Source organism: Atractosteus spatula, chromosome 21 (assembly GCF_055471065.1).
Source record: "Atractosteus spatula isolate fAtrSpa1 chromosome 21, fAtrSpa1.hap1, whole genome shotgun sequence".
Classification (NCBI taxonomy): Eukaryota; Metazoa; Chordata; class Actinopteri; order Semionotiformes; family Lepisosteidae; genus Atractosteus; species Atractosteus spatula.
In genome coordinates this window covers 8,836,572-9,068,699 of record NC_142726.1, presented here as the reverse complement: position 1 = coordinate 9,068,699, position 232,128 = coordinate 8,836,572, and the positions used below count along the sequence as shown (strand labels likewise).

General features: G+C 40.4%; 11 protein-coding genes across 19 annotated transcripts; 6 read left to right on the top strand and 5 right to left on the bottom strand.

The window, feature by feature from the left end:
• Positions 1 to 1,803: 1,803 nt before the first annotated feature.
• On the top strand, positions 1,804 to 11,857 carry LOC148817163 (cadherin-1-like). The gene is made up of 13 exons (XM_088939145.1): positions 1,804 to 2,141; positions 3,419 to 3,536; positions 4,143 to 4,384; positions 4,634 to 4,777; positions 6,101 to 6,256; positions 6,341 to 6,485; positions 6,719 to 6,891; positions 7,100 to 7,228; positions 7,492 to 7,677; positions 7,962 to 8,206; positions 9,216 to 9,358; positions 10,713 to 10,928; positions 11,074 to 11,857. The coding sequence occupies exons 1-13, from the start codon at positions 2,091 to 2,093 to the stop codon at positions 11,268 to 11,270; spliced, it is 2,145 nt and encodes a 714-aa protein (XP_088795271.1). The 5' UTR covers positions 1,804 to 2,090; the 3' UTR covers positions 11,271 to 11,857.
• Positions 11,858 to 30,460: 18,603 nt separating this feature from the next.
• Positions 30,461 to 49,104, top strand: cdh31 (cadherin 31). The gene is made up of 17 exons (XM_088939144.1): positions 30,461 to 30,550; positions 32,939 to 33,224; positions 34,050 to 34,167; positions 39,542 to 39,783; positions 40,027 to 40,170; positions 40,789 to 40,944; positions 41,029 to 41,173; positions 41,407 to 41,579; positions 41,788 to 41,916; positions 42,180 to 42,365; positions 42,647 to 42,891; positions 43,255 to 43,397; positions 43,478 to 43,702; positions 45,215 to 45,433; positions 45,640 to 45,770; positions 46,222 to 46,371; positions 46,693 to 49,104. Exons 2-17 carry the CDS (start codon positions 33,174 to 33,176, stop codon positions 46,897 to 46,899), a joined length of 2,664 nt encoding a protein of 887 aa, XP_088795270.1. The 5' UTR covers positions 30,461 to 30,550; positions 32,939 to 33,173; the 3' UTR covers positions 46,900 to 49,104.
• A 3,734-nt stretch (positions 49,105 to 52,838) lies between these two features.
• On the top strand, positions 52,839 to 57,439 carry snai3 (snail family zinc finger 3). The gene is made up of 3 exons (XM_088938763.1): positions 52,839 to 52,917; positions 54,682 to 55,308; positions 56,665 to 57,439. The coding sequence occupies exons 1-3, from the start codon at positions 52,839 to 52,841 to the stop codon at positions 56,844 to 56,846; spliced, it is 888 nt and encodes a 295-aa protein (XP_088794889.1). The 3' UTR covers positions 56,847 to 57,439.
• A 9,199-nt stretch (positions 57,440 to 66,638) lies between these two features.
• rnf166 (ring finger protein 166) lies at positions 66,639 to 92,846 on the bottom strand. Of its 2 annotated transcripts, XM_088939043.1 has the most exons (7): positions 92,615 to 92,846; positions 77,375 to 77,531; positions 76,763 to 76,875; positions 74,374 to 74,445; positions 74,136 to 74,250; positions 73,603 to 73,710; positions 66,639 to 72,435 (listed from the first exon to the last, which is right to left on the bottom strand). In XM_088939043.1, the coding sequence occupies exons 1-7, from the start codon at positions 92,815 to 92,817 to the stop codon at positions 72,370 to 72,372; spliced, it is 834 nt and encodes a 277-aa protein (XP_088795169.1). In that variant the 5' UTR covers positions 92,818 to 92,846; the 3' UTR covers positions 66,639 to 72,369. The 2 variants fall into 2 exon arrangements, with proteins under 2 accessions (XP_088795169.1, XP_088795170.1); XM_088939044.1 differs by lacking the exon at positions 74,374 to 74,445.
• On the top strand, positions 90,407 to 103,600 carry ctu2 (cytosolic thiouridylase subunit 2 homolog (S. pombe)). Of its 2 annotated transcripts, none has more exons than XM_088939040.1 (16): positions 90,407 to 90,692; positions 93,523 to 93,617; positions 93,773 to 93,847; positions 94,537 to 94,615; positions 94,702 to 94,761; positions 95,348 to 95,408; positions 95,819 to 95,928; positions 96,228 to 96,559; positions 97,707 to 97,842; positions 98,817 to 98,948; positions 100,435 to 100,526; positions 100,849 to 100,949; positions 101,350 to 101,518; positions 101,815 to 101,881; positions 102,158 to 102,216; positions 102,787 to 103,600. In XM_088939040.1, the coding sequence occupies exons 2-16, from the start codon at positions 93,559 to 93,561 to the stop codon at positions 102,839 to 102,841; spliced, it is 1,587 nt and encodes a 528-aa protein (XP_088795166.1). In that variant the 5' UTR covers positions 90,407 to 90,692; positions 93,523 to 93,558; the 3' UTR covers positions 102,842 to 103,600. The 2 variants fall into 2 exon arrangements, with proteins under 2 accessions (XP_088795166.1, XP_088795167.1); XM_088939041.1 differs by lacking the exon at positions 90,407 to 90,692 and adding an exon at positions 93,311 to 93,386.
• A 65-nt stretch (positions 103,601 to 103,665) lies between these two features.
• On the bottom strand, positions 103,666 to 179,551 carry piezo1 (piezo type mechanosensitive ion channel component 1 (Er blood group)). 5 transcript variants are annotated; one of them, XM_088939037.1, is made up of 51 exons: positions 179,493 to 179,551; positions 178,905 to 179,393; positions 156,036 to 156,131; positions 144,500 to 144,622; positions 143,555 to 143,597; positions 142,956 to 143,118; positions 133,460 to 133,661; positions 133,030 to 133,243; positions 132,229 to 132,400; positions 131,718 to 131,825; positions 131,043 to 131,133; positions 130,818 to 130,918; positions 130,080 to 130,340; positions 129,454 to 129,565; positions 128,825 to 129,006; positions 128,594 to 128,742; positions 127,963 to 128,121; positions 127,487 to 127,593; positions 127,033 to 127,196; positions 126,506 to 126,682; positions 126,193 to 126,318; positions 125,671 to 125,871; positions 124,748 to 124,952; positions 124,381 to 124,485; positions 123,405 to 123,561; positions 123,019 to 123,262; positions 122,396 to 122,492; positions 121,882 to 122,050; positions 121,318 to 121,407; positions 121,146 to 121,222; positions 118,996 to 119,096; positions 118,612 to 118,732; positions 118,108 to 118,185; positions 117,472 to 117,644; positions 116,749 to 116,858; positions 116,165 to 116,362; positions 114,850 to 115,108; positions 114,070 to 114,258; positions 113,085 to 113,355; positions 112,852 to 112,978; positions 112,190 to 112,337; positions 111,507 to 111,721; positions 111,062 to 111,220; positions 110,481 to 110,628; positions 109,862 to 110,050; positions 109,510 to 109,602; positions 108,884 to 109,056; positions 108,003 to 108,125; positions 107,525 to 107,604; positions 107,123 to 107,318; positions 103,666 to 105,840 (listed from the first exon to the last, which is right to left on the bottom strand). In XM_088939037.1, the coding sequence occupies exons 2-51, from the start codon at positions 178,966 to 178,968 to the stop codon at positions 105,591 to 105,593; spliced, it is 7,560 nt and encodes a 2,519-aa protein (XP_088795163.1). In that variant the 5' UTR covers positions 178,969 to 179,393; positions 179,493 to 179,551; the 3' UTR covers positions 103,666 to 105,590. The 5 variants fall into 5 exon arrangements, with proteins under 5 accessions (XP_088795163.1, XP_088795159.1, XP_088795160.1 ...); XM_088939033.1 differs by lacking the exon at positions 179,493 to 179,551 and adding an exon at positions 120,137 to 120,208 and having other exon boundaries at positions 116,749 to 116,861; positions 178,905 to 179,110; XM_088939034.1 differs by lacking the exon at positions 179,493 to 179,551 and adding an exon at positions 120,137 to 120,208 and having other exon boundaries at positions 178,905 to 179,110.
• A 2,520-nt stretch (positions 179,552 to 182,071) lies between these two features.
• cdt1 (chromatin licensing and DNA replication factor 1) lies at positions 182,072 to 188,940 on the top strand. Its single transcript, XM_088939038.1, has 10 exons — positions 182,072 to 183,051; positions 184,135 to 184,269; positions 184,735 to 184,955; positions 185,355 to 185,549; positions 185,916 to 186,061; positions 186,271 to 186,374; positions 186,728 to 186,916; positions 187,419 to 187,556; positions 187,912 to 188,113; positions 188,361 to 188,940. The coding sequence occupies exons 1-10, from the start codon at positions 182,461 to 182,463 to the stop codon at positions 188,522 to 188,524; spliced, it is 2,085 nt and encodes a 694-aa protein (XP_088795164.1). The 5' UTR covers positions 182,072 to 182,460; the 3' UTR covers positions 188,525 to 188,940.
• Positions 188,941 to 189,920: 980 nt separating this feature from the next.
• On the bottom strand, positions 189,921 to 193,645 carry aprt (adenine phosphoribosyltransferase). The gene is made up of 5 exons (XM_088939039.1): positions 193,490 to 193,645; positions 191,730 to 191,833; positions 191,426 to 191,559; positions 190,605 to 190,683; positions 189,921 to 190,297 (listed from the first exon to the last, which is right to left on the bottom strand). The coding sequence occupies exons 1-5, from the start codon at positions 193,606 to 193,608 to the stop codon at positions 190,158 to 190,160; spliced, it is 576 nt and encodes a 191-aa protein (XP_088795165.1). The 5' UTR covers positions 193,609 to 193,645; the 3' UTR covers positions 189,921 to 190,157.
• A 1,497-nt stretch (positions 193,646 to 195,142) lies between these two features.
• Positions 195,143 to 218,650, bottom strand: galns (galactosamine (N-acetyl)-6-sulfatase). Of its 3 annotated transcripts, none has more exons than XM_088939003.1 (14): positions 218,483 to 218,650; positions 217,997 to 218,120; positions 214,972 to 215,046; positions 214,136 to 214,238; positions 213,512 to 213,655; positions 212,912 to 212,978; positions 212,677 to 212,804; positions 210,613 to 210,749; positions 210,087 to 210,190; positions 206,855 to 206,991; positions 205,145 to 205,247; positions 202,391 to 202,512; positions 197,243 to 197,360; positions 195,143 to 196,106 (listed from the first exon to the last, which is right to left on the bottom strand). In XM_088939003.1, exons 1-14 carry the CDS (start codon positions 218,612 to 218,614, stop codon positions 196,020 to 196,022), a joined length of 1,581 nt encoding a protein of 526 aa, XP_088795129.1. In that variant the 5' UTR covers positions 218,615 to 218,650; the 3' UTR covers positions 195,143 to 196,019. The 3 variants fall into 3 exon arrangements, with proteins under 3 accessions (XP_088795129.1, XP_088795131.1, XP_088795132.1); XM_088939005.1 differs by having other exon boundaries at positions 210,087 to 210,157; XM_088939006.1 differs by lacking the exon at positions 217,997 to 218,120 and having other exon boundaries at positions 214,136 to 215,046; positions 218,483 to 218,632.
• A 524-nt stretch (positions 218,651 to 219,174) lies between these two features.
• trappc2l (trafficking protein particle complex subunit 2L) lies at positions 219,175 to 221,166 on the top strand. Its single transcript, XM_088938930.1, has 5 exons — positions 219,175 to 219,252; positions 219,706 to 219,878; positions 220,129 to 220,216; positions 220,830 to 220,909; positions 221,003 to 221,166. Exons 1-5 carry the CDS (start codon positions 219,220 to 219,222, stop codon positions 221,046 to 221,048), a joined length of 420 nt encoding a protein of 139 aa, XP_088795056.1. The 5' UTR covers positions 219,175 to 219,219; the 3' UTR covers positions 221,049 to 221,166.
• Positions 221,167 to 222,532: 1,366 nt separating this feature from the next.
• Positions 222,533 to 226,273, bottom strand: pabpn1l (PABPN1 like, cytoplasmic). Its single transcript, XM_088938928.1, has 7 exons — positions 226,190 to 226,273; positions 225,138 to 225,246; positions 224,342 to 224,409; positions 224,051 to 224,157; positions 223,662 to 223,749; positions 223,075 to 223,217; positions 222,533 to 222,572 (listed from the first exon to the last, which is right to left on the bottom strand). Exons 1-7 carry the CDS (start codon positions 226,271 to 226,273, stop codon positions 222,533 to 222,535), a joined length of 639 nt encoding a protein of 212 aa, XP_088795054.1.
• Between the last annotated feature and the right edge of the window lie 5,855 nt (positions 226,274 to 232,128).

Genomic DNA, 232,128 nt, shown 5'->3' with positions numbered 1-232,128 from the left:
TGTACATCTTGTGTGTTTGATTTTTCTGTCTTTGGGGAATCCTTCCGCCCTTTGTTGCCATCAGAACTATTGCCGCTTATTCCTGGTAAAGGGTCACAACAGCCTGCTGCCTATCCTGGAAGCACAGGACATGAGGCATGACTCCACAATGGGAGAGACACTGGGAAACAGTGGCTTCAGTTCTGTGTCTGAGACTGCGATCTGGTAATGTTCACATCGAAGCTTCTGTAGGACAAGTCCACAGGGATACAAGGACAGAATATCGAAGTTTAGAATTAACAATATATTCAGAATGCAGACCAATAGGTATACAGGTATCAGGACTTTTGACACATCAGTCATTTGTTTAACGTACCACTGTTTTTGAAAGCTTAATTTGTTGGATGTTTAATTTACAGCTGGGTAATAAATAAATGTTTACATAGCAGAGTACAAACCATCAAATTTGTACTGTCATAGGCAGAACAAAAAGCCTGCAAGTTCGGTATAAATCGAAACTAGACAGAAATTAAAACATGCCTGAAGAAGGAACAATATTTTCAGTTGTTTCGTTATGATGTGGCTGAATAGTGTGCCCTGTTTGGTTGGGAGTTTTACTGGAGGGACCCAGTGATTAAGTTGGATGGGTCAGCATAGCTCACAATGTAAAGTTCTGTGCTTCCTTTATCACAGTCAGCCTTCTTTCTATACTACTTTTAATTACCCTTTATTTTGTCTCCCATGGCACCACCTGGTCAACACTGAAGCTGTGGATGGGTTAAAATTATCCCCTCCTAAAACGAATAAGAACAAGATTATGTTTATTGGCTCTCTCCATCAAGTCTCAAAATAAGACTGCTTCAGAATCGTTATTCTTGATACAGAAATTGTTCCCTCAAATTATGTTAAAAACTGGGAAGTGATTTTTGGCTCTCCCTATCTTTTGAATCACATATCCATATAGTCTGCAGCATATCCTTCTTTCATCTGCGAAACATATTCAGTGTAAAACCAATTCTTCCTTTCACTGGTAGAGCGCAATTAGTTCATGCTTTGCTAATGGAATCACCCAACACTTGTCTTTCAAAACTACAGTATGTGCAGAATTGCACTTAAACATATTTCTCCTGTGCTTAAAAACTTACATGGGCTGCCAGTTTTTTAGAGTGTTGAGTTTAAAATTCTCTTTTTGTCATACCATACACTGCGTGCTCATTCTCCTGTGTGCCTTCAAGACTTACATCTGAGTACTTACAGTTCATGTTCCAGTTCACTTACTTTGTTTGCCTGGTTCTAGGTTACTCACTGTTGTAGGACTTCATGTTAGGGGACTGGGCGTTTTTAGCAGTAGCTTTTTGGAATACTCTTCCTAACCATATGAAAAACATGATCACTGCTGATGTTTTCAAATCTTACCTCAAAACTTACTTGTTTTTGGAGGCCTTCAGTTTCATACATGTTTTTTGCATTATTAAAAAGTGATATCCCAGGGCTCTGCATTCAGCAGAGTTGGCACTTAACCCAAACAAAATGTTTGTTATGACTCAGGCACAAGAACAGAGTCAAGTTTGATCTTGATGTTGGGGGTGCATTTTAGAATATTATTGTGAACTTAAACAACAGAAACATTTCTTTAGGCCAATGTTAAATGTACATATTGCTACAGGTCTTTGCATGCTTTTATATCCTGGAACTAATATGCCTCCAAGCTGTCTATAAACCTGAACAATTCTAAGTTGTTTTTTAAAACAACTGGGTTTCACAATGATATTCTAGATAGCATCACTTCCTCACAAATCTTCGGGCACAGGTTAGATCCAGAGTGGGACACTCTAATCAGTACTTTTCCTCCTTGATTGGGAGCAAATGTGGTATGGGACCTTAGGGTCCTGAAGGTGCCCTCATTGTGGAGTTACTTATCAAAAGTCCTCTGCCCATATTTGGACAATAGGAGAAAGGTGTTGGAATCAGTGGGCAAGGCCATCTGACATCATTAGTGCTCAAAACTACCTGCTTCAGGTAAGATTCTCAGTTGAGATTACCAATGAGAAATTAGTATCTCATTAAAAGGGATACAAATCACTACAGAAATCCTGAGCATCTCAAGGACAATGGGGTGTTTCAGGAGTTTGCAGTTCAAAGCCATCCTTTTTGTAGTCCAGGTAAGACTCGTTTTGTGTGTTTCTAAATACTCTTGAATATGCAGTATACCTTAAACACATGAGTGATAGAAAGATGTACAGTGCCTTGCAAAAGTATTCAAAACGTCTGTACAGTGTCTCATGGTGTGAAATTACGAAATGATGTGTACACATTTTTTTAACTTAATGTTTTATTCAAAACCTGTCAATGTCTAAGGATAAGAAAATTTCAGCAAATTTCACCAGACACATAATTTATTGTTATAAAATATTATTATTCATATATTAAAAGATAAATATGAAATATATTGTTTGCCAAAGCATTCAGACCCATGAACTCCATATCATGGGGATGCCCCACTGGCAACAGTTATAGCCACAAAGCTTTTTTCAAATAAGATTGTAAGAAATTTGTGATCCAGCTTGGTGCAATTATTTTTATCCCTGTTGCCCAGGTAGGAGAGACAGCTAGATCTAGGCAGTGAATGGGTGGTATTATGTGCATTCAGAGTAGTTATTGCAGATATATTCATTGTTCTAATACATGTATGATACAAAACACTTAGATCAACCACATACATACTGTATAATAAAATATGTAGATTTAGATGGCATTAACTAAAATCCAAACAATAATATTGATTATGCCACTGCTACTGTAGATACCATTCAACAATAACCTATGGATCTGCCTTTTTAATCTGTAACTACTGAAAACCTTTCTGCTCCTGTAAGAGTTACAGAAGTAAGTGGTATCATAATTAATTGGTTGTTAAGAAGATAATAATTAAGGATATTTAATGTAAAAAATGGAAAACCAGAGATTAAAAAATTAGATCTTGGTCCATAGCTTTAATACACAACTATATTCATATGATAATTTTTAAATGTGATACGCTGATGTCATATATACTTTTTTATCTATCATCTTTGTACTGTTCTGCTAATATTTTATGTAGATAGATAAAGGTGTATATGTAGATATAAGTATTATGTGTATCAATAATTGTATTGAAAAGAAACACTTAGTAAATGTGCAATTATCCAAATGTAATAAATGATTAATATATTAAGTAAGTGATCACTGTCATAGACCTGAAGACAGTTGTCTCTTAATGTATAATTCAATGTCTTTTTGGTTCTTAAAACTATGTTTACAAAATAAAATGAAATAACTCAACATAATATTGATTTTATGTTTTTAGTTTTTATGTGTAATCTAATAGATTAAATTCATTTTCCTCAGATCCGTAATGTTCCATAATGTATATAAAAATTATTTTGTTTTATATTCGCAGGTTGTGGCTACAGCATCAGGGGAAGATGCTCCATCCTGTCAGCCTGGGTTCAGTTCAGACAGATTGGTCTTCCAAGTTGACCAGGAGCTTCTGCCCGCAGGCAGGAGAGTGGGAAAGGGTAAGACACTGCCACACCTGACAGGATCTTACCTTCTCAGTGTACGGAACTGGAGTGCGTGTATTTTAGGTTCATATTGCACAAAGGGGGTCATCAAAGCTCTGTGTTTTTTTACTAGTTTTCTAGAACTAGCTAGAGTCAAATCATGAAATTATGAATTAATGAATTAAACCTGCAGGAACCCCTTTTCTGAGATTTTTGAGAGAAGAATAATAATGTATCTTAATTATAACAGGACATGGCAATAAAGTTCTTCTTGCCCTTGCACGAGGAAAACATTTTTGTACAGTTCTCTTTTATGATTATCTTTATGATATTTTTTTATTAATACATTTTATGGTAGAACATTTAAGAGGAAATACAGCAATTTACTTCTGATTTATATTCTGCATTCTGTAGCTTAAACTCGTCTCTACATCACATCTGACCATTAAGAACATAGCATAAAGTCTTTAATAGAAATTTCCCAAAATATCTCAAATTTCGATAGAAAACATTTTAAAGAAATGTTTTTAAGGGAGTTTCTATTATCAAAAAATGTCCAGTACACTTTACTACCAGTACTTTTTTCTGCTTTATGAAGCACAACTACAATTTTTTTGGCAGTGAACTTTGATGACTGCTCAGACCATAAGAGAACAGTTTATATGTCGGATGATTCCCGATTTCAAGTGGACACAGATGGAACTATAAAGGTGAAGAGAGCTGTGAATCTGCTTGATGGACACGAGAGTTTTTCAGTCCATGCCTGGGATTCTAGTGGGAAAAAACTGACCACAAGAGTCACAGTGGAAAATGAGCTGAGAAGCCATCACCACCACCTTGAGGATAGTGTCACTCCTGGACAGGTAATTACTTCATAGCTTTTAGTGTCCCCTGATGGCTTAAAGTCATGACCATATTCTACAAATGGGGTACTTTAAATGACAGAATTGAAGTTTCTTTTGTTAAAACTATACTTCTGTACTGTTGTTCTTTTGCATCTCAATTTGAGATGCACTTTTATCAAGTATTACAGTATGTTGTTAATTAAATTTATAAGCTGTAATACCACCACAAATTACACAATTTACAAAAACAAAAAAACATTTTCACAGCCTGAATCCTCTCCAGACGTCCCAGTCCTGGTGTTTCCACAGTCCTCTACTGGAGAGCGGAAGAGACAGAAGAGAGACTGGATCATTCCACCCATCGCTGTTTCTGAAAACAACAGAGGCACTTTCCCACAAACTCTGGTTAAGGTACATTATCATTAACTTGTTATATTACCAATTTATAATGTAACTGAATTTTAATCATTATATCTTATCTTTATATCTTATCTTTATTTATTTATTTATTATTTATTTTGTTGTCTTTTGTTTTATAACTATTCTGATGTCTGTTTTTGCTTGGCTTGGGCTGGACTGTTGTAACACATCAATTTCCCTACGGGATTAATAAAGTATTATCTATCGATCTGTACTTTGTGTAAGTGTGATGTTTTACTCCCAGCACCCACACCCAGCTGTTATAAATCATGTGTACAGTATTTAGTGACTCTTTAATTATAATTAATTATACTAGCCAATTAGCCTGTATCAGAATTATAGAGATCATAATACGCCTTCAGAAAGCTTTACATGTGACTCCAAAGTGGCTCAATTAATAAAACTACTCATGTAGACAGCAGGTTAGCCCAGATATTTCTGATTCAAGTGTGACCACCATTTCAGGCAGGTGCCTTCCCGAATTTCCTTCATCTGAATGCAATCATGATAAAGTACTCAAGCCATTTTCTGTGGTAAACCTCTGACACCTTTTTCTGAAAACAGAGGTACCCTCTGCCAAGTAGGGTGTATTATAGCTAATATGGGTTTATTTTGTACAGTTATACAAAGAAATGTTGAGGGTAATGTACCAGTTAATAATGTTGGAGAATGTTAGCAGGAAAGCTTTAGCTTTTCCTTATGTATGCCTTAGTTAATATTGTATTAATATTCTTTAATATATTATTGTTAATTATAAGTTAATATAATATGTTAAGGAGTACTCCCAAGTGGCACAACCGTGGCACAACCGGTTTAATTGCACACTTTCCTATGGTCTGGATGATATTGATTCAAGTGTCATGTCACTAGTCAAATGTCGCCAGCATTCCTCTTGTGAACCTGTCAAATTTGGAACAGCACTGTCAGTGTAGAGTGGGTGCACAGTATAGAGTTACTGTAATAGAAAATGTCTGAGTCCTCACTATTCATACTGTTTAAGAAATCTGCAAATTTATTGCAGGGAAATGTGCAGCTCAATGCCGGGGCTTTCTTGACTACTTGCATGATGGTGGCTTCTGCTATTTGCGGGCATGTGGTTCTTCAGTTTCCATCTTTTGTACAGGATGCTTAGCCCTAAAGTAAGACCTCTTAAATGAAAACACTGGGAGAGTATATAGTAAAAAATGATCAATGATTCCCAGCTTAAATGTTACAGTTCTTACTCCCTTTTTAGTCTTCTCTCTAAAGTGAGGGACAGTCAGCATGACGTGTTGCTTGAAAAACAATTTGGACATTTAATTTTTTTAATTTCAGATCAAATCCAATAATGACAAAGAGGCACAAATTATATACAGCATTACTGGACCAGGAGCAGATCAGCCCCCTGTAGGGATTTTCACCATTGACAAGAACACTGGACAGATGTATGTAACCCAGCCTTTGGACAGAGAGAAGATAGACCATTATACGGTAAACTCAGTATTTAAGTCCTTTTTAAGTTTTCCAGGTCTTCATGTTTAATTTATGTCGGTAAACATAAATGTTTATTTCTAGCTTATGGCTCATGCTGTTGCTGCTGGTGGGGGAACAGCAGAGGATCCTATGGAAATCATTATTAATGTTATTGATCAGAATGATAACAGTCCTGAATTTACCAAAGACACCTTTCTGGGCAATGCCACAGAAGCATCTCCACCAGGTAAGAGCTATTTTTTTTGCAATTTCATGGCTGTGTTTTAAAGGACTTTTTCTTATAGCTATGTGTCTTCAAACTGCTCACCTCTTACATTATGCTTAAGGTATAAGATTAGACCATTTATTGCAGTTTTATTCGTTCATACTGTAGCACTGTGATACAGTGCTTATGTGAACTTTGCAGTCCTATGCATGTGAATCTTTCTTTCATTTTGTCGCTGCATTTCATATTTTAAGGTACTGCTTTCATGACCGTAACTGCAACAGACAAAGATGATCCTGAAACAGACAATGGGATTATCAAGTACAGCATCATAAGCCAAGAACCTAAGGAGCCAAATCCTAACATGTTTATGATCAACCCTGTGAGTGGAGTAATAAGTGTTGCTTCGCCTGGACTGGACAGAGAGGTATGTTCATAATTTATCACAGTTTAAGGATTAAGGAAAATCTCTTATTTGAAGGTGGGGCTGAAACAATTTAGAAGGTTAGAATTCAAGACCTTTCTGTGATCCCATGCAGGTTTCCCGAGTCCTAGTTAACGGGTTTCCTTGAAACATAAGTGAGATTATTAAAAGAATTAAATCAATCTTACAGCCTGTCTCTCTATAATTTCAGCAACATCCTGAATATACACTGCTGATTGGAGCTGCTGATATGGATGGGAAAGGTCGGGTGACCACTGCCACTGCAGTCATCACTGTAACAGACAGTAATGACAACGCTCCACAGTTCACACAGGTTTCGGTAAGTTCTGCTTTTTGTCGTTTCTTTCCACCCCATTCAAGATCGAATGCTGAAAGGTGAATTGCACACAGTGTTTTAATTCCTATGCCTTGATTCACTTTTTTCATTCTGGTCAGGTCAGTATTAAGCATCATTAAGGCCAGTATTAATTTCATTGTGTTATAGATAAAATAGGATGTTTTCTAGTTCTGTGGATCAAATGTAATATTTACCCGTTGGATGGATTAGAATTTGTTTCTTCAATTTTTTTTTTAATTCTGCAGTATACTGTTACTGTGCCTGAAAATAAAGTAGACTTTGAGGTGGTGAAATTACCAGTGACCGATATGGATGAGCCACACACGCCAGCCTGGAACACCAGGTATACAATCGTCAAAGGGAATGAAGGAGGGTTCTTCAATGTCAGCACTGGGCCTGGCAAGATGGAGGGCATTGTTAGAACTGCAAAGGTAAGATTGAGGTTCCCTGAAGTTAGATTAAATGCTAATAAAGATATACATTTGTGTAGAGAAACGATGATTTTAATGGTAAGACTTTAATTCTTAGTAGGTTCTTAAATGTACATTTAGGTTTTGTAATGGCATTTTGTACTTGAAGTCACTGCTTCAGAAGACAGAACTACCAGGTGCTTTTTTTTTTTTATTCTGAGTGACACCATTATAGTTTAAACATCATGAAAACGTCTGGAAATTTGTGTGGATGTGACAGATGTCTGGTTCTTATTCACTTCAAGGGTCTTGATTTTGAGAAGAACAGCAAGTACACTTTATTGATTACAGTAGAAAATGAAGTGCCCTTTGCCACTCGACTGCCAACAGCCACTGCTACTGTTGTTGTAAATGTGGAGGATGTTAATGAGGCCCCGATCTTTGATCCACCTCAAAACACAATTCGCCGGTCAGAGGATCTTGAAGTCGGAACAGAGCTGGATGTATATAAAGCTACAGATCCAGACACTGCAAGAAAGCAGGCTGTAGGGTAAGGACCTTTCTCATGCCCTTATTAAAGTCAGAGGAGTTCTTGGTAGACAACTAGGGTCTAATTTTCATGTTCACATGCTTTATTGTTGTTCTTAGTCTTGAAGTGACTTGAAGCCACTGGTAAAAATATTTCTTTAAATCTGATAGCTATACTGTTCAGAGGGAACATTTGTGCTCTTTGAGAAATGGTATACCTAGGAGTGAAATAGTGTAGGTTCTGAACCTTCTAGCTATGCAGCATAAGAAAGCAAGAACAGAGATAATATGGGACTGGATGTGATTCAAATTGATCTCACTTGCATAGTTTATAGATGTTAATAACAGCCAACTATAAAGGCTAGAGCAGAGAGCTGCGTCTGTTCCACGCCAAAAAGTAAAAAGGATCAAATACAGTGTTTGCTCAGGGAAAGGTGTCTTCCTATTTCCCTGATCTAAATGGCTAAACCCTCTCTGCAATAAATGGGCTTGCTATGTGATCCTGAGGTGGTCAGAGGGCCAGGTGCTGTACTGTGTATGTGTACTGGTGGCTCTTCTGGTCACTTCAGGGTCACCCAGTGGTCTTGCCTCCAGCACTTCATGATAAGCTCCAGCCACACCTGTGTGTTTTGGTCTCATCAGCCCACCTCTTCCTCTTTCTTCTTAACTCACCTGAGGAGGCCAACGTGTGATGTATATTGTTATCATTTGTCTTTTCCATGCAGATTTCTCTCTTCTCCTTGTTTCTTACTTACTGTTCCCAGTGTCACAAACTTTATCTAAAATCTAAGAGACACTTCTAAGTAACCTAAAGATGTAGCAATATAATACAATATTTCTCACATATTAACCATAACATAAACGTTCTAATTTGCTTAATCTAGATGTTGTCACAGATAGATGTAAAATATGCAGTAATATCAATCATAGAAGTCAATATCATGGTAAGAATGTTTCTGGAAAAGGTGACAATTGGAGCTATGTAAAACATAGGAGACATGTACAAGTGTTTTCTGTGATTTTTCTTCCAGGTATGGAATAGGAAATGATCCTGCAGGGTGGCTGAGTGTTGCCAAAGATACAGGGCTCATCAGAGTGAGGAACCCTATGGACAGAGAGTCTCCTTATGTCAAAAATGGGCTGTATAAAGCTCTCATTCTGGCATTTGATGATGGTAAAGTGTTTTTTGCTGAAATTCACTTTAAAGAAGTTAGGTCTAAACACTCCTTTAAACATTTAGAAGTTTTCCTCACTTATTTTCTGGTTACACACCCCATTTGGAATGATCCATTGCCATGTGTCACTTTACAGTTACGAACTCCACAGCCACATGGCGGGACATTCGTCTCTTGACTAGTCACAGGAGGTGGAGACGGGTGTAGGGTTTGATCTGTGTGTGGAGGTGTTCATTCTAGACCTGGTTAAGCTCTGTACATGCTGAAGGGAAGGAAGCCAGACATCTGTTGTATGTAATGTCTGCAGAGAGAACATGTAACATTTGTGTGGATAATGGGGGATCATTTTTATTAGAAATACTATTGTACTAGGGTGCACAGCGGTGCTGTGGTTAGCACTGCTGCCTCACAGTACTGGGGCCCTGCGTTCTTTTTGGAACTTGAGGTACAAACAGTGTGAAGTTTGTTCTCCCTGTGTTCACGTGTTTTTCTTATGGGCACTCTGGTTTTCTCCCATGGTCCAAAAACACACTGGTAGGTGAATTGGCTTCTGGGAAAATTAGCCCTGGTGTGAGTGTGTGCCCTGTGATGGACTGACATCATGTCTAGGGTGTACCCTGCCTTTTGCCAGGTGCTTTCTGGGATAGACGCTGACTCTCCTGAAGTGGTTAGAAAATGGATGGACTATGTACTTCCTATTGTATGGAAATCTGTACATTGAACCTAAATGTTAAATATATGGTGTTTCTGGATATAAGCTCAAAAAAGCTTCTCTAAAAATAACATATATGATACGATATAACATATATGGTATCACAAGGGGCTGCACTCGGGCTATTAAAACCCTTCAAAACTTTTGAGTTTCTCTTGCTATTGTCCCATAAAATGGCCTTTTTCACAAAAAGATTAAAACTCTTTTCAGACCTTCACTGAGCTGTGTTCTGGCTTCTTCTATCCCTGATGAAAGTTCAGGACTGATTAAAGGAGAGGAGCTTCCCTCATTAACAGCACTGCATGCTTCTTAGCACCTAGGAAGCTGCAGTTACTGTGTCACTGGGAGCCATGAGAGCCCTGTCTGACCACAGTCACAGTCAGCTAGTGAGATGATCTAGCCTTACATTACCTTTATCATGGTGCTGGGACACTGGGAGGCATGAGAGCTCTGTCTGACCACAGTCACAGTCAGCTATTGACATGATCTAGCCTTACATAACCTTTATCATGGTGCTGGGACACTGGATACTGAATAGCCTTGCACTTAAAACTGAGACCTGGATGCAGATGCACTTCTTTACACAAAGCCAAGTTGTTGAACCTCATACCTCAACTTCCCGTTTATTTTTCTGTCAACAGATCAAGTTCCTGCAACTGGCACAGGGACACTAATTATAAAGCTATATGATGTTAATGTGAACGCCCCAACCATTGAAGAGAGTGAGATATCTATCTGTAATGAAGAGTCTGAACCTGTCCTGCTGTTAGTAATTGACAGAGATGGAGCAGGCAGTACTGGCTACTTGCATGTGGAACTTCAGGGAGACTCCAGGGATAAATGGACAGTTGAGACAAGTAATCTTTTTTTCCTACTTGTTTTTAGATCATTGTGTGACAGTTTAAATATCTTGTGATGGCACCTTATGTTGCAAGAATGAACAATTCATCAAACCAGAGCCCCTTGACTTATGCCTGATGCTATTTTATTATTTTTTTCCAGGAACTGTGGTGCGTTTGGCTCCTAAGGCAAAGCTGGAACCGGACACATATTCAATCTCTCTTAGAATCTATGAGTCTGCTAGCAAATACCAGAACAATACTGTTCTAGCAAATGTCTGTGGTTGTAAAGGAAAGGAGGTTACTTGTAAGGCTAGAGTGTCAGGAGAGGCTGGACTGCCTGGCATTCCAGATGCTTAAACCACACTATTGATGTGGATGAAACCTACATGTACCCAGAAACAGGACATGTTGGGAGGAGTGGATTAAATCGCATGAGTATTTTGCAAAGATGAAGTCAATTGAAAACCATACACATTAATTGCCACAAGACAACAGGGGTGCTTTTAAATCATGGAGTTAATAGAAATACATCATTCCACATAAAAGACAAGATACTTCAATCTAAATCTGACTCAAACTTTAATGAGAAGTGAATTAAACTGCCATTTCAACTGTACATAAGCAGGGATGACACAGTAAACTCCTTTGACACCAGGTTTAACCTATACAAAGAGTTTGAAACAGTGTTTGAAGAGTCCTTAAGTGAGAGGAACAAAAAGGAAACTGGTTTTTACTCAATACTTCTTTGTTAAAGTGTGATGTTTCATTATATTAATCAAAAATAGCCTCATGTTTTCACTTACCAATACAACATTATTTCATAATTCCAGTAGTTTTATTAGGAAATGTTATTTCATGTAGAATGAATCAAGAAGCTTTATCTAGAGGTATTTTCACTAGCTTTGCAAGTTTAGTCAGCATTAGAAATAAAACTCTAAAGAAAAGCATGTTGCCAGTTTCTTTTTTACAATGTACATTTCATTTAAATATGCCATACACTCACTTTCGCTGATGAATTCCCCTTCACCATTTTTTAAACATCAAATGTTTTTTTCTGTCATGAAACCACGTTGAAATCAGTATTTGTGGATATTTGATCTAGATTTGTACCATCTCGCCTTCAAATAGGATAACAATGTTACTTTGGCATAACCTTCCTAAAATCAGCAATCTTAAAACACAGAGCAAATTAGGAATAAAAAGGGAAGAAATAAGAACAAAAATGAAGAACAAAAACAGTGAAATCAGGGGAAAACTGCCTGCCTCCACTGACTTATTGGAATTAGTTTATTGTACATTTTTTATGTCATCAGAATTATGACTGCAGCTCTCAGGGCAAGACCAATATGTATGTATAAAGGTAGCAGGACCTTAGATACATCAATCATTTGTTGGAGGGACTGCTTAATTTGTTTCATTAATTTTTATCTTGACTCTGTAATCCAGAGTTTAAACAAGCCCTTGACATTTTGCTGTGTAATAAGCTGAACGAAAAACAGAGTTCCCTGGCAGCCGGAACTGGCCAGAGACTAAAATGTGATCAGAAGGAACAATATTTTCAGATGTGACGGTGTTTAGTAGTGCCCACATTCTGTTGATAGATACCACTGAAGCTGTGCCCACTTCATATAGTCACTCCAGACACGGTAGTGTGGAGCTGGGTGTGGAATTTCCTTTCTAAAAAAAGGTACAAGAGTTATTAAAGATGCCACCCTGGAACACAACGACATAATGTGAGGGACTAGCTTCCTATCCAGGCTGTACCCTGCTTTGCACCTGTTGCTTGCCAAAACAGACTCCAGTTCCCCCGGGACCTTGAATTGGATGAAGTGGTTAGAAAATGTGTAGCTGGAAATTTAGTCTTGTGGTTGAAATCCACTTCTGCGTAAGATCTATTTATTTTATGCTTTGGCATTAAAGGCTTTGAAGCTAGTGGCAAAACTTATAGGTGTAAAACTAAAATAAGCATGATTTTGGAGGCATTTATGGTATTGCGATATATGTTCTTACTGAAAACGGATTCAAACTACAGGTAATGTGGTAAGGACAGTGATCTCAACACCTGTATCTACAAAGATCTTTTTAGATTGCTTTCTTTTTCTTTCAAAGTAGTCAAATCCACCTTCTGATCAAGTATGCGATATTGGTGAGTGATTTTTTTGCTTCTATGTTTATCCCGTTGAGTGCTGTGGATATAATTTTCTTTCCATTACCCAGGCAAAGATCATTATTGATCAACTTAAAATAACTCTGGTCATTAGCATTTATAATCACATCTTCATGTCATTTTATTTTTTACTTTATTCTAATGGACTTATGATATTCTTCTGAGCACAAAATTGCATCCAACTGCAAAATGCATGTTGAAAGGAAACCAATGCAATAACAGTGAAAAAGATTTTATTTTTCCCTAAAACATAACCGTCTACAATTTAGTTTGTAATACAGACCTATGGTGTGATGTGTGCAACTATAATTTCAAAGCTGATTTACCCTTTATTTGTATATTTTTTTAAAATCTTGTGTGCTCATGGATTTTCTAATTTATTTTGATCCCCCAATGACAAGCACCTGTTAAGCATATCATGAAATTATGTAGCAGTAAATGTTTATTTAATACATTATCATTATATACTTTTTGCAATAATGAATAAGCAAATTCCAATTGAAATGAATTTCAGGAGAGAGAAAAAAATACAACCAAAAGTCTTTGCCAGCTTTTGAAATTAAACTTTAAGGTACACTTGGATGCCTCAAAGGAGAAAAATAACCACAAGAGTCACAACTGAAAATAAGCCAAGAAGGCATCAGATCAATCTTTACCATCATCAAGACCATTCTGGTTGTATGACTCCTGGCAATTGAAAACACTGAAGGACGTCTCCCTTTTGTGATCATTGCTCTTATAGTGTTCCCTGCTGGGAATATTTAATACAACTACTTTGTGTATATCTTCCATTACAATGATTTGGGATTTAGTACTTCAATTTTTTGCGTTGCATGAAATGTGACATCTTCCATAATGCATTCATCCAGCAGATGGGGACTGTGTCCGATTTCAAAATGGGGTTTGAATTTAACACTTTTTCTAAATTGCATTAGTTAAATATCATTGTAATAATTGTAACTTCTTTAATTCACAGTTATTCCCCGAGTTTAATTTTAGTTAACAAATACTTAAATGGGAGAAAACTGAGATTTAGTGGACTTGTGGAAATCATACCACTTTGTGTCACTTAGTTTTTCCATAATGCTAACAATGGTGAGCCGTTTTTTTCAAGCAAGTCCCCCTGGTGACATTTCCACACTCTGCCTGGAAGCCTGAGGAACTGGAAGCAAGATGGCATCAATCCACTCATTAAAAACAAAGCAGTTGTTTTAAACCGAGAAGAGGAGACACTTTGCAAGAGTTGCTGTGAGAATATGGTACAGGCTACCCACCAGTGTTGTCGAGGTCAAAACCCTGGCTACTTTCCCAGACACAAATGGCAAGATATTTAGTTCAAATTGCTACTAACTGTGAAATGGGCTATGTGGGTTAAAAGGCTTCCTCTCTTCTGTAATTTTTCTTACATTCTTCTGCAAAGCTCTTAAGACAACTTAGGTCCCTTTCCCAAAGTGCTGAGTCTTGTGTCCCTACTCTCATCGAACAAAACTATGAAAAAAAACAATTAGCCTGTATAAATCTGAATGTTCTCTCTTTCACCCTGACTCATCTTAAAGCCTTTTTGCAGAAGTTTCTGAACTTTTCTTTTCAAACAAACCAGGGAGTTTGTTCCTGTGTTGGTTTTTGAAAATTCTTTTGAAGTTCTTCCGATTTCTTTTCTTTTACTAGGCAGTATTGAAAGAAAGCCTCCTTTTTATATCCTAATTTCCGAACTTAAATGGTACTGATCTTTATCTTTATGAGGTATTATTGGAATTGGCTGGTAAAAACACTTCAATAAGGCTTTTCTTCTATATTCTTATCATTTAGCTTGTGGCTCATAAGGCCATAATGGGTGAAGTGATAAAGGAACCCAACAGAAATCATTGATACATATTTGGGAACATACATTAATGTCTTCATAATTCATAGTTCTCTGCATCATCCTACAATGTAAGATGCATCAAGCTCCATCTCCCAAGAGCAACTGAATAGCTGTTATTCTGCAGTCTTCAGGTAGATGGCAGCATTGTCAACTTTTAACAACCCATTCAGTTTTTCATCAGTTTTTTTTTCCTTATTGTTATAAATCAGTTTATGAGAAGAGATGAAATTCTGTATATCTAATTGCTTTTTCCAATCCTGAAATAAATATGATTTCTAAGAAGTCCACAAAACATCATATTAATGAGCGGAATAATTCATTACTGGATAGTTAATTTTGTAGGTAAGATCCATCCATTTTCTATCAGTTTTATCCAACACAGGATCATGGGGGAGCTGGAGCCTATCTCAGCAAGCAATGGGCGCAAGGCAGGATACACCCTGGATGGGATGCAGTCTATTGCAGGGCACAGACAGACACACACTCACACCATGGCCAGTCTTCACAAAGCCAATTAATCTACCGATATGTCTTTTGACTGTGGGATGAGACCAGAACACCCGGAGGAAACCCATTTGAACATGGTTAGAACATAAAAAAGCAGACAGTGACACAGTGCTGCAAGGAAGCAGCCTTGAAAGTAACATTTCTAACAAAATCCTGAAGTTTATTTAGTTGTGGTTAATATGGTATTCAGAATAAAATCAAAATGATCTCCAAGAGTTATGTGGCATCATTTCCTTTCCATATTCTTATGTTTAAGCTTACTTAAGCTATCGTTTTGATTTTATACTAAGAAGCTCTTTAATAAAAAAAGAGGTTTCTGCCAAGATATCATACTATGATTTACCTATGATAACTTATGTGCTCCAGTAAATATTTTCCTGACCATAGAACAGTTGTTCTAGGAATGAAAATTGTAAAGATATAATAAATTATTTTAATTAGATCCATGCCTACATTAAGCCACATAGTACAAACTTTGCAAATGAACAAAGATGTGGTGTTTTAAGTTATAATCAGTAGGTCAGCTTAATTTGCCAGCAGAGTTTGAAACATTAGGGATGCATTAAGAAAGCAGTTTATGTGCAGCTTCTCTCTAATGAGGGCCATTAAAAAAGCAGCAGTTGTGGGATGGGCGATGTTTCAACTCCACCACAAAATTGAAGGCACATGCACATGCACTGGCAACCCAAGGCTAATGACAAATGCCTAGTTGGTCAGGGCATGTGTTTTACAGTGCCTTGCAAGTGTTTGTGTCTTAGCCAAATGCAAACCTGCTGACAAAACCATCTGATCTGTCTGAACCACTTTACTTCCCATTTTTTGGTTTTTGTGTAAGAAAACACGTTTTGGACTTGGTGTTGATTCACACTATAACATGATTCAAACAACATTACGTAAAGTGACAATCACAGTGCAAACTATAGAAGCTTTTCCATAACGGCTAGTAGTAGTATTTCCAGAAATACAGTATAAGGAAGTTTATTATTTTTTTTCTCCATTACAGCGCATTTGTCTAAATCTTATTAACCCAGCAGTGTATGCGCAAAATCAGATTATATGAAGGATTTCACTGTTTCCGGTATATTTTAGTGCATCTCTGTCACTTGTTACTTTATAGTATAACTAAATGAGTATGAATCAATCAAGAAACCCAAACACCAATGTAGAGGGATGGTGACTGTGTGTTTTTTGTTTTATTACTGAGAAAAATCTAATTGTGCTTATTTTCCTTTGGTTGCTTAAAAACAACGCAAGTGAAACCAATGCTCAGATGAATTAACTACTTATTTATGCAATTTTATGGTGGAAGTCTAAAACTGGTGATAGATTATGAAGGACTTAAATAAGTTTAACCTGGTCACAAAACTTCAAACAAAAGGGAAAGTAAAGTTAATGGGAACAACCTATCTCTCTGGTGAATAGATTGCAAAACAGCTAGCAGAAATGTAATGTTCTCTTTCATTAGATAACATGTTGCTATTTATAAAGGAGATGGAAGAGAACTGTTGTAGCATTGCTAATGGCTGTTTCACCACATACATCACAGCTCTTGGTTAAGAGCATAAAAGGGTTACAAACAAGATGAGGTTGTTTGGCACATCTAGCCTATTTAAAAATAATGGCTCTAGGGAACTGGTCCAGCCATTTCTTGAAAAAACCAGATTATCGGATTTAACAACATAGCTTGTTCGATACTCCCACAACCCTTCATGTAAAGAAACGTCTCTCCTGTTGTGGGCTTTAAAAAGCACTTCCACATGGCTTCTATTTGTGTCCTCTGGTCACTGGGTTTGAACCCAGACCGGGGTGCTTTCCTTGTGGAGTTTCAGGTGGAGTTTTTCTGGGTTCACAAACTCTAAAGAAATGTGGGTAAGGTTAACTGGCGTCTCTGAATTGCCCCTGCATGTCCTGTGATTGACTAGCATATCACTCTATCCAGGCTGTAGCCCCACTGTGCTTCCAGGAAAGGCTTCAGGTTGCCACACCCCTTAAGGGGAACGCACGTTTTCTGGGATAATGGACTGTTAGTGTTTGCTCAAAAATATTTATAACCGAGTCATTGCTACACAATAACATCAACAACCGTAACAAATGAAGGTATACCATTAACCTTCTACACAGTTTCAAAAGAATCCAACAATCATGAGCCCAAAAATACATTTTTTTATTCTCTGGAAGTTATTCAATTTCTTTTAATGAGAAATAACTGAGTAATTTTCAAAGCAACGTTTAATGATAAATCCTTCCCTGAAGGGAAGATGGCCGGAAAGAGTATGCATCAGACATTTTTTTAAGCTTTCCCCATCAGCTACATATGATGCTTTACATGATATGCAACCATCAGTATACTGCCTCTGACATAAATAGAAATGATTAAAGCATGCCTAAACCTGAAAGTGAAATGCAGCTGAAGAGTTGCTATATCCAGAATTTACTTTCAGTTTTGTAGTGACAGGCAGAAAATTGATATTTTGATTTAAATCTACCCTGAGATGTAAGCAGTTGTCTGGCTGGTCAAACAATCCATACTGCAAATCCTGGATCATCGATTTCTTCAATGGCTCATCCCAGTCCTAATGTATGTTGAAAACATCAACAAGAACAAACAAGGAAAATGAATAATATTTTTCAACATGTTCAGCAGACGAAGGCATCAAGGAAACCGTGACAAGCTAAATGTATGTTATTTCAATCCAAGGTTAAAGGATGCAAGCATTAGGGATTGTATTACTGCAAGATGCTTGCCATTATAATCATTACAGTATAACAGAAAGCATGGACTATAATTAAAGTGCTAAACCCAGCATAGAGAACAATACTAGAACACCATTTCCAATACAGATAATCCTAAACTAGAAGCAGTTAGACAAAGTGATTCTACTTTACCTGCAATACAGATATCACTGCCCTGGCGAGAACTGGTGAGAACTGTTTAAACAACTTTTTTTTCCTTCTGCCTTTATGTATTTAATAAACCTGATGACAATTTACAGTACTTTAACTGATGACCTGGGAAGTACCTGTTCATAAAACAGGTTACTGAACTGGAAAAACTGTAAACTGGAGAAGGCTGAGAAAAGAATCTTGCCCAAGAACACAACAGCCGCGCAGTAGCTGGTGTCTGGACCCACAAGCCTCCATAGCCCCTAATGTGATCATGAAACAGGGACTTTTCATCTGTGCAGCATTAGTGAGGAAGTCATGGGTGACTTCAAGCAATGAGAAATCCCTCCTATTGAAACGGGACACAAGACCTACTGTGAAGAACATTCCTATGGGGGAAAAGGAATTAATTTTAAAAAGGCATGATCCATTTCAAGCAACTGCATTATATTAGACCACTTTTTACTTGGATTATTTTTTTTTTTACAGTTAAAAGCCATGGGTTTAACTGCATGGCTTGCACAATCAGGTATGCTGTGCCTTTGGATCACTTTATACTTGAAATACCCATTCAGATTGAAAGAGATAGCCTGACACTCACCTTCCTGCTGGTATTTGCATTTGTACAGGAACTGCATTGTTGTGAAAGCACTCAATGGGGGTTTCAGGTTGTTTAGCTTTATTCCCTTTTGTCAGAGAGGAATGTTTGAAGTGCATACACACATGTTGAAAAAACTAACACCACTTTCTTACAACCTCTTTTTAATTTGTGTATCAATAATTGTGTGCTTTGTCCATTTTTTTCCTCCTAAGAGTTAGCAAAAAAGGTAAAAGCAACAATACAACCACTTTTGTTATCTGAAATCGGTAAAAAGGCAATGCTTTTTCCCCCACTCCTGTAGCACTGAAAGACAAGAACTTTAATTCCCATTTTCCCTGACACTGCTTACTTACCTGCACGGTCAAGACGATTAAAGAAATTGGCAGTTTCGAAAACTGCATGCTGGTTTTTCATATGGGAACTCCCACACTCCGTCTAGACCAACAAGACTGCCGACAATACCCAGGGTTTGACAAGGGTGGGGTTGTTTTTTAATGGGCTAAAGGATTTCATCCAGCCCTGGAGGGGACATTTAACGGATTTAAAGATGATTTATACCTCCGAGTGAAATCTATTGGTTTTCGGTTTATATGCCAAAAGAATTCTTTCCTTGGAAATGATTTTATTTTTCAAATGAAGTTTGGTTATATGTTTAAACAGGAGCAGAATACAAAAACTAAACAGATTTTCTTCCTTGAGAGCATTATATTATTTTTTCAACCCTGCGAAGATCACATAATTCACAGGGAAAAATGTTCAAAATGGGATATAAGGAGGATGTTCCCCCTACCATAAAAGTGTCTTTTGTCTTTCGAATTTGAATGTGCTGAATGCGGTTTTATTTTTTTTTGTTAAATTATGTCGCTGCCAAAACGCACCTCTCCCCTCAAGCATCTTCCCATGTTTCTTCTTGATAGTTCTATGACATCATTTGTACTTTTGTAGAGAACACCACAAGAGCCACAAACCTTCAGTGAACCTGAGATTCAAGATCACCTTTGAGCTGTAGGGCATTGTCATCTGGAGACTTGCTTCTGCACTATTCAATTGCTGCTAATGATTCTATGAGGGACTTTTTAAAGCTCTGTGTCATGCAAAGGCCCAGTGTCACAGACACCCATACCCACAGCCAGAGGGACTTTAAAAGCACACTAAGCAAAATGAGCTGTGTGTGGGGGGGGGGGGGGATTTCAGCACACATTCCACTAAACAATGAAAAAGTGCAACACAAGACAGAACTTGTTTTCCTACTGGCAATATAGGCTCCTGTCTGCTCTTACTGTCAAGCCACAAATCACTGAGAAAAAAAAGTGGTTGTGTTTATGAACACAATTGATTAAGTCCTAGGATTTGGATGAAAATGCAGCTTAATCATTGTGTGCCGTTCAAGAAACCTATCTGGTTTGTTAGCCTTGTGTTGCTCTTAAGGAGAAATGGATAAGAACAGCTGGCAGAATGAGCTCTGCCAAAGCTGAACGTAATGGCCCATCTTTACAGCAGGTATTTTGACAGCAACGGTTCTGAGCACCAAACGGTTTTTTAAATCCAATTTTTAACACACTAATGCTTTCAGAAAGGAAGTTAAACATATATCATTCGGATATGATGCTCATCAATTATTTACTTACACCTGAATTGTTTTACGCTTCTCTGCGGATAACCAATTCCTTCTAAAAAAAAAAAAGAACATATCCCATTGAATGGCAAAAAAAAAACACTTAAAAATTTAATTAAATTAAAAATAACAGCACTTCCTGGCAAATGCCCCTCAGGGATGCAGGGCATCTATGAAAGGGGCTTTTTTCCTGACTGGGGGAAAACTGGGAAAATTCAGAGAAACAGTGGTTAGTAAGGTTTCAAGGGAAACTACGTGTTACTACAGCTTTTGTTGTAGCTGTGTCGACCTGCCACAACAAGCCTCCTCCATGCAGTCATGCACTGCCCTCCATAAACACATAACAGCCCTGCCCCCACCCTTCTCTGACTCACCGATTCTCTCTGCCGCCGGCCTGTCATTCTGCTCTTAGAGGCCAGCCACTGACACACGCTGCTTCATAGCAATCAGCAAGACACTTTGCTTGCGTTTTGGTCAGTATTTTTTCCCCCGACAAAAGATATAACACTATCCGCAGATTTAAGCACAATGGAGGCTTCTCATCGTGTCATGTTGCGTTTGTGTTAACATACGATCCACCACCTTCTATGAGGAGCCACACGGGGTGTTTCTGTGTTCTGTTCAAGCATATTTTTAGATGTATGTCAATTTTTTAGCTCTGAAGTTGCAAACGACAAATGCCATACTAACATTTGGGGAAAAAAACAATATTGAAACGCTCATAAAACGATATAAACATTTCATTGTATTTCTGCTCAAAGGTTCAAATTCCAGACCTCAAGAGGAAAGCAAAATCAGAAAGCAGCTTTCATTAATGAATTACAGAACATTCCATTAACAGCCTTCCAAAGGCAATGGCCTTGGCAGGAGCTCCGGCTTGGCCTATTCATTTAAGAGCATGTTTGTTCAAACAGTGACATCTCTGAAAGACTGCCCTCCAGAACAAGATAGTTTATCACGCAAATATCTTAAAAACAGACCAGTTCCATGAGAGCTCATCTTGGATGAGTGACACCTCTGTTGTTGAACAAGAATTGGAAAACTCTCTGCATTAGAGTCTTAACCTTTACAGGACATCATATCAGCATAGTGAATTCCCACATCTTCTGACTATCAGGGACACCGGAACAGTCTCTATCTGGAGAGAACGCATGACATTATCAGCGCACACTGAAAACTGTTTGCGTTTCAAAAATTTTATTCTAAGCACCACAGAGTTTCTCCGATGTAAAAACCGGTTTCTCTTGGCAGATTGCATCATAAGCCTGTCACTAAATGTTATTTTCTAGTTACAATGATAGTTAAGTTAATGTACAAAAAGAAACATAATTCAACACCAGTTTTCCCTATCCTTAGTTTTTCCTATAACCAGATATGCCTAAAATAGTGTGATAAAACACCTTTACATTTGTGCAAGACTGCTTTACTTTTTATATCCAATGAGGAATCAAATTGTGTTTAACAGACTCCACATGGTTCCTATATTTTAGTTAAGCTAAAAACCCGTTAATAATAACTTTTGTCATCCAGACGTAATAAAGTAGCTACATGCACTGTAATTGCTTTCATACTAAAATGTTAAAACCACAGCAAAGTATTACTGTAATAGAAACTATTCATCATTTTCACACTGATGCAAGAAAGCAAGGTGAGTGTAAGATGAAACAGCCCGTGGCTTTTCCAGGAACTGGGGGGAATCGAGTTGTGCAACAAGCCGAAGCATATCCATCCTATTTTGAAAAACTACACATCCTCAAAAATGTACAGGAGCAAGGGATTTTAAATATAATATGACTGATCTTCGGTCTTAACGAATTACTGTGTAAATTTAAATTTAAAGGTTTCATGACCCTTTCCCTAATTAATATTTACCAAGTCCCAAAAAATGAAAATTTACTTCAGCATATATAAAAGAAAACACAGTTTCATTATTGGATCAAATTTCCTGAGCTAATGGCATCATGCCTTACCAAGACTGTTTGTTAGCAAATACATCTATGCGATTTCTGCCCCAGTTTCTGCTATTCTAATGAGGCTGTACATGGTATACACATTCATGTCTTACTAGCATCTGAAAGCTTATTAAAGTCACTTCCAAACCAAAATTGCATTTTGTGTTCTTTTCAGAAATCACAAGGAAAGGGAAAGGGGAAGGAAAACAATCACTTTCTTATTGAGACCTTGCATCTCCAGTCCCTTCTGGATCAATCATTTTGGCTTTCTCCATTGTGATCATATCTGTACGGCAGTGCAGGATAAAGATGCCAAAGGTGAGAAAGTCAAAGACACAGCTAGTCTCCAGGCACCATCTTTGGTTTTGACCTGAACTGTACAAACAGCTGCAGACAAGCCCTGCATCAGACGCAGAAAGTGGGTGAATTACCATCATTGAGGAAACTACGCATTGACATCACAACTTGTGGGTAGATGACTAGCCCAGGCATATCAGCAGTGCAGTAATCATCTGGTCTTGATAATTTCTCCTCCCATCTTAGAAAGAAGTCAAGGTCTTTAATACAAAACTCTATAGTCCTCCTAAACTTTAACAGGTGGGGGTGGGAAATTTGGCCTGGGCCCTACAGTGCATCTGTCTTCGAGGTGTTACATTAACGTTTTATACTTAATTCTTCAGTTTGACATCCCATACTAGGAAACAATTCATTTTTTCAGCTTTCTTTTTTAACATACTCCAAGAGCTGCTTTTGTCCTCTCACACCAATTAAAATTCTTCCTTTTAAGAACCGTATCAGAGAATGATGTGGGAAGCAATGGGTTTCCTTTCTTCCTTTGATAAGGGTATAAATCTCAATATTTTATGTCCAAGAGCGCGAATTATTCTCAGTAGCGAAAAAAAAACAGGAGGCAACAGCTGTCTCTAGATTGCATCGTGTACATAATAGCGGAATTTAAAAGAATACGTTTCACAGACGAGCATTACGAGAATGCAATTCGACAAAGAATATTCAAAGGCAAAACAAGAAACGTTGTCTTTTCTCGGTCACGTTTTAATCTCGCACTGTGACGTGTAACTGAGCTCTATTTTTAACATGGGACCGTAACATTTCACCATAAAAAAGATTTGACATCAAATTATGATGCCTTCAGATATTTCCCGAAGAACAATCATTCGATTATCCAGAAGAACTTCAAACAAGCACATGACTCACCCTTTGATCTGATGTGGACTCACTATGTCATTCCCACAGTAAAAGAGATGCTTTTCGTATACTAATGGAAATCCACCCCGGGCATGATCTTCCTACTACATATAGAAACCCGAATACCCCCCATGGACAACCAACATTTATGCTTTGTCTGCAGAGTCTCATTGAGAGCTTTCTGAAGAATCGAATGGACGATGTAGGATGCGATAACACTATATCACGGTAAACGGCCTGTTGATTAGTCATTTAGCCAATGTCTGTATTCCACTAAAGTACCTGATGGCTCTACAATTTCTAATTTACCACAGTATGCTTTGAAATGTTTCATAGATCCAAGACGTTCATGAAAGGAAAAGCTGACACCAATTTAAAAAAGCAATGAATACATTTTTGTCAGTTTCAGCGCACTTCACATTACTTGACATCCGATTTGCAACAATGACATCAAGCATACTTAAATTTAATTGCACGTTGGCATCGTTAAGATATCTAGAGCCCTTCATTGTTGAAGACAATTACCTACACCATACTTGTCTATTTGTTTTAAATCAAGCAGGTAAGAAATACATGAAACTGACACAGAATAATCTCTCTCTTGCTTTAACCGGTTTCAAGTTGGTTCACGTTACACAGGACAAGCGAGATCGAAAATAGAATAAGTGCCCCGTACAGGCAGAGGAGACAGTGCGCAAGGCCTTTCGCGATGAACAGTAGTTTGTTTTAAAGGCAAACCGACAAAGAGGATACAGTATGCTTTATGATCCCTTATTGCCTGCATTGCTATAATTTCCTTTTTATTTGAAAAATGATATGGTGATGAGAACGGGTTAGTAATATATTAGTTCCATTCTCACCTGTTGTTTCACTCCAAAACGGGTGTGCTTGTGGATTTTTACTCTCTCGTTTAACAAATGCCACTATGGTAAATAACACTGATATCAAATGAATACATTCTTATAATATCTATTTCTCAACAAAGGCACATGCATTTTATGACCAATGGATTGTCAGTTTGAAGAGGCACAATATAATTTGCCCTACATGTAAAAATGCATTTCAGGTTAGCACACAAGAACACCACAGTGCATACCCAACATGGTTTTCCTTGAAACGTATATATATATATTGGATATGAAAAACACGACGTGAGGTTAGTTTCTATTTACTGTATTCATAAACAGGATGTTGGCCGCGTGAATAATTTGGAATATTTGTTTAATCACAATGTTTCTGTAATTAATGTTAGTGTGATAAAGAAGCTACACGACAACATCAAAGCACGGCTTCCCCAGTTAAACATAGAATGCAAGTCTCAAAACATACACCATAATATTTTCAGTTTATTGAAATAATACCATGCGGTTTACATAACACAAAACAAGTTAATAATAACATCAGCCTTATTTTGATCATTTACGGAACGGTTCCATTTTTATCATGTTTTTTGTATCGAGATCAAAAGTACAATGTTAATCTTCAGATGAGATAAACAAAAGTGTTGTTTAAAAGTACCAAAAGGCTCGGCATCACAACTAATCATCTCCAAAGGCTTCCAAAATCAGCAGATGAGTCTAGCAACACATCACATAACGTTTGAGCTTCGGGTGTGTTGTATCCGTTGGTAGAGGATCTCAAAACGGATTTATTGCGATTACTTTCATTTCGTAATGTATACACTTGGTTAATGTAGCCGTGGAATTGAATGATCTCGAACTGTATACCTGTATACAGATTAAAAGAGCACTGCGTCACACAACCCAGGACACCTGTCTGTGCTCTTGGTCCAACGGTGACCCAGCTCCCACAATAAATAAGAAGAGGGGGGGATGCGTTATGTCCACGTATCAATGGCAAGCAGTATGTGATAAAGACAAGCCCCCACCACACACTTCATCCATTCTGTAATATATTCAGCCCTAAATAAATGTCCTGTGTTAATGAACAGGTAAAGGTTTAGTCGTGGACTAAATGGACTAAACCTTTACCTGTTCTTTTGCAGCCTACGCGTGGTGACACAGCACCCTACTTGTCCCCTGTCGTATCAATATACAGTATGACGCAGGCACTTACTTTTGTGCTAGCGTATTGTGATGGCAGCAGCAGTACAAAAAAACTATTGGTAGTCTAACACAACACTAACAACAGCGCGTATCTCCGTTTCAGTATACGCTCTGCGTCGTATATAGTGTCGCTGTGAGCCGGTTGAACCTGATTTTTTAAATGGAGGAGGGTGGCCTCCGCGCGCAGGCCGTTAGTCTGTCTGTTGCTCGCTTGGGTACAGCGAGGAACAAACTGCGCTCGTTAAATTTAAATGTGTTTACACTTTCTGATGAATTATTAATTTCACAGCTGTCCAGCTGTCTCGGTTTAAACCAGCGGATGTCATATCACCTTTGAAAGCGAATGACATTATTGTAGTCAGGACTGTACCTTATATATATTTTCAGTATATATACACGTTTATTTTGTGATAACAATACAAAGTGTGTGCGCTGGTAAGACAAAATTGATCTTTCTGTTATTTTAAAGTTAGAGGTGTTGGAGACTGGAATGGTTTTATAATATTGACGTATACATTTGTGATATATTCCGATGCCCTAAAAGTTATTGTGTATATATATACATAATTATCCAGTTAGGTGTAGATTTTTAATTTTCTAAATGATGGGTGCTTAATCACTGTGTTGTGACATTAACTATGTTGTGGTGACATTACACTGCGCTAGGAGATTGAATTTCTTTTGCCGGGACAGGGTGTAGTCTGGTGTTTGAAAACCTCTTTGTCTTTATTAGGTAGCTGGAGAAATTAGCATTTCATCTGGCCTTTGTTGGGAGGTGGGGGAGCACTCCACTCCCTCATCTTGTATGGACTGCATGCCTAAGGGGTATGGAACCAAGACACTACACTTTTTTCTTTGTAGTTTCTGCATTCCTTCTTGGGGCTTGGTTTTATACTGAGCAAAGTTACTGAGACCCAGGATTTGAATTCCGGAGAAGATTTTGCTTTAGAGTGCCCTTAGCCATTTACTAATATTCTTAGTATATGAATTATAATGCACATTGAAAATACTGCGTTTAAGAGTTTAGATTCAGAGGTAAAAAGTGGTTAAAATAAACATTTTCTTTCTAAATGAAAAAAAAAATCCTGGATTGTGTCATTGACCCATCACACTAAGACCTCATGATCAGCCTCCTCTGTAGATGCATTTAAGGCCACAGGGTCTATCCACAATGTGCTGCCTCTGAATCACAGCCACTATAAATACAAAACCACATTCTGATACTGCATGTTAAGGAAACTGAAGCAAACCATTTAGATTTTTTTTATTCTTCTTTGTATTTTTACATTGCAGGAGTAATACAGAATGAGCAGTTAGAGATGTAATTTTGGGAATAAATAAAGTATTGACTTACTGTACAATCATCCAATGACAGATCATGCTCTAGATCATGAATAATAACCTTAATTACTTTTTCCCCACTTCTGATGAAAGTTAATAGTTTTCAACTATTAAAAAAAGTCTTCATAAGGCAGCATGGATGGTTGTGGGTGTCTAGAACATTCAACCCAACATTGCTTATTTCAAGAAATGGCTGGATAAGATCAAGCCAGATTAATTAGCTACTAAAAGTGAAACAAGCTAGGAGGGCAAAATAACCTCCTCTGCTTTGGTTTGCATTTTTTTTTTGCTCCAGATTACATAATGGATAATCATACCCACTGTTTAACCTGATGGGAGTTTCACTTCACAAGACCTTAACATCAGCAGAGGTTTAATATTCCATAAACTTTGAGATGTTAGTACATTCTTTGAATTTAATAATACACCTTTTAAGACTAACATCTGGCACTCCTATGAAAAACTGAAACTAACACTAATGATTATATCATTGTTGTGAAACCCGATATTATTTCAACCACTGACTGCGACAGGTGATAACAGGTTTTATAGCATGTGCTTAAACATATTTTTAATGCAAACATCTTTCTAAAACAAGCCTGATATGACCTTGTGATTCATATTTTTGTCTTCACAAAGTCACCTGTCTTTTCCAACAGTGGCTGCCTTTTAACATTCTCAGTATGCTTCCCTGACGGTAAACTGTACTGCATTTAAAAAGTCAAAACTAATCTGATTCACATGGGATGAGCTTTTACCATTAAAATTAATGTGGATTGATTTGTGGAAGAAAATAGGGGGTGGTAATAAAGGGTCAATAGATCTAAAAATCATTAATAATTAACAAAAAGAAAAATATTTTTGATATATTAAGATATGTTTTTGAGATGTATTGCTCAAAACTGCGAGTTTGCTCTTGTTTGAAACAGAATGGGATTCCTTGATAAACAGCACACTTGCAAAAATGACAAGAATATCTTTTCTAAATATCTAGGATCCAAACCTCCCCAGTTTTCCTTTGATGAAAGACGTTTGACTTTACTATCAAATATTAATCTGAACTGAGTGGTGAAGAAATTAAAAAAATATATTGTTTTGAATTGACAGCACTATAGCACAGTGGTTAGAATTATTGTCCTGTAGCACTGAGTTCAATTCTTGATCAGGGGTTATATCTGCGTGACTTTTGTACTGTATGTTCTCCCTATCTGTGCATGGATTTCATCAGGGTGCTCTGGTTTCTTCCCACAGTCCAAAGACATACTGGTAGGTTAAATGGCTTCTGAGAAAACTGCCCCTGTTGAGAGTGTGTGGCGCCTGTTTGTGTCTGCCTGAGATGGACTGGTGTCCTGCCCAGCATGTACCCTGCCTTGTGCCTGTTGCTTGCTGGGTTAGGCTCCAGCTGCCCTGAACTGGAAGAAATTATTAGAAGATCAATGGATGGATTACTTTGAATTTCCATGGGTAAACCCAAACCACCATAGTGATTTTTTTTTTCGGTTTGGCGTGAGTTAAGTGTAATCTGAAATGCAATATATCACATAATATTGTATGTTTGTGGTGAATTACTGTACAGTGGTTATTATCCTGTATTTCAAGCTCTGGTCAAAACAATGTATTTTAGAGTTACTTATACTGCAAAAAGAAAGTGATGAGAGTACTGTTAGGTATCACAAATAATGGAAACTAGCCATAGTGACAATGTTTCAATCACTATGAAGAAACGTTCATACATAGGTATTTCTGCTGCATTATAGGAGTTTTAATAACGGATCTCCATGGAGTCTCTGGGAACGTTGAGTAAATTCCTTATGTTTTAGGATTTACTGATCAGCAGAGTTTATGGGATTCAAATACTAACAGATAAATACTAAATATACGTCTTTTTCTTTCCAGCTTTTCCTGCAAGTATTTGAAGACCTTATTGTGGCAGACAATGTTTTCTGTCATAAGACCTTGAGAATGAGATATTACTGTTTAATGTTCTTTTTTGCTTTATTACATTTTTATAATGTTTGGGCCTTATTCAAACATGTATGATTAAATATAATACACATTTAAAATAACAATTGAAACCCAATTAATCATAAAAAATGTTACTTAGCTTTTTAAAAATAATGATGTTACAACTTCATTAAGTTTAAAACTTTCATTTGTGCATGAAGTGCACCTTGATTTTCACAATCTCTTACAAAACATGCATACAGAAGGAAGACCTAAAATACAATGTCATGTGGCAGGGTATGTCTGGCAGTTTATGTTGGAAAGAAAGGCGTTTTTTGTATTTGAGAAACAAGAAACAAAAGGTCAACTCACTTGGTCTAATTTGAATTTCATGTTACATTAAAAATGAAATAAAAACTTGATGCGTTGTATTTTATGACAATTAGGAGAACTTCATGAGGAGAATAACATATAGGCACAAAATTGTTTTTCAATCTAATCTATTGAGGGTTTTTTTATTAAAACTGAATATCAAACGTCTATACCCAGAGGCTGTATGCATTTGTCTGAGCTTTATAGCTTTATAGATATTAATTGAAAACAAAATTTGGCTTGTGCTACTGTACATGGAAGAATTACATTCAAATTATAATTGTTATTGCTTTACTGTGGCATATGTTTTTCATTTTTTCACTATGATAGTATACAGTGCTGCTACGTTGAAGCATGTTCAAAGCTTGAAGATGTATACAGTATATCTGTTAAACGCATATTAAAGTTGTGCTAATACTGATGCCTAGTTTAAGTACTGCAACAATGCCTGCATCTCCGCTTGTCTGTGCTGACATGACTCTTATTTTGTCTTTTCCTCACCTTAATATTGACCTTTTATTTTGTTTTGTATAAAAGAACCACATAAAACAAGATGTTTAAGGTAGCATAGCATTCCTTTTGAAAATCTTGATGAAATATGTGCTTCACTTACAAAAGGGTAAATTGTTTTATTTCACTTTTAAAACACTAACAAAGTGAAATACATGAAAAACCTGAAATAACCATATATTTTTAGATCCTGCAAAAAACCTGTCCTTTTTACAACGGAACATTAAAAAGGTAACTTATATTCCGTCATCTCAATACATTCGTAAAGTAAATATAGAATATGCTGCATTTGTATTGTGTCAATTATTCATTGTAATACTTTAGAGAATGCTCAATACCTGTATCATATTACTCTAAATGTTAATTAGCACCAAGTCAGTGAAAAACAGTTTTCTAGTTAGGGACAACAATCTAGGGTTCTCCAATTCTGAATGGGGCAGGCTCTAGGATCTCGAGGGTCTGCCACCAGGAAGAGAAGCTGAATAGTGCTATTCAGTGTACTGTGTGCAGAATGAAGTCAGTATACATATGCTCTCTTCATGTGTACAGTCTCTGCAAGTAAGCCAAGAGCGCCTTCAGAAAACTTTGTTTCACCAATTTTGAGAAAAGGTAAATAATTTGTTCTTTTTTATTAATGAAGAACTTATTTCTTTGCAATTTTGACAGGCTTCATATCATTCACAACAATAGACATTTTAAGGGTGTGAAACAACATCTTACTCTTGCTACTAAAGTCAAAACGATGGGTAGGAATAATATGTAAGGCTCATGTTGCCTGGCCTTAGGACAGCATTTTGAATCTGTATTTCTTTAGAACCTGAGAGGACGTAAACAAACATGGATGGGTGTGTTTACTTCCATGCTAGGTGGCCAACGTTAGCTTCAGAGGATTGCTTCATACTAACTGTATGTGATGATGAAATGTCTTCTGAAATGGCAGGAAAGCAAGAAACATTTTGTAATTTTTTGTAATGTCTATTGGTTTGACAATTGCAAAATGTTGCTTGATATATTTCCTTTATGTATTTATTGCAGAAATGATCTGTCCTCTAACAACTGCTCTTTATATATGACCTAGCCCATGAAGTATCATGACCAAGTGATTAAAAACATCTGTTCAGCACTGCACTAGGTTCTATATTTAGGTTGTATGTTGTTGGTATTAAGTAGTAGCATTTGTATAGGTTCCTTTATAATGCAGTAATTCTAATAGATTTATTGATTGAATAACTACGTTAGATGTCCATGTTTCTGATGAGCCACCAATAAATCAATTTTTTAAATGTTCAGTTATATTAACAAAAAATGTTGTATTTGTGGACAACTCTATAAAAGAATGCCAAAGGGACTACTTCAGAGAATGTTTTATTGCGATCTGGCTGGTACAATATTAACATTGGTAGGTCCAGCCTGTTAATGAATAACTTCAACAGACATTTACATTTCCTTCTCTAACAGAAAGTGGTGAAGATTTGAAACTGACCATTTTTCCTGTTAATATTAATTTAGAGTTATAATTTATCAAGTAATTTAAAGTAATAAGTAATTGTAAATGTTTAATTACATTATTTTTTATGTTAAAAAATTGTCAGAAGCAAACTATAATTTTATTAACATAAGGGAAGAATGTCAATATGAGGAATGTTATCCTAATATAAATTTTGTCTTTATATCTTAAAATACACACAAACACAAGCAGGTAGTGTCCCTTTCAGTGACTTCAGCGTTCTTATTTCAGTTATTGAGCAATGCAGATTAAGGTTTATTATTAAAGTATATTTTATTAAACCTGGAACTTTCTGTTATGTTAGTTAACCGAGGATCAGCTTGTTGATAGCAATATTTAGGGGCTCCAAAATGGTATAAAATCTAAGAAATGAGTTCTGTTTTCCAATGAGTGAAACTGGAAGAGAAAATCTGGCACTTTAGAGGCCATTTAATCATTGTACACTATTACAAATGAGATTAGAAAGAGATCAGTTTGTTCATACAAGCATTTGAGAAAATGTATAACTGGAAGTGCTTTATGCATTATTATAAGTGCTTCCTTAATTGAATAAAGAAGTAAATGAAAGACATCCATGAGGAGAGTTTTTTTTCTTCCTTGATGTTGTCAGTGGGTTTGTTTTCTCCTTAGATAGTTTCATGAATGTGTTACCTAAGTATATAGAGTGTATTTCACAGCCTCAGAGGATTCTCAGTTTGTGTGATGAATTTCATCCTTTCATTGGATGGATGGAAGTACTTAAACCAATGAAGGGATGATAGAGTCTTCAGTAGTCTTTGGCTTAAATTTGGCTTATGAAGTATGTAATTAAATATTTATAGAATTAAATTAATCTTTTTAAATGGTCTTAGCTACTTTATATAGTAAAGTGGGAGGGTTTCAATGTCACAGAGTAAAAGATTATGAGAACCTTTTGATCTCTGCCTTGCAATACATACTTTTCGACTAAAGCTGTCTTTAAAGTACTTTGTTAAAATAAGAACTTACATGTGGTTACTTCATTTAACCAGTTTTTAGGTGACAATTCATTTATTATAAGAATTAGTTAATTTGTACAGTCACAAATAGGACCATATAAAGAGGGAATTAGGGAAATCATTTTAGTATTTTTCGTTATCTAGACGATGTGAAAGGATATCCTGAAATCTACATAAAGATTAAACTTGAGTTTGATTTGTAGTGTTTTTTGTCAATTTGCACAATGCTCTTTTACACGCAAATACTGTATATGCCTCTAGATTCTGGCATTTCGAAAAGCGGTGTTTCAATATATATTGTATTTTCATTTCTGGCAATGGGTCTTTTGAATTAATACTGGGAAATAAAATTAAGATTAAAATCAGGAAATGCGTTTAATCCGTTGTTTTCCAGAAATAAAAATGGTGACGTAAATTTCTGGGTGTATCCTCGTTCGTAAGAGGGGGAATTCACGGTTTGAGAACTTTATTAGCATTAGGACCCGGAGATTTACACCCTCTACCTGTTGGCAGGTGGTGATTAAAGGAGCTATGCCCATAATTGGAGCCCGGAGACGTTAAGGAAGGGATGGGCGAGGTCACCTGTACACGTCACTGTATGTTCGAAACTACCTAGGACCGAGAGTTTCGCAGTTGCAGCCTCTGTTTTGAAGGAAGCACACCTTTCCACAAGGTGAAAGACTCTTAAGGATTTATAATCAACAGATTTGGGCAGCAAATAAGGGATTCTATACAACCTTTCAAGCTGATGGGGAGTGTCAGGAGTTTACAGCTGGGAGTAATCCTTCTCTTGGTCCAGGTAAGTCTTCGTGTTTGATTGAAGACAACGACCAGATCCACAAAGAAATCTCGTTTGACCTAGTATTACAGTTCTTACAGCACGTATGTTTTAAAGCATCCGATATTGTAGTTTGTATTTATGCGTTTTAGACCAATTGAAAATCCTTTCAATGTGTTCATATAACGTAGATCAGTCGACATTAATAAATTATCAAGCCTGTAATAACTTTCTGCTGTTTGCTCTGTTTTAACGCTACCTTTTAGAGCAATCCTAGAAGAGAATCTATTAATAAAAACGTTTCACCAAAAAGCCTTCAGAAAAATATTTTGAAAGTTCTTAAAATACGGCATTACCTTTTCAGAATATTACACTGAAACTTGTACGTTCCCATTTCCTGTTTCAAATGATTTAAAGAACTGGTGAACCGGACTCCATGTTATATACCTGTGGATCCTCTCGGACAATCTATTTATTTTTAGTGTTTTTGTAGTATTTTTGATCATTGCCAATGTGAATTTGTTTCTTAAATAAGTGTAACGGATCCCACAGTCGCCCGAAAACAGAGGCTTCTTGAGCTTGACCAAAGCTTCTAAACCCTTTCCAAAAATGGTCTAGTTTTCTTCTTCCTTTTAATAAAACTATACCTTATAGTAGTGTCGTTTGCACAAACATGAGGTATTTATATATATATATTTTATATGATATATATATATAATATTATATTAGTCTCCCTGTAACTATTTTCCTAGTATTTCTTGCATACAAATCAAAACTGTATTTCGCAAGTTCGCATCCAGGTATTACAAATGTCCGCTTGAGTGTCTTCGGTTTTTGTTGTTATAGGTTTTGGCTTTAGGATCTTGTGACGAGTCTGTGCCATGCCAGCCTGGCTTCAGTTCCGACAGCTTTGTCTTCAAAGTAAATCGGGAACATTTACCGAGAGGCCGGATATTGGGGAGAGGTAAGCAATTATATACGTGTATGATTTGGTACACATGACTATCTGCTGTATATTTTATATGAAGCTTTGTTTTTCAAGCATACAATTTTCTCGTTCGTTTACGCGATTTCTCAAGATCATTGTAAAACAATTTCGATGTTGTTTTCTATTGACTCGTGTTAGTTACCCGTTTTAAATCTTTAGAACCTTCTTTAGACTTCCACGTTTTAGTACGGGTGCTTTATAGAGACATGCTTACATAGTGTTTTGAAAGAATTAAATTAAAAATAAGTCCCCTTTGAATAGTAGTGACAGACAAGTAATTGTGAGAAGGTTCTCCTGATCCATGAGAGCCTTTTAGACATTTCTCAGCCAAACAGACTAGGTTTACATTTGTACTAAACAGAACGGTGTATTTTTTTTCCAACAGAAATGTAGTTTTATATATATAGGGATGTACACTCCAACGTGGTTCCATCCTGATTATTTCAAATCAAATTCAGTGTTGTACTGCATTCCCAGTAAGCAACCCTTTAGATATCTGCATTTTAACAGCTTAGTTTGGTAGCAGTTTAGTTATCTTAATTTGTAAAATTCCAGCTGTTAAGATAAAGCCTTTCACCTGTTGGCAAACAAGAAACCCTCCCCGTTTCTTGATTGTGTTTATAGTGCTTTGTGTTGTAGACTGGAAGGATTAGTGGCAACAGATCTTTCATTTGCCACTCCTAGATGGTAAAGAAACAGATTTTGCTCTGTGCTGTTTTGACTTTTTAGTCAAGGTTTGTGTTATTTTTTTTAGACAAAGTAAAAGGTGAGTGCTATAGCTAGTATAGGAGGATGCTATAGCAGGCACTGTAAGAGTTAAAATAACCTTTCTGCTGAACTATGATCTCATGAGCTGGATATACTGAACATTCCTGTTAGTTTCACTGGGCGTGTCAGAGCAAGATCACTCTTAATCAGCTTTAGTAGAGAAACAGGTTTGTCTCCTGTGTGCAAGCAAGAAGCCATACTACTTTTCTTATTTTTTAAAAATGTTGGATAAATCAACTCCTTTGGAAAAACTCCCTTTATGTAGACTTATCTGTAAATTCAGTAAAGTTTTAATATCTCAACTTGACATTTAACGTTGTTTGATGCCATAGTTGCAGTTTTTTAATTTATGCTGATTACCCCCTATTTGTGGTATTGCATTGTGTTGAATAGCTTAATTCTATGATGACCCTATTTATTTTAATTTTCTTTTACTTTCACTTTTTTTCGGATGGGTTACAGTCAACAACCTGATTGTCTTTCTTAAATCTAGTATCAAGAAATAAAATAAAATGAACTTCAGTATCCAGTGTTGAATTAATTTAATCTTAGTAGTATCCTCAGTGTTTATTCCAAAAATACCCGATGATTCCCTTTAGGTAATGCACATACTTGGCTTTATGGCTTTATGGGGTCTATGCAGATCAGACCTTTGTGCTTGGTAAATAAATAACTCCAAGAGGAAGTGTTGGACTAAATAGTGACAGTTTGGTTTCACATTTCAGACATCTTGCTGTGCCATTAATATAACTGATGTTTTTTTCATGTGATAATGCCAATATTTGTATAGAACATAAGTGGTTACAAAGGAGAAAAAAATCCTGTTTGGTTCTTAATAAGTAATTGGTTCAAAAGACTAAGCTTGAAAAGATGCAATCGAATAATCTGTTTTTGATATAGACTTGAATTATTTTCCTTAAGTCTAGACATGCTTCTCTGACCTGTACACAAATCAAGCCATTCATCTTTTTGACGTTATTCCAGCATGATGGTGGCTTACTAGGGGAGAGGGGCATCATGGGTCATGAACACCAAACTTACAATACAAACATTAAAAGAAATACTGTTTGCATAAGTATTCAGACGTATAAACTATATTTGGTTGATGCACCAATCATAATTATAGCTGCAAATGTTAAGCAAGTCTCCATCAACTTCATTGACATTGACTTCAGGACCTTTGTCTGTACTTAAGCCACTCTGGTATAGCTTTAGCTGTGTGCTTTAGGTCATTGACCTGCTAAAAGGTACCAAAAAAGCTAGTTTTGCGGAGTGTTCTGGATATTAACTGCATGATCCCTCTTGGCCTCACAGTGGCACCTCTCACCAGTGTCCTCTCTGCTCTGCTGCTTACTTTGGTGGGATGGCCTGATCTAGGCAGAGTCTGGGTCCAATTTCTTGAAGAATGAGTAGAATGACCTAAATTTTTCATACCCTTCTGATCTGTGCTTTTTTTTTAATTATTTTGGAGAACAAAACCATTTTACATATAAACCACCATTATTCAGCCTTACATCACAGGCAAAAAATCCTGTTTGTTCCCCTAGTATTTTACAGTTATATAACTTTTTACTTATTTAACCTTTTCTGTGCTTTTCAACGACTTTATCCCTGATGTGCTTTGAATGAAATTTACTTGAAATTCAAAATTCTTTGCTTGAAATTCACTTCCGGACCATTGTACTGTAGGCGTGTGGCCAGTACAGTAATATTTTGCACCTAAATTTCTGTTTGCCACAGAAAAGGGTTTGAGTGCTTCCACAATCATGAACTTATTTTTTTCATGTGTATTTACTTTTTAATGTGTAAAGCAGGTTTCATAAAAATATTACAATTCAAAATAACAGTAAACTTTAAAGCAACAGAATATTAAAACTGTAAGCATCTGATTTCTTATACATGTCAGTGTAGTTTCAAATGATTTGCTAAAATATCCTTAATTTACTTTCATCCTGAGGATGGATGTTTGAAGCCTCCTATAATGAAAGTAGAAAGACAAGATTTTAACTGTATTAAAACCCAATAGCTGCTTCTATAAAATTTTGGCATGGTCTCTTCGTACTTTTCAAATACCTCTGTTTTAGATGGTAAACTTTGTTGGTTTCGAGGATGTTTCTGTGTATATGCAAGTAATATTCAATTACTCAAAACTGGATGACCATGTCTTTAGCTTCCTGTTGATGTGTGGCACTGTAGACCTGTTGGGAGCACAGACATTAAATGGTTAGTTGTGTGGTTGAGCTCCATTTTGCATAACCTAGGATTTAGATTCAAACCTAGGTTGAAATAGCCTAGGTTTTTCCCCCAAAATTTTTTTTATGTCTTTGTTGTATGTATCTCAAATAACATCACTTAATGTTGCATGATATAAAAAAAGCTATAAGGCAGCCTAGAGAGCTATACCCTTTTTTGTTCTTGAGGTGTGTGATCCTATGGCTTACCTACCAGTGAAACAAGACTCCCATCTAGTGCCAACAGTGAGCAATGTGTGCTATGCCTTCCTATTGCAAAGCTCTGGCATCCAGCGTTTAGAAAACTAATCTAAGAGCTAGAGGGTAATTTGATCCTTTCTTGGGCAAGTATGCAAGATCTCCAGTCTATAAGATGACTACACCAGGCGTAATATTGTAAAGTGTAGGAATATATGTACACTGTTCAACTGTTCCAAAATGTATTGCAAGAATATATACTTCAGTTCTATAAAACAATGAATGTGCAGTTTCATAGCATAGAATTAACCCTTATCGGATTAGCTACATATCAAAGGATAAAATGTTTTGTGACTTATATTTTGCCATTGCTTTTTAACTGTTTAGTGTATTACTAACAAATGGGCAAATGGCTTTTGATCAACAAAATTAGCTGGTAACCAAGGAATTGTATTAAGCTTTGTTTATTACTTTTAACTGGAATAGTTCAGCAAACTAGAGAAAGGGAACTTTAATGATTTACCCTTTAACTGGTTTTTGTAAATATTACACAAGTTAATTTAACCAAAAGGTTAATTATGGTTTTGGATAATATACCATGGTAATCCTTTTGAATTCAACAGTTAAAATCAGACTGTGTAGAAATGAATACAAAAATATTTTTGAGATGCTGTTTTAAGAATTTTCTTTTTTTCTTAATGGAAGGGGAAAAAGATTTTAGCACTTTGGACTCAATTACCACCACACTAAAGCAGGAATACACTACTGTTGACGTTTTGAATGTCTTGGACAGTGAGGCTTTTGAAGAGAAAGAGTCATTGTACCTTAAAGTATGATTCCATTTCAGATTAGTTCAACTTCCGAGTGCTTTCAAAAGCCATTTGCTGCTTTTATGTAATCCACACAAGGGCCATTATTAATTCATTGTAACTTTTACCATAAGAGGTCGTAAACAGTTTTTATGAAAGTGAATGCTAGGAGGTAAAGAAAATGCAGTAATTTATTATAAAATCTGACTTTTCATGATTGAAGATTTGGTGAACACATTTTTGTGTAGCTTGTATTGTCTTAAGGATATACTTATCCACATATGGTGTATTTGTGTAGTATTAATGGCGTGTAGCTTGCATTCAATCCATTGAGTTGCCAGGAACCCAGACTGGCTTTGTAAAAAGCCTGAAATTGTTACCTAACCATCATATAATGAAGGTCTGAGCTAAAGCAGAGAGCTAATGATTCTTAAGAGCTGTTCATTGTAACCAGCTTTGTCTTGCCTCACATATAAAGACATTCACAAATTGAATTTTAATGACAAAGGCAGCAGATTACTGAAGGATGTTGCCATTTTGATGTAGAAAGTATAGTAAAAAATGGATGATAATGGGGATAGTTTAAAGTTGGGTCCTATACTTATTCATTAAATTAGAGAATAATTGTTGTTTCATTATTTCATGACATTCAAGCATGTATATGTTGGTGCAGTCCAAAAGAAGACCTCTACCTGAATACATCATTAAACAGGCAATTATTAGTAAATAAAACTGGTCTTGTGGTTTTTTCCCCATTGTTATGTTGGTAAACTTTGTGGATTATAGTGTAATCTGGTTATGTGGTTAACCCTCTGTTGTACATATAATGAAAATCGTGCAAAAACTCTCACTGAACCAAAAAAATTCCAGTATGTTAAAATCTGCAATAGGTGGTTAATTGGATAGTTATCTTAAGCATTGGAACTGGCCCTTGATTCATTTTTGCTAATATTTTTCTAGGTTTCCCAAAGCAATAACATTGAATATTCTCCTGTTTTCTGTAACATAAATTATATAAGTGTTATTTATATGTAACCTTTGTAATTCACATTTAGTTTCCAGAACTTTCATATGTACTTATTTTTTTCCATTTTGACTTGAGGTACTGAATGTATAGATCCACTGCACCTAAACTGATTTCATTCCCTCCAATGTAGAAAATGGTAAAGATTAAAGTTTGCTCATTTCAAAGAGCATCTGTCTTTAATGCGCTTAATTTCTGAAAATATTGGACACTAAGCTTCTGTTAGTCAAACCATACCTGCCTACCTGTTTGTTGTCTCCAGTTAAAGATTATGAAAGTTGCTATAGTTGAAAAAACTTATGTAACTCAACTCTCTGCAGTGAACTTTGATGACTGCTCAGGACGTAAAAGAGCACTTTATATGTCGGATGATTCCCGATTTCAAGTGGACACAGATGGAACTATAAAGGTGAAGAGACCTGTGAACCTGCATAATGGACACAAGCGTTTTTCAGTCCATGCCTGGGATTCTAGTGGGAAAAAACTGACCACAAGAGTCACAGTGGAAAATGAGATGAGAAGCCATCACCACCACCTTGAGGATAGTGTCACTCCTGGACAGGTAACTACTTCATAGCTTTTAGTGTCCCCTGATGGCTTAAAGTCATGACCATATTCTACAAATGGGGTACTTTAAATGATAGAATTGAAGTTCTTTTGTTAAAACTATACTTCTGTACTGTTGTTCTTTTGCATCTCAATTTGAGATGCAATTTTATCAAGTATTATGTTGTTAATTAAACTTATAAGCTGTAATACCACCACAAATTACACAATTTACAAAAACAAAAAATCATTTTCACAGCCTGAATCCTCTCCAGACGTCCCAGTCCTGGTGTTTCCACAGTCCTCTACTGGAGAGCGGAAGAGACAGAAGAGAGACTGGGTCATTCCACCCATCGCTGTTTCTGAAAACAACAGAGGCACTTTCCCACAAACTCTGGTTAAGGTACATTATCATTAACTTCTTGTATTACAAATTTATAATGTAACTGAATATAATTGTATCTTATCTGTACTTTGTGTAAGTGTGATGTTTTACTCCCAGCACCCACACCCAGCTGTTATAAATTATGTGTACGGTATTTAGTGACTCTTTAATTTTAATTTATTATACTAGCCAATAAGCCTGTATCAGAATTATAGAGATCATAATACGCCTTCAGAAAGCTTTACAAGTGACTCCAAAGTGGCTCAAATAATAAAACTACTCATGTAGACAGCAGGTTGGCCCAGATATTTCTGATTCAAGTGTGACCACCATTTCAGGCAGGTGCCTTCCCGAATTTCCTTCATCTGAATGCAATCATGATAAAGTATTCAAGCCTAGTGCTATTTTCGGGGATGTGGTTCTTCAGTTTCCATCTTTTGTACAGGACGCTTAGCCCTAAAGTAAGACCTCTTTAATGAAAACATTGGGAGAGTATATAGTAAGAAATGATCAATGGTTCCCAGCTTAAATGTTACAGTTCTTACTCCCTTTTTGGTCTTCTCTCTAAAGTGAGGGACAGTCAGCATGACGTGTTGCTTGAAAAACAATTTGGACATTTAATTTTTTTAATTTCAGATCAAATCCAATAATGACAAAGAGGCACAAATTATATACAGCATTACTGGACCAGGAGCAGATCAGCCCCCTGTAGGGATTTTCACCATTGACAAGAACACTGGACAGATGTATGTAACCCAGCCTTTGGACAGAGAGAAGATAGACCATTATACGGTAAACTCAGTGTTTAAGTCCTTTTTAAGTTTTCCAGGTCTTCATGTTTAATTTATGTCGGTAAACATAAATGTTTATTTCTAGCTTATGGCTCATGCTGTTGCTGCTGGTGGGGGAACAGCAGAGGATCCTATGGAAATCATTATTAATGTTATTGATCAGAATGATAACAGTCCTGAATTTACCAAAGACACCTTTCTGGGCAATGCCACAGAAGCATCTCCACCAGGTAAGAGCTATTTTTTTTGCAATTTCATGGCTGTGTTTTAAAGGACTTTTTCTTATAGCTATGTGTCTTCAAACTGCTCACCTCTTACATTATGCTTAAGGTATAAGATTAGACCATTTATTGCAGTTTTATTCGTTCATACTGTAGCACTGTGATACAGTGCTTATGTGAACTTTGCAGTCCTATGCATGTGAATCTTTCTTTCATTTTGTCGCTGCATTTCATATTTTAAGGTACTGCTTTCATGACCGTAACTGCAACAGACAAAGATGATCCTGAAACAGACAATGGGATTATCAAGTACAGCATCATAAGCCAAGAACCTAAGGAGCCAAATCCTAACATGTTTATGATCAACCCTGTGAGTGGAGTAATAAGTGTTGCTTCGCCTGGACTGGACAGAGAGGTATGTTCATAATTTATCACAGTTTAAGGATTAAGGAAAATCTCTTATTTGAAGGTGGGGCTGAAACAATTTAGAAGGTTAGAATTCAAGACCTTTCTGTGATCCCATGCAGGTTTCCCGAGTCCTAGTTAACGGGTTTCCTTGAAACATAAGTGAGATTATTAAAAGAATTAAATCAATCTTACAGCCTGTCTCTCTATAATTTCAGCAACATCCTGAATATACACTGCTGATTGGAGCTGCTGATATGGATGGGAAAGGTCGGGTGACCACTGCCACTGCAGTCATCACTGTAACAGACAGTAATGACAACGCTCCACAGTTCACACAGGTTTCGGTAAGTTCTGCTTTTTGTCGTTTCTTTCCACCCCATTCAAGATCGAATGCTGAAAGGTGAATTGCACACAGTGTTTTAATTCCTATGCCTTGATTCACTTTTTTCATTCTGGTCAGGTCAGTATTAAGCATCATTAAGGCCAGTATTAATTTCATTGTGTTATAGATAAAATAGGATGTTTTCTAGTTCTGTGGATCAAATGTAATATTTACCCGTTGGATGGATTAGAATTTGTTTCTTCAATTTTTTTTTTAATTCTGCAGTATACTGTTACTGTGCCTGAAAATAAAGTAGACTTTGAGGTGGTGAAATTACCAGTGACCGATATGGATGAGCCACACACGCCAGCCTGGAACACCAGGTATACAATCGTCAAAGGGAATGAAGGAGGGTTCTTCAATGTCAGCACTGGGCCTGGCAAGATGGAGGGCATTGTTAGAACTGCAAAGGTAAGATTGAGGTTCCCTGAAGTTAAATTAAATGCTAATAAAGATATACATTTGTGTAGAGAAACGATGATTTTAATGGTAAGACTTTAATTCTTAGTAGGTTCTTAAATGTACATTTAGGTTTTGTAATGGCATTTTGTACTTGAAGTCACTGCTTCAGAAGACAGAACTACCAGGTGCTTTTTTTTTATTCTGAGTGACACCATTATAGTTTAAACATCATGAAAACGTCTGGAAATTTGTGTGGATGTGACAGATGTCTGGTTCTTATTCACTTCAAGGGTCTTGATTTTGAGAAGAACAGCAAGTACACTTTATTGATTACAGTAGAAAATGAAGTGCCCTTTGCCACTCGACTGCCGACAGCCACTGCTACTGTTGTTGTAAATGTGGAGGATGTTAATGAGGCCCCGATCTTTGATCCACCTCAAAAAACAATTCGCCGGTCAGAAGACCTTGAAGTCGGAACAGAGCTGGATGTATATAAAGCTACAGATCCAGACACTGCAAGAAAGCAGGCTGTAGGGTAAGGACCTTTCTCATGCCTTTATTACAGTCAGAGGAGTTCTTGGTAGACAACTAGGGTCTAATTTTCATGTTCACATGCTGTATTGTTATTCTAATCTCTTTGTAATGTACTAGAACTACTGGTGAAGGTGCTATATTGATAAAGGGCACAAACTAAATAATCTAAGTTCAGGATGTACATATAAAGTTACAGTGATGCCTTGTATGACTTGATGTACAAGTTTGTGACTAAAGTTTATTAAATATACATCGTTAGCTTTCCCGATGTTGGTTTATATTGTAATATTCAGAAGTCATTTCTGTCTAATATGAAAATGTGAAACAAGTCCTGTACAAGTCTTTTCTGTGATGTTTCCTTCAGGTATCGAATAGGAAGTGATCCTGCAGGGTGGCTGAGTGTTGCCAAAGATACAGGGCTCATCAGAGTGAGGAGCCCTATGGACAGAGAGTCTCCTTATGTCAAAGATGGGCTGTATAAAGCTCTCATTCTGGCATTTGATGATGGTAAAACTCTTTGCTACATTCTTGATTAAACATTTTAAATTTCATTTTTCCAGATTTTTAATGTGCTATTTGTGTTACAGATCAAGTTCCTGCAACTGGCACTGGGACACTTCTTATAGAGCTCCTGGATGTTAATGACAATGCTCCAACAATTGAAGAGAGAGAGATCACCATCTGTAATGAAGAATCTAGTCCTGTATTGCTGCCCGTTACGGACAAAGATAGTTCTGAAAATGCTGATCCGTTCAGTGTGGTTCTCCAAGGGGACTCCAGGAATAATTGGACCGCTATAATGGATGAGAAAAGTATTTTTCTTTATGAATTCTCATTGTTCTTATATGAGGAATTGCTTCTTTTGATTATATAATGATGGGGGGGAAAAAAAATGCAACACCTCCTCCTCTACACTCTGGCCCACCCTTCAATGTGGAACAGGCTGAAGAGTGCCTCATATTTGAAGAGCACCTGATGCCACTGCTGATGAGTCCATCGCAGCCTCTGTCTGGCCCAAGCCAGTCAGGTGTGATGTCTAGGAGGTGTGAGCAGAAGGCCTCTGACAGGTGGCCTTGCTCTAAGGCCAGCAGCATGGAGCCTCGCTGTCCTGTCACTGATGTGGGCATTTTCTGCTGGCAGTTTCAGCAGCAGTACGGGTGGCAGATCTGAAACGATCTCTCAGATGGAGCAGTCTGATGTGTCGGTCCTGCTCTGGTGTGGTCACTCGAGGGTGACCGGATCTTGGACGGTCATCTGTCCTGCCGGTCTGCTGAAACCTTCTCTGCAGTTGGAACACAGTGGAACGGCTTACTCCATAGTGTCTGGCAACGCTGGCACATGACATGCCTGCCTGCAGCATGCAAGCGGCCCTCTTTTTGCTTCTGGTGACATTCGAGGCATTCTGGAATGCACAGAAAACCAAGTGTGGCCTTTTTCTTGCAGTGACCTAAGCTTTGAATTAAGGCCTTTATAAAGGTGGCCTGATCAGGCTTTGTTCCACCTGAACCTCGTTGGTTAAAAGTGCACCTAACGAGCTTTTGTGTGATTGGCAAGTTGCAATGCCTCACTGCACAAGCTGTATTGCTGGTCAGAGGGCTTAAAACAAATTGACAACTTTTTGTGAAAGTACATAATCTATAACTATAGTATTCTCATTCCAGAAAATGTTGCATTTCTTTTTTCCATCAGTGTATATATACAGAAAATTGTAATGTAAATGTTAAATGCTTTCTCTTTGTTATTTTTAGTGAACAGTTCTGTGATTAATTTCCCCATTGAAATAAGTTTACTGATTTTGCTGTCTATATAAGGACATTGAGTGTCACAGGTTCTCTCATGTTAATTTTCCTTCTCTTTGAAATTTGACATTTTATCAGATTTTAACTAGTGATTTTAGTATACATGGGGAGCCTTGAAACGTGGCTTTGTGATGGTTTTTGCCACTTCACAGTATAGTAGATATTTATGAAGATTGCAATACTAACTAAATTTACCTAAACATTTCAAAGCAGGTTTGTTTAGGATTAAAAAAAGAGGGTAAAGTCTTCATTCTGATTTTGCTGCATTGTTATAGCAATTCAATATTTTAGCTTGATGTAATTTTTACTGTTTCAGAATCTTGTCATACTTTTTGCAGTGTAATTGAAATTTGTTGGTATATAAGATTACCAACCAGTTTCCTTTTGGATAAGGTAGATCCGGTAATGGTAAGGCTTACCTTCATTCTAAGTTTGCTGCCATTGCTACAGCAGTTCAGTAATTTCATTAAAGTGTTCTAAACAATTATCTGCAACAACTTTTTTTTTCCGCCCTCTCTTCTTTAGAAACTAGTGTTGTGTTGCATCTTAAAACAAAGCTGGAGCAGGGTGACTACAATGTTGTCCTGAGGCTCTTCGATGCTGCAAAAAACTTCCAGGATAATACTCTTCTAGCAAAAGTCTGTAACTGTAAAGGACCAGACCCAGAATGCATGCCTGTTCGTGATGCGCTGGTTTCCCTGCCTGGAATACTTGGTGTTTTGGGAGCCATTCTGGGACTGCTACGTAAGTCATATTAGGCTTTGTTTTGAGTATTTTTCTGTTGTAAAATTTGAAATGCTTTAGACCATGTAGACAGGCACATTATATTAGAGCCAGACATCCAATGAATGGATTGCAAGCTATTCAACCTCCAGGGTTGAGTCTCGAGTCACTGAGGTGACAAAAATTGGATGTTGAGTATTGAATGCAACTCTGTCTGTAACCCACAGTTCTGATTCTGTTGCTGCTGATGTTCCTCAGAAGAAGGACCAGGGTAAAAAAAGAGCCTCTGATTCCAGAGGATGACATTCGTGACAATGTCTTCTATTATGATGAAGAAGGTGGTGGAGAGGAAGATCAGGTGGGTGTTAAGACTTTGCCAACATTTTATATCCAACATCCGAGAGAGAACTGGTCAGTGTGGCTCATTAAGTGGGTACAATATGTGTAGAGTACCGTATAGTAAGGAGCAAAGGAAACGGGTAAAGGGTTTATTCCATGTTGAAAGGAAAAGAGACAGCATTTTGGCTGTGGAGCCTTCTTCGGTTGTCAGTATAGCAAGGAGTATGTTTTAAAATTGAAGAGAAATCATAAAAGAGAATATTAAAAAAAACTGAGTCACCTTTTGATTAATCTAAACAGGAGAGCCCAAATGATTTAGTAACCTTACGTTATCTTTAAACTCGAGAATACGCAGGGATACCCTTAACTTTCAGGCAATCAGTAAAGGTTGATAAGGGAACTGTGGCATTATTGTGAATGTGGGATTGAAGCAACATTTTTGATGAATATACTTTATATTTTGTACACAGGAATATGACTTGAGCCAGCTGCACAGAGGTCTGGATAATCGTCCTGAAGTCTTCCGTAATGACGTGGTTCCAACATTTACTGGCCTACCTGCTCCTCAATACAGACCCCGGCCTGCTAACCCTGAGGAAATTGGAAACTTTATTGAGGATGTAAGTTCTGCATGGAAGCCATTGTTTCCTGTTCATGTGTAATCTCTCTATCAAACTCCTTTGTTAAAGTAGAAAGGCCTAAACTATTGATGTCTATACCCTTTACCTTTAAACTGATTTTATCATACATGCTAAATAGTTACGAAATTAATCAAATTATTCTTGCCAGAAAGAAATTGCGTAATACAACAGGTTAACTGAAAGTCAAACTGCTTTAGTAGAAATTTTGAAGCAACGGGGTTGTTGTAGTAATCTCATGATCTGTACATTTTTCTGTAGTAAGAATACATCAAAATTGTCTATTCTTTCCAAATTCCACAGAACTTGAAGGCTGCGGACAGTGACCCTACTGCTCCCCCCTATGACTCCCTCTTGGTGTTTGATTATGAAGGAGGCGGTTCAGAAGCCGGCTCACTCAGCTCCCTCAACTCTTCCAGCTCAGGGGGCGACCAAGACTATGACTGCCTCGGTGAATGGGGCCCACGCTTCAAGAAACTGGCTGATATGTATGGTGGTGGGGAAGACTGAAGACCATTTTGCCAGTTAGCCCCAATTTGTAAACTTCCTCTTCACTACAATTCACTTGACCCGAGACCTTGAATTTGTGCACCTGTATAGTTCACTATTTTTAATTTGAGAAACAAATCTTCAGCTGAGTCAATCAGGGGGATGAAGAAGCTCTCCTGACTGCACTACTGCTATAAAGAGGCCATTCAGAAATATTAACTTGGTGAATTCAGAATAAGCAGATTTCAGCCTAGTGCTTGTAAATATTGCATGGACTCCTATCCTTTTTAACCCTTTTTTATGAATTTGAAAAAAGATCTTGCATTTCTGATTACTATTGAAATCTTAATATGAAAGGCATGAGAAATAGGATGTTCTTTTTACTTTAAGCAGACTGTTTTATGTATTTAAAGTCCTTTCATTTATTCTACAATAAAATTGACTTAGAACTTCTACTGTTAGAGAATAAACAAGTTCCTTCTCTAATTTAGAGGAAATGCCTTCAACAACCAAAGAACTGCTTGTAACCAAAGGATGAAAGTTATAGACAACTCCATAGTTTGTTTTTTTAAGGCTAGCCTTTTTTTTGTTGCTTAGTTTTTTTCATATGCATTTTAACACAGGAAAGGAAAAATAATTCAGTTATTGCTTATTTTGGGACTGTTTGAGATATACATCTAAATATTTTATTAAATAAATCCTTTAAAAAAACGTGTCTTATACTTCATAACTTTTAACGAAAAGGCAGCATACACCTGTTATCTTTTAAAAGGGTTTCTCGAAGTCAAGCTCATGTCCTGTTAAGAATATAAAATACCGCTCCATTTGTATGTGAGGGATGCCCTTTTAGTACAATTGGCTTCCTAAGAATTGGTCCTCTTTATATTCCCCATGCAGAAGTGTATGGTGCTGTTCAGAATTGTCCTGCAATATCTGACCTTTTTAAATGATTTAGGGATATTTGATGAAAATGTAATGTTAGTTCTAAATTGAATAATAAATCCTTGCTAGTGGTAGATTGGATTTGCACTCAATTGCAAATCAACTGATTTTGATTAATTATTTCTGCAACAGAACAGGCAGAGGTTTATTCACAAGTATCGAAATGCTCCACAGGTGAAACATTGTCCTTTCTTTTCAGCATGGAATAAACCTCTGCCTGTTCTTTTGCAGCCTACTCATGCTGATACAGCTAAATATTTGAACTTATTACTGCAACTGCGTAAAAGTGTACAGTATTATAATACAGTAATTCACTAGACCTGTTAATTGCCACATGGTGTGATGAATGAATTCAATAAAATCAGAAATGTAATTGTCAAACATGATTTTAAATTTTACAGTGCAGCTTTATTGGGATGTTCTTATTACTAATAAACTGTTGAAGTGTTAGAATCTTCACCAGGCGGTAACATTTGGACTTATTTTATTTTGAAATCTGATACATAACCTGTACAAGTCTGCAGAAATCTTAATCTGTCCCATAAACCTTAACAATTTTTAGTGGGACTGTCAAAACTATTGCCTAGAGTTAATGTCAACACTATCTAAACATCTAAAGATGTACTGAAAAATATTTTCACTTTCAGATCTCTATATAAAACACTAGGTGGCAATGCTTCATCTTAAATGCATTTCTAGGGTTTGCCATACTTCTCTCCATCAATACTCAATTGAAAATAAAGATTACAAATGCACATATTTAGTTTTTGCTTTAATAATTAGCACTGGTTGCTACTTTTTTTCCAGTGACTTGAAGTTGTAAAGTTTGCCCCGTTATGACGTTAATTTAATGAAGTGTGATTTTATATTTGCTTTGTGATAAATGCAAACAATTCTAGTGTATTTGATTCTTTATGAAACTGGTATAAAGTGATCAGATTTGCCCAGTTTGGTTCTTAGTTGATTGGTTTTCCATGTAATTGATTTCTACATATAGCAGCAATTCAGCTCATTTTTTTACAGTTTAAAGTGGTAGCAAAGCCAGCGTCCCTGGCTCAAAGACACGGAGAAATGATGCTCTTGAAGATAGTCTATTCTGAATTGTATAAATTCCATCCGAATAGCATCTTAAAGCACAATCTTCGTTTTCTTTAACAATTTTATCATTCTGCGATCGTACAGAATAAGATTGGAGTTTACAGAGGCAAGTAAATCTTACTATGCGGTAGGTTTGCTGAACTCCTGTTATGTGATGCCTATTAATAAAACTTCCGGGAACGTCAATATTGCATCTGTAGCGTTGATTTTTAAGGAAATAGAGGCTTTCGCTTCATATTGTGACCCTGTTCACCACTAGAGGGCTCAAACACCACCAAGGCAGCCCTCTAAACTATTCTCTCCCTAACTACTGCGTGAGAGTGTATATTGGAAGCACCTGGGTTCCTAATTAGAAACCCTATATAACATCCTGACGCTATTCCTCTGTGTTCATCCTAGAAACATGCCTGTAAAGCTAAGAAACAAGCCCTTTATCTCAAAAAAACTCTTTATAGAAAATACTATAATTGCCTAGAACACCAATCACGTCCTAGCTCCCGGGTGTGAATAACCCTAAATTGAGTGATTACACACCAGCTTTCTGCCTCCTCTCGCGGTATCAACCAGGCAGCTGGGAAAAACCCACAGTGTTACAATATGCATAAATGGTTGAGACCTTTCAAATATTGTATGTTCTCCCTAGCACTTGCTATACAAGTGAAGGAACAAAAAGATATTGGAGATATCTTTTGTCAAGGAGAGTGACCTTGATGCAGGGTTCTGCTAGCAAACATCATGTGAAAAATAGTTAAAAACATCATTGTTCCATCTCAGAAATATCGCCAGAATACAGCCGATGTTGTCTCTGACTAGCAGAAAAGCTGGTCAACATAATCATCTTTTTTAGAATTCATTACTGCAATGTCTTACTTGCATCTGGATTTAGATACCTTACTTACTTGTATCTAAATCCACACTTATCAAACTTCGGTGTGTCCAGAACTCAGCTTCTCTAAATCTATCTCTAAGGACATAGGTCACCCAACCTGAGCAGATTCAAATTCAGACTGAAAACCTTCAGAAAGGATTTAATTGGTGTCTGTCTGCTCACTGTACCCTCTACTGAATTTCTAAGCCCTCATATTTATTTGTGCTTATTTTATCTCCAATCTTTGTTGATTGTTTTCTTCTATTTGTGTTTACTTCTTTTCCTGTAAAGCGCTTTAAGATAAGCTTCTTCTTCTATTATTATCATGATCATCATCTGGGCTTTCTAAACAGCCTAATGTAACTCTATAACCTTTTGATTTCCCTGTTGCACATTGTAACACCTTTGAAGCTAGAAAGCTGAGTGAGTTCTACTTGTTGTCATCAAGAAGGGCCAGTATGTGCAGTTTAGTGGTTTATATACCAATGACTCTTGAGAAAAAGTCTGTTTGAATTTTTTTTTCTTCTATGATGTTTCCTCTTACCTTTATACCATCTGCAAATGTGACTTGTTTACTAACTTAACCAGAACCAGAAATAGCAGTGGTACAGTACAGATCCATGTGGTATTCCACAAATTATACCCCAGTTTGAGAATTCACCTATTCTCTATACTCTGTTTTCTAATTGGTATAAATCCATGTTGATCCCTAGAATCTGATTTCCATATAGTCAATACTTTTAATTAATTATTGCTTCCATAACATTACAGTAACAGACATCTGTTGATGTATAATTACTTGTCCCAGATTTATCACCATTCTTTTTAATGTTTTGATCCAAAGTGACATTTGCAACCATTTATACAGCAGGTTATTTTGCTAGAGAGATCTGGGGAAGATACTATAAGCAACAACAGCAGTATCTTACCTGGGATTTGAACAAAGACTAGTCAATTTCTCCCTTATGCTTACTAATATCCTAGGTTTGCAGTTAATTGTACTTTCTAATCCTCTAATTTTAAAATATTTAAGAAAACTCTTACTTTTCCCTTTATTTTTTTTCTCTAATTGATTTGTTCAATTATTTGGAACACTGTTTTACTTTATGTTTTACTCATTCCTAAAAACTCAGCTTTGGGCTCAACTTGTACTTTCAAAAATCACTTCAAAGCTACACCCGAGGAAGGCTCCACAGCCAAAGCAATGTTTCCTTTTTTCTCTTTTCAGCATGGAATAAACCTTTACTTGTTCCTTTACACCATATTATGACCACCGTTTCCTCATGTTTCTCTCATCCCTGATTGCCAAACTCTGTCTTGATTGTTTGAAACGCCAAGATCTGTACAAGCACCCAGCTCTGACATCCTGGGTAAGAAACACCATTACCACTTCTACCATTTCTGTTTCTGCTTCAGACGTTCCTGTACAGTAGGCGTTTCCCCGTCTATCCATGGAAAATTAAATTCTCACATAATAACTACTTCTCTTTTTCCAAAAAAATGACAAATTTCATCACACAGTATTGAATTATAATCAACACTCGTATCTGGTGTTCTGTGGTGTACTCCAATAGCACTGCCCCTTTGGAATGGTTTTACTTCAGGGTAAAGCTCCCGAGAATGCTCCCAGGCTTTGGAATTTTGCTTACATCCCTTTTCTCAAGGTTTGGAATATTTACTTATTTTAGAACTATGTATTGTGAGCACCAGGAGCAAGGCAGCCGAATCCCGAGGATCAGTTATGGCAAAGCCTGCTGCTGGAATTCCGGTGTGCCACTGGAGGAGCAGGGTCCTACTCTGCATTGTGAGGAAATCCTCTTTTTCAGTGCTTTCAGGTCTCGTATTCAGATGGTAATGTGTCCGGTCTGGGTTCTTGTTTTGCTAACCCCCAACCCCCCTCCCTCCCCATCTCCACCCTCGTTAGGCTTTGCTCTGCAGGACAAATCTGTCCCTTTTGAGTTCGGCCCTCACAAAGGACACACTCTAGACTGGGATGGAATTGACCTGGAATGCTGTTTGTTTTCAAAGCATTAAATGGGAGACATATGGAGAGAAACTGAGAAAAATGGAAGTAGGCCTACTTCAAGTCAGCCATTTTGTAAGTCACACAAGAGTATGGATAACAGTTTTTTCTTCAACACTAGACTACATACAATAGTTCTGAAAACTTCACATCACTGAATAGTTTAATTTTAAGCAGTATGACAACAAATCTTTACAAAATAATTGTATGTATAGATACCGGGGATTAGGAAAGACATGCCCTTTGGCCAGTTCGCATTTGTAATGTAACAGACATTAACCTTACACAGATTTCTCCGAACCCCGCATTAAAGCTGCATTCTGATTGAATTAACTCCGTGTTCTTGTATTTTCTTGAGCGTTCCCATTTAAAAAAAAAATGCTGCACCACTATTTGTGAAAAAGAAAAACAGGGATTGAACGAGACTAAAAGCAAAATCATGAAATTTATTTAATTTTATTTTCATTTTTATCTGATTTTGGGTATTGTCTTTTGTGAGAAAATCAGTGCACGCAAATATCCGTCTCGCTGCGAAAATGTAGCAGTGTTTTGGACAACTTCACTGAAAAACGGGTGAATCATAAAAAGAATGATGATTTCAATTCAGTCTTCAAAGTTGAGATCTCATAATATCGGAACATTACTTCAGAGTAACGCATGAAACAGGAATTGCAATTCTGCGTGCATGACCTATTCACAGTCTAATTGACAAGACACCAGCACTATCCAGTACTGTAAAGCACGATGCACCTGTTTTCATGGGGCTGCTGATAGACATCAGAGGCTCCACCTCCTACACTTGTCCTTCCATTCTAATTGGCTCAGCAGGGTCTCTATGCTAATAAGCTGTGACCCTCTGCACCTGACTCTCTACTACACTGAAGAATGCAAGGCAAAGACTGCCTCCAAGTATCGGCTATTTATTTATCCGGTCGTCTCCTGTCTATGTGCTTTCACTTAAGCATTCTTGCATGGACTTGGGTAGAGCTAAATGCAAGGTAAATTCAGTAATAAGAAGCTATAGTAAAAATGCCAAGATCTTTTCTGGTGAAGAAACACCTGACTTCAAGGAAGCCACATTACGGTCATCTGGAATCCCTTAAAAAAGGTAATTTGTAACTAAAGCCAAAATCATGTTTTTATATTATTTTATATTGTTTAAAAAAATATCGTTCTAATTTTGAATAAGGTATTTTTACTTAGGGTTTACATTGTAATATATACAATACTCCGGTTTAAACCCCTCTTATTTTGCTTTTCATGTGTTCTAACTGATGCATACAACTAAAAACGACATCCTTTTAATAACGGGACCTTCTAAGGATCATTTGAAGTAATGTTAGTACTTGTATCATAATAATACATGAATGAAGGTAAGTTGAAACAAAGTATCACATTATTGCATATAAAGTTTATGTTTTTATACTTGAGATATAAAACGTATATATCAAATGTAAAAAAAAACCCACAATGAAGTTCTTTAAATTACTTAATTAAAAAAAATAAAGCTTAAAAACTTTCTGCCACGGACAGCACACTCGCTGCTGGAGTTTAGCAGGTGCAGAATCTCTCACACAAAAGAGGGGCTCATTGTCCTTCCCTCCTTTTGGGATCTAAAGGGTCCTATTAAGCTTGTTGAAGAGGCTAATCTAGTGCCCTTCGAGAATCCTTAAACTCATAAATCCGAATGAAATGCGTTTTTATTCAAATTCTGCCATTTATCTTAACCAGCTCTATATGCCTTTTTTTTTTATTAACAGCCACGTACATGAGCATTGCAGAATTGTAGCCTGGTTTTGAGCATTGGAGCATTCACTTCATAACTTGAAGCTCTGTTAAAAGATTCAATTAAACTGCGGCACAAGTTTAGTTCAAACAGATGAGTCTGTATAAGTTTAATAAATTTACTTAAGGTCCATTTCCTTTAGCATACGTTTTTTTCTCTGCGTGAGGGTCTTTTCAAGCAGCCTTAAAGACTACATTAAGATAAAATCATTTGCTTGTTTTAAACAGAAACACAATTCAGTAAAACTAGTACCAAGATGGTATGATAAAATAATTTTAAAATATGGGAGAATACCACATATTAAACTAGACAGCACCTTTGAGTAATACCATCAATTTGTTCAGTTGATGTTGCCAGAGAACTTTAGCAGTGTATTATGAAGTACATTTAGTTCTGAGATATTATCAGGGTCTGTCATGCTAATATTGGTAATGATATCTTAGAATATGTATGATCATATGCTCTGTCTTTGTGTCCGGATTTTTTATTTATGATGCTATCTAAGTCATTGGTGGTTTTTTTTAAATAGGAAGTTTTCTGGTAAGTCCAACTTGCATATTCCGAGGAGGGTGGTTTTGGAAATAGCCGCAAATTGCCTAAAATTCCCTAGGAACTGAAAATACACTGTAAACTGGGGATAAAATCTGCACCCATTTCCTTTCAAAATAAAATTGTTATGCTTTTGACTGTGATTATTTAATTCAATTTTAGCTTCCCCAGGTTCTGAAAAACTATCTGTGGATTTGTTGACTGCTTTTATTTTGTTGGTTGTGTTTAGTACTTCGGTGCTACTTCTGTGACTATGTGGTAGAAGGAAGTAAAGACATGCTCTGGAATACAAGACGAACAAGTTTGAAAACTCCCAAGCGTAATCATTATTGTGTTTCCCATTACATCAGCTTTCAACCCAAGTAAAAAATCAACAGAATATTTTCCTTTACAAGTATTAGTAGTTAAATGGCTAGTAAATTAAATCTGTTTTGGTGTTCTGTAAGGTACTTTTGGAGTTTCCTAAAACCTCCAGTATGGTTTTTTTGGTTGGTTTTGGGAAAATATTTTTTTTATTTCTTGTGTGTGCTTTTACAGGAGAAGCCACTTCTCCAGTTGTTGAAGAGTCTGTGATTGCGCAGAGTCTGCAGCCTGAGTTTCCATCAACTGCGACTTGTGTCCAGGCCTTGGGAGTATGGGAATGTATGCCCCTCGTTGCTGTAGCAACCCAGACTTCCAGTCCCGAAGAAGCTGATGTTACCTCACACCCATTGAGAGAAACACAGGCGCTGTGCTCTTTTCAGGAAAAGCTGTCAGAAGAGACGGTGTTGGCTGTGAAACTGGCCGCTACTCCTCATAGAGTCTCCCCCAGCGAGCGGGACACGAGCGCCGGCCAGCTCAGCCAAGGCCCCAGGCTCTTGGAGGACAAGAGCCTCATTCCCGGCTCTCTCCTCAGTCTCCCCCACCATTCCCAGGAGAAGTTTGAGTGTTTTGACTGTCACAAGGCCTACTACACCTTCTCCGGACTGGCCAAACACAAGCAGCTGCACTGCGAGTGGCAGTGCCACAGATATTTCAACTGCAAGTACTGCGACAAGGAGTACGTGAGCCTGGGCGCGCTCAAGATGCACATCCGCACCCACACGCTGCCCTGCGTCTGCAAGCTCTGCGGCAAAGCCTTCTCTCGGCCCTGGCTGCTGCAGGGCCACATCCGCACACACACAGGTACGGAGCCCCTCGAAACCTAGGCGGCCAGGGATGTTCGCCCTGTTACAACATTTTACCTTCCCAAGTGGTTCCCATAAAATTCTTTTTAAATTTAGAATCACAGTTCGTTTCCTTAGCATGTACGCGCCCAGACTGGCACTGCTAACCGTGAACTGAACTGAATGGCAAAGGGCCTTGTTCTCAAGCAAGACGCACAGGCTTGTCCCAGCTCCCTGGCTGTCAGGCTGTTTATCTCTTGAATTGCTCCAGCTCTGCTGTGGTGTGCGGGAGGGTCCGCACCAGGCGGAGGAGAGCCGGGTCTCTCACTGACTTCAACCTGAGCCTGCAGGTGCCGCAGGAATTTCCGGGGGGCACTATTTCCTGGGGACCTGAGAGCGCCCTGACCAGCTGAATCTCTAGGGGCAGCTTGGAGAATCCCAGTTGACATCAGGATCTTAGGGCTCAGCCTCCACTCATAGAGAGAGTCATTACTGGTGCATTCTGTATGTTCTATGAATTCATTGTACTTTACTGCAGCCTGCTATGATAATGCCAAGATTTACAATGACACACCTGGATGGGCTGCCAAAAGACTTTCTGAAAATAATTTGTAGAGAAAGTGTGAAGTTTTCTTTATACAACCTCCATGATCACAGGTTGATGGTAGAAGAGTTATTAGCCACTCTAGTGGCTTGAAGAGGCTAAACAGTTTGTTAATGTGCGTGTTTATTAAAAGGTCAGAAACAAGAACAATCTTCCCGGTTTAGTACTGGGTATAATGAATGCCATGCTTGCAAAAAAGCATCTTGGCAACAGCTATGGCAACAAAGTTACTTTTTTTCCAAAGATTTCCATAGCTGAATAGGATATGTAATTTGATGATGGATCAAACAAACATATTCATGGGTGAAACATTCTCTATTATTTTAGTGTTTACAATTATCTGTATAAGATCTATGAATATTTGTTGTCCTTAAGGTACATTTTTCAAGATTTAACGGGTCTTCTGAAGAACAATTGATTAAAGAGGCAGGAGAAGCACCTGTTTGATGTTAAGACTATGTAGTTATGATCGTGTTTCATACTTCTAGCCACCAAGCTTGGATTCTAGTCAGGATGAGAAAGGTAATGAGCACATCCAATTTCAGTTATTTTTTTTTTTAGTGTTTCCAGTGCTGGAATCGAAGGCCATTAATCCCCATTTTTTAAACCCTACATGGCCTTTTCATTCACTCACTCTGACATTATGGCTCTGGCATAGACGCTGCCTCTTGTAGCGTGCAGTGGATTTGGGTCAGGCGGCTTGCCTCCGACCTTTGTGTGCTGTCCCTGTCTCCCTAGTCCCTGACACATTCCTTCTGTTCGCTGTTCCAGGAGAGAAACCCTTTTCCTGTCCGCACTGCAGCCGGGCCTTTGCTGACCGCTCCAACCTGCGGGCCCACTTGCAGACGCACTCGGACGTGAAGAAGTACCAGTGCAAGAGCTGCTCCAAGACCTTCTCCAGGATCTCGCTGCTGTCCAAGCATGAGGAGGCCGGCTGCTGCCCGCTCTCTTGACACCTGTGTGAGCTCATCCAACCACAGGAGGCCCAGCGTCTCCTAAGAACGTCTGCTAGCTTGGCACAGTGTCTGCCTTCCCTGAACACAAGCATTCAGGGCCAGAGCAGGACATGATTTGTTTTCTTTGCATTTGTGAGAAATTCATGGTCTGGTGGCTGAACAAATGATGACTGAACACTGTCCTTTCGTACCATCAGCACGCTTCTAATCCGAGAAGTACGTGGAGTGAGAAGGAAGAGACGTTATGATCCAGTGTTTTTTTTTTTAAAAAAAAAACAGTGTTGGCTTGATGAAACTTTCACTTCACATTTCAGATTTTTTTCTTGTTGTTGTCTTTTATTTGATTTTTTTAAAAAAACAAGAATAAAATAGTTACTGATGTGTGCTTTCACAATATGTACATTTTATGGCAACAAGGTTAAGGTTTTTACTGGTGAGTTTTGCAGCAAGGTGTTAAACACAAGAGGGCATAAATAGGTCAGCTGACTGATGCACACCTGCTTATCCCATGTAATTAGAATGTTTATTCAACCATTAGTTAGGCTGCGGTTGCATTTGTGTCATGTCATGATCTATTAAATATTTTCATATTTGTCTGCTTGCAGTTATTGAATTTATTTCTTAAGGGAGAGCACTGAAAGAACACCAGGCCATCTGGGCAAAACCAAGTCCAGTACACATTGCTCTGCTTCTCCTAAAAACTGGAATTATTTCTTAACTGGTTCTTAACAAACAGGTTGGTTCTGTAGCTAAACAAACTTTTAAAACTTTTTTTCCCCAAAAGCTGGAATGTTTTTCAATTGGGTGTGTTCATAATGAAGTATCATTAGTAAGAACCAAAGTGTTGTAAGGCCCGTGAGAATCTTTGACCTGAAGGGATGTTTTGTATCTCTCTGGTAGCAGTTTGCAAAAATTTTCATTTACCTTTTTAAAATAGAAGCAAGAGCATGTATTCCATTGCATTTCACACTTGAACACAATGAGGGCATTTCAGTTTTGGTACTTTGTAGCCATGGTAACCGTTGCCCAGCATCTGCTGCCTGCCCTGGGTGGCTAACCTAGTGAAAGACATGAGTCTAGGGAAGTGTCGTGGCCTTCCAAACGTGAGCTTTAGGAGGGAAAAATGAAGGAGGGTCACGCTGAGGCTGAGGTATGACCGGTTTAAGTGGCATTAATTACACAGATATTGTTTATTCACACAATTAATGTCTTCGGAGGGCAGCTGTGGGAGCTCGGTGGGGAGAATTTTACAAGTCTAAATAAAACCGCAATGTTTCCCATTCAAGATAGTGCATGGAAAATTCTTATTAAATATATCTGTTTATTGGCAGGTGGAGTACGGCCAGCTGCACACCACGATGGAGCCATGCCAGCTCCCTGACAGGAGGGACGAAAGGGAAGGGGGGAACTCAACATTTTCCAGTTGCTCAGCACAAGTGCAGCAGCTGAGAGTGAGTCTGAGGCCACTTCCACTTGCTGCTGGTAGCTGGCCCTGCTGAGCGGGCTGCTTTCTTAAAATACAGCCAGCAGCTATATCACCCTGCAGCTCGCACCTGGCAGCCCACTGAAGCTCAGCAGGTACTGGCCAGTATCAGGATGGGAGACCTCCAGGACAAGCTCAGGTTGCAGCTGGAAGAGGTGTTAGTGAGGCCAGTAGGGGGCACTCACCCTGCGGTCTGTGTGGGTCCTAATGCCCTAGTATAGTGACGGGGACAATATACTCTAAAAGAGGTTCTGTCCTTTGGATTAACCATAAAAATGAGGTCCTGACTCTTTGTGGTCATTAAAAATCCCAGGGTGCTTCTCAAAAAGAGTAGGGGTGTCCAAATTTCCCCCTGGCCTTTACCAATCATGGCCTCCTAATAATGCCCATCTATGAACTGGCTTCATCACTCTGCCCTCCTCCCCCCTGAGAGCTGATGTGTGGGGAGTGTTCTAGCGCAGTTTGGCTGCCATTGCATCATCCAGGTGGGGCTGCAAATTGGTGGGTGTGGAGGGGAGTCCCCATTACTTGTGAAGCACTTTGAGTGGAGTTTCCAGAAAAGCTCCAGAAGTAACTGAGGTTTGAAAATGTGCAGGTTGAACCTTTAACCTTAATTCGACATCCATCCACTATCATGAAAAGAATTGTTCCCGCAAGGGATGTAGCAAATCGGAGCCCATTAGGGAAACACTGGTCACAAGGCAGGACTACACTCTGAACAGGATGCCAGTCCATTGAAGGACACTCACACGTACAAGCACACAACTTAGGGACACCAATCAACCAGTGACACAGCAGCACTGACTGTCAGCCTAGCGGGGAGCATATCATCATTATTATACCAATCTGCTCTACTGGATTACAAAACAGCTAGATCTGTTCACTACTGTCCTGTAGGCGGTTAATCAGTCCTACCATTGAGAAACCTTTCTCTTATCTCCACCTGTAGGCTTTAACTTTAAGCTGTGCTAGTATCAGTTTCTGATGATACTGTAGGTGTGGAACAGATATATTCAGTCATGGAAGAAAGATGGTATAGTTTAAATCATTCAGTTATTCAGCCAGAGTTTAGATCTAAGGTAAGTGTAATGTTTCAGCCAAAAAATGAAAGTAGCCCACATCCTGAAACATTCAACTTAGCAGGAATCATGGTACCATTCAGCTGTTCCTGTAGTATTGACTTTAGAGAGGGCCAGAGGAACACAGCAGGTCATGTCACAAGCATCAGAAAGGAGGCAAAGCTATATGAGCAAACTTGCATAACGCACATTCCATTGTATGACTGACTAGAGCCAGTGTTGCTAATCCTTCGCCTTCCTAGACAGCAAAATTAAGAACCAACCTATTTAATGATAATGATAACATAAAAGGTCTAGTGGTCAGCTTTGATTTAAACTGCCTCCTGACCTCTGTCACCATACTCCATGACGTGTATATCAGCTGACACTCCGGCCCTAACTTTAGCTGCTGTAACTTTACAAAACGGCCTTCTCCCTATAAATATCCTGTAGCCAGGGTGAGGGAGGCATGCAACTGCGCCGTTTCCAGCAGCAGACATGTCAAAAATAGCGACTTGAGTTACTATTCTTATCACAACACACAAGCTGCCTGCTGGCCAGGTTGATCGGGACTCCCAGTATAGCCCTGGCAGAGAAGAGTGGAACCTCACAAGTTTCCAATACCCAAGGAGTGGAGCTTGGAAATGTGTCCGATTCCACTGAGAGCACCTGTGCTGCTGTGTTTTGAATTACTGGAGGCTGATATTAGCAACGCACACATACAGACGTGTAGGATATCACTCGCCTCCTTTCATGATTTTCTCGTTATTGGCAGTGATTAAAGAACAAGCTTAAACCGAACAACAGGGAGCTTAGGAAGTTCTCCTCACTAAAAAAAGCATCGCAGGAAGCCAAGATGAGGGAGACTGACAACCCAGACCACAGAGCAGCAACTTCCTGAAGGCTTCCCAGTTTGTATACGTTTTGCTCTTCTATGTTCAAAAACTAGAAACAGAACCCCCATTTGTATCTTGCGTTAAACAAGTCAATTAAAAAGTAAGCCTTTGAATACAATCATTAAAACATAGAGGGGTTTTGAAAAGTAAGAGCTTACTATGGGGAAAATAAGGAGGAAAAAGGAACAAACAGGAGATGTCTCCAATATCTATGGTGAAAGCTTTCAAACTCCACTTCATTACGAATGTACAAATGGTTACTGCGCTCACTAAGCTGGCAGTGCAGTGTCATTGGATATGAACGCACACAGCTCCTCAGAAACCTTTTTAAATTCCCGCTGCCTTGCACCCATTTTCAGGATCTTCTCATTTCTTACTCATATTGTCACTCCACTGGTATAAAGATTTTCCTGTCCAGGAAATAACAGTACTAGTGACTCCAGTAATTGCTCTCTCCACCAGCCTCTCTGTGTCTCTGTGCATAGTGTTTCCTTACTTCTCAGTGGTATATACTGTATAGGATGAGGATAACATAAGCTCATATTGTTGAGGGAATCTGTTCCCACCTCACAGTAGTGTCCCCAGTATACATAGCAGAGTTGGAAAAAGCTTGTTTGCTCTGTACTAGTTTGTATTACCCTTATCCTTTACCGAAACAGCATACAACATGACAGAAAGCAACAACAGTCAAGAACACAAGCCCATAAGGGTTACTACTAAGAGGAATCTACTTGACCGATCTTGTTTTTTAGCCTGTCAATTGAGCTCAGGCTATTTTTCTTTTCTCAGACTGCCATCTTCAGTATTATGGCACAGCAGTGTGTTAAAGACACCCCCTACTCTTTGTGTTGAAGAGCAGTATCCCAACAGCTGCAGTAAGGAGCATGTGGATTTTCATGTAAAAATAAATATGATTAACAACCTCAGCTAGACATCAGAGGATAATCTGCTTTTCAGTTACTACATGGATATTTATAAAATCTTTTGAGGCTATATATATAAACCTGTTTATATAGAGCAATCTATTACTCCACTGCTTAGTGGTATAGCAATATGATACCAGCTGCTGTTTTTAGCCCCTGTGAAGACAAAGTGTGCCTATTTTTACCCGACCAGTAGAGGCTGTCTTGCTATTTTTATGAACGACCTCCGCACAGTCTTGCACTGACTCAGATTTGCTGAATATTTTCCACAGTGTGTGTCGGGTGTATAAAAATACCCCCCTCCCGCTGCTTGCTGACACACAGCCTATGAACGCTATGTGTGCACTTGTTACCCAAACCCTTGTACCAAGCGAGCGTGGAGAAGACTGGATATATCCGTCCACTTGTTGTGGAAAAAAGAGGCGCAGCCTCATAACAGGTGCAGGTTCTTAACATTTAGAAGTGATTTCAGCTCGGACTGTAATCTCAGAGCCCTGTTTTACTCTCCTTACATTAATTGTCCTGGCTGCTTTGGGGCTGTTGGTTTGGTAGCTATTATTCCTCTTTTTTTCTGTTTTCAAAATAGAGCATCAACCAGAAGAATCACAGAGGTGTTTTGAAACTTGAAAACTCTTATTGTGAAAAGCCTGTCTCATTCTTAGGCTTGGTCTGTGGTGGTCTCGTCATAAAGCAAAAATGTTAAATCACAGCAGGCTAGATCTTGGATACCTATTGCAAATGTTGTACCAGGTCATACCTATGAAGTAATGTACAGAAAGAGTCTCCTTCACTCTTATTGTAAAAGCCTGAAGACTGATAAACTGCTTCTGAACTACCAACTTTAAACTGACTTAAAATTTAACATAAATGTACATACAATGTGCTGTATATTAAACATCATTCAGATATATATTTGTTTCGTGCATGAAATGTTTTGCCTGAAACAAATATTTATATGGCTTTTCTGAGAACTATGCTAAGACTGAAATGAACTCAGAAGTGTCTTTCATAAAACGTTTTTTTACATTCATGATATATTATATATCTCAAATATAAATGTTCCTCCTGCATGCAGATCTTTTCAAGTTCAAGTTAATTGTCATATGTACACAAGTAGAATGAAATACTTGTGTTTTCTTTTCATGACAAATGACATAAAAGATGACATAACGTTGACGTAGAAAATGACATAACAAATAACATCACAAATTCACTTTCAACCATCCTTTGAGTGAGAATGATACATTTAAAAGAACAGTTCTGAATATGTTCTTGTCTCACTGGCCAGTTTGTGTTATTCACCAAGGGCTTAATATTTTTCATTCCAGTCTTCAAACTCTAGCTTACAGAATTTATGCAGCTGTTCTTGACTTTGCGATTTTTAAAGGGTTAACATTAAACTAGTAATGCATTGGGACTATAACTCTTCAGAGATGTAATATGCTAGATATTACCACTGATATAAACTAAAATATGTAGCAGAAAATGCCACAGAAAATAAAGTATTTTCATTGTGTAAAGCCCTTTTTTCTTTTATATTCTTATACATTTTCTGTTTTTTTCTTGGTGACAACCTGTTGCCTTCTGCATTACTCTGAATAAATCTGTCTGCACTCATGTTGCTCTCTGCCCCTTGTCTCTCCACTTTCCCTTGGTAATAATAACCCTTGCCTTGTCTGCAGTTTTATCAATCATCACTCAAGGTTTGTCCTAGCCCTATTTCTCAGGCTTTCTGGGTGTCTGGGATGGAAGATGGTGGGAAGGCATCTGACCATGAAAGGTCAGTCTCATGTACAGAGGTGTCCAGCTACACACATACACAAGCAAGCTTTGGGCCAAACAGTATCCTATACAGCAAATGGACAAGGGAACAGCTAAACTGTTAAAACTACCCTACCTCAATAATGCTTTGATAATATTTCCTTTGACTGCCTTAGGAGACAGTTAACATAGTTCTAGAGAAGATTGGTCTTGCTTAACTAAGTTGTTGGAATTCTGTAACGAGCAACACTTGTAATGGATAGAAACAAAGCATATGAAATTAAGTTTAGATTTTCAGAAAATATTTCTGATAAAGTTCATCATAAAAGATTAATTCTGAAATTACAAATGGTAGGTATTCAAGGAATTAGACATCTTGAAACTGAGAATGAAATCCCTGGGATTATGCAATTAGGGGTGTACCACAGGGATCTGTGTGAGTACCACTGCTCTTTTTACTATGTAGAAAAAATTTAGATTGTGGCATAGTTAGGAAATTCTACACCATTTAAACTTAAGTTAAGACAGGGCAAAAACCTGACAGATGACACTTAATGTAAACAAGTGTTACTTTAGGTAAAAGAAACATAAACACATAGACACCTTAGACCTTCCTAGACAATACAAAATGAACACAAAAGGCAAAGAGAATGTCTGAATACACAGATAAAAGTGTAGATTTTATATGAAGATACAATATGTTATGTTAAAATTGTACAATGCACATATAACGTATTTAGAATATTGTGCACAACTGTGATCACCACATTACAAAAATTATATTAATGATCTGAAATCAGTTCAAATAGTAAAATAGTACTAGAAAATAGTAATCCAAACTTCAAGGAGTGCTCTGCTCTGACAGGCTAAAAGAAGTAAAGCTTTTAATTCTTGAACAGAGAATACCTAGAGAGAGATGTGGGAGGACTGAAACCAACTACCCAACCATGGTGTCAAAGCCAGAGACTCTGTATCCTCGTATCAATCAGCTATCAATATCCAAATGAGCTAGATGACTGGATGGCCTCCTCTCATTTGTAACTTCCTTTACAAATTAATTTTAGTTTTACATTTACATTATTTTCATAATTTTTTTCCAACACGCAATCTACCTACCACAGCATGGCATCGTGAATCAGAACTCTTTATATCAGTGTAAGAACAAAAGCAGAAATTAGGTGAAAATCACAAACTACCCCTAGTAACATATTTAAGTGATACAATACAATCCCTGAATAATTTCCATTTCCCTCACAATCAAGAATAGTTCTGCAATCTCAGAAAATTACATTGCACGTTAAGCCCTCGAATGGCTTGCTTTGTCTACGTTTGACTGAAAACTCTGGGAAAGAGGACAGCCAAAGTGTCAATATTATGGTGTATCCCTATTCCCCACAAGTACCCCCACCCCAATCATGCAAAGTCTGGGATCAACAGGTCACAGCCTAAGTGCCTTGTAATTGTCTCTTCCTCATTTAAAGACCAGAAGCTCTTCACTAGCAGAATTCATTCACAAAGGCTCAGAATCTCAAATTCTCTGGTTTTCTTTCAGGGCCTGTCGAAAGCTAACATGAAATTGCACCAGTGAGGTGTCCACCTGCTCACAGTCCTAGCTTTCCTCAGTGCAAACTTCAGCTGGACACACTTGAGACTTCACACTTTTAAATTCTGATTCTTTACCATGTTTGCAGCTGCGAATCCACACCTATGTTTTGTTTTTATGTACGGTATACAAAATGGCTGCACTACATTAAGCATTCCTTGTAATTGCAAAATACTAAGATATGAAAGGTATGAACCATCTTTCAGTTAAAAAAAGTAGTATTAATGTAAAATCATCCTTATATTGGTACCGTACTTCATTGGCAAAGTTTTAGATTTCAATCAAAAAACAAAAGTGAATTGGAATTTTTCGCATTTCACTATTGTTTTTCTGCCATTTTCAGACTCTTGATACTGACTAAATAAACTCTGTTTGCGCCATTTATTATCTCCCTACAAGTTGGAAACTCTTTTTTTCACTCTTTAACTAGGAGGCCTTTGCCACTTTGCCATCTGCTTTACAACTGCAACTTTCAGGCCTGTGTCCAAGAGCAGTCGAGTTGAGCCGCTGACTGTCTGTGCCTGCAGGTGCTCCCTGTCTTGACTCTAGAGACAGGTCGCGAAGATGCAGCATGCTTGCCTGCTGCTTGTCGTCACTATGGCATTCTTGTGTTGTCACGGCAAGTCCAGTCACCTTCCAAAAGCAGAACATCGAATGGGAGAAATCGCCTTGGCAACGAGTGTTTGTTTACAGAGCTCTTCGGCCCACTCTCGGCCCTTGGTACCCCCCGTTCTCAAGTGAAAAGAAGCCCCTTTCCAGAAGAGAGTATTGGGAGTCTATTCAGAACTGATAATTAAGCTGTGCCCCCCCAACCCCCCCATTACACCCCTCTGTCCCCATTCTCTCCCTCCCACGTTCTTCCTGCACCACTGCTTGTGACACCCTCACAATACCACGGTCAGGCTCAATAAAAAACACATTTCTTGTACTGAAGTGTCGTTAGAGGAGGAGGATGAGTGGAAAGTAGAGCCTCAGTTGTGTTAAACCTAAAGCTTTAATTTGAATTCAATTTAAAAATGTCCAAATACAATTGGAAGTACAATTCAACTCCATTCCCCTGCCAATGCCTGTGCTAAAGAATAGAGTTTTGTTATCAGGTTCACTTTTATCACTGTGTTGAAATTGTGACATAAAAACGATCCCTTTTAATTTATTTAAAAGACGTCGCAGTTTAACACAGAAAATTATACCAGGGGTGTGGTGACTGATCATTCCAGTTAGCCTTGAGGTAAAAACAATCTATTTCAGAAATATCAGTAATTACTCCATTGTTTGGGTTGACCTGCACCTGGTTAGGACGGTGGACTGGAACAAGTGGATAATTGGAATGCCGTCCTCAAGAGCAGAGAGGATCTGAATCCACTGGTCTATGGTTAGTTGTCCAAACCCTAACTGTTACACCAGGGCAGAATTAGTGCTGCCAAAATGTAAAGCACAGTCTGGACCCCTGCGTGCTGTGGAGCACAGATGTTCAGCTCCATACAATATACTGGCTCTCTCAGGTCTAACCTTCTCTAGGAGGTACTGTGGGAAAATGCGTGCATTTGGATTAAGTTTCATTTGGAGAAACAGACTGCAGGGAGCAGACTGGATTTCATTTCATTAATGAAAACATGGTAGGACTGAAGAAACCAGAGCACCCAGAGGATACCTACACAAACAGAGGGAGAACATACAAGCTCTGCACAGATAGCACCCCAGGAATTGAACCCAGGACCTCAGCACTACAAGACAGCAATGCTGAACACTATGCCACCAAGCAGCCACCCATCTCATAAAACTACTAGATATCAACTTAAATCTAGTTAATCACACTCTTTCATTCCTTTGGGAAAGATCATGTGCTTCCATTTATTTCCTTTGAGACAGTTTTTTATGTTTACTTGTACAGCTACCTAGAAATAAATTACACTGCTTTATGGAATACATATTATATTGTATGACAATGTTATACCATGTCTTCACCACCCAATATACCTATTATCTTTAAAACAGATTGCAGGTTTAAAGCTCTTTAAATTCTTTGTGTTTGGGATTACACCTTTGTAAAAAGAGTCTGAAAGGGTGGGTATGAATCAGTGTTTATTGAGAAAAAACTGCTAAAAATACAGAAAAAAGTTTTTTTTTAACTTCAAACAGTGCAACATTTTCAAAACACACCGCCTTATTACTATTGTATGCACAAATCACAGATGATGCCCACCTCCTAACTTCGGAACTACAGCCAATAACATTTTTGTGGCCTAGGCTAGTCATAGTCTGCTGATTGACCCAACATATTGCTCCAAGTGTCCACTTACTCCCAGACTATTATTACATTCCTTTCAAGCACAGTGTTGCTTTAAAGAGTCGTGTCCATAAGGGCCTTAGCAGTTGGCAAAATCTGCATTAGCTGTAAGGTGCACTATGAGAGTTAAAAAAAAAATTCTGGCAAGGCAATGATAACACGTCCATTAACAAGAGTGCAACAATTACAGGCAGTCTTCCCTGTCTTTACACTGGTCTGTGCTACATTATGCATTAATTACATCACTAGCATTGTAAGTCAAGGTGAGCTTAGATCTGGAATTACGATCAGTTTAAGTGAAAAATAACCATATTGTGTGGATGTGATTAATTCTTCACCTCAATGCGATGCAACATTATCGACCATATCTCAGTTATGAAAAAAACAAGACAAAGTCTGTTCTCTGTTGAGCCCGATTCCTTTTTTAAAAAACATTATTTGCTTTTATTTAAAAATCTTGCGCACAAGTGTTTGATTTGCATTGTCGGGGGCCTGATATTTCCAGCTAGCCAATGAGCAAGAAACAAAACAGTCCGCTGCTTAAAACAGAAGAGCTACGCCGCCTAGTGGATGGCAAACTTCTTACTGAAACAACAGAAAACACCTGAAGTCTAAACGTTTGAGAGCTGAAAAACATGGAATATTCATCCATCCACCATTTTCTTACAGCTATATCCAATATAGGGTCACAGGGGAGCCGGAGCCTACCCAAGCAAGCAACCGGAAAAAGGCAGAATATACCCTGGACAGGATGCCAGTCCATCATAAGGCAGACACAAATACAAAAAGAGACACACACAAACACACTCACACCAGGCCCAATTTTCCCAGAAGCCAATTAAGCTACCAGTATGTCTTATGGACTCTGGGAGGAAACCGAAGCCCCTGGAGGAAACCCACAGAAACACACAGAGAACATACAAACTCCACACAGACAGCACCTCAGGAACTGAACACAGGGCCCCAGTTCTGCAAGGCAGCAGTGCTGATCTCTGAGCCACCATGCCACTCATAAAACATGGAAAATGACATGTATAAAAAACTCATATTACAATAGATATATGCATGTGCAATGCAATTCAATGCAAAAACACGCAATATTTGTGTTTAAACAAACAACATTAAGGAGATGCCCATAAAATAAGGGAACGTGACACTTCATAGTCAATGGAGATTGAATTTTAGAAAGTTTTCACCACGTACATGAACTAATGAGACAGAAGGGACGCTCCAGACAAATGCATATCTTAGTCCCACCCACAGCAAATTTCTGACCTGTGAAGATTTCCACTAGGTAGAAGAAAAGAGTTGAAGATTTTACTCCGCTTGTGTCTAAGTGAATTTATGCCTGAATTAGATTCATTAAAGATGCACAAACTAAACACTGTAAACGATTGTCTTTTCTGATAATGTAATGCATTTACCTTATTGGTACACAGACAATGACATCATTCACCCACTTGTTTTTATTTTGCGAAATCTGTATTTCACTTGTATGTCTAAATACAGTAATAAAAAGCCAGCAGTAACTTTTTTCTTCTCAGAAGTAACAGAACAGGTCAGTCACATGATATACATTTATTGAAGCATTTTAAACTTTCAAATAAACAAAAACATTAATAAAAATCCCCACCCATCCCTCAAAAAAATTGCATTTTGAAATATTTTGACTAAAGTGCAATTTTTATGCCTTCCTCTATAGGAAAGTAACTTCTTTAGATCAACTGTACTTGAACTCAGTCATTTATCTGAAAATAATATACATTTTGGCTTTGCAGTCTTCATCTGAAGAAGTAGTACCATTTTAACTTAACACTTTACAAGTTATGGGAAGTCAAACTACAAATAGTATGACCTACTGAATGACACTCAGTGCAGAAGGCAAAAAACGAGAATTTATTCGAGATTATCAGCAAGTCACGCATAATGACGATACACTAATTTATGTATTTCAACCATTTTTCATTTAGACGTTTTGCTGTGTTTTCTGTTGCAGAAATGAAAGTCATGTACTGCATGAAATTATTTATTCTAATTAAACATTAATTGGTTACACCAAAAAAGGTAGCTGAGCTATATCCTTATAGGGAAACACCATCAGGCAAAACATGTCTTGCAAATCATAATTTTGTTTCTCTTTTTTGCAACCTACTCCTGATTTGGAAAGTATCTGAGCATTTGCGCTTAAAGACATAATGTATTTCATTAAGGAGCTGACCTGCAACATGCAGGCCTTGCTAAATTTAAATATTGAAACTGTGCAGGATAATGTGAGCTTATTTAAATGTTTTTTTTAACTTCACCTACACAGAGTCTGAAACTGATGACTCTCTTAACAGTCAAGACCCTCACACGCATCCTAATTATAAAATGCACTTCATGATTCAAATGTGTATTGCAGCATGTGTAGATCAAGACGGTGTCTCTTTCCAGAAAACAGTTTAAAAAGATACAGGACCAGAGCAATCCATAATCGCAATAGCTGGGGTCCTTGCTTGCATGCTTTTAACTTAATTACAGGTTCACAGGCAAGCATTTGTTTAACTGAGCAAGAATTTGCTGATGCAATTCTGATCATCTCACACCTATGGTCAACACTTGTATAACTAGTGTAATAAACAAGAGGAAGACTTAAACATAAGGAAAAGAAAACTACATAAGAAGGAACTTTTAATTCCAGAACAAAGCTTGAATAAGGTTAACTTAATGTAATAACATTATATTATTACATTGTGTTAATGTAATCAGGGTAATAAGGTTAATATTTAGTGGGGAAAACAGTTGACAGTGGCAGTTCAGTTACTTTCCTTTTGTAAATGATTATATCAAAGGCTTATTTAGCTTCCTATATTAAGTGAAGATAAAAAGGGCATTTTGGCAGTAACTGAAAGCTACAATGGAATGACTTAGAAGCCAGACTGTTTTTAAAAGAACTGTCAATCATTCATACCACTAAAGGCCAATAATTTCTTCTAATCAACAAATATACCTTCACAAACCTCGCTGATACCCATTTTCAGCTGTGAATAACTGTTTTAACATTTTGTAAGATGATGAGTAAACCAGATTATTCTATTAAACTTTCTAGTGTCCATTAGATACACTCTGAAAGCCACAGCTGCTGACTGAGCGGTGCCATGTGATTGGCTGAGTGCCACAAAGGCAGGTTTGGGATTGGCTGGCCAAGGCTATCTCAGTGAAATAACAAAGTTTGAAGATTCTACAGGCTTGTAGTGATGTCACTGAATGTCAAAAGCTACACGTCCAATTAGCACTAACTTAACAGTCAGGCTTTGTGGAGCTTCTAGCAAACTCATCAAACAGACGAGTGGGTCAAAAGGAACTTTCCTAACCCATTCATGGCACACGGTACAGGTGTCCCTACTGTGAACTGAAGGGTAAAGAAACAACTATTTGAACAAGGTGGGTATAAAAGAAAACAAAAGTTAAAAACAAGTGACAAATGCTTGCACTGCATGTTTTGCAAGGGATTTACAATCTCATTAAGGGCAGCAGAGAATATATCTCCGTTTTGGTACTGAATGTTTGCATTTTAGTACTTTAATACAGAAATAAGTCTACAACAAGGAGAACATTTACTTTAAAATGCAATTAGTAGGACTGGATCTGATTTTATTTACATTATTTCGTTTTATTTATGGACTTTACTGTGCTTTTACAAATAAGAATTATGGTAAAGGAACTTTATAGACCCATGACTGTGACAGACACAAGCAATGCTGGTTTTCTTGTCCTTTAGAAGGTACAACAGCTATAAAAAACTCAACATCTTATTGCTGATTTGCCTGACATCTGCAATATGGTTGTACTTTTGGTAGAGGCTTCCACAGGACCCTTACTGCTAATGACATTTCAGAATGACTTTTGAGTAGATTCATGTAAACTGGGTCATATCCTCCACTCTGAAACGCTGACTCATTTCTGACAGTCTACAGGGGATGTAGACACAGAGTGTGAGCAGTGAGGAAGAGGAATGTCTATTCCACCTATTTGTCACACCTTCTTCAGACCCAGATAACCCAAATGGCTCATGGTGCTGAGCTACTGAACCAGGAAGACCGAGATAAACCTGGGCAACCCAGCTGGAACTACCAAGTACCTGCTCAGTAAAGACAAATGCTGTTCAGTTACTGTATGTGACCCTACCTTAAACTGATGTCCTTCCTTAATCAGGCCTGCTCACCATAACCGCTTAGGCTGAGACTTGGGCTACTGCTCATAAGCTAAGTGGTTCACATTACGTGTTATGAAGCCCAGAAGAGAAACTAATGATGCTTATTTAATACTTACATAAGTTAACAGAAGTTGCTGTAAAAACAGGAAACCCAAAAACATTCTAAAGAAGAAATCCCAGAGCTTTCTTACAATACTGCAAATATCCATATTTCTAAGTTTAGCACACTTAAATAAATGTATTTAAAGCTAGTTAGAAAAGACCCTGTTGCTCGTTACTACAGGTATTTGTAAAATACAGAAATACAGCAGTATAACACGGCTGCCACCTAGTGTCCAAGCCAGGTAATTACACATATAGAGTTCATTTCTGTTTAGGTTATTAAAGCTTCCCTTAGCAGAGCCAGTCATGTACACACCCTGTTTGACTGAGCAGTACAGTACTCACAGTTACATAAAATGGATAAACAACAATAATCACCCCAGTTGTTTTACGTTCCTGTTGTTAGTGCACCATTTGAAACTGAAAATGTTTTTAAAAATATATTTTATCTGATGCTTTGTAAAAAATACTATTGTAGCAAGTCAAACAGTTAACAGCAGTATGAAGAATAAATGCATTGCTATTATATTTGTTAACTATAAAATAAGAACGGTTCAACTCTTTAATCATATAGAAAATGCAGTTAAGTGCAAGTATTCACAAGAACCCTTATAAAAAGGGGAAAGCTAGAATTTATGTCTAGGGATATTTGCTTTCTTATGACTTTCTAGCATGTTGCCTCCCTCACTGCACTCATAACTGTGCCCTAACAGCAGAAGAAAGTGATATGGGTTAGAGTCTGATCAACCCACCTGTAGCATACTGCACTATCTCACTGTTCTCAGAAACCGCAGTTTGGTCCACTTGAAAACAATAAGAAAAAATGGTCTGAGAAAATAAATTAAAATACAGCAGAAGGAAACCTGTTCTGCACATGTGCACCTCTAGAACTGTACTGGGTCACTCTGGCTTATTTCAGCTGCTGTCACATGTGCACACGCTATACTGCATCTCAGGGTTCACGTACTACCCAGCCTGTGGAATTCACTATTAGATCCTCCTCATCTTGGACACGACAAAGAGGAAAAAGAACTGACTGGAATCGTTAAGCTCGGGGGGGGGCTGAGGAGGCAGGATGGCTGTCTGGCGAAGGTGCACAGTGTGGAATGCAGTGACGCGCCTTGCGGCAGGAGATAGCAGAGGGAGGTGCCCAGTGCAAAGGATGATGGTCTTGGAGAGGCGGCTGCGGCTGCGGCCGCTGGGCTGGTGCCTTCAGTTCTCAGAGAGCGAGAGCGCCAGGGCTGCCCGCAGGGCAGCCTCCTCGTCAATACTGTAATCCTGCAAACAAAGGGAAAGGTGCCATCAGCACACTGGGCACAGAGCCACGGCTTCCTCTGTTGTGTGAAGAGGACATGGCTCACTCCTCAATTCTCATAGATGCAAAACACGTACTCTAAATAAGAATCAGCCACAAATGTTTTTTTTAAAAAGCTTAACAATTTTTTTTCCCCTTAGGCTGCAGGTTTTTCTAGTCGAATTAATCATTTCAAGACAACACTGGAAAAGGTTAGCAATTTCAGTGTTTAGCTTTATCTGTTTTTTGGGGGGGGGTTATGCAGATATTTTAAAATGGGTGTTTCCTATGCTTTCAATTTTAACGTATGGTATCAAGTTTTTTTTAGCCACAATTCGAGAGCTTTTGGTGCTAACTGTTCTGACAGTATCCCAGGCTTTGTTTGATTTTTAGTTTGATTTTTTAGAGCCCTTTGTTTGACAGTTTGATTTTTAGAGCCCCATCATAATCCCTGCCCTTCATTCAGTTCCAATACATTTGTCAGAAACCGTACCTTACAACTACACTGCGCAAACAGATTACTGTGAACTCTGTAATATTAATAAATCAGAGTTCATGAATATGGGGAGAACAGCCACCTGTACTCATGGGTTGTAAAGTTATTGATTCTTGTAGCACAATGTTTATACTAGTGCCTGCTTTCCATTCCCATTTCTTTAAATGCTCTCCCAACAAAGCAATGCTTCTCTAGGCTCTCCTGTGCGTTTCAAGAACATTTTCCTTTCACAATTTGCATTCTAAAATCCAGACAGAATGTTGTTCATAAGACTGTAAATACAATACTTTCAGTCAGTGCTGCCTGGAGTGCTGCAGAATTTGTTCAACACATCAACATGTGGCAAAGCAGGAAGAGGGGAGAAAAGAATGGAATAAAGTGAACGTAAAGTGCATAACATTCCTGGTATTTTTATCAGATGAGCATCAATGTATATTTTTCAATTGAATGTACTTTTATAGTTTAAAAATGGAAACCAGAACATCTATATATTGTAAGTTTAATAATTGAAGCCTTCCTACTTTCTTACAAACAGAAAAGGCTGAGAGGTTTTAAAAGTTTAAGGGTTGAAAAGTATGTTTATTAGGACACGATGGGCTTGTGCAGCAGAGAAGAGAGAAATGAAAAGCCAGCACCCAGGCCTTCTCTTCCTCACCACGAATGTGTCATAGGAGAACTTGTGCCGATGCAGGAGGTGCTGCAGGAAATTGGCGCTTTTGTAGCTGGGATCTCCCCAAGGCATGGCTGAACAGACAGGACACACCTGGCGCAGGGCAGACACGTGTACATTGTCAAACACCGGGCAGGCACTGGGCTCCACACACCTCTGTCAGTCCCCAGCACTGCACAACTTTACTACACACGTAAAAGACAAATCAATACACCTGGAAAAGACTTCAACAAAAGTCATTCTTGCATTAACAAGACGGATTCCAAAACGTCTTGCTTTGCTACAGTCTTTTTCTTTTAATTTTTCCACCTTTAGATAAAATCAGGCACAAATTCCAAAATCAAGTCATGCTCCAAAAAAAAACATGTTTTGCATCTCAACAACTACTGTATGCGGTGTCTTCACACATTTGCACCTTTAAACAATTAGGTTCAGTAAACTGAGCGAGTTGCAAAAATCAAACTGCACTGTGGATACCCTCCCAGGCATGGGACTGTGGTCATGCCTCAAGGACTCACCACTTTGTTGGGGTCATTGCGGTGGTTCTCCATGCAGTGTTTCACCAGCTCCTGTTGGTCTAAGTTTCTGGCCCCACAGAATGGACACACGAAAGTGGAGCGGTTTGGAATATTGCTGAGAATGAGACAGAAAAGCTCTAACCAGGTAACAACACAACGCTCAAAAAAAAGCAAAATGAGGAAAAGCCTGATGAGTAGCCATCATCGAAAGCAATGGAAACAAGTGACCTTATATTACCTTAGATAGTCACGTCTGTAATCCTGTCTTGTGGGGATTTGCCATTGACTCCAGCTTTTACCACTCCATGCTCTACCAAAATGAAACTCCATATGGGGTGAAATTGGACACTTAGAGATTTTAAATATATTTGGTCTAAAAAAGTTATTTACACTGTGGGTACATCCCTACATTTGATTGCCAGGCGCTACGATCTGTTTTTCCTTCATTTAAGAATCACACATTTAATTGTTTTTGTTATGCCCGCATAGTATTTTGCTTTATATGTCGTGGTTCATGGCTAAGGACCCTGTGACCGCACACGGGAGAGGACGACAGAGTGTGCATACTCCGCCCCGCTCACCTTCCTGCCACTACAGGCACCACAAACCTGCAATTACCCAGCAGGCTGCAGGGGCCGCTATGTCTGCCAAGTTCAGAGAAAGTCTTGGCCGACTATTTCCAGCCCGCTCTAGCAAACGGTTAACAAGAAGCACTTTTCCTCGGGGAATCCCGGTCACAGTCTGCTAGTGACGTGACCCGTGCTGCCCTTGATCACTGAGCTCCACCAGCGCCAATCTTTGAGGGAACATTTTCTTAAATATCATCTCCCTGATAGCAATACAAGCCCAAATAATCAAAAACTCTTTGTAAAATTCTGAGAAAACTGGAACCAATGAACAAAAGATTTTTGCCCAGGGCCTAGAATGTGACTGGCCAGATCTGTCTGGCCTGAGCCTGTTTCAGTAAACTGCAAATGTGTGTTTTCTCTTTCCAAGAACATGATCTGTGTAGGAAAGATACTTGTGCAGGCTGCGCAGCCACATGTCTCTGCTGTAAAACATCAATGAGGATATTTTAAAGAATGAAGCACAAACCATGCATTTCCTACAGTAGGGAACTTGATATCCCCCTCCTCATTCTTTTCCTTGTTCCAGACTGCAGCACAGTGATAATGGCTTTGTGTTAACAGGCTGCTCAAGGCTCTGTCGGCAGGAACAAGCTAACTGTCTAATTAAACACACATTTGATGACAGCGCTGCAGGAGCTACTGAACTTCCCTTCTCATTCTCAGTCTCAATAAAGTATGAACAGAATATCACATTGCTTAACTGTGTCTTGAGTCTGTTCTTTTTCAGCACGTTTCAACAGATGCTGAAAGAAGCTTTGGAGAAAAGAATTATAAATATTCATTATGCCAAATCCGTTAATTGTTATAAAAAATTCTGTCACCAACACATTAAGAAACTACTGCAAAATGCTTCACGGCAGACAATGACACAATGCATTAAAGACCTTTGAGATGTAATTCTTAGAGCGCACTGAATTCTGACAACCCTTCATTTGCTAATTCGCCTGTGCTCTCTCCATCAGCAAAGACAGGCCAAATTGGCTGTCAAGGCTAGTTTGCACTATCCACATATCATCACAAGAGAATGCATTTCCATTTCACTGGAGGACTGTAATAGTCTCCTTGAAATAATAATTAACAGTGGAAATTAAAAAAATCTATTGTGAAGACAGACAAGGAATTTCACATGGCAAAATTCCATTCGTGTCAGCCTTGGGCAGGAATATGTTACATATTATTTCAATACATGAGTTTGTGTTAAATGAATTTGCATTTGCACAGTGTGTTTTTTTTTCAGGATGTTGCTACAAAGAACTTGGGTGCTAACTAAAATGTGTGTGGATGAAAGTTAAGAGAATCTCAATTTTCCCATTTTATTTTGAGAAATAATTGAAAGCAATTTGTAAATTGCCAATTTTGTGCTTATCCCTCATGTCATAATTGTGCATGGCAACAACAGTGATCTTGACACTTGTAATGAAAAGACATCTGTATTCAGTTTTCCCATCCACTGTTTTTCTCAATATTTTCTGTACTTTATCATTTCTTTGAAACAACTACTTAAATACATTTTAATGTCCTCTCCTCTCTAACTCATGGATCTACAGTGCCATGGAAAAGTATTCATACCATGCCAATAATATCATATTCTGATGAATTTCAAGTAATGTATATTCTTTTTTCAAATGAACTGTTTTCATGCAAAACCGTAAGGTGATGTATTTGTAGTATAACTCAATCTAAACACTGTGAACAGAGGGTTGAATGTCAGAAAAAACTGCAGGGACATCCCCTGCATCCTGATTGCATACATATTCAGCCCCCTAAGTTAGTACATGGTGCAATTATCTATGGCACCAATTAATGTATATATTTTTAGATCTGTACTAGCTTTGTAGAGTCAGATGTTAAAATTGTGTCCAGTCTTTATGACTTTATGACAGTTTCAGATTGTTTGGTGACTCAAGTTTTCCTCTAGATTTTGTCTGTACTTTGCACTATCGCTCAGTGAGATTATCACAAGTAATGAAAACACAACTCTACCAGAAAACCACTTACCTAGGAATGGGTTGTGAGGTGGGTACAACAGGTACAAATCTGGGGCAGTTTGCCATCTGTTCTTGAACCTTGGTGCATGAGGAAACGTGAGACCTCATTTTCACCAGAGTAACCTAGAGCCAATGTTCAACAGAGACATGTCAGGACGGGACAGCAGTGTACCCCTGGTTTATCATCAATCACACAAACACTTCAGGAGAAAGTAAACTCGGGTGATAAGAGTGCAAATGTGCACAATTATGGACGTTTTGTTCAGAAAAAGAGAAAGACTGTACTGGGATGTTTGACGTGATTCAATGGGCTTGCTATGTGGAGTGCCAGGACACTGTCGACACTAAGAAGGCCAGGATGAAAGAGAGCAGCAACAAAGAGCTCTCAAAACTCCATCATCAAGCATCTCTGATGTCACACAATTTACATGTTTTTGGCCATAGAAAAAATAACATCTATATTTTACTTAAGGATCCACTTTCTGTTATACTTGAGTATTGGGACCTCTTCAGTGTAAATAATAAAAGGATTCTTGTTTTACATGTGCAGTACAGCATTCTGGTGTGAGCTGCTGTGCTGGGGTGGAGTGTGTGATACATCTCCTGCATCTCTGTTTGTTACCTTTTTACTGCAACCCCGGCAGGGAGCCTTGTACGAAGACAGCTGCTTCTCCACATTGGAGGACTTGTCCACCTTCTTTGGGTCAAAAGGCATCCGGCACAGTGGGCACAATGGAGAGGGCACCTGGAGGCAGGGCTGCAGACACTCCCCGCAGAATCTGACACCAATGACAAATCCCCCATCAGTTACTCAGATGCACAAAGTGTGCTGCATGTCATGTACACTTAATTAATGCCTAAAAGGCCACCGTGCTACATAACAAGAAATCATGAGTGACAGAAATGGTGAGAGTCTATATGTCTGTAAACTAGTAAAGTCTTGGTACAAGCTGTTCAGTGTTTCAAAAGAAAGTTAAAATGTAAGATGACTCGTTTCATACAAAAATATATTTCTTGGCTCAAGTGGTCTCTTTTTTTTTTCTTTTTCAAAGTTCGAAGTATTTAGCTTTTAAAATAAGAACATCCTCTGGAAATGTTCCCCATAAAAAGAAACTCCAGGGTTGAAAAAGAAGTGAGTGATATTCAGGAACGTCTCTCAACCACACAGTTTAAGCTCTTTTTCATTCCTGTTGTAGGAACACACAGAAAACATCTGAAATAAGGCCCCCACAAGAGTATTTTTAGATATGACAGCTATGGATTCTCTTTCATCTAAGTCTTTTGATAATTACTACAACTAACACAGGTTATGAGAGGCACAAATAAGCATACCTGGATGCCTCCGGGCTAGCTGTCACAAATCACTGTTGTGATGTGAGCATGCACTGCAGCTCTGAACTCTGGCCTTGCTGTGTTAGTAATTCCTGCATTTCCACAATCTGGCTCGCTCTTGGTTAGGTGTTCAAGTAAGAGGCGGTATAAGGAATAATAAATAACAAGGATCTAAAATCAGAGAGGTGTCCTTGGTCTGTCAAAGATACCCAAGATGCCCAAGCACTGGTAAGACTTATGATCACAGGTTCAAGACCAGGTCATGTCACAAGTTGACTGTGACTGGGATTGGCCAAGCAGTGTGATTTAATGCTGCACAGGGGAGGTAGGGATTAGCTGGATTTTCTTTGCTTTCAGCTAAGACTCCTGGAGCCTCCCTGGCACTTGGGGGCACCCAGTCCCTTCAGGAGGGATGTGCCTCTACTCCAGTCAGTGCTGCGCACCAAGGGCTAGGGTGCCCAAAACGTGTTAAAAGACATGTGGCTCACAGGTGGCCAGGACAGTGAAGAATGTGTACACTAGCTCATTCTCCCGCAGCAGGGGATTGGGACGAGACGTGAAAAACAATTCCAAAATGGGTGCATATGTAACCAAAATAACAGCTGATTGCAAATTGATTAAAAAAAATCAAAGAGAAGGAAAGCATGACCTACATATTTAAGTGAGGACAGGCAGAAAAGAAGCACTGATCCATACCTTAATGTAGAGGATCTGCATAATATAAAATCAATCAATTACCTCAAACGAATGCACAGGTGTGTCACCTCAGCTTTAGAGTACAGTGGGACACAAACTACCTTACATACTGCAAACAGTTTGAATACAGTTTCCCCATTTGAATACACCAAGATTGGAGTTTGACATTTACACATGTGCTTTGTGACCCTGTGAAAGCATGAACAGCACAATATTCAATTTGTTTTTTGGTACAATACAAAAAAAAACTAAAAACACACAGACAGCAGACAGTGTAATGAAAATGCAGTTTTATACTACGTGTGTTCTGTGAGCTTCAAAACATTCACACCAGCTCTGCACTGCACTCCTCGCCTCTAAAGCACTTTTTGGTATGCAGGACACAGAGCCTGTCCATTAGCTTGAAGGAGCTGAAACGCCTTCTTGTTGCATACTAAGCAGCCACCAGTCACTGATCCCAACATGACTCAGCACTGAAAGTTACCACAGAACAAGACAAAAGCTAGGAAAGACGAATGAGAAAAACAAGTGAATCATTAGCTTGATCTATGTGAATGTATATTAACTGACAGATGCATACGCTAAGCAAGGCAGGAGTCTATGACCAGTATAAAACTGTACAAAAAATGAATGAGAAGTTGGGTTATATTGGGATTGTAAACCACATCCACCGGTGACTAGAACTGAGTTCATTATTATAGGGACCTACACCAGATCCTCCTACTTGTGTATGTTGCCATGAACGACTGATAGACATTAAACCCCTCTGCTTAGTCTGGGAAAGGGAGGAAGTGTGCTGAGGCTGGATCAATCCTGTTGTTTTAAACCTTCCCAACCCAAATATGGTCGGATTCCCCTTTTTACTAAAGCTCTAAATTAACCGGCTGATCCTGTTTGGCCAGGGACACATATCAGACTCACAAGTGTGCTACAGTGTGCTGACACAACAGCAGTGGTAAAGTTAATTATCTTAAACATTGCTGTATTTCAGTTTTTCCCCCCAGAGTGTCCCTTTCAATTCACACATTGTCTCACCACGAGACTTTACTGGTGTAGTAGATGACCCCTGTTGTAAGTTGAACACTTTTGCAGAGGGAAATCCGATGATTTTTCCAATAACCTCATGGAAATTATACAATCTTTTCTTTTGGTGTCTATGTGTTCCTACGTCTCCATCTAGTGGCCTCACCCAGTCTTAACACACCAGGTGCCGCTACTCTGTTACTCCACATGAAAATGAACAGGTGTGAACCAATAAATTAATAAAATACTCCTCTGCACCTTTCCAGCTCCTGTCTGTGGCATGAGAAGGGATGGTAGTGGAGGGTGCTATGTAATATCCTGGAGTCGTTCTTGGTGCTCTTTCTTTGAACACAAGCTAATGACGCCCTCCAGGAACAGCACGTCCACAGGAATTCCCATCAGGCAGGAGGCGCTGGGAAGGGCATGCCTCACAGCCGCTGCCCGCTCTGCTGGAACATCTACGCACAGGTGCTGAGCTGCAGTCAAAGCCCATGAACCAGAGCAGACTCGTGGGGCTCCACTTCACTCCACTCCCCTGGTGAGCCTCAGTCACAAGGCATTTTCCTAGAGCGGACACTCCAAGATTTTCTCCGATTTTCTGGATTACATCTGCAAACAGCAGCTAGTTAAATCTTACCAAAATCCTTTAGTTTTACTGTGAACACAGTAGCTTTGACAACTTACTAACTTGTTATGGTTCAGTACCGTGGTATGGATTATTTCCTGCTTCTTCTGAACACACTCTAGAAAATTTTTTTTTGGAGCCAGTAACACCTGGAATAAGAAAACCCACTTCATCTAATTCATTCACTGATATACAAAGAATTGTGAAGAAGTAAGAAAATGTAAGAAAATCTACCATTTAAATTCTGATAGCCTATCATCCAATCTTAAGTGTCTATATTTGACCAAAAAAAAGGTCTGTATTTGAAATATATTGAAAGAAATTATTTTGAACTGTTTAGAATTCCTTCAAGATAGAAGTTCAATTTCTTTTTCTATTTTATATTGTAGAATCTCCACTTCCTCATTTTGGGATCGGTGTGATACCTAAAATAATTTGTGCACAAAGGCACAGCAGGAGATGAAGACTGCTCTGTGCAAAGCAAAGCACTGCAGAAAATAAAGGCATAATAAAATAGCACAGTAAAAGCTGTCATTTGTTACAACAAAGAAATGCACTTTAAACCAACATATTAGATTTTGGGAACCGCTGGACAATATAAAGCTTTCTTACATATTCTGAAAAAAGCTCATGGATGTCTGAGAGATACTAAATTCCTTGTTTTTTTTTAATCTCTTGTTTGTGATCAAAGTGCCTTAGACAGCATGTGATGGTACATAATTACAAGTGGTAGCCTGGGAATTGTTAATGTATTTTTCAACTTTCTTCATCTGCCCAAACAATTACTGTCTTTGTACAAGGTGGAGAGGAAAGATGTGTGTGGAGGGTTTCAACAGCCACTCTTACACAGACGACTCCACTGCATCAAGTTCTGACACATTCTCATTCTCACAACTCACGAGGGGTTAAAAAGCAAGCCAACAACAAGATACTTAATGAATCTGGGGCAGGCTTGGTACTACTGGAGAGAAGTCAGCAGAATGAAACCAACATCAAGCTGAGATAAAAGTCCATATACACAGATGCACTGCCATGTAAATGAGTGCACTTAGGAAAACAAATCATTTACACCACTGAGTAAAATCGCTGTAGTTTTATTAAAGCTTGTTAGTGATTTACAACAAGCACTGTATCAGTGACCATCTGCATACCATTATTAAGTGTAATTATTTATCTAGTACTTACAGTGCAAAATCATTCATCCTCTTGCAAAACTTCTACATTTTGTTACTGTCTGATCTTATAATCATGGCACTTTAATGTATTTTTTATATATAATCTACATAATGTACTCCAAACTGAAAAAAATAGAAAATACTTACAGTATGTACTGTATATATATTTTACATTTAAAGAAAATAAAAATACTTCTCAGTTATTTAACCCCTTTGCTACAACAGCCCTATGTCAGTTCAAGTGGAAAGGTTTTGACTGAAACTTCAAAAAATTAATGTAACAACCTCTGTGGTTAAAGCACAAATTTCGGTCTCTGTAGGTTTCCACAGACAGATAATCGATTTCAAGCCACAACACACAGAGTGATGCACCAAATTGACCATGAAGACCAATGAGCTTTTGAAACTTGTTAGGGATGAAGTGGTAGGGACACATATAATGAGCATATAATTTTTTTCCCTTTGAGAATGGTAAAGTCAATCATTAAGAAGTGATATATGTGCCATTTCATCCTGACAGTACCTAGATCAGGCTGCTCTTCTTACCTGAGTAGCAAGCAACAGGAACCAGGTTAGGCCACTATGAAGCCAACATTTAAAAAGACACATATAGAAAACAGACTTATAAGGGTAAATGGCAAGAAAGACATCTTTACTGAAAAAGACTCATCTCAAAACCTGTACAAGACATACAGCACACAGTCAGCAGGAAGCTGAAGCAGGGACTGACAAATGAGATGCATCTGGAACTGAGTTTGCTTGGTATTCTGCTGGAGACTGAGCGAAGTACAGGTGAACAGTACTAGAGGAAAACCTGCATGAGTCACCCAAGAATCTAACAGTGGGTAAAAAACACATTTTTGCAAACAATGATTTGAAGGCCAAAACCCCGCTTGAGTGGTTTGACAAGAAGTGAGTTTATATTCTTGAGTGGCCCATTCAAAATACTGAATTGTATCCAATTGCAAACTAATGTCAATCATCAATCATTCCCAACAAACAGAAAACATAATAATGGTTATGTTCTCAGTGTTTTCTATTTTGTATTTATATTTTATGTTTCTGACACCTGTTTGCAAAACCCTGACTATGTCTACATTAAACATCACCTGCCACTTTTTGTCCCGTCTTTAATTTTATCTAAACCTTTTGCATATCATTTGCAATTTCTACAGAGCCTGGTAATCACCATTTATCACCTCAAATCTCAACTAGTTTCCTATGTACTGTATACCAGAGTCTAAATCTTTGACATAAATGAAAAAGAGCAGTGCTCCTAATTCAGATTTCATTGGTACTCCAATAATTACACCACCCGATTTCAGCATTCATCCCTTACCTGTACTGTTTTCAATTAACCAATGATCAATCCACACACATTTTCTTCATTGTCTATTCCTTGTAATATGAGAAGTAGTCTTTTAAGAAAAAACCTTCAGAAAATCTAAATACTCCATATAATATTGTGTATATCCACTCCTGCTGTTGCTTGTGCAAAAACCTCTCATATGATGGTTAAGCTCAATCCATGTTGACAGGGGAGCCTATTTCTTAAGATCTTGTTAATACAAGCAATCTTCTAATTTAGATCTAATACGGTTTTCACAACCTTCCATATAAAAGAGGTCAGACTTATTTAATCTACGTGTCAGATCTGGAGAGCTATTGTCAGGAAGAATGTACACAAATTGTAAGAATGCACTTTGCAAACTTTGACAGTGACACCTCCAACAAGACTGAGAGCAGTAATTGTGTTGATCTAGGGGACTGAACACTTTTACAATCAGTACGTTTCGCTTTGTAATACTTCTGTGCATGTCTTGCTGACATTCCACCTCCTTCACATATACAGTAACAGCATTCAACTGGATTATTGATACTTTTGAATAAACACAAACATAATGAACAACACTCATTATTGCAATTGCTTGTAATTCAGCAAAATGTGATATTATTGATATTGGGTGAATACTTCTGCAAGGGAATGTAAATCATAATTATCTATCAACTGCTAAAATAACTGGACTTATTAGAGGATCAAACTCATAGAGGGCTACAAGATCATAACTCAAACCCAGTTTACTTATGTGGAATACCACAAAAAATTAATGAAAACAGAAAAGTGTTGTCAACTACATTTCATTAAAACAATACCAACAATGCCTGCTTTCATAAGAATTATTTTTATTCAACTTCATTCAACTTTTTATTCAACTAGTTTGTTGGGTTTGGGTTCAATGAATAACAACAATTTACACCTTTTCATCTGGAGAAATGACATTGAATCCAAATTCAGAACCAGCCTAACCTTTGAGTCTCTAAGGTCAAAGCCAGACCTGCCGGTGAATTGAAGTGTCACTGTTTTAATTTAACAACTCCAAAAAAAAAACCTGCAGTGAGAGATTCCATAAAATTAAATGACACACAGCACAGCATGTTCCTAATATGAAGCTGCCCACACAATGTTCAACTGAGCATGAAATGCCCTAATTTCATTAATTCAAAATTATGTCTCTCAAAATGAAAAAAACAAAACAAAATCCAACTATGACAGAGCAGCTCAAACTAACTCATATTAAAAACACAAGCCAAAGAAAGGGGTGGATAACAGATCAATAGGGCCTATTTTTCTAAGCGTGGGGAGCTTTAAATCTGGGTTTCAGCTTTACAGATGAACTGCACTGTTCTTCCACTGAACCTGATCATGGACTTCTCCCCATGAATCAACTAGGACCTTGCCTTCTCCACACCAATGACCTTACTCACCCTTTCGAACAGCTAATCACTGTCCACCTTGTCAGCGACCTCTCAACTCGTGCTGTCAAACGAAAGCATGCCACCTGAACCCTTGACATTTTGTATCCTTGCAGAAAAATGAAAGAAGAACACAGGGAAGAACAAAATACTTTTTCATTTTCTTTTATTTCTAATTCAAAATCCAGCAAATGGTCTTGAAGTGATGGCGCGACGCGATACAGAAAGGTCACAGTAACATCCCAGCATCTTAATAATCTCACAAATTCCAAGGTAAACTCATTTTCACAGTTCAAACTAATGGGCGCTGATGTATGCAGACACAAAACAAAGTGTGACTCAGAACAGTGCATCACACCTCGTAATGTTACACTGAAGTGCATTTCACTCATATCAGAAATTCTGTATTTATGAAGCCTAGTGCGGCAGACAGGAGTGCTGTAAAATCATCTATCATTTATATATACTCATGCAAAAAATACATAAGGACATAGATGGGCCATTTGGCCCAACTAATCTGTTTTCTTACCACCATTTTTTTTAAAGAAGCCCAAGTACAGGCTTAAGCAACATGATTGTTCCTGACCCCTAAAAATCTTTGCATAAAAGTACCTTCTATTCTCAGTTTTAAATGCAGTTCTCTGTAATGTCCCTTTCTAGCACATTATAAAATGTCATATTTTAACTTTTAACTATACATTTAACATTATGTTTGCTTTTCTGTTGCTTTCCCAGAGTGTCTTAAAGATGTAAATGGATTTTTAACAAATATCAGTCTCTTCCATCAGTATCTTTTTGAATGGTTAGTGTATCCCACCTACACATGACTGGTCTTCTCTAGCCTTATTGGACAGCAACAATGTCTTCTTTTGGTTCACTTTTTCAAGATCTTTTTTAATTCTTTTTGGGCTTTGTCGCTCTTTTTTATGAATCTCTGCAACATTACTATTGTTCCTGTCAGTGGGTATTACCCTGGTCATGAGTGACAGTGGCAAAAATTTTAACAGTCTATAAATAACCTCAGAAACTCTGCTATACCTCTGCTTGTGTATGTTGATAATATTTAAAGCAGACCTTTGTCTTTAGTCAGTTTGAGAAAGTCAGTTTCTTCCTTATAGACGTCTTGAACTGATACCATCCTGAGCTAGTGATTACTCAGGCCGCAACTCCAACATTAGTTGGAAGCTTCCTTTTATTAGCTCACCCGAAAGACATGTACAAGGTTATTGCAGCATCCTGACACTCCCCGCTAAAAAGATGCCAAGTGTAATACTCCCCCTATCAGAGTCTTCAATCAATGCAACAGAATTTACTATGCATGAGGCACCATGCTCTCTACACAGGTAATCCAATACAATTCCAGAAGCACCACTGCCAAGAAAGCTTAATCCAACAGGATTGGTACAAGATCCTCCGTTACAAATCTCATCTGCATAATGTGCCATCTGAATAACGGCAGGGTGCGATTTACAATCCATAATCCAGCTCAACACAGAAAACACTGTTTGTTCTCAAGCACGTGACGCCTGGCCTTAAACTATCAGCAGAGAGACTGTTCAACGAAAATCCAAATCATGCGGCTGGATCGCAGTGCTCTGTATGCTCATAAAGCACGGTCTGCGACTGCTGGAAAAAAAAACAATGAAGCTGTCACAGGGAACTCAGCACAGCCTAAATGTACCAAATTCAAAAACCAGGTTCTGAATTAACGGTGTTGGCAGAACAAAACAGGTGAGCTAACCAATAATTGTCACGCCCTGACACACAGGTTTTTTCAATCGGTCTCCTGTTCTATCTACAAGGTTGAGAAATTTTGTTTTCCTGAAAAAATGAGCCAAGACATGCTTTGTTCAGTCACACCCTACTTTAAAGGTTCAGTATTTTTTTTTTTAACGAATATGATCTTGAATGCACGATAGTTTGCTGTCGAGATCTGGAAAAAAAGCCGTTGGCTCAGTATCTTGCCTTGGGTTTATGTAAGTTACCTGCTGAGAAACATTTTTAGAAATATGAACCTTGTTTAAGATATTCAAAGGTTAAATTAACATGTCAGTGGTAAAACCACTTTAAATGTTAAAAATATACATTAAAAAGATTTTATGTTTAAGAAAATGGTAAATAGCATTACATCTTTAATCAGCAGTGGCAAAAGACAATCCCACCAAATACTTTAGGAAATGAAGATAAAAGCAAGTAATGATATAACTGCCATTCCTTCACCTCTTCTCTCCACCACCTCCAAACACACACATACCTTTACAGACACCATCTACATTTGCCCCCAAAAGCTCAGATTAAAAAAAATAGCACTTGATCTCAGAGTGACAAATACATTCATACACGTCTCAAACACAACTTCCTCGAGATGAGATTTACCACCCTGTCAAGAAGCTGCAAGCTCTGTGAGTACAGTGCAGCTGAAATCAAGGCTCATTCTTTCCGACACGTGTGTGTTGCAGAGGGCTTTGAGAAGTCAGTCAGAACTGGCAGCTGTAAACTTATGAAAAGGTAAGGTCTCAGACTGCACTTTAAACATTAGGTCACATTAGGTGGAAAACTCTACCAGGAAGAAACCAATGTGTCCTTAAATAATTAACAGTGTATTTTGCTTATCCTGCTGTTTCACCAAACTTTGAGTGTCATGTCCATTCCTTTATTTATGGTACAGGACATGAAGCCATCTGCGGTCTCTTCTATTGCTCAGGGACAGAGAGAGAAGCAAGTTACGTAATCGAATCATCTCATCTCTGGTTTCTTCTTGTTTTTTGTTTCCTTTTTCCCCCATTATTGTAACCTGAAATTTGCTAGGCATCACCGTTTATTAATCCAAAGGACACTTGCATTTCGCTCATCGAAATGATCAAAACCAAATGAATCAGACTATATTGTACAGTGTAATGTGCATATTGCATGCTTTGGCCATACCGACATAAGACTGTGTTTGTTGAGATAACCGATATCCAAGTTCTCTGTAGAAAAGTTTCACTACTTTGAGATGCACACTATTTTCTAAGCAAAGTTCATAGCTTTGAGAAAGTATGAGAAGTGTGATCATGTTAAAATCCCCAGAGGAAGACTAGAACTGGCTGCTGTTTATTCCATTTTAAATGTGGAAAACAGGACTGCCTGCACTGCTTTTAGATTTTTTGGTTTCACAATGAATATTTTATCATACAAAGGCAAAGGAAACATGTAAGATGTTTATAGAACAGATTCATAAAATAAGTGAAATGATGATAATTTGAAACTCTGCTCAGAGACAAGTCAAAAAATATGTCCAAAAGAACATTTCCAGTTTTAATTTTAAAGACAACCTATTAATCTTATTATAAATATTAAAGAGATTTTAAACACAACAAAAACATTCTATTATTAACCACATATTGAAACAGATGACAAAACTGGAGGAAGCAGACCATTAAATGTTAACTATTACACTACAGAGATAAGATCAAGTAAAGGCTGCCAAAACTTCAACCACTGTTTTCATTTATTAAAAACTGTGGGGAATCTGCAAAGTGTTATGTTTTTTTGAGGCCTTTAAAGTTTGCAATTATGCTTTGCACTAATAAATAATTAAAGAAGTACAGTACAGCTTCAATAGTCTGCCCCAGTTTGATACAAAACATAGGAGCTGAAGTTGCACTGTCTTAGGAGAGACCTAGTCCATTCTAAAACACTCATTATTAAGATTCCCCAGGTGATGTTGTATTTTGCAGACATGCCTTTTAACACTTTGTATAACAGGTATAACAGCAATAACAATAATTGCAAAGGAGAGAGGGGGGTTTTATATCTCTGATTCCAAAGTGTTTTCTCCGAAGGACCAAGCTCTACTGCTAAATTGTGAAGTGAACTGAAGATGGAAATTTACAGGCTTTGTTTCTTCCATTCAGAAATACCAGCTGGGTAAATTCTTATTGTCTTGTAAAAACAAAGCAGCAAACATTTTTAGAACCCCACTGTATGCCTGTACAGCATCCAGCTTCTTTGTGAGTGCTCCACTAAAGGGAGTTAAAAATGTCTTATTTCTCCATCATTCTCTCCGATTAAGGTTAAAAAAAAGAACAGATGCAAGCTGCCTGCCAGTGCCCATTGTTTGGGATGGCCTGTGTGAACTAGAACTGGCAAACTGAAAAGGGCTGGCAGGAGACAGAGTGACCATCTGTACAGCCCACTTTCTCTTCAAGAGCAGAACCAGAGCAAAACTGCTGGATGAATCTAGTGTGTGACTCAGTTTCACCACACCTGGTGCCAGCCGGCAGTTCATCACGCAGTAGCTTACATTTAGAAAATGTTATAAGCTGTACTTCAATCGGTTCTACTACGGGAATTTTAAGTGGCAACAGTTTACTCTTCATGTAAAGTATAGCCTTTAAGGACTAGTGCCCTTCTACCAATGGGAGTAGAGTTGCTCTGCTTCAAGGCTCTGTGACCAGGATTGCTGCTTATCTAAAGCTGTGCCAGGTCCCTAGCCAACAGGACTGATTCTGCAGGGGGCATACTCCCCTGAGACATCACAGTCTTATGTGGACCACCCATTTCCGATGTTCTCCAAGCTAACTCATTCTGACAAGGGCTTCCTCTGGCAAGGGAAGGATCTGCCTTGTGGCAAGATCAGCAGATGGGAGTTTAGCAGTACAGGATCAGGATTAAGATACTTCCAAAAAACAAAAGAGACAGGGGCCAGCAGTACAACCGTTCAGATCTCTCTGCCCTCCAGTATTTCAGTTCTGAAAGCTATGTTAAAGCCAGTTTAAGATTAAAACACCTGTGCTTGATGGTTCATGCCTCAAGCCTGTAACACCTTAAAATCTGCAGCTGTAACAAATTCAATTTTACTTCTAAAATGCATGGGAGCTCAGCATAACGGCACTGCAGACAGTAAGCAACGGTCTACCACATAGCACAGCTCACAGGCGTGTGTGCAATGACAGAACTTATCTCTTCTGCCGATAGTGAAGGGGAATTCATTTTATCACCAGATCTCGTTTTAGAAATAAAAGTGTTAACCTCTGTTTCACATCCGCCTCCTGCCTGTCAACTACTTTAGTGTCAGTCTAATTCTGGTTCTGCTTGCGATTGTAGTGGCTCCTCTCTAACAACGCTCGTAACTCGCTGCTTCTTTTTTTCCTTCATCTCCGCAGGATAATTCTTTTCAATTAAGATGCAGAGTTTACCCCCTGTGTGATCAGTACATTTTTGGAAGTGTGTGGGAAGATGAGAGGGAGTGGGAGGTCTGGAAATAGCACACGACAATGCATCTACAACAGGGTGCTATACAAAGATTTTAAGAAATTCTCATGGGATTTCTAAATTTGTAGATTTTTTATGGGCAGCAATTTGTTTTGGATTGTTGTTGTCTGTTGGACTTGGGTACTGACAATCCCATCAATAGCTATGAGAAGAATATTTTTAACTTATTTAGAAGTTTTGTATGGGTTGTAGGCGTGGAGTGAAATACCGTGGAACTAACAGGGGTCAAATTGCTCCTAATGGAGCCGATGGAGAGTGCCTCAAGAAGAACGGTGAAATATTTGAATTCTCCAACTGCTTAACTTTGAGACAGAAAGAAGGGCTTGTTTTGCTTTAAATGAGCACACACCAGCTGTACACATGCTGCAAAAAGCAATAAAGCCGACAGTTTTTCAGACGCAGTGTGTGTGTGCGTGTGTGAGTGTGTGTTATGGCGAGAAGGTCATTGTCTCTCTATGTGCCTCTTTATGCATGTGATGAGGGACATCAAACAGTTCCACATCACATGGCTAGCAAGTGTCTGACACTGAGTGACACTGACAAGGGCAGTGCGATGTGAGTGACAAGCAAAAAAAAAACCTTTGTGTCCACCCCTCCACCTCCCGCCCCACCTGAGAAGAACACAGCAAGGTGAACTCGAAAAGCTTACAATTAGAACCAGTAAAACATTCCTTTGAGAGCTAAAGTGGGAGGACGACTGGGGTATGAAGCAGGAAATAGCTGCACCCCACTGCAACGCTGTTAGGTGATGAGCTGTCAAGGCAGGAATCCGAGGTCTGCAACCCCAGTGCTGAAAGCACCGAGCTCCTCCACAGCCACTCAGTCATGCAAGAGCCTCAGACAATCATTCTTCACCCACTAAAGAACCAAGGAAAAACTGCGGAAGACCTCCCTGGTGACTGGCAGCTACTTTTGCTTCAGAAAATTAAGTTGCTTCGAAGCGAGAGCCTGACCTTTAACACCAGCAAACGACGCGAGAGATGCGATAACGGAGGTGCGCGGCTCGGGAGCCTCTGTTGCTGCCTTGCTGTTGTTTTACTAAGGCGACAAAAGCAGCTTCTGAGACCAGAAAAAAAAAGGTTAGACACAAAAGCCTTCGGGTTAATTCTTTAAACCGTCGCAAGCTCTTATCCGTGTTTATTTTCCAAATATTTCTGGTGGTATAAACGCACAATTAATGGCGAGTAAAATAGAACACAAATCTGAAAGGGCATCTAGATCAAACTAGGAGGCTAAAGATACCATGCAAAGGAATCCTGCATTAGCTGAAAGAGAGTGCCTGAAAAGTATCTGAAGCGCTGACACTAATGGTTGATTTTAATATCTAAGTCAATGCGAGAGGGTTACATATGGAGTCTGGACCCCTAGGATACATTGAAAGAATTACACAGTACAGCACAAACAGGTTCAGCTACCCAATGGCGCTGCATAAAAAGACCAGCTGAAGACAAAGAAACCACAGTATGTGCCGCGGAAAAGCCTTGGGCTCACAGATTGAAGTCCGCATTCTCTCTGGAGGATTTTCATTCAAAGTGCAGGAGAGTATTACACCATGGAGGCACATGAGCACTGTATCTTAACTCTGCCTCCCATGCGAGAGAGTCCTTTTCTTAACCTTCTGCATTCCTAGTCTGCCGCGTCTTTTTAGAACATCCCGATTAATCAGTAAGCTAGGCTGTCAGTCAGAGCTCCATGTGAAATGTATGTTCCACCCCAGGCACCCTGTGGAAGGCAGGCACATCTTAATAAGACTGTCAGAATGCATGTGATGTTTGGTGTGAAATCACATTTTCTAAGCGTTCCACTGAAAGGCAGAGTGAGTCATCACTAAACATTTAATTATACCTGTGATTCAGTCACAGTCTTGAAGGATTCAAGTTCCGCATACTTATGTGAAACTACAATTTACTTTGGAAAATAGCAGAACACTACATGTTTAATTGCTTTAAAACAGTCACATACTTATGAGGAGCACTTGGTTTATTACACATTTCATTCCCGAAAAGAACTCTCTCTCTCTGTTGTTCAAGTTAAAGCTCAGAGTGGACCAGATCTAAAATTGGGACAGTACAGATTTCAGCAGGCACTTTCATTTCAAAGATAAAAGGACTTTTTCTTTTGCTACCTGGTCAATGACACAGAATACAGTTCTCAACATGTTAACACAGCCACTAAAAACCGCATGTGGTAACGCACTGCAATACTGCCAACGAACAGACAGCAACCAGGTTTCTTAATTTGACAAACGAACCAACAGCTGGTAACACCCAATGAGTGAGCATGTTTTAAGATAAACTTTTTCCATTTTTCTTTACTGTGCTCGAGTTAGATGCTCGCATTTCCTCTTTTCAAACGCGCACGCAGAAATGTATTATTTGTAATAGTCTTGCTATTTCCCCTCTGAACGCAATCATTGCTCCTACTCTCTTACCCATCTCTCGTTTTTGTCTTCTGTGAACAAGAGGACTGTTAAAGCGCCGATGCGGCGTATTATACTCAGAGCATAGATCATTTAAATTCGTCTGTTGTTTTGGGGGGCTTTTGTTTGTTATCATAATATTTCACACATTGTAATATTCAGGAAGAAAATAAAAAAAACACACGCTTAAACCTGACACTTAACGATATACAAACTCAACAACCAGGTTCCGATTTGCTTTCAGTGAAAAAGTAGAGCTTACTGGTTCACTTTTTCGCTTCACTTGCACAAATAAGCATCGGTCTCGGCTGAGTGAAAGCTGCGTCCTATACGTTTCCATTATTTCTTGTGCCTTAAGGTTAGCCAGCATTTAGCTATAACCTACATAACGCACGCAGTATCCGAAGTTTGGCAACAGTGGTATCGATATTAAGACTGCCAGCGCATTGTTTTGTGCACGATGTATGTGCGATTAGGGGGAAACATTCCGCTTGTGCTCTACTGGGCAATAACTCCTCAGCTTAGCGTACTGCTGCTTTCTTGGCGAGTGTTTAAAAGTGCATCCCCGGACCGGCTACTCACGTGTGTCCACAGCTGGCGATGCTGACAGGTTTGTGGTAGACCTCCAGGCAGATGGGGCAGGAGAACTGGGTCTCCAGGCTGTCCCCGGGGGCGGCCGCCGCCGCCGCTGCTCCGCTCTGCTGCTGCTGCTGATGCTGCTGCTGCTGCTGGGGATGCTGTCTGTGCTGGGTCGCCGACACAAAATTGCGGAACATCGCCATCATGAACTCGGATCTCAGACTGCCCTTCTCTTTCGACGTACGTGCGTGTGCGAGTGCAAGCGGGGCGTTTTTTTTGGGGTAAACATTACACACGGCATCAACCCTGCGACACAAATGGTGGCGTTACACACATGCCGGACGACAAAGAGGTAAACATTACAAGATAAAACAAAACCCTATTACAGTCCCCGCTAACCGCCAGTGTTTCTGGGTATTGATGTTCTTTCAGACGGTCACAATGGAAGAAATAGGGACATTTAAACTACAATTCCCATAAGCCAATATTCCCGTATAATATAAGGCCTCGGTAGTGGGCGCTGTTCAAATGTTTTAAGCACAAACTCCAGAAACGTGAAATGCATTTTTAGCAGCGTCCTTATGGATTTTTAAATCTTAGTAACATTGGACTGGTGGTGCTGTTGACACGATTCTTATTTGCCTTCCTTACCTTCTAACAAAATCTGAGTTTTGGACGGCTCTGACACTAAACTTCTTGTCGGTACGTCATCAAAAAGAGCGAGGCTGCACACAGCTGATACCCACATCCTCGCTGCTGTCCCTTGGATTGTGAAGTATGTCAATAGCGTTGAACAGGGAAAATGATATATCATTAGTTGGCTGTACTATACTTGAAACGATTAACTTGCAAAATAAATACTTGAGAAAATAATACGCCGATCTGACAAGGCAATCACGTGTATTTTACAGACAAACAGTGTAATTCTTCGCTGCCCAGAACGAGCCATGTGTCAGATCCACGAGGAATATCAGGACCATCTGGTGGAAAGCACAGGTATTCCCAGGTAAGCGTGATATACGAAGTGTATAATTCTTACAATTTCCCCGTCTTTTATTACGGCTTTCAAACCCTTCTTCCTGAAGGAGACCTTTTCCCAAAAACCTTTTCTTTCTTTCAAAACAAACGTGAGGGAGACTCAGAGAGTGTTTTCCATTCCAGTGTTTCTCAGAAGTGCGTGAAATGCAAGGAAGGCTCGGCAGTGCTGGTTATCCGTGCTGGAGACGCCTTTTGCAGGTAACACAAGTTACAAGTTCTCTGCAGCATTTAGCTACGACAGTACACAAAGGTGCACGACTTCAGGAAAAATATCAACCTTTAGATTTACAAGCAGTGCTGTAACAATTTTATTGTAAACATAAAAATAATATTTTTAAGAAACTGCAGGGGATCCGAGTACGTAAAAGGTTAACAATTGGCATAGCCAGAGCTACTGTAATATGAAACGTCGTCTGATCCTTTATTTAACGTTTGCACCAAGTGGGTTAAATTAAAAATCTGTGGAATCGTTCATAAAGTTTCGAGGATGTGCTAAAACGCTTGTAAACTTCGTTTATTTCATTTATGTGTCTCCCCTGTTATATTAGGATGGCTTGGAAAGATTTCCTGTGACTAAAGAATTTGACTTTTTTTAGTTTAAAAATGGAATGTTTTTGAAAATTGTATGGAATTGTCCATGCTGAACTTTCCCCTGTCCTTTACCAATCATGGCCTCCTAATGATCCCCATCTATGAACTGGCTTCATCACTGTTCTCCTCCCCACTGATAGCAGGTGTGTGGTGAGTGTACTAGTGCAATTTTGTTGCTGTCCAGTTGGGGGCTACACACTAGTGGTGGAGGGGAGTCCCCATTACCTGTAAAGTGCTTTGAGTGGAGTGTCCAGATAAGTGCGACATAAATATAAGGATTTATTATTTTAATTCAGGGGCTGCTTTAAGGAGTACTTTGTACATAAATTTCGTGCCATGCTGGGGAAAACCCGCCTCATCTTTCCTGGGGAGAAGGTGAGTTAACAATAAGCGTTTTCTTTTTCCCCCTTTTTTTTCCATTCCATTTACCGATTGTCAGTAACTCTTGTGTTCATGTCCAGGTTCTTCTGGCCTTGTCAGGTGGTCCTGCTTCAAGTTCCATGCTTTCCCAGGTCCAGGAGGTAGTATAATAATTTCTGTTCCCGAATGCTTTGGAGCAATGTTCTGAAACAAGTCTGCCTCTTGATTTTACACTAGAGCAATTAGGAAATGGTTGATTATTTTGATCTTTCAATTAACTATTCATCGTTATACCAACCATCAAGTGTGACTTGGAAATGCTCTTGATGTGCAGTTTGCTTAACATTCTTCACAACTATTTTTAAAGTAGTTTCTTCCGAGTTTCATTTCTGCCACTGATGTGTAACAGAAGTGAGATGACTACATTTGTCTTGACTTTCAGCAGGGGTGATCCCAGGCTCATGCTGTTGCAAGTACTGTATTATAATGGTGGTGTCATTAGTACTAATAATAGTAACTTTTAACCTCAGAAATGATCTAAATAAGCAAAGCGATTAATTGGTATTACCTGATACCTTAATTAACTAGTTCAAAGTTATCCTTTTTTTCTCTGTATTTTAAAGTCACTCTACTACCTTGGAAATGATTTTTCTAAATAGAACAAATAATAGTGCTGATAATATTATAAGTTGTTTTTTTAATGCAATGCATAAAACCAGTGGTCTTTGATTTTTCTTTTTGTTTCAGGGTTTGAGCCGTGAAGCTCCAAAGAAGTTAAGATTTATACCAGGAATAGTCTACATTGATGGTGATAAACTAATCTTTTTTAAAAATGTTCTGTTTTACAGTATGTACAGATCCATTACTTTATACCGCACATGAGAGACTTTTAGTTGGTATTTATGAGTGCTGTTTGTACTTAAAACTGAAAGCTGTTTATTTTTTTGCCATAACATCTACACTTTGAGGTTAATGAGTTAAGTGGTGTAGAAATCAGGGACCAGTACCACCTACAGCCATTAAGTGCTGCGCCAGCATTGGGTAATGATGACTTTCTCTGCTTGTTCTGCTCGTGAACATTGCAGATTATGAACTGGAACTGGAACTGCAACTGAACTGATTTTAACCAAGGGTTCTAAAGATGAATGGTCCTGCCTTCGGCTCCCTGTGACTAGACAGTTCCCTGGTTTCTGTTTATTTTCGTAATGTGTTTTATAGAAGGGTCTGCCTGTGGTCAAAGTCTAGAAGAGCGAGCAGGAAGCATAGCCCAGATGGAGTCTATATTCCAAGCCACAGGATTCCCTTTCTACATTGTCCACCTGGAGGAAGTAAGTAGTGTACTGCTTCTTCAGAGTGTTCAGTCTTCAGTGGTCTGTGCTGCACTGTCGTAAAATGATCCATTTCGGTCAGCATGGTTGTGTTATTCTTTCAGAGTAGCAGAGTTTTTCAGCCAATAATCACTCCATTGCCATACTCCAGATTTCCCTAAGGAACACTCTTACATGACTGCTTGGCTCAAAGCGTTTGTCATTGCAGTATTTAATCCAGTCGTTCACAGCTGATCCGTACTCTCTGAGCATGTTGTACAATACTGCATTTTTTTTCCATTGGTTGTTTCGTTTACCAGGTCTTCCACCTGCCCAGTTCAGTTCTGCAGTGCGTGTCCTCAATCCCAGGCAAGCCAGGGGGGTCTTATAAAGCTGCTGTAGACCAGTTCATCCAGCTCGGTGCAAACACCCAGACAGAGAAAAGCAATGCCTTTGCATCCCAGGACTCCCATCTGTTTGAAGCCCAATCCAGGCTTTCCGAGCTCTCTACCCAGGACAGGCCTGAGGAAGAGGGTCGAACTTCCGGTAGGAGACCCTTCACCTTCACGCCACAGGAAACCCAGGCTGTGGAGAGACTGCTGGACTCTGTAAAAACTCTGACGGCTAAAGAGCAGATACTGCAGATGCTGAGGTGAGATCACAGAGACATAACTCCAGAGCTTGGAATTTCTACATGTTAATAAAAACATTTTATTTCGTCTTGCATGCTTAACTCATCATCCTCTCACCATTTTTTAAAAATAAGAATAAATTCCTTACACTTGTATTAGCACTTTTCTGGACACTCCACTCAAAGGGCTTTACCTTGATTGATAATGGTAGTGGTAATGGGGACCCCCTCCACCACCACCAGCGTACAGCCCCCGCCTTGATGATGTGACGGCAGCCATAGTGCGCCAGTACGCTCCCCACACACCAGCTCTCAGTGGGGAGGAGAACAGAGTGATGAAGCCAGTTCAGAGATGGGGATTATTAGGAGGCCATAATTGGTAAAGGACAATGGGAAATTTGGCCAGGATGCCGGGGTAACACCCCTACTCTTTTTGAGAAACACCCTGGGATTTTTAATGACCAACAAGAGCCAGGACCTTAGTTTGACATCCCAGCCGAAGGATGGCGCCTTTTTTACAGTATAGTATCCCTCTTGCTATACTGGGGCATTAGGACCCACACAGACCGCAGGGTGAGCGCCCCCTACTGGCCTCACTAACACCTCTTCCAGCAGCAGTCTCAGCTTTCCCAGGAGTCTCCCATCCAGATACTGACCAGGCTCACACCTGCTGAGCTTCAGTGGGTTGCCAGTGGGTTGTGAGTTGATATGGCTGCTGGATTTAGCATCCTCTTTCAGGTGTGGTAACATGACTGTAATTGTGGTTCAAAATGTATTACACAGGACCAAGCAGGAATTGTGGAGTGTTTTGATGAGGGCATATTGGGATGGCAGGAGCTGCCTTGTCACAACACACATAAAGATTGTCAACAAACAGGTTGAACATTTTGTCAAATTGCTGTTTTCAGAGGCCGGAGCTTTGTATGGTAAAAGTATTCATTAACCTGTCTGCCAAAGGTTATCATCAGCTATGAAGACTTTCGATAGACATTTACATGATGTATGACCAATTGGCAAATACAACAACGGTGCACTTCGTATCTGGACAGTGCTGGAGAAGAAGACCTGATAAGAAGGCTTTACTTGCTACCGTAGGAATTTTGTTTCAGCAGCTGACATGCTTCTGATCTCTGACGTGACTGAGATTATCCGCTTTCTTTCCCATTAGGCACCATCTGATTGTGCACACAGCCCGGGTTAAGGGTTACTCTAAGGTGATGATGGGAGACAGTTGCTCTCGCCTGGCAGTGAAGCTCCTTAGTAACATCTCCCTGGGCCGGGGGGCCTCTCTGGCAATGGACACGGTGAGGACAGGATCGTGTGCGGGTGCAATGTTACGTTTGAAAAGAAGTGCTCTGTCAACCAAAACTATTCATGTAAAGTAAACTGTCAGTGTTTGACTGCATATTAAAGCACCAAAGGTCCACCACCTTAGAACTGGAGAAAAAAAGATCTGATCTAATACAAAAAAGAAATGTGCAGTTTTTAAACAAATATTCAAATATGAAATCACACTATGGTTGGGATACTGTAATTAGCAGAGTGCCTCAGGGACCACTGTGTTCTTCCTAATGTATGTCAAAGATCTAGATTCTGATACAGGTATTAAACTTGTGAAATTCATCAATGATACTCCCCAAAATAGGAGAATTGGCAAACACTGTAGATTCTGAATGGGAAATATGGAAAGATTTAGAAGTGAAGACCCACAGATGACGTTTAATGTAGCTATGTGCAGAGAATTCCATACAGGAAGCATAAACTATAAGTATCAAATGTGGAGTGGGAAATGAGCTTGAAGATTTTTTCAGAGAACTCGGACTCGAAGAGCTGCCCTACCTTGACAGTCCATGGGAACCTTTATGGCTTTGAGGAGAGACTATGAACCTATTCATGTATACAGAATCCTCAAAGCTCTTGACTGATTATCAACATTTTCACAATTAATAGTGAAATACAAACCAGAGGACACAAACCAAGGAAACCAAGATGAACAGTATTTAAAGCATAGAACAGAAGGCACCTATTTGCACATTGGGTTGTGGGAGTATGGAGCACACTACACAGCCATGTTGTAGAGACCATTACCCTGGGGTCTTTCAAGAAACAGCTGGATGAGATTTTCCAAGCTAGCACACCAGTTAAATGGCATTCTCCAGTTTACAAACTTTATGTTGTCTTAATGGAAGTTTCATTGTGTGCTTTAGACATGTTTGTGTTAGAAACTGGTTGATGGTTCTCAAATCTTAAAGGCTTTGTTCTGTGCTGCAATTTGAAGGGTTTCTCTGATCCCCGATACGGAGATATTACCATCGTCAGGCCCATGAGGGAGTACTCCTCCAAGGAAATTGCTTTCTATAATAAGATGTTTGGGGTTTCGTCCGTTTTCATTCCAAACCTCAGCACGAAGGTAAGAGCTAGAGATCACCTGTGAAGTGGGCTTGTTGCACTTGATATTGTTGCTTGTTAGTTTAGATGCTTGTATGTGTCTGAACGAGAGAAATTCCATATTAATGTTTATGTACTGTATATCTACTATTATGTACTGTATATCAGCATTATTCCATGCAAAAAAAATTAGACTATTCTTCAAATAAGCTGAGCAGATTCACCACTTTAACATTTATATACAATATCCTGTATGAGCAGAGCCGTAAGCTGACCTGAAATGAATATCGGAGGGATAATATAGACTGGAAAATGCAATTGAAAACTTTCTCAGACATAAGCCACCAATTTTATTTTGATTAACTTGGGAAAGGAATTTGTAAAACTTGCTTGTTTGGAAAAGGCTTAACAAAACTGAAGTAAAGGATTACAACTCAAGCAACCATTCAATTTAAGCAACAAGTTCTATTTGTTTTAAAATTCAGCTGCAGTTTTTAATGAGTGGTTGTTTCACATTTTAAGTGCTATAACGTCAAATAGAGGTTATTCCTTTGTTTTGAACATGACTTGCCTTGTCAGTGCTTGGAATATTGGTCCATGGCCTTGGGCTTCACTAAACACTCCCAGATACTCTCAGTTCATGGGAACAAAACAACAAATCAATCAAGTGGCTGTTCTAACAATGTGTGTATTTAATCATTCCTCGTGGCATTTATCACAAGAATGAGTAATTGTCCTGAAGCTGTGTATTTCCTGGGCTTGGACAAAATTCGTGGGCCAGTATACAAACAAGTTTAACAAATTCTTTTGCATGTGGAATTTACTGGCAGGCTCGGCTCTGTAATGTTTTCACACAATGGTTTTCATCCCTTCCTGATTCTCTTTAAACTCTGTACCCCACTTAACCTTTATGTGGGATGTTTTTTGATTGATTGTCCCAGAGCTGGCCTAAAATGGGAGACTACAGAGCTGATACCTTTTTCTTCAGTGGACTCAGGCCAGATTGTCCTTTGCTAATCTGCACTTAATCTAGGAAAGAGTAATGCTCTGTGTAATCTTCCTCTTCCACAAGCTCCAAAGTGTTTGGTTCAAGCCTTAAACTATGTATAATGTGCCCTGTACAGAGAACCTGATACTTAGAAAGAAAAGCTATCAGACATAACCCAGTGCACGTCAAAGATAAAAGGTTTTCTTGATTCTTTGTCTCAAGATTCTTTGTAAATTTGAAAATGCATTCCTTATCAAAAAAAATTCTGGTCATTCTGGTCACTTCTATGCGTGCTTGTCTTATGGAAGATCCGCAGCACTCGTGAACTTTATAAACCGTGTTTCAGTAGACACATGCTGACTGGTAAGTTCAGCATGAGAGACTGTGACTTTGTCTCAGTCTGATTCTGATGTCATAAGGATCCTATTCCAGATCCCCCTGCAAATAACTGCTATTTCCTGCCAGGATGAAATGACATTCTTTTAGTTAAAAAGACTCTCTGTGGTTACTGTTTTCTCAGGCACCTGAAAAGGCCAGTATTCAGCGCCTGACTGAGAGCTTCGTCAATAAACTTCAGGTGGACTTCCCCTCCACAATAAGCACTATTTACAGGTGATTTCCGAGAAGTCAGCTTTCCACTCATATTTAGGTGCCATTACACACTTGCATACCAGTGAAAAACAGAAGGACAATATTATGCTTGGGGTAATATAAATGAGATTGACTTCTGAGACTATGTACTCCATCTTTAGGCCAGCTCTAGGTGCGTAGTAGACTGGTAGTGTTGAATGTTGTAGGATTTTTCCCGTTTAATTTTCATGACCTTCTCTGAGATGTAAAAGTGAGATGTCTGTAAACTTCCGTGTCAGTTTTCCTGTTCACGAGTGTTTGGGACATCTGAATCGGCACATAGCACATTTGCGGTGTTTTTCAGGACCAGTGAGAAGCTGAACACTGCCTGCCCACAACTGAGCAGCGACCAAGAGCAGGCTGAGAGGTGCCTGCTGTGCCTGTGTGCTCTGGACACTGGAGCAGGTAGGGATCAGGACCCCTGCTGATGAAAATGTTACAATAAAGCAGGTTCCAGGGACTCCAGGAAATTGTTTTGCAAAGCAAAGGACAGTGCAACTAAGGTGTATATCTTGTAATGCTGCATTTCCAAATCTGAAAGTTCAATTCAAGTTTATTATTACACATACTGCAATGGACACTAGATCGTTTTGTGTCAGCAAATGTGGGGAGTTGTGTCACTGCAAAAAAAACTGACCAGAACTAGAATGTACATGGTTCATCAAAAATAATTGTATAAATATAAAGTACATTCCTCTTTCCATACTGGAACAGAATCTTTCGAGTTGAAAACTGTGAATTTATGATCTTAAGCCCAGTGGCAAGCTGACGTGTTGAGAACTGGTGATATCCTGTCTCTCTGCAGCGGAGGCCTCTGCCTTTCGTGCTACCTTGATCTCAGAGCAGCTTTCGCAGAAGAGCTGCCCTGAGCCTCCACCGGGGCTCTCAGCTCTCGGACTGCAGCGCCGCCCTGCAGGAGACGAGCGCACTGACTGCTGCGGGTCTGGAGGAGGGAGCTGCTGCTCTGCGGACGAGTAGGTCTAGGGCTCAGTTGCATGTTCTTGGTTATTCATTTTCAGGCACTGGACAGGTTCTGGGAGACTAGATGCCACTAGAAGAGCACTAGCAAGGTTCAAGGACAAGCTGTCTAAATGATTCTTTAAAATACTGCTGTTAACTCTATATCTCTTCTGCCCCATCTCTTTAGACATTGTACAGTATAGATCGTTAAGTGTATAGGGACTGAATAGAGATTCTTTGAAGCCTGTGTAGTTAGTGTTGCATGTTCCCATGTTTGTACCTGGCTGCCATATAACATGTTACTCTCCAGGGCGGCCTCTTCTCCCGACCCCAGGAGCCTCCTGTGTTACAGCTGCAGACTGATCATCAAAGACATGGTGAGAATAAAAAAAATGTTTTAAAAGTGTGCAAAACAGGACTGGATTGTCTTAAGTACCTGTTTCCTTATTGCATCCATGGGAATTGTGGGATTGAATTATTTTGTACTGAATAATACCCAGATCTTTCTGCTGTAAGTAGAGGACCTCTGCTTGATTAGACATCTTTTTTAAATTATTTTTCCGTAGAAAATTACTTTTCTTTTTCCCCCACAAGAGGAGTTGTTAACAGCAAAAAAGTCTTAATTCCCTAATATTTCTGTTCGCATTCAACAGACCTCTGTAGAGACACTTCCTCCATATATTGTGTTAGAAACTGAACACAGGAGGCGAAGGTGAGTCAGTTCCTTTAAAACTAATAAAAAAACAGTTGAATTATCTTGTGTTGTGAACTTCAAAGAGAAGTTTCATCCGATCCATACAGACGGCATTGCTGTTGCGGTCTTCTGTTTCTAGCATGAACTGGAATGTAAAGTTGAAGGCTGAATTCTCCTCTTCGGTCCACATATTCTAGGCTTGTCCAGGTACTGCTGCAGCTCTGAATGACTTTTAAAGTGTCAGATTATTCAGGATAGTGCACAAGAGAAATCTACTTTGAACCTCATTTTTACACAAGTTGTTTACATTGTGCAAAGAACAACAAATCAGAGTTTTATTTCCATCAATTAAAAGACATAATGTATATATACAGGAAATTGATGGTGTGTTGAATCTGAAAGGTGTGTGTGAAGTCGGTTTTACTCCTCAGGCAAACAGTGGGCAGAGAAACTCAAAATGGGGAGCAGTGAGGGGCAAAGCAGTGCAGTTCTTTCCCATTAAAATGTGTGCTGTGATGATAAAACATACTGGGGACATGCAGAAAGTAACCAGTAAGGTGCGGTTTTGCCTTCCTGTGTTGCCGACAGGGCTCAGATGAGAGAGGAGATCAGCGAGTTCCTTCTGGATCCTGCGCAGGAGTGAGAAGACCTGAGGTTTCCCAGCGGGAGGACACCGCTGTATCACCGCCATGTGTTCAGTTGTCTGCTCAGGCTCTGTGCTGCTTTAGAGAGCAGCTGACTCCATCGGAGAGACTTACCTTCATGCTCTGGCACCCTCATGGGTTCAGTCCCTTCTTATGGTTGAATACACAACTCTAAATGATCAAATCAACCAAATGTTTAAGTGCAGGCTGTACTCCATTTAAATGTGAACTTGAACTTGCCTTTTAACATTTTTTAGATCTGCTTACCCCCCCACCTCCCTTAATCTATCTGTCTGCTTTTTAGAAAGCCAAGGGTGATTTTTATGTTTTTTAACTCGGTTGTTAAAATCCCTATTCACAATTATTTTTATTATCATTTTAAATGGTAGCACTGTGTTCCTGTTTGAATGTCCCCTGCATTTGTGTACTGTTTGCTCTGTTATTTTAACTATAACTGTATTAGAATGGTTCCTTTTCCAGACAGTTATAAACATTTTTGAGTTTAAAGTACAGTAGATGACGTTAAGAATATGGTTTTGTTTTACTTTAAAGATGCTTTGCCATTTCACATCAATATAATCTTTAATGAATGGCAGCAGGGCAGTTTTGGTACCATTGTCATCACTACGTGACCATATAACCATCATTTTCTGTAAGGTTTAACTTAATTATGCAGACAGATGTTTTTTTTACAAAGAAATAAAGTGTACTTTAAGATGTATAATAAATTGGTTTGCAGTGGTTGGGTCTAATGAAAATGTACTTTAAGCAAGGTGACTTGTGAGTCAAGAAATTCTAAGAAGAATGATTTGAAAGTCAGAGCTAAAGATGAACATGGTTTTTATTGATTAAAAAAACACATCGCCATTAAAAGAACCAAGTCATGACAATGAGAAAAAGTAGAATACCCTGAACTGTAGAACTGAAATTTGTCTATTAGGGTTTCACTTTTTCCCCATCATCAAAAAAAAGGTGCAGTTAAAAAATAGCAATTTTATACAAAAGACCTCTTGATTATAATGAAAATATATTTAGAGATATGTATTTCATAAGGCAAGTGCCAAACCTTTTTATGACAGTTCAAAAATATTATACAAAAACATTAATTTGGAAACATTTTGGCACCAATAGTATGGTACTGTGCTTTTCTATAAAGCACTGGTTCTCAATGCTGGACCTGGAGTATCTGTGTCTGCTGGTTTTTGCTCTAAATCACGGGCTAATTTCTTTCAGTTTTTTTACATTTTGCTTTCAGCCCCTCAGCTACATGAGATTTGCAATGGTACGAACCCTGTGCTAATTAGTGATTTTTAAGGTGTGTGACCTGAAATGTAACCATAGCTTAAACTGATGAAAAAAATCACTGTGGGAGGTGTCTAGTACACTGCTGTTCCCACTGTGTTTGCTGACCGACTGATCACCTGTTAGTCAGAAATAAGGGAGCAATTCTTAATTGGAAAGTTGAGGAGAGACTACATAAAGTTCTGTGTGCCGCCGTAGTTGTAAAATATGTACTTGAGGTTGCACCTTATGAAGGAAAAAAGTCTAAAATGTCAAGCAGATCATTTTAAGGCACTGATGATTAAAGGCCCAGAGGCCACAAAAACCAGCAGACACAGGCAGACTCCAGCATCACGACTGAGAAACACTGCCATAAACTATTGCTTGGTAGCTTGTTTCAATTTAAATAAAACTATTCCAGCATGTAAACATCCAAGACGCACGCTTTTTCCATTTCAACACATTTCAGAGTTTGGTACTGTTTCCTTCTCCCTGATGATCACTTTGGACTGCTTAAGGATAGTCTTTTGACAGTACTTGGTTTTTAACATAAAACTTGTTTAAAGTCATGAAAGGGTGATGACGACAGCTGGTCTTTCTATGCAATCTTGTGTAGAGGTTTTTAAGTGACAGTTTAGAATCAGCCTTAGAGTTCAAGTCTTTAAAATCTCTCCCTTGTCTCCATTCCAATATATCCATTACTAAAACAGATTGTTCTTTCCAACAGCTTTCATAGTCTTCTAAGCATGTTTGTAAACAGTTCAGTATAAGCTTTTTTAAAAGTCTTTTGACTTTAGTGTTAGAATAACAATTAGCTAAGATCCTGGTCTACGTTGTCTTTGGGGATCACAGTTTTCCCGCTGAAAATGTCTTTATTTATCCATTCGGACTGGATGAATTGAGAAAAGCATACAAGTAAAGAAGAACCAAGTCTAAATCCTCCTGCTCTTCCCAGCTTTCGTTTCCTTGTCCTGTTTCCTGTCCGTTATGTCATCTGTCCTGCTGCCTTCTCATAACTCGCCCTTCATGAGAATACAGACATCCACATTCTTGAGGTCTGAGGTAATTTCAACCCAGGTCCTAAAGGTCATATTTCAGAAAAGGAAACAAAAAAAAACTTGGCTCAGCCACGAAGGAAAGCTCCATGCAGTCTCTGTATTAATAGGCTAGGGCTATCCCGTAGAAAAAGGTAAATACGCAACCATGAAACGTACTCTGTGATATCAGCCCATTAACACCAATTGCTTAGTGGGAGTCATTAGAGTTGTATTTATAAAATCGAAAAGAAAATGGAAAAGTTTATGATCTCCAGCTGTCACAATTTCTTAGTCCATGGCGAAGGGTTCCAGGGTACATGGGTGAATAAGTCTCCTGCCTTTTGTTGTTACAGCTCAAGGCTTATTTGCAATGAGCAGTGAGTGTCAGAGCCCTGGTCATGAGAGTTGAAGTGTGCAGACTGTGGGTCTCCTAGTCTTTTTCCCGGGTCCACTTGATCATGGTCTCTGGCGAGCGGTACAGGAAGATGAGTTTGGAGTACAGCTCCTCTTCCAGCTCCAGCTCCCCGGTCTCGCGCACCAGGAAGATGTCCGTGCACAGCTTGAGGATGCGGTCCACGCAGGGCAGCTCCTCGAACATGATGGAGTGGGAGATCTCGCTGAAGAAGCCGCGCACAAACTTCCCGATCACCAGCACCACCGACACATAGAGCCCCATGATCCTGAAAACAAGGGGAGAAGTCAGCACTCTCCACGGACAAGCTATTTAAAACTGCGGTGACAATGCATGCCCAGAAAGACACAGCTGGAAGATCACCATGCTACAGGTTTCTACTAGTGAAGTCCTTAAATGGAGCGTAAAATAGTGGTAGAAATTTTAATACATTGCAAATGCAATGCACCTTGCAGAAGTTTTCACTCCCTTCTAATAATGGCACATTTGAAATAAGGTATGCATTAAAAAAAATAATTTTATTAAATATTATATTGAACAGAGGCATTTTTTTGGTAGCAAAACTGGTAAGGGCAGGTAGAGCTCTCATCACCCAGGCATTGGGAGCTGGAGGCTGGGTCATGTCACTAGCGGACTGTGACTAGGATTCCTAGAGAGGTGGCACACGACTGGCTGGGTACTGCCATTAGTCAGCCAGAGCTCTCTTAGCTCTCGGCCACATAGACACTCACAGGCCCACTGGCCCATGGGCAAGGGATCTGCCACCCCTAAATTCGGCACTGAAGCTCCTGCACGGGGCTACGGAGCCTGTGAGGTGAAAATGTAGTCTGACTGCACTTCTCCATTCTCCCTCGAGCGTCTGGGTGCATGGTTCACGACCATGAGCCGAGACATGAAAAACTCAGAAGGGCAGTTCCAAATCAAGTGGGTATATAAAAAGAAATAACTGGTGATTCTACAGTCACAGCACTATTAAACTGAACACTTCTATGTGAGGGGAAATGGATGTTAGCAAACTCTAAAAGAATATATACAAATTGAAATTTACTGATAGCTTAAATAATCAGCTCCCTAAGTACTAGATGGAAGCACCATTGCTGCTGTGCCATTTTTTAGATAGGTTAAAATATACTTCTTATGCAATTGAAGATCTTCTAATATTCTTAAAATTCTAACATTTTTATCTTCAAGCATTTTTCATTTCTACTGTGTGCCAACAGTAGATTGGAAATATAAAGTCCTATCTGGAAGTATCACGATCGCAAACTCAGATGGCAAGAGAATCTGGAAACTTTGCTGGGAGGTAAATACCTTTTAAGGCTCTGTATGCATAAATGAAAAAAGAGCAAAAACCAGAGAACAGTCCCAAGTGACTGCTGTGTGGGCAGTGAAAGCAGTGTCTCAGGAATACAAATGAGCCAATAATACAACCTTTTGAGTTGCAATGTTGGATTTGCTACTTGTGTTTTTATTTATATGCATGCTTATTCAAATCAATGCACTTGGTGTTCCAGCTGGGGAAGCACGGTCAATGAAACAGAGGCTCATACCCATATCCGGCCAAGAAGCCCAGGCTGGGAGGGCTGACTTTGTCATTGAAAATGACCATGGGAAGGACTCCGCAGCTGTCCTGGGAAGAACTGCAGTCTGCAATGTGAATATCCCACCACTCCAGCATCCCACTGCCGTTGACGGAGTGGTCCTTCATCAGGGTCAGAGTCACATCCAGGTAGCTGTCCTCCTCATCTGCCACCAAAACAGGTTAGAAATTAGATCTGAGGTGAGTGTGCTGCAGTCAAGAGGGTTTCTGATCATCAAACCTTCTCACATTACATACTCAACACAACGCACTACACGGATTTGGTTAGGGCAGGTTAATACAACAACTCCTGGCTTTTCCCAAATTGGCGGAGGGGTTGGAGACAGGGGTGAGGTACAGCAACCACTCTTACCTGGGTACAGCTGACTGACAGGTTTAGCTTCAGGTCCATTCGGCGCTCTGATATAATTTGGGAACATGTCATTCACATGCCTGTAAAACAAACAAGCTGTGAGAAACAACCCTTCAAACCTCTCTTTAGATTCGCATTGGATCTACTACTAGTACTAGTAATCTGTTCTTACACTGGCAATGTATTTACAGAACCTTTCACAGTTTTCAAGAAAGAGATTATGCCTGTTGTTAATTTTATGCATAATGTCAACCTATTTGAGAAGTCATATTCTCTGCTCGGGATTACTAATTAAATAGCCTGTAAGGGAAATGCTGTTGCTGTAATTAGCATTCTGTGTATACTTTCACAGCAGTCATGTTCACCATGTCAGTACTACAGTATGTACGTGTCTTTGTGACTGTAGGTTGCAAGGTTCGAGGTGCAGCCCTTCTCCTCTGTGGCAGGGCAGCAGGGGGAGATGTTTTGCGTGACTTACACGGGTTCAGAGCTGTTCCCCAGCAGCAGCGAAGCTAGGCCTGCTCGCACAGGATCGCCGGGCTTCAGGTCAATGGAGTGCTTGTCGAAGGTGTGCTCCACTGTGCCACCTTTCCCCAGGTCCCTGCAGAGACCCCGCAGAGGAACAGCATGAGGACCCACCACCCCACCATCCAGGAAACACATCTCTGCTCTTCTGTGGGGCTAAAAACCCACACGCTTCCGCAACCAAGACTAGCAAATTCTATTTTTTCCCTCCCATTTGCCGTTTTTGTATTCTGCACCCATCACACTTGGAAGGGCGATGTGGCAATCACACTTGTGAGAAGGAAGAAGAGCAGAGGGACTTCTCTGACCTACCCTCTTTCAAGCCATTCATTGTTTAACACACCAAGGGGCTGTGCAGTCACTTACAGGAGGCTCGGTACCAACTGACGGAGAGACAGGTCCCTTGGCTAACAGCTCCTGAAGGCTGCAGGTGTGCCAGAGAAGCCCTAGTCTGTAGCCCTGCCCTTGGCTGCTCTGTCCCTGCGGAGCTGACTAGCATCATGACCCAGGCTCCGCCCTGTGATGTCTGGGGTCACAGTGCCTTTTCCAGCCGAGCCAGTCGGAAATCCCCAGACTGCAAATTCTTAATCCTGTCCATTCACATTAACACGCACAAAGGGCAGCGTGGGAAATATCCTTTCAATCAATCGAAAAGCGTACATGTACACGCCTTAGAATGCAATTTTCCAATTGGAAGACAACAATCTCACAAGTGTAAAGAATTAACAACTGGCATAGAAGCTGGTTAGTGTCACCAATGAAGACAGACTGGAATCAGCTGAAACAGGAGCTCCTAACTCGTTCGTGTCCCTCCTAACACCCCTGCAGACTGACCTCTGGAAATTCCACATGAAGCGCAGGGTCATGTCCACCGGGCTGCTCAGCAGTTCTTTAATGACCTCCTGGCGGCTGGGGGGGCTGATCCTCCACACAGAGCCCGAGCTCCCGTCTATATTGGCTGTGACAATGTCCTCGTAGCTGTACAGAGTGATAAACTGCATCGCCACCTGCCGTTGGGAGAAACAAAGAGGCTTTTAAACCTTGATTTAGGGAAGATTTGTTCTCACAAAACAAAAACAAAAACCCTGATATTTTACTATTCAAAACTTGATTTGGAACAGTTTCAATATCTCATGGCTACTACCATTGTGTGCTTCTTTTGCCTAGGAAGAATTGCATTTTTTTAAAATTGTCTCCCTATTTTAAACACTTGTAGTACTTTTATAAAAGCAAATTTTGGCCCTCAAACTGGAATGATTCTCAATAAACACAATATAAACATTTTGTTACCATTCAGTAAATGTTTGGATAAGTTCTTAAATGATTAAATAAAAATAACTAAATAAACCTGTTGCATAATTTGTGATTTGTTCTAAAACTGACTAAAATCCTACTTCAGCCAGACTATCCTATCCAGGGCCTTGCGTAGCTGAGACTTGTGTGTACGTGAGAGTGCTCACCGGATTCTTGCCAAACTTCTCCGTGAGCTGGCTGTAGTTTGTTTTGGTGAAGGGCTGGATGGACTGCTGCTGCACACTCATGGTGAATAAGGGCTGAGGAGCAGACAAAAAATGGCATATCAGTGCTCGGTGATTTCCCTTTTTTTTATCCTGAATCTGTTCACATCAGCTGATCCTTAAACTAAAGCACAAACTTTCTGAGAAATCAGGAGTTAAACTGGATGTTTCGGTATAGTGAGGGTTCTTCTTTTTCAGTACATAATGAATGACTGATTTTAATTCTCTGCAGAAAAATTAAATGGTTTGTTGAAACAGCCAACAGCCAAAGATACGCACATCTCCTGTGACTTACCTCATAACCCCCCAACTTGACAGTGACTGTAACATCCACTGGATGGTTCACCACACCCACTACAGATCTGACCAATGAGATGAAGAGTAGGGGGAACCAGATGATGCAGATGAGGAAGACTATGATGAGCCCGCCCATCCCATACTTCACAATCTTCTTCTTTTTCTGACCTTTGGGCTGGGGGTATTTCTGAGCAAAACAGTCACAAAATACTCATGTCAAACCACCTTAGTTTGCGTTTGCTTCTCAGCAGAATATGTTTTCTGGTATAAATGCCCCTTCTCAGAGAATGCAACTGGAAGAAAACTTTAAAAGTTAAAAGCAAATACTTAGAAAATTATAATAAAGTGATAAGATGGTCATTGCTAGTAGTTTGCAACTCCACAGATTTAATCAAGCTCTTTCTTGAATTATTGCACTAAATCTGTCCACACCATATGCTTGCTTAATTGGTTACAAACTTGCACAAAGAGTTGCTAATGTCTGATGTTTACACCTAACCATCATGTTGCCATGTAACCTAAGAATAAAGCAAGATGCTCAATGAGGTGGCTAAAAGCACCCAGAGGTCAAAGGAAGACCCAGCCAGGAGTCAGAAAGCAAGGTGCCCTTATTGTACCTTCTCGGTTTCACGGCTGCACTTGATGATGAAGATGTTGGCATATATGTCCTCTACACACATCCAGTTGGAGAGAGACAGGGTTGTGTCAGTCCAGACCCAGTCCATCACAGCGCGCAGCTCCACCAGGAAAGGAACCAGGCGGAACCTGGAATCGCAACACAGGTAATCCTCCCAGACTTACAGTACTGCCCGAACAGACTCTCAGAACTCCTGCGCCACAAGGCAGGCTTCTCTGAGTCAAGCGACAGAGCCAACACACCTGTTACCATAAACTGTGCCATAATAGATCTACAATGAAGACATCATACAGTATCTCACACTACTGTATAATAACTAAGGAGGTCTGTCAGTGTAACAGCTCACAGCCTCCAATTTGAACTGCAAAATATTACATTTCCAGATAACCACACATTCAAGATATTCCAATAACTTGAATTACTTTAAAATGTTCCACTTGGAAGTGAAGATGCAGATGTTTGTTTCTCATTAAAAAAACAACTGATCAATCTTAGTGATCCCCATTGCAGACTTTGTCAGGCATGAAATTCTGGTGTTTTGTACAGTATAAATCCACTCACCCCTGGAAGAGGAAGAGATTGAGGTGGTTGTACGTCTTGGTGAGAAAGTTTCCCAGAATGCGAGTGGGATAACCGCAATGGATCTGATAAGCTGAGAGGGCAAAGTAGATGCATTTCACAAAGTACCAGATCTGGGCCACAGGGTTCTGACTGAACATCCTGTGAACAGAAAACAAGGAGTTTAAAGGAGTGCCACTTTAAGTTAATCTACCATTAAAATGAAATGAATGCGATTAAGCTCGATAAACATTTACTTCAGTACTCATGAAAAGCAGGAAATGCTACTCAATTTTATATTCTGTCTGCTTTGTTATTGGAATTAAAATATTTTTGACCCTCATGGCCACCCTCTGCTGTTGAGGCTGTGTGGCCCAAGAGCACAGTCAGGAGGGCTGGGCCAGTACCAGAGCTGCTTGACCAACCCACCCCTTTCCCCTTTCCTCACCTCTCTGTGACAGCTGGCAGGATGAAGAACATCCAGATATGGATACCAAAGACCAGGAGGACCTGAAAGATCAGTTTTCCCAGCACAGTCTTGCGCAGATAGAGGGCACGGTCAATCACCATTGTGCTGAACTGGATGAGCAACATCACCAGAAAGGCCTCAGGCACCTGGTCCTCTGACAGCGTGGAGGCAATGTCTGCAGCCGCAGAGTGTTTCTATACAGGATGTCAAGCCAAAGACATTTGTCAGACCCTTTGAATAGGGTTTTAATGGGCGATCCCTACTTATGATATAGAATATGGCATATTTACTTCTACCAGTACCACCCTCTGCTGGAAATTAATAGCAGAACCATAGGATATCTGTCCTGGGAGTCTAGCAGGATGCCAGTTCATTTCCCTGCTGAGGCTGCTGCTGAGGCTGAAAAATAACCAGACTACTGTATATTATTTACAACTGACTCTTAACTCCCACATTCTGTACTCCTGCTCTCTGTGAAATTTAAATACACTGGGGGTGTCTGTAGCCAATTACCTTTCACGCCTCTTGCATGAGATCCCTACTACCCAAAGCCTAAATACAGACTCTTAAATCCTTGTTCAAAGTTGGACTTAGTGTGTGAATTGTGGAGGCACACTCTCAAGATGATGTCGGGACTTTTAACTTGAGGATGTGGTACTCACACCAAAGGCCCAAAACCCAAAGACGATGATGATGAAATCCACCACATCTGTCAAAAACATCAGTGCATAGACGTCTGTCGCCGCATGGTACTCCGTGTGCAGTATGTCGTAGAAGAATCCATGGATTGGTTTGTACACATTGCGTATCCTGAAAGAATACCAGGAACACTCATAATAACACCCACATGAAGGTCTTGTGCATAACATCCATTGTAAGAATAGGGAAATTGGTTCCCACTTGTGGGAATCTGAGTAGAGGGCGATTTAGTCCTGAGAAGGATCTCTTTTTATTAGGATGCAGTGTTTTTCCCTGTCTTTGGTCAGTTAAGGTGTTGCTGGTGTATTTAGAACAGAGGCAGATTTCTATTATTTTCTGTCTAAACCAAATGGGAATCTGAAACCCACTTATTATTTTTATCTGTCTATAATATGACTATTGTGCAGATAAGTAAATCATTGTTAGGAATTTGTTTTGTCTACATTTTTGGTATGATTTTTACTTTCTCCAGAGACACAACGTGCAACTTTTGACTAATGCTCGGTTATCCCCGACTTTGGGGGGGGGGGGGGGGGGTTGGGGAATTATGAATCTTTATTTGCTTACATGGCAAGCTAGAGACAGATTCATGATTTTTAACGCCGATATTTAACGGTATGCTCACAGTGTGAGGAACAGCAGCTTCACTTTCTCGCCTAGCACTTTCAGCCTCTTCCTGGCCACCTCCCTGCGGTGTCCTTTCTGTTTCTTCTTTGGCTGAGAGCTCTCCTTGGTCTCTTTTGCGTCTAAGGCTGAAAAGACAACTATATTTACCTTTCAGAGAACAAACAATTCGCAGCTGTCCACACAAAAGTGATGCATTCGTGCACGGACCTCTGGAAGTGTGTATCCACTCACCCTGGGCCTGTGGTTTCTTTTTGCGGAAGCGAAGAATTCTGCTTTTCGCCTTCTCTTCCAGCTCTGGGGGGTCTGGGGGTTCTGGGCTGGCGGAATGGTCTTGGTTCTGATCTGGTTCTAACGTCGCATCGGGGCCTGGTGTGGCTTCTTGTATCTGTGTCTGGCTGGGATCAGGGCTCACTGGGGCTTCCTCTCCTTCTCCGCTTGCCTTTGCAGACTGTTTCCTCTTCTTTTCCTCCAGATTGCCATCCTGATCCCACAAACCGTAGCGCTGGAGAGAGACCCACAGACCATAAAGGACTCATCGCTGCAATTTAAAACTGGTACTTATATACTTATACTTCTGAGGTTTTACCAACTTTTAGCAATATGTATCCTATTCAGTGGCAAGAACACAATCTAAGGTACTGTAGCTGTACAGAAAAGTTACAAGAATATAGTGCTTCTCAAAGTGCTTAAAGTTGCATAGCATAAAGCTCCAGTGATTTTGCACATTATGGTCCCATTTGTCAGACCCGGAAACGAAGCCGAAGCAAACAGAACTATGATGGGCCCATCATAAGCTTCCAGGCAAACTTTCCCAGGAAACACAAATACCACATGGAGCTATCAATTATGGTATTATCATTTATGATAACAAAAAGCGCCTTGTTTTTAGGAAGCACAACAGTATATGCAATACAGTTATAGTCCACATGCCTCTAGTGTAATAGTAATTATAATAATAGCACCCATGCTGTTAATATAATACCAGCTGATGTGGTGTATTAAACAGCTTACTGCATTTTTATATTACTTTTACTGTTTCCAGTTTTGCTGTTTTGTTTTCAGTATTGGTATGTCCTTTAATTAAGATAAATACAATGTTTCTGGAATAAAAGCAAGTCTGTTAACTGTACAATCACTACAGCTAATTGTTCGTTTTTCTCCGCGTTCCCCGTGTCCTGACCCATCACCCTCGCCTGTGCCGGGCCACGGCGCGCACCTGGAGCAGGGAGCGGTGGAAGAAGAGGGCCAGGAGCTGGATCAGATCGTAGCGGATGTAGTTGTCGGTCTTCTCCAGCCCTAGGATGCGAGGGGGGAAGAATGGCTTGCCCTCGTTCAGCTTGGTCTCATAGTACGTGTTCCAGGGGAAAAAGCCGAACTGGAAGAGGTACTTCACCACCACCATCACCTGGACAGGACGTGAACACAGTGAAACACAAAGAGTAACTAACACACAAACAGCAAGCCTCTTTCCAGACACTCCCAGATCCACTTTAAAAAAGGTTACTAGAAATGTTCTGATACTGTATATATTATAGCACAGCCTGCAAGAAAAGCACTCACTCACATATTTGATTTAATAAAAAAGAGTTAAAATACTACATAAGAAGCAAATGGAGTCCACTTATAAGGAGTGGTACGTCATCAATATACTGTACACTGACAGGCTGAAGGAAACATTTTCATCTTGCACAAGACAATAACGAGAGGATCTGACACAACTATTCAAATCCTCAAAGGCGAGGGCCAAGTCAACCCAGTGGACTTCTTCAAAATGAACAGTGGAACACAAACTAGACGACACGACTGGAAACTACATGGAAAAACCCGAGAACGGGACAGAGAAAGAGGAGGGAGAAAGCTGGAAAAGCTCTCCAGAAACATCGTTGAAGCTGATACCCTGGCTTCTTTCAAGAAGCAGCTGGATGAGATCATTGCATCAATTAGGTACTAACTATGAAATGACCCAGATGATTTTGCTTCGGGGGGTGGGACTGACCTCTGTGTAGACAATAGCGGTCATCCAGAACTTCTTGCTGGGCCGTGGGACAGCCAGCATGGCCCAGAGGAAGATGAGGATGGGCAGGACCAGTGAGATGATGGAGGCGGTCACCATGTTGTTGAGCACGATGATGAAGTAGCACACCAGCTCCGAGTTGGCGGCCAGCAGGTTATAGAGTGCGAAAAGCAGCTTGAAAGCACGGTTCTGAGAAGCGTAGAACTGTTTAGACTCCTCGAGAATCCTGCTGATGGACTCCCTGAAACAGACAGACAAAGATTCCACTCTGAAACTGGTAGCACACCATTGCACCCATCACTGCAATATGACAAGACAAACAAGACATGAAGGACAAACCTGAAGTAGTGTACATGTAGGCTTTTGAATGCTTTTCCATTGTGAATTACAAGTTTGTATTCTTCTTTGTGAAGTATCTTTGGATATTCTGTTGGATATTTCCATCACCTGTATTATCCAAGCCTATATTGTTCTTTTACTTCCTTTTTGCTGTCAGGTTCGTAGCTTCAGTGTGTTAATTTTTTTTTTAACAAATGTCCTTAGGAACGTAGTTAATTAGAATGCAAGAACAGTCCTCATAGGTGAGCATGTGTATGATTCTAAAGTAAAATGTACTGTATTTTCCTAATTTGAACAACAGCTGTGAACAGGATGCTAATGTTGCGTCATCCCTAAAGGACATAAGGTCTGTATTTTGCTTTATTGTGGGTGCAAATCTCCGGGTAGAGAACCGAGTTAGAATTGCTGCAGGTTGAACTTTATTGAAAGTCGGTATCTCTCAGTGCTGAATAAATATAGCTGTTCACTTTAGATGGGGTTCCCTCAACACTAACACTTAGTAATGACGGCATAGGAAATTTAACTGTATTTGGTGTACAATTAAGCTTGTTTAATCTTAATTATCCTTTCAAAACATCTCATTGTAAATCGCTGAGAAACCTAGTTTATGTTCCTATTTGTATGCTTGTCTAGGAAAAAATGGTGGGAGTAACCTTTGCAGAAATAAAAAAAACAGGGTCAGGGAGAATATCTTATAAAAAGAACTAGGTGATAGGAAGTCTCTTGCATTAAGTCTGATCAGTAGTTAAACTGATTTTAAGAAAGCTGCAGCAATTAACAATTTACTTTTGGTGATAAACATATTATAACCATATTGCAGAAAGAAAAATGAAACCATCAGGAGTATGTCAGATGGACATCAGAGGAGTTGGAGGCCCTCAAGTCCTCCACCTGTGTTGAGAAGATCAGCTACCGAGTAATTTTGCAGTACTGCCCCGCAGAGAAGCCTCTTGTCTACCTCGTGCCGTCAGACTCCTGCTGGCTCCTCTCTGCAAGGATCTCGCTGGCTGTCCTGGTCCGGCGCCGCAGGGCGGTCTGAGGCACGGGCTCCAGCTCCAGCTCCAGGGTGGGCACCGGACTGATGGGTGTCGTGCTGCAGCCGGTAGTCTGAGGGGTAGTCTGCTCCAAGTCCATCAGTACCTCCAGCTCGGATCCGCTGTAGAGAAACGGATTCCCATTTACCAACATTATTTACAACAGCTTAGGAGCTTTTCTTTAGACGTCTTGTCCTAGAAATCGATTTCCAAATGTTATCTCTAGTGAAGCGTCTGTTTCAGGTTATGGATGTAATGAATGGTGGTGGGTAACGGGTGGATAAATGGGCACAAAAGCCAGTGAGGGGGGTGGTGTGGTTTGTGGGGGAAGGGATCAGCTTCTGTGAAGTGTGGGAGAAGTGCAGGGTTCCACAGTTCATGGAGGAACCTCCATCTTAAGTAAGGCCACAGTAGAATTTTTTGTTTGTTTGTTGCCGTTTTTGGTGCATTTATTGTACATTTCCTGTGGCCTGGCTGTGGTGGGGCCGTGCCCTGGTGATGTAATGACCTTGCTGCACTGCTGCTGTTAAGGTTGTCGGCGTCCAGCTCGTCCAGTCCCGTCTCCACTGTGGGGGTCTCACTGTCCCGAAAGCCCCGGCCCTCCGCCCTGAGGCATCCCTGCTGTAGAGTAAAGAGAGGAGGTCAGAGAGGGGCCTGTGAGGAGGGGACAACAAGTTTTCAAGACTGGAGGTTAGTTCAGGGTCGGGGAGATGGATCAAGACAACGAAAATTTAAAACAGGATTCAATAAGCAAAACACAGAAGACAGAAATGAACATGGAACATGGGAGAGCAATACCAGCAGTGGGAAGATAACCATGAAATGAGAACACATGAATAGAGTTATTGGTTTTTTTTTTAATTATGCCCAGTATACTGGTGACTGGTGGTCCTGTTCATGACTAGTATAGCTTGGACCACAGTTTAACTCGCAGGGAATGAAAATCATCTTTGGGAAAGCATTTTCGAGCAGTGCCACAGAAGGATGAGAGGTTAGTTCAGGACACCATAAACCAGTTATTTACACATTGTACAACTGCTAATAAAATAATTAATAAGGACCTAAACTATAACAAAATTTAAAATACCACATTTCCAATGTGATTACTTTTATAAATGCATCCTTAACAAGATAAACATAACGATGATTTACTTGTTTTTTTAATTGAAATTGAGACAATTTGGTGAGGAGCGATTCAATAAAAAGAATGGGTCAGCATGTGACAAGTCACCTGGCCGGTGTGCAGACTGTTCTCGTTGCGTTCAATCCAGAGCACAGTCGAGGTGTCCACATACTGCTTGGTCAGGGCGTTGAGCCACTGCGTCACTCCGTCCACCATGGCCAGGAAGAGCACCCACAGAAACTTGAGAACGCCCAGAATCCTCTGCACAATGTCACTCCTCTCTGTGGGCGGCAGGGTGAGGGGAGAGTATCACAAGGTTAGCCCCCCGACGTCATTAACACCAACATTCACACAAACGTGCATGCACATCGCATCTCTTCAGGTTTATCAGAAGAGGTGAGAGAACAAACATTTGCTGGCAATTTAAAAATACAGAACTCCCCTTTTACTAAGCAAATGTTTTTTTTATCCTATTTAAGAACATTACCCAGTAACCTTTTAACTCTACCATTTTCATATAGTCAGCATAATGCAAAATACATAAAATAGTTATATCAGCTTAGTTATAACCTGCAACTTAGTTTGTTGTAAATATTATAGAAATAAACTACATCACACTTTACATCAATAATTGCATGTTCAATGAGAATTGCTCCACTCATTAGGACAATGGTACACATATTACTTATGAGTGGTCTAGACTTCTCAGCGCCTTGCGTGCTGTAGACACATATTGACAGATACCCGAGTCAACATCTTCTTCCGGCACCACCTCCTGGTCTACCGCGTCTCCAGGATTGGACTGGCACTCCTCTCCTTCACCTGTGACAAACACATTCCAACTCACCATCCTGGGAAACCAGCCAAAGATGTAGTTTACCACAGGCCGGCTTGGCATAAGCCGAACGGAAACCTAGTTTCACATCTGCCATTCCCATGTTAATCACTGCTTCTTTCAGGGTTATAAACACCAGACAGCTGATACCAGAGATATGGAAGACATATCTCGGGAGAACAATCAGACTGAAGGCAAAACCGTTTTATACAGGATGATGCCACCTGTAATAAGATTATCCCACTTTTTGTTTTTGCAGCAGATAACCAAATGCAAAAAAAAGGCAAAAGCACTTTTCCGAATGAAAAAAATCGCTTAGTTTCAGCCCTAACAAGTCCTATGAAAAGAGCTGGAGGAGTGCACACGGTCCTGTGCGTCTGCAGCGTGGGAGTGGGTGTGTCTGTCGAGCTGACCTGAGCTCTCCGGGCTGGCCTGCCTGCTGGCCTCGCTCTCCAGTCTCTGCAGCTCTTTCTGGTGCTGCTGCCTCTGCTTCAGCGCCGTCTTGGCATTGGTCACCCAGGCCTGGTAAGCCAGCTGTGGGGACAGGGAGCAATCGAAGGTGCTTGAGTACAGTACGCGAGAAGTACAGCCAGCAACAAAAGAGGGAACAAATGAATCAAGCTACTGCCATTTCCTAAAGATTCTAAATCAATGGTTAGCTTATAATCGCAAAATCTGCAATCTTCGTTATTACAATTACAATGCAATGACATGCGTCCTTCCTCCCTCCCAAAGTTGCTGAGGGAGCCAGGCTGGGAACCTGGCCGGTGTGGGGGAGCTGGTGGAAGGGGGCTCACCTGGAAGGCACTCTGTCTGGAGGGCTTCTGCTCCTCTGCCAGCAGCTCTTCCTCCTCTTCACTGTCAGACTCAAACAAGTAATATTCCCCCGAGTGCAGCACTGAGGACCCAGGGGCAAACAAGTACACAGACATGACACAACAGCTTCATTAGTGCACATTACTCCTTTATATTCCTTTATTCTACCTGTGAATTCTCACTACATTCTCATTTCCAATGACCTGGAGTTCGGTAAGACAGCAGTCTTAGTCTAGGGTACAACAGTGGGGACCCACAGTGTCCTAAACACACTGCAGAACCTGTACTTCACTCCAGCTTCATGTGTAGGGCAGGGACAACAAAAGTCAGAATTGGACAGAACGGAGGGGAAATCGAAAAATATACAGGATTGTAATGTCTAAAACACGTACACACATGTATGTAGAAAATGTGAAATGAATGATTAGGAGTTCAATATAGAGTTTATACTCTGTTAGTTATTAGAATTTTTTGGTAGAGCCCATGAGTGAAACTGTAGATAAAATTAATAAAAAATGTTGGAGATATTGTATACCTTGAATGCACTATTTGGTATAACTGATGTAGAATCTGATCTTAAAAGTAAAGAAAAAGAGACGGAAGAGCTTAAGTAATGCTTAACATACCAGGCTAACGTCCAGTGTTAATGTCATTTTATTTTTTAATTATATTGTGGCTAAAAGAATGATTCACTTTCCTGAAAGGCACTTAAGGTCCAGCACACATTTTCCTAGGGAAACAGAATTCTCATGTGAACTTGCATCACCTCTTCGCTGGAGGACCAAAAAAACGCTTCCATTAAAAGAAATTAAGTCAACCATGAGCAATCTCATTTCAGAGCCATTTGAACAATTTCAAGCTTCTGCAACAAGAAAGGGCAGCTTGGGTGGTGGAGTTTCAAATGGGAAATGAAGCTGAGTAAAGTACAGTGTAGCCTGATGTCAAAATGGGATGGGAATGTCACGATTTCCTATAAATAATCACACACTCAGTCAGACTAGATGCAGCCGTTACTCTTGAGAGAGCATAGCACAGATTTCTAGGAGGTCCAGCCATACAAACACCCGCACTCCACTCTGAAGGGAGCTGGGACAGCAGTACAGTCCCTTCAGCACCGTGTACCTGTGGCATGGTCAAGCCAAGGGCGCCACCACTTCTTTCTCTGTTTGGAGCCCTTTCTGCCCACCTCTTGCTCTGTTAAACAGGAGAGAGGCCATCTGCTTTATCTCAGTGGCTCAGATACTCTGCTGTCCTCCATGGACACAGCATTGCACACACTGGGAAAGGGTTGCAGCCCGGAGTTGCTTTAGCATTGGCAAATGCATTAAAGTGTATGCTTGTTAGCCCTTCGGTCAGCAGTATAGTTTAGGTATGCGCGCATGCTGGGGGATGCTGGTAAAAACAAACATTCAAAAGAGCCCCATTGGAACGAGCTATTTACAAAAATCTGAATAAAAAATAAACTACAGGATATATCAGCTTTGTGGTGGTTTTGAAGCAGCATAAAAAAAAACAGAGGATCGCACCTTTGGAGAGCCTTTCTCTGCGCATAAACTACATTAGAAAGGTCAACATTGAAATGTTTACTCCCTTATCAGGCCCTTTAAAGACCTCAATCTGCAAACAAATGTATTAAAGCACCACACCCTCCCACCCATGAAGAGGTAGCTCTCGCTGTTAAAGTGAACCTGACAGTTGCCAGCACCCCCTTCTGTGAGACTGGTCAATATGAAACCAAGAGGAGTGTATGCAAATACTGTAGGGTTAGACAGGCATATGATATCAGATGAATTAGTGATTAGAAGTGAAAAGCAGGCCCAATAGAAAAGAAGCATTAATGTAGCTCCAGGGAACAAGCCTGAGAGAAGGTAAGACAGTATAGTTAGTACATTTAAGTGCAAAGGGTAGACAGTTATGGTTACACTTCAATACTTTGCCCCCAAAAAAACCCATTAAAAACATTTATCACATGGTAAAATCAAGGTCCTAACATTAATTGTAGTCTCCACAAAAACTAATTCACAACAATAGCTGATTAGACATGAGAATTGTTTTTCTAATTGTCAGTGTTCTCTGTCAGATATACGACACCATTTCAAAACTGACAGTGTCCGAGACGGCTGGTGTATACCTGGCGATCCTGCACTGGTGTCAGAGGAGCGGCGCCCCTCTTTGTATTTCTGCTGCTTCGCCCTAATCCGCTCCATTCTGGGAAGAGACACAGATCCGAGATTTTATTAGCAACACCGTCTACAGAGACACGGTCTTCATGTGCGGAACTGTGTGCTTCCTGTGGGACTCACTGTCTCTTCAGCTGGGTCAGGGATTTCTGCTCTGCCTGGTGGTGAAAGTTCATGCTCTTCACGATGCTGGCCTTGAACAGCTCAAAGCCCCTGTAAGGAAACAGAAGAGACTCAACAGCGTACCCTACTAGCTAATTCAGTCCTACACCACAGAGCTCACACAGGACATTTATTGTGCATCTAATGTGCATGGAGGGCTCTTTTTATTTTTTTGTTATTTAATCAGGAATATTTCAAGCATAAATGTTCTCTAATGACTTTTTAATGCAGTACTCATGAGTCATCTCTGAGTTTGGCATACTCAGACTGCAGCCTCCCTGATGCATTGCAGTGAAAGTGTTTGGCACAAAAAGCATGCTAATTGCTTGATTAGCAAGATTTTAATTTAATAATTACATAGGTGGCTGTGCTAAGCACCTCAGTTCGACTGGAAGCCTGGTATGTGGCTTCCTCTGCCCTGTAGACGTGCATAGAACAGCCTAGAGATTTGCTCTATGCACCTGAGGCAGGTACCAGTCTGTATGGACGTCTGGGGCTGAGGTCTGGCCGGTGTACCGTACTCACCGAGATGCCTGTCGGGCAGACGCCTGCTGGTCTGCTGCGATGTGCAGGAAGTAGTAGCTGAGGAAGACTCTCCTCTGCAGCAGGAGGAAGAAGAAGCAGATGCTGTCCCAGATGATCCCAGCCTCCTCCACCGGAAGCACACATTCCTGCTCATACTGCTGATCCTTGGCTGATCACCACAAAGACAAGACAGACTTTAGCGGTTTCTTGAGGGCATTGTTTCTGATGGTTTTTTTCGCTTTGAATTTCCTTTCTATTTTAACATACAATTCACAATTAATTCCCATCAGAGCAAGTGCCTGGAGCATTCATGGAAATAAAAGTTATTTTTTCTACAAAAGAATCACAGGAAATCCTGTACATTGGTATGTAAACAAAAGGGCGAATAAATTTAGGTTTGGAGAACAGCCAAAGAGCACTGCTCTGAAACTAGCTTTTAAATCTCTTTTTCATACAGATACATCACTAAGCACTTGAGCAACAGGCCAAAGGGCTTGGGGCCTTGAACACTCACGGTCATAGTAACCCTTCACAGTGCACACCAAGCTGAAGAGCTGGATGACCCAGCAGAAGCGAGTCTGCATCTGCTCCACAAACACACAGGACAGGAGCTGTGGGGACAACAGCCACATACTTCATTAACGAGGAAGTGGTCAGACTAGATTCTTACTAACTGATAAATTCATCTGCCAGTCTGGTTGCCTGATTTTATGCACCAGGATTATTCTGATGAATCTCACTGGATACAAATATGTAGATACACAGTTCTGGTGACAGGAAATCTTACAAACCAAAAAAAAACACCTCGTCAAAGAAGAGCTTGAGCGTGAATCCCCAATCTCTGTCATCTTTATTAAACTTATTCTCTTTTATTTCTGTGTGATTTCATATACAAATTATTTTTTTATAATCCAAACATCTACTGCTTAGTAACAAATACCTTACAATATAACTTCAGAATAAATATTTCTAATTGGCACCAGAAATGTTTTTGATATTGATTATAGTATTTGTTTTCAGCAGGAATGCAAAGAATGTTTCATATGTGATATCATGGAAGGCACACCACAGACAGCTTTAGTTATAACAGTGTGCAACCTCTGTAGTGAAGCTTGGCGAGTACATAGCCCTACTCACAGACAGCATGTTCTTGGAGATGATGACGGCCACATTATACATGATGAGGCAGTCCCACAGCACCAGCCTGGTCTTCGTGGACTTGAGAAGCAGCTCGGTGCCACAGAGCAGGAAGTAGAAGCAGGCCATGAGATAGCCTAGGCCAAACATGCTAATACGTGTGGCCCCTGTTATAAACACCACAGCCAGCACCAACCAGAACATGTGGCGGAACACTGCCACCTTCACCATGTCCAGGTAGCACCTGCCAAGACACAGAAGAGATAAGGCCTTAGCCAGGAACACAGAGCTGATGTGACAGGATCTATCCCTACTTCGTAACAGTAACCATTTCCCTGGGAGGAGTAACGCTGGGACGCTAGCATTTACAGCTTCAGGAGGCATACCTGCAGTTGACGAAATTGGGCACAGGGTTGGAGTTCTTTTCTGCCATGGGGATGAGCTCTTCCCGGTTTTCCCCGGCCCACACCATCCACAGTTCCGTCTTCTCATCCTCAAAGACCTTCCACTGCTGGGAGGCGCACATGAGCAGGAGGAAATCGCCTACATGAGAGAGCGAGTGGAGGGTTAGAACTGAGATGGAGGGTGTGGACACTTTATTTAGGAGGTTTCTGTTAAATATAATAATGATAATATAAGTATCCTTACACTTATATAGCCTTTTCTACAGTAGAGTGTCCCCGTCACTATACTAGGGCATTAGGACCCACACAGACCGCAGGGTAAGCAGCTCCTTCTGGCCCCACTAACACCTCTTCCAGCAGTAACCTTAGCTTACCCAGGAGTCGCAAGGTGATATAGCTGCTGGCTATATAAACGCCATAGCATATATAATCACACCAAAATCTAATAATCACTGCTCTGAAGACAGTAAGAAAACTCATTAACTGTCACCAGAAAATTCAAGTTGATATGAGAAATTTTCACATAGTTTTTTTTAGTGATGACAAAAAATAATGTTCCAGATCTCCGAAACATGCATAATTAAGATAATGTATTTAGCAATCATTTTATTCCAAATCACTTATACTATTTAGACAGCTGAGTATTTTACTGAATCAAAATAATTGAAGTAGCACGCTAAAGTGTGCCAGGGCAGTAGTGCGCCTGGGATTTAAACCAACAACCTTCAGAGTCCTGAATCTGCTAAGCATTGCTCCATTTTGTGGCCCACATGAGATATGAGTAAAAGTATAATTTAAAATCACATTTACTGCCTGGTTATTCTGGCTTGATAAATTATTAACTTTAATTATTAACTTTAACAGCTAAGTTGCAATTATGATGTTGTCTGGAAGTGCAACCATATTTAAGCTACTGATAAAGAGAACAGGCAGGAGTCAGTTATGTGTCAAGACTCACAGATGAGGTTACTGGAGTTGGGGATGGTGTAGAAGTCTGGCAGATAAATCCACTTGATTAGGGCAGAGTTGATGGTGACAGTGCTGTTCCAGCGCCAGGGGTAATCTACAGGAATCACATTTAACACAGACATCTGTCAAAATGTTTTCAGTTTCCACAGCAGATTATTCACTCAAATAAAATAAGAACATTACTATCCTTCAGATCTATAGCAGTTTAACACTATGCATTAGATATAGGGTATATACAGCATATACAACTGCACTAGGAAGCCAGTGTCTAAACCATATAAACTGAGTGGTTTCATCTAGCAGCTGAATTGAAAAAGAAAGAGCTCTTCTACTGTCCTACCGTACACTATGCCCACCTATGCAGAGTGCTGGAGGGATGCCCACACACAGCAGGTACTGGTAAATCATGAACAAGACCAGAAAGAGGCAGTATTTTGGCCAGATGCGCGCAATAGCAGACCGCCGGCGTCGTGTCAGGATGACCACCAGCCAGCAGCCATGTAAAATAACCAGGAAGTTCATCCGCTGGCCAATCACATTCACCGTCATCAGGAAACAAATCTAAAAAAAAACAGGCAAGAAAACGGGCTTCAGAACCAACACTTCATGAAAGCCAACAAATCAGCCTCTTATAGTACTGTCATGGATTATTTTTACATTTTACAACATTTCCACCAGACTTTTTTCTAAATGGTTTAATTTTACTTTTTACATTTATTGCTTTTCCAACTCGTAATTAAACAGCTACTCAAATTTCTACTTTAATTAGAAGTCTTTTTAGAAAAGAAGATCACAGCTTCTTTTATTTTACTTCTCCACCCTGGATTCCTTTTAAAAATGAAAAGTGAATCTGGTAATTCTTGGTTTTTTTATGCAGTATTACAGTGTCTTTCAAAACATATTTAGAGTCTTACATAACTTTCATGTTTAGATGCTTTAAAGTATCCCCCATGGTGGATGAATAAAGTATTCAGAATTGAACTGAACTGAATAAATCTTGCAGTCAAGATGCAACACTTTTAAGTGGCAATTAATATTTGTTATATACACAAGCTACTCCACATATTCAAAAGCAAAAAAGAAACAAGTAGATAATAAGCAAGAAAAGTCATGATTCAAACCCTTCGCTGTGGCAAATCTAAATTATTTAAGGTGCAAGGCGCTGTACAGTGTGTAGTTAGGGGGAAAAACAAGCATAGGCAGGAAGAAAAGGCAAATCAGAAGACAGAGAAGCAGAAAGAAGCGCAGCTGTAGTCAAGAGACTGTCACTCAGGTGCACCTCTAGGCCAAATTTGTAGAAGCAGTAGTTAATGAGATACTTCAAGCAGCCCAGCAGGTCCTGGTCCACGTTCTCCTGGGAACCGTGTGAGAAGATAGTCTGAATGGCTGGAGGAGAAGTCTGCAGCTGTTTGTAGTGGTGTGTCTGATGCCTGTACACTGTGGCCTCAAAAACCAGCAACATCAGCACCAACAGGTGGTTCTGTATGGGGACACAACAGGGCAAGGCTTGAGCACCAGAACTGCAGTCTTGAGGCCACCTTTCTCCTCCTTAACCGCTTTACCGAAAATGCTGATGGATTGTGCTAAAAAATGTCTTTGAATTACCGCACATAAGAAAAATTGAGACAATGGCTTTTTCATAAAGGACTGTAAATTAACTTAAAAATCTGAGAGAGCAGCTATGCTTTCTTTCATGCCAACCTTCAGTCAACAGAATGCTCCCAACACAGATTTCAGATATTTCTTAATATGACACGCAGAGAGTGGTTTAACGACCCCAGATCCAGAAGGTGTAACGCACCTTGATGTAGCCAAGGGCGGTGTCGGCTTTCCTGAACCCAAACCAGTTAGCTGGGTCTACTGGCTGTCTGTAAAGGATCGAGTTCCGGATCTCGTCTTTGTGCAGATTGGTCTCATTATTGTAAGGCTACAGGGAAAAAAAAAACAAAGTCTAGCCTCAGAAACAAGGATAGTGCAGACTAATTAATTAAGAATACATTAAGGTTAACCCAGAATTTAGTATTAAAAACAATGTATCAAATATCACAACAGTGTAGGGGTATGCCGATGCCAGTGTACGTGTGTGAAGTGGGAATTAAGTAGTCGTGCCTCACCACTGTGCAGTTGCTGGAGTACTCGATGGGGTTGACGATGCTGAGCTGGTACAGCATCTTGCAGACGATGATGATGCAGACCCAAATGGTGGACAGACAGGAGGCCATGTGTCTGAAGCGGGGGTAGGGCATGGCAAAGGACCACAGCAGCACCAGAACCAGGTTCATCACCGAAGGCTGAGCACAGAAACACACGGCTAAACATGGCACTCCAGTTCGAAAACCACCGCCACGCCATTCCAAACCACCACTTCAACTGCTGGCTCATATTACCACTGCAGCCCCCCAGAAAGTTCAGAAATGCGCTCTGCCTTAAAAAAGTACTTCAAGCTCATCTGTAGGCAGGTTCCATATTCAGGCAAAACCATCTTGGTTTCCATGGTATAAAGTGGACAAGGGAGCATCTGATTCTGGCCCCCTCCCTCGGACAGGACACTGGTCTATCACTGGGAGAACCCTTCTGCTCCCCCCAACGTCATCAGGGCAACTTTGTTTCTGAACACATTGTTATTTTCAGAAAAACTCACCTCCCCCAGCGCCACCCAGACAATAAAGAAGGCCACAATCTTGAGGATGTGCAGCTCCAGGACCCTCCATATGAAGACCTGCACCTGAGACAGGATCTCTGAGAACTTCCTGAACAGCACCATCAGCCTGTCCATCACCAGGTCCCATTTACTGGGCATGGCTGCTGTGGAGACAATGCGCAAAAGTAAAGAGTTACACCATTTGTTTGATCAACGCAGCCAGTGTTTTTATCCTATGCTTGTCAAACCTAAGAACAAAGTGTATGGATCTAATTATGATAGGCTGAGATACACTATTGCAAATAAAAAACAAACGCGCTACAATGCTCTATCACCTTTTCCATCTGGTCTGAAAATAAAGCTCACTAAAAGCTTTTCATCACATGTGCAAACAGCAGGAAATATTAGTACCCTGCTGCTGTACTGGTTTGGCTCTGTGAGGGTTTTTTTTTACCTTCCTCCTGCAACTGGTCATCGTCCAGTCCAGTCATCTGACGCTCCTCTTCAGGCACTTCGCCTTGTGCTGCCTCTGAGACAACGGACTCGTTGCTCAGCTTCTTCCTGCACAAAAACAAAACAGCCAGAGCTCCTGATCAGTCTGCGATGGTCACAAACGCAAATAGAGACTAAGAAACGCTCCTCTGATTGATGATGCCCATACTGGTAAAAAAATCAAAGACAGATCAGAAGGGGCATGCCAACGTGCAGACAGGGAGAAAAGGAGAAACTGGCACTAGCAGGGAAGCTGAGGGAGGCTGCAGGACTGGTGAAAGGACAAAGTGTTGAGGTACTAGCTAGTGTGTGTGTTTGGTTTGAAGCTAGAGGCTACAGGTCACCAATCGCAGCTGCAGATGGACAGACACACAGGGACAATACGGGAAAAGAAAAGACAGGCAAGGCCTCAGACTAGAACAGCAAGGGAATCCCTGCCTCTGGAGCGGGGTGACGTGCTCCAGGTCGGTGGTCTTCATGAAGGGCCTGTGGAAGTAGTGCAGCTGGAGGATGCAGGCCAGGAGGAAGAAGCCAGGGATGAGGATACTGGTGAAGAGCTCCGACAGCTTGAACGTCTCCAGACCGATATCGGCTAGTCTGCAGAGGGTACAGAGGAGACATCATCAGACACGGTGCCCGTCTTCAGCTTCATCATGGACATACAAAACATAAAACCGACTGTTTTGAAGAGATCTGAGATACTACATTTATAACAATAGGCACTTTGTTACACCAACACACACTGCTGTGCAAACGTTTTGGATATTGACTACTGTTCTACTTTTTTCCATGTTCTTCCTTCTTCATTATTGGCACTCATCTACTAAATTTTATTTTATTTTAAAATACCAGTTAAACCTGACAGGCCTGTGTTGGGAAGTATAAAAATTTGCCTGTTTTACAGATACAGAGAAAGGGGGGAAAAAAGTAAATCAGAAGCAAAACTTGACAATTCAGCTGGTAATTCTAATTACTAAAGTAATTCATACTGGCAGCACATTTGATGTACTATGAGTTGCGATTTTTGAATATTCCAATCTACATATTATGAAAAAGACACGTGACATACTGGTTTTCCGTGAACCCAGTGAAGTTCTTCCAGTAACCAGGAAAATCCTCAAACTGGAAGGTGTATATGGCGATGAGGACCAGCATGGTATAGGCCACCACTAGCCACCAAAAGGCCTTGAGAAGTCGCCTCCACAGCGTGTAGTACATCTGGGGAAGAGCTCAGAGTGAGGATACAGCACAGACCACCTCCAGCAGAGGATGAAATTAGTCTGGGCTGCTGAGAGGTTACCTGGTAGAGGCAGAGACACAGCAGGAAGAGCAGCATGTAGACGATCTTGTAGCCCACCAGCTTCCCAGCGAAGCTGACCATGATAAACATGCCTCCACAAACGTAGATCCAGTATTTGGCATAGCAACTCATCACCATCTTGCCCAGAACCTTCAGCACTGACTCATTCCGCCCACTGATCTCTAAAGCCAAACAACAGGAAGACTCTAAATAATCTGGACAACGGCTTGCCTCTTGCATTACATCATATTGTTCAAACAGTTTTTAACTGTGTTGTATATATTATTCTATAATCATATTTTATGCCAAAACATACATATTTTCTATAATTATCATTAATATGAAATGAAATGTTCAGATAATGCAATTACATCTTTCATTTGTAATTTAAACAATGATGATTCTCCTTTAGAAAAGATTGTAAATAGGTAAATTAAAAAAGTATTGTTAGAACATTATGAAGTGGAACCCCAATTAATGCCTTTAATTCAATATTTGAATATAAAGCCATTACAGGTGTTGCTGTTAGTCCTGCGTTAGAACTCAGAAACTGGCGACTCAGACATACTGTAGCTGGAAACCATGACTCTTCATGGCAAACAAAGTACGAAATATCCTTGTTGTCTCACCAGCACCTCCTGTGGTGACCTCCAGCAAAGGTGAGGCAGTCTTCTTCTTCCTGGTGAACTTGTCCTTCACCGAGTGACGCAAGAGGAGCCAGAACGTGAGTGTGTAGAGCAGCTGTGTAAAGAAAGGTGCTGTTTTAGCGACTGGATACCATCCCACAATCCCGACAGATGTTCCCAACAGGTCTGCAGAGCACGTTTTAACTACTGTGCACCAATCACACAAATGTTGAAAATCAGACACAGTGCGCAATACATGCTATCATATTAGATGGCATGATTCAAATCAAATGTCAGTTAACCACATCATTTACTACAGACTTTGAAGTCTCAAGCTGATTCATGTTGCTGATTCATTCTGATGTTTAACAAATAGCTTTATTTTTCATGCACAAAAAAGAGCACACATTTGAAATGGTTTTTCCTAGTGGTCCTTTTTCTTTAGCGACTCACAATTCACTCATTTCATTTGAAATTCATGCAAGGACACAATCAGCCATGCTTAAGGCGCTGGCTGCGATACTGCCCCAGGCGTTCCTATGGTATAAGCAAGCCTATGAGGGTTTCTAGTTCTACGCCTCAGAGAGCATGCGGCGTCCCATGCCTGTATGGAAGCTCAGGGCTCTCACCATGGCTCCCAGGCGCAGACAGGCGTGCCTGGCGCGGTCCAGCCCCAGCTGCTTCAGGCTCATCGAGCCGACACGATGGGGCAACTCGGGCTCCAGGTCCATGGACCAGATGTACTGGAGGCTGCAGAGGGAGAGGCCGTACAGCAGGATGAAGGGGGAGCAGAGCATGGCGAAACGGCGCCGAGCGCGCAGGATCCAGATGAGGCAGGCCCACAGCAGGAGCACGAAGGTCAGCCAGCTGTGGTAAGTGATGCTCCAGACCTGCGGGAGAACACAGACACGGGGAGAGAGTGACTGAGGTGTGCCCGCGTGCTTGGAGACCTTCAGTGCACCGTGCAAGAAATCAATCATTCAAAAACACCTCACATTTAAAATGAGAAAATTATACTGAACATTTCCTTTACTGCACAGATAAAACGCTTTGAAAGAAGAATCACTGTGATCATTGCATAAACTTGAAGCAAATGAAGAAGGCCTCCTGACTGATCCTTGACTGCTTGAGTGGTGTATGCGGCAGGTATGTTTCAGATGTAATAGAGAAATAAATGCAGATGAGCTTTCAGATTCTTTCGTCTGACACATGAAACCTGTGGTTCTTTATGTTCAATTTTCAATGCCAATTTTAGCAGCTCAATAGAATTATATCCATGTTCAATGCTAAACATTACAAATGTTAAACCTGTAGTCTTTCTGATCACCGTTAAAGATCGATATAGAAAAATAACAAGAAAAAAGTACCATCATTGCAATAAGAGCACAGACATAGCTCTGCTGCATGACCATTCGTCCCACAATCTGCCAGGGACTGTCCACATTCCGTCCAAGGGCTCCACTCGGCCCTGAAATTGAGGATGTTACAGTGATCACAGTTTTTTTCAACAAATGAAAATAAATGAATACCCACCCACCAGCAAAATCCTAGCTTCATGTCTTACGAACACTGTCCAAAAGGGAAGGTCTCACCTAGGTCTTGATGACTTGATCCGTTCATGACATGAACTCTGGGTGTCTCTGCATTGGCTCCAGGTGTGTCGCCGGCTGAGAGGAGCATTGGCTGAAATAACAAATGTCAGCAAATGAAAAATGTAAAACCTACGACCCAAAGTCACAGTCCAGAATCTTTGATAGATTAAAACCTTTGGAGGTCAGCTGAAATATGATTTAGGGTAAAAAAAAAAAGAACCTTAAAAATTAAATTCAATGCTGAAACATACTTAATATAATTATACATGCAAGGTTATATTTTACATCTCAATTAACCTACACTCATATTTCAAAAGGTAAGATGTAATTTACAACGATAGACGTATCTGGCATTTCACTGAGAGATACAGATGTCTATATTCACTATTCTATACTGCCCTTGATTCCCATGCAGGCTTTTGAATGCATACCAAAAAGACTAATGGCTGCTTTCACAAGCCCCGATTAGCCCGAGTCCTACACCACATTACCTAAATTAACATGTAGCTAGTTCAACATTAGTGCTAATCACACTGTATGAAACCAGCCCTTAATTTTGAACACAGTGATTAGATGTGACTTTTATTGTTCAGACACTGTGATTAACCTCAGGATGTAGCCCTGGGCTTCGGAGGCCTGAAATCCAATTACAAAGCAGTAATGAACTTCGCTCACCTTCGTCTCGTCTTGACTACTTCGACGCCCGGAGACCCACGACCTCAGCTCCACGTCCCCCCCACCACCGTCCTGGGACATCCTGGACCTCACTCCTGCTTCGTCCTTCTGAAAACAGGACACACCTCTTCAGCTCAAGAAACACAGGGCAGTCCTGCCAGGGTCATTCTACATATATGGAATTCAATTTTTATTTCATTTAAAGGGTCAACATGAGGCAGAGGAGGTCAGCCAAACTGCAGTTGTGGCAGACAGCCTACATTTACTACCAGGTTATACATTTCCAGAAGAGCCCTGGATCTGGAATATTGTGACCCATGTTTGACTGTCATCAATAAAGACATGAACAGAGGCCTTCTCTTGCCTCTCACAGAGATGGAGTATCCTGTGACAATCCTTCAGCGTCTTGGAAGCAAGGAATATTTCAAATGTCAATGTCCTGGATATAAAAATTGACTTCTAACCACTCATCATCAGAAAACAAGTCCAGAAGGAATTAAGGTGTGACAACCTTATCAGAAGAGTAATGGCGTCCCATTTTCAGAAGAGTTGCCACGGTGATATACAGAAGGAAGAGAATCCCTGGGTTGACATAAACCGGCCAATCGTGATCTGTGTTCAAGACCAGCTCAGCAGCAGAGGAGCAGTTGGAAGGCTTTAGAATTTCTTTCAGGCCAAAGAGTCTGGGGAAAGAATTTGGAAGATACATATACCGTAAAATGCCAACACACTGCTTCATAATTGTCAGGGGAAGAAAAACACAACACAAACTTGTAAGACATTTTCATTTCCTCTACTCCTGATAGATCTTGCTCGTGCTATCAAACTTGAGCCTAAGATTAGAGTTCATGAAAGAGGGATATTCCCTCTTGGTTATTATTGCATGCTTGCTGTAACAAAGAGTTGCGACGCCCTCTCCACAAGGCAAAAAGATAAAATTTTATAAAAAGATAAAAAAGATTGGCATCAGGGCCTGAGGTATCCAGTGGGACTAACCGAGGGGGACAGGAACATTCACTCACAGTATGGCAGGTGCCTGCAGGCTTTGGACTACAGGCATTCCAGAATGCATTTGGCCAGTAACATTCCACACATAGCTGTCCCCTCTTCCATCACTCTGCAGTTCTCAGGGGAGTTAGAAATTGATGGACCTGCCTCCTGTTTTCACGTTTAAAATATGACTAAAACTCTTCAGTATCTCAGATGGAATTTCATCACCAATCCAGAAAAAACAAAATCTTTCAGTCCAAGCGCAGCCCCTACAGTGTCAGTGTCGCTCAATAACAGGGCTCAGGAGAAACAGCACACTGACCTGGCCCAGAGGCTGGAGGGGGGAAAGATTTCCTGGGCAAAGGGGCTCTGATAGAGGTACAGGCAGACCAGGTGTCCCGCTGTGAAGAAGCCCACCATCACACACAGTGCGTTGAAGCCCAGGGGGCTGATGGGGAGGTGGCAGGCCCACCAGGTGCACACTCCAATGAACAGCAGGTAGTAGACACCAGAGAAGGCAGATGGCAGAGTGATTCCTGCAACACAGCCAGAGAGCCTGAGTAAGAACAGCTTCGTAAACCTCACACAGAGACACTGTCCGCCAGTTGCTTTGACCTTTTTCCCCAGGTATAATATCTTTCATGCTAGATTTTTCTAGCTTCCCACATGTCTCCTCCCTGCAGACTGAGTGTACGGAGTACGGACTGAGGGGGCAGAGGCCCTTGCTGGTGTTCTTTAATGAACTCGCTCACCCGACAGCCCAAGCAGCGCGACGGCACAGACCCTGCCGAGGTCTCGCAGGAAGGAGTGGCCCGCGGCGTGCAGGCGGGCGGCCAGGAGGGCCATGCGGGACGGGGCGGGCGTCTCCACCTCCAGGGGCTCGTCTTCCGCTTCACTGAGGGCGGTCCTGCCTTCCTCATCTCCCCCCTCCTCCTCTTCCTCCCTCTGCTCCCCCTGAAACCAACAACAGGTGACGGTCAGCCACGCTGTGAGTGAGGCCTAGAACACGGCCTGCGACTCCAGATTCACCATCGCTAAATTCTCAGTAACAAAAACAGCAGCAGAATGTTAATTCGAGTGACCGTTCTTTAGATAACATGACGGATGAAAGGATCTTTTTAGTTTAGGATTTGAAGGGGAGAAAAACAAGTCATTGCCTTGTATTTAGTTCTGTTACCATCTAGAAATATTACTGTTTGGTCTTGTAACATTAGTCCACACCATCTCAACCAGAAAAGAGGGATTTTGTTGCCCAGCCCTCTTAGACTTTGGTGTAAAAAAGACACCTGTTTTTTTTAGAAATGCTAGCCATTTTTAAAAAACCTGCTTTGATCAGTGACCTGGCAAAGGTCAACCAACGCTGTAAAAAGAGCTTTGTCTTTGAAAATTATCCTGTGTTCACATCAGGTGCTACTTTGCAGGGGTCAAAGACTGCAAAATGTTAGTAATTCTTTAAGAATTCCAAAACCAGTCTTCCAAAACTGTAGAATGCCTTTGATGTAAAGTCTGGCCATTTAACCCACCTGAAACTGGATTGTTTCACATTTTTTAGATTTATACATATGTTTTTATAGACATATTTTACAGATAAAACTCAATACGACTCAAAACAAGCAGAACTTGGTCTTACACGTCTTGGTAGCATTTAATCTAGGCGAGGCTACCAACTTTTCACTGTTGGTTTACCTTTGCTGGGTTATAGGTCAAAGGAATTAAAAACAATCCAGCATGCTCAACTCCCCTCTCCAAACCCAGCCAATTTGTTTTTGCAAAATCCAGGAGGACTGGGCAATGAGTCTGAGTGGTGTAAATAATCCTAAATAAATTTCTCTGTTACAAAATGCAAGTTTCCCAGAAAAAAGCTAGAATTAGATCATAGTTGAAGTACCGCTGCTATTCTGCAGGACTGCAGTAGCCCTCAAATACCACTAGGAGGAATCAGACTGCATTTCAGACACACTGGATTCACATAACTGTAACAACAAAACTGCGTACCTTACAAATGCAGATTTCAGTCACAAAGCCAGCAATCCTATGATATACTTTATACTCTTAGAGGACATATCAATAAATGACATGTGATTGGCCTTTTAATCCTAGTTTGTAATGACCAGTGGAATCTAGGAAGTACACACTGTTAGTCATAAAACTGGCATTTGACATATCATACTGAATTAAATGGCAGGCAATACCTTCTAAGTGCCAGTCTTTCTGCTGTTTGGTAACTGCAAAGGCTATTATTCTATAGCCACATTACATGCACTTTGAGGTCGGCTTCTCATGTTTAGCCCCACCTCAACACCAATCCACCCTTTGTGACGCTTGGCATTATGCAAGACCATGGCAGACAGCCCAGAGCACCTGGGACGACGTCAGTGACTCATAAAGAATTGGAAAAAATCACGGTGATGCCATGGTAAACACAGTGCATGCAGAACACTGTTATGAGAGGGGGGGAGGCAGGGTGTCAGGGTAGTTACAGGAAAGTGTTTTCCCAATTGGCTGACACTCTAAGTGATCTGGAAACCAAATCAAAACAGTGCAATTAAATAGAAAGCAAGAAGGTATTATAAATCGGTCAAAAACATTCTCTTTCCGGCCATTAAGCATCACACATGCACAAACCAAACCAGTTAAATAAATTGCCTGTACCTAGAAAAACAGACACGATCTTCTCATCTTTGCTCAGGAAAATATCTGCAAAGCCAGAGCATGCCCAGATATTGTTCAATCACAGCTGAATTTGTGATGATGTCCACAGATTTGTATGAAGTTTTGAAAACTGGTACTGAATGTATTTTGTGCACCAATGCACATCAAAAGAGGTTAGATAATATCTGCACAGCAAAATGGCAGAAGCATCTTGCTGAAGGTTATAGTTTAATGGTATAGGTGTTTCTCTCCAGTGTCCGGAGAAACTCAAGTATTGTAGTACTCATCTCCCTGCATGATTGGAAAGTAACATCAGCACTTGTGGAAACGGAGATTGAGCTCTTATGGTCATGACTTGTTGAGAAGCCAGCAGGGGCTGGCAGAGCCAGGACTCACAGCAAGATTCAAGATTCAAGATTTTTTATTTGCCATATACAACAAGTGTGTTGGAATGCCTCCTCGTTCAGCTGTACCCAGTAACAGCAGAGAAAGCGCAACCATTTCCTTAAATTTAACCCAGATTAAACGCTTGCCTCATTCTTAATCAAAGCCAAAAAGAAAAACCCCCTTCTTACCCAGAGACCAACCTCATTCCTAACCTAAACCAGAACCATAAGCCATTACCAGCCTAACGACAGCTTCAGTCAAGATAAATCCATATCCTGCCACCTGTAAGAATTTACACGAAAACAAACAGTCTATCCAGCAGCTTGGGGTGTTTTCTTCTTGCTCCACAGCTGGGGAGGAGAGCCGTGACAACTGAGTGGAAGCCAAAGCAGCAGTGAGAATCCTGCCAACATTAGTCCGGTGTGTGAGACACTGACAGCGCAGTGACAGGTGGCTTCCAGGGTTAACATATTACCCGGCTGTGCCTGCACCCTGCATTCGTCTGCCCCCTCCATCATTCCTAAATATGCAGGCTGCCCACATAAATGCCCTGTCAACGGCTCAAGATCACTTTCCACGCTCCTATTAAAAGCGGTGTGAATTATTTTCACTTGCCATGGGGGTATCTCAGGCCTGACGCAGCACAACACTCTGCTGTGCTGTTTAAGCCTCGCTCTCTTCTTCCTCCTCTCCACTTTGTCTCGGTGTTTTGTTCAAGTCTTACTTGGCACAAACCTCCCTGTGAATACTTTTCTCATACTCCTCTAATGCAGCCTTGACGGTTGCCTAATTTTCCCAATAAACCAACGACAGGGTTAACAAAAGGTAACAGTGGACTTCCTGTGCTGCGAAGGAAGTGCCTGAGGCTTAATAGAGCCTTAAAAGAAAAAGACTATTTAATTCTTGACGACATTACTTGACCTTGACCCACTGGCCTGCTGGCCCCTTCTCTCCAGGGTTACCGACTGCTCTCTGAGTGACGGAGAGCCCTTCCTCCTTGTTTGTCTTGGCTTGGGCCAGCTGGTGGTGCTTGATGGTTTTTCCAGTGTCGGTGTCGGCCTGCCATGTGGAATAACACTCACACAGAAGCCCGTTTCTTGACAAGAGAGCCCAGCGCACAGACCCACTCCCTGCGACACACACACCCCCTCTGTAGGGAACAGCGCAGCACCATCCCATTGCCGAGGGAGAGCTGCCAGCGGAGACAGGGAAGGGCATGAGGGAGCAGAGAAAAGTCCGATGAGCAAAAAGGGGAGCTGATTGAGAAATAATATGCAAAAACATTTCATCAAGTTACATTTTCCATTCATACCTTAGTGAAGAAGAGGTAATTGTGGAGATACCTTCCTGGTTTCACAACGGTTTTTGCAGACACAAAATACACTAAAAGAGTGTTGTCTCCGCCCAAAAATTAAACACCATGCTAGTAATCCCACTGGGTACATTCCCAATGCCAATGACTTCAAAATACACGGTGCTGTTATTTTTGTATAGAAAATGTGTCCAATTTCAAAAATCAATCACCATTAAATAAAGGAAACACCCAATTTCACATGTCCTTGCAGTTTTGCAATTACATTTTTCACTGTAGCTATTTTTTTACACTTCTAATTTTGTCACAAATTCTCTGTATCAAGTTTGTTTTTTTTTCCTAACATACTTCAAAAAGAAAATACAATGTTTAGGTGTGGAGTTAAGGTGCTTTAACAGCATTCATTAAATGTGGAAAATACTCCACTGAATCAGATGCTTTGAAAAGTTTTCAGAGAGTTTATGCGAGCCAATTATGTTTGTAACACCCAGACTGAATAAATGTTGCTATGATGTGGAGGTTTGTATTGTGTTTCACACAGCACACTCACTGATTTATTTAATGTGGTACATGGCCACCTACTGCCTCATCCAATTCAGACTAGAACAGAATAACTGCTCTTGGAAGGAAGGTTTATAGTTTTATTTTATATGCCTATGAGTCAGATCTGTTAAAGCTGTTGTGTGAGGCACAAATGTAGCAGGAAACAATGCATATATCCCCAGCCTCTCTGTTAATATCCACATATCTATATAATGACTACTTTCTCTGGAGTACTCTCAGTAGGAAAAACCTAAATCAACTACCTTAATATTGCTGTTCTTTCATGATGTATTGATTTTAGATATGTGGTGACCCACTAGCCTGGCATTAAGAGCACATCAACCACAGAGAGCTCATTACTACTGCAATATATACGAGTTATATCTGGCGGCCTTAATTTTATTGTCACCAAAAGTATTCATATAAATTTAAAAAAAAACAAGACCATATGATCAAAAATTACCCAAGCAATTAATTGTTAATGTTCCTTATATGAAACTAGCAGGAAAAAACCCCACAAAGGTGTCAGTAACCCACTTTTGAGTCAATTTCAAGTTAAATTACAAACAATTAAAAGATACAGTGACATGGACAGCAATTCCCAGGATGTAATTACCATTGTAGATATTTATCTCTACTGAGTGCTAATTTAGCTGTAATTGATAGCAGGCTGTTTTTTTAAATGTCTGAAGTCATCCAGTGCTTGGGTAGCGTATTGCTGTGGAGATGCAGTACATCCACAATTGTTCATTCCTGAAACGTGCGCAGAAGCCTTTTTTATTAAATGAATTGGCTTTGCCGTTCACAGCTGACAGAAAAACATACATGTTTAGTTTTTCTCTACACCATGTTGCGATGCTGCTGATCGGTGGGACCAGCAGCAGATCGAGAGTCATAAGCTGAACCCACTTGCTGGGCGAGAGGCAGGTGACACAGGAACTGCACAGACTGTGAAGAAGTCTGGGGAAACCGTGCAACCTGGGGACCGGGCTGAGAGGAAAGTGTGCACTCTGGGAGACGAGCAGGAAGGCTGAGCATATGGAGCATGCAGGTGATGTGCTCCTGCAGCCAGCCAGGGGCTCAGTTGTGCAACAGAGCTGTGAGCATGGGCAGGTATGGTAGGTCAGATCCGTGGTCGAGCTGGCGGAGGTCAAAGCAGTAAATCCAAAACAGTCCAAAGCACAAGGGGGAAATCCGTTGAAACAAAGTCAAAGCATGCCAGAGACCAAGCCGAGATAAACATCATGTAGATCCCAAACCGTGGGGTGACCCAGAAACGAGGTCGAAACAAAGCAGAAGTCCCGAATCCAACAGAACATGGGAGAAAAGCAACGCAGGGGAAACAAGCTTGAAGCGCTCAGAGGTGAAACTCTATAACAAAGCACTGAGCAGGGTCCTTATCTTATCCTTATATCTCTGAACTACCTGAAACGTGCAAAGTGGTAAATACTCTCCAGGTGATCCAGGTCTCCTGTCAAATTGGTCTCCATAGGAACCGGTGACGAGTGACAGGTGGGTGGAGCAGAGGCTGGCTGCCGTGGCAGTGCTAGCTTAGCCCGCAGAACGGTGGCCAGGGCAAGGCCGACACAGCATAACAACACCAACAGCCAGGGAAGTGGAAAACTTGAGAGGAAAATCCTCCAAAAAAGAGGCCAAGATGCTTTGACTGTGAAAAACCTGTTGTTTTAAAAATGTCCTTCTTGGAATGGTGCCCACCCCTGGACAGGACATTCTGGACAGACATTGAACCCTCTTCCCAGATCTGCATGCTTCTTCCGTGCATCTTGACCAATATTTTCTCATGAACGGCAGTGTGATATTTGTACTTTAAATTGTTTCACACCAGAGCACAACTCCCTTCCTCCCTCTTAAGGGACTCACAGCTTAACACCACCCTCCACACACAGATCAGCAGTAATGCGATATGACAGATTACCCTCTCTGCTTCACTGGATTGATGTGATTATAATTCTCCTGAAATAACTGCTTCTTCATCACAGCATGTGCTACTAACTTCACTCTTGGAACGTGGATCCTAATACTGACCCCAAATCCTCTGGATACTAGGAATATCCATCCAAAACTTTATTTCACTGACAGCCAGGACACTGCATTGAACTCACATTTCAATCGCAAGCAATTCAGATAACTGAAAGTTTTGGAAAGCTTAAGGCTTTTCTCATAGCTAAATTAAAGTCAATAAATGAAAACCATTTTTCATTTCATACTTTCATGGCACATTAAATAATACTTTTTTTTTTAATTGAGTCTATGCAGAAAACGGAAACTTCAAATACACAAGAATTTCCTAAATAGATATGAAACTACTGCAAACTCAGTAAAAAATACTTAACAGGGAAATTATACTTAGATTAAGAAACGCATAGTTTTCAAAATGGTCTGTAGCAGACACTGGCAAACCTTATAATAACAGCAATGCAGGGAATGAAAAAAGGAGGTGAAGTTTATTCATATAATTACACACAGGGAGTCCAGAACTAGAAGATTCAGATATAAAAAAAGCTCCACCTCAACATAGTCCCCTAACACACTGCAATCCTCCAGTCAAATGACACCCAACTGAAAATTCCTTGCTTGAACACATCAGGCACCATTATAACACATGCATATCATGACATTTAAAAAACAGAACAAAATGCCCAACTGTGATAAAAAAACCTATTTCAGTAAAAATCTTTACTTCTGAAATATCCCATTACACTTACATTGCCAAAAACTGTGAACACAGAGTCAGTAAGAGATGAATGCAGGAAGTAGCCAAAGCTCTTTGTCAGATAAGTGCTATCCAATACTACATACTGTACTACTATGGTTGCAACCTCAGATCCACATGAAAAATTGTCTACCAGTTCTCTCTGCCAGACGTCCTGCAAATGAGATCCGTACTGCACTTTTTCTGTGAGTTTAACGGATCAGGTTTAAGTCGTGCAGCCTTGGGAATATCTGTGGACTGCTCGGTGCTAAAAGGGCCAACACCACATCCTGTTTCAGCACACAGCTGTTGTGGGGGAGAGAAGGTGGCTGTAGCTTAGGCATGCCACCTGTAGTCCTGCCATGCAGGCATCCTTCACACAGGCTGACCAACAAGACACAAACAAACTCAGCTTTCACAACAACACCATGTTTAAGCCCGTATTTAAATGGATATGAATAAATCTGTTGATGTAGATGAAGTCTATTACCACCTTCTAGTCTGATCTGGTCAGATTTCAGAAGCCACGCCGAGCCTGGCCTGGTCAGTACTGGAATGGGAGATGTCTAAGGAACACCGAGTTGCGCTAATGGATCAGTAGGTGGCACTATTCCTTCTGGACCACAATTTCCAGTCCAGTGCCCACGTATTCTGGCAAGGGACTGTCTTTTGGATGGGATGTTAATCCGATGTACTGACTACTTGGTCATTAAGGATCAGTTTGTAAGTGTAATAAAATACAGAAACATGGCTACCACGTGATGCCTATGTGGGAGCTGCCCTTTATGAAGAGAATAAGAGAATAAGGAACTTTAGGATCCTTTAGTGTGAAAAGCATTCTATACATGCAAGAAGTTATTAACGCTACACATTACTGGGATATCAAGATTTCTGTAAAGAAATAAGACCGTAATGCTTTGCCAAACAATTTTAGACTCAAGAGCACAGGAGGCCCGATAAGCAAACAGATTCATTGGTTAATTGAGCTACAAAAAAACTTCACTGTACTTCCCGGCGTTAGTAATAATTAGAAGCTGGTGTTTGTTGGTGCGGTTGCTGTGGTAACAGGGTAGGAAGCTGCTGCAGAACGTATACTCGGCAGCACAAGACTATGAGCGGAGAGGAGGGGAGAACGCGAGCTGGAAACCACATGTAGAGGGGGAGAGAGGCTTAAGGCGAATGGCAGTCAGAAATGCAGCACTCCAGACATCGAGTATAAAAAAGGGCTTCAATAAACAAAACTGCATGCAGACAATTTTACACCACAGAAGTTTCCAGCAAACCAAACAGTGAAGGAAGACATGTTTTTCCCCACTGGAGAACTTTTGAAAGAAAGCAGCGGAAGAGAAAGAGAGCTCCTAGGCTCCGCGACGCTGGTAGGCCCTCAAGGCTGGCGAGGCTGTCACAGCGCCAGGCTGGTGAATGATTTTTAGCACCACTTCCCTGTGGCGGCGAACTTGCCAGACTCCCACGCTGAGATGTAGGAAGCCCACTCAGCAGGGCCCAGCCACACACCACTATCCCATGCCCACACAAAACCACCCATTATGTCACTCTCTGGTGTCTAAGGAACACACCCAGAAAACACACAAATACAGCCCAGCAGAACATAAAAAGAAACTTGTCCAACAGAGTGCCCTTTAGATTCTAACAAGGACTTATTTTTTTCCTGAAGACACTTACTGCACATGGTATCGCATTACTACTAACAAAAATAGCACATACCTTTTCTAGTTTTTAAGCACTAAGGACACAGAATACATGTCCCGTGTACAAATCCTAGAGATTAGTAACTCGAAATTCTTACTGTTTCCAAGAAATAAAATGCTTTAAGTGGGCGTTATGAGGGATTCAGTTTTCAAACTTTGTTCAGTTTTTCTTTATAATGAGAATCAACAAAGATGACATTCGTGTAAGTTACTTTTTAGTTTCTTTCAAGGCATTGATAGACATTGCACGTATTATCGGGGTTCTTGGATGCATACTGTGTAAATATCAGCAGTCAAAATGCTGTGTTCTGCGTGAAACACAGGAACGTATGCATTCAAGCTTGGCTAATCATGTGGCGTGTCTTGTGAGTTTTAGAATCAATTACATCATTCATGTGCCACTTCAAAGACTAAAGCCTCATGATCATAAATACCCATTTCTGTTGAATAGAAAATCAATTTAAAATCAAAGCTTGTAAAATTCATTATTTTGCCTGAAGGGCTTTAATGAAGCTTTAGTGAAGAGCTTTAGTGAAGTCAGTAGTAGATTTGTCTGCTTCAGGGACAAACGCAATGACGTATTTAGCAAACAAGCTGGAAATGATTTGGGGTCAAATTTAAGAAACTGGTTAAAGGGAAACGAAAGAAATGGATGCCATATCTATGGTGCTGCTCAACGTGCAGTGATTCAGCTTTTTTATTTTCCTGACTGAGGAAACATGATAACATTACTCTTGCACACAACAAGTACAATATGCAAAACAGTACACTGTACAATATGCAAAATTAAACCACCCCTTAGCACCGATGCATTTTTAAAAGATTCAGCTCATGCTTACCACTGAAATAAGTAGATCAGTTCAGACTGCGAGATATGAAGATGCATCTGTTGCTCAGAAACCCGTGATAGTGTGGAGGGGTCTTTCACTCACCTGCTGCATCGGCTCTGTGTCTGCTGCCTGGCCGTCTCCTTGCCCATTTTTCTTTTTTCGGAGCAGACAGTTGCACACAATCAGGGTTGCTAGCGATACGGTGAAGATGCCCACATCTGGGACCACCAGTCGCAGAGTGCTCCACAAGTCATCTAGCGGAAGCCTAACATGATAGATGAGGGTATGAGGTCAAGCCAACCGATTCTAGAAATCAGCCATATGTAATAACTCCTACTGTAAGATCTTTCCACAGACAAGGGGCTTATGCAGGGCAGAGAATCCAAGCTCAACTCTGGGAGTTAACACTGACTATATTCAAAGCTGATACATGCAAATTCCAGTCAAAATCATTCTCTTTGGGAAGACTATGGAAGAACCAAATCTCTTAATCAAGTGTGGATTTGATTAACTGGCCTCCTCTTTCTTCAGTGTCTGGGATGTCCCCCTGCACGTGTAGTTCACCTTTCTACAGCCCAACAAGGCTCTGCTTATTTCCATCTTCTCCGTTCCAAAGCTGAGGAAATCGGAACATTTCGCTCTCAAAAGATTATGCATGCTCCATAAACACACCCAACCTGTCTCCGACATTCCTGGCATACCTGGATACTCCAACGTGTCTTGACAGAGGCTCCCAGGAGCTGCCTGCAAAACAAGAACGAGACGTGACCTTGCAGAAAACTGCAAAAAGGCACGCAAAGCAGAGAAATCGCATAGAATGGAGAGGTTATCAGGGAGCAGTGAGTAATCTACATGCACTGGACTACTGCCTGTTCAAACATGTTCCAATATGATCCTAGCACTACACGTTTAGTAAGACTATAATATTAGCCTTCTTGAGGTACAGTGTTTTGTTGCAAATGAAAATAAAGCCTATTTTAACAAATATGGTCAATTCTGAGCAGAAATGCTTAAATAAATGCTAAACGTAAGAAAGTAATTTTATAGCCTATATATGTTTTTTTTCACATTTAGCGCATCATTCATTAAGCTAGCTTTAACTTATTCTTATTCTTTCTATGGAGCTCAAAGCTGTATTGTACAGATGTTGCTTTCTTGATTCTGGAAAGACTGTAAATTTAGTGATTGAATTAGAGAAAAGAGGATATTATTTTTAACCATTTAGACTCCCACAATGTATTCAATCAGAAAATAATGTTCGATATTTGTTTTTACTTTAATATAACAAAAATCAGATGTTATTACATAAATAAAATAAAAAAAGAATCAGATGTTCTTATATAAACAAAAAACAATGTTTTTAATGCAAGAACATAAGAAAGGTTATAAAGAAATTGAGGCTGTAGAACCCATCTACCCTATTTGGTAGATAAAAGCTAACTGACATAAGAATTTCAACCAATTGTTTCTTGAACAGGTAGCCTGTTCCATTCTCCTACAACCCTTTGAGTAAAAAAATACCCATTCTTGGCTTTAAATACACTTCTATGTACTTCATACTTGTGTCATTTTTCTTGTGTCAAATTGTAACTGCAGATACCGTCTGGGCTTTGTTTTTAGAAAAGGTAAGATACTGTAGCACTCACAGTTGTATCCCAGCTCATCATCCAGGCCAGGAACAGTGTACAGGCAGATCTGAAAGGTGAGGTGAGCCAACAGGAACACCAGACTGGTGGCAAACAGGGCCTTGATAAAACGCCCAGTATGACCTGGAAGCGAGAGACGTAAACACTAACACACATGAAGACATCAGAATTGCACAACCACAGGGAACCCTTACAGCACCATGAGCTTATGAGCAGTACGGAAAGCAGCTGTGCGCCGTGTCAGAGCAGGCCCTTTCTCCCTCCCTTATATACTGTATAGCCTCTAAAACAGTTTCTTTGGCTTTACCAAAATATTTGGGCTGCTCCCAAATTTACGTCGAGTTAAAACTAAAAGAATTTTGGTAATGAACAGAACAAACTGCTGACTGCCAAGACAAAATGGGCACAGCAATACCGCCGACAGACGTTTTTGAAAAGAGTACTACAAACGTGGGTGCTTACGGCAAATGAGACAAAAAGGAGAGAAACAAACAGGGTTATCGTAGAGTGGCAGTCAGAAGACTCATAACAGAAGCCTTTGTGAAAGTGAGCCGAGCTGGAGAAAATAAGCTACTACAAGGTAGTGGTATGCAGCTCTTGTGATTTTGGCAGTGATAACTAGGTTGTTGGTTTTTAATAATTTAAGAATTATTTATACACAGGCTCCACCCCACAGGCCCCCCAGAAATTGACTTGTATTTCCTTTAGGCATTAGGGTTTCTCCTTTCAGCATTAATATTTTAGAATGCCCAGAAAAGGCAGTAATACAACTGAAGAGCCCTTTTATTCTAATAAGTTCCAGTGAAGGCGACCTTCTGAAAGTTAAATAGATTCAGCAGATGAGCTCCTCACTGCACCCTCCACTCGCCGGACTGAGAGTGTATTAAAAGAGCTGCCACAAAATGTCGAGATTTAAAGTTGTTGTCATTGTTAAAACCATTCCAGTGCTTCCAAAATTCTTATGTATTTTAAATTGTTTTGAATTTTAACAACCAACATCTCCATTTTAATACAATAATTTTATATAATTATATAGTTTGATACAATAATAATTACAATTGTAGACAAAGTGAAATTTTTCTGAATATTCCTGAGTGTCGTCCGTAGTCTGTGTACCTGTGACGTTCCCTTCAAAGCTCAGCTCTGAAGTTTAAAGCGATGTTTATCCAAAGCCCCCAGTTCATCCCTGTGGATCCCAAGCTGCTGCTCTCTAATCTCATTTTAAGTAAACGAGCAGATCAGCATTAGAGAAATACAGTACTTCAAACCACATTCATCCCGAAAACCTCCCGTTCAAAACCCCTTCATCAGGCTGGAACATGAATCACATCAGTTCTATGTTCTGACAAGAGTTAGAGGCTTCAAGCATCCATTCCTCATTTCTTCTCTTACCCAACAGAAGGCAACAGAAAGTTTCACTTTCTGAAAAAGAGGTAAATGTATTGAATTCTATACACAGAATTTTAAAAGATGAAAGATGGAAATAACCACTAAGAACAAGTGAAAATCACCCACACATCCATCGCTAAGGCCATTCGTGTGGCTTGGCATTAGGGCAAGCATCTTCACAAACTTGAAAAAAAAAACTGAAATTGATATGATTGTGTTTGTACACTGCATTATCTTTAACTACACAAATGACAAACAAATCAAATTCAGCTTATCCACTGTACTGTTTGTACTGTTTTTCTTCATTTATCCTATGAACTGCTGCCAGTTCTGGGCTTCACATTATCAGGACAGAAAACTGCACTCCCTTCTCTATCTGCTTTCCTAGAAACTACATAAAGACACCTGAGAATGTTCCATTACCGAATAGAAAGGCTACAGTTACTTGTTTGGTTCCTGGTGCTTTTGTTAAAAATTGACCTTTGCTTTCATTTAGTTAATCCTTGAGTAAACGTAATCTAAAAAAGAAATGTTATCCCCCTAGGTCTAATGGCAGAAGGGAGAAAGAGACAGGAGAGAGAAAAATCACTAAGATAACTCTGCACTTGTCAAAACCCGATAACAACTGAATGACAACCACTGAAAAACAAACACTTTGCTTTGAAGTAATTCCTTATTTTTATAATACTTAAAACAGACATTAGAACAATTAGAACAAAATGCATTCCTTTCTAAAGCATTATCTTCCCACGAGAAAGTCAGTTTTGCATTCACGTTGTAAATCAAAATAAAAAAAGAACTAATCTGTTACAAGTTTAATTATAAAGAAAAAAATGGGAACATTCTCTCACAGCAGAATTTTAACAACATGGGAAAAGGGTTTTAATACTAGTAATAATACAATAAGTCTGCAAAACCCCATTACCTATCTTAGTTTAAAGCCTTTCCAGTGTCTTAGTATGATTAATGAATGCATTACTCTGCGTAGTGTCTCTAACAGAAGTGCAGTAATCATGATTGTATCACCTCCACTACTGGTGACTAGAGGCAGTCTGTGTTTCGTAATGTTACTGAAGCATTGCTGGTCCAAGAGTGAACCTGATTTACAGCAGCAGTTCTCTGGATCCAGCCCAGAGCAGCCACTGACTCACTGCAATAAAGCTTCTTTTTAATGGAGGTGCAAAACAAGATTGAGTATCCAAGATATACTCTTCAGCGGGCACGGTTTTGACCAAACACAGACTCCCCTACGACTTGTATTTTCTTTTGTTTTTATTCTCCCGTTTCTATTTTTTCACTTCATGGTAGTGAATTTCGTTATACTGTACAAATAGATGAGCAGGCAGCAGAATGTTGAAGGACTGGGACTGTGGTTTAGTCGCCGTGCTCTCTGGTCACGATCCTAGTTCCACATGACAAGAGTTTGCTGGAAAGAAAAGGACACAAATTGGCCTATCAAGTGCAGAGAAGACCTTGTGATGCGTATGGAGTCGGTTTGCTTATTGCTTTTTCCAGACTCCGACATGAAAGACTAACCGACCGAACAGCAGGCCTGTTTCAAATGTATCTGCAGCAGACAAAACCAAAATTGTGGGTTTCTACCCAGCAGATTTACTCACCACTACCAGCCACGACACAGTAACACAAGACACAGAGTGCATAACCTCATGAAGCCGACAGATAAGAAAAGTCTCTGCTGTATATTGGTGAAGTGGTGGAAAATCTGAAGAGTATATGCTGTGTCTTTTTTCTGCATTACCATTGTAATTCTTTTAACTTGTCAAATGAGGAAATAAAGTTTGTTCATAAAAAATTATGTTTTCTTCTATGGCCTATGTCTAATTTTAAATAATTAATTCATATGTTACTAAGAATACTAAAATGCAATTTAATAGAAGAGGATATGACTAAGAAAAGTTTTTTCTACAAGCTTACAATGTTTTATAAACTTGACTTCCTGTTACACCCTCTGTTCTATGGGAAGTGTGGGGGTCAGACTGAAACTGTAAGTCATTAAACTGCCCCCACTCTATAGAAAGGAAAAAAAATAACACCTGTCATAATAGTTTATGTCTGCTCCTGAAGCCTGAACCCTCCAAGATTTCAGATTTTTTACACCAAGGCCTGGTAATTAATTACTGTTTTTTAAAGCTGTCCTGAATTGCTCTGTGGTCAGTACCGTTTCCAAAAAACTGAACTCAATAATGATTCATCGAAAAAAAAAATAATACCCCTGCAAGGTGCACATAGGAACAGTGCACAGAGTATTTTTAAAAATAAATTACATATTCCCTTTAATTCATATTGCCTATTAAGGGGGAGTCTTTCCAAAAACAAACTGCCTGATGTCTCATAAATGCCATGTGACAGTGCTTAATGCATTGCTTATTTTACCAGTTTAAATAAACAAGGTCTTAAAAAGTGTGTTTTGACAGGAAGTGGCTGGCACTTGCAGGGCAGCTAGGCGGTGGGGCAGGGTCTGCCTTCACTCATTCCACAGGAAGATGGACGCATGACCCCATTGTATCAACTGGATAACAGCACTATTCCCACGTCATAACGGGGCAGAGCCCTAAGAGAGAAGCCTCTGCTAAATTTCTGCAGCATTCCGGGTCAGAAACCAACCTGCACAACACATCCCCTTGTGATTTATGTTCTACATCCTTTTAACTAAGCACACGTGATCACGTTCTGCTTCAGTTCTGCTTGTAGTGTACAGGACAATTCAAAAGAGAGAGCTTAACATAGATTGCTTTGGATTCTATCTTCAAGAAAGTTTGTTTTTTTTTATTCTTGGTATGTGTGTTTATTAGAGAACAAAACCCAAATGCTTTTGAGTAAATTAAGGAGTTTGTATTGTTCCCTGGCGTAGTGATGGGTAATATGGCTCAGTGTGCATTCCTGTGGTTCTGTAGATTTCCTGATCTTCTCTACAGATCAGAGTCATCCCAGTTAAATAAGCACTGTGGGGATGCAGCTGTGTGTATCAGACTGAAATCAATTGCCTTGAGCGACCTGGCTGGTTGCCTTTGTCCTGTCAGTGCTTGACATTATGTGCTGAGTAGATTATGTTACTGTCTGAATGTACACTCTGCTAAAACAACAATGCACAAACTCTGCCACTGGATTTGCTAATAATAGTCGACATTATTTTTAAAAAAAGCAAAATTGCAGAAGAAGGGAGGATGGCCTCACAAAACATTTCTAACTTTCTGACCCTGAAACTTTCAGTGTTTGCAGAAAAGAATGCAGTACAATGTTGATTTATATTACAGTACCTAATACCTGTTTCGTTTTTTCACTTCTCAGCTCGCAGCTAGACTTTCTCCCAGTACGGTTGTGGCAAAATGGGGCAGGGTACGGACTCACCCCACACCCACCTTCCAGCACTTGTTTTAACAGCATCGCAGCCTGAGCTTCACAGCTGGCAGGGTGACAGGGGCGTCTCTCCACCAGGTGTGAAGAAGGCTCCACGGCCGAAACGTTGTGTTTTCTTTCTTCTTTTTTTTCAGCATGGAATAAACCTATTACTTTTTCCTTTGCAACATTTTGTTTTCTGGACTTTTGGGTGATGAGCTGTTCTCCATGAGCTAAATAACTGCCATACTTAATTCATGGCAAATAAATACATACTGTATTTTGCTATTTAAACCACATTTCCTTCACCAGTGCCCTTTATATCCTGCCTTCCTGTTTCTTTATTTCCGGAATTTCAAGGGCAAGGACACTTTCAAAAACTATACTTTATACAAAAGTACGGAAATAACAAAAATCTTTGGAGTTGCAATTCCTTTCTAGAGCCAGGGGCATTCACCAGATACAACTCAAGAATAATTCAGCTCTTCTTTACTGTTTCAGTGATTCAACCTGAACAATTCTGAACAGATAATACAGACATGGTGCTTACGCATTTGGTTTCCACAGTTTTAACTTATTGTTGAAACAAATTATTAAAAGTGTGCCATAACTTAGAAATCTGCACAAGATCAATTAATAAGCGTGCACTGAACAACTGACAATGGTTTCCTAACTAGAACTTAGAAACAGGAGGCCTCTGTAATATATTTATTGGTGTGATTTCGGAAGGAATGCAGAATGATGAAGTTTCAAATTCAAAGAGTCAAAGATTCAATGAAACCTTCAAGATTATTTGCGAACTGTCAGTGATGATGCAGAAATAAAGTGCTAAAATGCTTGTGCCATACAACACTGCAAAATGTACTCCTTACACATGGTAATCACACTTAATAAAGGCTTTAAAACTCACTTTATAGCACTCAGTACAGCTGTACAGGCTGTTACAGTACTCTACAAGGCGAGAGGCTTTCACAACACAGTTCTTTTACTGACACAGTTCACAAGTCTATTAAACTAGGGAACAAAGACAATGTAAAGCCCACAATGTGCAAGAATCATGCAGTGTTTGAGTATCCAAACAAGAAAAAGATACAGCTTCATCAATTCATCACTGTTCTTTTAAAAGACAATCCAAAAACAGCCCAACACAGATGTACAAGGAAGAATTGTTTGGCAGATCCTTACCTTACAGATGATTGTATAGTACCAGACAAAAAAATGGCATTCATTTGAAACATTATTCACTAATTTAATTGAATTAATACTGCATCTCAAATGTTTAAGATGGTTAGTCTGAACGAGAAGTTTATAAGCTTTAGCTTTTCTAGGACTCTATTTCCATTTAAGAAGTTAATGTGTAAAACTACAAAAAGAAATTCTGAAAATAAATCTGAAATATCATGAAGCTACTAAATCTAATATATTTTAAAAATTAACAAGATCTCGATAGACATTAGATATATTTTATCATCTATCAACAGAGAGCTGAACACTAAAGATACTAATGGCATGAATGTAGTCACAGACAAATAGTCCAGCAGTTTTTAATGTAAGTTTTTACATTGAAAGAAACGCATCTATAAATTATATTGATTATTATATAGCCCTAGATGCCTCACATTGTCCCAGCTCAGCCCATACATGTTCATGTACATGTTCAAGAGGGCTCAGACCTGGTACGGCATCCACAGTATTACAGTAATACTGTAGTACAACTAATCTCACAAGAAAACCTTGGTTAGGCAATTACTTGTGTTGTCACATCAGGGTGAGCCTGCAACTGAGGACCCAGTTCTTGCGCAATCAGACTGCCATCAACCACTAGACTCCAACTACTCCAACCATCACACTTCGGTGATGATGATAGGTCAGATCAGGGCTTATAACTGATGCACTGTTTGGCTGTACCATCTTACCTGGCTACAAACTGCTGACTATGAGCACCCCAGACAGTAAGCAACAGTGCACTGACAGCCAAGCCTCCAAGGTTACTGTGGCATGAAAGCTTTTCTCACATCCAACAGCTTAAATCACCTTTCTAATCAATCAACTCTCTCACTAATGATGTCTTTTGATGCTCAGTACATTAACTTAATATGGAATTATCACAGTTTCTTTGACAGAACCAATGTGTGGCAGGGTACTGGAGGTTTATGGATGTATTGTTCAAGACAAAAGTCAGAATAAGTGTCTAAATGTCTGATATAAGAAATAGTTAATATAATCAAAAAACATAAAAAATCATAATTAAGAGCTTTGCATGAACACTGATGCTCTACGTCTGTAAATAGCTCCAGCAATAAAAAAAAAACAGACTAAACAGCAAACTGCTTTTGCAGAGATCAGTTTGTCAGGACAGCTCCAATATGTAAAGCAAATATTTTTAAATGATTAATCTCTCTCCTTTGTTTTCCTTTATTAATTGGTACTGACAGCATCTGACAGCATGGGTCAAGACAAACTACACTTTTAGGACAGCTGCTTGTCACATTAAGAATACATGGTTTAACATTAAGCAAATGGGGTTGTTTTATGCAGTAACTCTACAGGCTATTTTTATTTTGAGGAACTGAAGGTCGAAATTACTACTCCAAAATGCAAGGAAGCACATTACAAAAGATAACAGGTGCAGAAACTTGAAATGGGATTTTAGGCTTAAACAAATAAAACACTGCTGCACAGAAATGCTAAAACCGATTCTGTTAATGAATCAGAAAAGAGTTTAGGAATCATCAGTCGATCTGGCATGCACAATGAATTGTTTAACATTAAATGCTTTATCCCTTTCTTCAGTCACAGTTTATATATCTATTAATAAGTAAAGTAAAAATGTGCTATATATGTGTGTACTCTTTATTGCCATACTGCAAATTTGAAATTAATAGTGAAATCACTCCATGACACTTAGTGCAACTCCACATCTTTCTCAGACGCGCTTTATACTGTAAAGCGCTATATAAGTGTATGGAATTATTATTATTATAAAATATAGATCAAGCAATGACCCAGCTGTGTCTTGGGACATCACCTGGTTATTATCATTGTTAAAATGAGCATCCACAAAGGAAGCATGCACTTATGCACATAGCAATGGGCCTTGGGACAAACGTATACTGTACCCCTGAGAATGCAGTGGGAGAATCTTCAGAAAACTCTTACACTGTTTAAGTGCTTCACTTGGGAGAGATCTCTCAAGTGTTTGTTAATCCAAGACAAGAGATGGGGAAAACTGGAAAAAAACCATCATACACGTAATAGATGACTAAATATTGCCTGGGAGCAATAACAAAAATAATAATCCTGCAACTGTAATGTAGTACTGCAGAACATCCAGTCTTTTCCCAGCACAGCTCTGTATGCTACACACCCCCAGACTCCTAATTATACACATCTGCACTCCTCTGTTTTAGTCCATAACGGCAATAAATTTAAGTAAAGAACAAACAAGATGGTTTTCATTAAACTGCTAATACTGTTTGCTGTCAGGTTTCAACTTTGCAGGCTTGGCAGCTCTCAGTATTTTCCAACAGGGGATTCTGGCTGCCAGAGATTGATCCTGAAATAGATCTCTGACCTCTTACATTGATTCTCCTATTGAGCACTGTAATGCTTGTTTTACTGTATATAAAACAAACCTGCGGTTCACCAGTCTGCATGACCTGCTGTGGCCTGCGCAGGCTGTGAAATATTTAACAGTGACCATCCTTTAAAACAGGCAAATTGATGCTAAATAAAACATAAAAGCCAATAAAGACAAACAGCGAGACCCACTATGAGAGTCCATCTGGCCCATGTTTATTTTTCAGAAGTAGGAAAATACAATGGACTGCAATTCATTTTCTTTCTTATCGCAAACAGGAACTGATTGTGGCCAAGAGGCTCCAGAGCGTGAAACCGTTGATAGCTCAGACAAATAAACCCCTGGACCATTTTGGGCTGGCAGTGCACACTTTCTGAGGTCTCTGCTGTGTTTTTTCCTACAGTAACGCAGACTACTGTGTCTATTATTGACTTACATTGCAACAGGCTATACTATGCAAAAATGTAACTAACATGTTAACAAATTAAAAGATACAGGTTTTTAAACAAAACTTAAGTTTGGTCTGCAATAAAGCCATAGCTTCGGCCTTACTCCCACACTCCACACACGTTTTTTTTAAAGTGCTCACTTTGCCCAGACTCACCTTTACTTGTGAACTGAAAAGCAGTGCAAGAACCGGATTTATCATTGGATTATGAGAAATAGGGATTGTCCATGCGCTGTTCATCTTGATGTTGCAGTGGTCACTGCATAGGCTCTGTGTTCTATAGCGTATCATACTGCAATTATCATTTTGTTTTAGGGTGTAAAGCATTGCCAAAAATGAGCTTTGTTGAAAAAGCCTTAGGATACTGCTAATACTTCTTAAGTGACTCCTCAGCACAATTTAGTCATTTTTATGCACATGTATTGATGCTTACAGAAGCAGAGACCAGCTTTATAATCACCTACGATTTGTTTTGGCAGGTCCTGAACCACAAGATAAATCCTCTGTCAGCAGGCCAGCAGCCCCATGTCCCGACCCTCTTGGCACACTTTCTGGGCCTGCTTTTCACCTGGAATACAGCTGTCACAGACTGCACGGGAGCTGAGAGAGATGCTGCAGCTCAGTGAAAGCCACCATGCTGGACCTTATCCTTAACCCGCCCAGTAACGAACGCCCTTGGCTCTGGCGCCAATATAGAGGGGCTAAAAAGAAATCCTCTAATCCAATGTGAAGTCTTGGTTTTATTTGTGACTTCGGGTTTTGCAGTTCAGATTTAGATGTAGGTGGTAAGGAGTGTACAAACCAGAAGGGCTTCATCTATGGTATCCTCAGTCTTATCCTCAGTGCTGCTCTGTGCCACATGACCATTTCTGCTGCTCTTTTCTCATTGCTTCTGGTCAGAACAACCAGGGACTCATGGGTCACCAGGTGACGCAGTTCAGTCAGTGCAAAGCTGGAAGGTTTATAGTGAATTCTACTAGTAAAATTACTGTAAACTTTTTACAGTATTTTACAAGTAAAATTACTCCCATTACTGAGAGATAGGCTAAGGGTGGCGCAGGTGGACACTCCCCTGGTGTCCTGGATTATAGACTATCTGACCTGCAGGTCGTACTACATACTGTGGTATGTACGACTACAGAGCTGTGTGTCTGAACAGATTGTTAGCAGTACTGGGGCTCCACAGGGGACTGTCCTTGCTCCATTCCTGTACACTTTTTACACCTCTGACTTCAAGCACAACTCTGAGGCATGTCATCTGCAGAAGTTTTCGGATGACTCTGCAATTGTGGGGTGTATTAGTAAGGGGAGGGAGGAGGAATATAGGAGCTTGATTACCAACTTTGTGGAGTGGTGTCATCTTAACCATCTCCAGCTAAACACCAGCAAGACTAAATAAATGGTCATGGACTTTCGAAGGGCTGCTGTAACACCTCAATTTCCCTTTGGGATAAATAAAGTCTTATCTATCTAGCAATTCATTCTCTTATTCAGCATGAAGAAACTGAGGTACCTGTCTCAGTTCAATGTGCATGGGCAGTGGATCTCTAGATGGGCACACAAGGAAACACAACTGTCCTTAGGAACCTCAAGACAGATGATTCGGTGGGATAAATTAGTCAAATCTAAAATAAGCTATGCATTTGCTAAGCCTTCTTTCTTTATATTACTGCTGCTCTTTCCAAAATGGAGTGCTTAGGAGAATGGAAGTTAATTTTTAAAAAAAATATTTACGAGTTCGGTAGTTTTACTGTAATCACACAAGGGTCAGAAATCAAGTCTATCATTAACATAGGGATTATGTTAATGTTAATATGTTAATTATGTTAATTATGTTAAAAGTAGATTCACAGATTCACACGGAACTAAAAAAGCAGAGTACTTCAATATTCACTGCACTTGTGCATATCTCCTATAATATTAGTCCGTCGGCAGTTTTTTATCGCAATTTGTGTATGTTCAGGAAAAAAATGTGTATTATGTAAAAGCACCATCTCTGGTCACAATTTCTAATTTTACTGAAAATGTATTGACATATCTTTGTGAAAAGTTGTCTGACGTTCAGCAGGTTACTTGACCTACTCTGCTTTAAGCCAACTCTGATCCCCTTGGAAAGCAGAAAGAGTCAAATCCTCTTTGTTACAGAACATCAGGATGCAGATGAGACGAGGCCTTTCAGCCTATCCTGCTCATATGGGTTCTGAGCACTCCAACAGCAACAGCAGTGTGGAGTGGCTGTTGGCCTCTGGGTTTGTAACCAGTAAATTTACGACTTCAGATTCAGAGTGGCCACACTGACACACTATTGTGGTATACATCTGGATCTGGTGTTTGCTCTGTATTTAGGTCTATACAAATCACCCTTGACATAGTAGCTCTACTAAAATAAAGTAACTAAAATGTTTGGTAGCTTTATGAAACTGTCAAACCAAACTGTGCTCACTTGTAGAAAAACGTCCTACCTATTCCATAGCGCAAAAACATTTCAGGAAACTAATACTATTGAGGATACTATTGAAACACTCATTTTGCTTCGCCATGCAGAAATCTTACCACATTTCTTGCAAAGTTAAAGCACTTTCAGTTGGTACCTGGTGTACACAGTATACAGCACATCATGCCAAAGAAGAAGAGACAATCACACTGGAGCACTGTTAAGAGTATAAGATCCACAGAGATGGCAAGACAGAAATGTTGTTGAGAGAGCTCTATTATGCTTTTTCATGGCCATTTCCAAAGACTTCAGAAGGAAAGTTCCTTACCTCGTACAGTGCGTTCATCGGGCCTCAGGAACCACGGTAACAGCAGCAGGTAAAGAAGGTACACTAACGACAGGGCATTGTAGCGGAACAGGCAGGCTGAGGAGAGACCAAGAACAAGATTGTTAGTGTCAGTCAACGGCACACCTGCTTCTAGCTAAACCTGCTGTTACTGCTGTGTAATTATTGAAACATTAAATTTTACTTTTTACAATATTTATTTTTAACCAAATAACCATTGGAAATGTATTTTTCAATTTTAACCATAATAATATTTTTAAATAACCATGGGAATTCTTTTTCTAGATTTAACCATCTCAATATTTATATATATATATGACTGAAACTGAAATCTATTTTGAGACAGTCTAGTATTCTGTGTCCCACAGTAGGACATTTGCCCCTTTTAACTACAGAAACATATTAACAATCAGCACAGAAGGATCTATGCAATGCAAAACAATCTGTTCAGCACAAGTTTGATGAAGATATGAAAGCCCTCTAATCCAAAGGCAGTGAGCAGTGTTCTTGGACTACACAGTGCTGTGCTGTGAAGTCTTGCCAGGGGTGGGGAGGTGTACAACTGTAGTGTCTCTGAGCAGCCAACAGCAAGACATCTCCACACTCTTCAGGAAGAGGCTTTGATCCTCACAGCATGCTACACCTTGGCTCCGGACCTGAGAATTTAAAAGGCTCCTGTATTCTTCCGTCAGATATAATTTTATCCCCAAATTTAAACAGTAGTCTTCAGACATCAGTGGTCTGATCCAATCCCTCATCAATAGGCCACCATGTCTGTAGATTCAATTCAGCTCATTGGCTTAATTTAACAACATCTCCCAGCTCTGGAGATGCCAGTGTTTTAATGAGACCTGGAAAACCTGCAGACACCACCAGCCCTCCTGGACAAGGAGAGGAGACCTATCTAGATACATCATGGCCCTCCAGACACCCTGAAACCAGAGTGAAAGGGAGGGAAAATAAAGATACAACATGAGACAGACCCTGGGAAACTGGCCCACAGCAAAGTGCGCATGGTGTAAACACTGTACTGCGAAAAATGTGTAAATATTTAACATAGCAAACCTTCGTGAAGGCAGAACAACTCTGAGGTCAGATGACCTCTGGCCAGACAATTCCAAATGTGTGTTCAAATCGAAGTCCATGACTGCTGGTAGCACAGCAGGTAGGTCAAGTTACTTGTTCTTAAGTACAGCTACTTAACAGATGCATACTTTAGAGGTAAATATGCTTTATAGGACAATTCGGGGAAAAGAACAGGGCTCCAGTTGAGTTTCATTAGAAGAGATTTCTTATTTCACAATTGTTCATATTTTAAGAAGTGTGACTAATTTTTTCTTTGTTGCTTCACATCTGTTGGTAAATATATTCGTTCATCTTGACATCTGTTCCAATTCTTGTCCTAATATTTGCAAACTAATACATTAAGTAACTCAGTAGTTGTCTGGTAACCTTGGGGATAATTAAACTTGGCTAACAATAATGCCTTGAGCTGGTTTTCCATGCTGGCTGAATGCAGCTGTTCCTCAGGGTATCCAGGAGCTACTGCTATCTGTTGCATGAGTGCAACACAATCTGTATGAACCTCAGCAAGCAGCACAGATATTTAATGAACTGCCTTATTATCGGTATTGGTATTTACCATTTTTACTTCCCTGAACCTTAACCCTCTCTGGTTCAATCCCTGTCCTACTGCTAACACTTTTTTATTTTTAAAAGCAATTAGGCAAACTGCTAGCTTTGTTTCATATGATAAGCATAATAATAATAATAATATAATATGATAATAAATGGGGATCAACATTTATTTTCAACAAAATTTCTTATTTTTTTAACTCTTACTATAGAACAAAAATGTAATTCATAGCAAGCTTTTAAAATTAAAATGATGTCACTCTACCACTGATGACTAATATTACACCAAAAGAATGAAGCCCGCCAGGCAATAAAGCTGATCTCTCTGGATTTTCTGTCATTTGTTTTTGAGACAAGCTCACTTCCTGTAGCTCTCCAATAAAACAACACCTAGATTCTAGAAGTCCTGGAATTGACATTCATGATAGGGAAGCACTTTGTAACCAACAAAATACTGAAAAACAGGTAAGGTGTCTTCACAGCTGCTCCACAAAAACAACCTCATTTAAAGCTTCTCAAAAGAATTCCACTTGTTTGAACAGTGGAATACATTCCTGGCGTGAGGAATGAAAACCTACTGTGCCTTGTTATCGCACATCAGTCTCTCCTGAAAGATTGGGCAGACCTACACAAAGACTATACAGACAGAAACACAAATGAAATAAAACTGAATCAAGATTACCACTGATCACAAGCTTAACACCCTTCCAAAGACATTCGACAGGGGCTTTGAGCGGCTAAAGTAAATCATAGATAAGATACAGAAGACCGGTGCTTCAACTTTTTAATTTAATATTGACCAGTAGTATTTGCATTGAATGACTGATAAGCATCCAAATATGTCCTGATTAAATCAAATAATATTTGGCAGGTGTAATGTTTTTCTTTATCCATTGGTTAAACTGAAAGACTTTTTTAAGCTGTATTCCTACTTTTACCTTAAATGGATATTTGAAGATTTTATTGATTAAACATGTTGTTACTGCAACAGTTGTCGCATGACGAGGCAGAAACCCAGGAATTCCAATGAAATGTTGCTTAGTCAATAAGATGCAGTCAGTCTAGTTATTAGGCAGGTCAATGAGCTCAAGTGTACTGGGCAAAGGAATTCAGTGAAACATCAAAATGACTAAAGCAGCCCTTAATCAACACAGTAACAGTTACTGCTACGGACACAAAGCGGAACCATTCTTTGATGGTCTCTGTAAAATAAAAAGAAACATGGATTGCCTTCAATTCTTTTGCACAGCAAATTCAAAGGGGAGGACCTAAACTGCTAAAACTTTGCATTAGTGTTTTCACAAAATTATGGTAATTTTAATGCGGAAAAACCAACAGAAGTCTGGGCAGGAACTTGTTCCTGTAGCAAAACACACCCAAGGGGTGTGCAAGACTGAAAGATGTTCTGTTATTTTGGGTAGATTATTTTATGTATCAGGGCAAGATCAAACTGGACTCTTGTCAAGTGTTTGAGAAAGTAGTTAACACAAAAACTGGGGCTCAGTACTTCTTAGAAGTTGATGGGCTGAAACTTAAATAAAATCTTGCACCTATTTTTCATTATAGGCATTAATAACAACACTGCTACGTGCAATCTTTTTATTTACATAACACAGCTGCTTATGTATACAATAGATCACAAACACCTGAATTTCTACAGTAATGTCCCATGGCTAACATTCCAGCTGTGCTAGAACTGGAGATAAGAACATGTTATTTTCCCCACAGTAACACAATAAAAGCCTTAATTTCTTGCTCCACAGTAATGAATTAGCACATTTTGCAAGAGAGGACAATATCTGAACAAAGGAGACAAATGTAAAAATAAAACAGTCTGCAATTTTATTTAGAAATGTCTGTGCTGGTTCTTTTCTAACATTTCATTCGAAGTTGTTCGGGTGGAACACTGGAAAACCCCTGGAATGTCAGCGAACAGGTCAGTGAAGAGAGTCGAACGTGAAAGATGTCACTATTCACGATGACTAATTACAGGTTTAAGGCATCTTCAACATCATTCTCTAAACCCCTGAAGACAGGCCAACATAGCCATTGTTCAGCACAAGAAACTCGAGCATCCAAAGCACTGATTAGTTCAGTACAGAACAATGAGACGATAAAAGGTTTACATTACATTTCTGCATCATGTGGAATTACTTCTCTGCATTGTGCTCTGGTTACCTCCCACCTCCCAAAGAGTGCAGTCCCGACCTGTGCCATTTTTTATTTGATTTGATTAAAAGACAGGCTCTGGGTTGCCATAATTCTGACCAGGAATTAATGACTTTCTGGTCATGGATGGACAGATGGTGATATTGATACAGTTTATTTAAAATAATAGATTCTTATGCCACTTTTCATCCCACAAGATCCCAAAGTGCTTTTAAACGGTATCAACGATTTGATGATAATCGTTTTTTTTAAATTGTACAATTTTTTAAAAACTTTATTCATGAACATCAGTTTATGCTTTAGTAGTCCAGTTTCCCACGGCAAGATTTTAGTCATAGGATCGCTCCTTAAGCCTTTATTTTTCCAAGTTCTGAACTAATTTACAACCTTAACAATTTTGTTCTGTCACCCATGTCCGTAGTTTAACTGGATCGGCTGGCGCATGAGTGGGATTTTCTGGTAGTCCCTGGCAAATAACTTTTAAAGCAGGACAGGATAAAATTATTTTTCTGTTTCGGAAACCTAGATATGTTAGGTGATGCGCAGCAGCCTTTGTACACCAACAACACCCCCCAACACAGCAGGTCAGACACGGAAGTAAGAAACTGCTTCATCGGTTGACTGAAGGGGTAACCTCAGGCAGTCCAGACAAGCACAGAGGGACATTAAGCCAGTACACTGGGGTTAGTAGAATATCTGCAAAACCATCTGGAAGTTACACTGTGAAATTTTCTGGAACTGTATGGTCTCACTCTTGTACAAGTTCTACACCATTTACATCAAAGAAAGTTATAGACTCCATTTAGGCCAAATACGAGTGCCTTTAACCATAATAACTAGTAGAAATTAAACTCTGGCATGAGTACATATAGGTTTTAGGGATTGAAGAAAATGTCATAATTAACTGACCAAATGCCAAGCAGTACTCATCAGAACAGTATCTTCCGCGGGTGATTAAAAGATCCCTGAAAGCCACAGCGCTTCAGCATCTGGCACTCACTGCACAGCTTGCACAAGCCTGTAGACGTCTCCCTAGACAGGTTAATTGAACTGCCTCCCCAAGAGCCATAATTCTCTTACACTCGTTCCTCATTTCAGCTGCTCTTCGGGAACGAAATGCCCACAGCACTAAGGCTGCATTCATGTTACATTTCTTCTTCCAACAAAGTTGGAAAGTGTCACATAGACCTTTGCGGACACTAGTTTAACAGGTACTTTAAACAATATATGGCCCTCCATGTTTACATGATTTTTAGATACTTGGCAGTCCCTCTAGCTGCACTGGCAGTCAAAATGAACAAGGCTTTGCTTAAAAGCATTTAATTGGATAAGCCAAGTGTCTTTGCCTCCGAAAACATTTATCAGCAGTGTCCTCTCAGAAATATAAAAACGTCTTTGAGCAGAAACTGCAAAATGAAAAAAAAAGTAAAGTTTTTAACTGAAATGATTTTTTTATCTCCTTGAGAACCGTTTTGTTCAGGACTCGCATGTGATTTTGTGCTGGAAACCTACATTACCTACAGTACCTACAACATTAATGAATGTTTAAGGTGCAAACCAGGAGATAAACAGTTCCAGTCATAGCAGCAAGGTCATGCCTAGGCATAGAATTAATTGTTCAAAGGAGGTGCAGAATAACCTTTCTCTTGCCTTGGAGATAAATCTAGCAGCTCCTCTGAGCCACTACTTAGGAATGTTCCTGGGATAGGGCTCTGATAACCAGGATGCCCTGGCATTCCAATACCCATATCAGGGCATCATGAAATGAATTCATCCCTAACTCTGCAGTGACATAATGGCCAAATCGGCCCCTCTCAGTCTGCAGTTTGATGAGAAATGTACATCTAGACTTCTTACCACCTGGACATCACCTGTCATAAACCTACTGACAGGGCTGGAATGACCTACAGTACCAGAAACACACAACATGGGTTTAGAGCTACACCTGATGATGTCATGACCAACCATGACCCTTAGTGACGTAACATAAGTTTCTGAGCTGGCTCTCTGAGGCCCTGGCAGGCCGACTACAAACTAGCCACGTGACTGTAACCACTGCTGCCCACCCCGAACAGCTAAAGCCATGGAATGTAGCCAGAATCTGTCCCATCGTCACAGAGCTTCGCAGCTGTGATCCTGCCAGATAGCTGAAATCATATAGTGGAACGTTTCTCCACACAACTGTATCAAAGGAGCCAGTAAAGGTTGATTCTACGCTGAAAAGTAGAAAGGACAAACACAGCCCTCCAGCTGTTGAGGATTCCTCAGGTGTTAGAGAGTGTAAGGTGGCTGGAACAGGAAGCCCAGGCCTGTGTTTCCAGCACCAGCTGACTGTGACCCTCCCAGGGTTAAACAGCTTTGCTTAATGGGTGGGAGGGTATCATTCAGACAAAAGCAGCTCAACGGCTGTATGCTCATTCCTTAATGGATTAGAAGGAAAAGGAACAACCAGCCTATTGCATACACTAGAGTTGATTATGTTCCAAAATACAATGCATGATGGAATCAACCGGTGATGTTCTCAACACCAATGGGGATCACACCTTTCAAGCCAAAACTGCAAAGGAGTACAATATGACAAGTCCAGCACTTTTCTTTATCAGAAAGGATGATATCCCAACTAAGGTGATTTTGAATAATAGGCAGAGCTTACATTTCTTTCATGTTTATTCTATAAATTACTACAAAGATTCAATTTTTTACCTAGGCAGAAGAACAAATGCAGCAGATCTAACAATATTTGAAGTATTTATTTACAAACAGGTTTTAAAGCAGTGTTCTAAATTAGGATCAAATAAGATTCCTTGCTTAGTGGGAAGTTCTAATCTTTAGAAGAAAAAAAAACTTCATTCTGTCTGATTTTTCTTAACATGTGTGCTGCAAAAAAAATGCTGGAAGACTTTCGAACTACATAACTGGCTTGGCGGTGACCTAATTCAGCAAATATTCTCTTCAGAGCCCACAACAGCAGGGCAAGGCTGGGGCTCCTGTAGTGCTGTTTGGGGGGGAGAGGGAATATGATTAACAGGGTGCCACAAAGAAGAGGGCTAAAAGACGTTACAGGGGAAAAGAAGTACCCGCACCCCAATTTCTAAAGGTCAACGGAAACGGTCAGAGGAGTGACGCCAGCAAGACACAACACACATATACACATCAATGTAATTTTTGAAAAAGTAGGTGGAATTTATTGGTGGGTAAAAAAACTTAAATTAAAAACAAAAAGCTCTGATAGTTGTCTTCTGAATTACCAACTTTTTTTCAATTCTCTGTAAAATTTTCTCTGAGTTTCAATTTTCTCATTGCCTTTATGAGACAATATTTTAGGGAAATCAACACTTGACACTATCCACCAATTTAAAGCAGAGAACAAGCTGTAAATGCAGAGTCTTTGGCTTTACAGTTTCTAAACCCAGTTCTGTAATCTGCCATCACTTGTCTAATGAACATGGATAAATCTTTAAGCTGCATTTTCTTTGCACAATTTTTTTTTGAGGCTTTGTTTTGCATATGTGTATTTGTGATGGATTGAATCCATGATACCGATTTCATTTTTCCAGGATCATGAGCTGCCTGAAAGATTAATCAGAGGCAGCCCATGTTGTCCCAGACTCATGGTGAACTGCCTGTGAAGTGAAACAGACATTAAACAGGACAACAAGGCCTGCGTGGACTGGGGGGCTGGGGGCTGGCTCCTTATTCTGGTCAAAATGAGTCACAGCAGACTCCAACTGGAATTGTGCTCCATCCACCATTTTCAAGATGTCTCCACTCCTCACTAATCCCATATTGCACAGGAGAGCCAGGTCCCGGTTGTTTTGCTTTGAAACAGAAAACGTGGACTGAGACACCAAGTAACTGTTAACGTCCTAGTTACTGGTTACTAGATTTTGTAAAAACTGATTTTGTCTCTGGAGAGGCACAGTGCATGTGACTGCGACAAAAAGACACGAGTGAACATTAGCTAAGGAACTCATTTCGTAATGTTGAGGGCAGTGGACCACAGAGGTCCAGTCCAGACACAGACCGCAGTTCATTGGATGCTGATGAAGAAACATCATGATCAAAGACGAAAATCAAAGTTCTGATTTGTGGCATGCATTAGGAGAATAATTGGATTAAGCAAGTGCTGATCTCAACATAAACCCAGGCAATCAGTTTAAAGACCATCTGCAAGCCAATCAAATGAACGAGCCATTAGAAGGTTTCACCATTTTTGCTGCCTCTAAGATTTTCTTTTCGATTTCAACGGAACAGATACCCTGAGACAGAAGGAGAGCACAAAACTCAAAGCGTACACAGATTTTTTTTTTATGTCTTTTGCCCCTGTTCTCCAGAAAGAGAAAGCCAACAATAGAAGAATCAAGCCACTGGATTTCTGTGCTGAATTACTCCGGTACCATTCTAAATCCTGTCGGAGCTCAGCTCCAGTGTTGGGATTATTGGTTCCTGCAGCTCTAGTGTACGCTACAGCTGTGTGATGGCGTTCCAGTTCAGGGGATCCTGCCAAGTTCTCTAACCCCACAGCGGAGATCTGGCAGGAACGGGCGGGCTGCTGACTGCCAGCACAACACAAGCAACAGCCCAGTTACTTCAGTAGTGAAGGATTAAAGGAAAAAGAGAAATAAACTCCCAGTTTGCAGGCTTGGAGCCACGAGCCTGGGGGAATCTCTTCAGCACAAATACTGCCCTTGCTTTAGCAGACAGTAAGCGGGCTACCACTGAACAGTCCTCTCACACATACCTTTTACATTCCTTCTCCCATTCGTCTTTCAGATGTGGAAACGTACAGTAAGTGTTGCTAGGAATTTAAAAAAGTACCCCGATTTGTTTTATTTTTAAAGGTGCCAAAGCAACAGAACTCCAAACCTTATCACAGCACTTACAAAAACATTAACCACCTGAGACATTAATTTATTTAGTCAAAACTGCCACACATTTGTAGTGTATTTTCCTGCTGTTATTCTTATAATAAATCCTCATTCATCTAAATCATGTATATCAATTGATGGTTAAACCCTGTAACAGACACTTAAGCTCATGTTATCTAGAAAATAAAAAGTATTTTTTTTTTAATTCACCAATCAGCCCTGCAAAAATGTAAAGCCAGGTTTAACAGATAATCTGCAGATACAGAAACTAACCACAGCGAGCAGGGAGCCTTTTCAGAAACCCTTTTCTGGAACAATCATCTAAGCCACAGAGAAGAATAGTTCTTTTTAAAGACTGTTAAGAAAGTGTGGGTGTGGGCACGAGGGAATTGAATAATGCAGTGTCATTATAAAGTCTTTTGATTCAAAAATAGATGGCTCACTTTCTTATTTCACGTCGCCTTTTTTACCTAGAAACTGTTTTCAACCATCCCTTACTCAGTATGTAAAATGTAAAAAGCTCCTTTAAAACACGAAACTTCCCTGCAAGTCTTCCCTGCGAGACGCGTGGTCAGGGATGATAACACTGCTCACCAGTAGATCCCGGAAGTGTCCGCCAACCACAAGAAACAAAGAATCACATGGCCTGGTCGTCTGGTTCATTCCAGGAGGGGTGGGTGCAGGTTTCAGAACTCTGCAGCTCCGCATTACTGTGCTACAGCATGGGATATTTCGTCATTCGAGTGAACCAGACAAAGGGTGCTACTAAGTACCTGTTTAAACAGATCTCTGTAAAAACAGATCACAGGGAAGTATTTAGTTCTTCATATTTTAATACCAAGTCATGTACTGTTAGATTATGAGATATTTTTCTAGGTCCTGTGTCCTGCATTCTTAAGATCTTCTAATGATCTCATCCTTTTAGATTTCACAGAGGTAAAGGACTATCATTACTCCAAATCCTTCCTGTGCTGATGCTGAAAGTGCAAACTCAGGCCTGTCCTGACAATTGCGTGAGGAATGTTCACAGTCTTGCCTTCAATTAAGTAAATGTTTGCACTACGGTGCTAAAGCACATATTTTACAGGTGCTCTCTACATAAGAGGTATTGAAGAAATGACTGGGATAGACTTAGGACTCCACTCAGCTGTCCCATTCCCTGGGTGAAATTTCAAGGTTTAAGCACATTCAAATCAAATTCAAACGAAAATGAGAAAAAGATCAAATCTAGGCCTAACCCCCCAGTAAAAGCACAACGCCCCTCGCAATGTAATCCCAATAAACGCATTTTGCTGTAAACAGACCTCCTCTCGCACTGAGGGCTCTCATCCGGTTTCTAACAGTATATTTGCATTACAGAAAAGAGCTGCAGCGTAAGTTATCACAATACATTACTCACTGCACACTATTCAAGACGCCTCAAAATCTCTTTTAATTTTGACTGCTCTAGACGGGTAACAACTTTGAGAAAGTTCCAGTCCTGCCATCAAGTATTTTTCAGCAGTTTCCAAGGTTTTATTACACACAGGTTCATTTGACACAAGCACCTTATTTGAAGGCCGATTTCAGAAGTCAAAAGCAGTCCTATTTATGAAGGGAATGCCCGATGACAGCTCTGAACATGGAACTTTCCCCTTTTATGGCGAAGTGGCGGGCCAGCAAGAAATTTAAAATCCTGCAACACCGACCCCCACACCCAACCCCTTCCTCTCACAGCATGTAGCTGTTCCTCCAGGCTCAGGCTCAGCCTCTGACCCAGTGTTTATCTGCCTTGCTCACATGTTGCCCTACCCAAGATGGTGGAACACAGAAATATAAGAGATACTTTATGCTCAGAAACACAACCGCATTACAACCATCAGCAATTCTATGATCTTTCAGAGCCATATTTTTTTAAAAAAGCAGAAGATTCTACAACACAAATGTAAGTTGCACTTCAAAAGGGGGAAATATCTAAACGTACACATTGTGTGCACTTTTGTTAATTACTCAAGACTAGAAATTAAGTTTTAAGAGCTGTTTAACCATGAAGGATCTTGCCCAGTGTGATTTGTCATTTCTGGGTGCCTTCTTCTCCTTTTGACAGTCTGCCAGGGCTCTTGTTATTCCAAAGACTCTCTTTGCTACTGAAACTCCCCTCTGCACTGGAGCTTTAGTAAAGGTTCGTTGTTTTTAATAGTAATAACTGCACTTGTAGTAGGACATTAAAGAACAACACCGTACAATCTAATAAAAACCGAACCCACGTGTGCAATAAGAATGTTGAGCTCATGATGCCACAGAGATTTTATAACAAGGCATTTGCGCAGCTCAACGCCAGCCACAAAGGGAAGATACTGTGAATACTAAACAAAGGGTTAGGCCCAGCTGGAACAACACAGTAGAATTTTCAGAAGATTCACACATCCTAAAGAAGCCAGTGTTAACATCCCACTTATTTAACTATGAGCCCTTTGAATTTGCACATTTCAGTATTGTGTGGCATGCCTTTTGATTTCCAAGCATTATCTACCATAGTCTCACATACAGTATGTCCAAGCTGCCGGCCAAAATTCTTTGTTCTCAGGGTCCGTTCAGACAGTTCTGACCGAGTCTTGTCCTGTTGCTGAGTCCTTCCCATAAGTCACGGTTTGTTTGAATAACTTCTGCTTGACTAATTCACATTTAGTCAGATGAAGTTTGTTATGAGAAAGATAGATAAAACAAATGACAAGCCCGAGGGCAGCACCTTCTTCTACATTTCCGGATTTTCAAAGACAATGATTATAATAGTTGTGCATTCATTCAATTTCTGTCTGCAGACATTAGACAATAATTCCCTTATTTGAAAGGGGTGTGAGGGAAGTGTGAAATAATTAATGTTTAATACAGACTAATGTCAGACACAGTTACTCATGTGCGTGCATACTGGAATACACAGGTTCATATCATGTTCACAGCACCAACCACAGGCTTGTAACTCGAGAGCACTGCATCTCCACTTACTTTTCTGGAAGACATGAAAGAATGGTGACAGGTAGTGCCAGCAGACAAGGTCAGCAGCTTCTATTTGTTAAACCTTACAGCCACACTAAACCAGCTGTCTGCCAGCAGACTTGGACTACTCACATTGATATCTAGAGGTCATAATGACAACTCCAAATCCAATATCTCAGCAAAGGCTGGTGAACTGTTTCTACTGCCTGCTACAGCTTTTGGTTTGGTCATCAACTGATGACTTTCACTTCGGCTCAAGCTGTTCTTGAGCTTAGTAACAGCCTTGCCCACAAGAGCAGATATAAAGCATGCTTTGTGGGCGCGTTGTAGCCCACCTGTAACGACTGCTCACGGTCTGCTCTGGCAGGCACAGGAGTAGGAAACGCAGGGCTAACCCTGCCCCAGAGAAAAGGTAAGGTCAGTGTGATAATATCTCCCACGACCAACAAAACACAAACAACGGCACAGCTATGATTCAGAAAACTGGCTGCAGTCAGTTCCATCTTATTGGAATTGCAAAACAAAAGGCTTGTTCTTTGCCCTAATGCCTCTCAGAACTCTTTCTCAAGCTTACTTTTGTTTTCACCATTCTGGTTCAGTCAGTGATAAAAAACGGAGAGTCTTGAAAGGAATAAGGGATTCTGTTTTCTTTTCAGTGGCCATTTTAGAACTTATCAATCTCCAAACACTTGTGCAGAACTTTTTAGGATTTAAAAAAGTAAGCCTATTGATATGACAAACACAAATTAACAAGCAAGCTTATCAGTTGCATACATTTTGAATGTCATTTAAAAAAAACTACAATACATTATAGTTTTGCCAAACCTTTTATTCCAAGGCACTTTTCAAATAGTCTAAATACTTTATTGATAGAACCTGCTCAGATTTATATTGAAACACTTTTGCATCCCACAATGAACCATCTACACACCCTAGAGAAAACATCATTGTAAGTATTCTTGAAGAATTTAACAACAGATTCTAACAGCTCAGATTTAGAAGCCTGATCTACTCATTGAGCTCGGGATGTCACCTGACAAGCCTTATCAACAGGCCAAGCAAACTCCCCTGAGAACAACTGAACACTCATTATCAACTGTACAGCAAAATTACATCAAGATGGGTTTATCCAAATCAGGTTAGGCATTTTATCATCAATGGATTAGTGGATGTGACAATACTGAAAACACTCTTTAATATTCTTTTTGTGCCTTATCAAAATTTTGTTACAATAAATAAAATTAATCTAGCCTGAAAGAATTTCCTGATGTTTTTAACGGCACTAGATTGGAAGTATCTGCACACAATATTTAAATAATTTAAAGAAGCCTCGAGCCACAACTTCCTATTTCTACAGATTTCCTGTCCAAGTGCTGACCAGCATCATCCTCAGCTATCTTGGCTCTTGAAAAGAATAGCCTACATTTAAATGCTTTCGGTTTGTTTCTGCTAACTTGTTTAATGCTGACTTCATGTTTCTATGTATGATTTACATTCAAAGCCTCCAACAGCATCAGCTCCCCCTTAGGATCATATGAGGTCTACAAATGCCATAAGTTGTTTTCCTGCCTTAATGAAAGACAACACTTAAAAGTCTATCTTTATTTTCATAGCTTGGCTTCAGGTTTCGGTCATCTGCAGGATCGGGCACTGTGCACATACAGATTTCTAACAGCTTTTCCCAGCTGACAGAGATGGGGAATTGGACATGTTTCCTGCAGTGACAGATAACTGGGGGGTCTGTCCTGGTGAGGCCAGGAGGACTCAGGAGTGATCAAGTGAGAAGGAACCCAAAGGGACTATTACTACTATCCTATTGCCTGCTGATTAATTTGCACCACGCATTAAGGAAGGGCGAGTCCCAGGCCGATAATATTTTCACAGCTCTGCTACAGCGCCATATATACTCTCGTGTCTCCTGTCATAAGCCTGTCAGGATCCCTCATGCTGATACAAATGCACTCCTGCTTCACTAAACAGTGAAGCACTTCTCCTCTCTGATTAAGAAACTATTCATTCTTCTACATCACTAAAGAATATCGCACCTTAAAGATCTGTCTAAATGTGTAAGTACGCAATGCCAGTTTAGTATTTTCCTTTTCTTTTGTAGTTTCCACAAACAAAAGACATTAACTTAAAGCTGTTAATTGAACCGAAAAAATGAATGAATAAAACTAACTGTAGCCCATTCATTTTACTTCACACTGAAACTGAAGGTAGCAGTATAAATGAATTATGTGAAAATAAAATTATGCAGTATGCTAATCTCACCAATAATCTAACACTTTAAACTCTCCCTGCTAACAACAAACAAAAAGATTAGTCTGGGAATATGCTTAATTCATGATTTCTTGTCCTTTCAGCTGCACTGCCTGTCCCAGACAGATAACCTCACAATGCATGATATTGTTAAACAGGATATGATTCATTATGGTAAAGAATTCATGTATCAATGCTTAGAACCTACCAGTGGCAGGGAAAGTCCTCCAACAGACTTTGATGACACTAGAATTAGAGGCTATAATACTGAAAGAAAATGATTCTTTAAAAAATACATTTACTGACTAAATCCACTCTTTTGTAAGAACCCTTCTGAAAAGGGCTGACAAAGGCAAACGAGATAACATATCATTGGTAGAAAAGTTAATCTTTGCAAACAAATCTCTTCACTCTTCACTTGTGTCTTTTAATGGAAAAGGTGCATTTTGATCCATTATTGTAATATTTCTTTTCCATGGCTACCATGAACAAAACACAATAGATTTTGTGTGCTTTCTTGGGTTTATACAAGCAATTGATTGAACTCCAAAAAATGAGTCAAAGCACCCTGGCTTTCCCATTATTGTCACACTGAAATCTAGGGCTCAGTGAGCAATATCTCCCGCAATGCACTCGATCATCTGAAATCTTCCCCACAGCTCCTGCATCCAGGAATGGAAAAATAATTTCATCAGACGTCCTTATGCTCTTTGGAATCATCTTAATGGAATATGTTACTCCAGGTTTCAGAAACTTAAGCCTAATATCTTGCAAAATTAATGACAAGTGAGATCTCCAAGGCAAAATGGGTTGAGAATGTGGGATGCAATGCACGCTCCCTTTAATTAATATCAATTATTCTTATGTTGTCTCTAAATTTAATAGCTGACAATACTGGAGAGGACTAGGGGTTGTCTGTCCAAGTGTAAGAAGCAGCATGAAACTTGTTTGCTGAAGGCTGATAAAAGAAGATTTGTTGGAGGCTAAGACTTTCCTGGAAGCTAAGTGTTTGAAGGGGTGATATGGCTAGGGGGCACAGATTTTGTGACTGTATTATATAATGTTTTACAGCAAAAGTCACTCTCTCATTAAATAAATAATCCTTTCACTTATATGGTGTTTTTCATTACACTCCATTCAAAGAGAGTGTACCACGACCAGTGTGCAGCCCCACCTGGATGATGCACTGGCAGCCATAGTGCGCCAGTACGCTCCCACACACCAGCTCTCAGTGGGGAGGAGAACATGTGATGAAGCCAGTTCAGAGAGGGGGATTATTAGAAGGCCATGACTAGTAAAGGACAGGCGGGAATTTGCCCAGGAAATCAGGGTTAACTCAACCACTCTTTTTGCGAAACGCCCTAGGATTTTTAATGACCAACAAGAGTCAGGACCTCGGTTTTACATCTCAGATGAAGAACGGCGCCTTTTTTTACAGTATAGTGTCCCCATCATTCTACTGGGGCATGATGTCCCACACACACTGCAGGCTGAGCACTCCCTACTGGTCCCACTAAGACCTCATCCAGCAGCAACCTCAGCTTTCCCAGCTAGTGGCCAGGCTCACACCTGCTGAGCTTCAGTGTGCTGACAATTGTGATCTGCATGGTGCTAGTGAACACTATCACTCTAGGATGTTTCCTTCAGATTTTCAAAAAATCTGAAATGCAACCCAAAGATAGCACATTCTATGGTAGCTTCCTTTCAGCCAATAAGTTAAACCAAGGTCCTGTGTACTTTCTGAAGTGAAATAGTAAGACTGTTTACCCAAGTACCCAGGCAGAGCTTCACTCACTGCATGCACAATCTGCTATGCAGTGGGGGCTCCTGATGCACAATGGTAGCTGTAGAGAGCTTTGGGATCCCTTGAGTTGAAACGCATCAATTAAGTCGCTTTTTGCCTAAATATGAGTTAGTTAAAAACCAGTACACTGGCTTTAAGAATGTCTGTGGTGGCTTTTAGACATTAAAGTGTTCAGGTTCAAGTAAAAATGTATTTATGGGAGACAAATCATTCTGAAGGAAGCATTTCTAGCCCTTCTGAACCTAGCATATCTAAGCTCATCAAATAGAAAAATAACTCTTACTGCCCCTTCGGCTTTAAAAATGTCTCCTAGAGATACCCAGGGCATCCATCACTAGCTAATCCAGGTCAAAATATGGTTACAGTCAGGAATGGTAATGTGAAAATGCTGTTTATTTTTTAAAACAAGCTGCCAAAAATCTTTAAAGAATTATCCACTGTAGATCTCACATTGAAACTTAAATGTCACAATATATGTCTTAAATATTATTATATGTACTGTATCTAGGTTACTGCATAAAGTGCACTACATTAAGAATCATAAACTCATATAGACCTAATTGAAATCCACACACGAATGCTGATCTTTAGGTTTTTGTTAAAAAAACAAACCTAATGTTATGTCGTTTTTAGAGAAATCATTAAAACAAGTATGAAAGAATTAATCTTTTATATTCTATTGTTAATGGAAGATTAGGGCAACAGACTCACCCACTGCATCCTGTTTTTATGGAAAAATTAATTTAATTCCACAGAGCCCTGGGCATACCTAATGACCATGAGCGCTAAAACAAACACTGCCCCGAGATTTACAATCAACGGTACAAAATGCAATTTACAACTCACAGTTCCACTGGGTCCTCCAGTCCACGTTCATTGCTCTGTGCCTCTCCTGTGTTACTGTCACACTAATCATTTCAGAAACGCAATTAACACAGAGAGAACACATTTCTATTTGTGAGGCAACAGATCTTTAGCAGGAATCACGGTGCGTAACACCGAACACTGTGGCAGACTGTAACTGCAATTAAATGTAGAAAGGTGTATTCTTTTCTAAAATACAAAAATAAGTTTAGAAACGGATGTTTCACCAGAAATATTTTAGCCCCAACTATTTCATCTTAGGATAAAGTAAAAGATACAGTGCAAATACATGAGAAAAATCTAACATCTGAGAGCACGTTATATATAACATTATATTATAATGTTATATATAACATTATATACATAATTAAAAACAGATGTTTATCAGGACATGCAATATCAAGGGAAAGTAGTTTTTTTTAACATGTTTAGATATGAAGTGGACAACTGGCTTCACAAATCATTGCTTACTGGCAATAATTTGTCTTCCGGGATCTAGTGCAGTATTGCTTTTTTTCTGTCACTTCATTTGTCTGTAAGGTGCATTTTCAAACCTACTCCCCACTAAAGGGATTAAAACCTGAAACACTTCTCACAAGCCCACTTTGTGCTAAACTGCAATTGGTTTAAAAAAAACTCTTGGCCTGGGCTAAATTTTTCAATGCATGAAACTAACCAGAACTACAGCACAAGTAAAATCAGATTTAAGACGAGCATTATTTTTGGTTCCTTCGGTAGAGAAGTTATTACAACAGCATTTTTTAAAGGTGCAGGTGCTGTAAGTGATTTGCAGCATAAATAGAGAATAAATCCTATCAACCCAAGTCCTTGAGAAATATGAAGCTGCATAAGGAATTTAAAGAAACATTCATTAACATGACAATCAGAAGGTTTCGTAGCTCCCTCGACCCCAGAACACTTTTTTTCAGCCCAAGATTTAATATCCGACTGTCTGAAGTAAGAGATGTTTACCCTTCAGTATATCAGAGTGGACACTGTGGGGTCATTAAGCAATGATGAACTGCGTTGCCACCATTATGTTGCAGGAGCTAAACTAATCCAGTCATGTACAAAATGAACAGAAAGATTTGCAGAACATGATTTATCAGCCACACTCAGCCTTGAGCTGGTAGGATGTTTATTTCACGGAGTAGGAATGGGGCTTTAGACAATTGCTCAAATAATGGATAGGCTGCCAGTTCTATTTCATAGCTTCTCTCACCAATTGTTCCTTCTTGACGTGCGCAGTCATAAATAACTCCTAATTGCTAAAACAGAACTGGATCGCTTTAAAGTCTAGATGCCTGCTTTAAATCAAGGGCAAAAGGGACAGACACTGTGAAAAAAGCTACCTTGCTCAGTTAAAGCAAAGCCTGTATCTAATAAATGTTTGTTTTGTTAAGAAGGTGTGCTTTTTTGTAATTTGTTGACTAAAAATAACTACAGTGTGAGCCAACATCATTGCTTTGTAAAACAAAGAGAAAAAAACCCCTACAGTATACAGCACATTGAGCTCTTTTATTTTTCAAAGAATGGCTGGCAAATTTAAGGTGAAACAGTAATAATATTTTTCTTCACAAAAATAATATTAGTAGCCTCATTTCCATTTAATACTGCTGGGAAGGTTGTCAAATTTTTCCCCTGTACACAAAAACACATCCAATGACAAAATAGCACTAATAGCATTATCCATAATAGCACTTAATAGCACTAAAAAGAGCAAAAAGGTAAATACAAATATGGGGTAAGTAAATCTCTAATATTCTGCATCTGATTACACAACATCTGATTCACACGGGTGCTTGACATTATTTTGTATCATACGTACTCTGGAACACATTAACTCAGAGACTGCCCTGTACTGGTATTCTATCCTAGATAAATTTTAGGTTTTTCATTTCAATATAAACTTCACTAAAATCATAGAAGATTCCAGTCCAGCAAGCAGTACCTTAACCACCAAAATACAACCTTAAATCTTACCGAATCAGCTCCTAGTCGGTGACACACATCTCTAGCCAGTTACCATCTTGCTTTAAAAACCAGTCTACTAATCTGCCTATTAAACAGGCTCATGCTCCAAACATCAAAGCTTCCAAGCACTTTAAACTTGAACACGCCAGGCATCCTTCCTGGATTGTCTTTCAGAAATGAATCAATGTCTTTACCTGCAGCTTTCAACCTCATTAAAAAAAAAAGTGCCAAAACCACATGCACATGTAAAAGACTGTAGGAGGTACGTGCTGTAGTAGTCCTGATTTAATGAATTAAAGAAATTCCATTACATCTCATTGCACAATACATTAGCAGGGGGAAATATCATTTCAAGGGTTATTTCAGAACCATTCATATATCGATTTTCTTCATATCAGAGAGAAGAAGAGTCAGAGGTCCTGCTCCAGGATGCACTTTCTTTCACAAAGACAATGAGGCAAAGACCCGCTACAAGGCAGATTCTGGCCAAAAAGCAGGACGGGGTGAGAAGAACTTATTACAAATGAGAAGGAGATTATTACAAATGCACATCATGCTCACCACTAAACATTTCTGTGGTTGTTAGTACCGCTGGTGTTTTAGCATAGCTTTGCCTCTCTGATATTAAGAATATTACACGTTTTATAAAAAGACGCGCTGTCAGATTTGGGGATAAACTGATTGCAACATGACCAGATCTAAAGTTAAAACCAGGGCCCAGCCTTGGTAGACCACACTTGTGGCAGTAAGTAACGGCAGAGGCAGCCCGTTTCCTGTGTAGCAGAGATGACTCATGTGACAGGTGCCACATCCTCCAGTGACATCACACAGAAAAGCCCTGCCAATTGCAGAAGTTTGGGAAGTCTTCATTAGAAACTCAGCTTAAACCTGCCCTGTCCCCCAAACAAATATGTGCAAATGAAGAGATAAACCAAACGAAACCAAGAGAATCCGTCTGCAGAACTGGATCCTAGGCAAAAAGTAACCGATTCGTACCACTTTCTCACTTCCCTGGAGACCACAAGGGTAATGTAATCACCCCATGTGCCAGGACACCTTACGGACTACACAACTGAAAAAGGAATGAAAAACAGTGCTTTTAAAAAAGGTTTCTCTGCCATTCAGGTCTTAAGGAAAGAAAAAGTGCTTGAAATGTTTTTAGCTCCTGCTACAAGAAAAAGAGAACATAAAGCACATTTAAATGCAAATAAAATTAATAATATTAAAGCAATGTTATTTCACAGTATAAAAATTAGATTAGTAAAAATTAAAATCTATATTTACATGGGCAACTATGTCACAGCAACCTGAGAAGGCCAAAATACTACTTTCTGTATTCCTATTTTCTGCGACCAAGATAATACATTTTTTTTAAAGTATGATTTCAGAGTCGTGTCAGTCACTATGTTCCCTATGTAAGCCAAGTGACTCACTTTTTACATTTCTATTTGCATGTGATTAAATTCCTACCCAGGTATTACTTGTTGCTTCTCTTTCGCTATTTCCTAGCAAGCAGATCCTGTTTCTTCAGCAGCAGGAGCATGATCAATTGAGCAGACACATCCTGCTGTCCACTGAAAAATGACTCGGGTTTACAGAAAAAGCACCTGGCACTGATAGGCCACTCGTCTCTTCAGGAAAGGAAGGTGATGAGTTACACGTCTAATAATGAACTGCACATTGTATAGAAAAATCCTTATTTAACTCTGTTCCTTTTCCAGGAACTTCATTTCATATCTGGATGGTCTGCTAAACTGCTAAACTCATTTGGTAAACCTTTGATTTTCAATGAGAGTCTCCAATCTCCAATGAGTGCAAAAAATGTTTGGAACATAGATGAGAAAATACAAATATAGTAAATATTTTTTAAACTCTCCTAGATTTTGATGTTTGCATCCACTATAAGCTAGAAATTCTAAGGTAGACCTTTAGGTAAATTTTAGGAAAACTAAACATTTTGCTAAATGGACTCCACTTTGCTAAATCCAAATAAGATTCATATGATTGTCCAAAAACTAATATTTCTTTCACTCTTCCACAGAAGTGTGGCTTCAACTGAAGGTGAATTGTTACTTTCAACAAATGAAGTATAATGAAGATTTTATTTGCACCACTGAAATGTACCATTGTGGAGGCATTAAGCAAACCTTTGCTAAAGCCTGTTAATGTTATCAGATGGTTCCTAGCCGTAATCCCTGTTCAGTGGAGTTTCTCCAGAGTGACTCATACGCAATTTATTGGCCTAAGTGCACTGGCAGCCTGACACAGGAATAATTGGCCGTCGTTGGCTTCTCCTGATGTCCCACAGCGAGTTCTACTAACCATACCTTCCATAATACAGCCAGATGCAGATGTGCCAGGGCAATCCCAGGTTTCGAGACTTCACTTTTTAAGACGCAGACCTAGCCAGTGAATGTTTGTACGTTTAGAGAAAAATAAAATAAAGACTGCTACTGCACATGGTCCAAAACCTAGGCATATTTTCTTACAGGTGGGCTAAAAACGCATTTTGTTAATACTTCACATTAGGGTTTGACAGAAAGACATGCTCACACACCCCATTATTCAATGGAATGTGTGATGCATATTGCTGCATAAAGCTATAGCCTTTCACTGCAATACTGAACCCACAACAGCTTCACACATTTCTCTTATCTGGTCAGAAGCCCCCTGCTCACTCTTGTGTTCTTATCACACTGCCTGTACAAACTGATAAACACAATGACTGGACAAAGCCTTTATCTCAGGATTCCACTACCTACAGAATACAGAACCTATTTTTACCTTCTACTGTATACAGTCTTAATATTCATATTCTAAGCACCGTATTCTAAGTTAACTAATATGCACTCTTTGTTAAACATACATTACCAATGAATAATAAACCCATTTTAACTATTATATAAAAACAGTTTTGAGATCTGAAGTACAACAAACCTTTTTTTTAGTACACTGCTTGACTGCTGCAACTCTGTATACTGTTTTATTTAGATCTGTGACACATGCTGTACTCCTTCACAGATCCTAAAAGTATATTAAGTAAAGCAACTTACTGATGGCACTACATTGCAGAAATACTAAGCTAATAATCCCTAAATAATAGCGAGATTCATAAATCCTCAATGTATTCCCACAAATAAATAATGTGTTAAAGAAAGAAACCTTTATGCTCTCTTAAAAATAGGATTTAATGCAGTTGAAGGGGCTGGACTTAAAGATTCTTCTGAAAAGTGCAACATAGTAATTTTTAGGAATTGTGTTCATTGCTGGTCTACAAGGCAGGCTGGCAATAAGTCCTGTTGTGTGCCTCCAACTGGACGTCACATTTGAACTGTCTTATCACTTTCTCAATTATTTAACAAATGAGGACGTTAACATTTACTGTAGTTGTAAACAGCAACAAACACATAGCTACAGCATAAGAATAAACAAAATGCCCTTTATTCTGAATCAATGATACTTTATTCTGACCAGCGGATCAATGAAGACCATCCTTTGGTGAAAAAGCTGGGAGAAAGATAAAGATAGAGAATGCTAGATCAGTACTAGATCACTGCTTTCCCAGGCCTATATAAAATACCGGTAGCTATTTAGAGTGGTGAATTGCTAGTAACGTCCTTTTTTCTTTTTTTGAACAAACTTCCTTTCCCGTTTACTTTACTGAATAAATAAATGAACTAGCCTCTTGTTCAGTATGTGTTCAGAATGTGTTACCAGACAAAACTCAGAAGGAATTTTCAGTGGGCCACACTTCAAAAACTAACATTTAGAGGAACCGTTACTATGATTTACCAAAGTTTATAATGATTTTTATCTCTATGTCCGTCCCTAAGTTTCACATTCGACTTTTGTTGTGTACAGTTTGGCCTACCTACTGTCATACTCCCTTTAATTAAACTGACGAGGCGGTCAGTATCTCACTTCTCTAAATGACTTGCTAGGGCGAGTCACCCAGGCGGGTCCAACATAAAGTGGGTCTCCTATATGTAAAACGCTTTTTGGGGGGTGGATGCTATTTAAATGCAAGGATGAATTAATATAATAATGTATATCCGTTGTGTAAACGTATGCCATACACCACGCAAACCTCGTCTTTAAGAAGTTTCTGGTTACCTGACTCCCCCCGCGTCGTCTAGACAGACCTCAGGTACAGTAGGCATCTTTGAAACAAGTGATATCTTACGGTCTATCCATTATCGAAAAATCACTCCTCGTGTGGCCAACAAAAAAAAGGAGATATCGTCAGCCTTCTGCCCACGCAGTGCGGGGACGTGATTTTCAATGTCCTCCGCGGACACTTACCTGCAAGTAAGGAGACGGGCAACACCACGCAGTAGAGCAGTCCACACAGCACCTGGACTTCCATAGGCGCGTCCTGGCTGAAGGCTCCTTCACGGTCCCAGCCAGCCTCCACGCATTCCCGGACTCGCAGCGAATTCCAGCAGAGCTACTCGGATTCCATTCAGAAGGCACCGCTGAAGGTAACAATCAAAAGCGCTTTTGAGAAAACTCGGAAAAGGTGGGGGGGAGAAACCGAGCCGGACCGTCACTCCATGTTACAAACTCGGCGTGCCCGCGAAGTTCATATTCAGCGGATAGTGTTCAAAGTCATCAACTCCAGTGCATCTTTTTATACATCCCCGTGACATCTCTTCCTGTGCACGCTTCTCGTCGTATTCTTCTTCACGCAAGCCAGAAGAAAAAAAAAGAGAGAGCGCATAACTTTTCCAAGAATCCCCCCCGTTTCTTCTTTCACTTCGTCCAGGGTCCTCCGCTTCGTGTGGATAGTCTCTGGGAGAAGAAGAAAAAAAAAATATCTGCATGGAAAAACTGAATCACCGGCGCTGTAATAAAAGAGCCAACTGTTCTTTTCAGTTTTTCTAAACTCACCACGGATGCGACGGCGCGTCTTACTATCTGCGGTAGTTTGGGCTCCTGTGGCGTTTTCTGCAGTTTAGTGTACACACTTGTGCTGCGCGTTCCTCGTCCTGAATAGGTAAGGCTGCCTTTGGAGTCGCTGATACGTCTACCTAAGTACTACTTTGATGCAAAGTAACTACACCCAAGACTGTGGAAGCGCCCACTGGTCTATAGCTTCCTATTCTAAATCCAGCCCCAAACTACTGCAATAATACGAGGCGCGTTGCTTCAGCTGACAGTTCTCGGGAAGACTTTTTCGTCAACTAATAATGCGTGTGATTTGGTGTTTCTGTTTGGTAACTCACGCATCCTCGAGAATTAATGACTTCATACACCGACCTGTGTGTGCGAAGCTGAATTATTTTCAGTGCACGGGCAGAAATAGTTTTGTACATTCCCCACGCTCTGATGCCATGCGTAATGACAGCATTACACCGTCTCCGGGAGAAAACGACCACATTTAAGACCTTCTGAGTAAATATCAGAGCGTCGGGTCAGTCAGAGCTGATTACTCGTACATATAAAACCATTCGTTACTGCGGGAGAAAAAAAAAATAGATGTGTGTTTTAAAGAAAACGAAGACGGAATGCCCTTGTGAGTAAATGTTCCAAGTGTGCCTACTTCAGGTTTCCTTTAGACTTTTATAATTTATCGCATTGCTTTGCTTTTCTCCGTAGTATAATCTTAAAAACGATTTTTTTCAATACTTGTAGAAGCTTGTTTTCACTCTTACCTCGGCGGGGGCACAGCGAGTCCAGAGCGTTTCTTACTGTCACGGTAAACGCAACACAGTACTTGAGCCTTCAACTATTTTTCAAACCTGTGGGTGCTGCCTCCTTGTTTAGATTCGGCCCAGCAGGTCCGCTGACAAACTGAAGCGTCTTTTTTTAGCCGACCGGACATTTTAGCCAAAATCCATTGCAGAATACCAGCTCAATATCTACCAGTCAACCGTGCATATTACGTGCCGGGTACTCTTCAGTGGTCACAAACACAGCCCACGTTTCATGCGGTGTCGGCGCCTTCGGATTCGTTGATAACGGCGCCCCCTGCTGGTGTAAAAATAGATCACATTGGCGCTGATGTAGTGGATCAAGTGTGCTGTACTGTATATTTGTTCAAGGTCACTTAAGCCAGAAACGTAACATTAACGCTGTACGACGAGTAAGGAAACATCGGCACCGAATATGATAACCTTTGTTCGGTGAAACGAGAAGAGGCCATTCAATCTTGTGTAGCCCGTTTAGTAGTTGCTTATCAACTTTTATGAAAGGACTCCAGGTGTTGTCGGCTTAGACGGGACTGATAAGTCGATTTGTGCGTAAAGAAATGCCCTCTTATTCTCGATTTTAAGTGTACTTTCGCGCAGCTTCCAGTAGTGTTATCTTGTTCGTGTCTCAGGGTTAGTTTTTGGTTGACTTTGCCAAAAGGTGGGGCTGCACATTGGTGATGGTGGAGGGGAGTCCCCATTACCTGTAAAGCGCTTTGAGTGGAGTGTCCAGAAAAGTGCTATATAAGTGTAAGCAATTATTATTATTATTATTATTATTATTATTATTATTATTAAAAGACCTTTGGGGATTTTGAAAACTGGATCAGTTCCCTGCGTGGGCTCCCCGTTCAAGTCTAAAAATATTAAGCTCTTTTAGCAGTATAAAGTTACAATGCATAGGTTATGAGTTAATTTAACAGTATTTATAACAATGTTAAATTAAAATTTAAGTAACATCCGCAGAAATCACCGCATTGGCGTACTGGGGTAACTGTCCTGTGATCGGCAGAACATTTTTATGTCTGGGCGGTTTTTATTTGCCTCTAAGGAAGTGGTTCCCAGACCTGGTCAACGCCTGCTGGGTCTTGTTCCAGCCTATCCTTCACTTACACAAGCAAACCCTCCACTGACTTAATAATAATAATAATAATAATAATAATAATACGATTATTCTGAACTGTTTGTTCCCAGTACTTTAACATGTTGGATCTTTAACAGTTGTGTTTTGCAAGTGAAATAAAATTCCAGAATTGTAAGTAGAAATAAAATGCAAATATTCAGTTGAAGCAACTTCTAACGTCAAGTAAGGCTTCAATTAACTAATGAAGGTGATAAATCCATTTTAGTTCAAAACCATAGGCGTAGACCAATTCTATTGTTTATAAAACCCCTTAAAAAGCCATCTGCAGAGGCCAAAAAAAATGAATCCCGTCCTTATTTGGGCTAGTGGTTAGAAATAAATAAGGAATTCCCGAAAACGTAATTTCTGGTCCATTTCTAATCGCTATGGAGGGCGAGAGAGTCAAGTTGGAAAGCGCACATCACTAACAATACAGCTCCGTCCTAGAAATGTTCTTTGACAACGAGATGATCCAATTCGCTAACGAGAGAAAATACATTGCACGCCACGTTGACATTTAGTCGTGAAGCGCAAGTTTGTGTTTGCATATCCCGCCTGTAAACTATTCCCGAGCTGGATCAGGTCTCTGGGGGGCGGGCAGCTCTGACAGCCCAACCCCCTGCAGTCACGTGGGCGCGTTTCGCGCGAAAGTTTGTTACATTTCGCCCGCTCGCGGCTTCCGGTGACTGAGAAACAAGGTGAGGGGGAAGGGTCTGGATACATCTCCTGGAGTCCGGAAAAAAAAAATCAGCTTTTAGATTTTAAAGCGTGGAAGAGAATCCCCAGTAAGCCGTGGTGACTGAAACGTAAATGAATTTGCACATCTGAGTTTGTAGGGGGTAGACTGACGCTTCATTTCGCTTGTAGTTTACGGCGCTGCGTGTTGAGCTGTGAAACAGTCCAGGACGTAATGTAAGTTACCGGGGTTGGCAATAAATTATTTTATTCTGGAGATTTTCTCCCCCCCCTTTTTTTTTTGCATCGCTTTCAGGAATAAGGCTTTTACCCCGCTTCCAAAGCTCGGATTTGCCTAACATCAAGCACAATGGCTCAGGCTCGAGTAACCGATTACTTTGCGCAGAATAAGAAAGGGGGTGTCGATAGGGTTCTGCGGAGCAAGCGACGGAAAAACGAGGCGGCGGGAGAAGCTGTGGTTCTGGGGGCACCGGCGGGGACCGGAGGGGCTTCCAGAACCGCGCGTTCTAGAAGGAAGAACGCCGACGCTCCGGCGGCAGCGGAGCTGGAACTCGTGGAATCGTCGGCGATTGTTCAGGCCCGGGCCTCTCGTTCCAAAACAGCTGCCCCTGACTCGGGGGCCGGCGGAGAAGTAGCCGAGGGAGAGATCAGGTCGGACACCGCCGCGGGGAGCGCAGGGGTTTCGGCCGAAGGGCTCCCTGCGGGTCCGGAAGACAACCCCCCCGCCGACCCTCCCCGGACCCCCAAGCGCAGCTCCAGCCAGGCGGAGTTCGACCTGAGCTCGGAAGTGTTCTGCCGCAGGACCGGGCACAGCTCGGCGAAGAAACGCGCTCGGGCCGACGCGGACGGGGAGGCGAGCACGGCCGGCGGGTCGGGAGCCGTGAAGAAGTCCGCCCGCAAGAAGCTGGTTCTCCTCAAAGATGGAGAGCCGCAGGAACAGGTACGGCCCGCTTTGTTCTTTTACTGCTGCTGGAGGCTCGTACGGGGGAGAGAGGTTGCGGCGACACGGTGCCGGCTTCGACAGCTTGGCTTTGTAGCTTTTTCTGCACCCCACCAACTCCTGTTTGAGGTTTTAAATGTACTCCAACTGTGCTTCGATACCAGTTCGTGTTTTGTTTTTAATTAGATATCGTATCCTAACACTGCTTTTTTTTTGCTTCTCCACATTGTCTAGAAGACGAATGTGTGACTTTAAACGCCTGAATATTTTTCACGAGTAGCCTTTCTAAGCTTGGCATTTCCCATCGTATATTTATAGTTTTTTTTGCTGCTTGCATGTTCTGTACTTTATCTGCTGCTCCTGCGGTTTTTGCCAACTCTCCCAATGTCTGCGGAGTTGACTGCTTGCTAAATATACCGCTATGGAGCTCATTCTTGCAGATATGAATTGGGAGAGCAGTGGTCCTAGTCCAGACTTCTGTGGTACTGCTCTAACTACATCACCCCTGTACTGTGCATTAACCAGTTTTCAATCCAAACGCATGCGTTTCAGACCCTCTGGAGAGCTTGTGGTGTGTTGCTAGCCCAGGCCTTATAAGCGCAGGTCAGTGGAATGCTTCCCAATCCTGGACCTGGTGAAATTTGCTGGTTTTCACTGCATTCCCACCTTCACTAGATCACTGGAGACTTCTGTGGTCTAAGAAGCTGCTTCTCTTGAATATCTGCGTTTTGTTTCTAGTCACAAGTATATGATTGTGTTTTGTAAGTGAGATAAGATGGTTAAAGCTCGAACACGGTTTAAGAGCTGGGGACTGGTGAATTTTATTATTATTAAGAAGTTCAGGGGAGGGTTTGATGGTGCAACTGAGAGCTCGGCTGGAACAGAAGCCAGCAGGTGTGTGAGGTCACCAGGACCTGGATTGGGAACCACTGCTGTAGACTGGGTGTAGTGCCTTTGAAGCAGTTGTTCTTTGCAAGAATGGGCCCCGAGACTCGGGGGACACAAACTTGTGGAGTTTATTCCGCCGTCTGAGGCTGTGCGTCTCTGGCGGGGAGAGAGCCCAACTTTCCCTGTGCCTCGCAGGTGTCCGGGCCAGCGTCCGGGGCGACTCTCCAGCTGGCCAGCCCCCTGTCTGTGGACAAGAAGGTGAAGAACCTGGTGAACCGCAGTGCTGGGTCCTCCCCTGTGTGCCAGCGCGATGACACAGGCAGCAGCAAGGTAACGATCGCAGACTGGCCTACATTATCCACCCTTAAATGATCACCAGCGTTTGTTCTGTAAGAATCTGCTGTCTGAAAAACTAACTCACGATCCCTGGGAGTCTGATTCTAATGGCTCCCCTAGATCAAATTCCATTCTAAGAATTAGTGCCGAAATTGTTTTAATATTTACATTTCTTTCCTAGAGTGCTTCTCTGTAAATGTCTTTAACATAACTGACGCACTCGAACGCCTACTGTATTTTTTCTTGTCTGATGACTCTAAAAAATGATGAAGGGATTCCCTGTGGGTGTTCTCCAGTTCTGTTCCTAGCGAGTAAACTAAAACGGATCTCGGATTAAGAGGTGTCGGTTTACCTTGGTCAACTGGGAACCCCAGGCACAGTTCACACCTTGTGGCTCTCGGCCCGTTACTGGGCTGTGTGGGGGCGTTGCTGTTGGCTCACTGTCGCTGTCCTCCCAAGCCCCTGTCCCTGGAGGACATGGGAGCTCTCAGGGCGCGTCTCCAGAAGATCAAGGAGCGGGACCAGCTGGCGGCCCGGTCCCACGCTGCCTCCGCCCCTGCTCCCCCGGCTGCAGGGCTGAAAGTCCGACTGGACCGAGCCCGGGAGCTGGGAGCAAGGGCCCAGCGCAGGAAGGAGGAGAAGTCGGTGGAAGTGGAGAACGAGCCGGAGCCTGTGGAGAGGTGAGTTCGCCCCGCCTGCAGACTTCACTGCTTTCCCAATTCACGCTTGGGGGGAAAGATTGAATCATGGTAGAGCTAGCATCCTAGTTTAAAAAAAAAAGTTGGCAAGACTTGTTTCAGTAGTTGATTTTTACGGATGTTTGCATTTATTTCTTCATTAAGAATTCCTGTTTTGAAATGCTCTCCCTCCCCAGGCAGTGTCATTTTCTAAGAACATGGAAATTTCTCAAGGTTTATTACGTGTACATCTAGTGCTTAAATAGCTTTTACAGTTTTGATGGGACATGAATGCTTCAGAACCATTACTATAATTTATCATTGTTAAAAACATGACATTGTAGGAGGTCTTGTCGCGGCTGTAAGCGCCTCATTCCCCTGTGGTGTCTGCTTGTTTCACAGCGAGAAGGTGCCAGCGTACCAGCGGTACCATACTCTTGCTCAGGATGTGCCACCAGGCCTGTCCTTGCCCTACAAGTACAAGATGTTGGCGGAGATGTTCCGCTGTCTGGATACCATTGTGAGCATTCTCTTCAACCGCTCGGAGACTGCCACCTTCGCTAAGGTCAAGCAGGGAGTCCAGGACATGATGCACAAGTAAGAAACAGGCCTGAATGTTCAGATTCCACTGTGAGGCTGTAAAGCAGGGGCCTGAAACACAGTTCACACAGGATCTCTAAGCGAGTTAAGTGCACCATATACATTTTGTCAAATCTGTCTGAAAGGATACCTAGTTTTACCTAAAATTTGAAGCCCACCAGGAAACCGGTTACAGGCTGCTCTAAAGTTTGGTCATTGAAAGGCAGCAGGAAGGCAGGCAGTGCCCGGTAATTGAAAAAAGACGGTCTTGTCGAGAAAGGAAAACTAAACCACAGCAAAAGTGTGAATCGATCAGGAAACGCAGGGTCCTCCAGCACAGACTCGGTTCACTGAAAATCCTCCGCCCTGTGTTCTGGTCTGCAGGCAGTTTGAGGAGAGCCACGTGGGCCAGATAAAGACGGTCTACCCCACAGCATACAGCTTCCGGCAGGAAAAGAACATCCCCACCTTCAGCGACAGGGTGAAGAAGTCCAGCTACCAGCTGACCATGGAGCCTGTTATTGACATGGGTGAGCCTGCTTGTGCTTAGATGTACTGGTATATGCAGCGCACTTCACATTACATTGTTAGCAATTTTTATTTAGTGATGCACAGCTGCTATAATGGGCTCTGGGGTCCATACTGCAATTGTTAAAAATCCACCTGAGTCTTTAATCAATCGGGAGGAAGTCATGAGTTCTGTGGTGGCCCTGCTAACTGATAACCACTGTTGCTGTAGAGGAGAAGAGTGATGCTCGCCCGCAGCTGTCGGCCTCTCATCTGCTGGAGCGCCGGCGCGGCTTCCACCAGCGGCTGGTGACCATCGTGAAGGAGCACCACAAGGTGAGGCCCAGCCGCACCGGGGCGCAAGCCAGGTGTCCTGCAGGTGATCTGCAGGGTCATGCGGTGTTCACCGTCACCTCCCAGAAGAAAGGGCAGTGCAAGAGGAGGTTAGGTGGAATATGAGCCATTAGTGTCGAGAATTAGTTGTCGGTTAATCTGGGAGGTATTGAACAATATTCTTAAAGTCTATGAAGTGTACAATTTTAGAAAAATAAACAACACTTGGGGGCTATATTCAGTTAGAGGCAGGTTCAGAATTTGTATTCGCTGTGGGATTTTTGTGCGCTATTCCAATGAGCGTTGTCTTTACCTGGTGTCCACTTACCAGATTATTTGTGTTCATTCCTTTTCAGGCGTTTCTCGATTCCTTAACCCCACCCCTCAGTGTCCCCGACGACAAGCTGACCCGCTGGCACCCTCGTTTCAACGTAGACCAGGTCCCCAACATCCCAGCTAGTGAGCTTCCCCAGCCGCCCCAGGTAGACAGACTGACCACAGCCCAGGAGGTGCTGAACAAGGCCCGGAGCCTGATGACCCCCAAGGTAACTGCCCCCTTCTGCTGTGTTTTCTGCACTGAGCCTTCAGGGGCATGAGAGCAAGGGTGTTTCACAGCTAAGGCCTACAGCTCTTTATCTGCTCATGGCCTCCTAATAATCCTCATCCATGAACTTACTTCATCACTCTGTTCTCCTCCCCAATGATCGCTGATGTGTGGGGAGCGTTCTGGTGTACTTCATCCAGATAGGGCTACACTTTGGTGGTTTGGTGGTAGTGGACGGGAGTCTCCATTACCTATGGCGTGTTTAGGAAAGTGCTATATAAGTGTAAGGAATTGATAAGTAAATTTATGTACATTGGAAACCTGTATTATGGGCCTCACATTGCGAAAGTTAATTTTAAGAATAAATCCACTAGATTGCAGAGTAGATACACGGAGAACGTGTTTCCAAAGCCTGAGGTGGAGGTTCCTGCAGTCTGTAGTGAAATGGACGGCAGACATTTGAAATGACATGTCGTGTTGCACACGCGTGTGCTCCTCTTCAGATGGAGAAGGCACTGGCTAACATGGCTCTGAAGACCGCGGAGAGCTCGGGCACCGCAGACAAGCAGGAATCCCCGCCGAAGCCAGCGCCCGCTACTCCTAGCGCTCTCCGAGGGGTGTCCCAGTCCCTGCTGGAGAGGGTATGTCTTCTTCAACATGGACACGCTTACATTATAACTCCTAGCGCTCTCAGAGGGGTGTCCCAGTCCCTGCTGGAGAGGGTATGTCTTCTTCAACATGGACACACGCTTACATTATAGATAATCACCGAATCGTGTAGCTTTCAGTGGTGCCTAAAACAGTCGGTCTTTTCTGTAGTTGGATGCCTCTCGGAGAGCTATTGACTTTAATGTAGTACCGTGTTGGACTCTTTTTACACAGTCTGCAATTTTAAAAAGGTGGAGAGGAATCCCCATTTCCTGTAAAGTGCTTTGAGTGGAGTGTCCAGGAATGTAAGGATAGTTATTTCTCTCTCTCTCTCCTCACTGGGCACAGATCAGAGCAAAGGAGGCTCAGAAGCTTCAGGCCATGATGACCCGCGACCCCCAGCAGGAGGAGCGCCTGCTCATGATGTCCCGGCTGGGGGAGCTGGCGAGGATCCTGCGCAACGTCTTCGTGGCAGAGAAGAAGCCGGCGCTCATCATGGAGCTGGCCTGCAGCCGCGTGATTGCTAGCCACCGCTCGCTGATGACCACAGGTCAGTACACGGCCTGCCGTTTTCCTGCGTGCTGCCAGGGCCACCCGCCTTACGATGCGTTAACTGCATGGCCTTCTGTTTGCTGCTTCATTACTGAATGAGTTGGAATTAAACACTTGTGAACTCTTCTTATAATGGAGGGGATATACTAGTTTTCCTTCAATGTGATGCCAGTTTTAGCACTCAAATCATTGGCAGAGATGGCTAAACCGTCTGTTTTGATAAAATGTTCTGTATCTGAATTCAGGCGAGATGGAGAAGCATTTGAAACTGCTGTCAGAGCTGACTCCTGAGTGGCTGGCCATTCACCCCGTCAGGAAGGACTTGTACCTAAAACTGAACAAGAACATGGATCTGAATGTGGTGCTGGAGCAGCTGAGCCAGAAGGCCAAAGCAGAGGAGAGGTGCTGAACCTCAGCCCCTAGAGGAGCTGGACGACTGGAGTCACTTTTTGAACTGTCTGAAACTTGAACACGGAAGGTGTAGTTTTTAAACCGCTTCCTTTTGGATTTTTTTTTATAAAGACTTGGTTGTCGTCTTCACTGGACAAGCACTCTTTAGTTTTTAAACCTTTGTAAGTGCGTTGAGGCCGTGTGAAGCGATGCAGGCTAGATAAGACTGTTTTAAATGTTTTTATTTTTAGGAGGGAGTGCGACTTCTAAGGATCTGAGGATTCCAACACTACATGTTTGAAAATGTTCAATGTGCAGTTAATGTGGGTTTACCTGTTTCGGGATAGGTGTAACTGATTTGATTTGAAAGATTAAGCCTGGGTTTCATTTTCACTTGCCCATAACAATAATAACAATAAAGCATTCCATTTACAATTTGTCTTCCCCCTACATTTTTATACACCTCATGTCTCAAAGGCTATTTCTCCATTACAAATATTCATATGACTTAATAGCTTTTAATAGTCAAAGAACACATGGATGGTAAAAAATGGTAATTGGCAATTGAAACCATCCCTTCCCATAGGGTAAGAGAATGTGGGCCAGACAGACCCATACTCTAGGGCAATGAGTGTCATGCCAGTACAGACCAGTTAAACTGTAACGGATAAAAGTAAATCTATAAATTGGGTTCTTTAAAGGAACAGTTCAGCAAATCAGACTTTTTGTTGGGCAGCAGAAACGAGATATTTCCACTGTCTGATTCTCTGCAGTTGTATGGGGATGTGTTCAGCACTGATTATAGTGAAGACCTCAGCAGAGTGAGGGACATGCAGGATCACTGCGAGTTCAAACTATTTGCAACAGACCACAGTACAGCCTCCATACATATTTTTTCAGGCCTGGCTAATCATTTGAGAAAACAAATGAAGTCTAGTTATTAGACTAGCAAGTATTTAAACTAGTTCTTTGAACATTACATCCTGCCAGGATGTGCTCACTGCCAAAGTAAAAAATGTGACCAAATACTTTCTGAAAATGTGCCATATAAGTTCTTATGGCCTCACAGTTAAACCCCCACTGGTATGTAAGGTTTTCCTTCACTGCTATGAATATGATTCACTGCACTGCCTTGAGAAACAGATGGAAACAAAGTGAGAGAACTCATGCTTTGTTTTAAAATTGTTTTCAGACCTTTATTGGGTGTGGCTACGATAAATAGTGGCAGTTACTAAGTTAACCACCTCCATGTTAGATGTAACCATGAATCGGCATTATTCAAAATACTTCTATACAAAATTTGCCTACTGCCCCTGCCTTTGTTGCTGCGGATGTATAATTGACTGCAGCATGGGTATCTGCTCAGGGAACGTCTACTGTGTTTGGGGAAGTGCTATCTAAAAAAAACCCTTATACAGCACACATATAACCTTTATTAGCCTTTATTTGTCCTTCATTAAAAATAGTTTTCATAATACAAAAAAAGGGCTACACCGATCTAATTAAGATATTTGAAGTGCTTTCCTTCTTAGATACTGGGTTTGCCATTATTAGTGTATAAAACAAGTTAACTACAAAGCTATGCATAAAGACTACATGAGATGTTAGTGGTGTAACGGAGTGTACTTTTTTAGGTACACGTTTAAAGGATGTTAGAAGTGCACAAGAGAGAACAGTGTGCTTGGTTTAAGGCGGTCTGCTCCATTCAAGTCCGTTAACTCGATCACTACCAAGCACCCCAGGATCTGGGCTTTCTGTTTCTTCATCAGCTCACAGGCTGCGTACAGGGTTCCTGAAAAGGAACAGAGAGGACGATTATCACTGAGCTCGTCTAAAACATGAACAGAAAACCTTCTGAGCTCTGCAAGTGATCTGATGTTAGGATTTGTGCTCTAAAAAAGGGGGAAAATAAAGCAGTTCTTTAACTTATCAGGTGCTGAATCAGCTGGTGGAAAATGCTCCAGTGGTGATAAGCACAAAATAATGAAAATTTCAAATGTTACTCGTTTCCCTATCCACTCCAGATCCACACACCAATGCACTAGTACGATACTGTAGTTTGTTACTGTGTCTAAGACAAACCACAAGATTCTCCTTACCTCCAGTTGCTAGCAAATCATCGATAATTAGAACCTTCTGTCCTGGCTCAATCGCATCCTCCTGGACCTCTGCTTCGGCCTGAGTAAAGATCAAGGTACGTCATGATACCATCAGCTACTGCAGCTGGACAACCACACCTTCATGACCACCTTGTCTTTAAAAGAGAACGTGCTTTGGGAAAGCGACTGAAACTAAGGGCCCGTTCTCACTGGAGCTTCAGTCCGTTCAGAGAGTCAAAGTTTGACTGCCACACTGAATTCCACGAAGACCTGGAAGAGATGGGTTGGTTCCATTCGGCAACTACTGTAGACAGGAGGCAGTTCATTTTCTAACCCTGAATATGAAAAGAATTGGGGACTTGCTTGGAAATAGGAAATGAATTATGATAACAGGTCTGGAAGAATGCCATCCAGCAAATGTGTTATTCTGCAGTGCCCAGGGGAACACTAGGCACAGGAGAGGAGAAGGAAGCATCTACATAAATAGCGGCAACTGGTAGTATTTATAGGCAGCTTGTTACAGCAAAGAAAAAGTTAAGTTCTTCACTTTTTTCCCAGATACAAAAAGAGAAGGGACTTCAGAGGAAGTGCAGCATGAACAATGGCAAACACAAGGGAAGAGAACCAAGAAAAACAACAGCTGGCACACCGATCACCGATACAGGGTTCACTTCACTCAGTGTGAATCCAAAAGCCTTTGTCTCAAACGCACTGGAGGTCATCGGTCTGAAATCTGACAGATCTCCTTCAGCACATCTGTCCACAGAGGAGGGGAGAAGGACAGATTGTTTAGCAAGCCCCCCCACCTCCGATCGCCTCACCTTTCCGTACTCCAGGGTGTAGCCCACGGACGCCGTGGGGCCAGGCAGCTTGCCTTTCTTGCGGATCAGGACGAAGCCCACCCCCAGCCTCTGTGCCAGCAGAGGCCCAAAGAGGAAACCACGGGCATCCAGGCCTAGACAGCAGGACAACGCCAATCAATCAGTCCCTTCACCCACCAGGTACCCCTCCGCTCTAGTGGCTCAAGGCACTGACCCATATAAGCACACGTATGGGGAAAAACCACAGTTTATGAATAAGCATACAAATGCATAAGTAACTGCGTAAGCATAAGTAACAACTTACCCACAATCAATTCGACATCAGGATAAGTCTGCCTCACGTGTTCCTCAAACAAATCGATGACTGTGCTTAGGGCTTTTGGATCTTTCAAAATGGGGCAGATATCTCTGAGCAAAAAAAACAACAACAATAGTTTTAGAGTTCAGTCCACACCTGAAGATGACTCTATAACTGATTGTTATTGTCTTCGTTCTTTTTAGATAGTTCTGTTTAGAGTTATTCTGTTAAGAATCTTCTGCTACTTCCATTTGTAACTCTGTGGAGGATAGTAAAGAATCCAGATAAAAGTAGTTCAATAAAGCTTAGAAAATGACTTCTATTATTAATGCATTTCCTCGTTTTCCCTTTTATAAGGTTCACAGCAAGTACTCCACTCGTTTGCAACAATCATTTACACTGTATTCTCTCTGTCACTGCATGCGGACCGACTGTCTTCACTTTATTTTATAATGAGAAGAAAAGTATGGAAGCCCGTTTCCGCCAGGGAGTAAAAAAAAACGTGTATGTCCTTTTTTACTTAAAAAAAGAAGGTCTTCTTTAGCTCAGCTGGCAAGACCTGGGTTCGAGCCAACGCAGTGAGGCACGAACTAGGGTGGGAGCGGCGAGAGACACAAGCCCTAGAACCCGAATCCATTACAATAACAAAAGGACAGACAATGAAATGTGGGCTATTTCGAAGTAGCAAATGTGAGATAAAAAGTCGCAATTGTGAGATATAAAGTCGTAATACTGAGTTTTCAAGTCGCAATTCTGAGTTACTAAGTCGCAATTGCGAGATACCATAGCGCGTTTTTTTACTCCCTGGCGGAAGGGGGCTTGCATAGGGAAAAGGAAAAGAAGCACTTTGCGCTTAATTGTTAAACTACCCTAGCTGAGGAACAATAACAAGTGTAATCCCGCGTTGTCGTTTTACAGTGCGCTTATCATAAATTGGCATTTAAAAGTTGTTTTCGCTGCACGTTTTCAAACATCGTCAGAGATTCCTTCCCTGTATTAAATACCTACTGTATGTGAGCAACACATCCATCGCTGCAGTGCAGCGAGTCAACGGATGAGAGAACATGCCCACCCACTTGTTAAGCGATATGGCTGAAAACTGCAGAAACATGGACGCCAACGGGCCTTTAACCGTTCCGTTATTAAGTACAAGAAGAAAAAAAATTACGAAACAATTAGATACGGCACAGACACAATTTCAAAGGTTTCCAGGAAAATCGCTCTTCTGATGTCGAGATCGTGGACAGCGTGTAGGTTAATTATTGAAAAAGCAGACTTTAATGGATAAATAAAAAAGGTTAATAGAAGCCGTTTCAGTAGTCAAGTCTTCATGTGACTTGAAGAAAAGCTTTAATAATACGCAATGCTCCCTTTGGTGGGAGTACCGTATCACATTTCGGTTGAATTTATGCGAATATTTCCGAAATTATATTTCAATAACTAACGCGTGTCTGAAGGCATGGATCACTGGACATCTTACGGGAACTGGCGCTTGCACAATACTGCCAGTTGCACTGAATCCTGCCAGCGCTGTTGCGTGTTTCAAGATTTTAAGGAGAAAACGGGACACTACAGGGTGAGCGGTCGTGTAACAAATCGAAAAGAGCAGCTACTGCTGATTTTTAGAATAACCTGCGTGCTGCCGCACCGCAGCCGTATACGATACAAAATCTTCACTATGCGAGCTGTAGTACTTATCTAAAAAATATTTAATCTTGGAAACGCGTAAACATGTTCATCGTGAAAAACAGAAGCTTGAAGGTTACCTGAAAATAATCCCTTTGCTCGGAAAGTCGGGAAAGGGCCTTATTTTTTCCCGGATGTATTTCAGTTTCTCTTCCCTGTTTTCTCCTGCCATTGCTCCAGATGTGCCAGTTGCCCACATGCTACAGCGCACGCTTAATGAACTCGAAACGGGAAGTTACTGGAGTCCAGGTCCCACCAACCAATAGGGTGCGTCATCGGTGTCAGCTGACCGGACAGCCGGCAGCCATTGGCCGTCCGGGAGGACCACGTGTGCTGTTGCGGAAGCCGCGCGTCAGCGGTTTCTTTGACTTCGTACAGCGTTGCTCAAGAAAGGAAATTAGCAAACTAATATTACAGCTTGCTGTACAGTCAGTACATGGTACAATATTGCAAAAGGAAGGCAACGGGTTACCAAATGTGCGTTATATTTCTGTAAGGCCAAGTTCTTATGTTGCTGTTGCAGAATTCCTGTGCTGTGGAAAGACTGATGCAATAGATTTTAACAGAAACGTGCAGCAGAACCCAAAAAAATTTACAAACGCTAAAAGGCCATTTTCGTCATCTTACAGCGGGGGGTTTTGGTAGACGATGTTTTTAATTCCGTTGCTCTGAGGGTCTCTATCTGCCCCCTGTGCCCGTCCCCCTCTCAAGCTCAGCAAATCATTATTCTCCCTAGACACTTTATTTTCTTAGGAAACCTGTTTCGAATTGAAAAGCGACTGTGATTGTGATATAATCAAATTTCACAGGGTAACATAGCTTTGGTAGAGTGGGAGATGATTAGAAAAAAAATAGCAATTTAAAATCGCTAGGTGATTTTAAAGTCGGTTCACGTTTAGTTTAAAGAAAATGCAGATCCGGTAATTTACCGGGCGGCGGTGTGACAAACGTAATGCAGATTCTGTGAGTTCATAACATTGTTAGAACTTACGTATGGAAACTTCTCAGCAGAAAAAGTACTGCTACGTGCATGAATATGCACGGTTTTGGAAAATGTTTTTGGGGAAAAACATTTTGCAGTAATACCGCACCTGTGCGCCAAATTTGGAACTATTGTGTAATAAACGGACAATGATCGGACCGAAGCTGAAATTAAAGATATGGTGGTTAAAGTGGTTTCCAAACGCCCTTTCTCCACATCATAAATTATGCCGTGACTGTATTAAAACAGTCCTAGTTATAGGCAAAGAAAAAGGCATAGTACACGCATGCAACCGTTTGCTCATTTCTAACTACTATCCTAAATAAATCCTATGTTGTTTCCCTGCCACGTCTATGTACCACATTTTGCTGTGGACTGCCGGGAAAATGACAATGGTCGGCCCATTAACAGGATGTCCGTGTACCAGCGAAACACCAGCTCCCGTCCTGTGCACCCAACTGGACTCGGCTTCTCGTGCGAGGAAGCGGAAAATAGATTTATAAAATCTTGCTACCGTCCATCTGCAGTTGTCGGTTCTTGTTGGGTTTTCGAATTTGCAAAGTGCAGACATACCAACAAAGAGACATTATAGAGAACACAGGAAGTAAAACGTTAACAAAACAGCCAAGCACATCAAAGCTCGATCATTAATACAGTAAATTGGCAGGACCGACAATATGATGTTTGGTATTCAATAATACATTCAACATTCAAAAAACGTTATTAAGAACAAGTCGGAAAAAACGTATCACCATCAAGTACTGGGCATTTATTACTCGTACCAAGAATCTAGATTCAATAAGTGGAAAGTTTGTCTCCACTAGCTTTTTTCAAAGAACGGGTTATAAGCCCTTTGAACTCCGGTAGTGATCTAAGACAACAGTCCCACTCCTCAAAGAGACGCTTCATTTACATTAACTTCAAATTTCGGCTCAAAACTGCACGTCTGTCCTCCTTTCCTTTAATACAGTCCTTTACTCTTTGTACATGATTGTAAGTTTTTAAAACAACACAAGCAAGAGCAGCCCATAAAACCCCACAATATGATACTATCTTAAAAGGAATGTGATTCGTAAATTTGTAAACATTTTCCCAAACCAAGTTCAGCAAACAAGATATTTGTTTGGTTTAAAAACTTTCATATCTTTCACTTCTCTCAGCCTCCATATTTGTGCTATCTATATGCTCCAAGGTGAAATGGGGAAGTAATGATAATTTATCCCTTTTTTCCCCCCCATTACAGCTGATACACAGACAACAAACCAAAAGAACTCCCAACAGTAGGACTTCTCTTCTTACCCACTCTCTGGGCAGACACACAGTGTGAGGGAGTAAATCACACTCCACTGCTTTTAAGTACAAATTTTAAAATGCTGTTAGACGTACACAGTATGTCTGCATTCAAGTTAACAAAGTAACGACGCTCATGGGGGAATCCTTTGAGAGAGAAAACTCACAGTTTAAGTTACTACATGTCACCTAAAAACAGACATTCTCCCTTAAAATCTGCCGGAAGGAAACGTCAGTACTAAGGGCCCATGATGACAGCAGTACCGAAGATCCAATTGCTCAGGAGGTCATGAACATGGTCTTCATCTGTTCATGACACGGAGGTCCAGACGAGCGGATCAGTGTGGCCATTCACACTTCCAGGGGGCAGACTCTGGGGGCGTGAGGCATCTGCCCAGCTTCTCACAGCCTGGGGGAGCCCAGTTCTGTCAGGAGACAAAGTGGATTTGTAAAGGTCAGGCCTCTGTTTATGTAACAGGACTGCTGGTTTAGACGGCTGTAGGAGTATTCCTCTGTCAAATGCATATACTTGTATTTTAACAGCTACAGATGTGAACTTTCTTTCAGTGTTCAAGTACACAAATATATACCATCATTGCAAAGCTTTAATTTTGACACAAAATGACTTGAATTAAGCACTTTCTACCACCAAACAAAAACTTAAAAATAAAATTAGTGGGGAAAATGGGGGTTCTGATTCTCTTAAATGTAGGCATCTGAAAAGCAACAGGAAAATCCCCTTGATTCGTTAAATACTGACACCTGGGGGCACTGTTGTCACACAGCAGTAACTTTCATTTATTTCTGGTGTGGCTTTGTATGTTGATGATGCGATCAAAAAGTGTTATTTCCCCCCCTGTGAAACCCGTCTCGTACGATGGCACGGTTCATCAAATACAATTTTTACAACACAGATTACCATCTCAGAAATTTCAAGATGTCCATATTCTTCAGCAGTGCAGAAAATACTAGTAAATGTACAGGAAAAACCTAAGCAAAATGCTAGAAAACAAACCTCACAGTGAAAACACCAAAAGTAAGAATTCGGTCTAACTCTGTTTTGACTGAGCTCAGTTTATGCAGCTTGTTACCATAGGGAAACTGCTCTGCATGGAACAAACTGAGATTCAGCATCAGAATTAATGGTCCGTATTATTCTGATGGGTTTGACTTTGTCAGTTCTTAAGTTTGAAATTCAGTCGTATCTTTGCCAAATGAAAGGACAAGCCAAATTGCAGCCATTCCTTGAAAATACAATTATTTTGAGTTTTCAAAATCAACAATGAGACATCAAACCAGAGAATAAGAGTGGAATCTATATGGAAGCGCACTAAAAACTGAGAATAAAAGGCACCTTTTATGCATTTGTAACTTATATTTTAGCTGTAAAACCCTTCAAATCCAAACTCCTATCCCTGTCCGCTTTGCTCTCAGTGTAATGCTGGAATCTCAATGTCAGGACTGTGTATGACTGATGTTGTAAAAGATATCCCAGATGTGTTTTAGGCAGTCAGCTCCCAGATATGATGACACACACAGGACTAGGAGATACGGTCCTCACCATGACAGCCAGGTCGCACATGTTGAGCTGTGGCTCTCCGGGAACCAGGCTGTTTTTGTGCTGCTCCACCAGAGGAGTGATCTGCTTTAAAACCCTCTGGTACTCCAAGCTTTGGACACTGCAGGACCAGAAACACAGATAAAAAACCCAGAGGATTAACTCAGACATAACAGTGTTATTTCCACTATTCTTGTGTCAATGTAGGATTTGAGATAAAAAAAAGGAATATACACATTTTGTTAGCAGAGCATTTCATAATTTCAAAATTAGGGTCTCAGAGTTGTTGTTTATGGTTATACTGTGCCAGTAAAGTCTTTATGTTAGCAAGTGTACAAAGTTACAGTATGTGTTTGCATGACATATATTGACCATCCTGGAGACAGAACTAATCCTGGACATTAGAGGCCAAGTGAGCATTCAAGAGGACGTTTAACAGACGTCTGCTGATCAAACAGGTTATCACTTATAGTAAAAACTGTAAAATTCTAGAACAAAGCTTTCACTATAGTCATTTACTACCTCCAAGTACAGTACACCATAATGGAATATCTTCAAACTTTATTTTTATATTCCCTACAAATAAAATGTAAGGAATTTATTTTGAGTCACGCTGCATTTCTTAGATCCTCAGTCGATGTGCGTGCCTCAATTTCCTAATATTCCTTTAAAAGGGGGCATTGCGTGGTGTTATATAGTGATCACGCTGGATGATACATTTTAATTGTTTATCAAATGCATCTTAAAAAAAACCCTACAAAATAAAAAGCGCCTCCCTTATGATCGCAACGGCAGATGTGTTGGCGGTTCTCTCTCTGCACTCAATTATTTTTGTAAAGCCGCTAGCAAGTACCCCTGAGCTTTGTTAGATTTACTCTGTAAAACGCTGAGCTGCTGTGTGTTCCAGTGGAGCGTCACTCTCGATAGGACCTGTAGGGTTAACGGCCAAGAGGGTGGGGGAGCACGCCGAGAAATCTCACCAGTGCAATTACTGCACTCAACACAGGAGCAAGCAGCACCTGTGCCTACATCCCCGCACCCCCAGTCACACACGCCCCTCTCGCTCTTCTCTGCACCCTGATTGGTCCCCCGGGAAGGGGGTGCATGTGTGTGAGGTGAAGTGTCAATTAGCGTAATGACCCCCAGGCCCTGTCCACCTCGCACCTCCCCACCTCAGCCACAAACGCACTCCATTACCCCAGAGAGCCATTCCGCTTACGCCACACAATAACACCTGCTAACACACTCCTCTCATCCATTGACTCCCCCGGCACACTGTTCTTCCATTGATCTCTTCTCCTCTTTGTGTTTTTAACAATTCACTGTCCAGATACAGTGCTAAGTTCTACATTCTTAATGTTGGGATCAAGTCCAGTCTGGTTAACTATGTTTGCTGTAACACCTGTCCATTTTTCTGTCTATATACAGTATATCTAATTGTATATATATATAATAAATAAAACTGTGACTAGGAATAATTTATGTAATCTGCCAGAGTAAGCAAATAATGAAACATTCAATCAATTAAATAACTTAGTAAAAAAAGAAAAAAACAGCAAAACTATTAATAAGATATTCGCTTATCTTAAGGAGCGTAACACGTAGAACAATGAGCAAAACTCAAAACAACCGATTTGAAAGCTCAATGTTTATCAACACAACTGTCTCCCGTTAATCCCTCGGCCGAGATAAACAATATGATAAGCATCGGAAAGTGGTCTTAAGAAAGCAAGAGGCCAAGCATTATCTCTGTGCCAGGATTTGCAAGAAAAGTATAAATCCAAGTAATCAGTTTTCAGAATGACTTGAACAGGACACAAGTAAATTAGTGCTAAAGTATGCAAATCTTCTTGAATCCACTTTGACAGCATCTTGCCTTTAGATTAACAAAAAAAATGTTGTGTGCAAATCAATTCAAGGGTAAATACCCAACACCAGCTCGGACTTTCAGAATGTAGGATTACTAATACAAATGAATATGTTCATTTCTTTTCCTCCTTTCTTAAAACTCCTCAGTCAGCATAGTTTCAATACAATCGTAGCCAGCTCTCCAAAAATGCAAATATGGTAATAATAATGGAAAATAAATGTAAATGAGATCTTTTGATTTATAATACATAACCCCCAAGGGGAAAGGGGCACAGCTCAGGTGTATGGCTCCACTGATTAGTCATTCATACCCCCCACCGGTACAATGCACACACTCTCATGCACACATGCAGACAAACACATGGTTTACTGGCAGGGGGAATGGAGCTGAAGAGACAATCAAATACCTCTGCCCTTTCTCTCTCCTCTTTCCTGGGGAAATTGAGCGATTCAGCACAGGCTATTGATTGCAAGCTGAAGTGCTTGTGGAGAGCAGATGAGGCTCGTGGATGCAGCGCGGGCTGCTGCAGTCGCCGGAGGCCGAGTGGGACTTGAGCGCCGACTGTACCGAGACACCAGCCTGTCAAGATCTGGCCCACTGAGTGGGCAATGTCTGTGCAGTCTTGAACTTTTTCAAAACCCTTCTCCCCCTTGAAAAACTAGAACTGCAGTGTCGGCCAGAAACAAAAATAACCTAGCATGTACTCAGATCAAATGCACTCTTATAAAAAGAAGTATCTGTATAGTGAAATGGTTTACTACACACAAAATCGGAGAACAGTTCCAATATACAGCTATGTGGAGGTGTGGTTAGGGCTCTGGACTCTTCACTGGAAGGGTGTGGATTCAAATGCCATGCAAGCACTACTGCAGCTCTCTGGAGCACGTGTACCGGTGCTCCAGTAGAGGTCCCAGAGGTGTAAATGGGTACAAATGTAAGTTAAGTCAAATTATTTAGATTTAATCATCAATAAAAACATTAATCCTAATGTTTCCCTACTATTGGGCTAATGATAAGTATCTTTAAAAATCTCTGCCTAATTTTTGCACAGAATGCATTGGTAATTTTCTCCCTTAAATACCTATTATTTAACATTTGATAATCACATTGTTGCAATTAACAAAACAATAACAAAATAATTGCTTTAGGGTGATCGGAAAACGCAGTGCTGCTCTGTGACACTGTATGTACACATAACATTATTAAAAATGTAGTCATTACTTATAATCAAAGAACATACAAGGTGAAAAATGTACCTATATTGTATATTATATGATTAGTATCTCAGAATTGCACCCACAAGAAACAAGTGGGTTTCTGGATCTGACTACAGCATCTCATTGACCGCGATGAGAGACAGACTGCCTCATAACCAAAGCTATGTGGGCAGCAGGCATTAGATCATCTAAAGTACCTCTTTAAAAGAAGACAGTGAGTAATGACTCCCACACCCCCCAGCCCAGCTCTGCGCCCTGTACCCCTTAAGGAGCTGAGAGAGAGCAACATGACAGCAGGCAGGCTAATGGAAAATACACTAGGCCCTAGCAAATGAGCTGAGGCAGAGATGTGACAACTGACTTGACCCTCAAAGATACCTATACGTCTGCCCACCCTTTGGGGACTTGGGTCATGGAATACTCTGCCCCCCACAAAAAAAAAATTGGCAAATTAGAGAGGAGAGAGAGTTGGAATGTTTAAAAATACAAGCATCCACAAACACTTTGATTTTCCTTTATACTTCCTTTACCTTTCTTTACACAGAGGAAGATTTATTGATTGTGCAACGCTGGAGTGTTGGTGTAGCCCTGTAAAAAGGTTTTTAACAAAAGTTTTAATTTTTCCCCCATGTTGTGCTTTTGGGATTATAAATGCAGAACACAAGGCAGGTCTCACATATTTACAACAGGCCTGTGCTTTAGTATTGTAAATGTTTACAGGTCAGATTTTCAATGTTGCCACTAAATAACCCATGGCTAACATGGGATTACTCATTACTCACCTGTCAGATGTTCCTGGGTGCTGGCTTACTCATAGTGGCATCAGCAATCAGTACTGAATATCCTGTATGTCACTGTAGGGCTCGCTGTGTGTCAAGCAATGTCTCTCCCCATGTGGGCTCATGGGACATGTCAGTGAGCCACAATGTAATTGCAATATGTTATTCCAGATTGGGTGGGTACAACACAAGTAGTTGGTATAAATTTTCCTAATGAAAAACACCAACTTTTTAATTAATGAAGTTTGTCTCAGACCATGCTTTACCTATAAATGAGATCTAAAGAAAAATAATTTCCATGTAGCTAAGAAAAGCCATATTCAAGTGTAGTCAATTCTACTGGATCCTTTCTTGTGTTGAAATACTGATCAATATCCTATAAATAATCCTTGCAAATGGCAGTTTACCAAGCTGTATTATCCATAGAAATATCTGAATATTCGTTAAAGGAAACTGTTTTGCTACTACTGCCATTTTTCATGTCTAAATTTGGAGAGAACTGGTTGTTCTAGTTCCAGGAATGTGAAGAAAGAACATAGTCAATATATTTATTTAATGACACTTGTACCAGCATCAAATTTGGTTTCCTTTTGGACACACACGGCTTGATTTATCTCACGTTCCTCACTTACGGTGCTTAGTCTCGAGCAGAAGTGATCTTTCAAATCTGTCACACTGAGCAGCATTTAATCAGCCTGGCTCTGATTGCACGAATCGATGCTGGCTCCTCAGCGGAGCTCTTTCAGGGACGTAGATCGGTATTGATCTCATAGATTCCTCCAACCACACTTCGGAGCTACACGTTTGAGGCGCATCTCTTTTCTTAAAAGAAAGACAGCCTCGTAAATCAATGACTTGGGTCGAGCTGGCACGGTGCTTTCTGATTATTACGTTAGGCTGGGAATTTAGTTAATCCTGCTGCAGTAGACCAATATACAGACAGAGCTGATTCCTCGCTTTGTACTGGAAAGCTAGACTACCTTCATTGTGTTCAGCAGACAAAGAGAAGTAACCACATTCTCTAGAGATCACTGTAAATCAAAGGCACTACTAGTCAAAACATAATGCTATATCGTTGATTACTTTTCCCTCTTTTTAATTTTTGCATTATACATGGTTTTAAGAGCAGTATCGCCTTCTCACTTACAGCTCAGTTAACAAACCGTGTTGAAAGCTCCCATAGTAGCTCATCTACTATGAGGCGCTGAAAGCAGGCTGCTGGTAATCTCAGTACAGTGCCTGATTTTTTAAAAAAAAGAAATGTGTTCACCCTGGTTTCTCTCACCTGATGGGGTATTTCTCTCCAGGGTCCCGCCCCAGGTGGAAGATCAGTGGCTGCATGGTGTGTTCTTCTTGGGTGTGAGTGGTCACTCCAGCCACATCCTCCCCGGGACAGAAGTTAACACCCTGTGTGAAGTACAGAGACCTCTGCTCCAGGAGACTAGCCATGGTGCTGTACGGCCCAGGACAGCCACATTACAAAACACACTCCACAGAGCACCAAGGATTAGTCGAGATATAAAGATTACATAAAATATAGACTATATATAAATGTAACGGACAATTATAAATCCTTTGAGTGGATTTAATGTACAATGTCACCTTTTATTAAAAATTACATTTCTCCAGAAATTAGAAAATAAGTCCCTTTTCTAATGAGATCATGGCTAAAGAACAGAAATTGCTTGCTGTTGTTTATGCTGAACAGTACTCCAGCGGCTGAAAAATATATAAATCCATCGCATGATTTATACCAATTCACTTAATATTTAGGATTTCACCAAAATGTCTTAGTATGGGGGTGACTGAGTTTTGAAATGATCCCTCTCACTTCTTCTTCTATTGCTAGCCTGAACCACGCTCTCCATCCCTGCAGGATGCCCCCTGACACCTGGACCTACACAGCTGCCGTTACATCTGGCGCCCCCCTCTGCTTTGTCTCCCGCATGCACCACAGCCCCTCTGCTAAGAGTCTAGTCCCCAGTCTCCCATCCCCCCGGGCTGGCGAGGAGCTTTGATCAGAGAGGCTGATTAAACTCCAGCTATCATCAGGGTGTCCTTGCGGGAGAACACAGCAAATATTAACTGAGCACTCATCTGCAGGGCACTCATCTCCTCCTCTGGGACAGATAGCTCATAAAGGATAATCTGGAACCTTTGAGCAAATGCTTGCCTACAGATTATAGCCGCTAAACTCAAACGCGCTCAATAAGAAAACACTTAGCGTGCTCTTCAGAGTTGTGCTAATATGCCAAGCCATTCCACATCCATTTTTGCTCTTGTTGTGGATGTGCAAAACACCTTGATCCCATCAGATTGCTGGGCAGATTTCGGTGCCAATTCCCTCCGATACAGAAAGAATGGGCAGAGGTCAATTAAATATTTGTACAAGATTGTATGCACCAGAGCCCATAAATAATAAAGTTCCAATGGTATGGGATTGGTTTCGTAAAATGGCAAAGTGAAAAGAACTAAGAAAACTGTTTATGGATATAATTTCTAATTGTCGACTAAACTGTACAAGCAGTGAATATCTGTACTGAGCTGATTAACGTGGCTCTTATTTTTTTACATTACACAATAATTAAAGCACTTGTGAACTGATTTATAAATGGGCAGACGGAAGACAGCCAAAAATGAAAGTTCTGGACAGTCTCACTCATTAGAGATTCAATACACTCTGATGATGATGATGATGATGATGATGCCAAAACCAATTTGGAAACTAGTTAGAAAACTAGGAATGGATTAGTTTCATCTCTGGATGATCTGGACTACCACACCACTCACAGCGGTGCGTTTGGATTTTTGTTTTTACAAACTAAACAAACCAAATGCTAATCAGGACATTGTTTTGTGCTTAACGGTCCGGGTAAAATGTTTCAATGCTCAAAAAGAAAGATACAGGTTGATGGGCACTCACTCTGTGGCTGAATTATTTCAGAGTATTTGGAGACAGTCCGAGTGAGTATTACGATGACATTGCTGTTTGATGCAAAACATTTATCGGCATGAAATTTCTAATTTTACAGATCACTGAATCACATTGGTTGTCTTTTTCAAAAGCAAACAAAAATTCACAACCACTGCTTCCCTGGTTGAGAAAAAGATACAGCCTGGATGTGTTCGGAGGGGCATTCATATTTTAGGATCAATCTAAGATTTGCAATCCAGTACCATTTTCCATTGTCCACATAAAATAATTCAACTGCCAACACGGCATTTCTAAGTGACATTATAAGGGGTCAGAACAAAAGGGTGAGAGGTGAGGTGCGGAAAATGAATAACCCCCTGCTTTTCTCCAGGCCTGAGAACTGATCGACCTCTAATGTGTTAACCGTCTGGAAAGGCTGAAGTCAAGAGCTTAGACGTTCCCCCCTCCATTTCTAAAAGCCTCTTTCAAACCATCTAGCACAGAGTCAATCGATAGGTAACTCAGAGGCAATCAAACGTCATTATTTGTGAAGTTCCACTCCAGTTCACATGGGCTGATAAAGAAGCCCAGTATTGATTCAGGAGCCCTCCAGGAGAGAGCAATTTAAGCAGCCGATGGGGCATAAAACACAGTCCCACATTTGGAAAAGAAAGGCATCACCTTTTATTCTGAAAGCTCAGACAGTAGCTGTATATGTATTTTAAGGTGGGAACTTGTGAACCAGGGCTCACTTGCAGGAAACCTTCTATTAAACCAGGTCTTGAAAACGGAAAAGAGAGCAAGAGTTCTGAAAGAGCAGTTTTATCAATTACTTTCCAAGATCATTTTTTTTCTTTTTCTTCACTTTTCTTCAGTTATTAAGAACTAATCTTTCTCAGATTTTTCTCTTACTCAGCAGAACTAAATTGGCTGAGCTTTATTTCCCAACCCCGTTTTTTAAACACTCATTCGCCGACGTCCATCCCACTCTAGGGATTCCTAATGAAGTGCTGATAAAATCTATTTTCTGTCAGCAGAATCCATAAAACCCCATTTTCGCCGGGTTAGACACAGAGAACATTAGCTCCCAGCGAGAGCCCTTGTCATTCTGACAGTCAGCCTTACCTGTTTAAACTCCTCCCAGGAGTTGGTCCACGTCCAGTAGTGTGCCTTGTACAGCCCCACCCTCACTGCCATCATCTCATTGCCACGGTAGAAGAAGATTGGCCTGTTGCGTGTGAAATGGGATTGATGGCTGAATTCCACAGATAAGGAGACTCTGCTTTTCTGACAATAAGCCTGACCAGGATTTCCTGCTTCATCCCATTACATGCTCAGCAGAACACCTTATCTTCAGGGGTGGTCTTTGACAGTGGGCTCCCTGTCAGCACCTCCCAGGAAGGAGACCCGCTTGCCATTGTGTGAACATCCAGGGAACTACCGAGGCACACAGTTTAAAAAGTGTCTTTCAGCCAATTCAAAACCATCGACACACATTTCGTATTTGAAAATGTAAGGCTGGCAATGGCTTTTCATATACAACACAAATTCCAAAGAATCTCCTCTTTACAGGATGCTTGTGTGCAGGAGAGATACAGAAAGTGGACCACAAAATGGAAACGCTAGTGTACAGTCACTTCACAGGGTGTCGGGTCATCACATGCAGCCAGTACGACCTGTCTGCACTGTAGCAAAGACTCGGGCAGCGTCTGGAATTCTGCAGGAGGGACCTGCAACACCATCAATCAGCTCAGGTTGATGATGGGTGAAAAACACTTAAGTCGTCATTTCGGAATCTCCCACAAGTGCCCAGCTGGGCTCAGATCTGGCGACTGAGAAGACCATGACGCATGGATAACATCTGATTCATGTTGATCAAACCACTGGGCGACCCCGGTGAGCTCTGCGGATCAGGGCTTTGTCATCCTGTAACACACCCCCTCCCCGCAGAAAGGAAATGCTGCAACCTGGGGTGAAGATGATCACTTGGTACCATTTAGTAGAGATTAGCATTGACCTTGTCTTGTGTACCCAAACCAGGAAAATGCGCCTCACTCCCCTGTGGAAACACCAGAATCCTTAACCAAGAACTCGAGGCCAAAAAGGTCATTAGGCTGGTGATATTGAGAATATGGCAAAGGGTGACTCAACTGATCACATCGCATTTCTCCACTGCTCAGTGGACAACGGCTTGTGCTCTTTGCACCACTGGACTCACAGATGTGCATTGGCACGTGTGATGAGCAGTTTGTAGACTTGTATCCTGCTCCGAGGAGTTCTCAGTGGTCCGTTTTTGACTTAAACGGGCCACTCACAGCACTGGTTTGAGTGAGCAGTTGATTAATCTGCAGCTGCTTGTCCGTATTGCCTTGCAGTTCAAGTTATTGCAAGAATGTCACGATACGGGAGTGTACACTTCCGCCCACTGCTGCCCCTGGCTGAGCAGTGAAACATTAGCACACTGAACTGTCTTGGTCACTGCAGCTCCTGAAGAAAATGCCCCAACAGTCACCCTTCTTTTAAAGTCATGTAGGTCCCCTCTTCCATAATCACAGGCAACAAGACCTGTTCAGCATTTACATACATAACCCTAAGCATGCTGGGATGTTACTGGCTTCATTAACACATGAGCCACACCTGTGTGGAAGCCCTTGCTTCCAGTATACCAACTGTCCCTCATTAACCCAGGCGTTTCCATTTTGTTGTCCACTACCTATACTGATCTGATGACAGTGATCCCACTGAGCTTCATGAGAAGAATCTCAGATCAGACTGCTCAACGGCCCAGCCCCATGCAGACGGCAACATGCCCAGCTGTGAGGGGTTCAACATTACCTGTCAATGATAGTGTTGTTCAGGAGGACAGGGGTCAGGTCCAGGCCATCGATAGCCCTGTCATTGGGGACAGGCAGTCCTGCCAGTGACAGGCTGGTGGTGAAGAGATCCATCACATTCGCCAGCTGGTAGCTCACCTACAACAGAAGTACCGTTTGTCACTCTACAAATTAATTGTACGTGTCCCACATTGTTAGAAGTATGTGGTCCCATAGATATGAGATAATAATTAACAAAATCATGTGCACAAGATACTATAGAATATAATTTAAATTCTGTTTAATGAGTTATCCTTAGTCATAAAGGCAGTAGTAACATCTATGCGGTCTATTTTTTTTTAAAAAGCATTGCAACTCAATGTATATTTTGCTAAACAAAAACACCCAATATAGGTCCAGCCTCTTCTTAAAGTTCAATCACTCTAAAAAGTAAAACAAAATCTGATTCACGTCGGGCTGTACACAGGCAGGTAAACACTGATATACTGTAGTAGCAAGGCACCGAGAATGCCCACCCCTAGCGTGAAATGCAACACGACAGCAGAATACAGCAACTTTAAAACACGCTCGCACAAAAGGATTCCTTTTTTCGGGGGGCTCTGTGTCTTGATTATGCTTTTACTCAGTCTTCTCTATAATCTGCGCTCGCAGGTTTATTATAAACCACACAAACGTCTCTGTAAATTAGAAAAAAAAAAGAAATGGGACTGGAGCTGTAGTTGGGTTTTATCTCGGTTTCCCAGCCTCGCGAAAAGCTTTATTTTATTTATAAACTTTGAACTATTTTCAGATAAAATGCCATTTTTTCGCTGTCATCCTTGATCTTTCATTCCATTCTCTCCTGAGCGGTCCTTTGAGAGAAGCGGCGCGCTCACAATCAGATAGCGCTATCTGCGCTCCGCAGCTGCTGCCGCCACGCGCCGCCACGCTTCTATCGGCGCCGCGCACACCGCCGGCCTGACGAGAATGAATTCCTCTTCTCCTCCAGCCATTGCAAAAGTAAGAAAGGGCCCCAGAAACACATTCCATTATCTGCACTTTCCGGCTTTAATAAAAAAAAACGCAGAAATCAAAGAGGACAATTAATAAAGCTGACTACCAGCCACTACCAAGCCCTTATCCCCAAACGAAAATAATTTGAAAAAAAAAAGTCAAAATGTTTTAAACCGCAAGAACAAATGTCAGGATGCTTTAAAAAAAGTTTCTAATTTAATTTTTTTCCCTCTCCTTTTCTTTTTTTTTCTCCCCGTCGCTCTTTCTTTCTTTAATAACCCCTTGTGGGAGTTATCACAAGGCACAGACCTGCTATCCCTGTCTAATTCACTTGAGCTCTGCGTCTCTCAGCAGATAAACACAACAAAAGGGACTGTGAAGGCAGCCTTTCAGTGATAGCTCTTCTGCCCCTCTGTAGCCTTTCTGCTGCCAGGGCAATGCAAACAGCGTTCCTATTCTTCGGTAACCTTTTCATATGTTCACTGAACTCAGAAAATGTCCGTTTTTAACGCCTTTGGACAATTTTAGCTGAAAGGACTGCTGCAGAAGGAGTTAATGTGAATGCTTGCTTTTCCACATAAACCCCTGATTCATGGCGTCAGCTGTGGGCTAAATAAAATAGAATCAATAAAAACACCAATTTCAAAACTATATCGCTTATGTTCAATTAGGTGACTCAAAACCCATTACCCTCATTCACACTGAGATAAATGCAGAGAATCCACCCTGTTGCACATCTGGATTGCAGTCAGAGCTGGTGCAGAACAGCTCAGAGCTGCCTCGCCTTCGGCCTGTGACATTTAGCTCGGCCAGATTTTACCACGAATGCCTAAGGATCTTTCCTCACCGTGGAATGTTCTTTATCGACTCGAGATCAGGTTTTGTTGGTTATCCTTTAAGACAGCGGGATAGAAAGGTCCGAAAAAAACGCATTTCGACATTGCCTCTTGACTTGAACTCAGAGGACCTTCAGATGTCCAGATCTAGACGTCTCCAAAACCAGAAAAGGTCTTCTAAAGACGGGGAAAGGGCAATAGAAAAAGGGGGGAAGTCTTGATCGAACAAAACCAAGTAGCCAACAGATCTAAACAGTTCTGTGTTAACTGCACTAGAACAGCCACAGTTCACAGTACAGACTTCATTTATGTTGCCTTGCTTGCTCCAACAAAGGAGCTCGCTTGGTAGAAGAAATATGGATGGCACAGCCCAGGCTGGTTAATGATGGCAGCCAAAACCTGGAGGCTCAATACCACTGTCAGTATTTAGAGAGCACATCCCCTTGTTATTATTCCATGTGCCTGGTGTATTCAGATACAGCAGCCCTCATTACAGCTCTATCCAAGCTCTGCAAACACACAAACAGATTAGCCGCCTAAGACTTCAGCAATCCCCCCTTCCCTGTGCCATTCTGTAGCACTATCAGCACAGCACACACCCGAAAGATAGCAGCCTGGGGCAGAGCTTAATTCACCCCCAGCCTCGTGGCTCGAAAATCCTCCTGCAGCGCAGCCTGGTGTCAGAGCCGCCGATAACACAATTAAAAATCATTTGCAGAACACACGCTGGTTTAACGGATCAGAAAAATATTTTGTACAGGCCAACAGAAGAGGAAAAGGGGGGTGGGGGGGGGGGAACTAACCTCACTACAAGAAAGTGTTCCAAAAGAGCACACATACAAAAAAGGCACCCAGGACATGATTATCTGGGTACGCTGTGCTTTGCATGACTTCACTCTACAAGAACCACTTTATGATTGCATCAAAGCTATGTCATTTACATACACATTCCACATGTTACCCCTTGTTAGAATATATACAAGGGAAAAGAACGCACCTGCAGATAAGCTTAGCCAGAAGGCCAACTGCACTACTCAATCGTGTATTCTGCAGAACTGTGACAATTAAAAAGGCACTGAAAAGGGAAGCCAAAAGGGTACTGCAGTGTTGACAGTAACACAATCAAATAACCCACTCCCACTAAGTTTGAACACAACTTCTTCATGCACAAGGCTTAAGATAAAGAAAATGTGCAGACGTTTAAGTGTTCTGTAAGGGCAGGCAGTGTGCAATTGTTTGCCATCACGATGAAGGTTCTTAAACCATGGAAAAGCATGTGGCGGACGAAGTCTCAGAATTTAGGGATTTAGCCTTTTAGGCCACATCGCCATTGTGGTCGGTCAGTCAGTCACCACCACAACAGAAACAACTGAAAATAAATTGCAAGAGAAGATGTTTCATCACCTGTCCAGCTTTTATGTGTCCTGGCCACCACGCGATCCCCGGTTCTCTCATTCCCCCTTCAAATGTTGTCTCTTTGCCACAGAGAAAAGGGCCGTTACTGCCAGCTTGGAAAAATACAGAAACACGTCAAAATCAGCACATCCCAGATCTAGAGCCATTAATCTCCGAGTGGCTACTTATGAATCTACAGCCTCTCTAAACAAGCAACACATCCTGTTTGTGGTGTAACTGTTCTCCATGAACTGGTTTGTCCTGATCCAGAGACCACAAGTAGGAACGTACTGCCCAGCCATGCTGGTGAAGCCAAGCCTCCATCTCCCTTCAGCCATGTGAGCCACCTACTGTAGATGGGCAGAACAGTCTTCCCTATTTCTTGTGTGCCAAACAGTCAGTTCAGTGAAATGAATTCTTGCAGGTAAATGCCTATAGAAGCCCAAAAGCAACAGTGGCAACACACCAGGTGTACGAGAGTCAGTCTGCAGACCCTCATCCCTGCAGTTCCAGAAAGAAGGGGGTCTTAGGTTACCTTGGATGCCGGAGGTTAGAGCGGCTCCATTATCCGAGGTGAAGAACACAAAGGTGTTCTTGGCGATTCCCAGCGTCTTGAGCTCCTTCAGGATGACGCCCACGCTGTCGTCCAGCTCCATCACTGCATCTCCGTACCTGCGCAGCACACAGCACTCCTCACCCACAGCTCTGCACCCCACTGGGAGAGACCGCAGCCTGGCCACCTCTCTCCTTTCTCACTCAGACTTACAGAAGCCACAAATATTGAAAAAACAATGATGCTCAGGAACTAAAAGTTTCCAAAAAATTCAAGAACAAATTAATACAAGTCAGATTTATGCTTTGATATTTGTCATTGACTATAAAATATCCTTGAAATATTTATAATTCCCACAGACCACACTATAAAACCCCTCTATTCCTGTGCTCTTTACATTCTGAACATTTGAATAATAGGTATTTCAATATGAAATAATTTTCTGTCATCAGGTATCTAATTTTGTATTCAGAAGAATGTCTAGTTAGTGAGACTGACTTCTGAACATGAATGCAAAGAACACAATAATGATCAAACTAGGGGAGACTTCAATTGTTTCCCTGCCACCTAAAATTGAAGACTATGCCAAGAATATTAAATGTGTGGTATAATTAGCTAACATTTTGAGTCCTTAAAACAAGATTATGAACAGTCCTTAACTAGAATTCTCAGACTCTTACCTCTGAGAATATAGACTTCCTTTCTCCTTCATGTGTAATTTCTGTTTCCCCTTGACCATTGGTCATATAAAACTGGTCAATAAACACTATTCTACCTACCAGAAGGGCTATCAGAAATATACAAATCTTTTGGCAAATCAGTTTAAAAATTAAATTAAAAAAAAATAAAATTTAATTTTAATGAATTACTTGGCTTTTAATTTAGAGTATCCCAAAGCACTTTACGTATACTGTAAACAGGATGCACTTTATCCATTATTGAAAGGCACCACCCACCTGCCTGGTGCACAGCAATCATTCTGCACCAGCAACACTATAGTTTTTAAGCATTACACTTAGATTAAAAGACCTGCACACTGCCTATAGATTATAAAACTAATTTTTAGGGGAAAAAAAATCAAATTACCACAAGTGAGTTGTCTTAGATCACAATTCACAAAGGAAAATAAAGAAAAATATAAATTTACTAGTTTGTAAATAACTCTGAGATGCTATAAACATTGTATATCATCTGACTTGATACCAGACTTACTGAACATTAGCAGTCTAAAGCACACTTCATATATATAGCCACTGTTCCTATTGACTACACTGTACTGCTATACAAGGGAGGTGCATCTTTATAATTGTAGCTTTAATATGGAGACCAAAGTTATCACAAGCAAGAAAAAATAAATGTTTAGGGACTTCATTATGCTAGAGTAAAACAAAACTACCACACAATGCTGATGATCAATGCCAAACCCACTTGAACACTGAGCAGAAGCTTCCCAAACCTCAATTTACACTAATATTGAACTACCTGCAGTTAATTTAAGTGTCCATAGCTCCAGTGCTCATCTGGCTTTGTGAAACCATTTCTGAACATTTTGAAAAATAGCACAAAATTATTTTAAAATGTCACAAGCAAAACAAATGTGAAGAATTGCATTTTTTAAGGCTTCTTCTCAATACATGATGATGTAAATGAGAAAACCTATGACATAACAACATATGAAAGGTTACAAATGACAAAATAGTTAATTGAATCAAGGATCTCATGCATTCGAGTATTTTAATAAAGTCAACATATCTGCTTCCAGCACGAGACTGGGTAGCTCGTTCTGTACTCCCACAGTCTTTTGGGTAAAGAAGTACTATAACTCCATTTCTAGGTTTTATTTTTTCAGGTAGTATAAAACAGAAAGAAAAGGAGATCATATGGAATATGAGTGGATTTCTCATCTTCATCTAGGTTCTTGTGATTAACACTGCATGTACAATAATAAATCTGTAAGTGACAACAGATCCTGAAGTGTTTCATAGCCAAGTCGCAAGTCAACATTATCAAACAGTAGGTGTTCCAAAAATTGACTCTGCAACTTACAGACCCCTCTGGCTTTTTCCCTGGAAACGTTTTGAGGCATACACTGGAGTATGAGTGGCATCCACAGCCCAATACAAGAAGAACTGCTCACCAGAGGCAGCCTGTCGACGAAGGAACTTCACAGTCTCCTACCAGAGTACAGGAAAAAAAAACAGTCAATATCCTCCTTTAATCTCACTTCGGCACACAAATATGTTCGAAATCAGAAAACTATGTCTGGACACCACACATTCACCTCCAGATAGAGCTGTGTGAGATTGGATTCTCCACTCGCACGATTTATCCTGAAGTCCTCGTAATACCTGGGAAAAGGAAATGAAAACAGGGACGTGAGTCCTTTTCATTTCTTTAAAATATTAAAGTCTCGGTTACAAAAAGGTAACTGTCTCCCACCATACAGCAAGGCTGGAGCCGGTCTCAGACTCAGCTGTCCTAAAACAAAAACTGAAAGTAGGGGAGGTTTTCTGTTCTTTTAAACGAGAGTACAGTTAGAGAAGTACGAGACAGGATCTCAAGACCTCACTGTTCCAGGTGCCACCATGAAACTGACACCTGCTGTCTCCAGGGTATGTCAGATCAGGCTCAGGTACGGCAGTTAAACTCATGGTTAAGCATCAAATGGCTTTCCTGCTTTCGTCGGTGACCCTGAACACGCAGATGGTTGGGGAAAGCAAATAAGGGGAAAATAAAATACACAATCACAGCTGGTACTGACTAGACCAAAAGCTCTGCTCTCATCCAAGGAAGTAGAGCACTGAACACTGGCCTGGAAATGCTTACTTTAGTGCAAGTTCCTTTTTTTTCCCCCCCGTCTGGTTTTATAAGCAAGACCTACCTCCCCACCATCTGGGAGTTGTTGTACACGGGGATATTGGGCCTGAAAGTTTTGTTGTATGGTCCAACATGGCAGTTTGGAGCCCCAAAAAACTCATCAAAACCATGCTCCAGGGGGAGGTATTGTGGCCTGTGGCCTAGATGCCTGAGAAAGTAACAAATCGATACAGTATATGAACAACAACGAGAATATGAAAATATTTTAACCATATGACACAAAAGTCATAATTATCAAAACAAAAATCATTACTGAAATGTCAGCTGCAAAGCTCGTACTATTAATTTTGTATTCACGTACATCTCTTGAATGTCTCAGAATTCAGTGCGATGAGAAGATCAGTGTTTCAAAGTTTACATATTAACAAGGAATTTGCAATCAGTTGGCAAATGCATTAGTTCGTTTACTTGATAGCGAATTAGGTATTCCTGCATAATGAAGATTTTAAAGTAATACCTGAACACCGAATCATGACTCTGACTGAAAAGCAACTGTTCAGTTATCACTCTGACTGAATAGCTGTTGAGGTATGGTATAATGAAAGAAAACTCTTAGCTGAGCTCTGCTTGTTTGCGATGTCTAAACATCAAGATTTGTTAAAGAAATTAAATGTAAACCACAGCTCACCACTTTCCGACGATCTTACTGACATAGCCTGCCTTCTTCAGCACCTCTGGAATAAGGATCTCATCCTTGCTGATCCCACCCACTATCTCCTGGGGGGTGTATGCTACAAAACAATGATCTCTGTGACATGGTAACATGTAGATGATGGCAATGCTTCTAATGCCTCTAATAAAGACCAAACTAAAGATTGTTTTCTCCTCAATTCTGAGCTCAAATCAACAGTGACCACTTATCAGGAACAATGGGCATTGTGCTTACATTACAACATAGCTACAAGATACACCGGAAAAAAAACAAACATCAAGAGTCACATCTGAAGTATATCTCTTCGAAGCTGATGCTTCTATTTGGCTCAAAAGCAATCCTTAAGTACAGTATATACATAAATGGATTATTCTCAATGCTCCAGCCAGGATACTCTTAACATCAACTATCAATCTATTTTCTAACTGCTTTATCCCATTCAGGCCCGTGAGGGAGCCAGAGCCTATCCCAGCAAGCAACAGGTGCAAGTCAGGATATACTCCTGATGGGAGGCCAGGTCACACACAGCGGTGCACCCAGAGGAAACCCACGTAAACACGGGGAGAACATACAAACTCCACACAGTGAGCACCGCAGGTCTGGAACTGAAGCCAGGGCCCAAGAGCCATGAGGCAGAAATGCTAACCACTGCACCACTGTCCCACCTCCTTTTAACTTCACTGCCTTTAAACAAACACCACAAATACACAAGGTAACCCCAATTTATCATCAGGCCGTTTCACTGCACTGATCTACAGTAAATGACAGAAGCCCCGCTATGCTTTCTGTGGGCTGCAGGAGCCCGAGCTCACCATTCCTGGCGTGTGCATTGGTAGTGTAGAATCCGTTCCTGACGGGCAGCCGGCCTGTCAGCAGCGCAGCTCTGGCTGTGGAGCAAGGACAGAGGACATCTTCATGACTCAGACTCCACCACTGTACCAATCACACACCCTGAGAAATCATTAGGTCAGTAGTTTGGGTGGGGGAAAAAAAGTGTCTTGTCAGCCTTCAATGAATAATAATAATTCCTTACACTTATATAGCACTCTTCTGGACACCCCACTGAAAGCGGTAATGGGGACCCCCCTCCACCACCACCAATGTGCAGCCCCCCACTTGGATGATGCGCTGGCAGCCAGAGTGCGCCAGTACTCTCCCCACACACCAGCTCTCAGTGGGGAGGAGAACAGAGTGATGAAGCCAGATCATAGATGGTGATCATTAGGAAGATGTGATTGGTACAGTACATGAAGGCCACTGGGAAATTTGGCCAGGATGCTAGAGTTACACCCCTATTCTTTTTGAGGAATGCCCTGGGATTTTCCATGTCCAGTGAGAGTAAGGACCCCAGTTTTACATCTCATTCAAAGGACAAGTCCTGTTGGTGCCCCAGTCACAGGGATAAAGATCACGCAATGCACACAGCGCCAGCAGCCTCACTACACAGCAGATCAGGTAGAGATCTCACTTGGCCAACTGAATATAGGCAGGACACTAGGGTCAAAACCGCTGAACTCACAAACGATGCCACTGGATTTTTAATGACCACAAAATATAGAAATTATATAGAATTAAATTATATAAAAATTATAGAAACTTCAAGAAAAGGGGAAATTGTCTAAATATTCCTATTAAACAGATTACGATTAAGACTAATGAGTGCTCTAATATCTCAATGTGGAATGGAATTTTAATCAAGCCACAGTAGAAGGGAATTTTTAATAACTTTTAATAACGTTAAATAAGGTTTCAGGTATCGGCTTTCACGAACTGCAGTATGTCAGGGCGTTTTCAAGGCACACATCAAACATATATGAGATTAATAATTGATTAAGTCGTATTTGCTTAAATATTAATTAGAAGACGGGAAAAAAACTTTGCAAGCCCTGATGGCAGACCTCATTAGCATAGCAAGTTTATTCAAATTCCCAAATTAGGTCTAATTAGCATATTTCAATAGTGCATTATCCCTATTACCATAATGAGTCTTTCTACTATCATCCACACAGATACAGCTTAGAATTCTGAATTATTCATTAAAATAGAAGAATAGGCTTTAAAAGGATTCCAGTACCTACCACCAATCTCCCAATCTCCCACCCCAAATATATTCCTGCTCTTAATCACAGTCCCCGTTTAATTATTGCAACTTGTCCATCCTCCACTTGAGCTTCCTGGATTGCAATTATCCATATTGTTAGAGGCTTGGAAAAAGCACAGGCAGCTCTTACTCAATAGACAGCCCTTTCCTCCGAATGGTTTGTGGAAACATCTCCTGCCTTGAGTGTATTTGTGGACACTGTGTGTCAGACTCTATTTGGTGGTGCTCTACAATTCCACAGCACAGGTCTCTGAGCCTTCGTCTTTCAAACAAGATGTTAATTAACTCACTTTTGCCCTAATGTTTATTATGTGTCAGGGATAACACACTGACTTTGGAATATGTATACAATTCATTATATTTTCATATACTGAGGCCCATCTGAACATGAGGTTCTTTTCAAAGGGCTCAGCACAGTGAAACCTGGTCATTTTAAATCATATCACGATATGACTGACCTGTTCATGGAATACACAGACCACTAAGTCTTAACGGATTTCTCCTCAGACGTGCACACAATGTCTATGCTAATTAAAACAAAAATAAGGCTTTGTGTAGGCCACAGTGGACATTGTAATGCCAGCCCTCTAAGCATCACGATTTATTTTATTCATTTTATCAAAATCGACTGTTACTAAATATTTACAGTACCCTCCACATTTATTCATGATGAAGTAGGAAACAAACATTAAATAAAATGTATAGAATGGATAATATTAAAAAGTAATAATAAAAAAGTAAGATGTTAATCTTAAAAATGTCTTTGGACTGTGCAATGCTATCATCATATAGCCCAGAAAACACCAGCGACATTTATTCACACCCCAGTAAATAGTATTTTTGTGAAACCTCCTCTGGCAGGGATTCCACAGACTAGATCTCTGCTGTAGTGTGCTATAAGGTTCTGGCATTCCCCCCTGTAGAATTGTTCTAACCGATCAGACCCTGTGGTTTCCATTAATGAATGGCCGTCTGGAGCTGGAATCAAATGTTCATCCGGTCTGAGGTCTAGAGACTGAGAGAGCTTATGTGCAGTTAAACTTTTCTTTGTTGATCTGGAGATTTACTTTTGAATATTATTATGCCAACAAAAATAAGTAAAAAAAATTAAAATACCAATGCATAGCTATTACAAAATGAGAAAATATTTTGTTTTCAAGATCAAAGGGCTATGTAAGACGCTGGCATGATTGAACATCTGTATTTGAAAACTGTGCACTGTGTGAAGCAGTGAGTAATGTGTTACACACAGGACCCTGGAGAACAACAGCAATGCAGACCAGAGTGCACTAACGTCACCAGTATCCACAAATGGTGGCAACAATAAGAGCCTAGTATTGTTGTTCATGAGAATGTGTTCCCCGGGAGTCATCTGCAAGATTACACAACTGTGGTGCTCTGCTTCACCGTTCAGTAACAGTGCAAACATCCTGTGTTACTACATCCACCCCAAGTGACTTCCGAAAAGGACACACTGAAGATCCCTGGTCATTTTTGAAGTTGCTTATACACACGAGTCTGTTTTTTTACCACGTTTTGCACCAGCTAAAGTGTATCATATTCGTGAAACCTTCAGTAAGGATTTTAAAGATGCTTGATGAAAACTGCCTCTCCACTTCACAGATCGTGTCTTTCCTGAGGTTTACATTATCATCACAGTTTACCACGCATATGCCAAGATCTTTACCACACCCGTCTAATTCACTCTTCTGCTTGTAATGCACGTCAGTACTCACAGGGGGAGCACAGGGGATTGGCAGTGTAGAAATTGGGGAACAACATTCCTTCACTGGCCATTCGGTCGAGATTTGGGGTCTCCTTCGAGGGCTGCCCGAACACTCCCAGATCTCCCCACCCCATCTATAAAGATAGATAGATATCTTAAAGATATTATAAGACCACAGACCAAAAGAAAAAATGTTTGTTTGCTTCAGACAGGTTTTCAATCTCCTTTTTCAAAACAAGGTATTTTTTCTCTATATAAATAGCTTACTTCCCCATCATTAAACCTTCCTGATTAGTAACCGAACTGTAGAACAAGACCATACCGTTACACAGGCGTCAAACAGTAGTGATTAACTGTCAACTGTACTTCATCAATACACGTATCTATTGCCAAAACATAAAACTTCCTTTACTCTCTACACTGAGATAATGTGCAAAAAAGTTTCTCTACCCGCGCTAAAAATGATAAGGTCAAATATTTTAAAATAACAACTTACATCATCCATGAGCATGATGATAATATTTGGATTGGAGCCATTCTGTCTGGTCTCTGCAAGACAGCAGCATTCAGAAGTAAAAAATAAAACTAACGTATTGGCTATGATTTTACAAAACATTTTACATCTCATGGATTGAAATGAAAGCGTCACAAGACAAACTCGGGAGGGGGGTGTGCTCTATGGTCACATGAACTTGAGATCACGTGAAAGATCTTTTACAAATCTAAAAAAACACCTTGCACAAAAATAGAAGCGAGGGGGTTTTTCTTTGTAGCGCGGTTGCACGTCTGTATAATTGCGTGATCCTTAACTTCTGATTATTCAAAAACAATTATCAGTGCCCAACACATGTTTATTTAAGTCTGCCATCTGCCATGCTTGGCGACTGCATATTTATAGGTTGCCTATAAAACAATTTGATCAGCTGGTTTAGATCAGTACAAAGAACTAAATTTTGGAGTACATATATCACTGTAACACCACGCGGAAAGCCTGTTCTACGTGCAGAGAAAGATTCTTGCCAAATGTGTGATCCTCAGTGCCTTTTACAGTATAACTGGCAATTAAACAAAAAAACCCACTAATGACACTTAACTCCCACAAAACAAAGTAGTAGTGAAAAGTGGTTAGTTTTCAACAAAAGTTTATAGGACTTCCAGATGAAAGAAACCGGGGTCACATGACCATGGAAACGCCTCGGTACGGTCACGTGACGAGGGTTGCTCGCTTTCAGTATGGCGGTGTGTATCGCTGTCATCGCTAAGGAGGTAAGTGGTTTTTATTAAAAACAACAAAATGGTTTAGTTTTATTATCGTCAGTCGAAAACAACAAACCACAATTTAAATCGTGCACTTTGTGACCAGGTCTTTTACTTTAAATGTGACGTATAAAGCTGGATGTGTGATGTGTTTACTCTTTGCCAGGTGAGTCGCTGTAGCTTGTATTATATGAGGTCGTGGCTTTGTAAATAATATCTTTGTCATTTCCGTGCCTCTATTAGAAAGCAGGGTATTCAAGGCATGTTCGTCAAAGCGAAAACAAACAAGGGACGGCATGGTATCTGATAGGCATGTTATCCGCCTATGTTAATGTAAAGTAAATGCAAATAAAAGGGTATTTTACATTTAAAGGCGTTAAACGGTTTCCCACTGTGACTAGAGGAGTAAAGGACAGTGTGTCCCGTGGAATGATTGTCTCCTGCCACTGTTCTTGCCTTCAGAACTATCCTCTGTACATCCGAAGCGTCCCTACGGAGGATGAGCTGAAGTTCCATTACACGGTACACACCTCGCTGGACGTGGTGGAGGACAAGATCTCGTCCGTGAGCAAAGCGCTGGTCGATCAGAGAGAACTCTACCTAGGTCTTCTGTACCCCACTGAAGACTACAAAGTGTATCCTGTAACAGTAACAGTTGGCAAGGTGCCACACATCAGTAACTACAGTTTACCACTTCTCTTACGTGCTTGACAATCAAAGGAAACTGCCTGTCTTTTTGTGTGGGTGAACTGTTGGGAAGAAATATACTGTCATGTTATGCTCACTCCATCTGTGTGAAAGGTTCTCTCATTTTGTTTTAATCTGTTGAACTGTGAATATTTTCCCATTTCTCTGTATGGGGGTTTTCCTTTACTTTGTCCTCAGGTATGGTTATGTCACAAATTCCAAGGTGAAGTTTGTCATTGTAGTGGACTCGTCGAACACAGCCCTCAGAGACAATGAGATCCGCAGTGTGAGTCCTACATTTTTCCTTTATCAGTTGCAAAGTTGTCTTTCACAGCTGAAGCTGGTGACACCTAGCTGGTACACCTAGTTTAGGTGGGAAAGGAAATCATGCCTGGAACCAATATTGTGGATTAAGCTTTTAAATGTAAAGAAATGCACTCCACTAATATTGGCAGTATTGGCAGAGGACCTACTCTGTGGCTGTTCGGTCTCTCAACTCTGAATAGGACTATACACCGTATCCTGTAACACTTGCAGAGTGTCCACTAATGAGTAATGCAACAGTACCTAGAGTTTAACACTTTACCTATGCACTGGCTGATAAAAGAGACATAGTTCACTACTTTAAGAGATGTTAGAAAAGTATTTATTGGTAAAATTGTGGATTCCGTCTTCACTGTAATGTAGCCCAAACAAATTGTATTGTATATTGTATATGTTTGGATATGTTACGTGTGTAGTATTTGTGATTTGCAATAAAGGTGACTTTGGCTTTAATGTGGCTGCCATGATTCCATCACCTGTTGGGGGTGGGGTTAATTTGGTGTAAATAATTTTCACAAAGCGTGGGGCCTGGCCAGTGGTATCGAATCAATGTTGACGTTTCTATTTCTTTACAGATGTTCCGGAAGTTACACAACTCTTACACTGATGTGATGTGTAACCCATTCTATAATCCCGGTGACCCCATACAGTCCAAGTAAGGAATAAATCTGCTGAAGCCTGACTTCTTATTCTAGTTTTGTTATTCAACTGTTCCAATCGTGTTCTAATGTTTCTGTTTCCTTCTCAGGGCCTTTGATAACATGGTTTCCACGATGATGGTACAGGTTAGCTGATGCCTTCAAGTCCCCGTCTTCAATGTTCTGCTTTGTACATAAAATTGGATCTTGTAACAGTTTGTTTAGTGGTTAATTGCTTGTCCTGTATAGAAAAAAATAAATTACTTCTCCAATGTCTTAGTCTGTATAGGTGTATTTCTCCTAAAATGTCAACCGACTGAACTGAGCAAAGGTGGACTCCTTTCAAGGTTCAGGGTGATCACACAAGGAAATTAGGTGTACCTTGCCTAAATTTGGAATCATAGTAATCAGAGCAAATAACGATCAAATCTTGACATTGGTTTTGTAATTGCATGTAAAAAATCTGGAATTTTCACTCCAATTTGACATGTTGGAGTCATATTTTCACTCCAATTTGACAATTTGTGTAGATCAGTACAAAACAAGCCATGTATTTCTGAGTTTGCAACATAACAAATAGTGAAAACATCCAAGGGGGGTGAATACTTTCTAAAGGCACAGTTCACCCAGGCTTTGTCACCATAAATAATCTAAGTGTAATTACTGACTCTTCTACATCCAAGTTCACATATCAGTTCTTACAGTAATCTTAAATTGAAATAGTGTTGATTTAATAAAGTCAGATGTCTATCTTATCTACATTAATTATTGCTTATAAAAGTGGGATCTTTCACTCTCAAGAGTGTTTTAATTGCACTACACAAGACTTAATGTATATTATCTATATATTAATGGATATACGAGGTTGACACTCTTTTAGTGACCTGTCAGGACCAAAGAGCAACAAGAAGAGTTTTTCCACACCTTGAGCACAAATGGCAAATATATCCAAAGATATTACATACCTTTAAAAACACGTCTTTAGAATTTAAAAGATTGCTTTTTAGTACTTTTTCAAGTAAGAAAAAATAAGGGCAAAGGACATTTCAGTTTCCAGTAAATGTTTTGAAATTGTCATTACATTTTGCAACCTTAAATGCGATTCAGAATATCTGTGCACATACTGTAGTAAATCAAGAAAGCTGTTCTGTTAGCTTTCATCACAAAAATGAAATATACAGTACAACTCATATTAAATTGTGAATATTTTATTAGTTACTTAAATTTTTCACATGTATTATATACAACAAGATGGACAGATCACAACTCAAAACAATGCAAAAATCAAGTAGTCCATTTTGGAATCTGGTTTCTCCCCTACCCCTAACAACTGCAAAAGGATTTTATAAAGATTAAGTATGTAATACACAGTACCAACTTAAAATAAATACAAGCATCTTGTAGCCACATATAATGGCTTAAGATTCTCCTGGATTGTTGCTTTTTGGAGCAGTGCCTAAGCAATGCGGTTTTGGAAACTGATTATGTTTTGGCACTTGCTCACCTAGATAACATGTCATGTGCACTCAAGCCCATCAGCTGCTTTAAGGTGCTTTCAGAGCCTGGAAAATTGCAAAACACGGCAAAAAAAAAGAGAAAAACTTGTTGCCATGTTATCTTCACATCCAGAATTTTCGTTTTTAGTAAGGAGAATACCAAGCCTGGGCTCTTCCACCTCCCCTAACATTAAGGAAAGAAATGAACAATTTAGGAGTGGTGCACCTCAGTTCTTTTGAGGAAACAGATGCATGTGAAGGCTTTTAAGTCTAAAGCCACTAATATCATGCAAATTTTATTTAAAAACCCACAGCACACAAAATTTGTGAAATCTCTGAATTTCAGACTAGATTTAGAACTGTTCTCATTATTAGTGCACTGACATAATACTACATCTGGCAGCCATGGCGTAATAATGCAGGGCACCTATTCAGGCTGTTGATGCAAATATGACCATTTCTTTAAATATTTTACCCGAGTTTGAAAGCTGAAATGATTGAGTTTGAATATATGCTTGGATACTTAGTGAGCAGGCATTGCCAGGAGCGTAAACTGGGTGATAAATACACACTCCAACCCCTGCATTTGATGTAATTTGAGCAGCATGAAGAATGACAGTGTGTGGCGCAGGCATGTCTTTATTGCACATATCGTTCCCCACGCCAGGGGAGACTGCAGTACTGACCTGGAGGAGCGCCCCCGGTACCTGGCCTGAAAGCCGCTGTTGTACCTGGAGAAACAGAACCCCCGTCCCCTGGAGCGCCCCCCCCGGTGGCCACCCCGGTCACTGCTGCTGATCCCCGGCATGTTCGTCCTCTTCGGGAGCACCTGCAAGTCAAAAGCCGCGGCCAGAGCACCGGCCGCCGGGAGAGAGGGTGTGAGGGAGCGTTCAGTCTCGGGAAGCGCACCGGAGCTGAAAACCCCTGGCCAATGCTCCTAATCTGACACACAGTGCACTAGGATCCCTAATGACCAAGTAGCCAGTACCTTGGTTTTATGACTCAACATAGGCAGAAGGATGGCACCTCATACATCCCAGAGTGTCCAGTCAACACACTGGGGCACTGGACCAGTATTTGCACACCAGAGGGAAGAGCGCCACCTACTGGTCAGTCAGCACCATTTACATCAGCAACCTGTTTTTTTTTTCTTGGAAGTCGATAGTCCCACAACAGACCAGCCTTGCTCAGTTTCGGGGTTCTGTCAAGGTCAGGCAGGCCGGAGGTAATGCTTCCACCTATAGAAGGGTATGCTTCTGTTCCTGCAGTTTACCTTGATAACTCGACCCCTGAACAATGTCTCATCGAGAGCCATAGCAGTCTTCACCGAATCCCTCTCTGAAAACTCAATATACGCAAACCTGAAAAACAGAACACACATCCACACATTACACACTGTGCTGATCCATGACCTGTCCTTACTATACATTCGAGAAGGACTAGAACGAATGTGGTCAATTTGTCTATGAAAACAGACCCAACTAAGAAATATTTCAGATCCATGCTTTCAAATGGTGCCATACACAGATGGCAGCTGGCAACTTTAAGATATTTCATGATATTACATGTGACCCGTGTTGTGTGTTGACAGGTGTGTTGAGTTACAGTAATAAGAAAACTGTACAAGGCTATATGAAGTAACCCAGAGCAGGCCGAGCTTACCCTTTGGGATGACCGGTGAATTTGTCACATAAGATGGTCACACGATTAACTGGTCCACAGCCATTGAAATGAATTTCCAACTCATCTGCTGTTGCCCCATAGTCCACCTGCGTTTTGTTTCAGAAAGATTTGTTTCCACCGTCATACTTTTTTTAAACAGTATGCTAACGGATGCTTTCAACGAAGAAAACAAAATCTCGCTAACCAGTGTCAATCAATACATTTTACATAATTGTGATTCCAACTTTAGCCAGTGAACAACTGCTTGAATGGCTAATGTTTCAAACTTACATTTCCTACATAGACTGATCTGTTATCTGCATCAGTTTTCTCCTCAGGGGTCATTGGATAGAAAAAACCTAGGAAAAGAAGGAGAAATTGAACATTTACTTTTGGCTGCCTACATACTTGAGGGCTAACAAACATTAAATTTAAATCAAATCTTAGGTGATAATCTTAATGCAGACAATGTGACACGCGCATATAGAAATTCTATTGAAAACTGAGACAATATCCTTATTTTTTAGGTTCTCAGCCACAGCACACGTTTCTACTACCCCATTTAACAACCTAAAAGTTTCTGTATAAAAAAAAATTCACATTTCTACCTTACCGGTAGAGTATTTACGTTTTCCACAAACTTTCAGAACAAGCAATGACACAGCTGTCAGTGTAACAGAAGCCTTACATGAGGAACTGTCACACATTCACAGTAGCTATAATAATGCAAGCTTTAGTCCTTTAATATGGACTAATTTAATGGGCTTTCAACCATTTCAAGAAATCCTTTTCTTTAACATCCCACAATTTTCACAAAATTGCATCGAAGTCTCTCATTGTTATAAATAATACCATGAAACATGAAAAGCAGAAGAACAGATCCAACATAATCACTGTGACAGTAAGTATCAAATAATAAATTTATTTTATAAACGACTAAATGTATCAGTGGTCAAATATTTCATTCTCTTTGTTGCTGGATACATGCAAGGTAGAGTCCCAGTACGAACACACAGACCTCTGGCTGAGAGCTCCAGGTCAAATCTAACCGTTACGGTTAAAAAGTGTTTTGAGTAGTCTGGCTTACTCGTCTGTGGGCTCATGATGAGCTGTTTCTCAGCCTGGTATTGCACTTCCTTCAGTTTCTCTGCCTCCTGTTCCATTTCAAAAACCCTGGCTTTGATCGCCTCCAGCTCCTACAGGCCCATCAAAGGTGGAAAAAAGTGGAAAAAATAACTGCGTGATGTTGTAGTGACCCCAGAGCGTCTGGTGGCGAGACTTGTCTTTGCAGTGCATTTTCAGGCACAGAACGTTAGTTGTGTGAGACGCGTTTGTCATAGGATATTTTGTGAGCTCCCTTAAATATTATATTCGTTAATTAAGAACACGATTTCCAGGTTTTCCGGAAAACTAACAGTCGATAGTGGGGAAGTTCTCAGAGGAACATGACACATGGACTTGACAACCGTGCCACTGTTTAGAAATGTTCTGTTTGAACACTGTACTTACACACAGCAACCTGCAAGCCAAAGATATCTCGCATAGACCTAAACACAAAATGCAACCATGCACATTCGCAGTGGTTGAAATGGGTGCTGTAGGTCCCAGTGTAAGATTGAGCTCTTAACCGTAAACAGAAGTATCCCAACCTTAGTTTGATTTACCCTAACGAAAGCGGTCAGACGAGGTAAACATAAGAAATCATCATTCATTAGACCCGCTCAGTCCAAAATAACTAATTTGATTACAGCTAGCATTGTCTTGTATCAGAATTAACTAAATGAAAAATATAGCTGTAAATCAAAGATGTGCGTAATAGAAGTGGGGATAGATTATTACTTTATATACGGGAGTGTAGCTAACGAAACAGGAGCTGTGAATGAAGGGTAATTAAATTTCTTTGTGCTCACACTGATTTTTTCCCCCGTTAAAACATTATTTTACACTTCATGCGGGTAGGAACGAGGCAACGTCATTGACTTAGGTTTAGAACCGCTGCTGTGTTGATAGTTGGCAATGCTATTTAATCATAACATTTCGGTAAATTATACTCTTTCTTTGGTGCGCAGTATTTATGATGAGGGCTTTCTATTCTGCATTTGAACTTTTTTCCATGACACACTCATCTCGCACACTTACAGGGTCTTCCACCTTACGATCCCCTGCAAACTCTCCGTCTAGAAGGCCAGGTCCCTCGTCAACGCCGGGATTCTCTTCCGCCATGACACTCTCTCCAAAGGCTCAAAACGTGTTTCAAAACCGTATTCCTCCTCCCAGATTAATGTTTTACATAAAAACCGTCCCGGGCTAAAGAGCTCGTTTCCCCCCTACTGTAAATAAAAAAAAAACTAGGACTAATATTGTATTATTATTGCTTGTTCAATTTACAATTTCAATTCTCCAAACGTAGTGATGTGGAGATTTCATATTTATCAAAGCAGTTTCATCTCGATCCAGGGAATCAATTAAACTCCTGATTGCGAGGAATCTACCTGCTGCGGAAATTGTTAGCTGAAGGACGTCTTGTCATTAGTCGTATAGTACTACACATGGCTACCCCCAAGCTGGTGAGTTAGCTTGAAATGAGACATGAGACTGGGAGGGTGGCTTGGGGAATGTTTATTATGTTGTTTTGCGCTTGTTATTTGCCTCGATAAACTATAATATATGGATATAAATCTGTTTTATGAAAGTTAATATAAGTTAAGATGTTTTTTAACCATGTAATTATAATTAAATTACTATTTATATTTAATTGGCAGCAAATATTCAGAATACAGATCTCCAACACAGTTTCTACTAGTGATAATGTCTGAATCCGTGTCGGTTCATCTTCCCGTTTATGCACAGGAATGTTAGAAGACCTGTCTCGGATGTGATTTGAGGACAAAAGCCATCCTACCGAAGTCGGCAAACAGCAAGAATAACTTACAGCGCTGAAAAATGCAAGTACTTCTCGTTATACTTTATACTTAACTTCTTCGAGAAGCCCTTACCACTTAAAGTACTCAATGTGGTTCATAAGTGATTTTTTATGAGTACTTAATATCAGAGTAAATGTCCAAGTAAGTTTCTTTCGGGAAGCCTTGTCTGAAGCAAATAATTGTTTCCGAGAACGGACAAGTGGCTCTTTAACCCGAAGTTCACATTGTTGCACCAGAGCTTAGGCTAATGGACGATTTAAATTCCTATTATGTTTCCTGGTGAAACAGAAATGGCAATTAATTTGCTTTGTTATGTATAGAACAGATGCAAGTAGGAGATAGCCCTTCCCTTCCCTTACATGATAATCAAATGATTGTTGGTCGCTAGAAAACCTCACTCGGCAGAGTGCAGTGGTTTTCTGAACATGAGAGGTTTTGATCATGAGAACCTAAGGGCCAGTTAACAATTTTCCAGTCTTTTATATACAGTATAGTGTGATGCTCATGACCTGTATTAGGAGTCTCTGCATATATAATAGGGAGTATATAATAGGAGTTTTCAGATTTGTTTTACCCTGATTCTAAGTTACATGGTTGAATTAGTAGCTGCAATTTTAAATTGTAATAACTTTAAACCCGTCTCTGAAGTGATTTTAGTTTAATTGAACAGTTATTATTTAAGTCTTATTTCATCAGCTGTAAAAGGCCTTAACAAAAATGTTTAATTGAGTAGTCAGGTTGTATCAAAAACCAAAAGGAGAGGAGGGCCTGCAGGAAGCAAGTTTGAGATCCCTTCATATACGAACCTGAAGGCAGGGGTTTACTTACTGGACACCCTTGATCATAGCTCTAGCATGTCTAAAGTTTGAATGCTTAAAGTTCAAGCTTTTCTTTTGTGTAGGATGAGTGGGACATTAGAGATCTAGGGTCTAGATCGATTGGATAACCCTGTATAAGGTGGAAAAAAAAAACATCTGGACTATATTTTGGTCAAAAGCAGAGTGAAGGATTCAGGAAATGACAGGACACAAAGGAATGGTTCATATTCAACTTTTTTTATTACACAGATACGGAGCTCAACACAGACAATATCCTGAATTAGAATGTTTACAGCTTCACATGTCCAACATAGCGTACAGTTAGAAAGGGAAATAGCAAAGAGGGGAAAGCATGCAAAAAAAAATCAAAATTAAAGTCTCCTGACACAGTTCACTTTTCTATAGAATGATCACAGAACCCTTAAAAAGAACAGAAAAAAACAATTTTCGTCAACACACCAACCTTCCTATATAATGTCATTATTCTTTTTTTCTGTAATTAGGTATTGCACAATACAGTATACAATGCTTTCCTACACATAGCAACTCTAACCTTCGGTTTTTCAATAAAAAAGCCTTTCCTAAATAGTTTGGGCGAAACCAAGTGCTTTATCCATGATTTCAAAAGTTTCTTCAGGATTCTATCAGTGTCCACCTCTAAAACCATTTTTACCATGCTGGTTGAGCAATCAGCAGTATATATATGGTAGATTTGGTTAAAACTAAAATGATTTTGATTTCCCTGTGAAGAGTAAAATATGGCAAAATGCATACCCTTTATCGTTCATACCAAGTTCGATGGAAAGAATGATTAATTAGACTTTTCTTCACTAGTTAATGAAAAAGAACAGTATTGCTTATGCACAGCAGAGGCAAAAGCTGCTCTTGAACAAGGAGTTACCTATAAGAGATCTGTACATTATCAAGGAAATCAATTGACTAATGCATTTAAAGAAAATACTGTACCAGCTCCTATTGTTACAGGAGATATGTTCGGTTTTAGTTGAAGATACTTGTTTAAGAAAAAAAGAGAAAAGGCTGATGGCATTTCTCCTTATAACCACCTTATGAACGTTGGCAGTCACTGTATGTGTGTTTCTAAAACATTCCTTCACTCTGCCTTGGTAAACAGTGAAACGCACGCCTGTTCTCCCCTGTTCCTAAACTCCGGCAACTCTTTCTTTCCAGTCTTCACAATGGGTTCACAATTCATTGACTTGGCCCCCAGCAGTCCTCCTTCAGAACTCGAAAGCGAAATTCAAGAGAGATGCGTACAGAGTATATCTGGACGTAAAAAAGTTCCCATTTAACTGAACAATGGCAAAGTATGATAGAGGTCAGTGAAGAGGCCAAAATGTTACATTTACCTTCATTTGTTTTGGTTTAAAATTGGTTACCTTTTGACAAAATAATGACAAATACATAATACCTTGAGCTAAAATGTGTCATCAGACATACAAAGCCCGTGAGAAGCTGTCAAAGATCTGTTTCTGTAATATTTTCTAAGCTAATCAACAGTACCAGACCGTACACTCTAACCAGGACAGTTGGTGTTTTTCCACCTCTACCTTCAGAATACAGCACAGGAGTCTTTGCTGCCCATGTAGACTTACAGATGTGTTTCACTGTTTCTGTCCGTTGCCTTAAACACAAAGGGGTCAAAATGCAGCCAACTGTGCTACAGCTCTTTTTTTTTCTATTTCTGCATTTGATGTTTAATTAAAACTCAGGAGGCTTGTGCGCTCCGATCAAGAAAAGACATTATGCTTGCTGCTGTATTTAACCCTTCGTAATCCAAGGCTTTACAGCAGTCATTTTAGGCATTCCAGATTCAAAGCTATCCTAAGTCGAGGCATTCAGCTAAAGACGCAACCAATTACGTGCTTTGATTGCTTTACTAGATAAGTTCAAACTCTTCAAATCCCCCTTTACATGTCAGGTTTTTTTTTTCTTGTGCTTTGAGCATATGTGTCTTTTCCAGAAACTTTGGTTACAAATATAGTTGGTAAAGAGCCTCGTTTTCTCTGGTTTGTCTGCAGCATGCCAAAACTGATCACTGGTCTGATCTAAAGCCATGTAGAAATGCTTTGGTCTGTGCTTTAATTATTTTGGATGATAAATGACAAGGCAAGGGCTTAATTATAAGTAGCCTTAAAAAACCTTGAACTTGAAAGCTGTGCATATGATGCATCGTAGAAGCATGTTTTATTTGTCAGAGTAAAAACAGACTTCCATTCTCAGTTGTAAAGTAACGCAATTTACTTTTCATTTATAGTCAAACTAAACAAAGCATGCTTTCAGGATGTGGCAGGAAAAGATGCTTTTTTTTCTGGGTTGTCAAGCAAAATAGAAGTTGTTTCTGAATATAATGTTTAGTAAGAAACTAAGTGCTTGAAAACATATATAGCTGTGGAGATCAACTTTTGCTTTCCATTTGGCAATCAAGTAAAAAGCCTGTAATTTGCATCTGCAGTTAACATCTTATGAAGCAGTTTCTTTTATTGTTCTTGAAGAATCACTAAAATGAGTGTGGGGTTAATAAAAACCTTGTGAGAACATTAAGGTAGCATCATTCTACACCTCAGGGTTTATTTGCTGAACTAGCCATGCTTTTCTCATCATCTGACTGCTCATGTGAACAAAAATGTTGCATTTTAGTCAGTCACAGAGATCCACTCTTAAGTGCAGGAGTAATTCTCAAGTGCTGTAGTTAACATCTAAGGAGTTTGAAAGTGGAAGAAAAACAAACTATTATTCACTTTCCAGGGTTGAAAATGAAAAAAAGAAACTTAGTCGAGTTAGATTAAGGGGCCTTCTTTAGATTAAACCACCCAAGTGCTATCACCCTGTAACTACATTTGAACACTTCATTTATCTGGGATTGTGTCATCAGGCAGATGGTACCAGCGGATCAGTAAATTACATGGTATATAGAATACATAACATTACATTTTTTGTCAATTTTTCATAAGCTAAGTACCCTTTCTATTCGAATGTGTGGTTATCCTTAATCCAAACGGCTTTTTGCTATAGATGTTTAGCCTTGAATTGCAAAGTGGAGAAGTTTTTTTTCAGTCACTTTATTTGATGGCATAGAAGTGCTCTAAAAATCCTTCGTATTTGCCTGACTTCTGACTTTCGGAAAAAGCGATTCCACAAACAAAGCCATTCCAGCGTCCCTGGCTGTGAGTTGCAGTGGGTCTGCATGACTGCGAGTAGCGTGCTGCTCTGAGATCCTTGGGTTCTGGTTTTGTTTATCTGTTATTCTTTTACAGGAATTGCTACCCAGGAGGTTCACCGAGCACTCAGAGGTAGAGTGGTCAATAGTGGCCAGAGAGGGAGGCTGGGGGTGGGGAGAAGAGAGGGTGGAACAGCAAAACACTGGAGAGCCTGAGATGCACAAAGACAACCTATACAGCAACCCATATGCTGTGCAGTCCTGGGTACCTTGAAGTTCATTACCTTTCACATTGTTCACACTGTACATATTACTTTTTCTTATGAAATATGAACATTTTCAGCATGATTAATTATCAACAGTTGTGAGTCATAAAGAATGCCCACCTTTCACGTGCTTCATTCTATTTTGTCTTCACCACAGACAGAAAGCAAGAAATAATACTATATGTGAAATTATGTGGAACCAAAAGGATGTTCCTGTTTGGTCCATTGGAGAGGTGTTTGGCCAGATTATAGACTTTTGTTTTCCTCTTGTAAGCCTGGTATTAGCTTCTGAATTTTTTAATTCTCTTTCATTTTTGCTGAAAGAGGAGAACACATATCCCAGCCAATCCTCAAAGCTGATGCTCAAAAACAGTGCAGTCCTTTGCAACGGTCTCTGTACAATGCTACTGTCTTTATTGTCCGAATCCAGGAACCAGTATTACACAGCTTGACTGCGATTGACTGTCCCAAAATCGGATGACTGCCTGCCCATCTAAATCGGATGTGACTCAAAGGTCCTACGTAAGAACTTCATCATTTAAACTATAAGATTGTTCTCAAGCCAAAACCCTTACAGAATTGTTGGCAGTATACTGTGTAGCATAGGTTTGCACTTGCATAATAATGACAGGGTAAAGTGTCTAAAACTGTTGAGTATTATAGACTTCCTGGTGTTGGGGTGTGTCTTTGTTTTTGAATTCTTAGATGGTCTTAAATGCCCAATGTGTCTACAGCTTTAATGATTCCTTTGCAAATTCCATTTGCTTTCCACTCCCCCCCCCCCAACTCCCGCCAAAACATCATTTTGAAAAAATGGAAGAAATAATCTTGAAATGGTCTCTGTATAGCAGCGCTTCAGATTTCATGCTCGGAACAAAAGTCTTCAAAGACA

What these genes read in the sequence shown, in the direction of transcription:
- aprt (XM_088939039.1), bottom strand. Translation starts at nt 193,608, where the DNA reads ATGTGGGCAACTGGCACATCTGGAGCAATGGCAGGAGAAAACAGGGAA. An exon ending in TGATGTCGAATTGATTGTGG is followed by an intron (nt 191,560 to 191,729) that starts GTAAGTTGTTAC and finishes CCTGCTGTCTAG; the next exon opens with GCCTGGATGCCCGTGGTTTC. An exon ending in ACACCCTGGAGTACGGAAAG is followed by an intron (nt 190,684 to 191,425) that starts GTGAGGCGATCG and finishes ATCTTTACTCAG; the next exon opens with GCCGAAGCAGAGGTCCAGGA.
- galns (XM_088939003.1), bottom strand. Translation starts at nt 218,614, where the DNA reads ATGAGATGTAAAATGTTTTGTAAAATCATAGCCAATACGTTAGTTTTA. An exon ending in AACTCCCAGATGGTGGGGAG is followed by an intron (nt 212,979 to 213,511) that starts GTAGGTCTTGCT and finishes TCCTTTTCCCAG; the next exon opens with GTATTACGAGGACTTCAGGA. An exon ending in GGAGAGAAATACCCCATCAG is followed by an intron (nt 197,361 to 202,390) that starts GTGAGAGAAACC and finishes CTGGTCCTGCAG; the next exon opens with TGTCCAAAGCTTGGAGTACC.
- cdh31 (XM_088939144.1), top strand. Translation starts at nt 33,174, where the DNA reads ATGGGGAGTGTCAGGAGTTTACAGCTGGGAGTAATCCTTCTCTTGGTC. An exon ending in ATAGTGTCACTCCTGGACAG is followed by an intron (nt 39,784 to 40,026) that starts GTAACTACTTCA and finishes TCATTTTCACAG; the next exon opens with CCTGAATCCTCTCCAGACGT. An exon ending in CACAGTTCACACAGGTTTCG is followed by an intron (nt 41,917 to 42,179) that starts GTAAGTTCTGCT and finishes TTAATTCTGCAG; the next exon opens with TATACTGTTACTGTGCCTGA.
- rnf166 (XM_088939043.1), bottom strand. Translation starts at nt 92,817, where the DNA reads ATGATGGCGATGTTCCGCAATTTTGTGTCGGCGACCCAGCACAGACAG. An exon ending in GCCGGGGTTGCAGTAAAAAG is followed by an intron (nt 76,876 to 77,374) that starts GTAACAAACAGA and finishes CATTGGCTCTAG; the next exon opens with GTTACTCTGGTGAAAATGAG. An exon ending in TCTCCTATGACACATTCGTG is followed by an intron (nt 72,436 to 73,602) that starts GTGAGGAAGAGA and finishes CTTTGTTTGCAG; the next exon opens with GATTACAGTATTGACGAGGA.
- piezo1 (XM_088939033.1), bottom strand. Translation starts at nt 178,968, where the DNA reads ATGGAAGTCCAGGTGCTGTGTGGACTGCTCTACTGCGTGGTGTTGCCC. An exon ending in CACCAGTGCAGGATCGCCAG is followed by an intron (nt 120,209 to 121,145) that starts GTATACACCAGC and finishes CCTGTTTAACAG; the next exon opens with AGCAAGAGGTGGGCAGAAAG. An exon ending in GGGAACAGCTCTGAACCCGT is followed by an intron (nt 107,605 to 108,002) that starts GTAAGTCACGCA and finishes TTTGTTTTACAG; the next exon opens with GCATGTGAATGACATGTTCC.
- cdt1 (XM_088939038.1), top strand. Translation starts at nt 182,461, where the DNA reads ATGGCTCAGGCTCGAGTAACCGATTACTTTGCGCAGAATAAGAAAGGG. An exon ending in GTCCAGGACATGATGCACAA is followed by an intron (nt 185,550 to 185,915) that starts GTAAGAAACAGG and finishes TCTGGTCTGCAG; the next exon opens with GCAGTTTGAGGAGAGCCACG. An exon ending in GGAGCCTGATGACCCCCAAG is followed by an intron (nt 186,917 to 187,418) that starts GTAACTGCCCCC and finishes GCTCCTCTTCAG; the next exon opens with ATGGAGAAGGCACTGGCTAA.
- trappc2l (XM_088938930.1), top strand. Translation starts at nt 219,220, where the DNA reads ATGGCGGTGTGTATCGCTGTCATCGCTAAGGAG. An exon ending in CCCACTGAAGACTACAAAGT is followed by an intron (nt 219,879 to 220,128) that starts GTATCCTGTAAC and finishes CTTTGTCCTCAG; the next exon opens with GTATGGTTATGTCACAAATT. An exon ending in GAGACAATGAGATCCGCAGT is followed by an intron (nt 220,217 to 220,829) that starts GTGAGTCCTACA and finishes ATTTCTTTACAG; the next exon opens with ATGTTCCGGAAGTTACACAA.
- snai3 (XM_088938763.1), top strand. Translation starts at nt 52,839, where the DNA reads ATGCCAAGATCTTTTCTGGTGAAGAAACACCTGACTTCAAGGAAGCCA. An exon ending in TCTGGAATCCCTTAAAAAAG is followed by an intron (nt 52,918 to 54,681) that starts GTAATTTGTAAC and finishes GTGCTTTTACAG; the next exon opens with GAGAAGCCACTTCTCCAGTT. An exon ending in CCACATCCGCACACACACAG is followed by an intron (nt 55,309 to 56,664) that starts GTACGGAGCCCC and finishes TCGCTGTTCCAG; the next exon opens with GAGAGAAACCCTTTTCCTGT.
- LOC148817163 (XM_088939145.1), top strand. Translation starts at nt 2,091, where the DNA reads ATGGGGTGTTTCAGGAGTTTGCAGTTCAAAGCCATCCTTTTTGTAGTC. An exon ending in CCATCCTTTTTGTAGTCCAG is followed by an intron (nt 2,142 to 3,418) that starts GTAAGACTCGTT and finishes TTATATTCGCAG; the next exon opens with GTTGTGGCTACAGCATCAGG. An exon ending in CACAGTTCACACAGGTTTCG is followed by an intron (nt 7,229 to 7,491) that starts GTAAGTTCTGCT and finishes TTAATTCTGCAG; the next exon opens with TATACTGTTACTGTGCCTGA.
- ctu2 (XM_088939040.1), top strand. Translation starts at nt 93,559, where the DNA reads ATGTGTCAGATCCACGAGGAATATCAGGACCATCTGGTGGAAAGCACA. An exon ending in AGGAATAGTCTACATTGATG is followed by an intron (nt 95,409 to 95,818) that starts GTGATAAACTAA and finishes TGTGTTTTATAG; the next exon opens with AAGGGTCTGCCTGTGGTCAA. An exon ending in ACAATAAGCACTATTTACAG is followed by an intron (nt 100,527 to 100,848) that starts GTGATTTCCGAG and finishes GGTGTTTTTCAG; the next exon opens with GACCAGTGAGAAGCTGAACA.
- pabpn1l (XM_088938928.1), bottom strand. Translation starts at nt 226,273, where the DNA reads ATGGCGGAAGAGAATCCCGGCGTTGACGAGGGACCTGGCCTTCTAGAC. An exon ending in ATCGTAAGGTGGAAGACCCT is followed by an intron (nt 225,247 to 226,189) that starts GTAAGTGTGCGA and finishes ATGGGCCTGTAG; the next exon opens with GAGCTGGAGGCGATCAAAGC. An exon ending in TACCGGGGGCGCTCCTCCAG is followed by an intron (nt 222,573 to 223,074) that starts GTCAGTACTGCA and finishes CCTTAATGTTAG; the next exon opens with GGGAGGTGGAAGAGCCCAGG.